Source organism: Eurosta solidaginis, chromosome 1 (genome assembly GCF_040869045.1).
Source record: "Eurosta solidaginis isolate ZX-2024a chromosome 1, ASM4086904v1, whole genome shotgun sequence".
NCBI classification, from domain to species: domain Eukaryota; kingdom Metazoa; phylum Arthropoda; class Insecta; order Diptera; family Tephritidae; genus Eurosta; species Eurosta solidaginis.
The window spans coordinates 294,521,088-294,809,445 of NC_090319.1; the positions used below are offsets into that span (position 1 = coordinate 294,521,088).

Genomic DNA, 288,358 nt, shown 5'->3' on the forward strand with positions numbered 1-288,358 from the left:
AGAAGCTACAGGCCTCCCAAAATACTGCTCTCAAAACCGCCCCGGGCTGTCTTCTTATGTCCCCAGAACACTATCTACATTATGTGGCGAGAATACTCCTCAGTTCCTGTTGAATACCCAGAAACCTGGGCATCACAATAGATATCTGATTGATGAGCCAGCACCGCCTAGGGACTTAAGGAGTCATCTCCGTAAACATTTTGAGGAAATACGGCACCTGAGAACTCAGCCGTATGAAGCAAAACCACACAAGCAGGTCCTTGGTGAACTCCACAAACAGGCGTCGGACCTTTATGCCGGGAATTGCCCGGTGATTCCAGTACTCGGGGAACAGTACCCAAAACTTGCGGAAGAGGAAAGCATACTCCCCAGGGAAACGCGAGTCATTCTGGCTCAACTTCGTTCTGGATACTGTAACAGGTTAAACTCTTACATATCCAGAATCAACCCCGACATACAAAATTTATGCCCCGCTTGCAATGTGTCCCCACATGACACCAACAATCTCTTTAATTGTAATGTGGAACCAACCCCTCTAACACCTCTTTCATTATGATTCCTCCCTGTCGAAACAGCAAGTTTCTTTGGACTCCCGTTAGAGGATATTGATGACAATTTGTGATCGGTCGCAGCTATTAGGTGGGGCGAAAAATTGCTACAACAACAACAACAAAAAGCGGATGAACTAGCTAAAAGGCCGCATCCCTCGAAGCTTTTGCCGTAGACGTCCCAGCAAGATTTGGTGAGATTAAGTGATGGCAAGTGGTGCACATGATCGACCAAGCGAGAAAGGCGTGGACCCAAGCGGGGGTTGCAAAATGTCGAAAATCCTGTGTAGGTCTTACAATTATCGACTAAGAAAGTAACTCCTGTCACTCCCATCACATGCCTTTCAATTAGGTGTGATCAGTGAGAGCAGAAGTAGGAAGTGCGTGTTGTAGGAGAAAATGATCTAACACGTTTTGTGATCGTGCCCTGCGCTTGCCAGGCTAAGGCTCCAGCTATTAGGAATGATGCATCTGTCAGATCTAGAAGCAGCAAGTAGCATAGTTAGTAGCTTTCCATACGTTTCTAGTGCTTGCTAAGAAGATGGAGTTCTTTAACAGCATAGGTACTGGTTTTTAATAGGGAATTTCATTTTGGTCGTTAAGCAAACTTCTAGTAAAACTACGGACTCATTTAATCTATGTGGAGTCCTCCTGGACCGGCCAGTTCAACCTAACCTTACCTTACTATAAACCAATAATTTCGGTAACAATCGATTACTACTACTACTTTAACTATTCTTTTACTATGGGCCTACTATTTCCGAGTCATTGGCTTCCTATTGGTTTTTTATCGGGTTTGCAGAAGTTCAATCGATTTTATATGGAAGTTCCATCATAATCAAGTAAGTCGTTGTTAGCAAATCGATTACAGGTAGATAAAAAGCCGAAAACTTTCAATAAAAAATCGATAGCATTTTGATAAAAGATCTAAAGCTTGTTGAAAAAAATTTGGAAACACACATATAACAAATCAACAGCTTTTCAATGACAGATTGAAAACTTTTTAAATACGAATCGATAATTTTTCAATCGATTTTATATGGAAATTTCATAGTGATCAGATTAAAATTTCATCATAATGAGTCATTGTTAACAAATCCATTACAAATCCAAATTTGATCGATTTTATATTGAAGTTTCATCATGATCCCATATGTCGTTGTTAACAAATCGATTACACGTTGCTAAGTAACCGAAAACTTTCCGTAAAAAACCATAGCATTTTGATGAAAGATCGATAACGTATTGGTAAAAATTTGGAAACACACATATAGTGAATCAACATCTTTTCGATGACGGATGGAGAACTTTTTGGAAGCAAATCGAAAATTTTTCGCTAACAAATCAATAAAAGAAAATAAATCCGAATAGAATTGGTAAAACATCAATTTAAAGTCGATACATTTCCGTTAACAAATCTTTAACTTTCGATAAAAAATGGTACGTTTTTTATAACTTTCGATTGTAACTCGATAACATTTTGACAACCAATCGAACATTTTCGACAACCATTTGATAAATAACCAAAAACTCTTTGATAACAAATCTATGATAAATGTAATAAATCCTTTGTTATCGATAACAAAATATAATAATTCGATAATAAATCGATAGCCTATTTATACCTTTCCTTGCCTTGCATTACTCCCACATTATGCTTAGTATAATGGCTACACTTGCTTTTACATTTTCTACTCCCACATACCGTTAGCAATAATGTTTCCACATAAAAATCGTGTATAGGACAACATGGAGTAATCATATAAATATCCATTACAAGTCACAAGGCAGGCTCCATAAAGGATCTTTGTTTTGACAGGCATTGATTTTCTATGAGCGTTTCCATCGCTGCACTGAGATTACGCTTTACTTTTGAAAAATTCTTTGTCTTTTTCTTGCTTTTACTTCTTGTCTACACTTCAATGCAAGTAGATGAGGTTGAAAAAAATTTTATTACATTCTTTCATTCTGCAATGCGGTGTATGAATTCCATAGCACACCTGCGTCATCTATTCTTAACTTCATTTGTTTTGTGTGTACGTCTTTGCTGTCGCTCCATCAATTCAGCTTTTTTGCAAAGCTTTTGTATAGAAAACTCCTTTTTTTTATTATTCTTGCTCCTTCATAGCTATAAACAGCCAACAGTAATCTGTAAACTTCTGCGAAAACATTAGGGAAATTGAAACGCGATGGCAGCACGCATATCAACGAACTAAAGGAGCTTAGTAATGCAGCGCGTCTGCGTGTCACATGCTATGTGTGGTACCAAACAATAGCAATCATTTATTTGTCTGTTTTATCGAAAAAAATATATATATATTTTAAGGTGATCCTTAGTTCGTGTCTGGTACAAATTTTATCTATATATGTATATAAAATTCAAGTTATGTATGTATGCAGGTGTAGATCGAGTTGCGTTCTAATCACAACCAACCTTCCAATGATGTTCGTAGCTTAAAAATAATTTCGATATATAAAAGGGGCGTAGCACCTCCCATACAAATGAAATCTTTGGTACTGCATAACTCTGAAGTTATACATGCGAGAACAATAAAATTCAGTAAGGAGTTAGGACAGGTCAATCCCTAACCCACCAAGAAAATGAGGGATGAGGGAGAAGAGGGCGTGTCACCTCCCATAAAAATTTAATATATCATACTACATATCTCTGGATGTAGTAATGGTAGGATAATATAATTTAGTAAGGAGCTACATGACGTTAAGTCCTAACATCTCCGGTAAAGTGTGGAATTGGGGAAAAAGGGGCGTGGCACTTTTCCTACAAATGTGATTTTTCAGAACTATGGCTGCCGTACAAACTTAGGTTGTTTTAACAACTAAAGTTTGACTGCAATGTTGAGTCTGGCTGTTATTCCTTTTGGAAGTTTAGTAATCTGCCGCCTTTAAAACTTTTTGTTAACTTCAATCTATCTACATCTTCTATTCTATATCAAATTCAAACAAACGAGACAACTTATCAATTGACACAGTCGTGGAAGAATCGCAAGATGTGCATTATCCGGTTGATTTTCTTAACTTCTTGGAGCCATCAGAAATTCCTCATCATCGGTTGATCCTTAAAAAAGGGTACATAATAATTATGGTTCGTAATTGGATCCTCCGCGCTTATGTAGTGGGACAAGGCTTATCATCACAAAACTTTTACAGAATGTCATGGAAGCAATGATTTTATCGGGAAATTTCGAAAACAACAAAGTTGTTATACCAACGATTCCATTAATATGGTTACTAGGACATGTTTCTGAATTTCTCTTCTTTATCAGCTAGCTTTTCGGGAGCTGAGCGTTGAACTCGAATCTCCAACATTCATATCAGTGCAAAGGCAGATGCCTTTAGCTGCTGAGCCATATTAATGTTCCGTTGTTCGCTGTACAATTGTTATACAATACTCCACGTTAATAGCATATCTGGCAGTAATAGCAAAAATTTATTTTATGCATTTCAGTAATTAAGTTAAGACCAGCTTCTCATTAATAATTTGGTTCTTCGAAGCCGGAACACCTTTGTTAAAGCGTCAGCTACCATCTCGTATGTTGGAATGTATTTCAATTTTTTTGACCCATCTTCAAGCTTTTCGCGCGTATACTTTAACTTGATGTCAACATGCTTTGTACGTGATGAAAAATTATTGTTACGTACAAGGCTTATGTATGTCGATTTTATTGTAAAGCACAACGTAGTTATTTCATTACAGTCAGGAGTCAGTTCCGCCTTCAACCGCTTTAACCAAATCATTTCTTGCAAGCCACTTACAATGGACATCAGTTCCGCTTCTGTCGAAGATAAAGCAACTATGCGTTGACGATGACTGCCTCAAGTTATAGCTCCGCCCTGCATTGTGAAGACGTAACCAGATGTCGATCGCCTTTTGTCATCATCTGCAGCCCAGTCGGCGTCACAGAAACCGGTAAGGGCCTCACCAGTTTTGGCATAAACTATACCCTATTCTATTGCTCGTTTCAAATATCTCAGAACACTTTTAATGGCTTGTCAATGAGCTTTTCCAGGATTAAGTCCATTAAGAACTCTACACTGCACTATTTAAGAACTATAGAAATATACTCAGACTGATCTATTTTAAACTTTTCATTTACCTCATTAAGCTGAATACGCATGCCCAAAACTGAGTGCGCCACACCCATATCTACCATTTTGAATTTCGAAATTGAAAATACCAAAACGTCATCAACGTAAATAATAGCTGCATACACCATACGTTCATTATTTGCATGGTAATAAATGCATTGACCGGCATCGCTGCGTACAAGACCAAGATCGACCAAAGCTGTATTGAGTTTTTTGTTCCATATTTGACTCGCCTGCTTAAGGCCGTACAAGGATTCCACCAACCGGCATACTCTACCCGTGATATCGTCAAACCCCTCAGGCTGCTTCATGTATACCTCCTCCTGCGAATCCCCATTCAAGAAAGCAGTCATTGCATCGAGTTGGTATACATCCATATCATGCTTTACAGTCAAAGCAAATACGAATCGTATCGAATTATACTTGACAACAGGTGCGAACGTTTCAGTATAGTCGATTCCCTGCTTTTGCGAACATCCCTTGACTACCAGCCTAGCCTTATGGCGTATCAGTGAGAAACCATGTTTTGTTTAATTTATGTGAATCCATCTCAGCCGTCATTGCGTCTGGTCAAGCATCAGCTTCTGCACGTTTAGCTGCATCCTCAAAGCTAACAGGGTCATCAGTCTCAGATATATTAGTACAAAATACGGATTGCTTGTTTACTTTTTCAGCAAAACGCTTAGGTCGACGAACATCAACCTCAGTCAGCGCATTCTATCGATGCTACCGTACTCGTTTTCGGAGACACTACCAGATTCACTTACAGTTGGCAATTCTAGCTCAACTACTTCCTCTGAATTTCTAAAGTCACTTTCCGCAATTATTATTTTTAAGCTGATAACTTGTTCGTCAATAAAAACTGCCTTTAAAACGCAAGAATTTTCGTTGTTAATTATGACACTACATATGGCATAATACGTTTAAAGGGACGACTTTTCCAAAAAACGTGAAATTATATGTATATCATAATGGTCGTTCTTCTATGCTATCTGAACCTCTACGTATTTGCACAGATTAATCGGCACACTCTTTAAGAGTATTGTTCTCCCGTGGTAGAACAGAAACACTTAACTCTTACTAACGCGCTTTTGACTTGCTATGAATATTTGGGGTCCGAGGGAAAAATCTATAAATCTATACCCGTTTTTTCTATCGCATTTCTAAGTACCTAAAACAACGTAACTTAAAATATATGAAAACCTTAAAAATGGTTACATGACAAACGTAAGCAACTTTCAATGTTTCCCCGTTATTGCTCAAAATATTGCACTTTTGGCCAAAAAATAGCGACTGACCAATTCTCCAATATCCTTAGAAGCTCACCAAAAGTTGCATTATCCAACCAGTGATGGATTCTGATCTATGAAAAAAAATTTTGTATTACAATTTCATAGAACTTAAGTCAAAACCACGTTATTTGTTGTGACATAAAAAATTATTTTATATGAAATGCTAAAAACATATAATTTTCTAGGCGCGTAACTTAACATTTTTGTAGTATAAACGTCTTTCAAATAGCTTGATATTTGAATGAGATATGGACTTCTTTGCAAATTCTCCCACAATGTTCAAAAAAATAGTAATATGTTTCTGTTCTATCACAGGAGTGCTGTTTAGTTCTTCTTACAAAAATCATAGAAAAGTACCAAATTTTAACAATTTTACACCGTAGCGGTAATTCCATTGTCATTATGAAGTTTTCATTTTCCTAAAGCCCGAAGACATTCGAATTTTACGTCATTTTGGCGCTGGTGTCACTTTGAAGTAATGCCTGTCACAACAACGCAAGAAAACTCAAATATTAAAAATAAGAAATTTTTCCCATGAATATGGTAATAATAATGAGGAAATTTCAAAACCGGCAAAAACTTATGATTTTCCACGGAATGCTCTTAAATGTCTCTGGTTACAACATTGAAAACCGGCCAATATGCGGCAAACAAAGAATTTTTTGGATTAAAAGTACTAAGCCAAAATTTTTCAAAATTCAGCCAAATGCACTCTGCCTTTCATGTTTTATAATACTCGTAACTAGTATTTTTAAAGTTTTGTCGGCGTTTTTAGGGCCCTCTTATTTCGAACAAGCTCACATCGATGCAAGCTTCAATGCGCTATTGAAATCACATTGAACGGTGTTGGCATGTTCACATAAAAAAGATTATAATAACAGCTATAATATGTTTTGCTCTTTTATTATTGTTATACCTACAAACATACATACATATATATAATGTATTGTGCTTTCTCTCAACGAATTTGCAACGGCATACATGCAAGGCGCCAAAATCTATTGGATGTTTTACAGTAGCTTTTTGTCCATACTATCGTCGTCAGCCAAATAAAGCTTATACAAAAATACATGTGCAAATGTATACATACATATTTTATATCAGAGGCAATAGCGTGAATGTGATGAAGTTTATTGTGACGCATTTTAATGGCTTCCGGTTATCAATATGAGGAACAAAAACCCCATTTCAATTATAAAAAAAAGAGTTAAGTAGAAAAAATCTTTGCATAACTTCGATTTCTTGGCTTCATCGTGTAGCTTCCATCAGTATTTTGCAATACATTTATAAGGTGTTTGTGGGCTTATGAATGCTTTTAGACTTTTTTTACTGCATAGAGTAAGTAATGTGCACTAGGGTGTACGTATTTACAAATAAAGCTTTTTTGCAAGCGACTCACATTGTGAACAAATTGAAAACTTCTGTTACTTCTCTCTGCAGAACAGTCACACATATATGCATACAGCAATAAAGAGAGCATATTACCAAAGATTATCGAAAATAAAGATGTTACAGGGACGAAAAATCGTGTGAAGCAAGCTTCACAAAACTTCTAGTAGGTCACATTCACCACTTACCACAGCAGAATTTGCCTGTATTTGTTATTTAATAATTATTTGTACACTTTTTATTTAGCTAATGTGTTCATAATTTTAACTTTTACTCTCTAAGCTTAAATTATGTTAAAAATTGTGTTAAAGTTTTTGGTGTGGTGAAAGTGACCTACTAGAATTTTGTTACGCTCCGCTGCTTTCCGCCGAAGTTTGCGCCTGCAACATCTTTATTTTCGATAATCTTTGATATTACTCAGGCACATACACACTTATACATAGAAGGCAAGAGTGAAAATGAGATGCAGAAAGATTAAAGAAGTAATTAAGCAACTAATCGAGCAGGATGTTCGCGTCTAGACCCTGGGAAAAAAGGCGAAGAAAGCAAATGAGAGTATAAAAGCGGCACATATTAAGGAATAATGAATCATTTGAGCACGCTAAAAATTAAGTACCCACACGAATATATATTAAATTGTTAAGGTCTACTATTACAGTAGTAATGTTAATACAAGCACAAAGTATTTAAGCGTTCTTACTCTACAGTTAGTGATTCCAACGCGCAACAGAAAGCGCGGAATTATCGAAAATCCTTAAAATTCGCAACAACATAATAAAGTGCATGTTTCATGTGTCTAAAATTTTTCGTTGATATGCTTTATTTTATGTAAATTTTCATAGCAACGGCGCATTTATGACAATAACTGAAGACAAAGAATTATAAATGGGAGTTTGTTGTTGTTGTTGTTTGTTTGGCTGTGCCGAAGGTCTCATACCTTTCATGAATGGAGCTGAACAATAATTTGATGAAATTTAAAAAAAAACCTACCTTAAAGATTTTTTTTTTTTTTTTTTCACTAAAGTAAGTACACACAAGACATTGTGGGAATCATTTCGAAATATTTTATTATATTACATGAAAAGCATTAACATAAAGGTGACTTCAGCCAACTAAAAGTATATACTAAAACTTACATAAACTAAATTATGAGTAGAAATAATAAAACATGAGTTACAGTTAGATAAATGAAAATATGGTGGATTTCACATTACAAAAGTAAGTACGCAGGCAGTAAAAACTTAAAAAAAAATGTGTTTAATATTTTGTTGGGTATCCTTTTGACTTCATAACTGCATGAAGTCGGGCTGGCATTGATTTCACTAGGTTTTTAGTCGTCTCTGAGGTAATTTTGTTCCACTCTTCTTTAAGCACTCGCTGTAAATCGGTTTTGTTCCTAATTTCATGTTTGCGTATTTGCCGGTCTAAATGCTCCCACAAGTGCTCGATGGGGTTGAGGTCAGGCGATTGGGGTGGAGTTTTGAGCTGTTTTGGCACATTATATAGAAGCCATTCACGAACAGTAAGGGCAGTGTGTTTGGGGTCGTTATCCTGCTGAAATATAAACGACCCTTCAATGTCCAACTTTACAGCACTTTGCTTTAAATTTTCTTTCAAAATACGCAAATATGCATATTTGTCCATTATCCCTTCAATTATGACCAAGTTCCCCACTCCATTTGCAGCCATACATCCCCAAACCATCACACAACCACCACCATGTTTAACCGTACCAGCCATGTTGTTTGGATTCAGCTCTTCATTCTTTTTTCTCCAAACTTTTGCGCGCCCATCAGACCCACAGATGTTAAATTTGCTTTCGTCGGAAAAAATAACATTATTCCAGAATCTTTCGTCATATTTTTGATGGTTTGTTGCAAACTCTATACGTTTCCGTCGATTGATTTCATTCACATATGGCTTTTTTCGTATTTTTCGGCAATGATAACCAGCATCATATAGAATGCGGCGGATGGTTTGGGGGTTACAATCTTTTCCAAACTGATTTTGAACTTCGGTCTTAATTTTAGGAATACTTTTCTTCGGATCTTGCTGTATTTTTCGAACAATTAAGCAACTTTCAGTGTTGGTAAATATTTTTGGGCGACCAGAACGCTCCTTATTAGTAACTGAACCCGACGTTTTATATTTTTTTATTATTTTTTGCACTGAATTGTGACTTTTTTCAACAATTTTGCCAATTTCTCTAATAGATTTATTGTTTTTATAATATTTTATAATAAGTTCTTTCATTTCTCTTGAAATTTCTTTTCCTCTCGGAGCCATTATCAAAATATCTATTTGCCTAATTGTTTTTTAACCGTTTTAGTTTTTTTTTTTAAGTTCACATAAAAATTTTAAAGAGATTTTTCAAAATTAAATAACGTTGCTTTTTCTTTTTGTCATATCTCTTGATATTTTCGTTGTAAACGCACGCTGTGTACTAACTTTTGTTATGTGAAAAACGATAACATCTCAACCAAATGTACACAGCGCATAACGGTATCAAAACATACCGTTGGTTTGCAGTGGAATGCATAGTGTAAGCAGTACCTCAACTTCATACTGGAAAATTATTGTCTTCTGCTTATATTTTTAGAGATGTGAAGGAATTTTGGAAGAAGGAAAGGCTGTGTACTTACTTAAGTAAACAACTGTATGTATGCCTTTTACAAAAACAGCAAACAATCGATTGTATGGAATATATATTATATATGTTACCGATCCTAAAAATTTTATCCATTATGTTTATCCATCTTGTGAAGTTTCAAGCTTTTAGCCAATAAATGAGGAAAAACTGACGAAAACTTTATTCGAAAAATTGGTTGTATAGCAGGTTTATTAAATGGTAGTCCGATCTAGTCGGTTTCGACAAATGATTAATAGGTCACAAAACTTACCCAGTCACCAAATTTCTTCTTGGGTTTCATTTCCTTTAAAGACTTTTAATTGTGAGATTCGCTTAACTCAATCTACGATCTCCTATTCATCAAAAACCAACGAGTTATCGCTATAGAGAATTAAATCAAGTTTTCGTGTCACATAAAAACGGATGGAAGATCGTGACTAAATGACTTCTCTTCTCTCACACCAATCGTAACAATGAACTGGTAAGTGTTACCGTGCATTGAGCACCGCTGGGTATAAAAACATTCAACTGCATACTAACGCCTCATTTGAACTCCGCTTAAATAAACACCAACCTTCTGGTTACAAACACTTTCTTCTGTTTGAAATTTAGAAAAAATTTTATAATAGCAAGACGTAGTGAGGATCGGATGCGTTTGTAAACAGTTCGATAATCGCAGGAATGTGGGTTAAAATCCCACTTACAGGAGAAAGGGCTTTTGAGAAATTTACAAGGTATGATCGAAACGGCTGTCGCCTTTTCCATCCCAAACAACTATCAAATCATCAACAACTTGTTTGTTTTAAAATGTTTTGAAATTAGTTGAAATAACGCAATATCAGGATAGGCAAAGTAACAGCTGTAAGGCCTTTTCGCTCGGGAATGGACTTCGAACCTTTGCTACTGCGACAATCGATCTTTGGCATACGCACTTAACAAAACCGACATTTTGTTGTTGTGGAATTGTTTTCCACTTGCCAGCAGAGTAGTGAAGTTTTCTTGCGCCCGGGAGAAATATTTTTTTGGCAAATATGAAAAAAATCCCCATACGAGATTATAACAGTAAGTAATTCTAGCAGAGTTTTAAGTTCAATTTCTTTTCTACTGCGAAGTAATATTTTCCAGAAATCAGTTGTAATAAAAATACAAATTATCCGCTTTGTGGAGCAATTGGCGCCCACCAGTGAGTAGCGGGCGGGACAAGATGCCCCTTGCCCTTTTAGAAGTTATCAACGAAACAGCTTTTACATTGTCCATTCTTATTTCGAGTTGTTTAATATTTTCACATAATATTGAATTTATAAAAATTAAAGAAATACTTTAAAAAAGTTTTCATACATTAAGCAGTAAAAGCGCACTTTTCACTACGAACAACAACAAGCATTCGTGGTTGGTTATTGTGCTTGTAAAAATAGTAATAACTATTTTTATTGGTTATTGGTTATGTTTCGAGACATAATTGAAAAAACAGGAAAGCTAAACAACGGACACCCTAATATGTCCGCATATGTATAGATGAGCACGTTTACGTAAACTTCCTTCATTCTACGAAAACAATGCATTTTGTTAGGAAATACTTTTTCGCATTCATTGAAACCAAATTATCGATGGCATGACAGATTAATGTGCGCGATGGTAAAGTAATATGAATTAAAATGTTTCTTTAATATTAAGATTAATCTTACTTTTAATTTTGTGCGTTAAGAAGGTTTGAGTAATAATTTATATTCAGCCCTATTCTTGAATCCATCGTAGAAAATCTACGAATACAACCCTCCGCTACGAATACGAAGAATTTGCTATCACTGAACTCATGTGAAACCGAAAAAAGGGCTGCCAACATATAATGTCAAATTTTGGTTATTCGAAGTCAACTGAGCGATTGTAAATAAAAAATTTCAATTTTAATTTTAATTTAAACATGCATTATATCATTTAAAAAAACATTTTAGTGCTTAAAATGGATTCCATATCATTTGCAGCTTTGTTAGAATAAAATGAGCAAGAAAGGCGTGATTTAAAAATTGCGAGGAGTCTTGAAATTAGAAGAGGCTATGTATGTGAAAGGATCCGTGTTTTAATGAACTTATAAAGGTTTTAAAATATTGTGTTTAAAAAAACTTTCCGCCTAAACAAGGCTGCGTTTACCTACGTGCTCGGTGTTATAAATGAAGGAAGTACACCTTTCGGTGGGTCATGTCCAATGAGTCCTACAATTCGCTTAGCATCGGTAAAACTTTTTTTTTTTTTTGCGGAAGGTAGCTATCAGCACGGAGTTGGAAAAGATTTTGACTTTCCGATGTGTCAGACCCCATTTTCCAAAGTTTTGAAAGATACCTTACTAATTTTCCACACGCGGCTATGTCCACAATTGATATACTTAGATATGACCAACGAAGAGAAACGTAGCGTAAAAAGGGTTCTACGTAAAATATAGGTTTCAGGGTGTAATCATGTTTTATAGTTTTTGCAATAATTATCATTATTATAAGACCATTAAAAATTAAAATAAATATTTTAGTAATTTAATTTTAATTTAATTCTTTTAAGCCTTCTTCCAAATCTATGAAGCTAAGTTGCCGATATGCATACGTATTACAAAAGCATTACTTTTTTCCAAATAGTTGCATCTTTTGTTGGTGGCGCAATACTGTTTGCAATGTTTTCCCAAAATTTGTTAACCTCCTCCGTTGGGCACTTTGTAAAGCCTAGCGCCATTTCAGGGTGCTGCTGCAATAGGTCAAATAAGCAGGAACATTGTTGGCGAGTTGCAACAATTTTTGACCTATTTTTTTTTTTATTTATAACAATAGATTGTAATTAAATTAGCATACATATCACTTTTAATAATATACTTATATTTTATTTGTTTAATATCCTTTTTTATTCTGAATTTTTAATGATTTTACTTTTTCCCGCAAACTGATACGCGTCGTAGAAAATTTGTACGAAACTCTACGATTTCACAGTTCGAGTGTGTTCAGTGAAGGCTTTCTACGAATTTCGAACTTACGATGGATTCAGTAAACGTACTTTCGTAGAATTTACGAAAATCGAGTATACGATGGATTCAAGAATAGGGCTGATTAATACTTTTCATGAATGTGAAATGGTTGATATTATAACTTTGGTCCGCTATCAAAAGTTTGTACATACAATTAAATTAATGTAGTGACTCAAAAAAAAACAGAAATAATCAAAACGACCAGTCAATAACACCAAGTCCCATCGGTTTGTTTGAATCTATGATTGAATGTGATATATTACTTTTTAGTATGTTTTCTGCTATTGTTTGGGCTCTGCGTATGAACTGAGCAAAGAGCTGAGCAGTATCATAAAAAGTAACGGCATTTCTTAGGCTCTGCTGTGAGCTATGTCGTGTTTCAGAGCGGCGCAAATGGCAAAATCGAAACTACGAACAAAATGCTAAATGTAGTGGAGCGATAGCAAAAAAGAATTGATATGCTAAGTATTTCCTCTTTTGTTGCAGACTTTTATGTTTCCAAATGAAAAAGTAATAACAACAACAACAAAAACAACTTATTTGAGCTCGAAACATAAAAAAACAACATCACACTGCTACATCAGTTCCAAGAAGAAAATTAAGAGAAAATACAAAGTTCAACAAAGTGACAACAATGCCCTACAGAAAAAGTAGCAATACATTGTTTTTTCTATCGTTTCACTACAAATACCATTTCGTTTGTAGTTCTTATTCGGCTATTTGCTCAGATCCAAAACACAACGTAGCTCATAGCAGAGTCTAAGAATTGCTTTCACTTTTTTTATGTTACAGCTCTGCTCTGTTCATATTCAGGACTGGAGAAGTAGTTAGAATAAATACTAGTTTGAACACAAACCGATCTCTTTATATTCAACACAAAATTGTATGTCAATAACAAATCCGCTTTTAAGGTAAATTTTTGATGCTGCAGATATATCTTCTATGGCTTACGTCCAAATACGAGCAACAGGACAAAGTTGGCAGATATATCCGGAGCGTGTCAAACTTTCAAAAGGAAAATCGCAACATTTTGAAAAGCTTGGTCACATATTAATTTTATATAGTGATAGATACATCTGACTCTCTATCGCGTATACCAATAACGACAAATTTAGTAAGTCGAAAATCGAACTTTCTTTGTTTAATTTTATTAATTATATAAGAACATTATGCGCTTTAAGTAAAATCTATTATTGTCGACCTTTCGGCGGAGCTTGGGCTACCCTCTTCTGCTGCTTCTAAAGGTGGGTACCGATAAAAATACATTCTTCGCCGGTGCGTTTTCTTTCACTCTCTAAACGTAGCCAGCGTGGCGTGATGGTTACATAAAGCTCGTACAGCTCATCATTAAACCTTCTTCGGTATTCCCCATCGGCAACCAGCGGAGGTCGGTAAATCTTTCGAACAACTTTTCTCTCGAATACTGCCATAGTCGCTTTATCTGATGTTGTCATGTTCCATGCAGGATGGGTTCGATAAGTAATTTATAAAGCATGATTTTCGTTTGCCGAGGGACGGCTTTATTTCTCAATCTCCTAGCTAATCCAAAGTAACATTTATTGGCAAGAGTGTTATTGTTGTGTGTAATCATCCTGATTCTCAAATAAACGAAATTTTTTTCTATTTCGAAATTATGGCTGCCGACAATAGCGTGTGCACTGACTCTTTGCTGGATGACAACGATTTGGCCATTTCGTAATAAGTCAGGCCAGCTATCCCTGTTTCGCGATAACTTTCTCTCCTTTTACTCAGTGGAGGTCTCCCCATAATATGACCTAGCCAACGAAGCCTTTGCGTCTTTATTCGTTGCACTGTCGTCATATCTGCATAAAGCCATTACAGCTAATAATTATACCTTTTTCAGGACCATAAATCTGCCAGAAAAATTTTCTCTCGAAAACTGTAAGAGCCGTTACATATTCAAGTACTTCGTCTTGTCTTCATTTACCGCAACAGAATTATGGAGAATTTCCTTAACTATTCTACAATATGTTGAATATAAAAAATTTACTTATCGAACTAGTTTTTAGTTGCTTTAGACTCAGTTTTGAACCAGACATTTTCAAGGTACTCTAGCTATGGTAGTTATTGATTTATCGATAGTTTAACATCTGCATCCGACCGATTTATGTTTATTTAAGTAACTCGTATATATCACGTATGGATCTTAGCAAGAGGTTAGCCTTCTACATCACAATTTATCATCCCATTGCGTGTGCGTTAGTGTAATCATTCCTAATTTTTGATGACCCATGATTATGAATTAAGAAGTCTCTGTCATATTAGAGTAATATATTCACTGAGAATATGCACCGATGTTTAAAAGCACAGTTCACAAAATCGATAGGATAAAAATATATGGTAGGTAAGATATATGTACATATGTCATATAAAGTGACGGTCAGTGTTAACCAGAGATGGTGAATTATAATCTCAACCAACTAAGGTGAGGAAGTAGATTATGGTGTGAAATTAATTGTCAAGCTAATTGATATTTATTGGAAATAAAACTACTTGGTAAGCCTATATGGAGGATAATTAATTTGGTGTTGACAAAACTCTTTAAACGCCCAACTAACCAGGACCTTTATTTCTGTTCCTCACAGAAAGGCCCTACTTCATATAGTGCTCATATAGTACTATATACTAGGACTATCCGCATATTCGAATATGGATATCCGTTCACACGGATAAAATCCGGACGGCATGGATATCCGGTTAATATTCGTTTGTGAAACTATACGGATATCCGGATTAAGGAAGATCCGGTTAATAACCGTATTTTTGGATATCCAGTGAAAGCACCAAATTGGTGTACCATATATGTTTATTTAACATTAATAACAATAAATTCGTAGGGCATTTAAATTAATTAACAGCGTCTTTTCACAATATAAACAAATGGCACTGTTCTTATTTTCACTTGTTTGTAAAATTGTAGCTTTTTAATTTTTGACGTTAATTTAATAATCTGCAAACATATTTTGTGAATAATTTTTCGATGTTTGCTTCATTCAATTCTGATATGCAGATATTCAACTTTTATATTCTAGTGCCCGTACACACGGATATCCGGATTTTCCGTTTACGTATCCGGATAGCCGAACAGCCCACTTATGAATCCGGATATCCGGATAGCCTGATTTTTTGCTTAGCTCTCCAGTTATTCGAATATCCGGTTTATCCGGATAGTTGAAAAATCCAGATGCAGTTCACAGCCCTACTATATACTCCAAGGTTATCTGTTTGTTGATTTCTTTAAAGTATCTACTTTATTTCTAAAAAATTAAACAAGCTTCTACGTAGCTGTGTAAATAATGTAATGTAAATCTATCAATAGAATAAACGTCCTCCAAAGATTCCTTTACCACTGAAAGATAGTATAGTAGCTTCAATTTAACTAATTTAAAACTATGCAAACTACTTTTTCCCTTAGATTCAAAAGGGTTTTAGATGTAGAGTGTATTTCGAAAATATATGCAAAATTAACATAAGATTTCATGTGAATTTTTCATCAATAAAATGCCAATATTGCATTTAAATAATACAAAATTCGCAAAATATTTTAGAATTATTTTATGTTAATCGCATATACAACAAGTAAGAACGGGACTGTCTTCGGCTGTGCCGAAGACTTCATACCTTTCATGAATGGGGCTGAACAATAATCTTATCCCGTTCGTAATCTCCGAATAATCGGATGTATAAGATAAGAAATATATAATGAACAGATCTACATACCTAAACGATTTTTAAGATAAATATAAAATAAACAAGTAAGGAAGGTTAAGTTCGGGTGTAACCGAACATTACATACTCAGTTGAGAGCTATGGTGACAACATAAGGGAAAATAACCATGTAGGAAAATGAACCGAGGGAAACCCTGGAATGTGTATCAAATGAAAGGCGTTAAAGACTATTTTATGAGGGAGTGGGCCATAGTTCTATAGGTGGATGCCATTTAGGGATATAGCCATAAAGGTGGATCAGGGTTGACTCTAGAATGCGTTTGTACGATATGGGTTTCAAATGAAAGGTGTTAATGAGTATTTTAAAAGGGAGTACTCCTTAGTTCCATAGGTGGACGCCATTTCGAGATATCGCCACAAAGGTGGACCAGGGGTGACCCTAGAATTTGTTTGTACAATATGGGTATCAAAAAAAAGGTGTTAATGAGTATTTTAAAAGGGAGTAATCCTTAGTTCCATAGGTGGACGCTGTTTCGAGATATCGCCATAAGGTGGACCAGGGGTGACCCTAGAATTTGTTTGTACAATATGGGCATCAAACGAAAGGTGTTAATGAGTATTTTAAAAGGGAGTACTCCTTAGTTCCATAGGTGGACGCCATTTCGAGATATCGCCATAAAGGTGGACCAGGGGTAACCCTAGAATTTGTTTGTACAATATGGGTATCAAAAGAAAGGTGTTAATGAGTATTTTAAAAGGGAGTGGGCCTTCGTTCTATAGGTGTTCGCCTTTTCGAGATATCGCCATAAAGGTGGACCAGGGGTGACTTTAGAATATGTTTTTACGATATGGGTATCAAATGAAAGGTGTTAATGAGAGTTTTAAAAGGGAGTGGTGTGAAGGCGTTTTCCAGATATCGACCAAAATGTGGACTAGGGTGACCCAGAACATCATCTGTTGGATACAGCTAATTTATTTATATATGTAATACCTGCCAAGATTTTAAGGGTTTTTTATTTCGCCCTGTAGAACTTTTTCATTTTCTTCTACTTAATATGGTAGGTGTCACAACCATTTTATAAAGTTTTTTCTAAAGTTATATTTCGCGTCAATAAAACAATCCAATTACCTTACCATGTTTCATGCTTTTTTTCGTATTTGGTACAGAATTATGGCATTTTTTAATTTTTCGTAATTTTCGATATCGAAAAAGTGGGCGTGGTCATAGTCGGATTTCGTTCATGTTTCATACCAAGATAAAGTGAGTTCAAGTAAGCACGTGAACTAAGTTCATTAAAGATATGTCGATTTTTGCCCAAGTTATCGTGTTAACGGCCATGCGGAAGGACAGACGGACGCCTGTGTATAAAAACTGGGCGTGGCATCAACCGATTTCGCCCATTTTCACAGAAAACAGTTAATGTCATAAAATCTATGCCTCTACCAAATTTCAAAAGGATTGGTTAATTTTTGTTCGACTTATGGCGTTAAAAGTATCCTAGACAAATTAAATGAAAAAGGGCGGAGCCACGCCCATTTTGAAATTTTCTTTTATTTTTGTATTTTGTTGCACCATATCATTACTGGAGTTGAATGTTGACGTAATTTACTTATATACTGTAAAGATATTAAATTTTTTGTTAAAATTTTACTTTAAAAAAATTTTTTTTTTTAAAGTGGGCGTGGTCCTTCTCCGATTTTGCTAATTTTTATTAGGCGTACATATAGTAATAGAAGTAACGTTCCTGCCAAATTTCTTCAAGATATCTTCAACGACTGCCAAATTACAGCTTGCAAAACTTTTAAATTACCTTCTTCTAAAAGTGGGCGGTGCCACGCCCATTGTCCAAAATTTTACTAATTTTCTATTCTGCGTCATAAGTTCAACTCATCTACCAAGTTTCGTCACTTTAGCTGTCTTTTGTAATGAATTATCGCACTTTTTCGGTTTTTCGAAATTTTCGATATCGAAAAAGTGGGCGTGGTTATAGTCCGATATCGTTCATTTTAAATAGCGATCTGAGATGTGTACTCAGGAACCTGCATACCAAATTTCATCAAGATACCTCAAAATTTACTCAAGTTATCGTGTTAACGGACGGACGGACGGACGGACGGACGGACGGACGGACGGACGGACATGGCTCAATCAAATTTTTTTTCGATCCTGATTATTTTGATATATAGAAGTCTATATCTATCTCGATTCCTTTATATATGTACAACCAACCGTTATCCAATCAAACTTAATATACTCTGTGAGCTCTGCTCAACTGAGTATAAAAATAGGTAGGTAATCTGTGTGAAGATGCAAAGCTTCACGTTTTTTGTGGTCTGCATGTAAAAACTATGACTATGAATCACGTATTTCAAAAATATATGACGTAAACGTAACTATTTGATGAAATTTGATGAATTTTGAAGCTTCTAGCCGTAAAAAAGGGGCAAAAATGACAGTTTATATGAAGTATATAATATATATACCACCGATCTCTATGATTTTTTCAGACAACAATATATGCTATATACGTAAGCATTTTGTGAAATTTGAAGCTTCTAGCTGTTAAAACGGGGCAGAAATTGCGCAAAGTTTCTTATCTGAACAATCGGTTGTATGAGATATATACTATGTATACCACCGATCTCAATGATTTTTTCAGACATCAATATATGCTATATACGTAAGCATTTGGTGAAATTTGAAGCTTCTAGCTGTTAAAATGGGGTAGAAATTGCGAAAAGTTTCTTATCTGAACAATCGGTTGTATGAGATATATACTATATATACAACCGATCTCTATGATTTTTTCAGACAACAATATATGCTATATGCGTAAGCAATCAGTGAAATTTGAAGATTATAGCTGTTAAAATGGGGTAGAAATTGCGAAAAGTTTCTTATCTGAACAATCGGTTGTATGAGATATATACTATATATACAACCGATCTCTATGATTTTTTCACACAACAATATATGGTATATACGTAAGCAATCGGTGAAATTTGAAGCTTATAGCTGTTAAAATGGGGTAGAAATTGCGAAAAGTTTCTTATCTGAACAATCGGTTGTATGAGATATATACTATATATACAACCGATCTCTATGAATTTTTCAGACAACAATATATGCTATATACGTAAGTATTCGGTGAAATTTGAAGCTTCTAGATGTTAAAATAGGGCTAAATTTTGCGAAAATATATATATATATATATATATACTATATATATATACTATATATACCACCATATATATGCTATATATACCACCGATCTTTATGATTTTTTCAGACAACAATATATGCTATATACCTAAGCATTCGTTGAAATTTGAAGCCTCTAGCTCTTAAAATGGGGCAGTAAGTACGAAAAGGGTTCGGGTTCAAACCCCCCGTGGAGATGTTGATAGAAAGTACCAAAGTTAAAATGACGGTGTTACCGGTAAAACTTAAACAAATTAACATATGCAATTTTATTAAGAATATCAGCACTGACCGATTTTGGCTACGAAAAATACTTTAAAGTTGCTTCAGCTTGTAAAATAGGCATCTCAAGCTTGATAATTACAAAATTGAAGAACATGGTTTAGATGTGAGGTATTTTTCGTACCTTTTTTATAACATGAAAATGGTTCGTAGTCAAAATCGGTCAGTAAAATATGATTGTATATTCAAGCTTTAAACACATACAGCATAAAGAAATTAATTTTTCCCATAACTATTTCCCAAAAATCGCCTAGGTCTTTTGAAAAACTCTTCTCATGCTTTGTTTACAGAAAGTGTTATATCAATATGGATATTCAATGAAGAGAGTCCATTCAAATGTTCTTGAGTGATTGTACTCCGCAAGTATGATTTTAACATTTTGAGGGCAGAAATGTGCGTTCTGGTGTTCTGGCCATCAACTCGCCTTCTCCACATTTTGACTTCCATTGCAAACTCAGTTTTGAAACAATTCACAACACTTTCATAAAATTCATGCATTTTATTGCATTTTTCAGCGTTGTATTCATTTTTGGAGAACAAACCACCGAACTTTTCGAAAATTAGTTGGTGTTTTATGTAACGGCTATTGATATGAGTTATGAATGCATCAAGGAATGGAATATAGTATGCGATTCTATAATAATTTCGACGCTCTCAGTATCAATGTTGCGTCTATTTAATTGAGGTCTACTGATGCGTGGTTTCTTGTGTAGCGCAACTCTATCAAGGATTTGGCAGCGCATTATATAGCTCATCCAACCCAATTGTCAACCTCAACTACCCGTGGCGAATCCTCTTTCATTAACAGCCGAGGCTCTAGTGACCCCGAACTCCTGATGGATCAAGGGATTGGGAGGGCGATATGGCCTAGAAGGTTTTATATGGTCATAACAAATCGTTTCCCGAGATGGTCGGGCTGATACCTTTATTGTGCTTGTTACAGGAACGTACCGGATCTGCATCCGGCAAAGGACCATCAACATCGACAATACTACCCAAGGCCTTCGGGGGTGTCCTTATCGCTACAACAACAACAGCAACGTTTGGAATTGCACGCTCGAAATAACAGCTTGAAATTGAGAAGCTTGTGCTGAAGTTTTTCCGTTTTTCCCTTCTGTTATCTTTTCAAAGGCTTCGAATATTGCTGATTGAAGTTCAATGTATGTGGATACCGCTTCATGACATTGGCCCATCTTGTTGGGCAGACGCTTTGCAATTTTTTTCTTCCACTTTCTTTTTATAACCAGCTGTACTTGTACACAGGGTATTATATCTTTGATTGGATAACGGTTGGTTGTACAGGTATCAGGAATCGAGATAGATATAGACTTCGTTATATCAAAATCATCAGTATCGTAAAAAAATTTGATTGAGCCATGTCCGTCCGTCCGTACGTCCGTCCGTTAACCGATAACTTGAGTAATCATTGAGATATCTTCACCATATTTGGTATACGAGCTTATCTGGACCCAGAATATATTTTTTGGTATTGAAAATGAGCGAAAACCGATGAGAACCACGCCCACTTTTTATATATAACATTTTGTAAAACACAAAAACCTGATTATTTAGTAAATAATACACCTAGAATGTTGAAATTTGACATGTGGACTGATATTGAGACTCTTGATAAAAATTTGAAAATTTTAAATTTAAATGGGCATGGCTCCGCCCACTCGTGAGAAAATCTATTTTACAAATATTATTAATCATAAATCAAAAATCGTTAAACCTATCGTAGCAAAATTCCGAGATTTTTAAAAGGGTCGTGGGAGAATAAAATAAGCAATATCTTTTCAAAAAAAGAGCTTTATACCAATGGTATTTCATTTCCCAAGTGGATTTATAACAATAAATAGGAAAAACATCAAATTTAAAAAATGGACCTGGCACCACCCCTTTTATGACTAAGCAGTTTTCTATGTTTCGGGAGCCATAATTCGAAGAAAAATTAGTTCAGAATAGAACCATATGTATATGTATTATTGCGCAGCCTTGTAACACTATTAAGGCCACAAACAAACAACAACAGCATTTCAAGTGTACAGCTGGGTATGTAATGTTCGATTTCACCTGAAATTAGACTTCCTTACTTGTTGCATAATCGAAATTTTTTTCTGGAGAACGTTTTGCCTTTTTGGCCATTGGTAAAATCAAAATAAATACACCCTGCTTACATCATGTTACATTCAAATATACGACATCAAATAATGGAGTAAACCCTCCCCCCTCGGAAGTACAATACTATATCCGCCACTGCACTTATTTTCAGATCTAAACCAATACCGTGCCATAGTTTTGTTGTTTTGAAAATATTTACTTTTATTCTCAAGAATATGAAGCTATATTGGGCATATTTTATTTATGTACATTACAAAAAAATTAAATTAAGAAAACAACCATTCATCGATAATACGCCTACTTCATTATATCGATCCACAATAATAGAATGATAATCAATTCAAACAAGTAAAAATGAAATATCCCGTTACTCATCATAGGTGATATTCATCAATCAAAACGCCTCTGGTTAACTTCTTACTATGTGTCATCATCAGTGCCTGTCTATAAACAAACCATCTTTTTTTTTTTTTACTTCTACTTCAGTCATGCGCAGGCTTAATGCATTGAGGGACTGGTCAACGGTAATAATAGCGATGATGATTTGACACTTCACGTCAATAATAAATTCTTTTTTATATATTTACATGAAAATAATAGTTGGTAATGCCTACATATATGTAGATACATGATGATTAGCACGTGAACATAGGTTTATACGCGGTTGTAGTTATATGTCTTTATCATTTGTTTAACACTTACAAAGCCATTTACTTACAGCTCTCAAATTAATGATGGCACTGAGTATATGGCATTCATTCGTGTATTAATTGGTGCTTACCTGCTTTAACGATTTTGACCGTTACACCAGTCATACAAGCTTCGGGGCTGGGAAACCTAGGAAGTTCACATTTCTTTAGGTAAAATTGGCCAATGTGCATAACCTATTTTGTCAGTTCTCAACAACGCATTCCCAAGGACAACAGCACTCTCTGCGAGAAATGGGTGAGTCCAGAACGTAAGCGTAAGGTAAGTTTTATATGGAAATGTTTTGCCATATGGAGTATTACATAATGTATTTTGGAGTAAGCGCGATCGTAATATGCGTGAAATGGGATGAAAAGGAAAGAAAGAAAAGGTTTATCGATGAAGGTTTCGGGGAGTGTTATCGATGTTGATGGTCCTGGTCCGCAAGAACCTCGCTTGCGGAATATGTGTAAGATATATTCATATATGTAACAGGATACTCCTCTCATAGGTCTGGTTGACAATTGGGTTGCAGAAGCTATATATTGCGCTATAAACCACTTGAATCCCTGACCGTGCTAGATCAGGCTGTTTATTGTTGGGGTATCCAGGTATGTGACAGTTTAGCAAAACTGTCTCTTCCGTTATGCTCTTCCTTATGCTTAACTATGAACACAATGTTCAGGAATCATAAGAAGGCATACAATGGTAGTTCTGAGTGCACTATTTTCGCAAGCTTGTAGCCTTTTCCGGCAATGGGTAGCATATAAGCGGCCGGCGAATTTATTTATACATTTTTATCCGCACTTTTCTATCTTTTACCAAAGTGACGCCAGCAAGCGACTTGGGGATTTTGTTGCAGCTTTGTGCTTACGATACAATTTTGGAGCATGTGCCTTGAAGTTAAGAGTGTTGTCACACGTTACACCTAAGATCTTTGGGTGAAATGATGGTAGCTCCTTCTGGTAAGGGAACACAGCTTTAAAATGAAGAAATTGATCAGAAGTGGGGATGGAACACCACCCTGTGGCACCCTTGTTCAATTCTTTTCTTTTTTTTAGGTTTCGTTCTTAAATTGAACCGACGCTTGCCAACTACTCAAATAATTTTCGGTCCACCTGTTTAGACAAGGGAGTAGGGGGGAACCTTTTTACATCGAGCAATGTACCATGGAAGACTGTGACAAAAGCTTTTGATTAATTTATCTGAAAGTTTATGGCGTGTAGCGACGTGATAGTGCTGTGCATTTACGAAAGCTCTGCTGACGGCTGGTTAGTCGAAGATTCGCAGTAAAACGAATGTAAGCACCATCATGGCTATTCCATCTGGGCTGTTCATTTAGAGGGCTTGCCGTTTTTCATAGCTTTTTTAAACTCTGTGGGGTGATGGTCATGGGTAGCACGTCTTGCTTGTGCTTATACGCCCCATTATTTGCACGATATCTAGCTCTGACTACTGAAGGATGCATTAAAAATTGCAGACAGAAAGCGCTCGCGCATTTCTTTGAGTCGGCCAAAATTATATCGCCAAATGCGATGGATATTTTTCCGCTTTAGCCATGCCTTTGACGGTTGACGGCAAATTACCAACACCCTCAAAGAGATTACAGTTCTTTAGATGCTCCTCTCATTTGGCATGTTTGTGGTCATTTACTAGCCGCATGTTATCCTTGTTGAGATTTCTGATATGAAGCTTCAGCAGGTGAAAGGTGATATGTAGAGCTGGAAAACTATCGATAGTCGACACCACCGATAGTTTCCGATAGTCAAGTGGATCGCCATCGATAGTAGCAATAGTCTTCAAAATAACTATCGATAGTTTAAAGTCTCATATTTTTAAAATAAACATAAATCTGTATTTCATTTCAAAATCCAAAGATTTTTATTTATAACAAGTAAGGAAGGCTAAGTTCGGGTGTAACCGAACATTGCATACTCAGCTGAGAGCTTTGGAGACAAAATAAAGGAAAATTACCATGTCGGAAAATGAACCTAGGGTAACCCTGGAATGTGTTTGTATGACATGGGTATCAAATGGAAGGTATTAAAGAGTATTTTAAAAGGGAGTGGGCCATAGTTCTATAGGTGGACGCCATTTCGGGATATCGTCATAAAGTTGCACCAGGGGTGACTCGAGAATGCGCTTGTACGATATGGGTATCAAATTTTAGTATTAATGAGGGTTTTAAAAAGGAGTGGCCCTTAGTTGTATATATGAAGGCGTTTTCGAGATATCGACCAAAATGTGGACCAGGGTGACCCAGAACATCATCTGTCGCGTACCGTTAATTTATTTATATATATATAATGCGACGAATAGTATTCCTGCCATTATTCCAACGACTTCTGATTTCGCCCTGCAGAGCTTTTGCAATTTCTTCTACTTAATATGGTAGATGTCACACCCATTTTAGAAACTTTTTTCTAAGGTTACATTTTGCGTCAAAAAACCAATCCAATCACCATGTTTCATCCCTTTTTTCGTATTTGGTATAGAATTACGGCAATTTTATCATTTTTCGAAATTTTCGATATTAAAAAAGTTATAGTCGGATTTCGCTCAATTTTAAAACCAAGATAAAGTGAGTTCAGATAAGTCCGTTAACTAAGTTTAATAAAGATATATCGATTTTTTGCTCAAGTTATTTTGTTCAAGGCCGAAGGGAAGGCCAGACGGTCGTCGTGTATAAAAACTGGGCGTGGTTTCAACCAATTTCGCCCATTTTCAGAAAGCAGTTATCGTCATAGATCTATGTCCCTACCAAATTTCACAAGGATTGGTAAATTTTTGTTCGACCTATAGCATTAAAAGTATTCGAGACAAATTAAATGAAAAAGGGCGGAGCCACGCACATTTTGTAAAATTTCTTTTATTTTTGTATTTTGTTGCACCATATTATTCCTAGAGTTGGATGTTGGCATAATTTACTCATATACTGTAAAAATATACAATTTTTTGTTAAAATCTGATTTACAATTTTTTTTTTTAAAAGTGGGCGTGTTCGTCATCCGATTTTGCTAGTTTTATTTAGGACACATATAGTAATAGGAGTAGCGTTGCTGCCAAATTTCATCATGATATCTTCAACGACTGCCAAATTACAATTTGCAAAACTTTTAAATTACCTTCTTTTAAAAGTGGGCGGTGCCAAGCCCATTATCCAAAATTTTACTAACTTTATATTCTTCGTCACAAGGTCAACCCACCTACCAAGTTTCATCGCTCTATCCGTCTTTCGTAATGAATTATCGCACTTTTTCGGTTTTTCGAAATTTTCGATATCGAAAAAGTGGGCGCGGTTATAGTCCGATTTCGTTCATTTTAAATAGCAATCTGATATCAGTGCCCACGAACCTACATACCAAATTTCATCAAGATACCTCAAAATTTACTCAAGTTATCGTGTTAACGGACAGACGGACGGACGGATATGGCTAAATGAGCTCTGCTCAGCTGAGTATAATGAAAAGGGTTTGGGACAAAAAAATGTGATTTTTACGAATTTTTTCGTGGTGAAACTATCGACGATAGTCAAATGTTGACTATCGATAGTATATTTGGACCATTAATAGTCTCGATAGTGTTAAACCATCGACAGTATCGATAGTTTTCCAGCTCTAGTGATATTGTTTCCGGTTTTCTACCTGTTGGGATGAATCAAGCCGCAGTGATGATTTTGCTGATGTCGTAAAAGTCAGAATGGGGCAAATAACGAAGTTTGTTTAGTAAAGGTCTTGTAATCTTACCAATTAGAAGTGATGAAATTTATTTATCGTTGCTTTGAGAGGAGTACGGGTCAGATGCTAAAGTAAGTATCGGCTGCCATTCGGCGCAGTTTGTGAGACCTGCGCTGAGCTATGACAGTTACCTGCAATGTCGTTTGTCATGAAGAAAGTCGTATTATCTATTTTCTGCCTGCCTCTAGCGTCGGCTAGCAGGCAGGTGTGTCTTAGGTCATGGTGTCCGTTAAACCACCGAGAGTAAAACGTTTTTTATCACTGAGTAGCGCGCTGATATTACGATGATTGCCTCTTGGGCAGTAGATTGCAGACAGACTATATATTCTTTATTTCAAAATTATCATTTTCTGACCAGTTCGCTGTCAGTTGCTGTTAACAAAAATCGCCCATTCTGTCATGCCTTCTTAGCTATAATCGTCACCATTTGGGAGCATCTAGAAAAACTAGGCCTGCTCTTAACCGTTTTTTAAAATTCGATGGAAGTTTCGCCTTTACTGATGATTCAGGTATCGAAAGAGAGATGCGGCTGTTGTGGTGACATAGACTGTGTTGAACGGTATGATGCGTGACATTTTTTTAATTTTATACGTCAAATATGGCCATCGTCTTCGATATACGAAAAGTGTGCCTGTTTATGTAAAATATATTTTTGTTCTTTTTATAGTAGCAATATAGTGTGCCCTGACGGCAATTCGACCCTTTTTCTTGTAATGTTATTCTTATTATATTTCGAATATAGTCTTCATTTTATCTTTCGTGCTATGATCCTTCAATTCCCTTACGTTATTCTCCTAAAAGAGCATTAATTTTTTTTACCATACATTCCATTTTGTTACTACCTTGCTTGATATAAGTGGTAAAGATTTTTATTGCTTTCAGTTTCGTAAGAAATTTTGTTAATTGCTTACGATCAGCTAGAAACACACAAACACACATACATACATGCGTCATATGCATGCAAACGCCTATACTTTAGCCTACTTTTAGGCAATATCAAAGAGCACACAACACAAACAAAATATACCGAAGTATCGAATGTCATATCCACTTGCATTTGCTCTTTGACACACCCACTTATGTACATACATACATACATACATACATCCACCTTTATTGCATTTGCATGCGCATTCGATTTTTTATTTGCTTTTACATTGGAATATTCATTCATTTGTGGCTCTACCTTTAGTCGCAAACTTTATAATTGGTTTTAGGAATTTTCAACGGCAATATCTCGTATGTACCCACATATACAGTGCTCCTAGAACTAAAGAGATTTAACTTAAAACTCTCAAATTTTCAGATTATACTTGCTACTATATTCCCAAAATCGATATTGATCGATCTTTGTAATCGAAACAATAATAGCTGAACTATTTACGTCAAAATTGTTTGATAAAAATTAAAAACGCATTCAGCGCATATTAAATATGCTGTCAGTTATTCACGTTTTCTCTGTAATATTTTATTGGGTTTTTTTTAACACAAACAACAACAATGAAAACATGAAAATAAAATTTAAAGTTAGGTACAAAGATGAAAATTGGTTGGATACAATTATTAATACTTACACATTTAAATATGTGTAGCACTAGCTACATCAAGGCGTCAAAATAATACGATTTTTTGTTGCAATTTGTATACATTGTGCAATGTCTCTTAGAAAAGTTAAATAAAATAAATAAACAAGTATGGTACTTGATATTTACAGTACACTTGTCAAAAAACAACTTGGATTCGTCTACATACGTTTGTTAGTACGTATCATATATGTACAAAGAAGAGAGATGGTAAAATATGGATTAAGCTTATAATATAATATAGTTATGCAGTGGAGATGTCAGCTGTGTCTTCTTTTCTGCTGACGGTCCTGTTTCTCATTTGAATGATTCGTAGTCTTTCTGTTGGGAATCGCACGTTATCCCTCGTTTCTTTATTCAATACTTTCGCATTGGACAGATCAGCTGAATGCCCGCTTTCGGGAGTGTGCTGAGAGAGAGCTGTACTCTTTTCCTTTTTGATAATGTCCGACTCCATGCTCTTTGAGCCGAACACCTAGGGTACGTTTAGTTTTATACCCATATATATATTTGATAACATTCTTCTTTATCTTTCCCTTTGCATGCTATTTGGCATACGATATTGTTTTGTTGGAAATGTGGGATAGGGCTTTTTGTTTTTGTGAACACGCTGTGTAAAGTGCGTTTCGATTTATAAGCTAAGCATGTGTTGTAGTTGTGTGTTATTTCAGAGCCGAAGTCTCTGTTAGTTTCGGTATATAAGTTACGCTGAAATACTTTTTGACTGATTTGTAGTGTTTGTTGTTGGGATTGTGGTAGTTCTATTTTATATTTGTGCTACCTTTTGTTTGATTATATTTAGTACTAGGGTGTACGGGTAATTATTGTTTTTTAAAATATTTCGGATTTTATTTAGATTAGTGTTCCAAAACTGCTTGTGGCTGATACTAAGTACTTTATATACGATACTCGACGCAGTATTCACCTTGTATTTGAAGGGTTGCGCTGATAAAAAGATGATAAGGCTTCCCGAAGATGTAGGTTTAGCATACCAATCTAGTACTAATTTTCCGTCCTTTCTGTGTATACGTGTATCTAGGAAAGGAATGTTACCGTCCCGCTCGATTTCAAAAGTGAATTATAGTTTGTTGTGATATTTGTTTAGCGTTTTTAATATGGTATCTAAATCCTTTCTTTTTATGACGGCGAAGATGTCTTCCACGTATTTAACCAGCAGTTGTATGCCAATGTTGAACTTTTGTTTCAGCTCCGTTGTAGTGTAATTTAATACATCGACCATGACTATGTCGGCTATCGTAGGAGAGAGCGGGTTACCCATGTGTATTCGAAACGTTTGAGTATAAAGTTTATCGTTGTACATGAAATAATTATTGTCTTTTAGACAAAAATCTAGTATTTCTTAGAATTTTTGCTTTGGTATGTTTGTTACTTTCTCAATTTTATCCCACTTTTTGGTGATTATTTTCGAGGCTAGCAGTGCTGGAATATTGGTAAAAAGCGAGACAACATCAAAGGAAACCAGCAGGTCATCGTCCCCTACTTCTATGTCTTTCAGCCTCTCTTTTAGATCATACGCATTTTTGATGTTGTACTCCTCAGATACTCATGTCGTGATGATGTCTCCAACGTATTTCGACAATTTGTAGCAAGGGACATTTGTAGAGGATACTATAGGACGAAACTGTAGAACTGACTTGTGAATTTTTGGAAAGCCGTAAAGTCTGAGGGCAATCGTTGATGAGCACGCTAGACGTTGTTTTTCGCGAATGTTAATTATTTTGTTCTTGTACAAGTCGTCGACCAGTTTGTTGCTTTTACGTTGGTGCTCATTTGTAGGGTACCTTCTTAGTATTTTGTAAGTATTTTTACCTTCCAGTATCCTTTCCAACTTATCTGTATATTCTTCCTTGTACAGTACCACTGTTTTACTTCCCTTGTCCGCGTCAGTGACTATGATATTTTTGTGCATATTTAAGTATTGTGTTTCTTTGCACTAGCGCATTGGCCACCACTTCACTATTTAAGGATTAAAATTTCAGACAGTGAAGGACTTCTTTCCATGCGCAAAACACCATTAACAGGGAAAAGAACGAAAATCTCGCTCTGCAAGTCGCTCAATATTCCTGTCGTGGTGTATGGTTCGGAATTCTGGACGATGTCTCGATGAGATGAGATTGCTCTTGGTGTGATCGAGAACAAAGTTCCTCGGAAGATTTATAGTCCTGTTCGTGATGATGACAGGGAATGTAGGAGGGTGCTTTACGCAGATATGAATGTAACGGAGTGCCCAGATATGAATGAATGAGGCCCAAAGGCTTCGCTGACTAGAAATTACTTCCGTTGTCCCGCAGTTGAGATGCCGAGGAAAAGAAATATCTCTACGGTATTGGGAAAGGCAGGTGAAGGAAAACTTGACATCTCATTTCTTTAAAGAAGACTCCGTGCGATGCAGTGCGGGTCAATAAATAGAAACAATTGTACCACTACAGCTGAAGTTTTGTATTTGAATTAATTAGTCGAAGACAGCTATTATTTCAGACCTATCTACTACTAAAAGTTAAGAAATCGGCATTTGCCATTCGTAGGACAACACAATACTTAAAGTGTTAGCTGGAAGCAGTGCGAGAGTACAGCGCTAAAATTAAAACTTTAAAAACATAGCTGTCATCCTCAAAATCGGAATATATAATGAAAATGTCAGTGACAGTCAAAATCCAACACTTACATCGACGGATCCGCTCAAAGCCATCCCAACCAAAATTTTATTAATAATTTTTTGAAAACTTATCGAAAAATACTTTCTTCACAAACTGTGTTTGTATGTATGTACCTACCTAACTTACAAACTATTTTTATGCACAACTGTATTTCACCTAAATTATTGCACGCAGAATTTATCTTTGTTGTTGGAGGTTTTGTACACATTCAAGTAGTTATGCATCTACGTGCACCCAAACACTTTGGTAAACCTTAATTGATGACAACTTCTTTGAATCATTAGATTTTACATACCATTGGCATACAATCAATTCAAACAAGTAAGGAAGGCTAAGTTCGGGTGTAACCGAACATTACATACTCAGCTGCCATATTACAGCTTGCAAAATTTTTAAATTACCTTTTTTTCATAGTGGATGGTGCTGCGCCCATTGTCCAAAATCTTACTAATTTTCTATCCTGCGTCATAAGGTCAACCCACCTACCAAGTTTCATCGCTTTAACCGTCTTTGGTAAAGAATTATCGCAATTTTTCGGTTTTTCGAAATCTTCGATATCGAAAAAGTGGGCGTGGTTATGGTCCGATTTCGTTCATTTTAAATAGCGATCTGATATAAGTACCCAGGAACTTACATATCAAACTTCATTAAGATACCCCAAAATTTACTATAATTATAGTGCTTCACCCAGATCTTTTTGATATATACAAGTCTATATCTGTACCGATTAGTTTATTCCGTTACGGGGTACCGTTATGCGAACAAAATTATTATACTCTGTGAGCTCTGCTCAGCTGGGTATAATAAAAAATGGGATGCAATGAAGCATATATCAAAATATGTATGTTCCACTTGAATAACTTTTCATGATTCTTCGTTCTATTAAATGTACATATGTGTGTGAATTTCTTTAACAGCACAGGCCTTCTAAACTCATGATTCAATCACAAGAGGTTTGCTCAGCTGAAATTTTTTTTGAAAATTGCAGCCATTTTTCTCCCAAATCGAATTGGCATCCATTAACTGTGTTGTTTCTTTGCGATTTTTCGAAAAATATTAGTAGTATAAATAGGAGGCAACCCGTTTTTTTTTTTAATTTTATGATGAACATATTAACTAATGCATGATCTGTTAGTGTGACTGAGCGCCTCCCCCCCCCCCGCGTTAGGGCGCTTAGATTATGCCCGCCGCGGGTATGCCCGTCTATAGAAGCTACTAAAATACCAAATTGGTTCAACGGTTTCCAGAGAAAGATATACCTTTTCCAACCCAATTGTTAACCTCACCTACCCGTGCCGAATCCTGTTTATTTAACAGCCGAGGCTCTGGCGACCGCAAATTCCTCATGGATCTAGGGGGTGGGAGGGCGGTATGGCCTTGAACATTTCATGTGGTCATGCTAAATCGCTCCTCAGATGGTCGGGCTAGTGCCTTGATGGTGATTGTAACCGGAACGTAGCGGATCTGCATCCGGCAAACGACCATCAATATCAATAACACTCCCAAAGGCCTTCGGGGAGTGTTCTTATCGCTACAACAACAACAAAAGTGTGGCTGGACATAAGTTATTTTATGAAAAGTACGGAGAACAAGGAGTCGTGCATTTTCTTAAACCTATAAATACAAGAAACCTACATAAATCAATTCAAAATTCATCGTTCAACGCCAAAAATTCGAAAAATAATTGAGATACCAAAACGGAATATACTCATTGGGCATGTTAACTTATTTATTCCGTGTGTTTGGAACATTCGTCTCCATTTAAGAATTTCTGAAATCGTTTTATATTTGGAATATTATGAATATACTTATTTGGAATAATCGGTCCTCGTGAGGTAGTATCAAACGAACTTGTTTCGAATATTCTAAATTAACGGTTTATCCGGAATACTTCCTTAAGTACTTAAACGGAAAAGAGGTTTCCGAAATTTGAGAATAAAAAGTTAGCAGGACCGTACAAAAGCTTAACTCCTCTGTTTCAGTCAAGGCCGGAATATAAAGTTTTAAGACAATAAGCCATTTTTTATTTTATTTCAGAATGCTTTTCATTTACTTCCTTCAATCTCAAAATGCATAGAACTTGCACTCGGATAGGGAGTTTTTGAAACAAATTTTGAGATAGTGTATTTTTGAATAAAAATTCGGCGTACAACATTCTTTGAAAAATTTTTGAAAGAATGACCAAACTAACAAAACTATTTATCAATTCACGAAATATTTAGTTAAAAATTAACTATTTTCCACAAAACTTGTTAGCATTTACACTTTTAATGTCACTACTAATACAGTACTAAAAGTACCTTTCTACTACAATTTTCGCTGAAATATTTCCCGTTTTCCTAACTTAATTTGGGAGTCTCAAAGCTCTGTCATCATTGGAGAACAAACCTCTAGTAATTTAATCATGTTCTAACTTCAACCTAAATTTATTTGGTTTATATAGCTCTGAAGTCTTCATAAAATAATCATACGTCATTGCGTCAAAGCATGTTCAATACATATGTATACACGTGAGAAGGATTAATGCCGGAATAATTATTATTCTAGGTGAGGTAGGTAGGTTGAACTGGCCGGTCCATGAGGACCTCACATAGACTGATTGAGTTCGTAGTGTTACCAGAAGTTTGTTTTAACGACCAACCTGAAAAACCCTATCAAAAACCAGGACCTATGTTATAAAATAACTCCGTCCTCTTGGCAAATACTAGAAGTTTCCTAGGACTTAAGCCACTTGCTGCTTCTAGATCTGACAGCTGTATCACTCCTAATAGCTGGAGTCTTAGCCTGGCAAGCGCAGGCCATGAGCACAGAACATGCTCGATCGTTTCTTCATCCAGCCCGCACTTCCTAGATCTGCTTTCACTGACCAAGCCTAATTTAAAGACATGTGAGGCCAGAAGGCAGTGTCCAGTCAGAATACCCGTCATGAGTTTACAGTCCTCTCTTTTTAATGATAGAAGCAACTGTGTTGATCTAAGGCTGTAAGACCTACACATAATTTTCCACACTTTACAGCCCCGCACTTGAACCCACGCCTTTTCCGCTTGGTCGATCATGTGCACCTCTCGCCTTCGTTTAATCTCGCCCAATCTAATTGGGATATCTACGGAGCAAGCTTCAAGGGATGCGCCCTTTTTAGCTAGTTCGTCCGCTTTTTCATTCCCATCTATTCCCATATGCACTGAATCCCAGTATAGATGTATGCTTCTCCCTGTCCCGATTCTCTGCAGAGACTGCTTACACTCTAATACGCATTTAGATGATGTGCTATGTGAGATTATTGCCTTAATTGCTGCTTGACTGTCAATATAAAAGTTAACACGGTTGCAGCTTAAGCTATTCTCCTCCAGGGTTTCTACTGCTTTGGATACGGCTAATATTTCCGCTTGGAAAACGCTACAGTAATCCGGCAGCCTGTAGGATCTGCTTATTTCCGGATCAGCGCAGTATACCACAGACCCTACTCCTTCCACTAATTTGGAACCATCGGTGTACACATGTATCGCCTCGTCCGCCATTTGCGCACCCTTGCGCCAACCGTCCACCTCTATTGTGGCCTTAAGATCTCCCTCGAAGCGCAGATAGGTAATCATGTAGGTAGAGAGATCTAGTTAAAAAAATTATGCATTCTTTCGTCAAATGTTTTTGGTATGATAATCTTTAATTTTCATTATTTTTCTTTTTTATTGATTTCGGATTTAGTGAAAAAAAAGATGGCAATAAATTTTTGAGTGATATTTGCGGGTAAGCTTCATAACGTTAAATTTAACGAGGAATGGTTTGTGGCAAATTTTAAACTTTTTCGCTCCCATAAAAGTGGCTATTTGTCGCTTTTATGAATAATGCAAACAAAGTGGCATTTTTATTCCAGGGAAATATTGGTAGAATAATTTTAATAAGGCTCCTGCCAGACATAAAATGGCGGCAAAATTAATAAATAAATTTTCTGCTCTAAATATGCAAGAACATTTTTTAAATATTCTTATATTGGTCTCTTATTTTAGTAGATAAACATTTAACTTGTATACTTGCAATGTTTTTTTTTTGTACAAAAGACTATTTTTAAGAGCACTCTTACTAAAATGTTTGGTCAGATAAATTTTTAGAACAGTGTAACCCGCAAAGTACTGGTACAGAAAGTTCTGCAAACATTGAATACCCCATAAGTTTTTTTGTTATTGCAAAGTACGCTTCGAAAAAAGGGTTTCTGAATTGATTTTTTATGGAATTTCGAAAAATATATTAGCTTCTGAAGTCAATGCTTCAACAACGACAAAAATAAATATCAACGAAGAGCTATGTAAAAAACTTCTGGAATAAGGAAGAAATAACCAAATGTTCTAAGAAAAAAGCAAAAAAGCTAGTAGGAACATCTATGTATGTCAACAAGAAATGTTGGCAAAATAGCCAAAATCACACATACTGAATTCATACGAATCAAACATAGAGATGGTACTAAAACGCACCAAAAGAAAAAAGTTCTAAGACGAGGTTAAAAACCGACGTCAAAAAGCATTTCCCTTGCAGGTAGGCTCTATAAGACCAAATTGTCAAACAATTTTTTTTATACTCAGTTGAGCAGAGAGTATATTAACTTTGATGATAACGGTTGGTTGTACAGGTATAAAGGAATCGAGAGAGATATAGACTTCCATATATCAAAATCATCAGGATCGAAAAAAAATTTGATTGAGCCATGTCCGTCCGTCCGTCCGTCCGTCTGTCCGTTAACACGATAACTTGAGTAAATTTTGAAGTATCTTGATGAAATTTGGTACGTATGTTCCTGAGCACTCATCTCAGATAGCTATTTAAAATGAACAATATCGGACTATAACCACGCCCACTTTTTCGATATCGAAAATTTCGAAAAACAGAAAAAGTGCGATAATTCATTACCAAAGACGGATAAAGCGATGAAACTTGGTAGGTGAGTTGAACTGATAACGCAGAATAGAAAATTAGTAAAATTTTGGACAATGGGCGTGGCACCGCCCACTTTTAAAAGAAGGTAATTTAAAAGTTTTGCAAGCTGTAATTTGGCAGTCGTTGAAGCTATCATGATGAAATTTGGCAGGAACGTTACTCCTATTACTATATGTATCCTTAATAAAAATTAGCGAAATCGGAGAACGACCACGCCCACTTTAAATAAAAAAAAATTTTTAAAGTCAAATTTTAACAAAAAATTTAATATATTTACAGTATATAAGTAAATTATGTCAACATTCAACTCCAGTAATGATATGGTGCAACAAAATACAAAAATAAAAGAAATTTTCAAAATGGGCGTGGCTCCGCCCTTTTTCATTTAATTTGTCTAGGATACTTTTAATGCCATAAGTCGAACAAAACATTACCAATCCTTGTGAAATTTGGTAGAGGCTTACATTCTAGGACGATAACTGTTTTCTGTGAAAAAGGGGAAATCGGTTGAAGCCACGCCCAGTTTTTATACACAGTCGACCATCTGTCCTTCCGCTCGGCCCTTAACACGATAATTTCATCAAAAATCGATATATCTTTACTGAATTCAGTTCACGTACTTACCTGAACTCATTTTATATTTTTGTAAAAAATGGCCGAAATCCGACTATGACCACGCCCACTTTTACGATATCGAAAACTACTAAAAATTAAAAAAATACCATAATAATATACCAAATACGAAAAAAGGTATGAAACATGGTAATTGAATTGGTCTATTGACGCAAAATATAACTTTAGAAAAACACTTTGTAAAATGGGTGTGACACCTACCATATTAAGTAGAAGAAAATGAAAAAAGTTTTGCATGGCGAAATCAAAAGCCCTTGGAATCTTGGAAGGATAACTGTTCGTGGTATTACATATATAAATAAATTAGCGGTACCCGACAAATGATGTTCTGGGTCACCCTAGCTCACATTTTGTTCGATATCGCGAAAACGCCTTCACATATACAACTACCACCACTCATTTTTAAAACCCTCATTAATACCTTTAATTTGATACCCATATCGTACAAACACATTACAGAGTCACTCCCTTTTAAAATACTCATTATCACCTTTAGTTTGGTACCCATATCCTACAAACAAATTCTAGATTCAGCCTTGGTCCACCTTTATGGCGATATCTCGAAAAGGCGTCCACCGATAGAACTAAGGCCCACTCCGTTTTAAAATACTCATCAACACCTTTCTTTTGATACCCATATTGTACAAACGCATTCTAGAGTCACCCCTGGTCCACTTTTATGGAGATATCTCGAAAAGGCGTCCACCTATAGAACTAAGGCCCACTACCTCTTAAAATGTTCATTAGCCCCTTTCATTTGATACCCATATCATACAAACAAATTCTAGGTTCACCCCTGATCCACCTTTATGGCGATATCTCAAAACGACTTCCACCTATGGAACTAAGGATCACGCCCTTTTAAAATATTCACTAACACCTTTCATTTGATACCCATATCGTACAAACGCATTCTAGAGTCACTCCTGGCCCACCTTTATGCCGATATCTCGAAAAAGCGACCACTTATGCAACTACCACCACTCTCTTTTAAAACCCTCTTTAATACCTCTAATTTGATACCCATATCGTACAAACACATTCTAGAGTCACCCCTGGTCCACCCTTATGGAGATATCTCGAAAAGGCGTCCACCTATAGAACTAAGACCCACGTCCTTTTAAAATACTCATTAACACCTTTCGTTTGATACCCATATTGTAAAAACGCATTCTAGAGTCACACCTGGTCCACCTTCATGCCGATATCTCGAAAAGGCGACCACTTATACAACTACCACCACTCCTTTTAAAACCCTCATTAATACCTCTTATTTGATACGCATATCGTACAAACACATTCTAGAGTCACCTCTGGTCCACCTTTATGGCGATATCTCGAAAAGGCGTCCACCTTTAGATCTAAGGCCCACCCCTTTTAAAATGTTCATTAACCCCTTTCATTTGATACCCCTATCGTACAAACAAATTCTAGGGTCACCCCTGGTCCACCTTTATGGCGATATCTCGAAACGGCCTCCACCTATGGAACTAAGGATCACTCTCTTTTAAAATACTCATTAACACCTTTCATTTGATACCCATATCATACAAACAAATTCTAGAGTCAATCCTGATCCACCTTTATGGCGACATCCCTAAATGGCGTCCACCTATAGAACTATGGCCCACTCCCTCATAAAATACTCTTTAATACCCTTCATTTGATACACATGTCATACAACCACATTCCAGGATTTCTCTCGGTTCATTTTCCTACATGGTTATTTTCCCTTTTGTTGTCACCATAGCTCTCAACTGAGTATGTAATGTTCGGTTACACCCGAACTTAACCTTCCTTGCTTGTTTTAATTACGGACGACGAAAACTACTTAAAACGCTTGTGTCACCCAAAACTGATTCATAGATAAAAGTGTACGTTACGTTTGCAAAATCTTGAATCCACCCAAAGAACCCAAACTCTGATGAAAGCAAAAAATTTTGAAAATCAACATAAACCAGAAGTTAAAAGATAGTGGTGAACAAGATCGCCAAGATATATACAAAACTTGATGTCGGGGCTGTACAGAAAAGTGTTATCATAAAAACAGTAACTAATAAATTAATGAAATGTCTTTACCTGTCCGTAATTTATAAAGCCACTTTGCTGAAATTTTATATAACCAACTTTATAAGGTTGACTCGAAAGCTGCTTTTAACTATTTTGAAATAAAAAAAGGGAGTGACTAAGGCCGCTCGAATATTTTAAATATCTTTGCATCAACTTCAAGAACGATTGAAGATATTGAGATGAGATTTATAATCTATCTTTCCTTTTCAAAATAGAATTTTGCCCTTACAAAAATCACAAAATGAGTTGGTAACTATGCCCACTTTCTAAACAAAAATTATAAATACCCATATAGTACACGCCTATGAAATCGAGATCAGTAGACGCTACCGCTTCTTCCCAAGTTAATTTTTGGCAATGAAAAAAAGTATTTTGTTCATTAAAACACATTTGCTAAGAATTTTCAGATATAAATTAATGAAATGTGTGCGATCGTCTATGCTGTTTCCCGAAACATTGTCATATCCAGCTCAAAGTATAGACATTAAGCTTCATAAAGCTACATGGTTGTCACCCGATCGAAAAATGCGAAACAGAGTATAAAAAAAATAATACCAATGCTACGAAGCACCCAGCGAAGATGATAATGTTCCACCCACTCTTGAAAATAATTGCTACTGGAGCATTCCGCGGTTAGTATGGCACAAATAGAACGAATTTTTTTTTCATTTTAAGACCTAAACTAAATAAAATCTATAACTTTTTGGGACACACTATTTAGTGCAGTAATTTTATTTGGTACATGGCTTAATAAAAACAGAAACCTTCTCTTGAAATACTTGCGTATGTGTGTGAGGTGTGATATATTTAAAGTGGAAGTGAGGAGATTAATTCGAAAAAGGGCAAACGTTTATAATATTTAGTTTAGTATGACAAGAGTACCACGAGTGATGGTATCAACATTGTATGTTTATGTTTTTGTAAAATTTAATGCAACAATATCATTGTTTAGTTTTTTTTTAACGTAAATATTTAATGTAACAAAAATCTACCATTTTCAATTTACGCTCCTGAAGATGCTAAGGAAATCTTAGCGAAACGTTGAGCTGTAAGGTGGAAAAAGCTTTGTCTTATTCGCACCCCACATAAATAGATCAGACCAGATTATTATATATAAAATTAGATAAATTAACTGATCGTATAAATACGAAAATGTTTATAATATCATTTGGAATGCTCATACAATTTTTTTTTCATTGTACATACTTCTAAGCCGCAAGTAAGTAAAATACGTTTGAGCACTTGCAGTCGTTGCTGTCAATGCGCAAATTATGGGACAAACATTAAAAAAAATTCTACAGAAGATAGATATTGGAGGGATTTTTCGCAATAGGCAAAGAAAATTTTCTTCAATTTATTATATGAATTTTTTATAATAATCAGAAATAATGTGCCCTAAGCTCAGAATCTCACGGAACTTTGAAGTGTCCATTATGGACAGGACCCACTGGAAAACACGGAATCCCTATAATGACACTGACTCAGAGGGCTGGTTCACGGATGGATCGAAATTCGATTACGGGAGCTGGCATCTATGTGCCGAACTTCAAGGAATCGAGACCCACCATTTTTCAGCCAGAAATCCATGCAATAGAAGTCTGTGGTAGAGAACGTCTGCGGAGAGGCTCAACATCGAGGAGCATCTACATTATGTCGGACAGCCAGACGGCCTTGCGTACCTTGCAATCCTACACAGTTACATCTAAGCTAGTGGATGACTGCATTGAAATCCCTTATGCCCTGGGAGCCAAAAACAAGGTTTTGTTAGGATGCGTTCCCGGATATCAGGGACATGAAGGTAATGGACATGCAGATAACCTAGCAAAGCAGGGTGCTATAGCAGAATTCTATGGTCCAGAGATCTTTTGTGGACTTACAAAAGCACCCACCATGGAAACTATAAATAACTGGGAAACTAAACAATTCAGACGTCACTGGGTTGACAGCACAGTGCAGAGACAGGCCAAACTGCTTATATTTCCGGCAATGAAAGTATCAGTGAAACTCATTAATCTAAGTAGGGATGACCTAAGAACTCTCATTGGGTACTATACGGGACACTGTGGTCTACGATATCACCTAAGTTAATTAAATATCCCAAAGTGCTTCCCGGCCTAGTAATGATAATAGTAACAATGAGAAAATAAAACACATATTTTCAAAAAAAAAAAAGTTTGAAGTTTATCTTACAAGAGCAAAATAATTAAGTTTATTGAGCGTATTCTTTGATCTATATACCGCGCTTTATCTTATAGATATACATACGTGAAGGAGCACGCAGAAATTACCAGGTGTCTGAGTGGTTGGTGTCAAAATATGATTAAGACCGAAATTATGCAGGTGTGAATGACATGTTAGCTTAAATTCCAATATTTAATTATTTTACCTCAAATAGCTGGAACCAATAAACCGAAATATAAAAATTAAAATAAGTATGTATAACTATAAAAAAAAAATAAACTTTCCAATTTTATTCTTGCGCAAAAGTGGATTCCAAAGGGCTTTCGATAATTTGTATGCGAGTAGACATATTCATGTATACTCGTACAAACTGATTTCAGTAACATTTTCCTGTTTCCTACCAAACGTAACCTGCCGGCATTGCATGCAGAATTTGTATTATAATTTTATACAAATTCATTTGCTTTTATAGTTGGTTTCCTCAAAAGTATAGGGAAATTTTCTCTCGAACGAGGATAATAACTAAAACGTTTACGCTCTTGCATCTCAAATGACTCATCTAGCACATTCGATACAAATACACATACTAAATGGTACTCACGTCAAAAGAATACATTTAGGTCAGTAATCTGTTTACTCGTTCGTTCGATGACGCGTTCGTTGTAGCACTAAATTTCCCACTATACACAAATTCTCTTTTCTCAAAAGGACAGTGCTGCTGAATGGAAAGCGCTTAGCATTTTAGTACTGAGCGCACAGCTTGCAAAACGTATAAGAGCTTTACATGTTAATAATATGGGGTTGTTTTCTCTTTGTTTAAGTTTTCCATGCGGAAGTGTAGGCAGTATTTACCTCGTAAGCGAGATTTTGAATTTTTATTTATTTTCTCTTACATCAATGCATGTAGTCTGAGTAATTTTATTTTATCTTTTTCTGGCTTTGAAATGTCAAAATCGTCTATCAATCAAATCGGAAGCTGCACGCCTTTTTATATAATTACATAGATGAGTTTCCTTTGATAAAATGCTTGTCACAATTTTATAAATGCAACACGGCGGCCCCCGGGGTGTGATGGTAGCGTGCTCCGCCTGCCACACCGTATGCCCTGGGTTCGCACCCCGGGAAAAGCAACATCAAATTTTTAGAAATAAGGTTTTTCAATTAGAAGAACATTTTTCTAAGCGGGGTCGCCCCTCGGCAGTGTTTGGCAAGCGCTCCGAGTGTATTTTTTGCCTTGAAAAGCTCTCAGTGAAAACTCATCTGTCTTGCAGATGTCGTTCGGAGTCGGTATAAAATATGTAGGTCCCGTCCGGCCAATTTGTAGGGAAAATCAAGAGGAGCACGATGCAAATTGGAAGAGAAGCTCGGCCTTAGATCTCTTCGCAGGTTATCGTGCCTTACATTTATTTTTTTTTACACGCAGCTGATTGGCACAATGGTTATTGCGTGATTTTGTTTATTTATAACTACAAAAGATACACACTTTCGATATTTTATAAAAAAATAAATTGGCCATGAAGCTTGCATACTGAAATGAAGTGAAAGTATATAATTATAAAAGTTATAACTAAATTTGAGATTTTGTGAATTTTCCTAAGGCTTTTCGAATGTTGTCGATATTTTTCTCTCATGAATAGTAGTTATACGATTTTTTGTCATTTTCAGCTACGATAACTGTTTCGCTATCTAGTATCGCCAGTGGCGTAGTGAGATTTTCTTTCGGCAGGGTCAAAATATTTTTTAATTCAAAAATTAATAAACCAATAAAGCCAATAATATTATATATTATTTCTAATTGCTGTTTTTATGTACAGGTCCCTTTTTCGCTCTTATTTGTAATCCAAATCTAAAAATTAAGTTTTGGTTGTAAAGATGGGGATTCGTGCTATTACCGAGCTTTAGGCATTATTAGTTTTAGTTAGTTTATTTAGCTACATTTTATTAAAATAATTTCTTAAAAATTAACGATTGTGAGCACACAAAGACATATATTTTTCTATAGCACTATTGTGAATATTTGATTAGAACTAACACTGCAGTACCGGCAGTTGCTAAAATTCGCCAGACGGCATGCGCATGTAAGTTTATCGATGTTTGATTGATAGCACAGCTTATTTCTGTTGATATTTGATATGATACTTTTATATTTGTTGCGCAAGATGCGCACGGGTCCGACTCGTATAATTATAATACATTAGTAAAACTAATATCTATGTACAAATTTTCCTTGCCTTTGAGGAAACAAATATATCAATGACATCATAAAAATGTATAATTTAAAATTTTTCTTTTTCCTCGCTTAAAAATGTTAGGTCACTTAGGCGACCTTGCCCGATAATTGGTCGTAGATATGTCAAAATCAATTTTAATTTGCTGAATGAACGTTCGCAGCTACCAATTGATACTGAAATAGTTAAGAGTATTTGGAGTGCCACTCGCAAATTTTGAAAAACAACAAAGTAAAAAATGTCCATGAAGTTCTGCTTTGGTCAAAAAAATTTTAAAATAACAGGCGAAGTAGCCCAGGGTTCGGTACTAAGTCCCGATTTCAGGAATAATACAAACGACAATCTTCTTCGATTGGACATGCCAAGCTGAGAACTAGCACAGCTGAAACAAAAGCAGGTCATGCATAGTGTAAACAGGTGTAAGGGTGATCACGGTCTCCAGCAACAGCGAAAACGGATATCGCTATCCTTACAAAGAAATGGATTCCCACCATCATGAATATGATGTTTGCGCACCAGCCAATAAAAATACGCAATTCAATGAAATATCGGGGGGTGAAGCCAGACAGTAAGCTCACCTGCTCAGAGCTAATATAAGGAACGTGCAAAAGGGATATACATACAATAACTAATTTGAGTAGATTAGAGGGAAACAAAGGCGGTGCAAAGCCATGTATAAAGAAGCTGCTTACATCAGCCTCAAGCCCTGTACTCTTATAAGGTGCAGGAGTTTGGGCGAACGTCATGATATACCAAAAGACTTGAGCCTCTCTCATCTCGGTCCAAGGCAGTGAGGGGCTGCGAGGCTTATCACATAGTCTCGGCTGAAATTGTCTGGGGATCATATCGATATATCTTCTCGCTGAAGAAAGAAACGTAATTTACGATAGCGAATCAGAAGCGAATAGAGAATCCACCGAACTGACTGTACTGTAGAAAGTAAGACGATTTACGCCACATCTCCTTCCAATGCAATCACTTCACCGAACATGGGAGGAGGGTAAAAGAGATAATAGGCGACATATCCCCGAGTAGTGCCATCAATAACATGACCTGCCGAAGCGACAGATGGGATGCGGTCGGCACATATGTGAGGTATATAGTTCTCATCAAACTAAACGCGGTCGAAGGTATAGAGAATTGTGCGGTCCGTGGCAGGTAAGGTTTAATTGCATAGGCTTTCATGGAATAAGGGAGTCCCATAATGGGAAAATCTCGCAGTAAGGCTTAAATAATCCGCTCAGTACATAAAGCTCTTCCTCTTTCCACGAAACTAAAGAAAAAATCTCAATTATATCCTGTTTTTATTTCCTTTATATTAGTTTCGTTTCATGTTTTTCAGCAAATTTCAATACAAAATTTTTTCTAGGTTTTTCTTTTTTTGTAACAATGCAGCATAAGAAGAAAAAAAATTCGCTACGTGACCCAGGGATGGAGGAAATTAGAAAATTGGCGACTTTTAAGTAAATTCACCATAACCTAACGTAGCTCAGGTCCCTATTAATTAGTAATGTTAAATACACCAAAAATTTCAAGATGAGGTGGGAATAAAGATACATATTTAGAAAATAAGTAATTTTCCTCGAAGTTAGATTAAAAAAACTTCAAAAATACTTCAGATTCCGATGACAATAAAACATTGGGGAAAAGTATTTTACTGCGTGGAGCACGGGTCCTGAAAATTGGAAAAAAAAAATCATCCAAATTCGTAAATTTTGCTTTCGAATTTTAAGGGACTTCTTGATTGCCTAGAGACCTGAAGCATAGAGCATATTTTAGGGTGCTATAAAACTTTTATATTTAGGATAAAAAAAAATGTCTTAATAGAGCAGGGTTCGAGATATTAAAAGATATTTAGAAAATTCATTTAGAACATTTGGAAGCTTGCAATGGAAATACACTCGGAGTGCTTGCCAAACACTGCCGAGGGGCGGCCCTGCTTAGAAAACTTTTCTTCTAATTGAAAAAAACTTGTTTCTAAAATTTTGATGTTGCTTTGCCCGGAGCATGAACCCAGGATCATCGGTGTGGTAGGTGGAGCACGCTAACATTTTATGAGGTGTGGGTTGCAGAACGTGGACAAAGGAAAAATGACAAAGCAGTTTTAGACCACGTTTTTACTATTTTAGGGAGGGAGTAAATAGAGACGAGGGATTGTATGATGAATGCTACAGTAAAGTTCGAACTTTTTTATCAAACCTTGTATGAGATGGATTCAAGTGAATTACACCAAAGTAAATTTTCTTGGAAAGTTTGCTTCATGGTTATGCTAAAATGGCGGCAGAAAGGCTCTGAACAGAACATTCAGTTGCATGGGTTATATATTATAAATACCACCGATTTCTACGATTTTTTTTTTTTTTTTCAAATAACAATACGTGGCATTTGCCATATGCGAAAGTATCTGGCAAACTTTAAGCTTATGTCTCATAAATTGAAGAATATATGACAAATTAAACTTAGGATCTGAAAAATCGGTTGTTTGGGGGACCTATGATGTAATGGTCCAATCCGGCCGGTTCCAACAAGTGTCTAATATTGTTGTTGTAGCAGTGCTTCGCTCCATCCAATAGGTGCGACTAATCACAAATTGTCATCAATGTCCTGTAACGGGAGTCCAAGAAAACTTGCGGTTTCAACAGGGGTGGGCCGTAATGAGAGAATTGTTAGAGGCGTTGATTCCACAATACAATTGAAGAGATGGTTGGCGACACATTGCAAGCAGGACATACATTATGTATATCGGGGTTGATTCTGGATAGATAAGAGTTTCACCGGTTATAGTACCCAGATCGGAGTTGAGCTAGGGTGACGCGCGTTTCCCTAGGGAGAGTGCGTTCTTCCACTGCTAGTTCTGGGTAGTTTTCTTTAAGGACTAAATTCGTCGGGCAACTCCCGACATATAGGTCCGAAGCCTGCCTGTGTATATAAATGAGGACCTGCATGTCTGTTTGGTTGCCCAGGTTTCTGGATATTAAACAGAACCTGCTTGATTAGCATTTTATTTCTATACCTAGTGGTTCTGAGGGCAGTATTTGGCAGGCCTGTATTTTCTTCCAGTGAGTAGTATTTAGGCTTGGCGACCATAAGCGTTTCTTTATATTTACCACAAGTACTGCCAGCAAGTGATTTCAGGATTTTATTAAGGCTCTGGATTTTCGGTACAATTGCGGCTGCATGTTCTCTAAAATGTAGATCCTGAACGAACGACACACACAACATTTTAGGGCGTAAGACAGTCGGTAGCGTGGTGCAATCGACGTGGATGTTCAAAATGGTCGACATTTGGGGCGTCCATGTTGTAAGTAAGGCCAGCGATGACTTGGTCGGTGACAATGTCAGTTTTCGCGAGGCGAAGACACTGGAGACATCAGGGAGATAGCTGTTTGTTTTGTCACAAAGCTCATCGATATTTGGGCCTGTGTCTAATCGGACACCTTAGTATATTCGCTCACAAAATCTTATCAAGGTATCTCAAAAATTTGGAGGACTAGCTAGCGTCAAACAGACAGGGGGACGTGGCTTAACCAAACTAAATTTTCACCCTGATCAATTCAGTATACTTATTTGTTGGTCTATCTCTTCATTTTAGGACATACAATTTTGAGATTCATTACAAATCTACCATACAATTTCATTTTCAGGAAGAGAATAAAAAAAATTTCATTTGAAATAATTTTCATTGCATTTTACGAAAAATGATTGGAGAGATTTCTAAGGTATATTCGAACGCATTATTCGTCCCGATGTCACGTTGTTCAAATTTTTCCCAAATTGTTAAATAAATTATAAATTAAAAATTGTTTTCATACATTTAAAAAGAAATGAGGGCAATCCCCGCTTAATTCATACAAATTTCAATCCTCGCTTCTTCAACCGTATTGAGAGGGAGAAGAATCGAATGGAAAGAAGAGGCAGCGATAGGCTGAAGACGGCAAACCCTCTTTTAATAGGCCGGAGGAGAAGAAACCGAACCTGTTTCAGTACCACGAGAAAACACGGATAACGGGACCAACACCTCTGCAAAAGTAGCGAAAAGGAAAATCTTAGTAACGGAAAACATTGTTCTTTAAAAGTTGCATTGCAAAAAGAGGACGGCAGTAATGGCAAAAGAAGAAAAGGCAAAGCTATTGATAAAAGGGAGGTAATGAAAAAAGTCCGGCTTACACGGTGATACTAAAGGAAAATAGCTCAACCTTTCAACACGAGAAATACTAAACAATTTGCAAAGCATCTCTGACTGTGGCACTAATAGGTTGCGGATGTCTACCAAAGGAGGTCCATAGAAGGGAAGCTGATAAGTTGAATGATAAAAATAAACGCTACCAGTCTTTTAACAGCTGTATGGTACAACCAAACTAAGTCGGTGTTTGCAATGTGTGACCATTTACTATGTATGCGATTTCCATATTTATTCTCCAGCAAGCCCCACATATCTTTTTACATTCACACAATTATACATACTTCCGTCACCTTAAGACTGTTTTTTTATAAATTAACTAACAATTTTCCTTCAAGCCTTTTGGCACTGAGAAAATAAATCCGAATACGATTTTCTTTAATTTTCTTAAAATTACGAAAGTAACTGTAATCTGCTTGCAATGAAAATATACTACGTATCTTGGTTGCTGTGAAAACTTATAAAGTAGACACAAAGTAAAATGAGGAAAGTGAAACGGTAAAATGATGATTGGTGCAGATATTAAAATTTAATATGCAATCATCTGTACATTATTCATTGTAATCAAATAAGAATTCAACAACAACTACAAAAGGTGTAACACAATGAATACCTACGTACCTTCATGCCACATATTCAACCACGTACGAGCCTTCTTACGAATACCGCAATCAAAATGCAATCGGAAAATGTCTGTTGAACTCGTCGTCATATGACATGTAGCAAACCCACGTTTATATTACGTACAAATGCGCAACTTAAATTTTGGGGCCCATTTTAGGGAAATGACACTTGCGGTAAGTTAACCCAAATTTAAGATATTTCTCATTCGTAAATATATTTATGTATATTGACAACTTTGACAAAAGAAAATTTGCTTTCGGGGGACGTAAAAAGCCTGGGTAACGTTGAATTGAGGATTTCACATAGACTGAATACGTCCTTTGTGTCATCAGAAGTTTGCTCATTGACCAAAGTTATTATGAGACCCACGCACAGTGTTTTGTGTAGAACAAGCTAGCTGGACAAAATTATTTTATGAGATTTTCCGTTTCATATGCAGTCATTTATTACAACTACGTCATTTTTTTCAGGCATATGTTCTTTTTTTTTATTTTTTTCCCAAAATTTTACTTCATATGCATACATTTGCTTATTTCATATACAGTAACTAATGTGAATAAGTGACATAGATCCAAAAAAATTTAAAGGACTTAAGAGTATTACTTTATTGTATTTAAATTGAATGGACTACAAATCTCAATACTCTAAAAAATTCGGAAAAAAAAAATTTAAATTTTGTATGAAAATTCGTCGAGTTTTTCAAACATTTTTTAAATATAATTTAGTTTTTGTTATAGATCGTGACAAATTTTCTTATGGGAAATTAGTTAAAATAAATTTTCGAAAGCGAAAATTGTAAGAATTGTCCAAAAAGGGGTGTCTACTTATTTATGTGAGTGACTGTACATATGTACATACATATTTTGTATTTATTTGAGTATTTATCCTGGCACTACATTTTTTACAAAATTATTTTATAGTACCAGTCAGGAATGTAGAAGTGAATTACAATAATAATTACAACAATGTAAATAATTAAATTAATTATGTGAAAATAACTTATTACAAAAACTTAAAAGTAAAGTATCATACAAAGTAGAAAAGACAATAGATTTAAATTAAATAAAACCTGATCCAACAAAAAGTTATAGGGTAGGTTATCTTTTATAATTATGTTATTATTCGCTATCATCACTTTCATTCGATGAGTCACTTGTGGAATAGTCATGAGCATCAGCAACACTACTGTGAAAGCTTGAAACAACTGGGGTATTTATTGACTCCTCAACATTATTTGGGGACAGTAAATTTAAGACTTCTGGAGTCAGACTTTTAAATTTGTTCTTAAGTATCTCCCTAAAACTGTTAAGTAAGGGATCCGAAGTTATAAGCAACATATTCATAAGATCTCTATTCGTGGCTTCACGCGACTGCTTTTGTGTGTTATCATCCCTGAATCGTCTCAAATCTTTGATAAGGGCTTCCTGTGCTTCCTCAGAAAGTTGACCAATAGGTAAAATTGCTGATTTTATAATATCAGTACTATGCACTAAGATTTTATGAACTGTAACAGGCATATTAAACCATGGATAGAGATTTATATATAGTTTTTTAGTCTCGACCGCACATTTTTCAAATATTTGGATATTTATATTGTACCCAGATGCTAATGCGCGAAGGAGAGTGTCGAATCAATTGATGAGCGTTACATCCAATCCCGTAATCTCAGCACTAGCCTCAGAATTTTCGAAAAACCTACGAGCAGTGTTGCCGTCATTGGTATTGCCGAAACCTGGTTTTGGTTTATCTACTATCAATCCAAGTACACTTTTAAATTTATTCTGGATTTCGTTGGAACGTAAGCTGCCACTTTTTTACTTCGAGGCGATAACTTATATGAAGCAGAATGGAGAGTAGACAAACCAAAATCAAGATTATCTCGGTTAGGCGTAAAGTCCCGTAATTCATTATTCATATCTTTTGGAGTGGCACCACAAATATAACACTTTTGTGCGGAAGAAGTTTCAGTCAAAGCATTGCAAACTTTTCCGTCAATCATTGTTATAAGCATATTGTGATTTACGGAAACTTCGTATTCTTCGAGCATGTACTTTGTTGGAAACAACGCATTTATCTCCTCTAAAACTTTGTTCGTTTAAAAAACAATAAAATCTTGTGTTTCTTTAGAAAAAATAAATTTAATTGGATGACAATACATGGTAGAAGAAGGTCGAAGATTGTGCCAAACAATGTTACCTCTTTCATCGTGTAATTGAAGAGGAACGAAGGAAAATATAAACAAAAATTCATCAGTGTCAGAACTGCATGTAAACTTTTGCTTATATGTGCTATGGCCAGAGCTTCTATCGCAACCCCACTTGCTGATTAAAGTATACGTCAAGCTTGTAAGTAATAAACTATCAAAAACTTCTTGATTTGCTAAAACTAAACGCTCAACAGTTTTATCTAATACGGACTGGACTTTAATTTCCGCACGTTTTTCACCCACATCAATTTCATTTGGATAGCATTCTTCCTTAGCTTTTCTTAGACTATAAAATGATGGATAAACCTTATGGCCTGCCTTGATGCTCCACTTCCGAGTCGTTTTGTACCCATGAGTCGTCGACTTGCTATCTACGTAGTATGCTAAAGCTTCTACATTGCTCAAGCATCTTGCATCTGGCTCACATGTCATCTTTTTGCCGAATATTTGAGTGGTTTCCTGTGATCTTTTTATAATGTTAGAAATATTTTTGTTGTCGGACATACGCGTTGATACTTCTGCCGCATAAAGTAACTCACCAGTACTTCTAGATTGCAAGAGGTCATCCACTCGACGCCGTTTGGTTTTTTCACTGCAGCTAACAAAGTCCTTCATTCGTCTTCCGGTTTCCTTCGAATGTTGAACCCAAATGTCAAAAAACTGCGTTCTTGGTACGGTTATAACTAAACTGATTTGTGTTTTTGATTTTACGATAGGGTGAATAGTTGATGATTGTTGTGCTGCCATCTTAAGTGTCTTTGATCGTTCTGATTTGTTATCAGTTGCGCAGTATTTATATTACATTCAGGTATTGGCGTAGATGCCCAAATGGGCTTGTTTTGTGTAGCGTTCCTGTGTGGTTATACCTGAATTAGGATTGCTTTGTATGTACCTGTTTTTATGGCTTGGTGACTGGTGCGGTAGGTTGTGGCAAGTTGAAGTCAGTGATCTTCGCCTTTTTGCTTTTGGTGTGCTCTTGTTTACCTTTCGCGTTTATTTTTGTGTGTTTTATGGCTACGTGTTTGTTCCCTGTACCTGGGGATTGGTTTTGCCGTTTGTAGATCAGCTTTAAAGGTTCAAATATCTCGTCGGAGCTGGTACGTACATACATCCTATTTTATATGTAGAGATAACTAAATCTACAAAAAAAAAAATTTTAAATAGATGTGCAAAGAATTCGCAATGGTTTTTTTGGAGTATTAGAGAATACTTGCGACTATAACATATGTAAAATTTAGCCCGGATGTCGGCGGATGTATGTAACTTTTTGTCCCTAAAGTTAAAAATATAGAGAAAAAATACCTTTTCTTCTTAATAACGGAATGTTAAATATATTGAAAATACTCTTATTGCGAAAGAATTACTATCAAAAAATTTTACTTACCTTCGAGCTTAGAATCCATCAAAAAAATTATATAAAAGTGTTCACTTAAAAGAAATATGAAGCTTAATATTCAACAAGAATTTTGCAAATTAATCAATGCATTTTACGGCCACTCCTGCCTTCTTACTTCAATTACTCAATATATATGAGAAAAAATATCAAAAAAAAGCAAAAATCTCGTTATTTTGTTTCTTTTCTTTCATTTCTGATTACACTTTTCTTGGAATAAAAACTTTGTTTTTGTCCAGCTAGCTTGTTCTTCACGAAACACTGTGCCACGATATAAAATTACTCCATCCACTTGGCAAATATAAGGGGCTTTCTAGGACTTTTCCTACGGGCGGATTTTGAATCAAATAGCTGTGGCACTGGAGTGCGAGTACCCATTATGCCTATATTTCTCTTTTTTCTCTGTGTACATGTGTTACTCTAAGGTCGTGAGATCTGCCCGTGATCTTTCATTTTGCAGCCCTGTATTCGGTTTTACTCCTCTCTGTCTTGATTGATCATGTGCATGTCTTGCATTCTTCTTATCTCGTCCAATCTGATTGCGATGTCTACCACAAAGAAGAAAGTTATGTAATTTTCAAAATTTTCAGAAATTCAAGAGAGTCAGGTCAGTTCGATTCAAGTTAAGTCAAGCCAAACCAAGTTAATGTAAGTCAATTTAAATTAATTCAATTAAAGTCAAGTCAGGTTAAATCAGGCCAAGCCAAGTGAGGAAAGTCAATTCAAGTCAAATCAAGCTAAGCCAAGAAAATTTAAGTCAAAATAAGCCATGTGAAGTCAAGCCAATGGAAGTCAAGTCAAATTGAGTGAAGGCAGGTCAATTTAAGTCAAATCAAGTCAAGCCAGTTGAAGTCAAGACAAGTCAATTCAAGCCAAGTGAAGTTAATTCAATTCAAGTCAAGACAGGTCAAGTCAAATCAATTCAAGCCAAGTGAATTCGAGTCAAGTCAAGTCAAATGTAGCTAATCCAACGCAATTTAAGTCAAACCAAACGCAGCGAAGTCTAACCAATTCAAGTCGAGTCAAGTCAAGTCATGTCAAATGAAGTCATGTCCAATGAAGAAAAGTCAATTCAATTTAATCCAAGTCAAGTGAATTCAATTAAATTCAAGTCAAGCCAAGAAAATTGAAGCCTAGTAAATTCAAATCAAGCCAAGTCAAGTCAAGTCAAATGAAGTCAAGTCAAGAAATGTCCAGTAATGTCAATTCAAGTAAAGTCAAGCCAAGCCAACTGAAGTCAAGTCAATTCAAGTAAACTCAAGTCAACTCAAGTCAAGTTAAGAAAAGTGCAGCCTTTTTAAATCACGTCAAGCCAACTGAAGTCAAGTGAATTCAAGTCAAGGCAAGTCAAATCAGTTAAATTCAAGAAAAGTCTAGTCAATGGCACTTGCGTTGGCAACATTTTCTCTGTAATTTTATTGAAATACGCCCCTGGCAACGCTTCAGGCAAAACGAACTGGAAATTCATTATCGACTTACCCGTATATGTATGTATATCCATGTATACATACATATAAGTGAAAAGTTTTGCTGAAGCAACAAAAATCATTTACGTATTAACAATTGCAGTCGCCCAAGCAATACCAATGAAACCATTGAGTTGATCAGATTGACTGGTCGACCTATCCGCCAAGAACCGGAAAATGTATTGGGATTCGCTTTGGCGATTGTACTGCACTCATACTATCAAAACAAAAATTGGTAGAACAGACTGTGGTGATTACTTGGTAACCCTGTGATGAGCTACTAGTATAAGAGTTTCATGATGAGCTGTCGGACTGTTGGATTGAAGCCGCTACCGGTCGTAAACGTGACAGAGCAAAGTTATGTCATATACATTGCTTGATTTTCGGCCTACTTGATCGATTGATAGATTGACTGTCTGTAGTGCGGTCAACCATGCGTTTGCAAATGCATGAGACAAATTTGTCATGCACAACCAATTGCTGCTGATGCAGTTGCAGCTGCAATACCAGCAGCAGCATTTCAACAAAAGGATTAAAGTAATGCAACAACTAAAAAGGAATATCTGCTCAGTTAATATGGTATCAATGTTGATATGAAATATAAACACAACTCTGGAGATTATATACCAGTCTTTATTATTTGTGAAAAATCATGCAAATGCGACAAGTTTAAACGGGCCGTATCACGAGCATTTAAAAGAATTCCATATTCTGTCAATTTTTAAAGAAATATTTGTCTTTGAGAGCTTTACAATACGAAATTTTGAATTCCTCTAAAAAGTAAAATGACCGCAGAACTGGACTAGATTGAATTAATATTTGATGAGTATATTTAAAAGCTCGTGCAAGGAGAGGTCCTTTTTAAACAAAGAAGGATATATTACAGCTAGTTTTATACAGTAAAGCCATAGTATTTTTCTAGGCCTCTCTAAGCATTCATTTTGATTGATTGAGAATCTGTAATATTTACACTTTTTGTTCTTTTGAAATTACTAACCAATTTAGTTTCCCCAAAAAAACTATTTGGAATTAACCATACTGCAATCCATTTTAAAGAATATTTGACTATTTAAGAACAACAGACCCTATTATTTGACTTTGCCGTATTAAGAAATAATAAAGTCGAAGGTTATAAACATATCCGTAAAAGTGCGGTAAAATAACAAAAAAAAAAAAATACTTGGCGCGATTTACCTCGCAAGATATTAAAGCCTTGTTTCTCTTCCAACTTGCGTCGTGCTCCTTTTTAACTTTCTCTACAAATTGGCGGGACGGGACCTATATGTTTAATGCTGACTCTGAACAACACCTGCAAGACAGACGAATTTTCACTGAGAAGCTTTTAATGGCAGAAACTTTCTTGTAGTGTTTGCCAAATAACTTCCGAGGGGCGACCGCGATTAGAAAAATGTGTTTCTAAAAAAACTGTTTTTTTTTCATTTTAATGCTAATTTGCCTGGGAATTGAGCTAAAGACTCTCGGTACCGCAGTTTAGGAGCAGAGAAAGTAGGATACCTCTACTGAGTTGAAAGGGGCAGGTGCAGGAAGAACTGACCTCGCTTGGCACTCGTAATTGGAGTCAGTTATCGCTAAAATGGGATAGCTGGCGTGACTTATTACGAAAGGTCTAAAATCGCCAAGGCAGTTAAGCGTCAATTAATAAATGAAGATCCTTTTATAGTCCTAAAATAGTTTCGAAATAGTCTCGAAATATTCCTTAAATAATACTGAAGGTGTTCCAAATTGGTTCTAGAATAGCCTCGAAATAAAGTAATCCTATACCTAATAATGTTAAAACTGTAGGGAAATAGTCTCAAATTTATCCCAAAATAATGCCGAAGTGATGCTGAAACTGCCCCAAAATTGAATCGAAATGAACCTTAAAATAATAATTCGTGATTGGTATCCCCCCGGTTTACTAAATATAATGACTAACTAATGACAGTTTACCGCAAAGCCCAAATAAAATCAGCAAACAAACTGATACGGTACAGTAGAGAACAAAAAACAATAAAGAAAAGATAAACGTAAAATTTAAAATACAACAAAATGCACTCTGCCAATATTGCAGTTGAAAGCAACATTTATATGCACTATGACATATATGTCCTTCATTTGGACTACTTATCAAATTTTCTACCGGATAGTGGGCAAGTAGTATCCGTCCGTCGTTTACAACAGCTTCTGAGTGAGGTGGAGTCAATGGGGATTTAGTCACTTTATTGCAAAATGCAAAATATCTATGCAACTCTCTCTTCTTTGATTGTGTGAGCTTTTGGTTACAAAAATGTGTCACAAATGTGAACAATTGAGTGATTCATACACGTTCTTTACGGTAGATCAATATATAAGGGCGACTTCATTCCGAGAATGGTCGAATTCTGTGTATTTAAGCTCTGAATAAAAGATCATTAAAATTCAAAAAGATACCTATTTTGACTGATGTTTGGGAACCATTTAAAAGTTTTGAAACAAGTAAAATTTTCTGAACTCTGAGTATGCTTATTAAATGTCGTCCTGGTTCTAAGGCGCTTTTTTGATAAATATGTGCATTATTAAAAGCTCAAAGGATTAATATAATCGATGTATTTTCATAGGTTTTTAAAGCATTAATTTCATCAAAATTTATTTGAAATTTAAAGAATGTATGCCAGGCAAATTTGACTTAAGATCTTAAGTTAAATGAAATTATATTGCCAAAAAATTTGCTCATCCTAACGTAGGACAGATAAATTTTGTTTTAAACGTCATATATTCAAGTACACTTACCTACGATTCCGTCTCCTTTGTTTCAGAAACAATGATTATGTACACTTCAAAGTACATTTACATATCCATAGGTAAATTTTTGTCAATCAAATGTTTCTAATCAATTACTTTGATACGCTTTTCTCGTCCATGCGTAATATACATACAAATGGATACCAATACACACGTATAAAGGGTGAATATCAAAAAAAGTTGGTCGGCCAATTGCACAGGCCTAAAATAAAAAAAAGTTCAGATCAGTAAACGAAATTTTCGAAAGGTCTTCAGTTCGCGTAACCTGAATATTCAATCAGACTTTCCTTTTTGCTCTTGCTTGTGAGATACTCTTACACAAAGATACGAAAATCACGTTTTTCGGATGCATTCAATATGTCACTTTTGCCAAAAAAACTAATTTTCATTCAAAATCCATATATACCGTTTGAAAGAACAATCATATAACACAAAAATGCCCGTAAATTTGTCAGGTATTGTGGGTGTAGGGTGGGTTTCATTGTTGATGTTGTTGTTATAGTAACAAGGATACTCCCCGAAGGTTTTGAGGAGTATTAGCGATGCTGATGGTCCTTTGCCGGATATACGTTACATTTCGGTAGGTTAGGTTGAACAGGACATGAGCACAGAACGTGCTCAACCGTTTCTTCCTGCAGCTCACACTTCCTACACTTGCTGGTTCTGACGAGGCCTAATTCATAAGCATTTGACGCCTGAAAGCAGTATCCTATCAGTATGCCCATCGTGAGCCTTAAGTCTTTTCTCTTCAGAGATATGAGCCACTTTGTGAGTCTACGTTCCGATAACAAGTACCATAACGGTACAACCCCGACCATCTCCGGAACGATTTAATATGACTACATGGAACCTTCAAGGCCATACCGCCCTCCCAACCTTTAGTTCCATGAGGGGTCGTCAGAGCCTTGGCTGCTAAAGAAACAGGATTCGCCACGGGTGGGTGAGGTTGACAATTGAGTTGGAGAAGCTATAAATTGCGCTGGAACCCCTTGAATCATTTGGGTATTTTAGTCGCCTCTTACGACAGGGTTTCGTCGAAGGCTGGGGGAGAACTAAGACAACCAATAATGGAGAAGGCACATATTTCCCTTCGAAATGAATATACGTCACTTCGTTGGTGGTATTTGGTTTAGAAGCACACACTAACGTACTTCGGCGAGGAATTCTTCCAGTTGAGATGACATTTGCGACGACATTTCTGAAATGCGTGCCTCCTGTGTATATTTTTAAGAGGAGCAGTAAACAAGCACAGATTAATGGAAGGAAGGACAGGTGTAGAATCGATGGACAGGATCTGGCTCCACCCGCATTGGTGGACAGGCGGTGGAACGGTTGAACGGTGTATCGGTGTATCTTCCGGTTGCTGGTGTAATCAGTGAACGATGATCGGGTTTCGGTGAACGGTGTGTCGGTTGGGAAGCATTTTACGGTTGCTGCCGTAATAAGTGAACGGTGATCTGGTTTCGATAAACGGTGTATCGGTTGAAGAACATTTTAGGGTTGCTGCTGTAATAGGCGAACGGTGATCTGGTTTCGGTGAACGGTGTATCGGTTGACTGACATTTTACGATTGTTGTTGTAATCGGCGAATGGTTATCTGGTTTCGGTGAACGGTGTATCGGTTGGGGGACATTTTATGGTTGCTGTCGGAATTGGTGAACTGTGATCTGGTTTCGGTGAACGGTGTATCGGTTGACGGGCATTTTATGGTTGTTGCTGTAATCGGTGAACGGTGTATCGGTTGTCCGACATTTTACGGTTGTTGCTGTATTCGGTGAATGGTGATCGGATTCCTTTTATCAGCTTTGGTGAAATCGATAACCGCCGAGTCGCAGATGACGGGTCGGTAGATTAGTGAATGTCAGTTTATACGATTGGTAAATGGGCGGTGCCATGACGACGAGTCGATTGATCAATTTTCGAGCAACCGGTGGTTTGCAAAATCGATATGTGTTGGATAGAATTGATGATTCGGCAATGCGTTGATGAAGAATTTGTTGATCGATTTCCAAGCAACCATTGGTTGGCTGCATTAGCAGCAAAAGGGTGTTCGTGTGCCGGACCAGAGACCGGCCATTTAAAAAAAAATTCATATAAAGGATTCGTTTGCAAACACTTATAGCTTTTTTTCCTTGACCATGAGTTACTTGGGACACAATTTTTCTAATTAGTGGACTAGGGTACGATCAATGCCAAATAGATCGACCAAATTTAGTGCAGAACATCGTCAGAATCAAGCGATTTCTTTAGTTTGAAGAAAATTATACTAGTTGCAGAACTTAACCGCTCTGGAACAGTATTCTATAAAAGCGTCCAATGACTGGCATATGCTGATTACATTGATATTATCGGCCTGAGCACATGCGCCGTAAGTTCTGCTTCCTCTAAGCTGGACAAGGATTGGTTTGATGGTGGTGACAAAACAAAGTACCTGATGTCATCGAAAAAGAGTAAGCAAATTTGTGCATTGACCACTACGTCACTGTTGGCAGCCAAAATTTCGAAATAATAAAAGAGTTATTTGGGAACTTGCATTAACACGGTCAACAACAATAGCTCTGAAATCCAGCGAAAAACCACTGTTGCCAATAAATGCTACTTCGAACTAGGTAGGCAACTGAAATATGAAGTCCTTTCTTGGTAAATAAAAATTATGCTCCCAAACACTTATCGTGTCTGTTCTGCTATATGGTTCATAAGCATGGACCACAACAACATCAGATGAAGTGGCTCTGAGAAGGGACGAGAAAAATGTTCTTCGAAATATTTACGGAACCCTACGCGACCGCGAGTACCAAAGAAGATTTAATGATGAAAGTAGTTTTGTCGGAACCCGCATATGGAACCAGAGGAAGAAGAAGGTCCCAGGGCCGCCAGGTGGAAAATGATTAAAATTCCCTAGGTGTTACCGATTGGCGCCAGTTACCCAGAAAAGAAGCGACTGGCGAACCATTTTGGAAGGCCAAAACCGTTTAAATGGTTAAGCGTCAATTATGATAGTTAGTATAACACTTTAAATTAAACACTAAGTACACAGTGTTGATATAAATGGAAACACAACTTTGTGGGCTAAACCATTGAATTATAAAAGGTTGTTCACTGAGCGCAGGCAGCATCGCTGCTGATGCCTCTAGAGATTTATTTTCAATAAAGCTATTACAAATACATAAAAGAAGTGAGTGGTGAGTAGAATGGCATTGAAAGTGCAGGTGAGAAAATTGGAGCTTACAACGTAATTCGAATCAGCTTTTAATATCACATCCAAAGTATATACATACCCAACAAACACTGAAAACAAAAATCTCAAATGTTTGAGAAAAACATTGACTCTCAATTTGATATTCAACATTATTTATCATTTGAAACAAAATATTTTCTCGAATTTTTCTTAAACGTCGATCTTCAACTTGAGAATAATTTGAGACATACTTGAAATTTTTTTTTCTCAAATGTTTGAGAAAACATTAATTCTCAGTTTGATATTCAGCAATATTAATCATTTGAAGCTAAATATTCTCTCAACTTTTTCTCAAACGTTGGTGTTGAACTTGAGAATGGTTTGAGATATACTTGCATTTCGTTCCATTCTGGTTGAAAACCGTCGATATCATGGAACATTTTCGTTAATAATAATGTGAGTACTTTTTGCGCCAATGTGTCTAAATTTGAAAGTATATAATAAGTGTTCACGAAACCCAAAAATAAAACATAGTACAACAGGCTTATTTTACATCAATGCTATCGATAATGTCGTCAATAGTGCCGTTGATGATTTGTCGAACTCTAATTTGCATACTTTAGCTGGAAATATAAACAAGCGATTTTATTGAGTGAAGTTGGACATAAAGTGAAAAAATAAGGAAGTATTTATAGATTTTAATAATATTAAGTGATATTGTACTACATTATGCATAAATCTAAACGAGTTAAAAGTGAAGTGAGGCAAATAATAAATTTGCTTAGCAAAAGTGGCACAACAGTGGATTTTATTTCGTTCCGCTTTATTCTCCTTTGAGAAAAAGTTGAGAATCCAAAAATTCTCAATTTGAAAATAAAGAAAAATTCCATAATAAAAATGTGCCTTTTAGCTTGAGAATGCTATCAACGGTTATTTGAAATGCATTTGAAAACTAAAGTTTGAAATCTGAGAAATGGACTGATTCTCAAATGTATCTCAAACTGAGAATTGACAAAAATGTTTATTAGGATAATAATAAACCCAACGGATTAATACCTTCCAAAGCCAGCGCAACCGACAATTTGGGCGCATCCGCATGACGCGCGGATTTTGCTTTTGCCGAGTTGTTGATAGGCGGAGGTTTGTTAAGCGTCGAGATTTGAAACTGCTCAGCTATAGAATAAAAATCATCAGCCGAGTATTATACATAACAGTTGGAAATTATACATATAAAGGGATTTCAGAATTTTGTGTATTTGGTATTGGAAACGTTGCTATATCCAATGAAATCTACAGATCGTGAGCAACTTTTTTCATTTTAAATTTTTTCTTTGCATATTTTAATTTACTATTCAAAATTTAAAAAATAAACTACGGTTTTGACGTTCCTTATTTGCCATGATGTAGCAAATGCATAGCCGTGTAATTTTTTGGCGTTTTGTGTAAAAATACTACACCAGCTTGCAAATGCAATGATGTTAGGCCATTGGCACAAAATCCTGAGCTCCCTTATAATAAATTGTTAAATAAGTAAACACTTTTAGCATATACATATTTTTTTATTTTATTACGAATTAATATAAAATAGGACAGTTTTCTTTATAGTAAAAACTTAATCCGTTATATCAAATGCATTCGAATTAGAGTTAAAATCATGACACAAACACCGAAAAGGTTCATTTAATTCGAAGTTAGTTCTGCACTGCCTAAAAAGAAGAGGTTTGTAGTGTCTTGACGCTTGTGATGGTATATTAACGTTTACTTTGTTCAAAAGAAAGGGGCTAGAAATTAGGCCATTCCGTAGTTTAGCCATAAATAATACGCATAGCATTTCTTTACGGCTTGCGAGAGTTGGAAGATTGATATGCTTTAACCGACTAGTATAAGGTGGAAGATTATACGCAGAGTCCCAATGAAAATTCCTTAAAGAGAAAAGTAAAAATTGCTTCTGTATTGACTCAAGCCTATCTGCATGAACTTTATATCGCGGATTCCAGACTATTGATACGTATTCTAGTATCGGTCTAATTAATCTAGTAAAAAGGCTTTGGTTACATACGGGTCACTAAATTCTTTAGACCATTGCTTCACGAATGATAGAACACCTCTAGTCTTATTGACAGTAGTCATAGTATGAAGGTTGAAATTAAGTTAAGCATCCATCGTGACTCCCAAGTCAACAAAATAATTTTCTGATACAAGAAAAAAATTATTAATTATGTAAGAGGCTGCTGACAAAGATGTCCGAGAGAGGCACATGAATTCACATTTATTGAGGTTCAGCGGCATTGAATTCGCGTTATACCAAGCAACTAAGCAGTTTAAATCCGCTTGAAGCAAGGAACGCTTTTCATTAGATGCATAGGACCTAAAAAGTTTAACATCATCAGCATACGTTAAAATGTTTGAATATTTTATTGTGGTCGAGATATCATTAATAAATAGCAATAACAGAACTGGACCGAGATGACTGCCCTGTGGTACGCCAGAGGCAACATTAATGACATTTGAAAGAGTATTTTTAAAAATTATTTGTTGCGTTCTACCGCAGAAATTCGCAGATATCCACTGGGTGAGACCATGTGGGAAAACAAGTTGATCCAGCTTGTGGATAAGCAAGGAATAGGGAACTTTATCAAATGCAGGTAATTAAAAATTTTCAGTAGTCGTCTTTCCTTTCTAATTAATTTTAATACTAATATTCTAATTTTGTGGTTAACTGATTAATTAAAAGTAATTATTAAAAGAAAATCCAGTTCAAAAGGAAAAGTTTGTAGCATATGCTAAGGCGCTTATCTATGCATACATACATGGTTCACTTACACATGTGCATATGTATATGTACATGTAATTCCCGACCCTTTAACTTTTTGTTTATTCTTCTTATTTTAATTCGTTTTTGCTTATGTTTTTCGCTTTACACAATTTGCTATTTGCAAACAAGCAAACGAATTTGTGAATTTGCGAATTTGTGCGTTTAAATAAAGTTTTCTAGTAAGTACATATATATATTTACATGAATGTAACTACGCATATGCTTGTCTTGACAAACTGATTGCAAATGTTTGTTCTTTGTAGCTAACTTAAGTAAGTCTTAGGCAAATCCTAAGGTTAAGTACGTACATAGAAGTAATTTGGTAAACAACCATTTATACACATGCTCACATTCAGATTGCGGCGTATTTACGCTAGATACAGTCTGATTTTCATTCGCATTTTTTCATGGCTACACACATACGTTCAAACGTGAATAAAACTTGTTGACTCTTACGCCAATTGAAGTGGGGTTATAAGCTGCTTCTAGAAATCAACTTGATTATCGCTGCTTGAGTGCACAATAATTTACTTTCGTTATGGAACATAAACCCTATTTCATTGGTGAAATGCGCATTCGTTTGGGAAGTAATCCAATTGTATGCCGCTAAATTTACCATCGCATCTATGAATATGAGTGTATAAATATGTAAACATGCTTGCATTATTGTTTATTTATATATTTGTTGTTGGAAAAACTTTATTTTTTTTGGTGTACAAATGGCTTGCAATTGGGGCGCAGGTGAAAATAATAAATGGGCGCTTTCGGCTGACACAAGTGTTGATCAACCGTTGGGTGATAATTTTCTGAGCGCATCATTGAGTATTTTTAATTAACTAAACGGTTTGGATTTAACGTCAAGTAACTGAGCATGCACATTTTTCGCTACATTCACTCAATGTGTTTAAGCCTGGCAATTCTTTGACATTTCAAAGTTTTGTTTAATGGAAAACATTTTTCTAATAAAATAAATTTCAAATTAGCGCAACTTGCCATTCATAATTAATCCTATCACTCAACTGACGGGAACATGCTTGCATTGTATCAGTAAAGTAGTGTTCGCTGAAAGCACCCAATATCAAGGAAAACTATTTACATATGCACAGGAAGTAGAAACATTAACAAAATAATCAAAAAATGGAAAATGAAAAATTCATGGAAAATGATAACTTTTGGCCGGTTTACAAATACGAATCCTGGTTAATTAGCTCAAAGAATATTTCCACCATTTCCAACAGTATTTTGGAAAAAAATGTGTTTAAAAAAAATCAACTGTATTTCAGAAAAGCCCAAATGAATATCAGAAAAATGTAAAGATATTCCGAAAAACAAGAAAAGCCTGACGTTCTTTCCGATTTTCTAAACGTATTTCAGAGAGTTTAAGATATTTCATTAAAAGCCATTTAAAATTATATTTTATTCGAAATAAACAGCTAGTTATGTTAAAAGGTTGAGATAAGCAGCAAATTGAATAAAACTAGAAAAAATGATATTTTTTACATTTCAACTCAAATGTCACTTTATCAAGAAGCATCTACAAAAAGTACTTGAGTGTAGTGCCGCGCGAGCAAAATCAACGGTTGCAACCGTATTTTTCCTCTGTCGAATAACAACTTGTGTATATGTTCTGGTTCACTCATTTTGAGAAGAGCTCTGCCTCGCTTTTTGTCAGTGTCAAACCATACCGACAGGCTATTCTTCCTTTTTTGGCTTATTATCGATAGTGAAATATTATCGTACAATTATTGGTTTGTTATAACCGAGTCATCGGCCTCTTATCGACTGATTAGAGATGTGTCATCGTTTCTATATGGAATTTTTATCGGTATTTGTATTTGCCGGTATACTGTTTATTTGCCGTTAACAAATCGATAACAAGTTGCTATAATTTCCATAAGAAATAGATAGCTTTTTGATAAAAAGTCGATTTTTTCGGATAAAAAATCGATAACTTTTTCAAAATAAGTCAATAAATTTGTGATAACATATTGCTAAATTAGTGATAAAAAACGAATTTTTCGGATTAAAAATCGATAACTTTTTAAAACTAACTCGAAAAGTTTTCGCTAACAAATCGTTTTGATAACATCGTTGAAAAATTGGTACTTTTCGTTAAGATATCGATTACTTTTCGAAAACAAGTGGAAATATCAGCTTGTGTATAAGTGTTAGAGTGGGAACAACTGAAAATAAGTCAGTATGCAAACAAACATACGCAGCATAGTCGTCTTTGATAAATCGTAAGATTCCAAAGCGTTCCTCCCATTAATGCCGCATGAACTACAATGACATTTAACCAGTGAGTACTACAATTATAGATACTGTATATTTCGTTTTTCTCTTACACATAAGCTGAATTTTTTTTTTAATTTATACACATATGCACTTAAATTTTATATGGACGAATAAGTGCACAACTTTATCTACACTTATGAAATTGTAGCGCACAAAAATAGTATTGCTACCTGAATGTGTCTCGCTATTTTATCTCTACGATAATCACTACTTCTATGACCGAAAAGTGTGTATGTCCACGATTCATCGCAACCGATTCAGCTATAAGTTATACACTGTGACCAACAGTGGTGCGTGTCTCCGCTATTAAGCACAACCCGTTTTGTACCGAGTTATTTAACTACTGCCACGATTTTTTATTAATTGCTGCTAGATGGGTCTCCTAAACATCATGTAAATAATGATAAGCGTTTTTTGCTGACAAATGTAGATGTGTATACATAACTGAAGATGATATCTCCTTATATGAAGGTAGTGTGGATACTCCGTAGAAATTAAGTTGTGTTAACTTGATTGACCTTCTAAGACAGTTCTAATAAGCGATTTGTAGAGCGTGATTTTTGTTCGTCGAGAGACGACTTTCCTTTTCAATTACCTACTCAGTCCATAGTAGCATTAATTGGCAAGAGTTATTCTCCGTTTGATTTCTAAGATGACATTGTGTTTGCTGTTAATTCTGCTTCCAAAACAGACGAAGTCCTTTAGAGTTTCGAAATTATATCCGTCAACATTGCGCGGATGTCAAGGGGCGAATGTGCCGATTATTTCTTGAATGACAGCAGCACGAACTTCGTCTTGCCCTTATTAGCCACAACATTATATTCCTTATCTCTAAAGGCCTATAACATAAGACATGTTATGAAGAGATCAGTTATCATAACGTTAACGCAATAGAAATTTAAAAAATTCGTATAACCGTACACGCCAATTCTTGCATTGTTTTCGCTGACCACAACCATCGTAGCTCCACCGCAATTGTTCATTTCGTGGTTAGTTGTATTGTATGACGGAAAAAAAATATTCATACACATAAATACGCATACAAAATAACAAAAGTGAAAGCACCAACAACGTCAAACGACAATATCCAGCTATCAGTAAAAAAAAAACAAAATATCATCTGTTACTCGCAATATTTTGCCAGGAATAAATACTTGGCCGCATGGGGAGCTATAAATATCGGCGATAGCGGGATGCAATTACGTAACAAGAATGAACGCAATAATGTTGAGGTATATGTTTATGTATACATCCTTACATAAACTCATGTAGTACACAGGAATAAGTAAATACATTCCTTTGCCAAAGGCAACCTGAAGAGTGGCCAAAAGTCTGTCGTACCGTTTTTGTGCACTTGAGAGTTGAAAGGTAATATTGGTCAAAATGAATTCCGTTAAGGTGCAGCTGCTCAGCTACTAAATAGTTTTCGCTTATTCAATGCTTTTGAGCATAATCATACGCGTATGTAAGTATGTTCGCATGTGTGCATGTATATGTTGAAGAATGCAATGTGTGCCAAGTATGCAAGTGATATACTTCCAAAATATTTGATGCGTTTACGTATATGTGTGTGTTTGTGTATCTTAATTCGAAAATATGCTCTAGCAACTTTGTGTACAAAGAACATTTTATTTTATTTTTTCACATATCATTCTTTTTTCTTTTATTTTCAATCTACTGATGAAGATAGAAGAAGAAATTGCGAGTGCCAAGTCACAGTGAATGGAACCTTTTGTATTTCATAGTTTATGCGTATAACATACAAAGGTCAATGGCAAATATCATAAAGTATTTTAAATGACACAATGAAGTAAGCGAACAATAGACTAAAGAAATACGCTTAGTAAAGGGCGGTAAGAAAGAAGTGTAAAGAGTGCATATTTGTATAACCAGTAAAGCTAAATAAAAGATCTTTAATAGCATTGTTCAAAATACAGTCTAGTACCATTAAGAATTCGTGACAATTTACAGAGTTACATTTGCACGTTGTCGACAGAAAAATTCAATTCACTCCGTGAATGAAACCTTCCATTTTTGAATATTCCTGTTACCTTATAGTTCAAGTTTTTCGAATTCACGCAAATGCATTCCGCTTGCTTTTTCAACTCACGCTACATTGGCATACTATTCTCATTGGTTCGATTTTTACGAGGCCTTTACACAGCATTTTTTCTTTCAATTGCATCGTCGCATCCTTTATGGTTCCCGAGTTAATTCGTGATTACCGGTTACCAGATTTTTAGAATCGTGTGCTCAACTGAAATGCTAGAGGAATCCCTTCTATTATTAGCAACATGAACGACCAAGTAATTTGGTTGTTGTTGTAATCGCCAGAACACTCAACGAACATGTCCTGTTTACAAAAAAAAAAAAAAAAAAAAAAATATCCTCCTTTAAACTACCGAGGTTATTTTCTGACGCAAAATGGCATAATACTCTACTCCCAATCAAGCTGGAAAAACGAAAGTTGAGTTTAGATCAAATAAAGCTCTAGCCGCATACCACACCTGCAGAAGAGCTTTCCGAGGGAACTGGGGACTGTCACGTCATATCATCCGTGGCATGCACAATACAGTCCTTCGAGTGATACTTACGTACGGAGCACTTGTCTGGTGCAATGGCTGCGAATTTCAGTCGTAGAAAGAAGAGATGCTCCGAAAAGGTTAAGTATAATTTTCACTTGATGCCTTTACAAGTGTTCGTGCAGGAATCGGCCGCAGGAAAGGCTCTACGAATAAGAGAATCCAACAATTGGAAACCATTCGAAAACGCGAAAGCGCCGGTATTAGATAAGTTGGGGTGAAGAGTAAACGGAGCCATAATTAACCTTATAAGTTATTCTGCTAGGAAGGAATGGGAGGAAGGCTTAGACGGTGGTAGCGACATTACAATCTACAAGGCCTTAAAGACATTAGAAACTAATGTGATAACGACACATATCATGGGGAGGTGTCAAGCCTCGCTGACGTTTATTAAGCATCTCATTATCTCCATTTGCTTTTTCATAGGAAAAGAACTAGTTCCTTCTAAATCTAAACAAATCTGCTGTGAGAGTACTTACTAGTGTCATCACAGGTCATTGCGCTATTGCACCATTGCTCCGACGATAGCGCATACCAAAAATCTACGACCGAGATTTCTGGACGCAAGGTTTTTCGCCAATCTGGATCATTCATTTCTACCAAGTTAATCTGATTGAGCGAAAGTCCGGGTGGTAACACTCACTGAGGACAAATGACAATGGACAAAATTATTTCCGATTCGAAGTGTGGGAGTTTTCATGCACGCCCACTTAAGCATACCTTACCAAATCTGGTACACTTCGATATAAGCGGACTGCATCGAGAATGCTTTTTTTACTCCTCGAATCTTTGGGTTTTTGTTTTAGTCAACAGGCAAGATTACTGCGAAAGTATTCAAAGCCTCTGAACCTGCTGAGGGAGGTCACTGCAAACTAGCAACTAGTGTTAGATATAACCTTGTGTCAGGCACAAGCGACGTCGACTTTAAGTCTATAAGGTCAAACACGTATTATTTTCCCAGCCTGTTTCAGCTTATTATGCACGTTCCAGAAGCTCTCTGAGATATTTATGAACTTTGCCTTTATTCAAGGATTACGACGACGAGTTATACATATGTAATCGACGATATATAGACGAGTTATCTGTTTATATCGAGCTGTATTAAATAAGCTATAAATAACAAAGGTGAACAATGATTAACCGATTATTTGCTGATTTTTTCTCGAAAAGTTATGGCTATTTATCGAAAAAGTATTGATAAGTTACCAAAAATTATTGATTTCTTATCGTCGAGTTATCAATATGTTATCGAAAATCTATCGATTTATTATAAGAAAAGTTATAGATTTGTTACCAGAAAGCTTTCGATTTAAATACCGAAAAGGAACAAATTCATTATCGTAGCAATGTGTTATCGGCGTGCTATCGCTTTGTTACCACCGACTCAACGGTTTGTTATGAAACATATACAGATAAAACTTCAATGCAAAAACGATGGCACAAATATAACTCTTCGATAACAAGCCGATTGAAAACCGATTAAAAGCCATGGACTTGGCGATAGTAGTCCAATAGTGAAATCATAACTCATCGATAATAATAAGCTATCGATTATAAGCCGATAATGAAGTGATAACTTGTAGGTATTTTTATTACCGATAGGAAGCCGACGACGCTCTTCTCAAAAAGCCTGGAACTGTTTGTTTTCAACAAAGTTACCTCTAATGTAGTTTGTTGGGTGCAGTCTTGGTTTTCTATATGTATACCTACCTGTAGGTTAATCTATCGAACCTTACGAATACTTGGTACACACAACTTTTTTTTAACTCAGTCGTCTGTCAGTAGTGCCAAATTTTGCAAGAATTAAAAGTATAACACCTTGAAGTGAAATAATTGCTTGATCTGACTCCTCCGTGAGGAAATCTAAATAATATTGCTTAAACAAACTATTGGGTGTAAAATGTTAAATTTTATAAATTTTCGCCCAATTCCTCTGTCTGCCTCTCGCCGATAAATATAGATTAGCAATTTAATACTAAAAGCGCAAAGTAAATAATTGAGTTCCGAAATACTATTGGTAGCGAGTGAAGTTATTTCTCTTATTTGCGCCTTCAAAATATACGCTTCTTTATTCAGTTTATGGCTATTGCCACTTTCTATTAACTAACTGAACTGACAAACAATGCTGGTGTAAGGAATTTTTGCTATAGTCATTTGAATGAAAAGAATTCAAAGCCAAATGAACATAACTTTTGTGGCAAATAAATACTCGTGCTGGCGTATACTTAGTTACACATACATACATATACTTAAACTATATACTCGTATATGCATAAAATTGTATACCACCAACCAACGCCTCTTGCTTAAATTCCAATACTTTGTTATTCCCGAAACTCTCAGCTCGAGTCACTCAAATGGCGTTTAGCAAAGCAAAAGCAAATAAGTGCGTCGTTATTGAATTTTTGGCATACTTGGATAAGCATTTGCACGCGCGCACATTCGGTTGACACTCGTACACCGATGTATTTATCTAGATATTTGTGTCTTTGTGTCCACATGTATGCACGTGTGTAAATTTGTATTTTCATACTTGGCTACAATTTGAAAAATGTTACTCATACGCCCTGTTGACAATCCTCCCATGCTTGCAGATGCTATTATCATGAGGTTTGAGCCTCACATATTTCCATTCATACACAAATTTATATGCGAATGTTGTTACATTTTTGCATGTATGTATGTATGTATGAAGTGTATTGTTTTGTAAGTTTGCATATTCCATATGATTGCATATATGTATATGTGTAAAGTTACTATATGGTTTACGCCTGCTCTGGTTTACTCGAAAAATCGTAATCATAAAATAAATTACATAGTGTAAGTATGTTGCTAGTAAAGTTTGTAGGTAGTTGGCCATTTTTGGTCTACCGTCACCACAACAACGCACATTTATCACCCGTTTAGCTTTATCAAGTTGTCACCACGGCTGGTGCATGTTTATGCGATATTTGCGTCTGTATTTAGAAGGCGTCGCACTATGGGGTGTTTTGAACATTTTTTTCTTAATTCAAATATGAACACATGTATCTCAAAAAAAAATTTTAAATTAGTAACAATTGGATTCAAAGACTTTTGTGAACTTCAGTTATGGAGTTTTCCACATCCTAAAACTAAAAATAGAACTAAACCTAAAATTAAAATTAAAACTAAAACTAAAGTTAAAACTAAAACGAACACTAAAGTTAAAACTAAAACTATAACTAAAGCTTAAGCTAAAACTAAAACTTAAATCAAAATTAAACGTTAAATTAAACTGAAATTTTTACTTTCTCTGAAACTTTAACTTAAACTAAATCTTAAACTTAAACTAAAACAAAACTAGAACTAAACCTAAAACTAAAAACTAAACTAAAACTATTACTAGAAATAAAACTTTAACTTAAGAAAACTACAATTAAAACTAGAACTAAAACTTAAACTGAAACCAGAACTAAAACTAAACCTGAAACTCAAAAAAAATATAAAGCTAAACTAAAAAAAAAAAAATAAATGTAAGGCGCGATAACCTCCGAAGAGATCTAAGGCCGAGCTTCTCTTCCAATTTGCGTCGTGCTCCTCTTGATTTTTCCCTACAAATTGGCCGGACGGGACCTACATGTTTTATGCCGACTCCGAACGGCATCTGCAAGACAGATGAGTTTTCACTGAGAGCTTTTCATGGCAGAAATACAATCGGAGCGCTTGCCAGACACTGCCGAGGGGCGACCCCGCTTAGAAAAATTTTCTTCTAATTGAAAAATCTTATTTATAAAATTTTGATGTTGCTTTGCCCGGGAGTTGAACCCAGGGCATACGGTGTGATAGGCGGAGCACGCTACCATCACACCACGGTGGCCGCCCTAAACTAACTAAAACAAAAATTTAACTAAAACTATAACCAGAACTAAAAATTTAACTTAAAAACAAAATTTATTAAAACAAGAACTAAATCTTAAACTAAAACCAAAAATAAAACTTAAACGAAAACTATAGCTAAAACTAAACTTAAACTTAAAATAAAACCAAAACTAAAACTATAACTATATTTAAACTAAAACTAAAACAAAAACTTAAACTAAAACATAAATTGAAACTAAAATAAAAACTAAAACAAAAATCATAACTTAAACTAAAACTTAAACCAAAACCAGGACTAAAGCCGACACTAAAATAATTAAATAAAAGCTAAAATTGAAACTTAAAGTTAAACTAAAACTAAAATACAAACTAAATCTAAAATAAAACTTTGTCTAAACTAAAACTTAACCTGAAACTAAAACTAAACTAAAGCTTAAGCTAAAAGTAAAAGTAAAACTAAGACTTAAACTTAAAATAAGTTAAGATTAAATTTAATACCAAAAAAACGTAAACTAAATTTCACAGTAAATCGCCCTTGAAAGCATTCCAAGTGTATTACTTACAGCAGCTTGATGAAGAAAAAACTGCACATACTGGTACAAACAGTGCTTTCTCAGTATAAATCCGTGGTTTGTCACACAGATATGACATACTCCCAGTCATCTCTTAAGAAAGTTAATGTGAATTGCAATAACATCGAAGTGCAAGTACTTACTCAATGCGAATATTTTTTCATTAAAATGCGGATAGTACTCCTGCATTTAGTTTTTGTGAGATCCTCAAAAACTGGCCGAATCAACCTGATCTGTGTTCAATTTCAATTTCAAACCAACATCCTCCCTAAATATTTTATTTTATTTTATTACTTCTTTATTAATGAATAAATTCCTAGCAAATGAAACACAGTTGGATTTTATGCTTGCACTCGTCTACAAACTGCAACAACAAAATATACCACTCTGGAAAAAATTATCCATATACACCAACCATATGAGCGCTGTAATATCGACTTCTCATTTCTCACTTTTGCACTCGATACATGGCATTGGCAACACGATGTTGTTGCGGTTTCTATGTAACATCAGTGCTACCAATCAGTTAGCCATACATTTTCACAGAAAATGTGGCATATAACATTCAGCTGTGGTTATAACTATACAAAAATACAAAAAAACCAAGCAGTAAAAACTGTGTGAATATGTTGTCTGGTATTCATTAGCAACATGGAAAAATATTATTAGTCCAGGACGCTGTGGAGATGGTTTAAAGGTGATCAAGAGTAGATTATTGATAAAAATAAATTTTAGTTTTATGTCAGAAAATCTCGAAGGTCGTAACCAATTAAAAAACCTGACATCAACTTACAAATAGAAAATATTGGTCAATTATTTTTATTTCTATAAATAGAACAAAGCAAATACCAGCTTCTTTGAAACCGCCACCAACCAAAAAGCATAACTTTGATCCATGATAATATACGAAGTATGTACTGTGCGTAAGAATAAAATATGCATAGAAGACAATTGGTATAATTTTACAAACACCATGGTAGGGGTGCGGGTTCGAATCTCACTCCCGGGAGAAAAGACTTTGAGGAGATTTACAAGGTATAATCAAAACAGCTGTCCCCTTGTCCTTCCTGATGTCACGTTGTTTCAATTTTTCCCAAATTATTAAAGAAATCACGTTAAAATTTATGAAACTGAAAACCATGGTATAAGTGTACGAAGTAAAATCACATTTTGACGTAAGCAGCCATCTAAACCGTTTGACTTTAGCAGGAATGATGATATTTCATGCTACCAGAGTGAATATCGATAATTTTTTTTTTTTTTAGTGTAAACTGATATTCGTGGCAGGAAAATAATTAACGTAATTACCAGACCTGTAAAGAAAAAGTACCAGTACAAGTACAAGTATCATTACCTCAGTACTTCGAAAAATGAGTACAAGTATAAGTATCGAGGTACTTGTACTTGAATTGTTGAAGTATAAGTAAAGTAATTGTAAGTACTTTCGGAGTACTTTGATAAGTATTGAACGATTATGAAGCGGATCAACCAGCACCCTACGATCATCTAACTTTGAAAAAATGGTTGAAGAAGAGTTTTACAGATACTTTAATGATACATCAACAGATTTCACTATGCTTCAGAGTTATCTTCTTATGAAGGACCTATCACTCAAAATGAATACACCCTCAGCTTCCTCCGACCCATTAGAGCGTTTATTTTCCTTAGCAGGCATAGTTTATAGTCCTAGAAAGCAATCAATGACGGACTTTTCGTTTGAAAAGCTAGTACTAATGAAGGCAAACGCAAAATTTCTTTAATATTGTTAGCTGTTGTACAATTTGTACTTATTTGATATGTTGTTTTACTTCTTGTTGCTTTCTAATATAAATTTTACTCATATTTTGATTTTCCATTTATGAATCAAAGTGACATATTTTATCAGAAAAAGTACTTTGATGTACTTGCAAGTATTTCGTAAGTGTATCTACTTGTACTTTCGGATTCGAAGTACAAGTGCCGTAGTAATGATATTTTGTACTTAGATTTGAAGTACTTGAGTACTTGTACTTATTTGGTACTAGTACAAGTATGTACTCAGTACTTTACAGGTCTGGTAATTACTGTTTCACAAAACTCGTTTTAACTATGAAAAAAACGATGGATAAAAAAAAGCTTGCACGAAATGAGAGGGCAGGACAGCTTCAAGTGTCTTGGCTGCCGGCAATAAGAGGAACACCGGAAGATATCAGTATCCTTGGTTATAGATGGACAAAGATTAGTTGAAGACAAGCGGCAGGTAACTGAATCTCTCATTGCCAAATTTGTTTAGCATCGGCAAGGTATTTTCATCCAGGCCTACTGGTTTTAATGGTTCAGCACGTTTGATGGTTTCTTCAACCTCTTTGGTGATGATGGTACTTGAACACGTGTTGTGTTTATATTTGCGTGCGCGTCTATTGGCCTGCCGTCAAGATCTTTCCACCCAGGAATGAACTAGGAATAGCGAGGAAAAAGCGCCCTCATATTTCTGAGCATGTAACAGCACTTTATAAACATAGACGATTGATATTTTCTCATTGTACTCGTTCCGATTTGAGAGGGAATTTATGATTTACCATAGCCTACCAACACCGTAAGAGAGTTTAAAGTTCTTTGAATTTTGCTCCCATTTCTCCAGCTGTGTTATTCACAAGCTGCAAAAGCAAAAGTGCATGCCCTGATTTGAGGGTCTTATTGTATCACAAGGTCACGTTCTCTCGCCAAGGTTGCCAAGGCTGCGGCATTTAGATATGATGAAATCCGCTTACCGTTCCAGCTAGAAGAGTATGGGTTATATTAGAGTATGATAAGGCTAGAATAGGCTCTAGTTGCTCGCAGTTGCTGAATTCTGCGCTGTTGTTTGAAATGTCTGACGAGCTTAAATAGTTTCCTTGCAGACGCGTGGAGACGTCTCCATTCACTGTGTGTAACGTCCTGTAGTCTGTTTGTTACGCCAACATCTCTCTCCTGCTATCTGCTTGCATTTAAAACACCTACAATTATGCGATATTTGGCAGTGAGTAGGGCATTAGTACACGACTTAATCAAATAAGAAGAGATAAAAAGAAGATATTACTTTCACATGATCTAACAAGCAGAAAAGGCGAGGCCGTTACATATGTACATACATATATATTCCACATACTGCATATCCGTTTCGTATAATATAATGAACAAAAGAACTTAAAGTTTGCAAATTGATACAAAAGAAACTTTGTATTTTCAAAAAACCTAAACCAACTAAATGCCCAATTCTATAATACAAAGTAGTATTTGGGTGACTCTCTTTGGAGATTAGTTGCAAAATGTTTGCAAGGTTTATTGTGAGTTTATGTGCATGTATTGCAGATACAAGAATCAGTGAATGTTGTCGTACATTAGCACGACCGTTGCTTACTAATGGCGAATGCCACAATACAGATTTGAAAAAACAGCAACAACAATGAACTAAATGTTTTCAATGTAGGCGCAACTTGGTTTGAGTAAAAAAGTGCAAATGAAAACTTTTGCATACTTATAGGCGTCTGATAGCCATTACAAGATAAAGACTACAAACAAGAATAAATATGCTACGCAGCATATTGAAAAAGTGATCGAAGCATACAATTACTACTCCGATGCTATCTGAGTACATACGACATATGTAGCATTGGCGAGAAAGAAATTGGTAAATAAATTTCAAATCACACATGTAAATGTGTGTAAATATTGTTGGAAGTATAATTTTCTCTTTAGCCTGTACAAATGTTGGTGTATATATTTGTTGTTTAATTGCGTTTGTTATCTGTTTGTTTTGTTGGCGTATGCTATTGGAATTATTGGTGACATTGTAAGAGTGTTGTAGAGTTCTAAGTTGTTGGTATTGACTTTACCACATATGCATGTATGTAGATACGCACTTGTGTCAGGCCGTTTGCTTGACCATCGTTTTCTTTTGTTCTGAGTCTACAAACATTTTTTGTTTTACTTTTGTTACTATTTTTACTGTTGCCATTATTCTCATGTCATCAAAAGGGTAAATGTGGTTTTAGTGCATGAATGTACAAAAAAAAAAAAAAAAAACAAATATAGGCAAATTACGTGTAGATCAAATGCGGGTAGAATAGTTACACAAATACTTAGTTGAGTAGAATGACAATAGTTGTCAAAGCATCAGTAGTGTGGCAGCAATAACAACAAAGCCACCCGATATATTTGCGTAAAATTGTGGCAATTTTATTAGCATGGCCAACAACAATGACACAACAATGAGTGCAACTAAAATTGCAGAGATAATAAAAATTGCCATCATAATAAGCCACAATGAGAATGTGGACGTGGATTAGTGTGAGAACACTTAAAAAAATTGCACCTCAAAAGAACAAAACAGTATCAGTCTTACACGGGTCTCTTTTTTCAAGTAACTTCGATAGGTTGGCCCCTGGGTTGCCCTCGGCTGTGATTTAGCAAATACTCGGAGTGTACTTCTGGCATGATAAACTTTTCAGTGAAAGTTCATCTTCCTTGCAAATAACGTCCAGAGTCGGCATAAAACATGCAGATTCCGTCCCTCCAATTTGTAGGATAAATTAAAAGGAACAGAGAGACGATTGGAAGAAAATCGCTACCTCAAACTCATCGGACGTAAATGGTGCTAAGTATTCTTATTATTATTTTTTTTTTTGAAGCAGGTTCGGTTACAGTAATTGCATGGAAAATGATAAGACCAAATACAAGAATACCGCATGTCAATAACACAACGACTTCCTCTATAGCGTCATTTAATACAGGGTTAATGGACTTCATGGTCCCGTTCCTGAGCTTGGAAAGTGACTAAGGGATGGAGAAGAGTCTTCTGTGTACTGTGGTAATCCCTTAAGCAGATCACATGGGCTACCCGATCATCGTTTTGTCTTTTAGGCGAAAATCGTTGCCGTAACGAAGGCAAGAGAAATTCATGAAAAAGTAAGCCAGGCTGCCCTTAAGTCATTAATTTCTCTTATAAGCGGAAATATATAAGGTGACAAAGGGGCCGATGAGATGGCAAATGGAATGCAGAGAGAGACTTCATGTACTTGTTAATTAACAGTCGTAAGTAACAGAAGATGCACAAAGAAATGTCAAGAGATAACTTTGAGCACGTTATAAGATCCTGTCCTGTTTTAAAGGCGATCGAGTTATCAGAGCTCGACGCAGCAATCAAACTGGATGCTGGAAAACTTTTAGTATTTGAACGAAGTTATTTTATAACATAATTCCAACATTTTTTTTTTTGGTCTCCAAAGCCGACCTGTTCAACCTAACAGTGTTATGATAGAATTTTCTAGATACCTCAGTCGGTATTTCATCATCCCGCTTGACTTTACCCTGTACTGTCCTGCGTTCCAAGTTTGAAATTTCTAGCTCGAACAGCAGCTATTTAACGATAGATCGCAATCTCGATTTTTCCCAAATATGCTATGATGTATACTCCACAATACATTGTAACCGTAATCTGTGCTTTCCCCAAAAAATCAAATTTTAAAGGAAAAAACTTCCCCTATAATGCAAACAATTTTCAATAACCTCATTGCGTCAGCCAACTATTGTGAACTACACTTAAAGTTTAAAACTTCTAGCTTGTAATTCATTTAGTTCTCCAAATTACCAAAGATGTCAATCTAAGTGCTACCAGAGCAAATTCTAGCCTCTTATTAACTTTATTGTCCACGTTCAGAAAATTTATCAGGCTATAAAAATGGATACAATATCATATGAAATATTGCCTTTAGACACTAGCTTCAACAGCAATGGGACAGCGGGGGACTCCATGGGTCAAAACTCACCGCGGGAGTCAATATCCTATTTTCCATCTGACAAGCTAAAGTAATCTGAACTTACCATAGAACCTTCGAGGAAATTGCTCTTGTACTGATTTAATATCGTATGTTGCCATATCATATGATATCACATTATATTGTACCATATCACATCATATTATACCATATCACCTCATATCATATCATACCACATCATATCATATTATATCATATCATCGCATATCATATCATGGCATATCATAACACATATATAGTAATCAGAAGACATTAACTTGTCCGCTGTTTATATGAAACGTAAACCCCTTATTAAAAAGTGAAAGAATTTGCTTATGAAACAACAATGGCGTTAAGATTTTGTATTTATCTATGTTGAAACACTTTTTCAAAAAAAATTGGTTGTACTTTTACTCATTTTGAATATATTCAGATTATCTATAAAGAGGCCTTCTATCTACCGGAAATGGTAATTAATTTGTAGGATACAAAGAAGAAATATAAAATCTGTAATACGATCAAAAAATTTCACCTAAAAAAACCTACTAAATTTTTAACAGTGTCAAATGTTTCATGAAATTGCTACTACGTTGTCAAACACGGAACTCATTTTCATCTCTCACACAAAAGCAAACATAAATAAATTGATTTACTTGTTAACACCGAGCCAAGTACCGAACAAAGGATGCATCATTTGACCAGAGCTTGAATATGAGTAGATGTTAAAATAGTACAAAAGCAAGCATATGATGATATGAATGTAGCAAATATTTATTGAATTCATTTAGTTTATAGCTATGTACAAATGACTTTAGTTGTCTTTTGTAACATTGCTGTAAAAGTGAGCCTTAACAACTTTTATCAATATATTCACTTGACTTGCCTCTATGCATAGTTTAATACCAATTGAATAAACATAAATGGGACCAATGTCCAGTGAACGATTAACAATGATTGCTTTTTCATTTATGTATCTATGTTCATATGCTCATACATATACATGCAAACATATTTGTATTGTATATGCTTTTTAGATAAATGCAGTGTGTATTTTGTGTTCTTTGCAATCTTGACAAAGTACTATTCTTACAATGTGGCCAATGTGTTTATTGTATGCTCTCGCATTTTGTTAAGTATCTCGAATAATAATTGTATGGTAACAATTGCATGCCTTTTCACTTACAATGCTCTTGTCAATATTTTACTTCAATATGCATTATAGCATGACCATTTGACTGGGTCGATTTATTAACCGATATCGCGCCATCGATTTTTCGATAGGAATTCGAGCCTGCGAAATTTTTTTTTGCTTTTTTTTTTAGTTTTTGATTTTTAAGGTTTTTTCATGACCTACAAAAAAAAATTTTCATGTATACCCTGTCGGACCCAAAAATGTTCGCTAAAAACTTTGTCGATAACAGTTTTTTGAAAAAAAAATATATATTTTTCCTATCGAAAAATCGATGGCGCGATATCGGTTAACTTTCGTCCATACAAATCGGCCCAGGTTAATGACCAGAAACCTTTATCTTCGACACAGTAGTGAATCTATTTATTTTATTTTAATTTGCTGCTTATTTTCAACAAAACGTTTCTTTATAAACTCATAAAGTTGACTAATGTTTTTCGGTTTACTGCTCAAATTAAAGTGAAGGTTTGAGGGAGGTCATTCCACTTTATATAGTTCAAGGACTTACTGAAATTAACATAGTATGCGATTGAACATGATTGTCGACCGAGGAGCTTTCTGATTAGATGCCGAAATCTTTTTCCATCACGAAGTCCGATTTGTGCCCAAGGTTTGGCACCCTCCATGCTTAATTTTATTTCAAAGAAAATCCAACGAAACTTGGGGCAAGTTTTAATTATTCGATGGGGACTACGGTTAACTACCAGGTATTCCGACCATGTACCTTGAATTAATATACATATGTATCCACCCTCAAAAGGAAGCTGTCACGGTCAAGAAGTTATAAAATTAATGTAAACATCAGCGTCTTAAACGGAATACGATAAATGGCATGAGGACAGATAATACTTACAGCGAAGAGCTGATCGAATAACAATTGTGAGTGGGAGCCTTAGACCCGCTGAGAGGTTATTCACCAAACCTCTGAAAGATTATTCACAAACTATTAATGTAAATCCGCACTTCACCGGCAGGTCTAAAAGTAGTTAAAGTTTGCATTGGCATGCACGAAACTAGTTTTGTACATAATCTAAAGTGAACTGATAAGAAATACCAAAGATTTGAGTTTTGAAAGTAATGCAATATACAAAAGTGGAGGCTATTTTACCATGTTAAGGATTAAAGCCCTAACGGGTGAGAGGATCTTGACCAAACTTACACACGTGTTATGTACATGGACCTTTACCGTTTTGGTTCTTTAATTTTTGAAACTAGACACACTAGGGTCTTGAAACCCAAAACATGGACCCAGATATTTTTCAAATAAGGATTTACAATATAGTTATTAAATGAAAGCTGCTGATGAGAGCTTTAATTTAAATGTAAACTCTTAACCCGTTTACGAGATATAGACCAAAATGTGGTTCAGGAGCATTATCTATCTTATATATAAAATTCCCGTGTCACAGTATTTGTTATTGAATTTCTTCGAACCGACTCCACCGATTCTCATCAAATTTTGTGAGTATATTGGGAGGTTTGAAAATCAGATCTTATCTTTTTTATGCCACTTAATTATTTTTTTTAACAAAATTTTTTTATTTTGTTTTTGAAACAGCACTCAAAAATACTCACAACGCTCTGTGAATAGGACCGCGACTGAGACCAGTAATAAGGGATTGAGAAGAATACAAAAACTAGAGAGAAGAAACACGAGGGAAGGAGAAATTGACTGAGAAAGAGATAGTGTTAGAGTTATGCAGCAGTTACCCACCGACGTGTGCCGTACGTAAGGACGTTTGTCGTACGAAGCACGTTTGACCGAACTCTCAAGCCCGTAGGAATCAATGTGTGCGTCTGTGTACATGTACATAACATATTTGTGTGTGTATTGTTTGCAGATAAGCACTGTTGCCATTAAACATTTTGCATGTATGCTTAAGGAAACATCAACTTTTTCCAATTTAATTTTTGATATTGTAAAAGGCCGGAATACATATTAAATAAGTATAAATAGATTACATATTTATAATCGGCACTTTTACATAATTATTTCGAATTATTTTCACAATTTTTCAAACTTTAATTAGGTGTTTTTGCATAAAATTGCAAACGATCAAAAATTAGCGCACAAAAGTTTACTAGGCAACTCAGTCTAGTGAGAGAGCGATCAGCTGACACGTTCTTACGGAAAAAATCAAAATTGTTTTGATTTCTACGTTCCGGGCTACGTACGTACGGGCGTTGCACGTCGGTGAGTTTTCGTTTACATTGCACACTCATAAGATAGGTCGTGTCAGCTGACACGTTTTTGGTATGTACGTTCGTGAGTAACTGCCGCATTAGACGAATATAAAGATATAGAATGGATGGAGCGGGAGAGGAAAAATAAGAGGGAGCTAGAAAGAAAAGAAGGAATGGAAAATGAGTAAAGCGAGAAAGGGACTCACAGAGAAGAGTGAATAAAATTATAGAGAAAAGGGGAAGGGAGAGTAAGAGGTAAACACCTCTTTAAAGTTATGCAGAAGCAGGTTAGAAAGAAGTATGACAATTAGCATATAATATTTTAATCACCTAAAAGTATGTCACACTAAATCGACTGCACAAAAACATACAAAGTGAACGAAATTTATACTATAGAATATATATGTTGTTAAATAAGCTGTCGGGATGAACTGTGATCCCAAGCGACGGAAATTAATTATTAGTGCTGTCGGAATGAACATGATCTCGAGCAGCCAATTTATATTTATCACTAAATAATAAGGGTCGCTTTATCTGGAAGTTTTAAGAGAACATAATTCCAATGCATACACAAAATTACTGAAGCTGACGATATGCCTGGGAGGTTGGAACGGACGTGATTCCAAGCAGGGCCGTAGAGAGAAAACCCGGGCTAGGGACTAAACAATTTACGGGCCCCCTATAAAAAATCCACTAATACATTTGACTAACTGGAATTAATGACATCTCATTCATGAATCGTTATTGACAGATTACATCAAAAAAAACTGTTTGCCACATCAACTAAATGATTTTTGGATTAAGAGCTGACCATATATGTAATACTCCTATATTGCTAATAGAAAATGCTCGCAATGTGTTTTGAATTCGAAATCAAAACAAGATAGCCTATAAAATTTTTGTGATTGTAGGAGCATAAGTGTCACAAGAAAAAAGTTAAATTTAGGTACATTCGATTATTGAATACAAAAACAAAAACGTTTACGCAGCAATATATCGGCACTCTGACCAGCCACATATTGTTTCAACTAATCTTTTCTAGTTATTTGGTAATATTTTAATACATTTCTGATAAATTTAATGGTGGTCATACATTTTAATTATTCAATATAGAAAGTTCGGATATCAAAGAGTGGCTTTACTTGCTTTTTTCGCTGCAAACTTTTTATAATAATATCAATATTTAACTGTCTTGCCAAAACGGATTCAACACAAAGCGTGGCAAGTCCTGAAAGTCGTTCTTGAGATGAACACGATTTATGATTCTTGAAAGGACGCTGAAGGAATATTCTGCACTAGCTACAGTGACAGGTATAGTGCAAAAGATACGTAAAGCAACACAAATGTTGGGGAAAATTGTAGATTGTAGTACAGATTTTGATCATATGTAGATGGGATTTAGCAATTCCAATGGTGACAGACCTTTATCAAAATTTGCTTCGTTAATGTGTCTCAAGTGAATTATTTCGCATTCTACGCTTTGCGAAACGTCCGATTTGTATTTTCGACCAATTTTGCTGCGCTCGCCCGAACCGTAGTTTCATCCGTGTCTTCAAATTGCCACAAAACGGAAAACGTCTCGCTCAAATTTCTCATAGCTGCAAATCTTTCAATAATGCCAGTGATTACCGAATCAAGGATCACCAAGAATGTATTGGTTTTAAAATCAGACTCTGGATCATACGTATCTAATTTCCATTATATTCAAAACTTCTTTTGGGTTTTCTCTTTCGAATGTCCGGAAACTTTGGCGTGATGTTCAATTGAATACTAACTGTTTTGCATTCGTTCAAATTTGTTTACCATTGGTTCCTGATCAGCTTCAAATCAGCTAATAAGACATCTGACCTCAACATCTATGGTGGCGTCTCTAGCTTGGAGGACCACGTTTCTTTCATTAATGGTAGTCAGTATTTTGAACGAAATTGAGGACAGCAAGATACATTCGAACTTGTTGATGTACTTGAGAATGCCGGCAACATCGCCGTATACTTGCGCCGTCAAATTTGGCTTTTGGCTGAAAGATTATGAAGAGAGCTCAGTACATTTTTTTTGAAGATGTCCCATCGTTTTGAAGTGCTGCTAAAAATAGTAAAACATTTTTGTACAACTCCGAAGAAAGTAATTGCAGCCTACAACATTCTGCAGAATCAACACCACATAAATTGATACTGTGGGTTGCACAAGGCGAGTAAACAGCATTCAAGTTTTTGTCAAGAATATGACGTAGTGCTCCGTTGTAAGCGCCTTTCATATTGGCGCCGTTATCGTACCCTTGTCACGACAATCTTTTAATGGGATTTCATGTTTACCTAGAGTATGGCAAATTAGATCAGCGATTTTCTGACCAGTTTTTTGGTTACAATTCACCAAATCCAAAAACCGTTCTTGAATTGTAAAATTTGTTGCTTTCGAATTGAAATGGAGGTAGCGCAAAATGAACGGAGTCTGTTCAACGTGACTAGCATCCAGGCATGCTTAACGAACGAAACGATATCATTTCGTTACGATAATCAACGCTAATAAACGAAACGAAGTCACTTCGTTTCGTTTATTAACGTTAAGATCGTCAAATTAACGTTAATTTGTCGTTCTTAACGTTAATAAACGAAACGAAATGACTTCTTTTCGTTTATTAACGTTGATTATCGTAACGAAATGATATCGTTTCGTTCGTTAAGCATGCCTGCTAGCATCAGACGTAACTAACATCAACGATAATAGCAAAATACTTGGCTTTCTTGCCTTGATCTAATATAGTTTCCCTCACGTCCTTTGCACAAATTTCTATAAACTCGTTCTGAATGTCTGGGGAAAGATAGTGAACTTGTAAACGTTTGTGCTGCTGTTGTGATATCCTAACTTTCTCCAAATGATCTCCAAGTATCGGATCATATTGGCTTATGAGATCTTAGATGCCCAAAATGTCCATCGTTTCGTTCACCAAGATATATACTTTCGCCTTTGAAAGCTAGGCCTCTTTCACCTAAAACTAAAATAGTGTCTAAAATTCTATATAAAGTTTCTTTCCACTTTGAAAAGTGTATCAATTCTAGCCACCGTTTGGATTAGATTTTGCAAAGACCGGCATTGAATATAACATTTAATGTGATCTTGAGTATTTTCGTGTGATGGCAGTTTATCGTATAGCTTCTTCCATACCTGGAATTTCGAATATCCGCAGAACAAATTTTAGGTCGATTTAAAGTATTGGTGCTTAATAGACGACATGGTAGGCAATAAAAATCATTGGTACTGGCACTCCACACTAATCAGTCACGCTCCAATTTCTCTCCATTTGGCAAGATTCTGTTTAACAACGACGTAGGAAATGCCTCGTCATGACAATCACGTGGAAAAATAAGAGGACACTTTTGATGACCTCGACGAATTTTCCCGTTGACTTCTTCAGCTCGCAAAAACTCATTATTCATGGTACCGTTATCGACGTCATTTAAATAATCTGGACTTTGATACAGAGTTGGTGGTATTGTTGGAAGACTTTTTGAAGATGAACCTTCATCAATATCACAACGAAAACTTTACGATTTCGGATTCATCTAACAAACAATTTTTGTTTGATGTTTTTATTGTCTCCTCAAGCCCAGGCAAAAAATCCCTATCAATATTCGTTGCTTTTGAAATTCGGTTTAAAATTTGCACATGGAATATTCTCCTGAGTAAAAAATATTTTGGTACCTCTAAATCGCGGGCCCCCTGATAAACACATTTTTGTTAGATGTTTGTTTCATTATCAATATTCGTTGCTTTTGAAATTCGGCTTAAAATTTGCATATGGAACATATAAAGACTCTCCTCAAGTAAAAAAAAAAATTCTTAGTACCTCTAAATCGCGGGCCCCCTGAGAAACCCCGGGCCCGGGGAGAAACCCCCATTCCCGCCCCGCCCCCTTCACGACGGGCCTGATTCCAAGCCATCCAGCCAAATCATTGCGTATATCAGGTTGCCGCCTGGGAGTTAGTAGCATGTGTCAATATTTCTTCAGTACGTATTAAAATCAGTTCAAAAATAACAAAGATATTTGTGCACTTTGAAACACTAAACTAAAATTTCGTCAAGCAGAAACGAGCAGTATTAAGAAAGAAAAATCCTTGAGGGATCACACGGTAAGTGCCACAGCGCTAAAAGCAAAAATTGCTTTTGAGCCGCTTATAATTTGTCGCAGTGGGTCTGATAACGTGAGTTCCAGATTATCGAAGCATATTCCAATATTGGCCTCAACAACGATATAAAGATATTTTTAGTATTGTATGGATCATTGAATGTTTTAGCCCATTGTTTGACGAAGCAAAGCTCCTCTGTCTCTCTTCACATAACACTTTATGTAGAATATAAAGTCGAGTCTGAGGTCCATCGTAACGCTACGGTTTACGAAGCTAATGGCTTGTTTAATGGTATAATCATGAATCATATACTCGTGGGATTCCCTTGTAAAGCTTTTGAACAGTATAGGCATAAAAATTTTAATATCATCAGCTTACATTAGCGGCTTGCTCTACTTCAAAACCTTTAGAAGGTCATTAGTGAACAGCAAAAACATCACTAGACCAAAGTGGCCGCCCTAAGAAACACCAAAAGTAAATTCATAAACATTATTTTATAACATAAACTTACCTCAAATAACATTTTTATTAAGAACCAACTCATTTGGGTTTAAATAAATTTGTATCGTATTTTATTCACACTTTAAAAATAAAACTTAAATACTGTATACTAAATAATATTGACTTTGTTACAATAAGCCTGCCATATATCAACGCTTATGTATTTAAAATATATTTATTTGAATTTTATTAACGCCCATTTAAAAATAAATTTTGCACAAAAATTAGAATGTTTGAAAATTTATTAGCGCGTGACTGGTTATATTTTATTATATAAATATTTAGAAATAACATATTTATAAATGTGTTTATGTATGTGGATAAGTTTATGTTTTATGTAGGCAAGCGTTGCTCTTCTGTAAAAAACGCGATTAATCTAAATAGGATGAACCCGGGGGGAATCGGAAAGGAACATGGGCCTTTAGCCAGTTTTGATCTTCTTATATTGTTGGAGCGAACCTTTTGTTTCAGCATGCCCTCTGGAAGACCACCTGTACCTGTTTATGTCTCAATGGGTAATGTCGCAATGGTCCCGAAATAAATCATATAATTGAATCTATAAATAGTCTAGAAAAATGTTCAAAATGATTATGAGCATAGTTCCGTAGAGTCCCCAAATAGTTCCGAAATTATACTAAATATCATATATAACTGATGAAAGTCATGAAATGATTCGCTGATAGTCTCGAAATAATACGTAAATTGTCTAGAAATGATCACAAAACTTAGCTTTACCGATAATTCACCATATTCCTAAATAATTTAGACCAAAACTATGTGAACAATGAACCGTATATATAGTTTGAAAGTTGCAATGTTTTATAACTTGATGTTTCGATGCCGGCATGTTGCCTCTGTGATTCAATCACACTAAAGTGGCTCAACTTATTTTTATGAAACTTGGCTCGTTGACAGCTAATGTAGAAGAAGGACATTGTGTGTATATTTTTTAAAGGGAGAGTGTACCGAAACTATCACCTAAATCATTTCGAAAACCATCACAAAGTTATGTGGTTATAGTCTCGTAATGTTTCTGAATCAATCAAGGAAGCAATCTGAAATTATAGAGAACACAATCTCGAAATAGCTATAAATTGATCTTTAATGCATTCACGAATTCCAAAATTATACCAAAAGCAAATCCTAAATGATCCGAGTATGTTCTTGAAATAATATTAATACAGCGAAATTTTGATGTATGGATCACATCGCGACGATATCACAAAGAAGTCTGAAAACGATCATAAAAGCAAGCCAGATGTTCGCAACTGATTAGGTGTCAATCTTAGTTACATAGTGTACAAAAAGTGTCGGAGCTAAGTAAATTTAAAGTAATGCGATTTATAAAAAGTCTCTATGGAGAGGGGATCTATTATATCTAAATTAAGACGAAACAGATCAAACGCAGATCACTCTATTTAGGGATGAATCCCGCTATTTTTTGCAGGGATGTAAGCCTTTTGCATGTTGGTTTCTATTCCTGTGTACATGTGTATGTGTAACTGCAATTGCATAGCTGATTTAATTAATAAATTATCATACTGTTATCAAAGTATTTGCAATTATTATCAACCCGTTGCATGTGGGTTAACGATATACTTAATATTATTGGTTTCGTGGAAATTATTAAAACTAAGTACATTTATATGTATATATGTATAAGTGAATTTGTACATATGCCTAATATATACATATCATTTAGGAGCGCTAGTATCTAATAACAAATCGATTAAAATATGATATTGGCAATCGTCAATTACCACAAAAATTTATAAAATGGACTCAGTTGTTGTTCTATAAAATAAAATGGGGTACATTTGATTTTGGGACATATTTTATATTTAACCTCTTGGCATTATTTCACAAAATTGTATAAAATATGTAGCAGCGGTCACAAAAATAAGTGGATGGAGACGTGTATAGAAGTCTGAAGCTTACTTCATTTGCAGCATCTGACCACCATAAGGTGCAGCAGCAAGCGGATGTACATATGTCTTTAATCAAGCGGCTCACTATATAAACGTGTATCATTAATGCTACATCCCCGCTGAGCGAATTGTGCGCTGGACTCGTCACGTAAAAACAGACTCCAATGAAAATAATAATCAACCTTCGGATTAATAGAAACCCATTTTTATGACGACTTCGTTAAACATTCAGGCTTACAAGTTAAGGACATTCACGTGGAATGTGCGTTCTCTTAAAGGGATTGGTGCCATACCCGGCTATTTGATGTCCTTGTGAAAGAAACAGCTGACAACACTGCCATCTAAGAATTGCGATGGACGAATAAAGGAAAAAATCATTTAAAAATTGTGACATTTCCTGGAGTGGCCATGAAAAAAAGCGCAGTTTCGGTGCTGGATTTGTAGTGGAAGAGAGATTTTGTCGTCCGCTCGGCTAAAATCAAAAACACGCTGCAATCGCAACAGATTGCCAATGATTTCCAAACTCGACTCTCACACCTGCTCTCTGAAATCACAAGGCAAGCCGACGCAATGCAGGAGCATTAGAAGCATATCCCTAAAGCACTTCGTACCACCACCGAGAAACAAGCTGGTTACCGGCGATCACGGAAAAACACATGGTACGATGAAGAAAGCCGCGCTGCAAATGAAAGACAGGACGTTGCCCACAGGGCTATGTTAAATTTGAGTGCAACATAAAGCGTGTGTAAACGCTCCAACGAGTTGAAAAGGGAAGCGCGACACCTTTGGAGGAAGGAAAATACATTGGCAAAAACGCATGAGTGCGAAAAGATTTAGCTGCTAGCACCAGCAATAACGAGCACCAACTTTATCAATAAATTAAGCAACAGACAGAAGGTTTGAAGCCCTGGGCAAACTCCTGTTAAACAAAAATGGCGGCCTGGTAATCGATGTCAAGAGAATGCCAAGATAATGGATCAAACACTAATCTAAGCCCTTAAATAGGTAGAACAATAACACGCCAGGGAAGATGAGCGATCCGAGCCCGTAATCGATGATGGTGGAATAAATATGCCACCATCCGACTATGATGAAATAAAAATAGCGATAACTAGATTAAAAAATACCAAGGCCGCGATCGCTGATGGAATACCTGCGGATCTATTCAATTAATAAGGCAGTGAGGAGTTGGTAAGGCGCATGCATAAACTTCTATGCAAAATAGAGTCGGACGCGTCTGTTCCCGTACGATTACATTCTAAGTTTTCTTTGCCCATTCCACACGAAGGACGATCTTGCAAACTGCGTTAACTATCGCAACATCAGTCTTCTTAGTATCGCATATAAGGTCCTGTCAAACATACTATTCGAAAGATTGACGCCCACCGTGAATCGTTTGATTGGACCATATCAGTATGCTTCAGACCTGATAAATCAATCTGCGATCAGATTTTAACTAAACAACAAATCTCGGAAAAAACCCCGTAAAAATCAATTGACACATATCACCTCTTCGTCGATTTTGAAGCCGCCTTCGTGACAGCGTGAAAAATAGCAGCTAAGTATATCTGAATTTGGTTTTCCTACAAAACTTGTATGGCTATGCAAAATGACATTAAGCAACAACATCAGCTGAGTCAGAATAGGGAAGGACCTCCTCGAGCCGTTCAAGACTAATCGAGGTTTATTCCAAACTGGTAAAAGAGCCGGAAAAGTTAACTTCGGTGGTGAATTAGGACAAAACAAATTGCCTGTTGTCATCAACACAAGCAACAACATCAGCTTTGAGAACCAGCGCAAAATCACACTTGCCAATGAATGCTACTTCCGGCTGAGTACGGAATTAAAAAGTAAAGCGCTTTTCGGGCAAACGAAAACCAGGCCATGTAGACCACTTATCGTACCCGTCCGGCTATATAGTGCAAAAGCATGGACTATGACAACATCAGGTGAGGTGGCAATGGAAGTGTTCGAGAGAAAAGTTCTTCGAAAGATTTACGGACCTCTATGCTTTGGCAATGGCGAGTAGGCAAGAAGATTTAATGATGTGCTGTAAAAGCTGCTAATGAAAGATAATGCAGCGGCTTAGAAAGTATTTTTTTTTTATAAAAACACGCCTATGGAAACAAAGAAAAAAGGCGGCCTCCACTCCGATGAAAGGTCCAGCTGGAAAACTATTTAAATTCCTTTGCTGTTACCAACTGGCGCCAGCTGGCACAGCGAGGAAGCGACTGGCTCGCCTTGTTGGACAGCCATAACATTTTAAACGGTTGAGCGCCAAGCCCCAAATAAGTTAGTTTAAAGACTCGACACAAATTACCTTAAATATATCAATCTAAATAATTTTCAAACGCCTTGGGATTTGCAGAAAAGTGAAGTTTAACAAAAATTTAATTTATTGAATTAATACGAATTGAGTTATGAATGTTTGAAATTTGCGAATGAGAACCACTTGTTTAAAGAAAACTTTCATTTGGGATGAGGCTGCTCCGAATTAGAATCCTCTGAAATAAAAATATGCCTCAAAAAACAAATGTCAAATGTGCCCCATTTTTCTTTAACGTTTTGGTTTAACGCGCCATAAAAACAGCTGACCTTCATAAATATAAACTCACTGCATTTATTTTTGTGTTGTATTCCATATTTGTTTTTTTGTACAACTTATTCTTGTTTCAAATTTGTGTTGATGTTTTATATATTCGGCCTTAGAAAAGTCGCACAATTTTGTGTTGATTTATGCATTAGCTTGTGTGTGTGCGTATCTGTTTGCTTAGAAGCAACATTTGTATTTTTACATTTTTGTTAATCAACGTTTCCTTTTCTCTAAAATGATGTTATCTACTTTCTGCGGTCGCGCTTTCCGTTCTCCAACGAGCATTAATTGCGTACTTTTGTCCCAAGTTTACTTCTTTGAAATTTATGTTTTTTTTTGGTTTAATCCATCGCTTTTGTTTTCGCCATTTCGCCTTCACTTCTAAACATTGCTCTTCCCTTTTTGGCATTTTTTATTTATGCGTTTTAATAGCCCACTTTTTTCAAAGCTTTAAGATCTACATCACCATAGTAATCCTGGCTGTAAAAATTTGTAAAGAAAAGAAAAGAAATAAACAAAAAAGAAAAAGCGGGAGAAGTGTCTTAAGTATTCGTATATACTATGTATTTTATTTTAAGCATAGTTGTTGTTGTGTTTTCCATTTTTGACCATTTCTTTCTTGTTGGTCACTAATTAGTTTAATTTAATTTTTTTATTCACTGATATACAATTTCAACTAATTTCATTTAGCTGAGATTTAATTGCAATTTTCCTGCGTTCGTTGAATTAGTCGCGTTACTTTAATTTTGTTTTTGGCGTTGCTTACAATTTCTGTGGAAATCTTTTACCCACACATTTATTGTTCATATGAAAGTTGTATATACAATCTCAATAACCGAATATTTTGTTAGTAATACAATACATATAAATGTTTCTTAGTTACATTAAAGTTAATAAGGAAAAGTAAATTGTTAGATAAAGTGAAAAAGTTGTTACTTGTAGTTAGTGCTTGATAGAAAAATTAAATCAAATCAGAACATCGGCGCACAAAACGTTTTGTACATTCCAACTTATAAATATATGTACTAAAGTACCTTGTAAACTATGTTCTGTCCAAAACTTGGATTGCTTACATTTCGTCAATTTTATCTTCTAATTTTCTTCTTATTATTGTCTATCCCTTAAACCATTTATCTTCCATCCATTCTCGAACCAATACCCACTCCAACTACCGCTCCTATTCCCATTCCCACTCCTACACCGGCTCACACACCCACTCACTAGTACTTCCACTCTCACTATCATTTTTCTCCCACGCCAACTATACTCTATTACCACTTGCACTTCTAGTCCCACTCACGCACTCAGCTCTACTCCCACTCCAGCTACCGATCCTTCTCCCATTCCCACTACCACTACCACACATACTCCCACTCTCACTACTATAACAACTCTGATTCCCATTCTTCTCCCACGCCTACTTTACTCCTATCAATACTTAAATTCCTAGTCCCTTTCACACTCTCAGTTCTACTCCCACTCCCTCTACCTCTCTTCTTTATATATGGAATCTGTACGCTAAATTTTAAGTACTTGCTTTACCTAACTGGCCGATTTCAATATCTTTATTTCTATAAATAACTAACAAAGAAGTAACTAAGGCGGCCGCAGTGGTGTGGTGGTAGCGTGCTCCGCCTACCACACCGAAGATCCTGCGTTCACGCCCCAAGCAAAGCAACATCAGAATTTAAGAAACACGTTTTTTTAATTAGAAGAACGTTTTTCTAACCGGGGTCTCCCCTCGGAAGTGGTTTGGCAAACACTCCGAGTGTATTTCTGCCATGAAAATCTTTTCAGTGAAAACTCCTCTGCACTGCAGATTCGGTTCGGAGTCGGCATAAAACATGTTGGCCCAATCCTGCCAATTTATAGGAAAATTTAAAAGGATGACGGCATAAATTAGAAGAGAAGCTCGGCCTAAAATCTCTTCGGAGGTTATCGCGCTTTACATTTTTTTAAATTATTTAACTAAGAAACTATACGAAACTAATACAGTAACAATTTTCAAAATCACTTTTTTCTTTACACATCGTCGATGCCTTCGCAAAACTGGGTATCGACCAATTGAAAAAATGTCTATCTGACTGCATTTGAACTTTACAGGAGTGCAGAAAAACTTATTTTAAACTCTTTTTCTTTAGAAATTTGGTCCATGTAATAAAATTAATTTCTTTTTCCAAATATTAAATTTGTTTATACCTAAAAATGCTCCAAATTTTTTTCCACGTTAGGTGTTTCATATACATATACGCCGGGTAGTTTCGGAGGCTTTATAAAGGTCTTCAGTGCACCACTGGATTTAATGCAAGTTTAGAGTACAAATTCAATTTAAGCGTGTGTTTACAAAGTTGATATTCAATTTTAAAAGTAATGATCAGGGATAGGTAATCTTAGGTGTACCACATGGTAATTGAGTGGTTTTGCAAAGGTATCGACAATATAAGATACAGATAGAAAGCTGAGACGTTCCTCTGCCCGATAATATTCCTATCTATTATGTATCTACTTTCTCAATAAGCAGAGGTATTTGGCATACTGTAGGTTCTGCAAACAAATTGTTTATAAATTTCTGGCTCTCCCTCCTCCTCTCTCTATTTGATCCCAGTCTCTGCGCCGTGCCTTCCCCCTTCCTCTTTCTCGATTTTCTGAGAATATTGTAGAGTATGCGATCAGTAAAATCTCGATTAGAACACCCTCCGTAAGTGATTTTCTATTGGGAAAGTAGGTGGTTTCTGCTTTCTTATACATAAACGCCGCTTTCGGTAATGGGGTTTACAATTTCGCTGGCCAATGACTTCAAGGAAAAAGCGGAGCCGGCTATCAGAATGTGCGTAAAAGTTGTACTTTGCACAAATTTGGAAATCGCTTGGGATAACTTAGGACTAAAAAAAGTTCCCAGTGGGAAACCACCCCTCCAGTGGAGCCTTGAATTGAAGAACTTTGCAAAAAATTTTAGGCAATGGAATTCACTATAAGGGGTACGCGGACGAATTTGTCCGTTTTAGTAATTTGTAAGGAACAGTGTGATACAACTAAGACGGTCACTATTTTTCTCTAGTAGAAAAACCATCTTACATAAGAAGAAATTTACTAAAGATAAAAAAATCTGATTCCACCTTACAATAGAGGAAACACGATGGTGTGCACGACTCAACTTGGCTGAATCCTTGCAGCTCCATGATACTAGGAGAAATATACACTATGATAGTTCACTATTGGACATACATAGAGGCCCGCCTTCCATAGCATTGCTTATGCGAAGAACCTGAGAAAATCCGATGACGCATAAAACTACTACGCTTAACTTTTGTTTGGAGCGTGAGGAAATCTTTGGTCCAAAAAAAAAAATGTTTATGTAATGGAAAAATTTCAGAACGCCTTGCAAGTGGAGGTATCTACTATATATTTGTGAAAGTATGTCTGTATGTATGCTTGGACTTGCAGCCTAAACAGCAGAATGGAATCGAACGAAATTTTGCTATGACATAACCTGAGTGCGTCAATCTATGGTAGGCTTTATAAAAAAAGTTTTCGACAAGGGAGCGTGGCACCTCCCATACAACTGGAAGTTTTCTTAGTCAATATATCGGAAAGTATTAAGGCTAGACGACTGAAATTAGGTGAGGAGGTATATAAGACTATTCCCTACCCCCTCGAGAAAAATTGGGGATAGCGAAAAAGGGGCGTGGCATCTCCCATACAAATGGGGGTTGGGATTAGTCTAATATATTAGTCTATATAGTACTGCTTTTATTTATAACCGAACGACTTCGGGTACTCTGCTAGTTCGAGATAAATGTGTCGAAATTATTGATTTGTTTTACGATTAGTATAAAAAAACTATTAAAAATAAATAACTGTACACAATTAACAGTTTTTTTTTTTTCAAAACTTAAAACCTGCAGTACTTTCGAAATGTTGATCGATATTCTAAAAGTAGTTTGAAAAGAAAAAGCAATTTTAATTTTTAGGAGCGACTTGGGAGTTTGGAAGGTGAAAAGTACAGGATGGCCTTGTGCTACATGGGTAACCTTTTATAACTAAACCATGCTCAAGAATAAAATTTGAGTTCTGTAAATAAGATGATTTGAAAATGTTTTATTTCTATGAATATATGCCAAAGATTGTTGGGATTTGATATGAATTTTATTAAAAAAAAAAAATTTGGAGAAAAAAAGGTATTTATTTATTAATTAAAGTGGACCTACGCTTTAAGGCTCCAAAGACGGCTAATTTTAATTCGTTTAGTTGAAACCATCTCCTCAATCTTATTCATAAATAAAGAAAATTTGGAAGGTTTGTTGTCAATGTGTACACAATAATTGACCTTTATACTTGACAACCGAAAGAAATGAAAAAAATCTACCATAGAAATGAAATAATTATGACATAATACCATGACTTACTAACCAAGTCATGTTTCACTTTTTAATTCACCGCAAAGCCGAATTGTCTAAAATGACAGACAAAATTTTTTGTACATCTAAAATCTTTTATACTTTTACTTATTTATTGTATTGCAGTTGTAATAAGTTAAGAAGATAAATCCCGAGCTAAAATTTAAGCACATTTTGCGCCGAATAAGACAGAAAAAGCGCTCAAGTTGAGATGTTTAAAATTGAAAGATTTGTACTTATTAGAGAAGAAAGACGGCAAAAGCAAAAGAGCGAGCGGGAAGGATGACTTGCAATATGTAAGCAACAACTGATTTCTAAGGTAAGCAATTGAATTGACAGCCTGTCAGATGAAAAGACAGACCCACAATCAGACATGACAAGACAAACGGACGAAAGATGAGCTAAAACAAAAGTTTAAGAAAAGAAAAAAAAAAATAAAGTTACAATAAAAATATCAAACATTTGCGGTTATATTGGTGGTGGAACGAAAATTTTTGAGGTTAAGTGGGGTAAATGAAGAAAGCACCACAGCATTGAGAGTCAGTAAAACAAATGAAGAAAAAAAAAATTATTCAAAACACAAAAAATTCGAATGAAGTCTGAAGTCTGAAAGCACTGAAAGACTTAAGTCAAATATGATGATAGGCGTTGCTGTAGGACATTATTTACGTTGAAAGTCAGTATTCATAAATTGATATATCTGAAATGAAATGAGTTTTGACTTTATATTGGTAAGTTGGCGCAACGCTGACTTCGCTTCACATTGAATGCGTCCTAATTCCAAGAAACAAAATTTTACTAGAGGCAATGTGAAGCCTTAATTTGGATTTTCGATCTCACCTTCTAGCAAAATGCAAATAGCGCTAAAAATAATAAGGCCTGTTCTGAATTCCGACTCGGAATGAAAAGTAAAGCGACATTGATTTCGACTCGGTTTCTATTTGGTGTTCTCAATTCCGATTGTAAAAAACCGATTCGAAGTCGATTTCGAATCGTTTTCATTCCGATTCGGTAACCAGTTTAATCAGCTGTTTTTGTTTATGTGTTTTGGTTTAAGTATCATAAAATTTTATTTTAATTCAAAAATGCCTGCAGATATGGGTTTTGATGCGCAGTCGCAAGAATACGTGCTATTGTGCGTGCGAATCGTAAAAATGCGCTGGATCGGAATTCAGAACAGGTCGACTTCATTTCGATCAGCATCGATTTGTTTGCCTAATAGATTTCTTGATAGAAGTTTTTAAAGAAAGATTTATTATGCCACTTTAACTCAAATTTAAACAAAAAATACACACAACTCTTCCAAATAAAATGAAGAATTTAAAAAAAATTATTTGAAAGACAAATATCGCAACATTTGTGTATAATCTGCCAATTAATTTTCATTCCGACTGCTCAGAGGCAATACTTTTCAAACCGATAATTTTTGGTCGGAATCGAAATTGAGAAAACCAATCCATTTCGATTCCGAAAAAATTGATCGGAATCGGAATCCAGAACAGGCCTGAATATCTATATAAAATAGGGTTGCTAGATTTTTATTTCCTGTTCCCGGGACAAACTTCAAATTTGAGCCAAATTCCCGGGATTTTTAAAAATTTCCCGGGGCATTTGAAAAATAAGAAACGCCTATATATTTGTAGGGGTTGCTCATTCGGCGAATTAATTTTTAGATAGAATTAAACTTTTTAAGCTCATTTATTTATAAAAAATATTTTTATGAAACAGGCTAGCAATTAATACGTTTACTGTGTTTAATGCGAATTCAATATTCTCTGGATTAATTTTTCAAACGTTATTTTAAAACACAATACTTCCCCATGCAAACTGAATATTTAGGTGTTCGAAATCTCAAACATTGACAATATTCAGAACCACAGTAAGGATGAATTTTTCTTCTTTACAGAGATACATACAATATGCTAATAATCTGAATACAATCGAAGCCGCAAATATGACCATGTTTCGTAGCAAATTACAATTTATTAATTTTGATATTGTGAATTTGCCGGGACATAGCATTTCCCGGCGGGAGACCTTAAAATTTGTGAAAAATACGGGATTTGGTAACGCTAATATAAAATGTCCTATGCCAATCTATAAAGACTGAGGGGTTGTGCAAAGAACTTGAAGTCCAACAAAATTTAAATACTTTAGGCTCATATTCTTTTATACTAGAAAGTTTTACACGCTTTTCTTGCTTTTTTTTTTTTAAATAACTACAATGCTAGAAATTGGACCATTAATAACAGAGCTACAGATTTAAGTATAATATAAATGAAGACAGCTTTTCTGTATTCATTATATAGAAGAAAATGATCAAGACCCGTCACGAAAAACATTCTCAAAATTGAACAGAAGTCGATAGCGTTTTGAAACTTGCACGTCGTTTAAGTCAAATTAAGCTAAAAACATGCGTACTTGAAAACTTTCCAAAAATTTACAATTAAAAGGTGAAAATCTTGTGTGTAATTGAAATCTTGGGACATCTTCTATTTTATAATTGTTTTGTCATTTGAACAATTTTTGTAATTTTAAATGCGTTTGAAATCAAAATCTGTAGCAGTGGACCAAAGAAATTTAAAAAATTGCCAATTTTACGATTTCAAAACATCCTTTTGCAACTCCTAAATCTTCTTTGATTAATCTAAAATTCTGCACATTCAAATTTTAAGGCTATTTCCAAATTTCAGGAGTGTTTGATCGAGAATCGGAACACTTTGGAAAATAAGGGCCACCCCAATGTACACATATTCTCATGATGCTGAAGGTCAAGTTATATGTAGGAAAGTAAAAACTTTAACAACGATAGAGATGTAACAAAGTGTATGAAGAAGTAAACCAAAGAAGAAGGCGGGCCAAGAATGTGAAGTTCGTCCCTCATAGCTACATATATATGTACTTTTCGGTTTTAAAAACAAATCCAATGCTTAAATTAGAACATACTCAGCAGACATACTTGTCCGTGCCATATTTTCGTCTATAGTACAAGCACAAGTTGTAGGTTTATAAAAGGCGAGAGAAATGTACGCCATTTTAAACGTTATTGGTTTATCTTCAATCGGACAAATGGGGGGTCGAACTTGAAATAATGTGTTGTCAGTTTTGTGAAAATAATGATTCGATAATGGTTTATTATCATGCTGTTATTGACGGAGTACAGATGTGTCATCGTTTTATATTAAAACTGAATCGATAAGAAATCGGAAACTTACCGATATAAAACGATAACAGGGCGTTAACAAATTGGTTACACTTTGATAAAAATTCAGTAAATTTTCTGTAGCAAATCGACAATTTTTTGATAACATATCGATATCTTTTCGATAAATGACCTATAACTTTTCGATAAAAAATGTACAGCTTTAACCGATAGCAACAGCTTTGCATTGGCTTGCCTTGTAGGGACTATAATTCATGGAAAGATATAATTTAATTTTTAAAATTTAAGCTTTTATTTAACACCAAACATTTATAATTCTCAACTTGACTTACAATTTCAAAAATATTCATAGACCAAAAGTTTGTTCATTTATTTTAAAATAACAAAAACTAATCAAAGAAATATGCCAATATGGAAATTTTTTTGTAAAGCTTATATGTATAGAAGACTCTCGTGTCACAGTGTTTGTGGTTGAACTCATTCGAAACAGCTCGACCGATTCTCGTAAAATTTTGTGAGCATATTGTGTAGGTCCGAGAATCATATCAGACATTTTTTTATTTTTTATGAAACAGCATTTAAAAGTGCATACAACCATCTAGGACTGGGACTAGGATTGAGACTCAGACAGGGACTGTGACTGGGAATTGGACTAAGACTGGGATGGACAAGAATATAAAGAACTAGAGAGGTAGAGTTAGATGAAGATAGAGAGATGAGAATAGATAAAGCAGGGTAGGCAGAATGGGAAGGAGCTAGAGAGAAAAGAAAAGATGGAAAAGACGGAGAATGAGAATGAGATGCAAAAGAGATGAAAGAAAAGAAAAAAGGGGGAAAGAGGAGGGAGAGCAAAAAATAAAAACTCAGTAAGACTTATGCAGCTAGACCAAATTTATGGCAGAACAACATCTGCCGGGTCTGCTAGTTTAGTTATATATTTACACCGCTTGTAAGCCATGCTCGTTCGCCCTAGCTGTAAATATTTAACTCTTTTAAAGAACTGCCATTTGTCTACGAAATCTCATTTTTAGAATTATTTCCTATTAGGTATTAAATATATCGCTAACATATACAATGACAAGTAAAAAAGATATTAAATAAAATTCAATTAAATTAAATTGACCAAAGCAGAAGCATATTGTTGGCGTAGCAAAGGAAAGGAAGCTCACAACAAATAGTTTAGAAAAAAAACCAAAACGTTGATGAAAAACAAAAAAGTAAGGAAAGTCAAAAGTAAACGAATCAAAGCAGTTTTAAGCTGCAAACAAACTGCAAGTTTATACCCACACTAGCATGCATCATCATACATCCATAAAGAATGTGGATATACATAAAAATACATACATATGTATCCCAACAAACACTGAAATGGAATATCGATTAGAGAAATATAAGACAAATATTCAAGTTCTCTAAACTCTAACGTTAAATGATGACTCGAGCACCATGGAATAATATATTGGTCTTCAGGCATAAAAAGTGAGCATTTTCTTATAACTGTGTTTTTACAAAGTTGATATTCAATTTTAAAAGTAATGATCAGGGATAAGTAATCTTAATTTTACCACGTAGTATTTGAGACGTTTTGCAATTTGCAAATAGTTATAGGTATAGATAGATTGTCGAGACGTTCCTCTCCCCGATAATATTCCTCTCAGTGATGTATTTACCGTAGCTTCTGCAAATAAATTGTTTTAAATGCCTGGCTCTCCCTCCTTCTCTCACTATTTTATCCCAGTCTCTCCACCGTGCCGCCCCCTCCACTTTAACCCTAGGACTTGTACCCAAGTACAGGTGTGGCCAGTAGCTACTTTGGAGTGATGTAGCTCCTAAATCACTAAAGATATTGACTTGAAATTTTTGATCTAGGAAAACGAAGTAAATCAACGTCGATTGGTGTCTTATTTGTCATGCTCATGCATTGATGAGATATAAGCATTCAAAGTTGACACCTACGTCTTCTTATACCCGGGTACAGGTGTGGCCAGTAGCTTTTTTTCTCGTTTTTTCTCATTTTTTGAAAGAAAAAAATTTTTATTTATTATTTTCTTTATAAAATATTATTTTATTGATTATTTCTTATAACTAAATATGCAAACGAATTTAAATTATTCAATTGTCTTCATTATTTTCACAAATATTACATGTAAATGTATTTGAAGAATGCTGTATGCATATTCGGCGCTGACATATTCTGCACATGTTACGCGTTCGTCTTCTGTGTTGGTCATGGATGTAGCAGAGAAAACAGCTTCCAACCTGCTGTTTCTTTGATTTTGCACCAGCAGCTGCAGACGTTGATGGCCTATTGTCAGCACTTCCTTGCAGGACCGTACTTATGAAACTCGCGACTGCAATTTTTGTGTTGTAGTTCCGCATCACTTGCTGATTCACCGACCGCTCTTCAATTATGGGCATAGATAGTTCCTTGGCGAGCTGGCGAAGAAATCTCTTACGCTTCGCATTGGTGCATCTGATGTTGGGATTATTCTCATAATATATGATGTACGCTGCCAATGCCGTCAAATCAATCATATTGAAGAATAGGGACAACGGCCAACGCTTTGTCATCCTTTGGCAAGTATATTCTCCAAGCAATTGGTCCATCACGTTCACACCTTCTTTTGTCTTGTTATAAAACTCCATCATTTCTGGTTTGCCGCTTTCGCCAATGTGATCATCGTCATGCATTGATGATAGTAATATAACTGCCTTGTTTTTTTTTCGGCACATAGGAGCAATGGATATGTTGGGTCTAAAACCGAATGAACTTGACCTCTCTGCACGATCATTGTGTGTCAACATCTCCTTTGGTATGTAGGGCTTATTTTTTCCACAGAGTTCCAACTGCCGTCAAATTCATGGATGACAAGCTTTCCGTTATATTTCGGCCGGTTCCATGAAAGCGGCTTACTAAATCCTTGACCACGCGTTCACCTTGGTTAGTTTCCCGTCCTGTAGGTGCTTGGCCAGTATATATTTGTCCATGCAGTGGATATGCGTTTTTGGCACACATACCCACCACACTTTGCCATATTTTGCCCGTTTCGATGGGATGTATTGCGTGAAACGGATGCGGCCACGATATGGAAAGAGCTGCTCGTCTACCGTTAGATATTCACTTGGCTTATATGACTGCTCAAAGTTGTAGTTCATCATGGTCCACAGCTCGGATATTGGTGCAGCTTTGTCAGTTACCAAACTTTGTGCCCGTGTGTTGCCATCGTCAAACCTTATAAACGCAGTATGGCCTGAAAGCGGTTAATGCCCATTGACGCACGATATAATGGACAATTTTCCACCGACCACAAGTCCGGCGCACATTCGGCATTGCTGCGGTTAGCGCCAGTCATAACAAGCACTCCAATGAACGCATACATTTCGCTCAAAGTAATCTTCTTCCATGTTTTTGGTTCTGCCTCTGGATGTTTTGCGTTTAATTCCGCATATATAGCCTCTGCTTTTTTGTTGGTGTAGCGTACTATAATAGTCACCATTTCCGGAGTCATAAAACATTTATATGTATTGACTATAGAAATCATAGTAGTTGATCATGCGAGCCCACTTCGCTGTCGCAAAATATTTTGTTGCCTAGTTTGGCGTGCAAGTCGTGGGTGTGAGCTCTATATGGTACTATCACGTGCTACGAATTCAGCTGCACGAAAATTAATCTCCTCAGAATCATCTGCAGCATCGGATTCATTGTCAGATTCTTCGTAATCAGCCTCATCTACCTGGGCATTGTCAACTGTGTAATCAGGGTCTTATACATCCGATTCAACCACGCCATCTGCTACTGCTACTTGTTCGCTTTCATCCCCTTCAGGGTCGGAAAATAATTCATCATCTGAGATTTCGTCAAACAGGTTTTGTATGTACTGCTCTTTTTCAGCGTCAGATAATCTATATAAAAATAATTAATTTTTATTCCATTTATGAAATTATATTTGAGTTATTTGTATTTACCTTATATATTGATTCGAAGACAAATATTCCATGTTCCTTCTGCTATCCATGTTGTAATATTTTAAATTTTTTCTGACTTGTTATTTTCACAAATATAAATCAACTTCACACTTCAAAAGAACGCTTTACAATGAATATAAACTCGCAAAACTTCCGTTTATATAGCTGCAACCCTTAAGTTTCTGGAATCATTTCTTACCTGCCAGGTAGTTGGATTATATCAAATGTTGTTTGTCATCAAATTCTAGCAAGGGTACAATATAATGTCTTCTTCTAAATAATTAAGAGTGCGCGAAAAGGTCGTATTCTAAAAATTCTAACAACAATAGAAGTTATTGACTTCCTAACTTAGAATGCGCGCAATTCTTAGAAGCAGGATACAAATATATGTTTATAACTACTTAAAATGTTCTTAAGACAGTCGGCTACAACATTGCATTAAAAAAATAACTTGTTTCTCAGAAAAAATGAGAAACAAGTAAGGAAGGTTAAGTTCGGGAGTAACCGAACATTACATACTTAGTTGAGAGCTATGGTGACAACATAAGGGAAAATAACCATGTAGGAAAATGAACCAAGGGAAACCCTGGAATGTGTTTGTATGACATGTGTATCAAATGAAAGGCATTAAAGAGCATTTTATGAGGGAGTGGGCCATAGTTCTATAGGTGGACGCCATTTAGGGATATAGCCATAAAGGTGGATCATGGTTGACTCTAGAATGCCTTTGTACGATATGGGTATCAAATGAAAGGTATTAATGAGTATTTTAAAAGGGCGTGGACCTAAGTTCTATAGATGGAAGCATTTTCGAGATATCGCCGTAAATATGGACCAGGGGTGACTCTAGAATGCGTTTGTACGATACGGGTATCAAATGAAAGGTGTTAATGAGCATTTTAAAAGGGAGTAATCCTTAGTTCCATAGGTGGACGCCGTTTCGAGATATCGTCATAAAGGTGGACCAGGGGTGACCCTAGAATTTGTTTGCACAATATGGGTATCAAACGAAAGGTGTTAATGAGTATTTTAAAAGGGAGTGGGCCTTAGTTCTATAGGTGGACGCGGTTTCGAGATATCGCCATAAAGGTGGGCCAGGGGTGACTCTAGAATTCGTTTGTGCAATATGGGTATCAAACGAAAGGAGTTAATGAGTATTTTAAGAGGGAGTGGGCCTTAGTTCTATAGGTGGACGCATTTTCGAGGTATCGCAATAAAGGTGGACCAGGGTGACTCTAGACTTTGTTTGTACGATATGGGTATCAAATGAAAGGTGTTAAGATTATTTTAAAAGGGTGTGGGGCTTAGTTCTATAGGTGGACCCTTTTTCGAGATATCGCCATAAAGGTGGACCAGGGTTGACTCTAGAATTCGTTTGTGCAATATGGGTATCAAACGAAAGGAGTTAATGAGTATTTTAAGAGGGAGTGGGCCTTTCTGGAGCAGGGGTGACTCTAGACTTTGTTTGTACGATATGGGTATCAAATGAAAGGTGCTAATGAGTATTTTAAAAGGGCGTGGGGCTTAGTTCTATAGGTGGACGCCTTTTCGAGATATCGCCATAAAGGTGGACCAGGAGTGACTTTAGAATTTGTTTGTATGATATGGGTATCAAATGAAAGGTGTTAAGATTATTTTAAAAGGGTGTGGGGCTTAGTTCTATAGGTGGACCCTTTTTCGAGATATCGCCATAAAGGTGGACCAGGGTTGACTCTAGAATTCGTTTGTGCAATATGGGTATCAAACGAAAGGAGTTAATGAGTATTTTAAGAGGGAGTGGGCCTTTCTGGAGCAGGGGTGACTCTAGACTTTGTTTGTACGATATGGGTATCAAATGAAAGGTGCTAATGAGTATTTTAAAAGGGCGTGGGGCTTAGTTCTATAGGTGGACGCCTTTTCGAGATATCGCCATAAAGGTGGACCAGGGGTGACTCTAGAATGAGTTTGTACGATATGGGTATCAAATTAAAGGCATTAATGAGAGTTTTAAAAGGGAGTGGTGGTAGTTGTATATGTGAAGGCGTTTTCCAGATATCGACGAAAATGTGGACCAGGGTGACCCAGAACATCATCTGTTGGATAACGCTAATTTATTTATATATGTAATACCTGCCAAGATTTTGAGGGTTTTTTATTTCGCCCTGCAGAACTTTTTCATTTTCTTCTATTTAATATGGTAGGTGTCACCACCATTTTATAAAGTTTTTTCTAAAGTTATATTTCGCGTCAATAAAACAATCCAATTGCCTTACCATATTTCATCCCTTTTTCGTATTTGGTACAGAATTATGGCATTTTTTTCATTTTTCGTAATTTTCGATATCGAAAAATTGGGCGTGGTCATAGTCGGATTTCATTCATTTTTCATACCAAGATAAAGTGAGTTTAGATAAGTACGTGAACTGAGTTTAGTAAAGATATATCAATTTTTGCTCAAGTTATCGTGTTAACGGCCATGCGGAAGGACAGACGGACGACTGTGTATAAAAACTGGGCGTGACGTCAACCGATTTCGCCCATTTTCACAGAAAACAGTTAACGCCATAAAATCTATGCCCCTACCAAATTTCAAAAGGATTGGTTAATTTTTGTTCGACTTATGGCGTTAAAAGTATCCTAGACAAATTAAATTAAAAAGGGCGGAGCCACGCCCATTTTTAAATTTTCTTTTATTTTTGTATTTTTTTGCACCATATCATTACTGGAGTTGAATCTTGACATAATTTACTTATATACTGTAAAGATATTAAATTTTTTGTTAAAATTTTACTTTAAAAAAAATTTTTTTTAAAAGTGGGCGTGGTCCTTCTCCGATTTTGCTAATTTTTATTAAGCGTACATATAGCAATAAGAGTAACGTTCCTGCCAAATTTCATCATGATATCTTCAACGACTGCCAAATTACAGCTTGCAAAAGTTTTAAATTACCTTCTTTTAAAAGTGGGCGGTGCCACGCCCATTGTCCAAAATTTTACTAATTTTCTATTTTGCGTCATAAGCTCAACTTATCTACCAAGTTTCGTCGCTTTATCGGTCTTTTGTAATGAATTATCGCACTTTTTCGGTTTTTCGAAATTTTCGATATCGAAAAAGTGGGCGTCCGATATCGTTCATTTTAAATAGCGATCTGAGATGAGTACTCAGGAACCTACATACCAAATTTCATCAAGATACCTCAAAATTTACTCAAGTTATCGTGTTAACGGACGGACGGACGGACGGACATGGCTCAATCAAATTTTTTTTCGATCCTGATTATTTTGATATATGGAAGTCTATATCTATCTCGATTCCTTTATATATGTACAACCAACCGTTATCCAATCAAACTTAATATACTCTCTGCTCAACTGAGTATAAAAACGGGTAAAACAGGCTACTGGCCACACCTGTACCAGGGTATAAGAAGTCGTAGTAAAAGTTGGCTATAAGTCCTAGGGTTAATATTGTAGAGCATGCGATCAGTAAAATCTCGATTAGGAACCCTTCCATTAGTTAAACACCACGATTCAGAGTGGCTCTGTATTGGGAGAGTAGGTGGATTCCGCTTTATTATACATAAAGGCCGCCTTCGGTAATGAGGCTTTCAATTGCGCTGGTCAATGATTTCACGGAAAATGTGTCAGCCGGCTATCAGAATGTGCGTAAAGGGTTTACTTTCCTTGGCATAACTTAGGACTAAATAAAGTTCCTAGTGTGCAACCGCCCCTCCAGTGGAGCCTTGAATTGAAGAACTCTGGCAATCAATTTTAGGCAATGGAATTCACTATAAGGGTACGTGGACGAAATTGTCCGTGTTAAGAATTTATAAGGGAACAGTGAGATACGACTAAGACGGTCACTATTTTTCTCTAGTAGAAACATTATCTTACGTGTGAAGAAATTTCCGAAAGGGCATTACTGAAGATTTTTGCCGAAGTATAGAATCTGACTCCAATTCATAATAGGGGCAACATGGTGTGCATGGCACATCTTGGCTGAACCCTTGCAGTCCCATAATCCTAGGGGAGATATACATTATGGTAGTGACATTCACTATTGGACATTGATCAGAGGTCCGCCTTCCACAGCACGCTTGTGCTCGCATTGCGTATGCGAAGAACCTGAGAAAATCCGTTGACTCATAAAACTACTACGCTTAACTTGTGTCTGGAGCGTGAGGAAATCTTTGGTCCCAAAAAAAAATTTATTTATGTAACTGGGAAAATTTTAGAACGCCTTGCAAGTGGGGGTATACTAGATCAATATGTCGAAATAATTTATTCCTTTTACAATTAGTATAAAAAAAAAACTATCAAAAATAAATAACTGTACCCAATTAACATTTTTTTTTTTTTCGAAATGTTGTTGATTTTATGAGTAAAAGTTGTGTATTTTTTTGCAACCCCGACAAAAAACATATTTTTGCTTAAAAACTAAAGTCTGAGCAAATGCTTAATTTCTTCTTGAAAAAAGGGAAACTTTCCACTTTCACTAAAAAATTAAAAATAAAGTCGGAAACAAACAACTTAAGTATATCGTTATCTGCGTAAATCAGTTGCTGCTTTTTGGTATTTACTACATTGAAAATGTTAAATAAGATACAGAATCTCTATGTTTTCAAATTTTTAAAATATTTAAACACTCTATTGATCGTGATACGTTTTACAGTGCTTACTGGGCTTGGCGATACTAAAGACTAAAGCTCTATGACAGCTGTACAAATTTAGCGTTTGAAGATTTGATCTGTCAGAACGGATGTAACGGAGCCTAGGATAGGAACAAGGAAATTACGTTTAGTACATATATATGAATATGTATAAATATGGGGGAAATGCTTATTGTTGTTGGGAACTTTTTCGTACTGAGATTTTGCGGAATTAACCCGATACTTTGTTTTTCATTGAGCTTTGACAATTATGTAGTTTTTACCTTTTTGTTTTTTTTTCTTAAATTTCAGTTACTTGGTAGCTTTGTTTGTTCGTAGTAAACTTATAAAAATTAGTTTTACTTCTGAGATATTCGAAAATAGTTTCTGATGAGCAAGACATAAATTATATATTTTTATGAGCATCAATTTATTTATATTTATATTTAGTTTAATTTACACTAAAAAGTTCGGTGAAATACAACAATTGTTTTAATATTTTCTCCAAGCATTTCTGTAAACAGAGGAATGCCGCAAGGTGTGATCTTATCACCAATGCTGTGGACGCTGGTTTTCAAACAATTATTTAGATGGTTCGGCGGAGGACCAGTCTTGCTTATGGCATGACGTTTCAGTTACCATAAGCGGCAGATGCTTAACAACAACCAGCTTTATGATGGATCAGGTACTTCGAGGTGTACATGCCTGAGCATCTGGAGTCGAGTTAGCCCCCAACGCGAAAAAAAACGATCTAGTATTATTTACTGGGAAATATAAGGTCCCTAATTGGACTAAGTATAAGCTTGAAGGAGGGCTACAAGTGAGCCAGAGGGTTGATGCCAGGGTGCAGAAATGGCAGAACATGCTATACCAATAGTTCTTAATAAACGGAAGTGGTCGTGTCTGCTGTTTACTCTTTCGATCCAGAAATAAATAGATCCTTCAGGCTGCCACATCACTGCCACGTCACGTATTTATAGCTGCGAGGAAAGCAGCAGAAATTCTGGAGAAAATGTGTTCAAACTTCAACTTTGTCAATAAATATATATTGATACTTAGGTGGCGAATAATCTCACACGGTACTTCATCAATAAGTCTCCCGTAATATAAAGAAGCATTGAGAAAATTCCCCCTTAGGCCGGACCATACATCTTCACTGGGATTTCGGTCGTAAAGTGATAGAAGATAGCTAAAAGTACGATGAGTTGGCAAAAGAGGGTGTAGCAAGCGCTGAATCCATTTGGAAGAAATTAAAAGGATACAGGAGTTGTATACGATCTATAAGCAGGGAAGGTTGCGACACAAACGCAAGGCTGTAAAATGTCTAAGAACATGTGCAAATCCTAAATAACTCTAAGAAGAGAAGTCTTAAGGCTTATACTTACTGAACACTGCCTTCTCGCGTCACATGCTTATAAGTTAGTCCTCGTTAGGTTAGGTTGAACTTGCCGGTCCATGAGGACCTCACATAGACTGATTGAGTCCGTAGTGTTACCAGAAGTTTGTTTTAATGACGAAACTGAAAAACCCTATCAAAAACCAGGACCTATGTTATAAAATAACTCCGTCCTCTTGGCAAATACTAGTAGCTTCCTAGGACTTAAGCCACTTGCTGCTTCTAGATCTGACAGCCTCCTAATAGCTGGAGTCTTAGCCTGGCAAGTGCAGGGCATGAGCACAGAACGTGCTCGATCGTTTCCTCCTCCATCCCGCACGTCCTACATATGCTATCACTGAACAAGCCTAATTTAAAGGTATGTGACGCCAGAAGGCAGTGTCCAATCAGAATACCCATCATGATTCTACAATCCTCTCTTTTTAATGATAGAAGCAACTTTGTTAGTCTAAGGTTGCAAGACCTACACATAATCTTCGTCATTTTACAGTCCCGCGCTTGAACCCACGCCTTTCCCGCTTGGTCAACCATGTGCCTCGTTTGTAACAGCAGACGTAAAAAGAGCGAGCTTTAGCAAGAAACGATTGAGCACGTTATGTGTTAGTGACTATCGTGAGCTATCGTCACCTCAAGGCTCCATCTAAAAAAAGCGGCAGGGTTTCCAAAACTCGGGGCTGCAATTGAGCTAGGTTCCAAGAAATTTCTATTATTTGCCAAGAGGTCGCAGTTTTTCAATAACGAAAGTCCTTTTACCTGTTTGGGGTTCTTTCGTCTGATCATCAAACAAATTCTAGTAATACTAAGGACATATTCAGTCTATATGAGTTATTTATTGACCAGCCAGTTCAACTTAAGCACTTTCTTCTAATTTTCTCCGGAACTCTTCCTTTTGAACTTTTACTATTTAAATTACTAATATAATTAACGCAGCATATTTGCCTTCATTAAAAATAATTAAAGAGAAAGTGGTTAAATGATTTAGCATTTTGTGGCATTTTGAATTTCTATGTAAAAAATTTCTTTAATATTATTTTCTTTTCTGATTACTTATTTTAACATTCGCATCATTTGCACATCTATTGTTAGTTCCATCAACTTTTACAAAGCAAAGTTGCCTGCTGTTTAAGTGTATTTCAGATCTCAGTTGTAGTTCCCTCTACGCACGATTCAAAGCACAAAGAAGGTTTGAAAAAGTTAATGGTTTAGTTAGAATCGGACCTGATATACCCTGTTGTAATTGCACAAATTTTTTATTTTTTTTGTAACTTTTAAAAATTAGCTGGGAAGATTCTTGATCCTCGAAATATGGTAAATACATTTTAAATATAGCTTAAGATTTCTGCCCGAAAGCCAGCGACAATTTTCACCAAATTACAGCTAAATAATTAGAGAATACATATAATAATCTCAATGCAGCGACGAAATCTGTTGTGGAGAAGCTTGCGAGCTTTACGAGCGTTTGAGGTTGAAGAATCTCGCGAGAAACTAAGTTGTCAATTTCTCGAGTTCCAAGTTTCTCGCATATGCACAAGAAGGCCTTGTAAGGTCCTTTTTGGTCGATCATGTGCAGCGCTCGCCTTCTTTTAATATCGCCCAATCTGATTGGGATGTCTTGTATAAAGGTTTCGAGGAAAGCGGCTTTTTTAGCTAAGTTATCCAGTTTTTCATTTCCATCTATTCTCATTTGCCGAACGGATGTATTATTTACGAGTACTCGTCGAACTGCTTGAGGATTTGTTTGACAACTAGCTTCCGCAGCAGTGGTAATAATACCCAGCCCTGCAGCGAACTCTGTCTATCGTTTTCGTCAAATTTGTATTGACAGTCATAAGTAAGACCAACTGAATCTTAATCAGGTTATGCTATGCCTCATATTTTAAGAAATTTGAAGCGTCTAACGCCTTTATTTAATTGTCTGATCAACGCCCTAGATTGATGAGGAGTGTGGTGACTAGTACCTAGGTCCTAACTAATTATTTTCTAGCTTTTATTGTTATTATTACTTAATGTGAGTATTTATTTTCAATAAAACCGTTTAAATTAAACATTTTTTTTAGTATTTTTGTTTTTCAAGTTTTTAGTCTTTATTTAACTGCCTATTATTATACTAAGCGTGCTTTGCAAACGGAGTATATTAACTTTGATTGGATAACGATTGGGTGTACAGGCATAAAGGAATCGAGATAGATATAGACTTGCATATATCAAAATCATCAGTATCGAAAAAATTTGATTGAGACATCTCCGTCCGTCCATCTGTCCCTTAACACGATAACTTGAGTAAATTTTGAGGTATCTTGCTGAAATTTGGTATGTAAGTTCCTAGGCACTCATCTCAGATCGCTGTTTAAAATGAATGATATCAGACTTTAACCACGGCCACTTTTTCGATATCGAAGATTTCGAAAAACCGAAAAAGTGCGATAATTCATTACAAAAGACCGATGAAGCGACGAAACTTGGTAGATGAGTTCAGCTTATGACGCAAAATAGAAAATTGGTAAAATTTTGGACCATGGGCGTGGCACCGCCCACTTTAAAAAGAAGATAATTTAAAAGTTTTGCGAGCTGTAGTTTGTCAGTCGTTGAAGATATCACGATGAAATTTGGCAGGCACATTACTCCTATTAATATATGTGTGCTGAATAAAAATTAGCAAAATCGGAAGTATAACACACCCACTTTTAAAAAAAATAATTTTAAAAGTCTAATTTTAACAAAAAATTTAATATCTTTACAGCATATAAGTAAATTATGTCATCATTCAATTCCAGTAATGATATGGTGCAACAAAATACAAAATAAAAGAAATTTCAAAATGGGCGTTGCTTCGCCCTGTTGCATTTAATTTGTCTACAATACTTTTAATGCCATAAGTCGAACAAAAGTTTACCAATCCTTTTGAAATTTGGTAGGGGCATAGATTCTATGACGGCAACTGTTTTGTATGAAAATTGGCGAAACTGGTTGAAGCAATGCCCAGTTTTTATACACAGCCGACCGTCTGTCCTTCCACTCGGCCGTTAACACGATAACTTGAGCAAAAATCGATATATCTTTACTAAACTTAGTTCACGTACTTATCTGAACTCACTTTATCTTGGTATACAAATTGAACGAAATCCGACTATGACCACTCCCACTTTTTCGATATCGAAAATTACGAAAAAAGAAAAAAATCCCATAATTCTATACCAAATACGAAAAAAGGGATGAAACATGGTATTTGGATTAGTTTATTGACGCAAAATAAAACTTTAGAAAAAACTTTGTAATATGGGTGTGACACCTACCATATTAAGTAGAAGAAAATAAAAAAGTTCTGCAGGGCGAAATCAAAAGCCCTTGGAATCTTGGCAGGAATACTGTTCGTGGTATTACATATATAAATAAATGAGCGGTACCCGACAGATGATGTTTTGGGTCACCCTGGTCCACATTTTGGTCGATATCTCGAAAACGCCTTCACATGTACAACTAAGGGCCACTCCCTTTTAAAACCCTCATTAGTAACATTAATTTGATATCCATTTCGTACAAACGCATTATAGAGTCACCCGTGGTCCACCTTTATGGCGATATCTGTAAAAGGTGTCCACCTATAGAACTAAAGGCCTCTCCCTTTTAAAATACTCATTAGCGCCCTTCATTTGATACCCAAATCGTACAAACACATTCTAGAGTCAGCCCTGGTCCACCTTTATGGCGATATCTCGTAAGGGCGTCCACTTATAGAACTATGGCCCACTCCCTTTTAAAATGCTCTTTAGTACCTTCCATTTGATACCCATGTCATAAAAACACATTCCAGGGTTACCCTAGGTTCATTTTCTCACATGGCAATTTTCCCTTATTTTGTCTCCAAAGCTCTCAGCTGAGTTTGTAATGTTCGGTTACACCCGAACTTAGCCTTCCTTACTTATTTCCAATTCTATTTAGATCATTTAGTGACTCATTATTACAAGGCCTCTTTCCTGACAATTTGTCACAATCTAAGTCCTCAATACATAATCCTTCCAAAGTCTATACTCGACTCGGCGCCACGTATGCTTGTCCCTCCTCGAACTCCAAAGTATTTTATGTCACTTCTACCGGACTGTATGTAATATTTGTTCCAAATATGACCCAAATCGGCCCAAAAATACGATTTTTTTGAATATCTCGATCGTTTCGCCACCTAGCGGTGATTTTTTTCATAGGTCGCTTTCTGTTCATGTATGTATTAGGTGTTCCAAATATGAGCCAAATCGGACCACAAATACGATTTTTTGAAATATTTCGATCCAGGCGCCAGCTATCGGATTTTTTTCTTATTATTGCTTTGGCAGTGGTCCAAGTTTGAAGCTTGTAGCTTATCGCGAAGTTACATATATTTTAATTACTAAATTCGTGTCGGCCGACAGGCCGGCCGCTACACAGAGTCAAGCTAAACAAAACCGTTAAAAAATCGGATATTTTGTGCTTCCAATCCACTAGTCGTTAAGCTAAACTCAGATTCTGTTTTTTCTTTGTGAAGTATAAAAGTTACGTTAAGGTTAAAATGGAATTTTATTTGAGTGTTGGAAAGAATTTTATAGTTTGCCTGAAACTCGAAAGTTAAGTCATCCACTAACATAGACGGATAATTTCTCAGTCCCAACCGTCCATCTTAGTAGATGGTAATCTTCTTTTTCTTGTAAATTACACATCTACGTTATATATTCATTAGCTTTGCATCGAATAAGTATCCACTCTTAAACGATAAATTTCAAAACTTATATAATTACTAGTAAAAAAATTACCTAAAGTTTGTATCAAAGTCGTGTCAAAAATGTTCCATCCGTCACTATTTGATACTTAGGCTGTGTGCGAGTTTGCCTAAATTGCTACCTAAATACAAAAAAAACCTAAATCACTGGAAACTGTCGGCAGGTAGTGCAAAAGAAAAAATTTAGAATTTTTTGAGCTGTCGGCAGGTAGTGCAAAAGAAAAAATTTAGAATTTTTTGAGCCTACTTTTCAACCTAATTTGAAATGTCAAACTTGAACGAAAAAATAGAAATTGATTTTTATTTTTATTTATTTTTGTCGATATGCGCTTATGCATGTAACATGGCATGTACCGTATTGTTCAGCGCATGGTATAAATATTACCAGGGAAAACCATTTACTCTTCTTGGCGGCCATGATGGTTTTTTGATTTTTAAAAAAATTTTAAAATCACTCTCTTAAACTTTGTGGAAATGCCAAACCAAAGAAAACACACAAAATTTGTTGGTATGACATTTTTCACTTTTTAAATGCCAAAAAAATAAAATGCTTATGAGATATGTAAGTGAAAAAATATTTCGAAAAGTTTTAAATCCGTTTTTATGTACATATATGGCAAACAAATTAGTTGCCAATATAGTGAATGCCTCAACACGTCCCATTTTTGCAAAGGGACAAAAGAAAAGACCTTACTTCTTAACCTCTTCTAATTAAAAAGCGAATGTTGGAACCACTCCTATTGATTTTTCATTCATGCTTCTTCGCGTGGTTGATACGTCTTTAACCCTTAAATATGCTGAAACTTCACTTAATAAGAGATCAGCAGTGTCAAATGTTCCTCACGGTTGGAAGATAAATTCCTTAATTGGCGCTTAACCGTTTAGGAGACGCTGGTCGTTGCGTAACAAGTCACTCCAGCTAACCCTGTTTCGCGATAACTGACGCCAACAGAGGGCACCAAGAGAGATCAAAGTCTTCCCGCACCTGCTTCACCTAAATCAGTGGCGATCTTCCCGTCTGCGTCTGCTGCCGTGGTCTAGAGCTAGTGTGTTGGCCTATCCATCAAAAATATTTAAGAAAATTTGTATAAATGGTATCGATTGTCCCTCGGCATTACCTTGGCACCAAAAGTTCGTTCGCCTTAGCAGATAAAGTTTTGGCTCGGAATAAAACATGTATTTAGGTGAGCCAGTTCGTAGAAAAATAAATACACGATACGTAGCTTTCAAATTGGATGGAAAGCTAGACCTTAATCTCCTCGGATATATGTCACACTAAATTGTTATTATTAGTAGCTATGTATCTCTTACGTACACCTTGGCACAACAATTTGTTGAAGAAAATTCCACAGAAGAGGATCGTGGCCTGAAGCTTCTTTTCGCGGGAAACCACAATACAATTATGAATTATAAATTCTGGAATGCGGTTGACCGTTGAAATTTCTTTGCCACCAAAAAAAGTTATTTCCACCAATAAAAAATTCGGTTTTGGATAAAATATCATAATATTAATGTTAGAACGCAACAATATATGGTAATTCTATACGACAGCATGACCCTGGTAATACGCGTTCAAAAGTACCGAAAGAGGTGTAAAAAGACTCGTATTAACCTCGACAACAATAATCCGAAGGCGGAAAATAAATATTTTAGATCGCTCAAAAGATATTAACGAAAAACCGAAAAATCACCCCGGAGTGCTCCGAAATCGAGGGTGGAATCCATAGTATTTTTGCGCAGAACACCTTTCTGCATTGGCGGCCTTTGACCGCGCTTATAAAAAATTACCTTGGGTGGGTCCAACACCGGTTTGTAGGCCAAAAATATATCCGCGCAAAACACTTATGTTCACAATTTTTTTTGTGGGTACGACAAAATCATCAAAATTACAACAACCACAAGAAAATTTTCAAAATTTCTTTTGCAAATATCTCTTGACAGACCCAAAATTTTTTACCTCCGCTTTCGGATTCCGATCCTGGGTCCAAAATGCGTCTTTTGATACCCCTCTTGATATTTTCGGACGTGTATTAAGAGGGTCATGCTGTCCTATAGAATTACCAAATATATTATAGTTTGTTATATTTCTGTTATGAAAACAAAACCAAAATAAAACAAGTAAGGAAGGTTAATTTCGGGTGTAACCGAACATTACATAATCAGTTGAGAGCTATGGTGACAACATAAGGGAAAATAACCGTGTAGGAAAATGAAACGAGAGAAACCCTGGAATGTGTTTGTATGACATGTGTATCAAATGAAAGGCACTAATGAGTATTTTATGAGGGAGTGGGCCATAGTTCTATAGGTGGACGCCATTTAGGGATATAGCCATAAAGGTGGATCAGGGTTGACTCTAGAATGCGTTTGTACGATATGGGTATCAAATGAAAGGTGTTAATGAGTATTTTTAAAAGGGAGTGGGCCTTCGTTCTATAGGTGTTCGCCTTTTCGAGATATCGCCATAAAGGTGGACCAGGGGTGACTTTAGAATATGTTTGTACGAAATGGGTATCAAATGAAAGGTGTTAATGAGAGTTTTAAAAGGGAGTGGTGGTAGTTGTATATGTGAAGGCGTTTTCCAGATATCGACCAAAATGTGGACCAGGGTGACCCAGAACTTCATCTGTTGGATACCGCTATTTATTTATATATGTAATACCTGTCAAGATTTTAAGGGTTTTTATTTCGCCCTGCAGAACTTTTTCATTTTCTTCTACTTAATATGGTAGGTGTCACAACCATTTTATAAAGTTTTTTCTAAAGTTATATTTCGCGTCAATAAACCAATCCAATTACCTCACCATGTTTCATCCCTTTTTTCGTATTTGCTATAGAATTATGGCATTTTTTTCATTTTTCGTAATTTTCGATATCGAAAAAGTGGGCCTGGTCATTGTCGGATTTCGTTCATTTTTCATACCAAGATAAAGTGAGTTCAAGTAAGTACGTGAACTAAGTTGATTAAAGATATGTCGATTTTTGCTCAAGTTATCGTGTTAACGGCCATGCGGAAGGACAGACGAACGACTGTGTATAAAAACTGGGCGTGGCATCAACCGATTTCGCCCGTTTTCACAGAAAACAGTTAACATCATAAAATCTATGCCCCTACCAAATTTCAAAAGGATTGGTTAATTTTTTTCGACTTATGGCGTTAAAAGTATCCTAGACTAATTAAATGAAAAAGGGCGGAGCCACGCCCATTTTGAAATTTTCTTTTATTTTTGTATTTTGTTGCACCATGTCATTACTGGAGTTGAACTTTGACATAATATACTTATATACTGTAAAGATATAAAATTTTTTGTTAAAATTTTACTTAAAAAACAATTTTTTTTTAAAAGTGGGCGTGGTCCTTCTCCGATTTTGCTAATTTTGATTAGGAGTACATATAGTAATAGGAGTAACGTTCCTGCCAAGTTTTATCATGATATCTTCAACGACTGACAAATTACAGCTTGCAAAAGTTTTAAATTACCTTCTTTTAAAAGTGAGCGGTGCCACACCCATTGTCCAAAATTTTACTAATTTCGTATTCTGCGTCATAAATTCAACTCATTTACCAAGTTTCGTCGCTTTATCTGTATTTGGTAATGAATTATCGCACTTTTTCGGTTTTTCAAAATTTTCGATATCGAAAAAGTGGGCGTGGTTATAGTCCGATATCGTTCGTTTTAAATAGCGATCTGAGATGAGTGCTCAGGAACCTACATACCAAATTTCATCAAGATACCTCAAAATTTACTCAAGTTATCGTGTTAACGGACGGACGGACGGACATGGCTCAATCAAATTTTTTTTCGATCCTGATTATTTTGATATATGGAAGTCTATATCTATCTCGATTCCTTTATATATGTACAACCAACCGTCATCCAATCAAACTTAATATACTCTGTGAGCTCTGCTCAACTGAGTATAAAAATTAAAATGTGAGGGCATTGAGAATTTTAAAATTTTTTTAAACGTCATTTCGGCTCTCACCGGTTTTACCTTGTAATATTTATACCATGTATTACAGTTTGTTATATTTCTGTTATGAAAACAAAACCAAAAAAAAAATTTTTATGTGAGAGCAGTAATATTTATACCATGGTTCAGTGGACGATGACTAGTTCTTTAGTTGGTGTGGCGACTGGGCTTCCAATATATTGTAGTGCTGTTGGCGGAGTCTCCAATGGTTTCTGGTGGATGCTGGACTTAGAAGATTGCAAAAGGAGGATCAAGCGCGCATAACAATCTTCTCACAATGACCAGCCATGTGGACCTAGAGTGTTAGTGGGATATAGTTCACATGCCGAGTGTAAGCAATATCATGGAGGACGTTCCTCTCCACCAGCTGAAAAAATGTGGCCAACTTCCCCGGAACCGCCGAACCTTCTTGTTTTCTATCTAGAGATTATTTAGCTGTCATGGATCGCAGTGCTCCCTACTCTGTGCATGCATAAATATTGCAAACGGGGAAAATGTAAAATTTTCTTATCATTTTCCTAGCATAATTAATCACTTAACTCGCAAAGTTCTGACAGCTTTTTACCTTAATTATTGCAGTGCTGGAAAGTTCCAGTGGAATATTAGTTTAGGTACCTAAAATTTAGGCGAACTCGCACCCAGCCTTAAACTATTTTGGTATACAACAAAGCAAGTGGGTATAAAACTTGTTTGAAAATGTAATTGGCAGTGTAAACGAAAAGAAAAAAGATTGCGTGTAATTACACTTTGTCTGCGTTTATTCACGCAACATTCTGCTTTGTTTATTTCATTTAAAAAATTTTCGTTTGTTTTTTATAAAAACATATGTACATATGTATATACACAGCGCCATACTTACATGCAAATCTTTCTATGTACTAAAAATCCTACCAGCGTAATGCGATCTTCAGTGTTGCCAAGTAACCAACAAAAACAACCAGTTAACCAACCAACCAACTGCCAAACCACCAACCAAACCATTGAAGGAAACCGACAACAGACCAACAACAAAGTCATTGCAAATAGCAAAATGCGGTTACACTTGCTACTTTCCTGTCACCAACTAACTTTACATAGTCTACATCCCACTTCACACATACATATACAAATAGAAGCACATACAAAAAGGTATATACTTACGTCTGTAGTTAGTTAAGTACGAACATACAAAGCAAATTTAACTTTTAATTGTGACTAAACATAAACACTTTTTAACCTCATTCGCAAACCTTTACTATTGCTTTTTATCCTGTTATAGGTTTATGTGTTTGTGTTTGTGTCTGCTTTGATTTCTGTGCTTGTGATGGCATTTTTGTTTGACTTTGTGCTTTATGCTTAGCGCAATGCGTTTTTCGTACTTTCTCTTTACAATTTCATATACGTATTAAGCTGGGTCGACTTATTAACCGATATCGCGCCATCGATTTTTCGATAGGATTTGGGCTCAAGAAAAAAGAGTTGCACTACGCATACCCAAAAAATTGTAAAAACGTTGCCGATAACAGTTTTTTGAAAAAAAAAAAAAATTTTTTATGTTTTGGGGAGTGTTTTGGTCGAAAAATTTACCCTTTTGCCATTTTTTTTTCGCAACTTCGAAAATTATTTTTTTTTTGGTATGCGTAGTTGAAATTTTTTTCCTGAGCCCAAATCCTATCGAAAAATCGATGGCGCGATATCGGTTAATAAATCGACCCAGCCTAATACGTATGTATGTATGTATTCGTATGTGTTTACGCATTCAGCATTTTCTAGTCTTTGATGTTTTTGTTTGTATGGTTTGTATAAATATTTTGTATTTGTGTTGTTTATTATAATAGTTTAGAATATTACGCTCTATGCACGTTGTTGTCGCCTGTGGTTTTCATGCCTCATGACTTTTTATTGCGTCGACATTAACTTTCTATTAACTTAAGCAGCAAAGTAAAAGCACAATCAGATTTTTAGTGTTTTGTATTATTTCCTGTTGTGTCAAATAAATATTTATTTTGCTAATGTAATTTAATTGAAATTATCTAGCTTTGGTGCAAATTGCATTGTTGTGTTCAGATAATTCTTTTTTTAGTTAATCAGCGAACTTTGCCATATATTAATCACTGGAACTATAATCAGCAAACAATTTGGTAAGAACAAGCAGAAGTAAGAATCTGAAAGGCTGTTTTATATGAACTTAACTCAAAATTCAACGAAATAAGAAACCGGAAAAATTTTTCCTATTAGTTATTGTTTGAAATGGAAGAAATTGATAAAAAAAAGTCGTTACAAAGGTTTGACTCTGAAAATAATAACCCGACGTTTGGGGTAATTTTTGTGTAGTGGATTTATATTCCCGTTTTTGTTCCAATTGCCGCGATGCTCAAACGCTATCACTTTATAACAAGCTTCACTAATTTCTTTTGAGGGTTAATATATCTTTTGCTACTACTTAAGTATGTGTGATTTGTTAAAAACTAACTTGGAATAACCTGGTTGGGCAAAGGTGCTTCCATTCGCCACTCACCTTAATCCCAGAGGGATTCAACGTATTTTTAGGTGGAAACTGAGGTTTTGTAGCGTCCCCAACCCAATTGCCTAGCAAACTCAATGTAGTCATATTAAATCGTTACCAAGTCGAATATAAATCGTCCCAAAACCTTCGAGTGTTTTTGTTGTTACAAAAAGAAGAAAAAAAGGATCAAAAATCGCTGAAAATTTATCCATATGGAAGTGTCGGCAGTGCGTCCTATATAAGGGCATTGTGTACCTGCTACCTTAGCCTTACCTCACCTTACTCAAATATGGACAGTGGCTTTTGAATTATTCAATCATACAGGAGATCATCAAGTTAACTTACTGTCTAATTCTGAAAAAAATTTGCAATTAAAGATCAGCTGAATTTCAAAGTTCGCATGAAAAATAGTTTTCAGTTTTGTTCCATTTATTTAAATCTTTTATAATTTTTGCGCAAATCTACGTGAAATGAGTAATCTCCAAAGAATCGACAAATCACGGACATAAAAAAAAAACTATTTGTTACAAGGGTTTCAATGGGTTGATAAGCGCAATGCAAAGCTTGATAGTTTCAAAGCTTCCGCAACCCGATTTTCAAGCTCGTCTACGCGAGGGGAATCCTGTTACAAATATAAATGTATCATACACATATTTAGCAGGCGACGCTCTGGCGAGGGGGGCGGGGGCGTTATGACGTTATGACACTATGATCCGGCTAATACCTTAATTGTGCTTTGTTACCGGATAGTACAGGTTCCATAGCCGGCAAAGCACCATAAACAACGATTACACTCCCCAAAACCTTCGACACACAAAAACAATAACAACTACATTAGTTATAAGATTATTTTTTCACAATAATCCGTTTAACAAATTAAATTTAACAATTTCTGTATTTTTACAAACATACGATTACTATGCTTAAAACTTAAAACGCTTTTCAGCTTCTCAGCACCAGCCTTGGAGCTAGTAAATACGTATCTTCTTGGGAGATATCAAGCAGTAAGCGTCGGTAGCTCCATGTCAAACTTTCTAAGTGTAGCCAAGGGTTCCCCAAGTATCTATACTTGGACCCTTATTAGTCGTTCTATATATAAATGAACTGCCTGAAATTCTTAAATATAATAGCCTCCATTAATAACTGCGTACGGGCTAGTCTTAAACCCAAGTAAGTTTCGATGCATCTTTATTTATAAAAAAAAAAACCATTAACATAGATCAGTGCCCCAAAATAGCATTGAACTATGCTCCGATAAACTTTGTCGACACGACAAAAAATCTTGGTGTCATTTTAACACAACATTAACTTGGAACAATCATATCTTTTCTACAATAGGCAAAGTATATGGCATGTTACGATGACTACGCACCACACACCACTTCACACCATAAAAATTATTAAATCGGTTTTAGAAATTGAAGTTAAATCCTCTCCATATTTAAAAAAAATTAATACGTTTTGGTATGGAACTCATTATGTAAAACTTCGATTACTATTTACGATAAGTTAAATCAATATTTAGGTTGTATATATACAAAATGAGTAATACAACTAACATAATTAAATGTTGACATTTTAAACTTGCAATTTATTTACCGTTTTGTTTTTAACTATACACATAAAACATGTAAGAAACACCTTGAATATGTATAAAACACTTTAACAAGAAATTGTTAGTTTACTAAATATGTTCCTCATTTCATTTAGATTGTTTGTTATGTACAAATGTAAACATGCATTAATGAAATGGGCTATAACACATTTATCCTTTTATGACTTAAAGCTTTAAAGCTTAGTATACAGGTGTAAATAAATTTGAACTTTTCACCACCAAAATCAGGGTTGCGGAAGCAGTTTTTTTTTCTTTATATTCAAAAATTCTACTGTATTAACGTCATTAAAGTTCTTCGGGTTAAATTTGATCCCAATAGCAAATTTATGGCATACTTTGGAATCGCGTTTTCATTCGAATCGAGTCACAGAATAAGTCCCCAGAAGTTTCAATTTAAGTTCAGATAATTACAACTGAAGTTCAGAAAATTTAAACTTAAATTCAGAATCTCTATATATAGTTCAAAAAAATACAACTTGGGTTCAGAATTTAAAATTGAAGTTCAGAAAATGTCAACTGTGGTTCAGAATTTAAATTTGTAGCTCAGAAAATTTCATTTGTAATTTTCTGAATTATTTAAAATTCAGAAAATTTCAACCGAAAATTTTTCTGAACTTCAAATGCAACTATCTGAACTACAATTGTAATTTTCTAAATTTCATCTGTCATTTTCTGAAATACAAATACTTCAAACTTCAATTGAAAATTATGAATTTCAATTTTCTGAACTTAACCTGTAAAAGGTGTAAACATTCAAAGTCAAAGAAAGCAGACATTGTTGTAAATAAGATTTTTGAATTCTGGACAGAAAGAAAAATAAAAAAAAAAATTGTTTACAGTGGGAGGAATTATACCCAAAGATCAGAATTTTAAAAAACACCGTTTTACATGAGGCCAAAATCGCAAGTATCTTTTAGGTTTATAAAATATATGAAATTTACTAAATTTTAAAAATGATTACCAAAATTTTTTCGGGTGAAACACCTTTTGTTTTCCTAAAATGGGTTAAATTTAAGCCGAAGACCTTAAGAGAGTTAAAAAGATTAAAACAAAATTTGAAATCAAATAACATTCAGGAAAGACGTGCAATGCGAAAATAAGGCCAGTTAACAAAGTTATTATTGATACTTTCATTTAAATTTGCTTAATGTTGTTTTTTGCTTTTCTTAAACCTGAATTCTAAGCTTTAACATAAAAGAAAATGCATAAATTGATTTGCCTAGTTGAAGGAAATAAGGATATTCAAACGTATTGCAGATAGCGTTTACTGGAAAAACTGAACCTATAATGTTAATAATATAGTTCCACTAAAAATTTATTTTAAAATATGTTAGTATCTTTAGAGTCGGTGGTATGTATGAGGTCCTTTTTGGGTATCGGAAACATATTATAGACATTTTTACATAAGTTCTTTACATAAGTTAGTTGAAAAGAGAAACGATAAAATGTGATAGAATGGTAATGGACATATGTAGGTATGGTACGGATAGAACTGAGAGTGGCCTTAGAGATCAAACACACAAACAAGAGCTTTTCGAAACGCAAATACATATATATCACATATTTTTACAGGCATGCTTTATTTTTTTTTAATTAATGTACAAACTGAAATAAAGTTTTAATAAAATTTCGAGTAAAAAATCTAATAATGATAAATAAAGCCAATAAAAATTATTTTTCAAAAACTCAAGTTATACATATCGAACTATCCTGCTAGAGAAGCAGTAACAGTTTTGTTACAAGGTACGTATCTCGGAAAATAAGGACAAAAAGTTTCGCAAATGAAAAAATGCGCATAAAATGCTAACAGTTACTTTGTATATTTTTGTTTTTTTATTTTTATTGGTATAGAGTTATATATTTATACCAGTGACGTGCAAAGAAATAGTATACATTTTTTCATTGCTGTCCATGGGACCGAACTCTTCTGCAGAGCTCCGACATCAAGGTTTGTACAAAGCCATACTGTTCGCCACATTCTTTTTACTTTTATAATGGTTTTTGTTGTTTTCAAATGTTTTGCTTTTATCAGAGCACTATATCTCTAAGTTGGCCGCGACAGACGCCCTTTGGATGGTTTCAAGCTTTTGCTATAATATAGCACATTGTTATCTTCGAACCAATTTTGGGTGACACACGCGTAATTTACTGGAGCTTAGTCCAGAAATAACATAGTTGGACCATTATGATAGCGTAGGAATAATATAACACGTTATGAAGGCAATCGTTCACGTATATTTCTGTGTTTATGGTTCTCATCGTAAAGAATGGTATGGGTTTATTATGCCCACATTTACAAATAACTTTTCTGTTTGGACAGTTTTTTTTTCGATAAGAAAATATACTATTCACACATAATTTTCCAATTCAGAACCTTTCTGCGAAAACTTTTCTATTGGTATGGGTTTTTACGAAATAGGAATGTCCTCTCCGGACTGCAAGCAGTAGAACTGGACAACGTTTCTAGGTCCATTTTCAAATACTTTTGGTGGTCCATAATTTTTTTCCCCAATTTCATCTTATAGAGCTTACGTGCAAGGGAAATACATTTTGAATTTTTTTTTGGAACTTTTTCCTTTTTGTACGTTTTAATACCGTGTTTTGCTTGGTACGTGTGACTCTAACAAATGGGTTGGCATGGTTAAGTTTTTCCTAATTAGGGATGATGAAAGATTATTATCCAACTGTGCGTCTGCTGATAGTTTTGGTTGGCCAATATTTGGCTTGTTTTCACTAAGCAAGATTTATTGAAGCACAAAAACGTTCTTCGGCAGTGTGATAAGATGATCCTGGGACTTTCGTCAATTTTTTTGTAACTCAAACTAGCTTTTCCCCAGTATTCATATTTCCCGTTGTTGAAGGCTTGACCTCAGAAGCTTATACATTTTTTCGAAAATGTTTAGAAACAGCAATTCAAAAATAATTAGTTCAAAGCGTATTTTGTGCCAATTGCTAAAAAATTTGTCGGGAGTTTTAAATTTGCAGAACTTTCTGTTACATTCCTTGCTTGTTCAAGCTGCAAACTTTTTAAGCGGGCTCTTGGGATATGTCTTTAATATTGATCTCGCTGAGATAAATGCTTGTTAACAAAGCTTTTAAGTTACGATCTTTCTATTAGGATAAAACGCTACACAATAATTCAGAAAGTTTTCGATAGTATTACATTTTTATTTTCTTACCCTTAATTTCGTTGCCTCTTATGGCTGCCTCTAAGAAAAGAAACCAAAAAGCTTTGTTTTTAATGTTTTTTTTTAGTTTTTATATTTTTCATTTTCTTTCTTGTTCTCTTTATAAAATAAAATTATAAACTTACAATCAATAATCACTTAAACGTAAAAATGTCTAAGATTTACGCGACAATTACAGATTTTAGTCAATCTCTTTCTTGCTTTATACCAAATATCTTTCATTCATTCTGGCTCTTTCATCTAATTTCAACGGCTCCGAAATTCATTCGTTTCGTCGCTTACTCTCCAAACTCTTGTACTCTTAATGAAGGCGTAAAGTGTTTATGCTCTCAAATAGAGTGTAATTATGCTGATATTTAACTTACTCTTTTTGCTTTATTGTTTTTTTTTTATTGTAAATTTATTATATGAGTATTACTTCTAGAGAATTTCGAAAGCCAATTTTTTATCCAAAATATAGTTTATTTTTTTCTTGTATAAATAAGTTAAATTTTTTTTAACGCATATTTAAGTTCTTCGGGTAAGATAACCCTTGAAAATTTTTGCTTGTGAGAGTAGAAAATAGAGACAATGAGTTGGAAGAATTTAAAAATTTCGGAGAACTCGGCATATTCAATAGACAGAAAGTTGATTTTTTATGAAATGTGATCATTTGGTACTCGTCTAATGCGAGTATGGAAAGTTAAACAAAGGAAAAGTATAAGGTTCACATAGATTGTGTAAAATTATATGTGTGTGTTTGTACGGAGGGAAGGGGATTTATGAGAGATATTTGTTTACGACGAGGAAGCAGCAGCTGCTTTGGCTTTTGCTGTATTCTTAGTGCGACCTTCGCTATTTAATCCAGCTAAGAGTTCACTTTTGCGGATGCTCTTCAAGTCCAAATCACCATAGTAGTCTTCACTGTAATTGTATAATGTGGATATGATAGAGAATGTAAAAAATGGGTTAGAGGATGTCTCAAAGAGAGCAAACTTAAAACTACGAAGACATGATTTTGTTGAAGGGAAGGAAGCTCACTTGTATAAAGTTTTAAGCGTGCCAATATGCAAAAGTGAGTGTGAAAGGATTTTTTGTGAGGTTACAAAGCGTGCAGAGATAAAAGTGAAAGAATTAGAGCGTACGTTATAATTAATGATTTAATAAAATAGGGTACAAAAAACAACTATGAAAATGAAAAATGTGAACGTGGGTGTAGTGAATAGCTGTCCTAATAGCGTGCTTTTGATTTAAAACCGAGGTTTAAGAAAATTGCAATATAAACATAAATAGTAAAATTCAAATTAGTCACATAAAACAAACACCATTTTAAATCATAAATAAGTGAAACTAATTAAGTGAAATATTAGCCCATTAAAAAAATAAAAAATTTTATAAAACCGTGGGCAATTTTTCTGTAACTTACCATCCGGGAACATCCTCGGGATCTTCACAGTTACCAGAACCATCAGAATCACCAATTTTGAAAACAGTACCAATTGGGCAACCATATTCACGGGCAACACCCTCCATGCAAACATAGTATTTTCGGCAATCTTCTGGATGAGCATGTCTTGAGAAGGTACCAGCATTGGCAATTTCACCGGCAGCAGGGCAACTGAAACCATTAGCAACTTCTGCACAACACAAAAGCAGTAACAATTGGTGAGTATTGTGGAAAATATAATGAATTTATGATAAAATGTTTACCTTCGTTTCTGCATTCTGGCACTTGATCAGCCCACATGCACACACGTGCATCGCGATCGTAAGCGAGGCCGGGCGAGCATTGATATCTGGACGGTTCACCGTTCCAACAATTCCAGAAGACATCACATTTCGCCTCATCGGGGAAGATACCATAGAGGCGGGAGCAGTGAGGTGTTGAAATTGGGGGTTCTAGAAAGAAAATAATTTGTTAAAAAAAATCAAAATAAATAAAAAGATGATAAAAAAATTTTAAGGACTACCTTTATATAAATAGACCAAAAAATAGAAGAAAATTTTTCCTTTAATATAGACATAGTCTTGTTGAATTTTGACTAAAAAACTTTAACAATAGCTCTTGCAAAAAATGTTGGGATTTAAAACTATAAAAGTGGAGCGCAATCTTTCAATTTAAGGCAAACAAAATGTACTTGGGGTTAACTAATTGATTATTTAAAATTTAAACATTCGCTCTACCTTTATAATTTTAAATCCCAAAATTTTTTACAAGAGCCATTGTTAAAGTTTTTTATTCAAAATTCAACAAGACTATGTCTGTATTAAAGGAAAAATTATATTTTTTGGTCCATTTATATATAGGTAGTCCTTAAAATTTTTTTATCATCTTTTTATTTTCAATTTTTTAGTACTGCCTACAAAAAGGCATTTGCAACTTCGATTAGTAATTTAAGTAATTCTTAAGTGAAAATTCTTATCTTTATTTATTAGTTCAAAATAGCAAGATTTAAGAGAATTATTGGAAGTTTCCCTGACAACACTGACGAAAACAACAGAATTCCACCTCGCCTCATAACAAGAGAATTCCACCTTTTGTGTCAGCTACTTAATTGGCTCAGCTGAAAATCGTGGTGAAATTTGCATACGCCTTAAAGTCTAGAAGAATCGTGGTGAAAGTGGCGTACGCCTAAAAGTTGAGTTGGACCTTCAACGAGGTGGAATTCTACAACGCCTGCAACACTCAGGAGGCTAGGCATGAAGGTATGGCCGAATCTTCTAAATTGTTGGACTTGTGCGTTACATAGCTCAAATTTTTTGATCAAACATTGCACTATCACCGAGTTTTAAACTATGTTTCAGGTTTCAATTCTCTAGATATCCAGAAAGTTAGTTAAAAATCGATTGCAAGATTTCCAATTTAAAACTATTTTTCTCAATATCTCGATCCATGCGCCACCTAGCGGAATTTTTTTGATAAAATATTGCATTGTCACCGGATTCTGACTTACGGCCCAAGTTTCTTGTCTCTAGCTCATCGGGAAGTTACTCGAAAAACGATCACAACATTCCCCCTCCCTTTTTAAAGGATTTGCAGTTATCTTGACTAGCGCGCCACCTAGCGGAACTTTGTTTTCTATAAGTTGTACTGTCGCCAGGCCTCTAACCAAGTGCCAAGCTTCAAGTCTTTAGGTAAACGGGACGTTAGTTAAAAGTGGATTGAAAGACTCCCAAATTAAAATTTGTTTTCTTACTTACTTTTTTTTTACCAAATGTTGCATTGTCATCGGGTTCTGACCCACGGCCCAAGTTTCAAGTCTCTAGCTCCCCGGCAAGTTATTCAAAAGTCGATCGGAAGATTCCGCTCCTTTTTCAGGGATTTCTAGTTATCTCAATTAGCACGCCACCTAGCGAAACTTTTTTTTCTATAAATTGTATTGTCACCGGGTCTCGAACTATGTGCTAAGTTACAAGTCTCTAGGTAACCGGGAAGTTAGTTAAAATGGACTAAATGATTCCCAAATTAAAATTAATTTTCCTAATATCTCGATCAATGCGCCACCTAGCGGATTTTTTTTGATCAAGTGTTGCATTGTCACCGGGTTCTGACCCACGGCCCAAGTTTAAAGTCTCTAGCTCACCGGAAAGTTACTCAAAAATCGGTCGCAAGATTCCCCTCGTTTTTCAGAGATTTGTAGTTATCTCAATTAGCACGCCACGTAGCGGAACCTTGTTTTCTATAAATTGTATTGTCACCAACTTAAAAATCGATCGCAAGATTTCCTGTATTTTTTCAGGGATTTTTAGGGATTTTCGTTTATCTCGATTCGTCTGCCACCTGGCGGCATTGCCATCAACTCGCAAGCTATGTGCCAAGTTTGAAGTCTCTGAATCACAGAGAAGTTAGTTAAAAGTCGATCGCAAAATTTCCATTTTAAAATTAATTTTCTCTATATATATCGATCCGTGCGCCACCTAGCGGATTTTTTTCACTTGCATTGTATTGTCTCCCAGATCTGAACTATGTTCTAAGTATCAAGTGTCTAGCTCAACGGGAAGTTACCGAAAAAGACTTTTCCGTGGGTCAACAATTCGTAATGGAATGAGGGGACAAACATGAAAGGGACTTAATATAAAGGTAATAAAACGGTGCTTATTTCTGAATTATTGTAAATATTTCTACAACTTCCGGAAAATTTTTTAAGTCTTCTCAAGTCTGAAAATAAGTTACAACCTAGAAAGGAATGGCATTCGGTACGAAGTTAGTAAAAAGTGACTCAGACAACGTACCCTAGGAAGAGCAGAGCAAATATGAAGTCGAAGGCTAGTCTCAAATGGGACCACATAGCTGTTTTTTTCGAATAATTTTTGCAAAAAGTTCTTAGGATTGTGGAATCTGTTAATATTTAGATAACTCGAGAGAAGTCCAATGAATGAAATAAAAATGTAACCCCTTGTTAAGACATTAAAACATTTGAGGAAATTGCAAAGGGGGAGAGAGATGAAAGGTAGTTACGGTAATCTCAAGGAAGAAAGAAAGTAAGAGTAGAGGGAGATATGAAGTTAGATAGTGAGATAGGCAAAGGGAGGAAACGAAAAACGATAGGCAGATAAATTGCAGAGAAAAGGTGAGAATAAAACGTGTAGAGAAAAAACAGTGATTGATAGAGGAAGAAAGAAAAGCATCGCTAGTTAAAAAAGGGAATGGGTTAAAAAAGGGAAATTTGAAGGGAGAAGAATAATCAGCCTACTTTTTGGGAAATTTTCAAAGAAGTATATCTTGTGTACTTGGTATTTTTCGGCTATAAAAATTTTTGGATAAGTAAGCGGGCCCATGCCCTCGGGCAATTTAAATTTCATTTTGTCAAAGATCTGAGAATGTTTGGTTCAAAGTATCCTCAAATGCCAATACTTTACTGTATGTATGTCCATATAGAATTTTGGGAGAGTGGGCAGTGCTACGCTCACTCTTTAAATTCGATATATCTCTGCAATTATTTGAAGTAGGTATTCAATGTTCAGTATAGAGCTTCCATTTATAAAGAAATTGAAGTGTGCGAGGTTATGGGATTAGGAGTGTGAATATTAATGAAAGTGTGAGTGATAGTTGCAGTGGAAGGGAGAAAAAGGAGAACAAGTTAATTTGGGTAATGGGGAGAACATGAATAATAAGGAGGACATTTACAGACAGGGCAAAATTTTCCGATCACGCTAGTAAAGAAATAGAAGAAAAAAGTGTCCAAGTGACGTATTTGAGAATTATGAAATGAGGCATCTTTATAATACTCTGAAATCTCATTTTTACATATGTGGGACGATCTCAAGTAAAAATGTTTTCATTTAATTGAAATTGGCATTTTTTGTCGCACACGATCGTTATATTTCCTGGAATCTAGCATACAGCTTCAACTCGTTAGTCATTATTACACTGCGCATTAACATGCAAAATTCAGCGCCGAAAAGTATGCGCTTTTTCGTAAATTTGTTCAGTGGCGGTTTTAATATTTTACGAAAGCATTTAGATGCTGCTCGGTCGAACATTTTTTCAGATTTGGACACTCAGTGGAAAAAGTCAAAAACAATATCCCATATTCAAGTAAATATGGTTGAGTTAAATAAGAATTTTCAAGTATTCAAATTTTTCATTCTGGAGACCTTTTACTTTTCACTTTTGTTTCAGAGTTTACTCTTCTTATAGCTGGCAAAGACCTAGCAGGCCCAAAATGTTGGAAACAATTTTTACGGTTTCCAAGTATTACTAACAACATAAACGGTATATGAAAGTAAAGGGCTGTCGGGTCGACATAAAATATGTTCCTGGCAATAACTTAAAGAGCTGATTAATTCAATTTTGTTAATAAATACACTTACCTAATTGTGAGCGGTCACCACAATCCACATTATGCAAATAATCACAGTTCTCCGTAAGGAATTTCGGATCTGAAGCATCGAATGCGAGTCCATTACCGCATGTCTTCAATTCCGCAACATTATTGTCACATTTCCAGTATTTGTCGCACGAGAGATCATGTGGATAGAAGCCGAAATCATCAGGACATTTGAAACTATCTTGTGCAACGGCTGTAAGAAAAAGAAACAAAAATAACAAATTAGCATCATTTGTATTAAATATATGTGTAAATTTTAAATAAAATTGTAATAATATATGTACATTAGGGTGGTACTTATAAATAAAAAAAATATGTTTTGCAGTATCACCCCTTGGTAATACCTAGATAAAATATCATATAAGTCCCGATTGAAGACGTTTTAAATGCGTCGCACAGGAGTCGAAATTAAGTTTTCTCTATGAAGATTTAAAAAAATAAAATTGAGTTTTTTGAATTTCAGTAACATGAATCGATAGTACTTTAGTTAGCGATATCACATATAAATTTTGCTATCGATTTAAAACGATTAAGGCATGCTGTACAGGGATCAGAAGACTCATATATATAAAAAACTGAAATTAAATGAGTGTTCGCCACCCTAATCTCAAATCGGGACCAATATTTATAAGTGATACTTTTGACTTAGATTTTACCATGAAAAAATCGTTTATTAGATTTATGAGGAGCACCCTAATTCATGCCAACTAATTTGAAATATCAGCAGGAAAAGCGAAACATAACGGTAGTATTGTGTTCTTGTGCAGCATTTATTGTAAGATGGCGTCAAAAACTAGTATCTTGCTCAGTTACTTAGAATAATTTTCTAAACTTGACTCACGATATAAAATATTAAAATGCCATATAAAAACGAAAGCCATTAACATAATTATGCAAAACAAAATCTCATATACTATAAAAACATATACTTGCATTAGTATTCATGTCTGTATAATTTTTCATATGAATATTTTACAATTCAGCATTTCGTTGCATGGCATCTCTCAAAATGCCTAGAAAATTTGGTAATTCCATTGGCTATTCGCATATTTTTATCTGCACTCGTCCGCTGAGTATTGCTGACAACAAATTTGCTTAGTGCCACATGCAACATTTTAAATTACATATCGTTTGTGTGTGCATATAAATACAAACATACAGGTAATAAACGTGTAATAGTTTTTAATCTCGTTGTGCGGGGCCGAATTACAAAAACAACGCCAAAATTGCGAGCCATCATTGAACATCCGCAACCAAGGCCTATCGAATTGGTAAATGTGGAGATATCCGTTAGTTGATGGAATGTAGTTATTCACATACATATATGTATGTACAAATTACACTGGATCACAAATTCCAACTTTTTTCCTACACCAGAGACCCCATTATGAAATTCCTATGTAAAATCACCGCCTGATTCCGGAAATCAATGTTATTTTTCATTCTATGCTAACGTTTTTGAGATATTTACGAATTGCCGTTTTAAAAAAAAAAAAAAACTTGGGTCCACTTAATCATATATATCCCAAGAATGAATTGAGCAATTCAAAAACGGTTTGAATCTTTTAAAAGGTAATAAAGTTTTCTATAAACTGTGCGTACAACACTTTTTCCTGGACACTGCAGATTCTAAGATAACGTACAATCATTACGGATTTTTTCAATTTTTTTTGCAAAAATATAAAAAAAAATTGTACTTTGCGAGGAAGGATTTCGAAAACTTTTTATTTTTTGCTGATTTTTTTTCTCTCTAAGCTCTGTTTTTAAATAAGCTTTCACTCCACAAAATCGATGGACTAATACAAAAGTTATAAGCATTAAAGTAAATATATCCACTTAATACTTAATTACTCTACTGGTACATATGTGTTAGTATTCGCTAACTAACTGATATACTGATACCTACCTGATAACAAACTGATATACGAATACTAACACATATGTACCAGTAGGGTTCTTAAGTATTAAATGGATATATTTAGTTGAATGCTTATAACTTTTGTATTAGTCTATCGATTTTGTTGAGGGAAATCTTATTTTTTTGTAATAAAACAGAGATTATAGAGAAAAAAAAATCTGCAAAAAAAATAAAAAGTTTTCGAGATCCTTCCTCGCAAATTACAAATTTTTTTATAATTTTTCAAAAAAAATTGAAAAAATCTGTAATGATTGTACGTTATCTTTGAATCTGCAGGGTCTCGGAAAAAGTGTTGTATGCACAGTTTATAGCAAATTTTATTACCTTCTGAAAACGTTAAATCTTTTTTGAATTTAATTCGTTCGTGGAATATATGATTAAGTGGACCCATTTTTTTTTTTTAACGGTAATTCGTAAATATCTCAAAAACGTTACCATAGAATTAAAAAAAAACTTGAATTTCGGAATCAGGGGGTATTTTACATAGGAATTTCATAATGTCGTCTCTTGGGTATTTTGGTTGTAAACCAGTGTTATTATTCATGCCATTTTATTTAATCAATATAACTCGTGTTAATAAAAAGGCGAGAAATTTACTTAGTTTCTCAAATCGATTCAAGATTTTGCAAGTTATTTCTTGTTTGATTTTGTACAGGCTCGACTTCCAGATTTTTATAAGTGACGATGACGAGTTTTAAAATTTTTTCTAGCGATAAGCCCATTTATACATTTTTTCTTGTTTCTAGTTAAGGTATTTTGATAAAACAGAACATAATCTATGATTATTTGCCGGCTCAAGGTCCAAATTAAAACACAAACGTTTCGTCTTTTTTGTTAATATATTTCGGTTACACTTCGGAAACCATCCTCAGGACACTATTAACAACATAACAATATAAAACAATGTACAACATAAAAGATTAGTAAACAAAAAATCAAAAAATCACATACATGATGATCCGTCTAATGTGTCTATTGTTGTCGCTTGCTCTCCAACAAATGCCTATACAAATGCGCGCTGTGGTCTATGTCCGTTTTGAAGTTCATTCGTTCAACGTACCTAGTTGATTATGTGAAGCATTTCCAATGTAAATCGTTTCCCGTAGTGTTGTTTTTGTTGAAGTATAGTTCCTCTGTCAAAGTTAGGAGAATGCCCGGTACTTTTAAAGAATAAAATAAAACATATGTAGTCACTTGATATAATAAAATATTTGTTTCACATGACTCCTTTTAGTCACAAAATTCGCCCTGTCGTGCAGTGTAGGATCTCCCCTTTATTTATGCAAATTCAATCTTAGTGCAAAATTCTTCATTACATATAAGCCAATGTGTTAAACTTACTTTGGGATTGGGCAGTGCTCCAAAACTAATTACAATTCATATATGAAATAAGTTTTCTTACTCTCTCGTAGTACTTAACAACATAACAAGAAGTGGCCTAAATGCCTCATTAATTGGACCAATTATTTTGATGTGTATTTAAAAGTTATCGATTTGTTAGCAAAACTTTATTTATTCCTATAGAAATATTACCGGCCATTTATCGAAACACAATCGATATGCTATCAAAAATTTATCGACTTTTTAACAAAAATATTGATTTGTAATTGATATATTACGAATTTTTTATTGGCGAACTTCACGAGTACTTGTGTTAGGACAGGTTAAACTAACTGGTTATTTTACGACCAAACTGAAAATCCCTATCAAAAACCGGACTTATGTTAGAAAATAACTCCTCTAGCAAACACTAGAAGCTTTCTTGCCACTAGCTGCTTCTAGATATGAAAGCTGCATCATTCCTTATAGCTGGAGTCTTTGTCTGGCAAGAGCGCAAAACGTTCTCCTCCAAGCCGCACTTCCTACATTTACTTTTACTGACCAAACCTAATTTAGAGGCAAAAGGTTGCACCAAAAGGCAGTGCTCAGTCGGAATTCCCATCATGTGTCTACAGTCCTCTCTCTTTAACGAGTACTTGGTACTCACGCTTTTTTTGTATGAGTCCTGGAGTACCCTGTAGCACTTATGCGTGTATTCATCACGAGGTTTTGTGGCTTCATAATAATGTACATTATTATAATATTTTATTTTGCATTTACGAAGATGTAAATAGCTGTGGAAATTTTATGCAAATTTCTTCATAAAAAAATTTTCCATGTTTTTATTTAAAAAGTGTGTTTTAAATTTTTTCTATACGAAAGGCGCATAGTCTCTCTTTTTTATACGAAATAAAAAAATTAATAATGCTTCGGAAAAATATTTTTATAATTTGAAGCTTTTTTTTTAAATATTTACAAATTGACATTTAAGACATAAATTGATTGAGTTTCAAAATTTTATGCTCAAAACAACTTTGAAAATTCTTAATAATGAACTCTAAATTTTCATGGGTTCTCCAAATTTAGAACAAAAAATTTCAAGTTTTAATTTTTTGGCGTTTTTTTTTTTTGGTTTCTCTTTGTTGTTGTTGGAGATTTTAAGGAGTGATCTCTATGTTGATCGTTCTTTGCCGGATATGGAACCGGTATGTTCCGGTAAAAAGCACCATTAAGTTGCAAGCCCGTCCAAAACGGAAGCGATATATTATGGCCGAATTCAACTTTCTAGGCCACCTATTTCAATTCAAGCGCTCTACCTATTGGCAAAATGTATTGAATTTACGCTAAGATAGGGCGCTTTTGAAATAATGATAATTATCTTATTGATATTAGAGAATAATTACGCAACACTGCTCTATTCCCATTTTATACACACTTTGGTACATTTGTATAAATACGTTTTTGGTCCCAAATTATGTGGAATATATTTCGGCACGTTCAACAAAACCTGCTCAGTATCTATATTTTGTTTCTGTAAGCTGAGTTAAAAGCATAATCAAATATAAAATCAGGTAAAGTTATAACTTAGCCAACGCGATTTTTAAGATTTTAAAAAATATTGCGATGATAAATATATTTTTAATATAAAATTTTCACGTAGGTGTATTTAAATTTTTGTTTTCGAGTTTTTATTTCTTTTTTTTTATTAAAATTCGTATTTTATTTTATTTTATTTTATTTTTGACATTTAAAAATATATAGTTACGAAGTCAATTTATTTACTCTTAACTTATTTACTTATTTTTAAATGCTTTTTTTATAAAACAATTTACACAACTCTGTAACGATGCTTAATCGTGCCGTCGCTATTACCACAATGCATGATGTTGTAAATGAATACAAGTATTGTGTGTCTAGATGTGTACACATTTATTGTTTGCTAAAATTTTTTCAATTTAAGATCCAGTTAACTGAGTTTTATATGCACATATGTATATAAAAAATAGTGTAAATTTATTTATATATTCACTCAGAATCACCTTCACGCTGATTTTCGTTACAATTAAATTTCTTTCACTGAAAATATTTAATTAAAATTCCGCCAAAAACAACATCAAACATGACAAAGACAACCAAAATAAAATAAATACATACATATTTGCAATAAATAAATAAAATTATAATAACAGCATCAAAGGGTGTTCAATACGAAAAGCCACAAAGTGTTGGTAAATTTGTTAGTAGCAACAAGGGGAGGAACGAGAGACAGCAAGGCAGCAGCGCGAAACAAAAATTGGTAACGCAGTCACTTAACAGTTTAGTGGCATTGCCTGTCCAATGCATGCAATACAGCGCTCGTGCCAATGCAAGGCTCACATCGCGACGCGTCGGTTGTGTGTATGTATGGAGGTGTAAACGAATGTGGCATTTGTTTTAGTTGCCAACTCTCTTGTGTGGCCGCTTCTTAGCTAGCCAATATAAACAAAAACCACCAACCAAAATTTACACTGTTACAATAACAACAAATGTTTTATACAATTTAGTGCGGGAGTGTAAATAAATAGTAGCTGTAAATCAAAATATACCACTACAACCGATTGTGGTCTTTGAAAGAATCAGAAAATAATAATAATAATAATGTGCAACATTTTTAAAAGCAACCTTTAGTGTTGTCTGGCTTATTTGGCATCTTTGGATTTTTATTATAACAGTTTGTGGCCAAGCTTTTTAAACGGTTTTATTTAGCTTGACTTGACAGGCAGGCCGCACGGCCGTATGCATGGCTGTTGTGAACGAATTTTGTAATTGAAATTTAAGTAACTTCCCGAAAAGCTGCAAGTTTGAAACTTGGAACATAGTTCAGAACCCGATTACAATGCAATAATAAGAAAAAAATTGCCGCTAGGTGGCGCAAGGATCGAGATATTCACAAAAATCGTATTTGTGGTCCCATCTAACTCATATTTGGAACACATAATACATACAAGAATAGAAAGTCACCTATGAAAAAAATCGCCGCTAGGTGGCGCAAAGATTGATATATTCAATTGATAGTCATATATAAGACCAACTGAACCTTAGTCATATTTTAAGAAATTTCACGCGCCCAACGCTTTTATTTAATTGTCTGATCAACGCCCTAGATTTATGAGCAGTGTGATGACTAGTACCTAGGACCTACCTAATTATTTTCTAGCTTTTAGTATTATTAATACTTCATGTAAGTATTGTTTTCAAAAGAACCGTTTAATTTAAAAATTTGTTTAATTATTTTATTTTATAAGCCATTGCGATATGGACACGTGTATCACTTTCCCGACCCTATAACGGTCAATAAGGAACTGTACCGCGGGGAGCAGAAAAACCGAGGTGTGACCAGTATATAATGCTTGATGCTTGTATAAAGATTTTATCTCTTGTCCTTGGGACCGGCCGGCTATTGAGAGATTCGTAATGGCATGCTTAATGGAGCTAAGCAGTGTCTTCTCCGCTGCAGTTGACCATAAAGGGGTTTTTTCGGAACAATGCGGTCACTTCAGCGTTCGAAGAAGATAATGAAGCATTATCCTAGGAATAATGCGGCCTCCTTTATTGGAATGTTGCCAATGAAGGTTCCCTTTGGTTCGCTCACAAGCAACCTCTTTACTAATTCTAACGTTAGCATAAATATTTCAAAGATTCTTCTGCGGAAGGTCAAAAAAAGGTTGAAAATTAAATTGTTCGGTGTGTCCTGGATGTAAATGGTGACGAGCCAGTGCCTATCGTTTGTGGATAACAGTTTTGGTAATGGTAAGACTGGGTTTGAGCTCACTATTATTTTTTAAATGTTTTGAACTAGCTTTGGGATGTGCTTAACAGTTGACACCGGACCAAGGGTAAATGTGATTAGTAGCTGTACCAGTAGTATATTCTGCAACGAACGGACATTTCAATTCGATGTTACGAAAATGTTGTTACCACATGCTTTAGTTGTGATGTAGGATATTCTGGTGCTCAAAAAAGGTTGTTCATATCCCTTAATACTTGTATCAAAATTGTAGAATTTAATCATGTATGTGGCAGTGTTCCAAGCATCAGAATTGATGCGGCAAATTATTTGTGCTTGGAACAGCATGGTAATGGAACTCAAGGTGGAGTTGCCTTGCAACCGCATGCCATTATTTTTACGTTACCAAAGCCAGACCTTGTGATTGAACACCCGATTAGAAGCTAATTTGGTACAAACGATTAGGCTACGAAATATTTGGGCATGGAACTTTGGCCCGATAATTGGGGCACCGATCATTCAATTAGATCCGTTGTGTTTAGACACCATGAAGCTAGGCCTTAAGACAGGTACTCACGTTAAAATCATACTATAAGTTCTAATTTTTTATAAAGATCCTTGGATTGTGCTTGTTAAGATATTTTCGCTTAAAATTTTTTGTTGGAATCATTGTTTTATCATTGTGCTGATAATGTTACACAATCACAACGTAGGCAGATGGGACAAAAAATAGCTACGCACACAGGTACACAGGAGCTAAGAACGTAGATGACATTACACACATATGTACACGGCAATAAAGAGCGCAGACGACATTTCGCACACAAATATATATAGAAGACAACAGTGCATGTGAGACGCATATTTATGATAGAAGTAAATAAGCAACTAAGTACCCGGAAAACTGTTCGCGAGGAGTCTAGACTCGTGGAGAAATAGGCGTACAATGCAACTAAGAGTATATAAGCAGCACAGTCTGGGAAAGATTCAATCAGTTTGATTTGGACACGTTGTAAGTGAAGTACGCGAATAATTTCGATTGTAAATTTTCCGAAAATAGTAGTGCTGTAAATAAAAAACATTCTTATAAACGCCGGATTTGAATTATTCGATAGTTCAGTGATTCAAATGATAAAGGAAGGCAGATAATATTCGACAACACTTGCGATTTGCCGCAATTTACTTAATTTATCTGCTTATTTTTTACCAAAAGCACAGCTAATTAAGAATAAAAAATACAATTTTTAGACCACATTAACTAGGCCTTCCAAGCTATTGAAAATAAAATCAATTAAGTGCATTTACAAATATAGCGTGGTTACCCACATTTTCACGCCACCAAAAAAAATTTGAAATAATACACATACAAATTGTTTATTTGCTGAACAAAATTAATTTAGCTTCGCTGTTATCTCACTTAAGCTGTCAGTGTTAAAATGTTAATTAAATAACACAGTTTTTTTTTTATAAAATTTGTAAATAAACAAGTAAGGAAGTCTAAGTCCGGGTGTAACTGAACATGACATACTCAGCTGAGAGCTTTGGAGACAAAATAAGGGAAAATAACCATTTAGCAAAATGAGCCTAGGGTAACCCTGGAATGTGTTTGTATGACATTGGTTTCAAATGGAAGGTATTAAAGAGTATTTTAAAAGGGAGTGCGCCATAATTCTATAGGTGGACGCAATTTCAGGATATCGCCATAAAGGTGGACCAGGGGTCACTCTAGAATGCGTTTGTACGATATGGGTACCAAATTAAAGGTATTAATGAGGGTTTTAAAAGGCAGTCCTTAGTTGTATATGTGAAGGCGTTTTCGAGATATCGGCCGAAATGTGGATTAGGGTTATCCCGAACATCATCTGTCGGTTATCGCTTATTTATTTATGTATGTACCCTGCAGTCAAACCAACTAGTTGTATACTAGAAGAATACTAGTTTGCCAAAAATTCCAACTAGTATGAGTTCTATCTTTTTTCCATATTAGCAACTGGTATTTTTAACACGGCGATGTTCTGCGAAATATCAATTGCCAGCCTCTGCATCAGCATCATACCAATTGACAAACTAGTCATTATATACACCAACATCATACCAGATGACATACTAGTCAGTGTATTCAACATCAACATACCAGTTGGCATACTATTCAGTCTATGCATCATTGTAATAACAGTTGACATACTAGTCGATATTTGCATCAGCATCCTACTATTTAATATACTAGTCCCAGTTGGGTTGAAAAATTACTTGAAAATTGATAAATTAGCTCAAATTTATGTTATTCATTATATTTCATATATATAAAAGATATGTATATATATATACATATGTATATAACTTTAAAATTTATATATGTATATAACTGAAAAATTACTTGAAAATTGATAAATTAGCTCAAATTTATGTTATTCATTATATTTCATATATATAAAAGATATGTATATATATATACATATGTATATAACTTTAAAATTTATCTCTTCAATACATTATACTTTGGAATAAATTTTAATAAAAATACGTACATATATATGGAAACTAAAAAGTAACGGAATAACATATGAATGTGACGCAATCTCAAGACGCAGGGCTAAGTTTATGGGTTCACCATAGCCAGAACATTCCCACATTAAATTCCTCAAGCCAAGAGAACTGCTAGGGTTCATCATGGAAGTCGGATGGGATGAGGTGCTGACCAATGGTCGCAGTGCAATCCTCAATAAATTATCTATCTATCTAACGGAGAAGGAACGAACCAGTAGTGGCTGACTGTGTCAAAACAGGCCAAGCTGCACTAGCGCCGTCCTGTTATGAGTGTTAATGGAGTTCAGAATGGTAGTAGTGATATGCACTTTACGGAAGTCATGCTGATGGCAGGATAACCGAACAATTTCATTTACTTGAGGGAATAATAAAGGCTTTAAACGTTTTCGATACCGACTAAAGGGATAATATCGGTAGATACCGACTGGGTTTCCGGTCTTTCTCTGTTATTCTGGAAAGGAATAGGCTTTTAATGACAAGTAGAAAAAATGTCCTAGGCTACTGATGCCCTCATGGCCAAGGTGTTTTGGCATCGGTATAGGCCTTCCTTCTGGGACTGTTGATATGGAAGGCTTGGACTTTTCAATAATTTCTTTAACCTCTGTTGAGGTAACGGGGAGGGTTGACTCGTCATGCTTGTCTTTATGTGCCCGTTGCTTTGGACGATATCTAGCATTGTCAACTGATGTATGCATTGCAAATTGGCTACAGAAAGCACTCGCGCATTTCCTCGAGCCGACAGACGAAATCCTCATCAAATGAGTTATTTAAATACTAACTAGTATTAAGAACACCACAAAGTTATAGTCAATGAACCATTCTAAAACCGAACAGTATGATGAACGCCACAAAATTCTAGTCAATTAACTACTGATACACTAACTAGTATGAATAACACTACAAAATTATAGTCAATGAACTATTCAAAAGCTGACTAGTATGAATAAACCCACAAAATTCTAGTCAATGAACTAGAATGTTTGCTGACTACTTTGGCTTTTGACTGCAGGGTAATACCACGAACAGTATTCCTGCCAAGATTACAAGGGCTCTTGATTTCGCACTGCAGAACTTTTTCATTTTCTTCTACTTAATATGGTAGATGTCACACCCATTTTACAAAGTTTTTTCTAAACACATTTTGCGTCAATAAACCAATCCAATTACCATGTTTCATCTCTTTTTTCATATTTGGTATAGAATTATGGTTTTTTTTCATTTTTCGTAATTTTCGATATCGAAAAAGTGGGCGTGGTCATAGTCGGATTTCGGCCATATTTTATACCAAGATAAAGTGAGTTCAGATAAGTACGTGAACTAAGTTTAGTTAAGATATATCGATTTTTGCTCAAGTTATCGTGTTAACGGCCGAGCGGAAGGACAGACGGTCGACTGTTTATAAAAACGGGGAGTGGCTTTAACCGATTTCGCCCATTCTCACAGGAAACGGTTATCGGTATAGAGTCTATGCACACACCAAATTTCACAAATATTAGTAAATTTTAGTTCGACTTATGGCCTTAAAAGTATTCTAGGCGAATTAAATGAAAAAGAGCGGAGCCACGCCCATTTTGAAATTTTGTTTTATTTGTGTATTTGGTTGCACCATATCATTACTGGAATTAAATGTTGGCATAATTTACATATTTACTGTAAAGATTTTAAATTTTTTGTTAATATTTGACTTAAAAAAAAATTGTTTTAAAAGTGGGCGTGTTCGTCATCCGATTTTGCTAATTTTTATTTAGCGCACATATAGTAATAGGAGCTACGTGCCTGCCAAATTTCATCAGGATATCTTCAACGACTGAGAAATTACAGCTTGCAAAACTTTTAAATTACCTTGTTTTAAAACTGGGCGGTGCCACGCCCATTGTCCAATTTTGTGTTTTGCGTCATAAGGTCAACGCACCTAATGAATTGTCGCACTTTTTCTGTTTTTCGAAATTTTCGATATCGAAAAAGTGGGCATGGTTTTAGTCCGATTTCGTACATTTTAAATAGCGATCTGAGATGAGCGCCCAGGAACCTACATACCAAATTTCATCAAGATACCTCGAAATTTACTCAAGTTATCGTGTTTACAGACGGACGTACAGTCGGACGGACGGACGGACATGGCTAAATGAATTTCTTTTTCCACCCAGATCATTTTGATATATAGAAGTCTATATCTATCTCGATTAGTTTATGCCGTTACGGATAACCGTTATGCGAACAAAGTTAATATACTCTGTGAGCTCTGCTCAGCTATGTATAAAATGGTGGTCTCTACTAAAACACAAAATTGTTTTTATTAACACGATTTTTCCACTTTCTGTGAAAAAAAAAAAATTATTTATAGATTTATAAATTGAAAAAATAAAAAAGAACAAATGTGTATTCTTAAATTAGGCGCAACTTTTTAGCTGCACATCGGTGGTTTGCTTCTCATAAAAAGATTGTTCTGGCCTTGAACTTGAATTTGAACCTGGAATTCTTTATCAATAGGCCAGCAAAACAAAAAAATTTTTTTTAATAAATTCCCTGCACGTAACACGAGTTGCCTTCTGATCGATTTTTTTACGTTAACCCATTATTTGCCTAGAAAATTTGGTTGAAGGCTAATAAATCGACTTGGAAGTCCACCCAGTTAAGAGTTTTATTCTGAAAAGTCAGATTATAATTATGTCGATTTTTGTTTTTTCGAAAAGTAATTTCAAATATACAATTAGTAGATGTCAATAAAAAATATTCCCCCTTTTGTTAAAAATCAGTCCTTTTAATTTTAGGACAAATTGGCTGTATCCTATATTAAGCATTCCAAACAATCTGAAAACGCATACAAACTAGATATGTCGACCCCGGAATTCCGGTCGTTTTAAGTCCCTAAAATTCTGGGATTATTGCACTTGAATCTCGGCATTGTTGAAAATAGCATTTTATTATACATTTAAATAATTACAACATGTTCCAAAAATATTCTCTCTTTTAAAGGCAAATAAATATTATAACAAAAATATGTGGAAAGATTTTTGTTATTGGTTTCTAAGCGCTATCTTTGCACAGAACCTTAATCTGAAATCAGGTTTTCTAAACTCGTTCAGGTTTTCGAGAAATGCGTGTTTAAAATTGTAAAACACGCTTTTTCTGCTATCTCACGGGCTGATAAAAATCCAAATGAATTTTTTAACCAGAAAAAGTAATGCACATTCTCGAAGATTTCGATGTACTGAAAACGAATCTCAGTCAAAAGAGACATGGCACATCAATTTTTGAAAAATTCGAACACCAAAAGTAACAATTTATCGTTAGATACATTTCAGGTCGTGCTTTTTCTAGCATTTTTTTTCAGGTAACGGCTGCCAACGTGGTGTGATAGTAGCATGCTCCACCTACCACACCAAAGAACTGGGGTTCCCGCCCAGGCGCAAAGCAAAATCAACATTTTAGAAGGCAGTTTTTTCAATTAGAAGAACATTTTTCTAAGCGGGTTCGAACCTCAGGTGTGTTTGGCAAGCACTCCGAGTGTATTTCTGCTATGAAAAGCTTCTCAGTGAAAATTCATCTGCCTTGCAGATTCCGTTCGGAATCGGCATAAAACAAGTAGGTCCCATACCACCAAATTGTAGAGAAATTTAAAAAAGGAGCACGACGCAAATTGGAAAAGAAGCTCGACCTAAAAGCTCTTAGGAGTTTATCGCGCCTTACATTTATTTTTATTTTTTATCATTATTTCTAGCTTCACTCTTACTATTTAAAATCGATCTTTTAAAGAATCTTTTGTTGCGTTTGAGAAATCGTCTATTGAATTTAGTGAGTTTGGAAAATTCGTAAATTATTTTAAATTTTTGTCAAAGACCATAAAGAAACCATTGATTTCGAGACATTCCCGAGATCCCGGGATTGAATTTTCAGATCCCAAAGATCTCGGAATGCGAAAGATCCAGAAAATCGTCATTCCTAATACACACGCATTCAGAAATATACATACATACTTCTAATTAGCTTTTTTCACTACTATTTCAAAAGCCTTTTTTCCGAAAAATGTGAACGATAAACTAATTGCAAAACCGCAAAAGTATGGCAGCGCTCATCAAAACCATTTGAAGCTGGCGTTCATTGAAACATATGCATCCATGTAGGTACACTTCAGTGGAACAACGAGGCGCTTAGTGAGAAAAATTCTAGTTTAGTACTGGAGTCTTTTTTACTGCGATAGAACTAATTCAAAAAAGATAAAATTTTTACTCATGGCAAATCTAAGTTTTGGAGAATGGGCTCAGTGGCAAAACTTTCAACATAGTCTTTTATTTTTAATTTATTTTTCTGGAAAATGTTTACAGTTCATAACCCCTCCGAAGCACTTATTTACATTACAACTTTACATTGTTACAATAATCGTTATTGTAATGCAACCATAATCCTATATTCTCCAGATCTGCTTTATATCTACATACATTGAAAATTCCAAAAGTTGCAGCAACTAAAAAGGTCTATCCACGTTAACCAACATTTGACTGATTGCCAACAAAATAAATGGCTAACGTATAAAACATAAATATGAAAATAACGCAACCATCAACAAAAAAATCAGCGATTGTAAAAAATTACAATTAACAATACTTTGACTGCACAATGTTAGAGTGATAGATGAGAAGGACGAAACGAGTAACGCGTACATTGCAACCACATAATGCAACATAAACAAATGCTACATCAACGGCAATAGCAACAGCAACAAAACACTGATTAAGTAAATAAAAGTCACATAAAAAAAAAAAAAAAACAAAAAAAAAAAAAAAAGATTTGTGTAAATTAAAATCTCGTGTAGACACATTTGGTGCATTTACGTTTGCATGTGTGCGTCAGAGGTGGTTGTGTGTGGGAGTATTCGTTTGAGCAACTACTTAAAAAGCTTAGTCAGTAACCGCAAAATTGAGCGCTGAAGTCAAAAAAGCAAAGTGCAAAATCAAATAAAGAGTCTGCTGTGCAAAAAAAAGTTGTAATTAACATGGCGATTTTTATTAAATAAAATGAAACAAAGTTGAAAAAAGGTGCTTTAGTGAAAAATGAAAAAAAAAAAATGTTAACATAATCAGTCTTATATGAACTGTGTTTTTTTTAATGGACGTTGGGGCAGCGCGCTTCCAGGCTAATCCTTTTCACGCGATCGATTTACATATATATCTATATCATAACTTTTTTTTTTTTGCCGAGTCTGTGATGGGCAGCGGTTTGTCAAGCGTCGAGATCTGAGACTGCTCAGCTACAGAAGAGATATCATTCGCCAAACGTAATGCTTAAAAAGAACAGAAGCAATCGTTTTATAAATTAATTATTAAGAGTGGCGAGAACAGTCTTTTTTATAGAAAAAAGTGAGTCCGAGCTATCAAATGTGTTTGAGTGAGAGTTATAATCTCGGCATAAACACCGAAAAGGTTCATTTAGGTCGAAATTCGTTCTACATTGTTTCAGCAGGAGAGGTTTGAAGTGTCTCGAAGTTCGAGAGGGAACACAAAAGCTCACTTCATTCAGAAGCAATGGACTTGGAATTGATCCATTTAAAAGTTTTGTCATAAATATTGGAGCAAGCATTTCCCTTCGACTAGCGAGAGTTGGAAGATTGATAAGCTTTAATCGATTAGTATAAGGTGGAAGATTATATAGAGTCCCATTGAAAATTTCTTAAGGCAAATAGTAAAAATTGTTTTTGTATTGATTCGAGATTGTCTGCGTGAACTTCCAGATTACTAAGCCATATTCTAATATTGGCCTAACTAATATTGTAAAAAGTGCTTTAGTTACCTAAGTATCGTTAAATTTTTTTGACAATAACACCTTTGCTTTATTCACTGTAGCATTAATATGAAGGTTTAAACTAAGTTTGGATTCCATCATGACTCCCAAGTCAACAAAACTATTTACAATTTCTAGACTATAGTTGTTAATTGTATATGAAGCTGGCGGCGAAATTCTCCGAGAAAAACACATAACTTTACATGTTTTAAGATTGAGCGGCATATAAATTGCTTTGCCCCAGGTAACCAAGTGATTTAAATCCGCTTTAAGCAAGGAAATTTCTTCAACAGACGCGTATGATTTGCAAAGTTTTACATCGTCAGCGTACAACAAGATTTTTGAGTATTTTATTGTATTGGATAAATCGTTTATGAACAACAAGAACAGAATCGGACCAAGGTGGTTGCCCTGAGGAACACCAGAAGAAACATTGAGTACCCCAGAAAGAGTATCTTTAAAGATTACTTTTTGCATAGGATTACCAAGATACGAAGAAATCCGACATATAAGACTGGGTTGAAAACCAAGTTGACCGAGCTTATAAATAAGTAATGGATGTGATACTTTATCGAAGGCTTTACTGAAATCGGTGTAAATTACGTCGGTGTGAATTATTTTTTCTAAATCCATTAGCAACGTGAGTGGTAAATTCCATTAAATTGGTGATAGTTGATTTGCCCTTACAGAATCCATGTTGCGAGCTTGCAATTATGGGGGAAATAGAGAACGTTAGATGGTGGTCAACATTAGCTTCAAATAACTTTGGGATTGCGGATAACTTTGCTATGCCCCGGTAGTTTTCTATTGCAGACCTGCTTCATTTTTTATGGGGCGGGATAAGAAAAGATTCCTTCCACATTGTTGGGAAAACACCATATATTAAAGATAAATTAAATACCCTGGTAGCGGCTGATTGATGTATGCAGCCCATTTTTTAAAAAAGTGTGTCAGGATCCTGTCAGGGCCGTATGTATATGATACTTTTAAAGTTTTTAAATAAAATAATACATCTTGTGAAGATATAAATGGCGCTCTGATTGAATTACATGTACCAATATTGTATGGGTATTCATTAGGCGAAACGCTGGTCTCGATAGAGTAATTTGATTTGAAAAATTCCGCAAATAAGCCGGCAATCTCTTGATTATCGTTGGTTTAAAGCAAATATTTTTGCTTCAAGTACTAGTGAACTCTTTGTTATTACCAAGTGAAAATTAATAGGAAGGTGTCTTTCTTTATTATACTTAGCTTAGCAGAGCTCAAAGAGTATATTAATTTTGTTCGCATAACGGTACCCTATAATGGCATAAGCTAATCGAGATAGATATAGACTTCTATATATCAAAATGATCTGGGCGAAAAAAGAAATTAATTGAGCCATGTACGTCCGTCCGCCCGTCCGTAAACACGATAACTTGAGTAAATTTTAAGGTATGTTGATGAAATTTTGTACGTACGTTCCTGGGCATTCATCTCAGATCGCTATTTAAAATGAACGTAATCGGACTATAACCACGCCCACTTTTTCGATATCGAAAATTTCGAAAAAATGCTATAACTCATTACCAAGGACGGATAAAATGATGAAACTTGGTAGGTGGGTTGCCGATATGACACAGAATAGAAAATTAGTAAAATTTTGGGCAATGGGCGTGGAACTGCCCACTTTTAAAAGAAGGTAATTTAAAAGTTTTGCTGTCTTTAATTTGTTAGTCGGTGAAGATATCGAGATGAAATTTGGCAGGAACGTTACTCCTATTACTATATGTGGGCTAAATAAAAATTAGCAAAATCGGATAACGGACACGCATTTAAAAAAAAATAATAACTTTAAGTCAAAATTTAACAAAAAAAAGTTAAAATCCTTACAGTATGTAAGTAAATTATGTAAACATTCAACTCCAGTAATGATATGGTGCAACAAAATACAAAAATAAAAGAAAATTTCAAAATGGGCGTGGCTCCGCTCTTTTCATTTAATTTGTCCTTGTGAAAGTTGGTAACGGCATAGCTTCTATAACGATAACTGTTTTCTGTGAAAATGGGCGAAATCGGTAAAAGCGACGCCCAGTTTTTATACACAGTCGACCGTCTGTCCTTCCGCTCGACCGTTAACACGATAACTTGACCAAAAATCGATACATGCATTCACGTACTTATCTGAACTCGCTTTATCTTGGTATTAAAAATGGGCGAAATCCGACTATGACCACGCCCACTTTTTCGATATAGAAAATTTGGAAAAATGAAAAAAATGCAATAATTCTATACCAAATACGGAAAAAGGGACGCAAAATGGTGACTGGATTGGTTTTTTGACGCAAAATATAACTTTGGAAAAAACTTTGTAAAATAGGTGTGACACCTTCCATATTAAGTACAATAAAATGAAAAAGTTCTGCTGGGCGAAATCCAAAGCTCTTGGAATCTTGCCGGGAATAATGTTCGCGGTATTACATATATAAATAAATTAGCGTTACCCGACAGATGATGTTCTGGGTCACCCTGGTACGATATCACGAAAACGATTTCACATATAGAACTAAGGTTCACTCCCTTTTAAAACCCCTACTAATACCTTTAATTTGATACCCATATCGTGCAAACACATTATAGAGCAAAGCACAACATATTTCCGATGCTTTCATCCCATAAAAACATATACATCAAAGTTAAAAAAGTAAGTTTCTTTTTCAGCTTATAAAAAATAATAATTTTCTCAAGAGAGATACAAATTTACGTTGCAATTTTTTTTTTCGACCATCACTAATGTTCGTAGCAAAGTATGGAAAAGATGCTTCAGAATGCATTTAAAAGGTTTAGATTACAAAATATAAAATAAATAAATGTAAGGCGAGATAGCCTCCGAAGAGATTTTGGGCCGAGTTTCTCTTCCAATTTGCGTCGTGCTTCTTTTAATTTTTCCCACCAATTGGCGGGAGAGGACCTACTTGTTTTTTGCCGACAGCGAACGGCATCTGCAAGGCAGAAGAGTTTTCACTGAGAGGATTTCATGGCAGAAATAAACTCGGAGTACTGGCCAAACACTAATTGAAGAATTTATTTCAAAAATTTTAATGTTTGCTTTGCCCGGTACGTGAGCACATGATCTTTGGTGTAGCAGGCGGAGCACGCTACCATCACATCACGGCGGCCGCCGATTAAAAATATGCAAAGCAGTAAAAAACAATTGAGGACGGGACTATCTTTGGCTGTGCCGAGAACCGCATAACTTTTATGAATGGAGCAGAGAAATAATCTATCCCATTCGTAATATAATAATAGTCGCCTATATGAGTTGTGTAATATGTGAAGAACAAAAGAGACATTTTCGATATATATAAATTTAAAATAGATCGGTAATCCTCACTCTAAGTCTCAAGTTCTTGTCGTCTGCATAAGATAGCCACCACTTGTGAATATATGACGTAAACGTGAGTATTCGATTAAATTTGAAACATTCAGATTCTAAATTACGAAAAATTTCTTATCTGAACAATCGGTTGTATGGGATATATACTATATATACGACCGATATATACAAATTTTTCAGGCAACAATAAATGCCGTTTACGTCAGCATTTGAAGAAATTTATAAGTTCTAGCTGTTGAAAAGTGGCAGAATTAATGAAGAGTTTCTTATCTGAACAATTCGTTATGGGGGATATATGTCATATACACGATCGATCTGTTCGATTTTTTTCAGACAACAATATGTGCTATACACGAAAGCATATGATGAAATTTGAATCTTCAATCTGATAAATTGGGAAGATAAAAGAAAAGTCCACTTTTCTGAAAAAGAAAGAGTGGTTCAATTCGACCAGTTTTGACAAATGTCTAATCGGACACCTAAATATACTTGCTCACCAAATTTTATCAAGATATCTTAAAAACTAAGGGACTAGTTTGCTTTTAAACAGACAGACAGAAGGACAGATGGCTGAATCAGCTCAGACTGTCATCCTGATCATTTCAGTATACTTATTAATGGGTATATCTCTTCTCCTTTAAGCACTTACAATTTTGAGATTTGTGGCAAACTTAATACATCATTTACAAGATAGGTATAAAAAATTAAATCATGCTTCCGTGCTTAACCTAATTAAGCTTCACAGTCTTATAAGGGTTTAAAATTTTATATACATAATTATATGGACGTTCAAATGACAAACCTTTTCTATGTCCAATCTTGGTCATATAGCTCTACCTGAGAGTTGCCAGACACATGGTCATACAGTGGCTCATAATTATGGTTTTTTATAAGAGCTCGATGATACTGCAGGAGACTGCAGGTACTTTTCTACTGCGCTTGGACCCTATGCCGCGATAATTAACGCCAATTCGAGGGAGGTCGAGTCCTTCTCAACCTGTCACTGCCAGCTCAGGGAATGCCTTTAACTTCTTATTCTTCAAAATGGCAGTATTATTTAGAACTATCCGTAAATAATATGAGCAGACCATGCTCCAGATGTGTTCCGCACTTCGCTCCTCCCTTTTGACTACAACGGTTGTGGTATTAACAGTCGAAGCATAAATTTGCGCACAATAATCTATGTTACTTATAAATGTAAGGCGCGATAACCTCCGAAGAGATCTAAGGTTACTTGGTATGAAGTCAATTCTATTAAGAATTTTGGAATGATCATTGCTCTTAAGTCTACATCTGTGTCTCGAAGCCGAGTCTGCCAATATCCTATCAACAATGTTCTCCGCTTACCAGTTTAAAATTGTATTCAATATCAGATTTGATGTTTTAGGAGGAGGTCCGCTGATTGCAATAAGGACCATTTGTTTCACATTTTGGAGCTTTTTGACATAATTACCAGTGCCTAGGGTGTTCCAGGAGGTCAAAACTCTACAGAGGATAACAGGCGGTGTACTAAATTTGTTGAGGTGCCTTAACGCTTTTCAATGACCTTGGGTCAGAAGTACAAGTTGAACCAGCCTATTTTAATCTATGCTTTATATAAAAAATCCTGATAGTTTAATACCAAATATAATGCGGATGTACCTGGTCCTATCCTATAGTTCCAGTGGTAGTCTTACAATAGAGGGTCCTTGTTTTGTTGCGGTTTACAGCTAGTCCACGTGATTCATACTATCCAACCGATGTGCCTAGCTATACCTGCAAAAGATTTTGTGGCATGTCCGGAAATCTCCCTCAGATGGGAACACCAGTTCATCAGATAGGCAGCCCCTTTATTTAACGTCTTGAATTTGTTCGTTTGCGATGGCGCCACTGAATACGAGTAAAAACCTTCACCGGTGTAACCGCCTCAACTTTTTCTGGGCCACTGCACTCCCTGCTCCGCTGTGATAATCCTGACGCTCAGCCGAAAATGGGAACATGGGTGATTTCCCTCCCAGTCACATAATCCAAATTTTTTTTAAGATGGTGTATCTCAATTTCAGTATTTCCTCTCTTGTATATCCCGCACGCAAAAAGAGGAATCCACAAAAAATTACGCAGGGTGCAGTTTTAATATGTGTATGCAGCTCTTTTAGTAATGCTTGTTGCACTGTGTTAATTATAAAATAATATCTTAGATAAAATATTGCAAAAACTACACGCTATTTCCACTCACTAACCCATTTATTTAATTACTTAGATTTATATTTTTAGATTTTACTCTCAAAGTATTTTTTCTTACAACATCAGTTCATGTCACACATAATGTTGTTGCCAGTCTATTGGCAAACAAGAAGCTTAAAGAAGTAAACATAAACAACAAAAAAACAACTTTTATATTTTCTACACAGCACATAACAGTTTTTTGGTAGGTACATCTTTAAAATGCAACAGCTGTAATTACAAGAGGCAAGCGGCAATCTGCCACAAGGTTGTGACATCAACAAGGCATAAACGAATGTAGATAAATACAAATTTTATATACATATATATATATCTGCATGCATAGGTATCTGTGTACATTTATACCCGCTAGCAGATGGTGCTGATACTGACCTATTGAATTCGTAATTTTTTTAAGTTACCTAAATCTACGAAATTGTAACTAAGCGCGCTGCAGGGTATAAAATACACGAGTACTTGCAACAAGGCAGCAAGCATGTTTGTGGCAGCAACAAGTCGGTCAAAAGCACTAACTGTTATAGCAAAGGCAAACAGGAAAAAAACAACGAAAGGTAAAAATAAAAAATAAAGTAAAACACGATTTTAAGATACCTTAAAAGGAAGGGGAAACTACTTGCCTGACAATTTTGTCGGTTGCGCTGCTTCTTCTTTGTACAACAAACAACCGACTGCATGCCTGCATGCTTCTTCTTTAGTTGTTTACTTGCTGCGCTGTCATTTTACTGTAAATTGCAATTCTGCAGCCTGGTTGCTTTGGCTCTTTTTTGCGTACTTTTCGTTGTTATTCGTTCGGCTGCTCATTACAGCATCGACACCATCATCACAGTCAAGCTATATAAATAAATATCTTATACTACTTTATATGTATGTAGCTTTATTTTAACTGACATCCAAATTGCAGACGTTGCACAAAAGTACCATCGCCTTTTCCTTTTTAAATTAATGCACTTTTGTGCACACGCATACATACATAGGTAGATAACGAGTAAGTTTGCAAGTTAAGTGCAGACGCCAATCTCTATGAAGGACGTGCATTTTTTTTTACTATTTTGGAATTTCTGTTGTATTACATAACAACTGGAGCACCTTGAATGGGTTTAAAGAGTCATTACGTAATAAACTGGCAAACAATCAAAATGCGTTGGGTAAACACACGCAAACATACACACAATTAAACGTGAATGCTTTTTTTTCCAAAAAATATGCATTAAATCAAACTCGTTCCTATAATTGAATGTTTCACTTTGTTCACCTTATTCTTGTATTTGTTATTTTTTTGTGCTTTGGATAAATGTGTTTCATTTCACTTTATATGCATTATGACATATAAATTATTAATGCGACTAATTAATGATAATTATAGATTAACACTTGACAGGTTGTATATTTTTATACTCAGAGTGCTTTGAACACAGAGTATATTAACTTTGACTGGGTAACGGTTGGTTATACAGGTATAAAGGAATCGAGATAGATATAGACTTCCATATATCAAAATCAGCAGTATCGAAAAAAATTTCATTGAGCCATGTCCGTCCGTCCGTCCGTCCGTCTGTCCGTTGACACGATAACTTGAGTAAATATTGATACATCTTCACCAAATTTGGTTCACGAGCTTATCTGGATACAGAATAGATTGGTATAGAAAATGAGCCAAATCGGATGATAACCACGCCCACTTTTTATATATATAATATTTTGGAAAACACAAAAAACCTGATTATTTAGTAAATAATACACCTAGAATGTTGAAATTTGCCGTGTGGACTGATATTGAGACTCTTGACAAAAATTTTAAAAACTTTTTTAAAATGGGCGTGGCACCGCTCACTTGTGATAAAATCAATTTTTCAAATATAATTAACCCTCTAGCCGGCAAGCCCGCCTTTAGACGGGGTTAGATTAAACTGGTAAAACATGTGTACCTCCAATTTTTTCGTACAATTTTTAATGCATCATGTTCGCTAATTATTAGATCAATGCGGCTGCCTTGACTTTACAGTTGTAAGTGTTAGCAGGGTGCCGTTATAATCATTCTAGTTGGAAAAATAGAGTGCACTGACTACAAATATTATTTTTGCAAGAAGTGGTTTTGGTAACTATAATATAAGTGATAAAACATGTTTCGATCGTCAAAAAAAAATTATTGGTAAGTAGACTAATTGTTAAAGATTGAAATATGTGAATATGATGTGGAATTATAAAAAAAGATTATAGTATTATTGGCCAAAACGTATAGTCTGCCTAAAGGCGGAGTTGCCTGTTCCGCTGGCTTTTTTTTTACAGCGAAAATCATACTAACCATACGTTTGTTCTTCAGTAGACGAACTTATATTACTGAAATGGATTACTCCAAAAGGCTCAAGTTGTCACAGTTGTCTGATGAAGAAATTGCAGAATTCATGGAAGCTTTAGGTGACGACGATGACCGTTCTGAAGATGAGATAAGCGAAGACGGGAGTGAAACTGAAGAGTTAGTTATATCAGATAGGGATTTTGAGCAAATTGATAATTCCATTCAGGAACTAGGAAATGCTTCTACTAGCGACTTTCTCGCAAAAACTACTAACCGAATGCAGCTCATATGAAGATGATGTGTGCTTTGCGATAATACATGCCAGCTAAACCACACAAATATGGAAAAAAGTTGCCCAGGCGACTCATACGGGTTCGCGTACAGATTTGAATTTTGTAAAGGTGCAGGCGACAACGATGTATTTGAAGGCGTCCCTGATTTGGGGGCAACCTCAAATGTCGTTGTTCGTTTGTCACAAACGATCCCTGATTTTAAGAACTACAAATTGTAGTTTGATAACTTTTACACATCGCTTCCACTTTTGGTTTACTTGCGAAGTCGAGGAATTCTATCCCTAGGTAGGAAGGTGCCAATCGAATTCCAACCTGCAAGCTGTCTAAGGATAAAGATGTTTGCAAAAAAGATCGAGGTTATTCAGAAGAGTTTCTGGGTACTGCTTATGGTATTGAAATAACTACTGTTGTATAGAAGGACACAAAAGCCGTTGTCTTGGCTTCAACATACGCAGGTGTAAAGCAGTTTAGAGTTGCATCTGATGAAATGCCACCAAGAAAGACAATTAGATACGACAGGAATTATAAGCAATATATTGAAATGGCCTGCCCTAATATTATTACACAACTATCATATGGGGGGGGAGTTGATCTCATGGACGCCTTACTAGGACGCTATTATATTCGGATGAAAACGAGGAAGTGGACGCTTAATATATTTTATCATCTTATAGATATGGCAATGGTAAGTGCATACCTGCTCTATCGTCGAATTACCGCAAATCACCAGCTTACAAATGTGAAACTCCCGGATTTTCGAGTTAAAGTACTTGAGATACTTTGTAGCTCTCAAAAACTTTTAAGGAGACCAGTGGGGCGACCAGCTAGTGCTTCTCCAAGTGCCCAATGGAAGCCGAATAAAAAAACCAACGCACCACCGATTGATATTCTTTACGATGGCATTGATCATATACCTGATTCTTTGGATCGGAGCAATAAAGGGTATGCAAAATGCCTGGTTGTAAATCAGAAACTCAAATATTTTGCACAAAATATAATCTTACGTATGCTTATCAGCTATAAATAAATGTTTCCAATTATTCCATAAACAATAACTCAATACTCTTTTAACGTTTTTTGTTAATAAAAATACATAAGAAAATTCTTTCTCGTTCATTTCAAGTACCCGTAAACAGGCAGGTCCGCCTAAAGGCGGAGTGGGGTTTTTCAGCCCTGGGGGAAAATTATTAACTGTTTTGGTAATCTGACTTCAAATTCGAGTTTATCGCACTAGAATTAATAGGTATGAGTTTTTTCATTGAAAACAAAAATTGGCCGGTTAGAGGGTTAATCATAAATCAAAAATCGGTAAACCTATCATAACAAAATTCGGCAGAGAGGTTGTCTTTACTATAAGGAATGCTTTGAAGAAAACTTAACGAACTCGGCTAAGGACCACGCCCACTTTTATATAAAAGATTTTTAAAAGGGTCGTGGCGAATAAAATAAGCTATATCTTTGCAAAAAAAGAGCTTTATATCAATGGTATTTCATTTCCCATGTGTATTTATAACAGTACATATGAAAAACTTAAAATTTTAAAAAGTGGGCGTGGCACCGGCCCTTTTATGACTAATCAATTTTCTATGTTTCGGGAGCCATAACTCGAAGAAAAATTATATATACATATAATTTTCCTATAGCAGGAACTATTTCTAAAAAAATGGACGAGATCGGTTGAAGACCACGCCCACTTTTATACAAAAGATTCTTAAAAGGGTCGTAGACGAAAACAATAAGCTATATCTTAGCGAAAAACAGCTTTGTATCAATAGAATTTTACTTTCTAAATTGAATTATAACATTAAATTTGAAAACAATAAATTTTTTTAAAATGACTAAGCAATTTTCCATGTTTCGGGAGCCATAACTCGAAGAAAAATGAACATATCGTAGTGAAATTGTGTACAGATATTTTCCTTATAGCGGAAAATATTTCCAGCAAAAATGTACGGGATAGATTAAAGACCACGGCAACTTAGATATAAAACAAGTTTAAAAGGGTCGTGGACTAGAGTAATAAGCTAAAACTTAGCAAAAAATAGTTTTGAATCAACGATATTTCACTTATCAAGTTTTATTGTAAGAGGAAATTGGGAGACATTTTTTTTAAACGGGCGGTGCCACGTGTTATGTGGAAAAGTAATTTATCTGAAATGAATTGTACAATTGAAGCACACGCTGAGTATATAATGTTAGGTTACACCCGAACTTAGACACCTATATTTGTTATATATATTTTTTTTGATTGCGTGTGTGTGTTTGTGCCTCGCCTGTTTAGCTGTTTGGTGTGCTCGCAAAGGGGAGTGGGTAATGCGTTTGAATGGGATAAAATGCTTAAAGTTATTAGTAAATAATGCATAAATTATTTATTCAAAATTGACGCCTTAATCGGATAAAAATTGAAATATATGAACATTTTGCAATAGTTTATTACCACACATTGAAATTAATCAAATTTAAAGCTGTGTACAGCGACGGTGGCTGTGAATATTTCTGTTGCGGGTCAAGATTTAGGATAGGACCCAAATTGTAGTCAGTTGGAAAACAAAAATTATGATATTTTAGCTCTGCTATCGCTAGTTTCGTTTAAGCTTCCATATTTTTATCTCAATAACTTAAAGTCAAATTCGCATAAATCTTATTTCTTAACTTCACTCATTTGTTGTAAGCATTAAAAAAATTATGATCATTTTTTATCAAAAATTAAATAAAAAACATTTAAGAATAGCAAAGTGCTTCTTTTAAATATTCTAAAACTTTAAGCTTAAATTTTGCAAATTTTTTCACCAGTCTCCTTTCACATAGGTTGAACTGGCTGGTCCGTGAGGACCTCACATAGACTGAATGAGTCCATAGTTTTAACAGAAGTTTGTTTAGCGATCAAATCGATTAAAAACCAGGACCTATGTTATAAAATAACTCCGCCCTCTTGAAAAATACTCAAATTTTTCTAGGACATATATTAGGCTGCTTCTAGATCTGATAGCGGTATTACTTCTTATAGCTAGTGCAGCGATCTCCAGAAACATCTTAAGGAAGCGTGACCACACCTACTTTAAAACAAAATTGATATCCAAAAGTACGGACCTAGTAAAAATACACTGTAAGAAAATTTATATACATATTTTATTTTTTTGAAATATTCAAAGTTTATTTTATTACATTAAGATTCCAAAAAACGATCTGCGTATGTACGTCACAGGATGCCTACAGGTGAGCCAAAAAAATACCCTAGAATATTACTTCGAAAGTCCTTTTACACTAAATTATAGCAGTTTAGTTTGTAATGGGCACAACAGATAACGTAGGCGAGAGGATAGAATGCGTGCACTTGATGCTTGCCTAAGGGTTTTACAAAAACTATTGGGTGAAAGCGCTTATGGTGTGACGTCCGCTGAGCTTGCGTCTTAGTCTAGCAAGCGCAGGGCACGAGCACAAAACGTGGTCAATAATTTTCCCCTCTAACCAACACTTCCTACATCTGCTTTCACAGTCTAAGCCTAATTTAAAAGCATGTGATTCCAGAAGGCAGTGTCCAGTAATAATACTAGGCTTAAGATATATTTTTAATAAAAGGTGTAGCTTTATTAGTCTAAGGTTGAAGTACCACTTTGCAGCACAGTGGCTTTCCCACTTGGTCGATCATAAGCAACTCTCGCTTTCTCTTCTCTCCTGCCCATTTTGATTGGAACGTTTACACATGCTTGCACCATTTTAAACTAGCTCATAGAGATAGTAAAACTTCGTACTCCTCCGCAAGGGGAAGGACACCTTCGGTGCAATTACCGAAGGAGCAAAGACGACCTAAGGGCACGAATGCAACAAGGGTTAAGAGGGCCTCAAAAAGAGGAAATAGCAACTTGGTGGGGTTTGGCACCAGTACGGCTGCGGGTGGAGTTGCGCTGGCAATGGCGCACGCCACCGCACCTGCCGATGCCGAACGCCGACCAAGCGCGGGCACGGCGGCCTTTCTTCCCGCGGCTGTAACAGGGGTCTCACGACCTGGCCACTCCGAGCCAAGGGAAGAGGCAGCCGCAATTTTAGGTACATCTGGGGACTGACCGCGATGGCAACTACGGGTCGGTTCTCCCCAAACCGTAGGAGGGCTCAACAGCTTCTAGCGACTCGGTGGGGGCGAGTACCAGTAAGGCTGCTACTGTGCGCTCACCAGACGCCAGTTCCGCAACCGCTCTCCCTATGGCCGGAGCAGGAGTTGCGAGACCCGCTTGCTCAGGGGAGACGGAAGCGGCAAAAAAGCCTCAAACCGGTAGAGCGACCGCGGAGTAAAGTTCGGGTCTGAACTCTGCCAGGGACACTTCTCCTGGTGGCTCAGGTCACCGGGAAAAAAATCGGGCCGCTAAGGTCCTCAAAAAGTACGAAGGGTACAGCTGGACTCACTGCCACAGACTGCCGAGAACGCGGTGGAAAGGGCGCAAGCCCTGCTGTCAAATTTCCGAAGAACTCTCGCGCCGGCTGCAAACAGCGCTACCCCCCTGCAAACGCCAAAGGTCGGACGAGGATATCAAACCTCCTCCGAAAATGCAGCAACTACACTCTGGGGCAGGTAAGCCCAGCTTTGATGACCAAGGTCACCGGTACAGCAGAAGAGGAAGCGGAGCTCTCCGGCGCAGAGAGTATGGTTTCCGCCTCGTAAAATTGTGCAGGTGCTCTGGGCAATCTGACGATAGAGGATTACATGCTGCATAGCGAAGCGGAAGAGGCCGACGTTACGGTAGTGGAGGGAGGGGAGTCTGGATCAACTCAAACTGAGGGTGCTACAGATAAACCTCCACAAATTTAAGCAGCCTCGGCTGCTCTCATTAGTCGCCTTTCTAAAGGCGACTTCGACGTGGTCCTCATCCAAGAACCCTGGGTAAATAATTCCAGGATCTGTGGTTTGGCGGCCAGTGGGTGGTGGCCGACTTCAGCAAAGGCCACTTAATTATCAGAGCAGACGCAATTGCGTAATACGTGCAATGGGGTAGTTCCGATATCAACACTCGTGGTGAGTCACATTTTGATTACCTTTTAACAACTACCCTGATAGTTTGCAACATTGGTAACGAACCAACTTTTATTACTAAAAATCTCAGACTACTGCTACATTGTGTTTGTGATAGACTTTTTGGTGGAATAACCCATCGTAAAACGCAACCCGCGCAATGCGAACTGGGAAACCCACAATTATCTCCTATCTAGGGACCTACAGGAATTGCCCTCGCAAAGCCCCTCTTCAACGGAGGAGCTGGAGGATCTGGTATCGACCTTTACAACGGCACTCTCTAATGCCCTCGAACAGGCTTGCCCAGAGCCAAAACCCCGCGGAGAGCGCAAACCCCACTGGTAGTCCCATGACTTAGACTTACTTCGCAAATCCTGCAGGACACAGTATAACAGGGCAAAAAGCCTAGACAATAGGCCACAATGGCTATTATACAAAGACAATTTAAGGGCATACAAAAAGCCCTAAGATAGGCGAAGAGAACTTCGTGGAGAAACTTCTGCACAGGAGTAGAAAGCGTTAACGATACAGCAAAGCTGCGATGATCTCCAGCTTTCTTTCAGACTACCTGATCATTGCAGCGTCTTCCAAGCAGAAGTAGCAGCTATCATGGAAGCCGCGACTCAAATAGGCACACATAATACCGGCAAGGAAATCTTTATTTTCAGCGATAGCCAAGCGGCACTAAAATCCCTTGGTCCCTAATCATTCAACTCCGAATTGACACTAAACTGTCGCCGATCTCTTCAGGAGATAGCCCAACAGAACCGTGTACACCTCACATGGGTGCTGGGACACAGGGACATAGAGGGAATCTGCGCCGCAGACGAACTTGCTAGGCAGGGTACGACCAGATAGATTCTTCCTGACAAAGAACGCCTAGGTATGCCTTTTGCCACTTGCAAGCTAATGCTAAAAGAGTATACCTACAGTCAAACCAACAAAAGATGGCTACTAACCCCGGGATGTAGAATATCAAAGCTTTCCTGGCCTAAATGGGATACTAAGAGATCGCGTCACGTCTATACCCTAAGCAGGGACAAAATCGTCTCACTTGTAGGAGTTCTGACTGGGCACGTCTTCATCGGAAGGCATGCGGAAAGATTGGGAGCGCGCTTCCTACGATGCTGCAGAAGTTGTAAAAAAGACGAGGTAGAGGATACGGTGATGCATCTCATCTTCAACTGCCCGGCGTTAAGTGACCTCAGACAACGCTGTCAGGGAGCTCTTTCCCTGAGCGATCTCCACCAGGTCTGGGAGCATTATATAAGGGACTTGGTAGCTTTTATCAAGTCCTCGAAATGGTTCTAAGAGGAGGGCTAATGGTGTCTTTCTGTGGTACCACAACGGGCGAACTGATACTGGCCTATGTGTGCCCATGGAGCAGCCACTACTACCTAACCTAACCTAAACTAGCTCATTCGCTTTTCCTTTTTCATGAAGTTCCAAAAGCCCTGGGACCCGATGTATATAGATGTATGCATCTCCCTATCCAAATTCTTTTCATTGCTAAGATTCTTACACACTTCTAGATGTTGTCTTATATGCGATACATTGGGGAAACGAAAAAAAGGTACCAAGTACCCATGAAATTCGATGTTCATATATACAGATATACGTCTAGAAAGCCACAATTCTAAAAATAACAAAGGTCGCAAAGGGCTTGAAGTTATGCCAAAACAGAAGCAATTTTACCAGAAACAAATAATTTCGGGCTTTCTGAAGAGATGGATATGTTTTGATTTGTTATCGTCGAGTCATTAGCTTCTAAGTGGTTGCTTATCGGCTTGCGAGCGAGGGGTTATAGATGTTTCATGGATTTTGTGTTGAACTTTTATCGGCATCTGATTCATATCGATGAGTCGTCGTTGACAAATCGATAACAGGCCGATAAAAAATTGGTCACAGTGTTTTAAGTAAAAGATAACTTCTCAATTATGTATCAATATTTTTTGGTAGTAAATCTTTAAATTTTCGAAAACCTATCGAGGACTTTTGAAAACACGTCAACAAATTTTCGATAAATTATCAATATTGTTTTGTTAATGAACCGATTTTTTATGTTAGCGAACCAATAGCTTTCGATAAGAAATCGTTAACTTTTTGATAACGAATCGGCAAATTTTTCGCAAGCAAATTGATCACTTTTTTTATAATATTTGGATACATTTCTGAAAATTATTCAATAAATGGCTGATAATAAATTGGTAGTATTCCGATTACAAATCGATATTTATATAATTATATAATTACGGATATTAATCGTTAGCCGTTCGATTAGTTGGGTTAGGTTAAAGTCGTTGCCGCGAGACTACATATATAGACCAGTGACAGTAAATTAAGCCTGTTATGATACCATACGATTCCGTAACAAATCGATTACTTTCTCACAACAAAACGAAATATTTCCATAGCAAACCGATTACATTTTCATAACATGCTGATAACTTCTCGATAAATAAGCGATTCTTTCGATACAAAAAATCTAGAAACCATCGGTAAAAAGTCGACAACTCAGCGATCACCGTTTTTATTTATAATTCAGAAATTAAAGAAATGTATTGTTAAAAAATTAAAGCTAATATAAATTTTCAATTAATTTTATTTCTGCACCACTTTTTTTTGCATAAATTTTTTATACCTTTCATGAACATGAAAGTGTATATTAACTTTGATCCGATGTTTGTAACGTTGAGAAATATAGAAGATAGACTCACCATTAAATATACCGAATTGATCAAGGCGACGAACTGAGTTGATATAGCCATGTCCGTTTGTCCGTCCGCCCGTCGGTCTGTCCGTCCGTCTGTTTGTTTGAACGCAAACTAGTTCCTCAAATTTTGAGATATCTCAAAAAAATTTGGCACAAGGATGAATTTTTGTATTATATTAGACATTTGTCGGATCCGGTAGGATCGGACCACTATGACATATATCTCCCATACAACCGATCGTTCAGATAAAACGATTTTGGTCATTCCTGCCGAAATTTAGAAAGTATAAACGTGAAACTCGGTGATATATATTATAATATATCATAGAAGATATCCTGAAAATATCACTTTGATCGGAGCTATATATAGATATATCCCATACAACCGATCGTTCATATAGAAAGATTTTTGGCTATTTCTCCCTTAATTTAGAAAGTATAAACTTGAAACTCGGTGATATATATTTTAATATATCATAAAAGCTTTTCTGTAAAAATCATTTCGATCGGAGCAATATATAATATATATCCCATACAACCGATCAATCAGATAAGGGGGTTTTTTGCAATTTTTTATTTTATATTTATCTTAAAAATCGTTTAGGTATTTACACCTGTTCACTATATATTTCTTATCTTGTACATCCGATAGGAAATTACGAACGGGATAAGATTGATGTTCAGCCCATTCATGAAATATATGAAGTCTTCGGCACAGCTGAAGACAGTCCCGTCCTTACTTGCTTTTAACTGATACAAATTTTAGATTCTTCTTTTTCAATTAATTGTGGTGTGATATATTAAAAATGTATTGGCGTTGCAAATTATCAAGTAGGGCAGTTGAAAATCGGCGAAAATATACGATTTTTCATCAACAGCTCGTTACACAAATAATGTTTATAAGGCATATTCATATGTAAGTGTGTAGCTGCAACATGTTGTTTAAACAAAATCCACTCGGCAAAATATAAAAACGCACATATATAAAAAAACCCTGTTTGTCCTAAAAAAAAAAAAAACATAAAAAAGAGGTTTGTAAATGAAAATGTGCAAAATTAAAATAGCACAACTTATCGTTAGCAACGCATCTTTAGAGGCGTTAGCAAGTAACAAAAGTGCAAGCAACTACATTAACTTTAATGACTTGCTAATAGTGTGACAAGGCTACAACATGCATACATATTTAGCTTAAAGAAGTAGCATTATTTATAACAAGCAACAACATTGACTTGCTACTAAATAAGTACGATACGCCCATATGAGTGTATGTGGTTTTTTGGGCGCATACTTTGCATGCAACATATTTGCAAATATATGTATACATCATTTGGATATGGATGTGTATATATGTATGTCAGTAAATATGTGTGTAAAAATTATGCTTAAAGGCGATTTGGTAGAAAGCAGTAGATTGTGAAAATACAAAAGAAAAAAACCAAGAAAATTTAAACAAAATATGTTGGCAGGAAATTTGTGTAAATATGTATGTAAAAAAATGCAAAAGGAAACAAATAATAAAAGTCAAATCAAAAAAAAAAATACTATCAAACTACAAAAAGCTATCAAACTACAAAATGGCATTATTTCACTTGCTATGTGCTTACATATATATGTGTATGACATTACATATTTTAGCTATTTGCATATGCTTTTGTGTGTGTGTAAGGAATGGCAGCTATGATATTTAGTGAAAGAAATGTGATAGAAAAATTTAATTTTATAGCCCGAAAAATAATGAAAGCAAAAGGAAAAAAAAAGTTTTCGTTTCATACTTAGTAAAAGTTTTCGCCACACATAAACAACGTAATTAGGTTACCTTAGCCATTCACCTTCACAACGCGCAAAATTTCTGTTGCATTCACTTCTACACACACACAAACACCAAGCTCTATGTGTAATACAAGTAATTAAGGTATATGCTAAAAATCATACTCATGCTTGTGAATTTACTTTTGAATTACATACATATGCCCATAAACGAACACACACACACAAACACATGTGATATTACAACTTTCATTCAACGTCGTCACCTTTGGTTGATTGCCCAGCAGCTGTGCTTTAGCTTTTAAAAAACATTCATTTACACGTATATCCTATATATGTATGTATGTTACATGCATGCGTACATGTTGCTCTAATTATGAATTTGCATGTTTCTTCAGTATATAGTTATTATCGCACTTGTTGTCGTTATACTTTATTTTATGAAAACAAACATTTAACAACTATTTGGATTATTATTTTTATATTTTTCATTGTATTACAAATAATTGAATATTTTGCTAAAATAAATGCGTAGCCATGTTACAATTACTTGATGTTGCTAAAATTTGTTACAAGTTCAACAACAAACACGCGAACAATTGACACGCCTTATGGTCTACGCATGCAAGTTTACATAAGCATTTACGTATTTATTAATATGCTTATGTTGCTAAGAAATATTTCTAAATATTTATGTATGTAACAATGTAACAAAATCAATTTAGAACGTGAATTATTTCTTACATGATGAACAAAAACTAACATACATACATATGTACGTAATTACATATCGTCGTAACCATATCCGTGCAACATGTTTGTTGCCGCTGTTTACAGTCAAGGTGAATGCTACAAGTTTTAATTAATTTGCATGTAACTATTTTTATACTCAGTTGAGCAGAGCTCACAGAGTATATTAACTTTGATTGGATAACGGTTGGTTGTACAGGTATAAAGGAATCGAGATAGATATAGACTTCCATATATCAAAATCATCAGTATCGAAAAAAAATTTGATTGAGCCATGTCCGTCCGTCTGTCCGTTAACACGATAACTTGAGTAAATTTTGAGGTATCTTAATGAAATTTAGCATGTAGATTGCTGGGCACTCATCTCAGATCGCTCTTTAAAATGAACGATATCGGACTATAACCACGCCCACTTTTTCGATATCGAAAATTTCGAAAAACCGAAAAAATGCGATAATTCATTGCCAAAGGCGGTTAAAGCGATGAAACTTGGTAGATGGGTTGAAGCTATGACGCGGAATAGAAAATTAGTAAGATTTTGGACAATGGTCGTGGCACCACCCACTTTTACAAGAAGGTAATTTAAAAGTTTTGCAAGCTGTAATTTGGCAGTCGTTGAAGATATCATGATGAAATTTGGCAGGAACGTTACTACTATTACTATGTATGTGCTAAATAAAAAATTGGATGAAGAACACGCCCACTTTTTAAAAAAAAATTTTTTTAAATTCAAATTTTAACAAAAAATTTAATATCTTTACTGTATATAAGTAAATTAAGTCAAAATTCAACTCCAGTAATGATATGATGCAACAAAATACAAAAATAAAAGAAAATTTCAAAATGGGCGTGGCTCCGCCCATTTTCATTTAGTTTGTCTAGATACTTTTAATGCCATAAGTCGAACAAACAGTTACCAATCCTTCTCAAATTAGGTAGGGGCATAGATTCTATGACGGTAACTGTTCTCTGTGAAAATGGGCGAAATCGGTGGAAGCCACGCCCAGTTTTTATACACAGTCCACCGTCTGTCCTTCCGCTCGGCCGTTAAAACAATAACTTGAGCAAAAACCGATATATCTTTACTAAACTTAGCCCACGTACTTACCTAAACTCACTTTATCTTGGTATAAAAAATGGCCGAAATCCGACCATAACCACGCCCACTTTATCGATATCGAAAATTACGAAAAATGAAAAAATGCCATAATTATATACCAAATACGAAAAAAGGGATGAAACATGGTAATCGGATTGGTTTATTGACGCAAAATATAACTTTGGAAAAAACTTTGTAAAATGGGTGTGACACCGACCATATTAAGAAGAAGAAAATGAAAAAGTTCTACAAGGCGAAATCAACAGCCCTTGGAATCTTGGCAGGAATACTGTTAGTGGTATTGCATATATAAATAAATTAGCAATACCCGACAGATGATTTTCTGGATCACCCTGGTCCACATTTTGGTCGATATCTGGAAAACGCCTTCACATATACAACTAAGGGCCACTCCCTTTTAAAACCCTCATTAGTACCTTTAATTTGATACCCATATCGTACAAACACATTATAGAGTCACCCCTGGTCCACTTTTATGGCGATATCCCGAAAAGGCGTCCACCCATAGAACAAAGGCCCACTCCCTTTTAAAACACTTATTACACCTTTCGTTTGACACCCATATTGTACAAACGCATTCTAGAGTCAACCCAGGTCCACTTTTATAACGATATTCCGAAATGCGTCCACCCATAAAACTGTGGCCTACTCCCTCTTAAAATAATCTTTAATACCTTCCATTTGATACACATGTCATACAAACACATTCCTGGGTTACCCTAGGTTCTTTTTACAACATAGTGATTTTCCCTTACTTTGTCTCCACAGCTCTCAACTGAGTATGTAATGTTCGGTTCCACCCGAACTTAGCCTTCTTTACTTGTTTTCTCTTAACTACAAATATTTATGTATGTATGTATGTATGCAGCTGGAAGTTTGTAATAAATGTGATGTAAGTACATGAGGCTCTTTGCATTCTGATCGTTCTTTATAGGTCAATAGTAAACAGTATATCTGTGGTCACAAATCATTATCGCCTAAGTAGAAAGAGGATGAGTCGCAAAATCAATTTTTGAAAGCCTGAAACCGAAACTAAACATTTTTTATTTTAAAAAGGAATAACGGTTTATATTTGTACTACCCATTTTGTGTGATATTTGTGTTTATTTGGCTTTAATATTCAGGCTTTGGAGCGTTTTGTATAGCCTTTCCGATGGCGTGATTTTAGACCTAGGCTGTTATGACTTATGACCACAGATTAAATTATACAAACTAATTTAAAAAAAATTATTAAAAGTTGGATTAAAAAGTTAACACTTTGGTCATGTATAAAAAAAAAAAATTTAACTTGTATTTTTCCTCAAAAATACAAATTCTTACAATTTAATGTTGGAACAACAAAGACTCTCCTCTAACTTCACCAAACATATTTCAAATATAATTAAAAATAAGTAAGGAAGGCTAAGTTAGGGTGTGACCGAACATTACATACTCAGTTGAGAGTTTCGGAGACAAAATAAATGAAAATCACCATGTAGGAAAATGAACCTAGGGTGACCCTGGAATGTGTTTGTATGACATGTGTATCAAATGGAAGGTATTAAAGATTATTTTAAGAGGGAGTAGGCCACAGTTTTATGGGTGGACGCATTTCGGAATATCGTTATAAAAGTGGACCTGGGTTGACTCTAGAATGCGTTTGTACAATATGGGCGTCAAATTAAAGGTATTAGTGAGGGTTTTAAAATGGAGTGGCCCTTAGTTGTATATGGGAAGGCGTTTCGAGATATCGACAAGAACAATATCTGTCAGGTACCGCTAATTTATTTATATACGTAATACAACGAACACTATTCCTGCCAAAATTCCAAGAGCTTTTGATTTCGCCCAGCAGAACTTTTTCATTTTATTGTACTTAATATGGAAGGTGTCACACCCATTTTACAAAGTTTTTTCTAAAGTTAAAATTTGCGTCAATAAACCAATCCAATTACAATGTTTCATCCCTTTTCTCATATATGGAATAGAATTATGGCATTTTTTTCATTTTTCGTAATTTTCGATATCGAAAAAGTGGGCGTGGTCATAGTCAGATTTCGGCCATTTTTTACACCAATACAAAGTGAGTTCAGGTAAGTACGTGAACTGAGTTTAGTAAAGATATATCGATTTTTACTCAAGTTATCGTGTTAACGGCCGAGCGTAAGGACAGACGGTCGACTGTGTATAAAAACTGGGCGTGGTTTCAACCGATTTCGCCCATTTTCACAGAAAACAGTTACCGTTACAGAATTTATACCCCTAAATGGTTAATTTCTGTTCGACTTATGGCATTAAAAGTATTCTAGACAAATTAAATGAAAAAGGGCGGGGTCACGGCCATTTTGAAATTTCCTTTTATTTTTGTATTTTATTGCACCATAGCATTAATTGGGTCGAATATTGGGATAATTTACTTATATAATGTAAAGATATTAAATTATTTGTTAAAATTTGACTTTAAAAAAAATGCTTTTTTTTTAAGAGGGCGTGGTCGTTCTCCGATTTTGCTAATTTTTATTAAGCAGGTATAGGAATAGGAATAACGCTCTTGCCAAATTTCATCATGATATCTTCAACGAATGCCAAATTACGGCTTGCAAAACTTTCAAATTATCTTCTTTCAAAAGTGGGCGGTGCTACACCCATTGTCCCAAATTTTACTAATTTTCTATTCTACGTCATATGGTCCACTCACCTACCAAGTACCATCGCTTTATCCGTCTTTGGTAATGAATTATCGCACTTTTTCGGTTTTGCGAAATTTTCGATATCGAAAAAGTGGGCGTGGTTATAGTCCGATATCGTTCATTTTAAACAGCGATCTGAGACGAGTGCCCAGGAACCTACATACCAAATTTCATTAAGATACCTCAAAATTTACTAAAGTTATCGTCTTTACGGACGGACGGACGGACATGTCTAAATTTCTTTTTTCGCCCAGACCATTTTGATATATAGAAGTCTATATCAATCTCGATTAGTTTATGCCGTCACGGATTACTGTTATGCGAACAAAGTTAATATACTCTGTGAGCTCTGCTCAGCTGAGTATAAAAAATAGGTATGATTTTACGATTTTTTTTTATTTAACACAAAATATCCCACTTTGGCACGAAATATATAAATATATCTCCACGTGCACCACCTATCGAAAATGTTCCCGTTATTTTATGAATTATCTTTGGTTCTGAACTCTGTTTGAGTTACTACGTTTGCAGCTATATGGGACATATCTCGAAAAAAGACCGCCCGGGCTGCAGAAGCTTACTCTACCCTCTAAGATACCACATCTGTGTAAGAAAACATATCATAACATTGTACGTGTTTAATCAACATTTTCGAAAAAGAATCTATGACTTACAGCACTTTTCACAAACGAAAGCTTTTGCTTTGTTTGTTTCTATTTTTAGAATTTTAAAATTTTTGGACTTAGCTGCAAAGCAATTTCGATATTTTAGGCGTATTGTTCAATTATGTTTAAAATGTAAACCCTATGAATGGTTTAAAGCTTAGGCTCAAATCTTAATCTTGTATGGAAAATTCCAATATCTCTAAATATTTCGGTCCCTCACTAGTCTAGAAGAACTTGTATCTAAATACTGCATTTTGTAAGGGCTTTGAGTTTTTTCAAAGCCTTAAGTCCCTAGATTGCAGGGAAGTTACATAAAACCCGACCGAAAGATGTCAAAATTTCGGCGACTTTTTAAAATATCGCGATATTGCGTTACTTGGAGACAGACCATGAAGTTGCATTGCTTTCCAGTTTTGAAGTACATATGTTAAAAATTTCAATTCAAATTTTGGACTAAAATTTGCAGAAAAAGTAAAAAATATTATCATAAAAATTCTGGGTTTAATGCACCCTGATGTTCGAGCATTGGTTAGATTCGAAACTCGGCAAGCATTTTCTCATAGACCTATTACCATAGCTATTATCCGTCCTCACCGGTGGATACATCTCTAGGCATTTAGTCCATAATCTGAGTAATGTTGGGAAAGATTACACTGCAAAAGGGTATGATATATCTGAAGGTCTTTAATTTGCTGTGTGCGGCAGGACGCCACGTCCACTGACATCCATTGTCTAAGGAAAATATTTCTTATTACAACAAGTGATGAATCAAATTTCACTACAAAGCCTTTATTTAAGAGAAATCTATAGAAAAAATAAGCATGTTATTTTATAAAAACCAATCAATATATCCGCATCACCTAAAAATATGAATACCAGTGCGTATACGCAACATTTTTTTTATTATTTGGTTTAAAATATAATCTCATATACGCGCGTTAAAAAATTTACCTTTGGACTGATCGACGGCTCCTTCTCGCATTTTTCTATAAATTTGAATCGGTGGACTCTACGCAAAACAATCTGTGTTGTTATCGAATAAAACATAAAGCCAAAATAGCACAGGATAAAGTTAAGTATATAAAATCGCTGTCAGCTTTTAAATTCTAATTCACCGCATTTGCTTCGCCATTTGGTTTGCTTAAATTTCGGTATCATATTATAAATAGCAATTATTTTGTTTGGTAGTTATTAACTTTGATTATAAAAACAGATCTTGTAAAGTGCAATGAAAATTTAAAGTAAAAACACTGTTATCACCACAAATCTTCAGTGCTTTCTTGACTTAGCTATTTATGTTTCAGCTTGGAAGTTTTTAAATCAGACCCTACATAATAAGTGATAATTGCAATTTTAGTACCCAAACGATGCAATATTTTCGAAAAGACTTTTCGTGAGTCGTACGATAAATTTAGTCATTCATTGAAGATAGAAAAACTCTATACAAAATGTTTAAGTATGCCTAAATTTTCGGGAAAACTTTTTTCTCGAACACTCCAAGAGTCATCTCATTTTCTCTCAACACTGTCTAAAATTACAATGATGTATAGCTCAGCATATGTATGACAAACGACTTGTAAAACATGATTTTTGTTCGTCAAGAGTCAGCCCAAAGTAGCATTTGGTGGCAAGAGTTACTCTCGGTTTGATTTCTAAGCTAGCATTGTTTTTGCTGTTAATGCTGGTTCCCAAATAGACGAAATCCGTCACAGCCTCAAATTCATGTTCATCAACAGTGACGTTGCTATTGAGGCTAGAATGCGCTGATTATTTCTTGCATGACGGCAAGTACTGCATCTTGCCCTGATTTACCCACTTTTTTGTTTCTCTATTTGACTCCGAGAAGGCCAAACACCCAGTTTGTTTGTTCAGGCCAATAATATCAATATCATCAGCATGCGCCAGTAATTGTACGCTCTTATAGTAAATGCAGGGGAAAACGATACGCCTTCCTGTATCTCAAAATATTCTAATTTTACACAAGGAAATTAAAAAGTTCAATACGATTACTGAAATACCAAATGTTTAACATAACAATATGAATTCATTTTGAAAACATTTCTGATAAATTTAACCAACCTGTATATCTTGAACCGAACTTTGAAGGCTTTTTTTCTCCACATAAGCAAATGCAGCTGTAATCGAAAAGTTTTTTCATTCACAAAGATATAAATTAATTTTGTTCGCCTTCAGGGTATACGAACACTGCACTGCATTCAATAACTTTCACTTTCATTGGAAATTAACCGCAAATGCCATAAAAATTTGCATACAATCCAAGAAAACTTAATTATTGAATATTCCAATCGAATAACGACGCTGATCAATATAACTCAATTTGATTATTTACTACTTAGTCCCCGTTTTTCAGTAGTTAGTTAAGCTAAGCTTAAACTAAGTTTGCTTAAACTTTAGTCCAGTTAAACTACTGAGCAGTTTTTCAGTCACAATTTAACGCCGCCTTTGGGGTATTCTTTTTTGTATGGCAGCATTGATTGTTTATTATCTAGATAATTCATAGATACGGCAACAGCTGGATTTTGTTTACCCAACATACAAGGAAACAATATCTCTCGAGCGAAATATATGTCTAGCTCCAACATCACTATTTAATTATTCTTAAACCAGATAGTTCTCGACTTGATATCGAATTTAAATCTCCAATCGTTACCCAACCTTTGAGAAATTTTGTAAAATTCAGAGTTCTCGAGTTGATTATCATTATCAAATTATTATCCAACCATTGAGAGATTTTGGGAAATGTACAGTTCTCAAATGAATATCCAACATATTTCTCCAGTTGATATCCTACATGGAGTTGATATCGAGTTGAAGAGGAGTTGAAAAAAATCTCAAAGGTGGTACCACCAAAACGAGCAGCAGTTTATTGTGAGAAATAAACACCTGTTTGGTAGCAGTAATGAATCGTAGTTAATCAAAAACACGTAAGGAAGGCTAAGGTGTAACCGAACATCACATACTCGGCTGAGTGCTATGGAGACAAAATAAGGGAAAATCACCATGTAGGAAAATGAACCTAGGGTAACTCTGGAATGTGTTTGTACAATATGGGTATAAAACGAAAGGTGTTAATGAGTGTTTTAAACGGGAGTGGGCCTTAGTTCTATAGGCGGACGCCTTTTCGAGATATCGCCATAAAGGTGGACCAGCGTGACTCCAGAATTTGTTTGTACTATATGGGCGTCAAATTAAAGATTAATGAGGGTTTTAAAAGGGAGTGGTGGTAGTTGTATATGTGAAGGCGTTTCCGAGATATTGACCAAAATGTGGACCAGGGTGACCCAGAACGTCATCTGTCGGGTACCGCTAATTTATCTATATATGTAATACTACGAACAGTATTCCTGCCAAAAATTCCAAGGGCTTTTGATTTCGCCCTGTAGAACTTTTTCATTTTCTTCTACTTAATATGGTAGGCGGCACACCCATTTTGCAAAGTTTTTTTCCAAAGTTATATTTTGCGTCAATAAACCAATCCGATTACCATGTTTCATCCCTTTTTTCGTATTTGGTATAGAATTATGGCATGTTTTTCATTTTTCGTAACATAGTCGGATTTCGCCATTTTTTTACGACAATACAAAGTGAGTTCAGATAAATACGTGAACTGAGCTTAGTAAAGATATATCGATTTTTGCTCAAGTTATCGTGTTAACGGCCGAGTGGAAGGACAGATGGTAGGCAGTGTATATAAACTGGGCGTGGGATCAACCGATTTCGCCTTTTTTACAGAAAACAGTTATCGTCCTTGAATCTAAGCCCCTACCAAATTTCACAAAGATGGGTAAAATGACTGCCAAACTACAGCTTGCAAAACTTTCAAATTATCTTCTTTTAAAAGTGGGCGCTGCCACGCCCGTTGTCCAAAATGTTACTAATTTTCTATTCTGCGTCATAAGTTCAACTCACCTACCAAGCTTCATCGCTTTATCCGTCTTTGGTAATGAATTATCGCACTTTTTCGGTTTTTCGAAATTTTCGATATCGAAAAAGTGGGCGTTGTTATAGTCCGATATCGTTCATTTTAAATAGCTATCTGAGATGAGTGTCCAGGAACTTACGTACCAGATTTCATCAAGCTACCTCAAAATTTACTCAAGTTATCATGTTAACGGACAGACGGACGGACATGTCTCAATCAAATTTTTTTTCGATACTGATGATTTTGATATATGGAAGTCTATATCTAACTCGATTCCTTTATACCTGTACAACCAACCGTTATCCAATCAAAGTTAATATACTTTGTGAGCTGTGGGAATTAAAATTGTTCAACTTAAGTAATAGCATTTTTTGTTTTAAAAAAATTCCCTCTTTTGCTGTGTACGCTATAATTCCCAAGTAAAGCAACCCTTGAGATTTTTGAAGTATGTCTAGTTATGAACATGAGCTCTAAGCCCAAATGCTTGTTTGGTATATACGACGCCACTTGGAAAGAATGCAAAAAACTGATGTGTTACCTAGAGCTCAGCCGATTAAGCACAACTTAAACTTCGATTAAGGTTAAGTGTAGTTTAACTGACAAACTGAGTTGAACTTTTACTGAGAAAGCGGGCCTTAAACACACAATTTACGCCAGGGGTGTGATTGAACTCTTCACTCTATCTGGTATACTGGTATGTAAAAATGGTAGCTACTACCAGTTTTATAACACTTTATTACAAATTACAAATATTATCTTAGTGAAACATTGTACGAGATTGCTTTGTATTGAAGTGCTAAAAGCAATAGAGAGAAAAAGTAATTACAAAGACACTTTTCATCTATAACTGCATAACAAATGCAATCAAAAATAAACAGCTTAAGTAATTAAAAAATTTAATTAATTTAATAAACGTACATAAGAGGACACTAAATACATAATAAACAATCAACCAAAGCAAAATCCTTATCGAACTTGTCTGTACGTAACAGCAATGCAATGCAATTCAATATAAGTGTGTGTGTGTGCTTATGTGTATATTCTTGCAGCAAATAAATAATAATTGCCTGACCATGAAAATGCATAATTAAAATGAAGCAAAGAAAAGTACATAAAAAAAGCATATAACTATAAATAACAATAATATTAAACGAGTAATAACCGCGTGGCAACAACTGCGACAATTATTGCCATTGAGCTATTCAACCAGTCATTATAACTTAAATGTGATTGCAAATTGTGTGTGCAACGGTCATTGTCATCATCGTCATCAGCGTGGCCATCATCGCTGACATCGTCGACACACTTGACGTGGTGGAAATTATGCGGTTAATAGCTTCAGCCAATGGCAAACATTCTTTGTTTGTTTGCTTGCTTGCTTGCATAGTTGTTAAGATTGCTGTTATTGTTGTTTGTACGGCGGTCACTGGCTGGCGGTCACAGCTGCTCGCCTTTTTTAATTGCATGCGTGCTGCAGTAATTGCACTTATACATGGTTAAAATAAAAATTACGCTGTTATAAATACATAATTATAATTGTTGCAAGTATGTATTTAGTTTGGCGTAGTGTGTGTACTCTTTATGGATTTTGCTGATTTGTATGTTCATAATTGTGACTAAGCATCGAAATTTTATGAGAAAAATATTACAAATGATTGTGTAAAAAATTACTTAAAAGCTCTCAGCAACAGCTTTCATTTGATATCCATAATACACACACATTCTAGGGGTGCCCAGGTCCACGCTTTGGCCTATATCCCGAGACCCTAGTCACCAATAGGTATGAAAACTACGCTGTACTAAAGCACTCATCAACAGCTTTCATTTGATATCCATATTGTATAAACACATTCTAGGGTTTGCCCGGGTCCACTTTCTGGCCTATATCTCGAGACCCTAGTCACCGATAGGTATGAAAAATACCCTGTACTAAAGCACTCATCAACAGCTTTCATTTGATATCCATATTGTATAAACACATTCTAGGGGTGCCCGGGCCCATGTTTTGGCCTATATCTCGGGACCCTATTCACCAATAGGTATAAAAACTACCCTGTACTAAAGCACTCATCAATAGCTTTCATTTGATATCCATATTGTATAAACACATTCTAGGGGTGCCCGGGTCCACGTTTTGGCCTATATCTCGGGACCCTAGTCACCAATAGGTATGAAAACTACCCTGTACTAAAGCACTCATCAGCAGCTTTAATTTGATATCCATATTGTATAAACACATTCTAGGGGCGCCTGGGTCCACTTTTTGTCCTATTTCTCGAGACCCTAGTCACCAATATGTATCCTGGTCCAATTCCCGGAAGAAAAATTATCCGACATTTTATTCTAGATATAACGCTACCTACATACCAAATTTCAGGCAAATCGGGCCATATATACGACAGTTTAGAATAAATCGGTCCCTGGTCCACTTCCCGAAAAAAAAACTTTTCAAAAACACTCCCCGGGTTCCTATTAAGTTATCCTAAAAATTTCATGGCAATCTTTCTATCCGTTCTCGAGTTATGGAGTGACAATCAAAATGTATAAGTTTGTTTTTTATATATATAGATAAATAAAAATGTCGTATGTGAGAGGGATTCTCCGAAAATTTCTAACTGGTTCTGGGAAAGCTTTGCCTGCGCCTCTAAATTGAACTAACTGTGGCAACTACATATGCAGGTACTTCCCATATCAATTATTGACAGAAATGGGCGCTGCCACGTCCTCAGACAAGCAGTTGCTTTGATTTTTCAGAAATCCGAGCTATTACGTTTAGATCTTTTGATACGTAAGTATGTATATTAGACTGGGTCGATTTATTAACCGATATCCCGCCATCAATTGTTCGATAGTTTTTGGACTCAGGAAAAAAGTTCCACTGCGCATGCCCAAAAAAATAATTTTTGAACCTGCGAAAATTCATTTTTTTTTTTTTACTTTTTTTCGACTTTTAAGGTGTTTTCATGACCTACTAAAAAAATTTTCATTTGCTTGTAAAATTTTCATGTATAAAAACTGTTATCGCCAACATCTTTAGCAAACATTTTTGGGTCGTACAGGCTATACGTATGAAATTTTTTTTAGTAGGTCATGAAAAAACCTTAAAAATCAAAGTCGAAAACAAAACCAAAAAAATTAAATTTGGCAGGATCGAAAATTATTCTTTTGGGTATGCGTAGTGGAACTTTTTTTCCTGAGCCCAAATCCTATCGAAAAATCGATGGCGCGATATCGGTTAACTCTCGTCCATACAAATCGACCCACCCTAATGTATATAGCTCTTAAAGGAGTACTATGTGCTATGTTTAGCCCCATTCTGGAAAAATTAGATATCCAGACGTTTGTTAAACGTTGTATAATGAGATGGGTAAAAGAAAGGAAGGGAAGGGAAAGGAAGGGATCGGAAGAGGAAGGAATAGCTAGGAAAGAAAAAAGCGAAAGGAACGTAAGGGAAGGGAGGGGACGGGAAGCGAATGGAAAGGAAGGGAAGGGTAGGGAATAGAAGGGAAAGGAGGAAAGAGAAGGAAAGGAATAGAAGGGAAGGGACGCACTGGGAATGGAAGAAAGGAGAAGAAGAAGAAGAGAACAGTGGAGAAAGAGGAGTCAGTTTCAAGTATACAAATTTTGGCCAATATTTTAAGCGGACTAGATATTTGCATTTGAAAGATGAATAAGTATGCAATATCGACAAAGTCGGTGGTGGCACACCCCTTTTCAGAATTAAACAAAACTCATTACATCCTTCAACCGTGTACGTTCCTGCCGGAGGACTCAGTAGAGGGCGCGGGGTAAGCATTTACTCAGATAGCCAAGCAGCGCTCATGGCGCTATACGCCCGCATCACTTCGTCTAAGACCGTCAGCAGCTGCAAGAGGTTGCTGCAAGCCGTAGCTAACTTCGCAAACCCTTATATGGATACCTGGTCACAGAAGGATAGAGGGGAACGAGGAAGCGGACGAACTTGCAAGAGCAGAGGCACTGCTGAAGGCCACGGAGGAAGTTGAGATGCATCGTCCTCTAACAACAATCAAAAGAATTAGTACTCCTCGGACACCTGCAAGATAACCAAGCAAACGTGGCTGAACTACGACAGTTTGAGAACAGAGGACCTACTAAATAGGTCAAGGAAAGAAATCTTTATGATCACTACCTCAATCACGGGCAACTAGCTGCTTGTCCTGCATGCTGAGAGAACGGGGATCCCTTTTAACAGCTTTTAGGAGCTACGGCGAGGAGGGCAGCAAAGAGGCAGTAGCGCACTACCTGTGTGAACTACTAGTTCAGGTTTAGACAATGTTTCTGGCTATGGGCACTTATATACTGCCGGAACTGAAGAAATTAGCTAAATGCTCTATAAAAGATATAAGCAATTTCATTGTCTGCAGAAAATGGTTCGAACGGAGTGCCGACCAGCAACACGAAATCAGCATAAATCGGTTCCAGGGAAAATGTGCATCAAAGCGGCGCCACGTGTGACACAGCAACCAACCAACGAACATCCATCAACTATTTAGGGAGAAATCGAATATAAAGTGTAATAAACATAAATTTAAGGGTGATGAATGAGAAAGAAAAGGAGGGAGTAAAAGGTAACGATAAAAGTGGGAAATGGAAAATAAGGATAAGAATAAGAGAGAGTGGATTGAAAAGAAAAAGTAACATATGACGGAGTGGAAGAGGAATCGGAATAGTAGATACTAGAAATATCGTTGGAGCAGGGCAAGAAATCAAAAATAAGAAGAGAATTAGAGTAAGAAAAGGCCAAAATCAAGATAAAGAGAAACAGATTGGGAAGGGGAAAAAATATACAATTAAAAGGGGAAGGCTTAGAAAATAAGGGGATAATCAAAGGACGGATAAAGAGATAGGGAAAAGAAGAAAGGGGTTGGCAAGAAGAAAACAGAAAAGGGGAACGAAAATCTAAGTTCGAAAGAGATCAACATAAAGCATACAGTGGAACAGTGACAAAAAGGTCAGAAAAAAGCCAAAAGTCATTAGACGAGTCAATGCTTTTGGATTCTGGGACGCTGAGCAAGAATTCGTAGTCAGAATTCAGAAGTTAAGTCTTTTTTCATTTCTAATCAAAACTATTTTTTTCTAAATTATAGCTTATTATTCTAGTCTACGACATTTTTAAACTTGTTTTATAATTAAGCTTCCGTGGTGCTTAACCGATCCCGTCCATTTTTATTAGAAATATTTTCTGCCATAAGGAAAATATATGTATACAATTTCATTACGATGTGTTAATTTTTCTTCGAGTTATGGCTCCCGAAACATAGAAAATTACTTAGTCATAAAAGGGACGGTGCAAAGCACTCTGAGTATAAAAAAGTAAGTTTTCGCCACTAAAAACGTTGCCACTCCAAATCTGAATGGGAAGAGACCTATAACTTGTACTTTGTGAGATTAAAACTGATTGGAATACAAGATTGAATACTGAAAAAACAATCAGACAACTCCAAGTAAAAAGTTCGAAAAATTTGGAAGGCTTTTTCGAAAAGAAGTTTGAGATCTTTTCGCATAGGATTAGTTATAAATATACAGGAAGTGTCCTTTTTCCAAACATTGAAAATAAAAAAGAAGAACTTAATTGACGAAATTAAAAAAAAAACAAGTAAGGACGAGACTGTCTTCGGCTGTGCCGAAGACTTCATACCTTTCATGAATGTGGCTGAACAATAATCTTATCCCGTTCGTAATCTCCAAATTATCGGATGTATAAGATAAGAAATATATAGTGAAAAGATGTATATACCTAAACGATTTTTATGATAAATATAAAATAAAAATTGCAAAAAACCCCCTTATCTGAACGATCGGTATGGGATATATATTATATATAGCTCCGATCGAAATGATTTTTACAGGAAATCTTCTATGATATATTAGAATATATCACCAAGTTTCACGTTTTTATTTTCGAAACTAAGGGAGAAATGGCCAAAAATCTTTCTATCTGAACGATCGGTTGTATGGGATATATACTATATATAGCTCCGATCAAAGTGATTTTTTCAGGATATCTTCTAAGATATATTAGAATATATATCACCGAGTTTCACGTTTATACTTTCTAAATTGCAGCAGGAATGACCAAAATCGTATTATCTGAACGATCGGTTGTATGGGAGATATATGTTATAGTGGTCCGATCCTACCGGATCCGACAAATGTCTAATATAATACAAAAGTACATCCTTGTGCCAAATTTCATTGAGATATCTCAAAATTTGAGGGACTAGTTTGCGTTCAAACAGACAGACGGACGGACAGACGGACGGACAGACGGACATGGCTATATCAACTCAGTTCGTCGCCCTGATCAATCGGGCATACTTAATGGTGAGTCTGTCTTCTATAATTCTCAACGTTGAAAACATCGGACCAAAGTTAATATACCATTTCATGTTCATGAAAGGTATAAAAAACTGCCACTGTTATATTTCTGTTCGCTGCTATGAGTGCTTATGAGCATATAATTCACCTCACACATCAATTTATAAGCACACAAGCTTCTATACGAGAAAACATATGCTTTACGTACGATGATCGCTATTGTTGCAAAGTTTTATGTTTTGTTTTCCACATAAGTACTACAACAATGAAACGTGTTTGTAGGTGTTATAACAAATTTTTGTATTTTATGCTACATTACTGTATACATAACTATTCCTTACAACAACTTTAAATGAGCTGGTGTAGACCACTTAAACTACAACAGCATATTGTTGTAGTACTCTTTTCCCGATGTCTGGCAGCCAACAATATTTATGCTGTTGTTTTTAAACGCATTAAGAACGTGTTACAAGCGTCAGTCGACCGGGAGGTAAATCGACGTGCTACAAGCTTACAATGCATAGAACGGGTACAGCCAAATGCTACGACTGCCTTGCAGCAAACAAGTAATTGTGTAAAGTATTTGAAGTACTGCAGCAACATTTGTTGTATAAACATGTGTACAAATTGAATGCAGAGCATATACTACGCATGCACATACTTACTTACACATCGATATACATACGTGAGGATAAGTAAATGTTCATAAGTATGGAGTAGGTGGAGTATTATGTTAAATTTATGGGTACATGTGCACTAGTAAACAGTTTGATAGTAGTAGTTATGCACCACACTATATCGCAACCACTTGAACGTACGTACACACGTGCATACATGCATACTTAAATTTTGTTTAGGTGTTTATATTTTTATGACTTTTGCTAGCAAGCTTTTGTGTACGTGTTGTTTTCATTTACTGTTGTTGTTATTTCAATATGCTTTAGTTGTAAATTTTGTTGCATACAAAGACGACATACACATTTATACGTAATTTTTATATTTACTTCTTTTACAATACTGTTACTTCTGTGCATTCAACTGTTTGGTGCATTACACCCTGTCAAGAAGTCAACTAGGACGAGCATACTTGATGATGTGGACAATGCTAAGATCGAAGCGACGTCGAAACGACAACGCTATGCATACAAATATTTGTCTACGCGACTAACATTTCCTAGAAATTTAAGAGTATAAATTAAACTACTTTCAGATGAATTGAATTTTTTAAACAAAATAAAGACTTTGTGCTTTCTGGAAAATTTCTTTCGTTAGAGAGATATTATTGTCCGATGGGCTCTTTCGTAGCTTTGAGTGATAGAAATTGTATAACAATCACTTATAGACTGACGTCCGTTAGAAGCTTCTGCTCCTTTATAACGTTTAATAGTGAATGCCATGCAGATCTTGACGAGCCGAATTTCGAAGTGCACTGAATAGAGCTCATTACTCTGAAACATACGAGTGAATGCACTTTTAGGGTGAAAGGCTCTGTGCATGTTTTTTATCGCAGCTCTTAGACTGGAGACCTGGTTCTGTTGCTGCCAAGCCACATGCACGGCCCAACGACTTCACAAACTAAGTGTTAAGCACAAAACACCTATGAAAAACTTGCCTGAGTAAATATTAGAATCGTATATATTTTGTTTTAGAATAAGATGCACATTGTGTGCACGTTTTTGCGTGCCGGAGTCAGAAAAAAAATGTGAGCAGACGGGGCAAGTGCTTGTTTCGGCTCTACTCCGATCCTAAGCACGGAGATTATACTACTTGGAAGTAATATTTTAATATCTTACAGTGGCGGCTGTTCCTTCATTAACTGAGCAATACTTCAAAATTAAAAGTTAGTTCTAGTGTATCTCTAGTTTTTCCGCCTTGCGTAATTTGATGTAATCACCAGTCAAAGCTTCTCCGACACTTGTGAAAATAGTAGTAACATATTTATTAGTTTCACGTTTTTTTGTTATTGTTGTTTTAACGACAGAGCCACTCCCCGAAAATGTTGGAGAGTGCTATCGGGGATAATGATCATTTGTCATATATTTGTAGATCCCGTACGTTTTATCAACTAGAACCGTTAAAGTAGAATCCCAACCATTCCCAAAAACGTTTACATACGACCACGTTGAGCATTATATGTTATCCCACCATCATCTCCTATGTTCATGAGAATTTTGGGGTCGCCATTGCCCCTTCAGCGTAATATGTCGCGTCATAAACATTGTGACCTGACTTAAAAGACATGCACTTTAGGAGGTTAAAGGTCAGCGAGAACACTGCTGCAGGCGAAAACTGTTTGTGAGACCGACATCTCATCCACTCTAAAGTTTCACATAAATATCACTGGGTTATTTTTTAAGGCCGATATATTGAATAAACCAAAATTTTGTGTGTGTTAAAAATAAATTATCTCTTCACTTTGTTGTCCAGTTTAAATTTATTTCAACTATAAACATATATACTTGTTAGTTTATCTCTCTGCTTCCCTTCACTTTACCTCTAAAAACCTGTACAAATTACTCAATAATTTATTTACCCTTTCGCGTAATCGATTACGTCTCGCATAAGCAAACAGCTAGGTAATGCTATTTACCTTTACTCTCGCTTTTACTATCAACTTTTGAATGCGCATACAGTTACAACAACTACCGTATATAAAATTGAGCTCAATGATTGACTTTGCTATTTGTTAATTCCCTGCAATAAAAACACCAATATAATCATCAAAAAGACTGGTTCTTCTTTTAAATTTCACGAACAAAATCTAACTAGTCTGAAAACTACAAAGAGACATAATGCCTCGGGGCAGCTTGAGCGCAGACCATACGGCCATGATATTATAGCGTCATCAAATATTGGACGGAAATAGGTAGTCCCTACCTGCGCTTCCATGGGTCTATTAGAGTCACAGTAGATGTGAATGGTAGGGTGTGGTACACGTGTACACCGGCGGTTCCAAAGTAATAGATGGTGGGAGTGGTCTGCGGTATACTGTACTGATATGTAGACGTCCCAATCAGATTGGGCGAGATTAAGAAAAGGCAAAGTCGAAAATCATGTGCAGTACTTACAACCTTAGACTAACAAAGTTATTCTTATCATTAAAAAGAGAGCACTGTGGGCGTATGGCGGATATTCCAGCGGAACACTGACTTCCCACGTCACAGGCCCCTGAACTAGGCCTTGTTAGTGAAGCAGACGTAGGAAGTGCGAGTTGGAGGAGAAAAAAATCGAGCATGCTTCGTGTCCGTGCTTTGCGCTTGCCTCGGTCTCGGTTGTAAGAAAGTAACCCATTGAATCTATTACGGCAAGGGTTTGTATGAAGTTTTACCTTCCTTATAAGAAATAAAACTATGTCATTAGTTGAGATTTGATTTATATCTCTTTAGAAACTAGTTTTCTATTAACTAGTTACACTGCTGGGCATTTGCAGGTCTTTCTTTGCGTTAGCCCTTAGCTGAGCGAAGTTTGTTTGTTATGCTGCTGCCATTATGTCACGAGCTGCATAGAGCGACAATAAGAGCAGACATCTAAACTTCAACAAAAACAACAATAGCAAAAACCAACAAAAGCAGCAGCAACAACAAATGCTTAAAAGCAAACGAAATGTAAACAAAATTTCGGCGCTACAATCGATTACATAAATAATAAGGTAATTGGGCGTGTCACATATCAAGTGTAGTCCAAACTTCACTTAAATAACGATACCATTTCACAAGAGCTTCAAACGCTCTCGAACACATAATCACGCACACATTCAGCGGCATGCGTGGAATATAGAAACAAAAGAAAAGTCACTCACTTATAAAAGCGCATTGCATTTTTCGACGTTATGGTGCGTGTGTTTGCCCAGTGATTGTAGTTAGCCACTTTTCTAGGTTAGTAAATCGTTGTGTTAACAAAGAACTGGTTTGACTGATATTTTTTTTTTGTTTTTTTTTTTGTTTTTTTTCGTAAATTATCATCGCTTGACTTTACAAATTAACGTCAATAGCGCATTTTTATCTCTACAATAGGCCGGGTCGATTTGTGGGGAGGCAAAAAAATCGCCCATTGCTCTGTGGAAATCATATTCTAGGGATCGAAATAAGAAACTTTGCCGAAGGAACCATACCTCTAAAACGAATTTTGATGTCCCCCCCCCCTTTGGGTCGTAGGGGAAAATTTTGAAAAATCCCACTTTGAAATGCCTATGTTTTTTCTTTTTGGAGTTTATTTTTCTCTTTAGAAATTTATTTAGTCAGAACATATGTAAATGAAAAAACTAATTTAACTTAGTAATAGAAAAGAAATTAAAAAAAATTATTAGAAATTAGCGTTTTTACAACCCATTTTAAAACCAAGACATCACTGTGATGCATTTGCATGTCGTAAACATAGTTGTGTGGGTTTTTTATTCAACCTTTTTAAAAAAATGAAGGTATCACTGTGACACAATTGCAGATCGTAAAATTGCTTGTGTTGTTTTTTTTAAGCCACCACAAGACACAGCAGGTAGAATTGAAATTGCCCCTACCCAAAAGTTCGACCCAAGGGGGGACATCGGAATTCGTTTTAGAGGTATGGTTCCTTCGGCAAAGTTTCTTATTTTGATCCCTAGAATACGATTTTCACAGAGCAATGAGCGATTTTTATATCGACCCACCCTACTTTACAATCTTCCTTTTGTTTATATGTTTTATGAATTCGTAATAAATTTTAGTGTGAGTTGAAATACTTAAGCCGCTGAAATTTAAAAACAAAAAATTTAAGAAAAAAAATTACAGCTTTGAAACCGAAAAAAGTAGAGAAATTAATTTGAATTGGATTCGACACCAAATATAATGAAAAAAAACCCTATGATGTCGCGGCATGGCCGTATCTTTAGCACCATCAAAATGAGCCACACATACAGCAGCGAATGGAAAAATAGCAGCGGCAACTTTTTTTTCAATTTAGCCAATTATATGCTTCGGTTTTTTTTTCGAAATTTTAAGAAAAAAGGTGTATGAATTTTATAAAACTCGCAAAATTCGAGAAAATGTTGCCAACATTTTGAAGCTTTATTGCAGTTCTCTAATTTAAATTTTTTTTTTTAGAATACAGTTTTGTTGCACAATCAATTTTTGTCTTACAAAGTGAAGACCTAAAATTCGCATTAATTTTTAAAAAATTTTTCCGAGGGGTGTTTAAAATTTTCTCCCATATAAAAAAAAAACAAAACAAACTTTGTATGGAGAAAGACCTACACAACCTTCGAACAATTTTAAGAGACCTATAACTTGTTTTTTATTGAATTAAAATAGATTAGGCTACAAAACTACATACCCAAAAAAAGTCAGAGAAATTCTAATAAAATGTTGGATTTTTATACCTTTCATGAATATGAAATGGTATATTAACTTTGGTCCGATGTTTGTAACGTTGAGAAATATAGAAGATAGGCTCACCATTAAGTATACCGAATTGATCCGGGCGATAAACTGAGTTGATATAGCCATGTCCGTCTGTCCGTCCGTCTATCTGTCCCTCTGTCTGTTTGAACGCAAACTTACTTACTTACTTAATTGGCGCTTAACCGTCTAAACGGTTATGGCCGAGGCTTGTTTTTATATTTCATTGGAGTATGGTTTTACGTGGCGGGTCCCAAGCCCAGCGCAAAACCCGCTCAGCGTGGGTGAAAATATTACTTGCACGTTTATATAGCGAGCCGCTTGTTCCAAGACAGACGCCCGCTTACAGCCGCGCCTAGAGGTGTACAGACGCTGCCGATGAGATTTCCCCCGGCTAGCCCTTAAACCGATTATGTCAGAGTGGCCTAGCCAGGTTATCGCCTTCTCACATTAGCTCACCGCTAAACGGATGTTTAGCGGCTACCCAGAGGATACTTGGCCGCAAGCGACCGGCAGTAGTGAGCAGCTTGAACCGCATGCAAAAGAATCGCTCTGGCCATTCCCAGGTGAATGGCGGTCAGAAGCTTTCCCCACTTCCGTGGACATCTACACACGGCTCCACACTCCAAACGCAACTAGTCCCTCAAATTTTGAGATATCTCAATGATCCGGATCCGGTAGGATGGGACCACTATAACATATATCTCCCATACAACCGATCGTTCAGATAAGACGAGTTTGGTCATTCCTGCTGCAATTTAGAAAGTATAAACGTGAAACTCGGTGATATATATTCTAATATATCATGGAAGATATCCTGAAAAAATCACTTTGATCGGAGCTATAGCTATATAGTATATATCCCATACAACCGATCGTTCAGATATAAAGATTTTTGGCCATTTCTCTCTTAGTTTCCAATATAAAATCGTGAAACTTGGTGATATTTATTCTAATATATCATAGATGATTTCCTGAAAAATTATTTCAATCTGAGCTATATATAATATATATCATATACAACTGATCGTTCAGATAGAAAGATTTTTAGCCACTTCTCCCTTAATTTCCAATATAAAAACGTTAAATTTTGTGATATTTATTCTAAATATTATAGAAGATTTCCTGAAAAAATCACTTTGATCGGAGCTATATGTTTATAGTATATATCTCTCCCATACAACCGATCGTTCAGATAGAAAGATTTTTGGCCATTTCTCCCTTAGTTTCCAATATAAAACTTGAAACTTGGTGATATATACTCTTATATATCATAGAAGATTTCCTGTAAAAATCATTTCGATCGGAGCTATATATAATATATATCCCATACAACAGATCGCTCAGATAAGGAGGTCTTTCGCCATTTTTTATTTTATATTTATCTTAAAAATCATTTAGGTATGTACATCTATATATTTCTTATCTTATACATCCGATTATTTGGAGAATACAAACGGGATAAGATTATTGTTCAGCCCCATTCGGCTGTGCCGAAGACAGTCCCGTCCTTACTTATTTTTGTTTAATTTTTCACGAGCTCCATGGTCGATTCGAGCTCATATGGCGATATTTTTATTTAATTTTATTTTTTTTTTTCTGAATCGAACCTAAAATCCTTTGTCAATTGTACGATAAAACAAAAACATTAGTCATGAGCTTTAAAGTTTTTTCGAAACATTTTCAAGATGTATTTGCAGTTAGAAAATACATACATTTTTTTAATAAAAATATCAAAAAAAAAATAACGAAAATTCACAAAAATGTTCACTGTTTTCTTCTGCTCGCTGCTGTATGTAAATGCTTTTCATCTCAACCTATAGCGGTCAGCATAGCTACTACCAATTATGTAATATTTTTTGGCACTTGCGTGTTAGTTTTTTTTTCTTAATTTTGTTTTTTCTCGGGTTATCTTTTTTGATGCATACTTCATTTGCATTTTATAATTTTTATTTTGCTCACCATATTTGGTTGAGCTTAGCTTTTGTTTATTTGCTTTTTATTATCTGTTTTGAAGTTTTTCATAAAGTTAATTTAATTTATTTGTTGCAGTTTTTTTTTTGTATTTTTTTGTAACGTAGAACCGGTAAATTGCGCAATAATAGTTCGTATGCAGGTAATAAAAATATTTTAGTATGTAGTCTTTTTAAATATTGCGCTGACGCATTGATGTGCTAATATTTTTCGATGACATCGGAATATTAGCAACATTTAGGGTCGTCTTCTCATGTTAACTATAAGTTTTATCGCTTAGATAAAAAAGTTTGTTTGTGAACAAAATTTTTGTTTACAGGGAAGATGAATTTTAAAGCTGACATTAGAAAATGGCCATTAGTTGAACTTTAAATTTCATTATAGTAAAAAAAATTTTTTTTTAGTTGTGAATGCGCAAACTTGGGAAGTATACCCGATATATGAGGCATTGAAGAGTTGATAAGCACCCCGACAAAATAGTAGGATCCCTGAGTAAATTCGCATATAGATCTTCTTCGATTTGCTGTGGAACCTCTGTACCTAAAAAGTCTGTAATCTATAGGCTATAGTTTCTAACCTGATCGGCAACAACCACACCATCCCATTATGTCTAATCGGTGTTTTTTTTTAGTAGTTTTGAAGCATTTTCACGTTTGATAAAATTAATATTTTATCACATAATTGACATGCCAATAAACCAATTTTTTTTCTTTGCACTAACAATTTTTTTTTCCTACAACAATCACCCATTCATATATCGCCTAAAATCAACATTGCGTATACGAGCATTTTGTTGTCAATTGCATAACAACACGCAAAAATATGCAATAATCGTTAATAATTAAACTTTGACATTTGATATTTTAAGCGTTCACGAAAAAACACATAATTCTATGACAAGCGCAGCCATTCACTTTTGAACTCATTCTTTGACTTGATCACTTGATGTTGTGTTGCTGTTGATTTGTGATGTGATGTGACATCTGCATGATTTGTTGATTTATTTAGATTTTTTTTCAGTAGCATACGATAGTAGAAGGAAGACAGTTGTGTGTTTTGGTGCGTAGGGAATTAAAAGAAAATCGATTTGAGGTGGGGTAATAGCGCACAAATATTTTGCTTTTTTTTGTTCTTTAAGGAATTGCGTTTGAGAATAGCATGTTATGGGGAAAAACTCGAATGACAAGCTTTGTTAAATTTAATGTTATTTATTACTTTTTTTGTGAATCACGTTATAGTTTAAAATTTTCAAACATTTATTTATATATAGGTGTATATTAACACACCTCTTAAATAAAAAAAACACAATCGTTCTTAACTCATCACTGCGCAAAGTAACACGTGGCGTATGAGCAACAATACCCTGCGGCGATTTCCAACAGTTCCGAGCTAGCGCAGAACTTTATAATCTAGAGGCAGTACACTTTTAACATTGTGTTGTGCTACGAACTGGCAATTACCCCTTCTGCAGTCCTCTTTAAAGCAGTCTTAGCTAATTCAGTAGTAGGTGGTTTCGAAATAGTCGCAACCTAATAAAATTTATTTAAAATAAATATAGCTGAAATTTAGGCGCTGTTGGCACATTTGTGGCTACCAATTGTGCCGCTCTGCATCCGATTAGCACCAATTCGTATATAGTCTATGTTTTACTCCTTTTCTTGAATTGAACCGTCCAAAAAATTATGAACTATTTCTTGCAACAAAGTAACCATCGCATTCTTCAGAAAACACACTTTGTGCAGATCATTTTGTTGAACATACTTATAGTCAAGGACGTCTGAGTTATTTTTTATTTACCCTTAAGGATTGAGGGGTCAAAAGTAACTCTTGGCGAACTTGCAACAAATCTAGAAAAGTTACAATTTTGTTGTTTCAGTAAAGATTGCTCCACGTACATTGCTCAAAACTTCATAGTTCTACCCCAACTCTTCTAGATTAGTCCTTCCATGGTTTTTAACTCAAAAGGAAAAACGCCGAGTAAGTCCTTGCATCAACCTGCAGCAGCTTCGGAAAAAATGTGAAAAAGTGGTGGAAGATGAAATGATAGAGTTGCTAAGTGTTGGTAAGAAATGTTAGTAATTTATAAAGTTCAATATTGGTGAGAAACACACAGAATTTTGCATAAGTGGGCTGGGGATATGTTTTGACAAGTTCAAGCTTCAAATGTAAATTAAAAGCAAACCAGCTGGACTTTAAGTTTGTCCAGAAAAATTTGTCTGTGCAATGTTCCTTTAGAGGAAAATACCATGGCTAGTTCGTTGTCAGATTTCCGCTGTGTAGTGTTACTTACGGAAAAGGTGGGCTTGGAGAAATTTTTTTTATTTTCTAGTTGAATCTGGTAAATGAAATAAATTTTAATGTTCCTTCACAGCCTACTAAACATTTTAAACCTCTTTCCCTAATACAATGAAGAGAGCCCTTTGAGTTAAGTAAGCACTTCATAGTTTGTATATGAATCATAATTTTCCTCTAAGCATAATCAATAGTTCGTGATTGCTTTTTATCATTAAGGAATCTATCCTTTCCTCTTTTAACAATAAGCAAATCATTTAACCCGCTTACCTAGTAATTTTTTTTTACAACAATAAATAATATGTTATGTTTTAACAAAGTTGTTTATACCTTTATATTAAGTCGCCTTCATGTTTTTCCCCTCATTTCCATATGAATTTTTGACCCACGGAAAAGTTTTTTTCGGTAACTTCCCATTGAGCTAGATACTTGATACTTAGAGCATAGTTCAGATCTGGGAGACATTACAACGCAAGTGAAAAAAACCGCTAGGTGGCGCACGGATCGAGATATACAGAAAATTTATTTTAAAATGGAAATTTTGCGATCGACTTTTAACTAACTTCACGATGATCCAGAGACTTGAAGCTTAGCACATAGTTTGCGAGTCGATGGCACTACAATTCGTGGAAAACAAAATACCGCCAGGTGGCAGAAGAATCGAGATAAACGGAAATCCCTGAAAAAACGCAGGGAATCTTGCGATCGATTTTTAAGTAACTTCCCGGTGAGCTAGAGACCTGGAACTTGGGCCGTGAGTCAGAACCCGGTGACAATGCAATATTTAATCAAAAAAATTTCGCTAGGTGGCGCACGGATCGAGATATTAAGAAAATTAATTTTGATTTGGGAATCTTTCAATCCATTTTTAACTAACTTCCCGGAGACCTAGAGACTTGACACTTGGCACACATTTCGAGGCTTGGTGATGATACCATTTATAGGAAATAAAGTCCCGCTAGGTGGCGTGCTAATTGAGATAACTACAAATCCCTGAAAAACGAGGGGAATCTTGCGATCGATTTTTGAGTAACTTGCCGGTGAGCTAGAGACTTGGAACTTGGGCCGTGGATCAGAACCCGGTGACAATGTAACATTTGATAAAAAAAAAAATTCTCTAGGATCGAGATGGTAAGAAAACAAATTTTAATTTTGGAATCTTTCAATCAATTTTTAACTAACTTCCCGATTACCGACTTGAAACTTGGCACTTATTTAGTGGCCTAGTGACAATATAACTTATAGAAAACAAATTTCCGCTAGGTAGCGCTCTAGTCAAGATAACTGAAAATCCTCGAAAAACGAGGGGAATCTTGCAATCGATTTTTAAGTAACTTTGCGGTGAGCTAGAGACTTGAAACTTGGGCCGTGAGTTAGAACCCAAAATTTCAAATGCCTTTTTGTAAGCAGCACTAAAAAATTGAAAATAAAAAGACAAAAAAAATTTTAAGGACTACCTTTATATAAATGGACCAAAAAATAGAAGGCAATTTTTCCTTTAATACAGACATAATGTTGTTGAATGTTGACTAAAAAACTTCAACAATAGCTCTTGTAAAAGAATTTTGGGATTTAAAATTATAAAGGTAGAGCGCGTGCTTAAACTTTAAATAATCAATTAGTTAATCCCAAGTACATGGTTTGCCTTAAATTGAAAGATTACCCTCCACCTTTATAGTTTTAAATCCCAAAATTCTTTTACAATAGCTAATGTTAAAGTTTTTAGTCAAAATTCAATTTATATAAAGGTAGTCCTCAACATTTTTTTATCATTATTTTTATTATATATCGGTTGTAAAACCTTATCAGTGTTTAACTTAGCTGATGAGTTTACAAATTATGTGTCGCTAAGCGGCTTGAAATCTCGACTCTTAACGGATCCCTACCTTTCAGTGACTCGACAAATAAAAATAACAAATCCATGCGTCATGTGGATGCGCCGCTCGAGTAGTTGGGGCGGGCTTTGGTGGGTAAACCGTTGCAGATTATTATTATTATTAAATTAAGGAGAGGTGATTTTACGCTAAGTGTTAATAATTTTGATTTAAAATTTCCAGTGCAAATAAATGTTGCATGTTAGTCTATTTTGGGTCTATCTAATTGTACGCTGTTGTTCTAGCAGTGGCAGGATACCCCGTCCGGCAAGCACCATGCCCATTTCAAAGTAAAACACTTTATCTGTGTGCTACAAAGAACAAATTTTGTTGTGACTATATGTGACACAAAGGCAGCCGACGTGTTAATTAGATGGCTTAACCCCTTAAATACGAGTTAATTTTTGTTTTATTCTAATTTGGCACAAAGTCATCATTAGCAGTCTTTGATTAGTACAGAAAAAAATTTAACAAAGTAAGCCTTTTATTGGTTGATTACATAACAATTATGCTATCTGCTCAAAGCGCTAATTGCTCATTTAACAGCTGACATGAAGTTACACACGCTCACTCACAGCTGCTCATATTATTGACGTAGCCGTGTGCAGCAATCGGCGTAATGCAATCATATCGATTTGTTATTGTTTTTGTTTTACATTTACACTTTCATTAATACGAATATAAATGAAAAGTAGCAACAGCAGCTAAATTGAATTAGTGCAACTGCCCATGTGTTTATACCGACTGAATTAAAATGTAAATGATTTGTTTATTTATTTATCTTTTTTCCTAACTGTAGAAATACAATAACTACGTAAGCGTGCTGTCGGAAAGCGAAGGTGATTCCATGCTAATGAAAATGAATCAAATACTAAAATTCATTTATGGATCATATTTTGTTGCATTTGCATGGTAAGCTTGTATCGGAATCTGGATCGCTGTTCATTGGAACACCACGATAAGCTTATGAAAAGGAAAATAAGAGGTGCTGAACTCAAAATACGTATTACAGAGGAGGATTTATCTACGCTGGTTAGTTTTCTTGAATAAATGATCAAAATTTGATTTCCAAACCAAACCAGTTATCTGACATATCATAACATATATATATACATATATTTCGTGCGTTTGGAAATGAAATCCTATTAAGTCACGATGAAATTGTGTGTGTTCAAAGGGATTTAAGAGTGCTTCATATAAACAATTTTGTCCGTTTGTTTCTAATCTTTTCAGGAGATGCACCGGGCGCCGACTTATTCCTAATAGACGAGCTTATTATATGATGAACTATATATGAATAAAGTGGGGTGAAAAAGATAGTTGGAGTGTGAGTGGGACAAGGAATGAAATTGGGAATGGGAGTAGGAGCGGAAGTTGGAGTGTGAATGAGTTCAGAAATGGAAGGAAGATAAATAGAGATGGACACGTATATTTAAGAACAAAGAAGAAGATAAAGGGAAGAGACTGAAGAAGAAAGCGAGGCTCGCTTTTGAAATGTAGGCAAACCAATTGTCAGGCAGAGCAAAGCTATAATATAAATATAGAATATAGTTTTCAGTCGTTTAGTAAATATTTGAACATGTCATTTGTCGAAGCGCCACATATCGGTTGCGCGATCGTGAAGCTCTTCGACATTTTGTCAACGAAATTACCGATGCGACGTGCATGCTTTAATTGTATTTCAATTTCAAAAAAATAGCAACAACAAGAAATCAACTTAAATGCAATTTACAATAACTCTGCATATATTTTGCATTAGCGTGTTGAGTATTTTGTTTCAACTTTAATATATGAGCAGTTAATTAGCATAATGAATGCACTCAATTGCATTTGAAAAACCATGCCTGTATGTGTGTGTGTATATTTGCATTGGAATTAAAAAGCATAAATAATTTATTAATCGTATTTGCACTAAACGCTCACAAAAAGTAAATAAAACTTTCGTTTAACCAATTTTAATTATTAAAAAATTATTAATTTACATAACCATAATTTGACAGTATGGCCTGTCAAACTGTGGTTTAAAACTCATTGCTTTGGGTTAAATGTTATTCAATTATTGCGAAATGTTATTATCGATTTTTGATTTATTTGCTGTGGTACCGCGGAAAGTATTTTTTGTTTGTTTTCAATTTGTCAATATTTGTTTGTCAATACTTTTTATTTATTGGTATTTATTTAAACTATATATGAATGGATTTTGGCCGACATGGTATGCTGTTTATGACTCTCCTACAGATGATCCTGGGTCAGATGTGTACATAAGAGCTTCGTGGAGCAACGGAACGGTACCCACCTGCATGTAACGAGAGCGCAGCGACTGGTATTCAGAAGTTTATCAGTTTTCGGCATGTACGCACTTTCTCCTACAAAAAATGTTGCGTTTGTGTTTGAAGCTCTGCTGGTGTCTTGTGTCTTTCACCTAGGTTTAAGTCTCGCAACGGGTAATACTTTTACAATTGAAATTACAAGAGTTAATCGATTGGCGGCCGCCGTGGTATGATGGTAGCGTGCTCCGCCATCTACACCGAAGATCCTGGGTCCACGCGCCGGGAAAAGCAAAATCAAAATTTTAGAAACAAGTTTTTTCAATTAGAAGAAAATTTTTCTAAGCGGGGTCGCCCCTCGGCAGTGTTTGGCAAGCACTCTGAGTGCATTTCTGCCATCAAAAGCTCTCAGTGAAAACCCATCTGCCTTGCGGAACCGGAGTCGGCATAAAACAAGTAGGTCACGTCCTGCCAATTTGTAGGAAAAAATCAAGAGGGGCACGGCGCAAACTGGAAGAGAAGCTCGGCCTAAAATCTCTTCGGTGGTTATCGCCAGTGTTGCCAGGTGATGCAAAAAAAAGAAGCTAGATTGGCAAAGGTTAGAAAAGGCTACTTATTTCATTGGAGTGGCCTTTTTACAGTTAAATATCTGGGCGCAGGAAAATGTTCAGGAACTCTCCCGGCATGCTTGCGATAAAAACTTTAGGAAAATATGCGCGAATGTCTCAATTGTATGGATATATCTATTGGTTGCGGGACCGAAAAGTCTCATGCCGATGTCATTCTGGGAAATTCGAAGTGAGATGTGTCCTCTCAATATTACTCTCTGATCCAAAGCCATTTTTAGTTATGTTAATCAGAGTACGCATGACAGCTTGCTTAACTGCAAAGTAGCCGCGACTTTATTGTACATTTGGTGTGTTTGAAACAAATGTGACCTCCAAGTACTTTATTTCAGTCACATTCTTACTTAATAAAATGCCTTCTTTTTTTATTTCCCTCTGTGCGTGAATATCTCATCACCCTTAATGCCTTTTGTATTATATCACAAAAAATATATACTCTTTGAATAGCAACATTGCTGCGCACGTACATTTGAAATAGGAGTCCTTTTTCTGCGAGCTTCTGTAGAATTTCGTTCCCTATTTGGTTCCACAGTAGGGGTGGCACTACCCCCCTGAGTGCAGGCTTTTTTGGTCATTAGCTTTATTGCTCTATCTCCAATCGATGTTTAGACAATCCTCGTGCGAAATATCCACATTCCAAACGGACACTCAACTGCAGAATACAGAAGGCATCGAGTTACGTCACCTCATTAAATAATTAACAGTAATGCATATTTTATGTTTTCTACCGGCCGGTAGTAGCTGGACGCTTGACTAATTACCAACTGCAATATTATATGAATACAGTATAACATAGCGCGAGCTTTTAACAAATTAACACGAGCGTTACCGCCTTCTTCTTGGTGTGGTTCGATTTTATGACTTAACATGTTATTCGTTATACATATATTCACATATATCTTTTGCTCTTCACTCACTCGTCCGTAACTTGCATACCTACAAATTTATTTTCAAATACAATATTACAATTATTCACTTCCGCCTATTGTAATTATGATATATGTCTGTAATGTTGTTTTCTTCTCCCACACATTATGCATGCTTCTCTTCAGATGTATAAATGTATATATATGTGTGCATTTCTCAATGCCTAAAATGTAACGTAACTTGTCTATACATATTTACATACTCCCTCCTATTATGTGGATATTGAGCTCGAACTGTTTGATGATCGAATTGTTTGATGTCTGACGCTTAAGATTGTTAAAAGGAGAACGTCTGTTTTGGGCATACTACCAGAACCTTTCTTTGTAGTAGCAGTGTTGTGGTAGATGCCAACTACAACTATAAAGTGATATGTAATATGGACCAGATATGGCAAGGTTTTTTTGCAGTTTAGAGCAACAAAATTATACAAATTTCCAATGGCGTCTCCTACGCTGACTTCAAAATATATAATGGGATCAAAACAGTTTTGAATTATCTTGGGTATAAATCTTGCCATTTTTTAGCTTTCGCACTTTTGTAAATTTAATATTGATAAAGAAGGTTATAAAATAAATCAAAAACTAAAAATTTCTTCGAATAAATGTTTTTATACATTAAAAAGCAATTACGGCAATCCCCGTTTGTATTTATTCTTTGTATTTTTCAAAAAAGATCAAAGCAAAATATCAGTTTGTTTGAAACGGCCAACAACAAAGAGCATAACTTTGACACCTGATATTATACGAAGTATGTATTGTCCAAAGAATAAAATATGCAAGGAATACAAGGAAAACAGAATAAGGAATATGCAAGGAAACAGGGATACGTCTACAACAACTATGGCATGACGTGACTGAATGGGTTTGTAACAGTTCAACTACCGCAGGATTATGGGTTCGATTCCCAATCCCGGGATAAAAGCCTTTGAAGAGATCAAGGTAAAATCAAAACAGCTGTCGCCTTGTCTGTCATGATATCTTTTTGTTTAAATTTATTATTAAATAAATTAAACATTAAAAACAAATAAATGTTTCTATACATTTAAAAGTAATGAGCAAAATCCCCGCTTAATTTATACAAAAAAGTTTAGAAATGAATTATCCATCTTTTATAGTTGGATTATCAGTTTGCATTCGAAAATTTATCAATTCATTATGGAAAAATTACAGATTATTTTTTTTTTTTTTTTTTTTTTTTTAATGGACGTTGTGGCAGCGCGCTGCCCTCAAGTGGCCCAATGAAACCAGGCTAATCCTGTTCACGCGATCGATTTATATATATATATAATAACTTTTTTTTTTTTTTTTTATTTTGCCGAGTCTTTGATGGGCAGCGGTTTGTCAAGCGTCACGATCTGAGACTGCTCAGCTACAGAAGAAATTTCATCAGCCAAGCGTAATACTTAAAGAGAACAGAAGCAAACGTATTATACATTAATTTAGAGAGGTGAGAACAATCTTTTTTATAGAAAAAAGGGAGTCCGAGCTATCAAATGTGTTTGAGTGAGAGTTATAATCTTGGCATAAACGCCGAAAAGGTTCATTTTGTTCGAAATTCGTTCTACATTGTTTCAGCAGAAGAGGTTTGAAGTGTCTCGATGTCCGAGAGGGAACGCAAAAGTTCACTTCATTCAGAAGGAATGGGCTCGAAATTGATCCATTTAAAAGTTTTGTCATAAATATCACACCAAGCATTTCCCTTCGACTAGCAAGAGTTGGAAGATTGATAAGCTTTAATCGATTAGTATAAGGTGGAAGATTAGTTAAAGAGTCCCATTGGAAATTTCTTAAGGCAAATAGTAAAAATTGTTTTTGTATTGATTCGAGACTGTCTGCATGGACTTGAAAACGCGGATTCCAAATTATCGAGCCGTATTCTAATATTGGCCTAACTAATGTTGTAAAAAGTGCTTTAGTTATGTAAGGGTCGTTAAATTCTTTTGACCACCGTTTAACAAATGCAAAAACACCTTTACCTTTATTCACTGTAGCATTAATATGAAGATTGAAACTAAGTTTGGAATCCATCATGACTCCCAAGTCAATAAAATTATTTACAGTTTCTAGACTATAGTTGTTAATTGTATATGAAGCTGGTGGCGAAACTCTCCGAGAAAAACACATGAATTTACATTTTTTGAGATTGAGCGGCATATAATTTACATTGCACCAGGTAACCAAGTGATTTAAATCCATTTGAAGCAAGGAATGTTCCTCAACCGAGGCACATGATTTGAAAAGTTTTACATCGTCTGCGTACATCAAGATTTTTGAGTATTTAATTGTACCAGATATATCGTTTATGAACAACAAGAACAGAATCGGACCAAGATGGCTGCCCTGAGGAACACCAGAAGAAACATTGATGACCCCAGAAAGTGTATTTTTAAAGATTACTTTTTGCGTACGATAACCAAGATACGAAGAAATCCAACATATAAGACGGGGTTGAAAACCGAGTTGACTGAGCTTATGAATAAGTAATGGGTGTGATACTTTGTCGAAAGCTTTACTGAAATCGGTGTAAATTACATCAGTGTGAAGGCCTTTTCTAAATCCATTAGAAACGTGGGTGGTAAATTCTAGTAAATTGGTGATAGGTGATTTGCCCTTACAGAATCCATGCTGCGAGCTTGCAATTATGGGGGAAATAGGGAATGTTAGGTGGTGGGTAACAATAGCCTCAAATAACTTTGGGATAGCGGATAACTTTGCTATGCCCCGGTAGTTTTCTATTGAAGACCTGCTTCCATTTTTATGAAGCGGAATAAGAAAGGATTCCTTCCATATTGTTGGGAAAACGCCATAAATTAAAGATAAATTAAATAAATCTGTTAGCGGCTGATAGATGTTTGCGGCACATTTTTTAAGAAAGTGTGTCGGGATCCTGTCGGGGCCGTATGAATATGATACTTTTAAAGTTTTTAAATAAGATAATACATCTTCTGAAGATATAAATGGAGCTCTGATTGAATAACATGAATCAATATGGTATGGGTATTCATTAGGAGGAACGTTGGTCTCAATAGAGTAATTTGATTTGAAAAATTCCGCAAAGAAGTCGGCAATCTCTTGATCATCGCTGGAAATATTATCTTGGAATTTCATGGATGATGGAAACCCTTTCACCCTGCGTTTAGAGTTTACGAATCCGTAAAATGCCTTCGGGTTGCAAGTTATATTTCTTTTCATTTTACAAAGATAAGCTTTGTAACACTTTTTGTTCAATTGAAAATACTTGCAGCGTAGAATCGAGTACTGTAAGTAATGGTTATGTAAACCCGTCTTTTTGAACAACTTGAAAGATCGAGACTTTTTATTCTTTAAAATTTTCAGCTCTTTAGTGAACCATACTTGGCTTGTATCGGAATGTACACAAATCCGCTTAGGTACGTATTTTTCAAAAAGACAGTAAATGGTATTGTAAAAGTGAGAAACTCCACATCAGCATTAAATGTTGGCCACACTATTCGAGATAGATCACGATTTAATTTTTTAAAATTGGCCTTCGCAAAGTCGAAGCGATAACTGGAGTCGTATCGTTTATTTCCGCTGTTACAAGCATAATTTACAACTTCGTAAACTATTTTGAGGGAAGGGTGGTAAGCATCTTCAGGTTCAATAATGGGTTCGCATCGACTAATGGAATATTTAGATTCATCATCCACAAAGGCTAAATCCAACACTCTTCCGAATTTATTCGATTGGATGTTGATTTGTTGAAGGCACAGCTCAGACATTCCGTCTAGAAATTCATTGTTGGAAGACTTTGACGAAACTGGTATGATATTAAAGTCAGAGATGCACCATGATATGTGTGGCATATTGAAGTCACCCAAGACAATAATGGAATCGGAAGGCTTTAGCATCGAATTAACAGTTCTTAGCAAGGAAATGTGATTCATATAAACGGACAGTTCAGAAGATGGCGGGATATAACAGATGGCCAAATAAATGTGGATATTTGCTAGTTGTGTGCGTATGCACAAGAACTCAGTTGTATCGGTGGCGGTTACGCAAATCTCTTCAGATGGTATTGAAGAGTGTACAGCAAGCAGAACCCCACCTCCAACCCTGTTCAGGCGGTCATTTCGATATATCTGGTAGTCATTACAGAGGATCTCTGAGTTAAAAACATGAGGTTTCAGCCAGGTTTCGGTTAAAGCAATTATATCGTAGCTTGAGTTAAATGATTTTAAAAACAGTTCTGTTAACTTGGTGTTTAAGCCTCTAACATTTTGGTAAAGTATATCTAAAGCAGATTTTTCGTTCAGTTTTTTGACTCAGTGTTATTAACAGGGATCTTTGCCAAGTTTGGAACACTCTTATTCCGCCTATATTCAAATTCCCGCACAAGTGCCCCAGAGGGCCAAAAATCGTTACTCAAGATAGTGTCAAAATGGTCAATAGGTACATCTAATCTAAAGGAAGATACGTTTCTTTCATAACTAAAATTAAATTTCCGAATTGTTACGTCATGGGTTTTCCTTTTTGAGAAGATATACGATTTCAGATCCTCCTCAGTAGTATCCCTGTCGAATCTTGACACGAATATCGATTTTTTAGGAGGGACTACAACCAACTTCCTAGTTCCAGGCTCAGTCGCCTGAGAACGGTTTGCAGGTTCAATATTTTTTCTAGCTGCTAGTTTTGTTGGAGGTGCCTTTGATGTTGAAGGCTCTACTGTAAGAGGACTTGGAGATGCTAAGTTTATTAATTCTATCGTGCTAGATGTAGGAACGATTGGGTTCTGGATGTTTTGAACGGGGTCTAGGGTCAATACGCCAGCCGAGACATCAGTTCGTTTTCGTTTGCTGTCACGACTGTCGCTGTTAGCATTAGCAGCTGAATCGGTAATACATTTGAAAGTTTTAAACAAGTTTTCATAATACTTGAATTTATCCCCTAATGTAGAAAGTTCCTTACCGATTTCGGAGAATGCGTTTCGGGTATGTTTGAAAAGCTTAAAAAGATCCACTTCGGTGGATCTGCATTTCAAGCACGACCAACGCACATCCTTGTTATCGTTTATTTAAAAAAAATATCGATTTGTTATCTAAATGTATCGATTATCTGTTAAAAATTATCGATATATAATCAAAAGTATAACGATTTATTATCGCTAAGTTATTAATTTGTGATCAAAAATTATGGATTTACAATCAAAAAGTTACCTATAAGTTGTCGAAAAGTTATCGATTTATTATTAGGTTAGGTAGAACTGGCCGATGCATGAGGATCTCACATAGACCGAATGAGTCCGTAGTGTTACCAGGAGTTTATTTAACGACCAAACTGAAACCCCTATCAAAAACCAGGACCTCGATCGTTTCCTCCTCCAACTGGCACTTCCTTCATTTGCTATCACTGATCAAGGCTAATTTAAAGGCTTGTGACACCAAAAGGCAGTGTGCAGTTAGAATACTCGTCATGTGTTTACAGTCGTCTCTTTTTAATGATAGAAACAACTTTGTTAGTTTAAGGTTGTAAGACCTACACATAATCTTTGGCACTTTACAGCCCCGCGCTTGGATCCACGCCCTTCCCGCTTGATCGATCATGTGCACCTCTCGCCTTCCCTTGATCGCTCCCAATCTAATTAGGACGTCTACGGAGAAGTTTCAGGCGATGCGGCCCCTTTAGCTAGTTTTAGATTTAATATTAAGAAAATAACAATTGTTTATAGAATAGTTATGCACATCAGCACAAAGTTATAGATATTTTTGGGGGAAAGGTATCAATTTCATATCGAAAAGTTATCGAAAATTTATCGACTCATTTTAGAAAAGTAATGAATTTCTTATCATAAAGTTATCAATTTATTATCGACATTTTATCGAAACAGATACCAATAAAACTTCAAACCCGATACAAAACCAATAAGAAGCCAATGACTTGGCGATAGAAGCCGATAACAAACCGATAATAATTCGAAAATGAGGCGAAAAAACAAAGACTTTTCGGTATCTGATAAGAAAATAAATAAAATTACTTTTTAAAGAGCTTCCTATTTTTGTTTGAATATAATTGAGCAAAAAGGCCCAAGTATTTCACACTCAGGACGTTTGTGTTTCTTTTGCCCATACAAAGGGAGTAGAAATTAAATTTTATGAAAGGACATCCTTTGAGCAAACTTCAAGGTAGTTTTTTAAAAATCTCTAAAAATGAGAGTCCGTCGAAAAAAGACAATTCTATTTTAAAATTTTTTTTATTTTTGTTTTTTTTTATTATTTTTTATTTTTTTTTATTTTTTATTTTTATTTTTTTTTAAACAAGACAATTTGTTCTGTAATAATTTTCCGATACAGCAGATGAATTTGGCTGCTACTCAGAAGCTGATGAATAATTGTGCAAAGAATTTGGATGAGGAGCAATCCCCGATAAAAATCACGTGTCACAATGTTTGTCCGCGATGAACTCCTAAACTACTGAACCGATTTTGAACTTGTTTTACACCCCGTGTGTAGTTTGGTCCAGCTTGAAATATAGGATAGGTTATATCTCAATTTATGGTCCCAGTATTATTTTATTGCAATTTTTAAAATTTTTTTATGTATTAATAAAATGCTACGTATACGCTCCGGCAGTCATATTTTCAGGTAGTACTTCCATGTAATTGGTTGGTGTTTAATTAAAGAACGTGCTTATCAATAAAAAATATTATAGCGAATGATATCAAGAATAGCACATCATCAGTCCCGTCGAGAGCGGGGCGGGGGTGGGATTACCCCGGACCTGGGGTTTCTGAAGGGGCCCGCAGTTTAGAGGTAATAAGGCATTTTTTTTTTTTAATTCAGGAGAGTCTTCAGTTACTCCAAAGCCAACGTTGAAAAGCAACGAATATCTGCTTTTCGTTTTAATATTATAGTGAGGTGTGAAAAATAAAAATCTATATATATAAAAGGAAAGGCTAAAATGTGTGTTAGTTGGTCGCCGGTGTTTGCAGAGATACGTCGCTCGATTTTGTTCAAGCTTTCACACAAGTTGCCTATACCTCACGCGGTGGTTATTACAAAGCTGTGATGGCGATCGACGTACAAGGTCTAGAGATATAGGCCGAAAAATGGACCCGGGTATCCCTAGAATGTGTGGGTAATATGGATATCAAATGAAAGCCGTTGCTGAGAGCTCTAAAGTAATTTTCATTGTGATATTCGATTTAGTCGCATCAACCTGACAAAACTGATAAATATGCATGCGAATCTGAAATAAGGACATGAATTAATAATACCCACATACCTACTTACATACTTCCTATGCGATTTGCCTGAAATTTTGTATATAAATTTGCCTGTATTAATATTTACGACCCTTTTTTCCGGGAAGTAGACCGGAAACGGACTGGGACTGAGAATCGGAGTGGGACTGGCACTGAGAATCGGAGTGGGACTGGGACTGGGACTAGAACAAAATACATACCACCCTCTGGGACAGGCAATAGGGGATAAGGAAGAATGAGAAGCACTTGGGAGAAGAGAAATGTGAGAAGGAGGAGACTGAGAAAGAGATAAAAAGAGACGAAGATGGAGACAGATGAAGCGAAAAAGACGGAGGGAGGAGTAAGTAAAAGGATTAGGAAAAAGTGAAGAGGGGGGAGGGTAGAGTTGGATGGAAACAGATTATTAAAGTGTATGCATATAGGCCAAATTTAGGGCAGAAAAACGTCTGCGGGTCTGTAGTATATATATATATTTTCGCCCACCTCTATCCGTCAAAAATGTATGCAGTAGGTGCAGTACCAATAATATAAAACTATTTGCTATTTGCAAGTATTACATTAATGATTTGTATAATTTTCTGCTTTTTCTTATTATTTTAAATTTTATTTTTTTTTTTTTTTGATTTGGTTTGGTGCTAGTAACATTTCCAATTTCCTTATAAAGACTGCAACACCACACAGCAATAAAAGCAGAAGTATTAGCAACACATCAACAGCGCCACTACAGCGCTCATGTTGCACAAGTTGGCGTAAAATGAAGTCAATTTCCGCGTACTTTGTAATATTTTTTTTTTTTTACAGTGTTTTATTTGTCGTTTTGTGCTGTCGTTTGATGTTTTGTTGTCAAACACTTTGTTTATTATTTACTATACCACAAAACTGTTATGCAAAATAAGCTAAGCAATGCAATTGAAAATAAAACAAACAAACAAATTTCAAGATATTCAAATAAATATTGTGCTAAGAGTAAACACTTTTTTTTAATTGTGTTATTCAATAAAAAAAATAACAAAAAGTGTACAGTAATTAGACGAGTAAAGAAACAAACTCACATGACCACAAATTAACTGTCGACATTTTGACAAATCAGTCAAAGTGAAGTCGCAAAGTTTTTATAAGTTATAACAAAACTTTATGATTTGAATTACTCAAGGATAATCGAATTTTTTTGTAATCTTGAAAAAGACTTAATTATATGTGCTGCCAATCTGCTTACAGTGCCGTAGTGAAAAGATTATTTAAAATTCAATCAGTAAAGTTACTTTACGATACTAAGATTTGTTTCGAACTCAGTGTCGTTTCATACTCGGCGTCGTTGTATCACAAAAGCTTCAAAATAATCCGCAAATATTTTTTTTAACCTCAATTTGAGATGCATTTGCGAAGAAAGCTTATTTCTAAATATTCAGGGTTAGTTGTCACTTATAAAAAAAAAACTGAAACAAAATAGAATCGTGTAAGAGAGTTCTAAAAGTGAGACTACACTTCTTTCTCACACAAAAACTGAGTACTTGTTAGTGACGGTGCGCTAAGCAAGTTATAAAGTAAGCAACACCGTAATTGAAATTGAGGCTGTGTTGATAAGAGGTATTATCATCACCAGTGGTATAGTCGTTGATTAACGAACAACGAGATAAAACGTTTCAGCGCATGCTTGTTAACATTAAAAATTAATTCGTAAGTGCGCCTTAAAAATATTATTTTGTTGGTTGAGTTTCAGAAACAATTAAAACAAAATATATTGCTACTATTAGAAAATTTAAAAATTCTGTAAATGAGCGTTTGTTTGCGAAATATGTTTTTTCAAATGCATAAATAAAAAACACCCTTTTCGATGTGGATTGTTCAGCAACTACTTAGCGGAAGAAATAATTTTATGTGTGAAGTGGGCCGCGAATAAATATTTCACTAGCATTTTATATTATGCATATGTCATTCCACAATGCGGCATCAATTGGCTTTGTTCAATGCTGACAAGCAACTGAACACAATTCGCTCTTGTTCTTTACTTGCAGTTCGACAATCGGGTTGTAAACTTGCAAAGAGCCGATTGTCTGTGTGAAAAGCCGAAATGGTACGACTAGAATGCAGAAGCATTTTCGAGCAATGATTGGAGTGGCCGTTTCATTTGTTTTTCAAATTGTAAATTAGTCGAGTATTAATTGAAATAATTTTGAGAAAACGTTTGATCTCGAAAGATAAACAACACCGATTATTAAAATGATAATTAGCATTTTCCACAATTTTTAATAATTTTAGTTCCGCTAATGTTCCAAAATATGGAGGGAAGTTTGATTAAATACTTTATACCAATCTTCCTGACCCCGTCATTTAGCTTCTAGGTTATATGCCCCATTAACTTCATATACAGTGTACAAATAAGAAAAAGTCATGTGGAAGCTCTCAGCGTGGCGTTTTGACAAAACTGCTGATTCCTCTAATGTGTTTCTTTTATTCTCGGCGACCAAAGCCAAGTAGCTATAAGCAAGCCTCTGTCTTTGCCCCAAGTTTTGCAGTGATTCTGGTCAGTCACGGAAAACTAATGGTTTGTTTCACTGTTTTATAATTGGTATCAAGAACGCCCTAGTCAAAAAACTTGTTCAAGAAATCACTATCTCATAAGTTTATTGAAAACCACTCTGTTAAAGGATTCGGATAAAACCTCGCTATCTTAGATTTTGCTTCCAAAACGCCTTGTTTCAGCATAATTTCAGCATACTTCGGGTAAGGATGGGTCGTGCTATAACCGAATTTTTTGGTAGGAAGTTGTTAAATCTAATCCTGAAGATAGAGCGTTCTTCACAAAAAATTCTAAGGCAGGCAGTTTTCGAATTGTGTTCCTCGTATGTTCCCGATATGCTCCTCATATACGTATGTATACTATCCTCTAACATGGCAACAAGTTGCCCATAAATCAGGTGCAGAGGATGTTAATTAAACTGTTTTCTAAAATTGGGTCTAATCACCTTCTGTGCAAGACAAATCGCCAACGCTACAAGAAATGAATAAGAGCTAAGATTTTTACGAAAGCATATTTTCCTTAGTCGCTTAAAAAAAATCAATAAAACAAAGGCAATCTAGAGATATACATATACATATATGAGACAACTCAAAAGAGTAAGTCATATATGTATATACACAGAGTGAAATAAAGTTGGAAGCAATATCTACAAAATGTCACATAGAGCAATCAATTTGTCATATATGCGCTTGAGCCTTGCATTTTCACATAAATATTCGCAAGAAAGCTGTAAGATTTTTGCTATTTTTATATTTTGGCAAAGACTTCTGTGGAATACAGTGTTATAATATCAAAGAATGTGAACAAAAAATGTTTACATGATGACGAAAAAAATATGAGGAATAAAGAAAAAGCGCAGATATCAAAGAACACATATGAATAGCTTTTCAACCATGTAGGAAATTTCAAATTTTGATAAATACTAATACTTTAATAAGCAAGTTGTTTTATTAAAAACCAACCGATAACACACAAACATGTCCATATCACCTTAAAATACCTGTACTTGAGTATATTAGCAACATTTTTTTTATATCCCTGTAAAAAAGCGTGCGCTTAATCCCTAAGGAGAGTAGTCTCCGATTGATCTCTTTTGTCTGCATTGAGGCATAACTGATCACCTCTGGTACCATTTGGGTACATTTGGAATTAGTCAATTTGAAGTCTATGTAGCCTATTTTAAGAATAATAAAAAAACGACAGAGAAATAAGTTAAATAAAAAGGTTACACGTGATTGATTCGAATTATTTAAGAAAATGCGGACCCTTACATATACCGAATCTAAATAACTTGGATCATATATTTCATGATCTTCCAACCATATATCCTGAAATGAGTTGGCGACTTAATAATTTTTTTTACTAAGATGTATTTAACGATGCAAGTTTTACAATGGGTTCAAAATGTTCATAGCCTCGTACCATACGAAAACACTTTTTGATGAGAAAAAGGAATTAGTCTTCATTCGTTCCCTTATGGGTACAAATGATATTGGTCCTATCGTTCCCGTTCGGGTATATATGGGTGCAACTAGTCTTTTCAAAGGACATGCTCAAACAAAAGGGAACAGTTTTACGCATACAAAGAGATCAAAACTAACATTAGTCGCATACTCCTTTGCGACTCAACCTGGACTTATCCTAGACTAATCGCATTTTTTGCAGAGATGTAATACCCACATAGATACATATACACACATATATTGTACATATGTATATCACTTTAAAAGTGCAGCTAACAAAATCGTGTTAGAATAACTTAAAAAAAAATATATTTTACCGTTTATTCTTGCTAACGGTACGGTTAAGGTTGTGCCAAATAACCTGCAATCATAATGAGATGTTTTATGGATACTATTATGTTACAGCATGAAATCATATTCACCTCATGTCTGTCAAAAATTTCCAATGCAAGATATTTTGCTACAATTTAGCATATTTGCTTAGAGCAAAACTGCAACTTTCCTACACGAACAGTGATTTAGCAATCCCTAAGCACAAAAAATACATCTTCTTTAACGCCTTTCATTTTCTGCATGGTTCAAACTTGCCATACTTATACAATAAATAAGAGCTTTGTTATTGTTGTTGTAGCGCTTTGTTCATATGTAATTATTTACAACGGCAGCACAACTATTGAGTTTATGACTTTTTGTGGAATTTTTATACTCAGTTGAGCAGAGCTCACAGAGTATATTAACTTTGATTGGATAACGGTTGGTTGTACAGGTATAAAGGAATCGAGATAGATATAGACTTCCATATATCAAAATCATCAGTATCGAAAAAAAATTCGATTGAGCCATGTCCGTCCGTCCGTCTGCCCGTTAACACGATAACTTGAGTAAATTTTGAGGTATCTTGATGAAATCTGGCATGTAGGTTCCTGGGCACTCGTCTCAGATCGCTATTTAAAATGAACGATATCGGACAATAACTTGGTAGATGAGTTGAACTTATGACGCCGAATAGAAAACTAGTAAAATTTTGGACAATGGGCGTGGCACCGCCCACTTTTAAAAGAAGGTAGTTTAGAAGTTTTTCAAGCTGTAATTTGGCAGTCGTTGAAGATATCATGATGAAATTTGGCAAGAACGTTACTCTTATTACTATGTGTCTGCTTAATAAAAATTAGCAAAATCGGAGAACGACCACGCCCACTTTTTAATAAAATTTTTTTTTAAATTCAAATTTTAAAAGAAAAGTTAATATCTTTACAGTATATAAGTAAATTATGTCAACATTCAACTCCAGTAATGATATGATGCAACAAAATACAAAAATAAAAGAAAATTTCAAAATGGGCGCGGCTCCGCCCTTTTTCATTTAATTTGTCTAGGATACTTTTAATGCAATAAGTCGAACAAAAATTTACCAATCCTTGTGAAATTTGGTAGAGGCTTAGATTCTAGGACGATAACTGTTTTCTGTGAAAAAGGGCGAAATCGGTTGAAGTCACGCCCAGTTTTTATACACAGTCGACCGTCTGTCCTTCCGCTCGGCCGTTAACACGATAACTTGAGCAAAAATCGATATATCTCACTTTGTATTGGTGTAAAAAATGGCCGAAATCCGACTATGACCACGCCCGCTTTTTCGATATCGAAAATTACGAAAAATGAAAAAAATGCCATAATTATATACCAACTACGAAAAAAGGGATGAAACATGGTAATTGTATTGGTCTATTGACAGTGGCGGCCACCGTGGTGTGATGGTAGCGTGCTCCGCCTACCACACCGGATGCCCTGGGTTCAAACCCCGGGCAAATTAACATAAAAAATTTTAGAAATAAGGTTTTTGAATTAGAAGAAAATTTTTCTAAGCGGGGTCGCCCCTCGGCAGTGTTTGGCAAGCGCTCCGGGTGTATTTCTGCCATGAAAAGCTCTCAGTGAAAACTCATCTGCCTTGCAGATGCCGTTTGGAGTCGGCATAAAACATGTAGGTCCCAATTTGTAGGGAAAATCAAGAGGAGCATGACGCAAATTGGAAGAGAAGCTCGGCCTTAGATCTCTTCGTGTGTTATCGCGCCTTACATTTATTTTTTTTTTTTTATTGACGCAAAATATAACTTTAGAAAAAAAAATTGGTAAAATGGGTGTGACACTTACCATATTAAGTAGAAGAAAATGAAAAAGTTTCGCAGGGCGAAATCAAAAGCCCTTGGAATCTTGGAAGGAATACTGTTCGTGGTATTACATATATAAATAAATTAGCGGTACCCGACCGATGACGGTCTGGATCACCCTGATCCAGATTTTGGTCGATATCCCGAAAACGCCTTCACATATACAAATAAGGGCCACTCCCTTTTAAAACCCTCATTAATACCTTTAATTTGATACCCATATCGTACAAAAAAATTATAGAGTCACCCCTGGCCCACATCTATGGCAATATCTCGAAAAGGCATCCACCTATAGAACTAAGGCCCACTCCCTTTTAAAATACTCATTAACACCTTTCATTTGATACCCATATTGTACAAACGCATTCTATAGTCACCCCTGGTCCACGTTTATGGCGATATCCTGAAAAGGCGTCCACTCATAGAACTCTGTCCCACTCCCTTTTAAAACACTTATTAACACCTTTTGTTTGATACCCATATTGTACAAGCGCATTCTAGAGTCAACCCTGGTCCACTTTTATAACGATATTCCGAAAAGGCGTCCACCTATAGAACTAAGGCCCACGCCCTTTTAAAATACTCATTAATACCTTTCATTTGATACTCCTATCGTACAAACAAATTCTAGAGTCAGGCCTGGTCCACCTTTATGGCGATGTCCCTAAATGGCGTCCATCTATAGAACTATGGTCCACTTCCTTTTAAAATACTCTTTAATACCTTCCATTTGATACACATGTCATACAAACACATTCCAGGGTTACCCTAGGTTCTTTTTACAACATGGTGATTTTCCCTTACTTTGTCTCCACAGCTCTCAACTGAGTATGTAATGTTCGGTTACACCCTAACTTAGCCTTCCTTACTTGTTTTCATCCTACTTTTTTCTTTTTTTTGGTACTATGTGTAGTTGTAATTGTTTTTGTACAATTTGTACCTTTACTGTTGTTGGCATCTGTAGTGATGCGTTAAATTTGAAAAATATTGCATTGAATGCCGTTTATTGAAGTGTGACTTTTCCGCTTTAGCTATGAGATTTATAAAATTGAAAAGCTTATAAGCTTATAAACGAAGATCGACTAGCGTATAACTGATTTGTGATTGTGGTGGTGTGGTGTTGTATCAAGCAAACTACATATACGTATTAGAAACAACAATCAGGTATAAAAGTAATACTCGCAGACATATTGACTATGTTCAATATTCTTTACATGGTGCAAGAATTAAATTTTTTATGACAGATGTTTTTTAGGAATTTTTTCCATTATTATTACAACCCTACTATTCGTATAATCCACCTAATACAATGCTGTCTGAACTGTGGACAAATAAAGTTTAAGATACAAACTTTACTAACCGACACCTTAATATAATGAAAAATATAAGTGTATCACTAGTGGGATTTTAAAATACTTGGTTCCTAAATTTTTTCGATATTGTCTTGCAAAATTCATGCACATTGAACTAAAACGTCACGCTAGCTATAAGCGAAGCTTCTGGGATTCAGTTCGCTTGGATTCTAAGCTGATATTGTTTCTGCTGTTAAAGCTGGTTTCCAAATACACCGTCTCGAATTTAAATCCGCCAAAAGTGGCATGGGTGCCAAGGCGTGAATGCATCAGCGAGTACTTCGCCTTGTCCTCATTTACCTCAAACCCTTTCTTTTGCTCTTTTCTTCTCTAATCCAGAGAAAGCAGAACTCACATGTTCATTCGAATATCATAAATATCACCAGCAAACGACAGTTATTGAACGCTTTTATGCATGATTGTACCATCACCAATAAGTAATGCTGTTGGAAATATCTTCTTCAGCATTATGTTAAAGAAATCGCGCGAAAGGGAGTAGACTTTTCTGAAGCCTTATTTGGTTTCTAACGGCTGGGAAATTTCCTACCCAATCTTTAAGGAGCTGGTGGTGTGCTCAGCGTCATTTGGCAGAACCTTATTAAATTTGCAGGGAACTCAAATTCAGACATAGCAGCATACAAGCAACTTCTTTTCACGCTGTCAAGTCTGCTTTGAAGTCGACAAAAAGATGGTGAGTATAAATTTTCTTATAGTTTGTCTTCTCCAGAATCTGGCGCATCGTCAAGATGTGGTCGATAGCATATTAAACTAGTCTGAAGCCACACTGATAAGATCCAATATGTTCGTTGACAAAGGCCTTCACATGGCACGCCAGATAGAACATTATATGCGATATTAAGTAGGCTGATTTCGCGGTAATTTCAGCGCCTTTCTTGTGGATTGGACAGAGCGCACGATACCATTCTGGAGGCATACGCTGATTCGACCATAGTTTCCATAGGAATTGTTGCATGCCCCGTACTATCTCTTTGCCCCAGTATTTGAACAGCTCGATGGGTAGTCCGTCATTGTAAGGCGCTTTGTACCGGAACGTTTTTTCCATCATCGGCGATTAGGGTATCGGTCTCATTTCCCCTCTCCTTCATAAGCATACTCTGTATGTCAATTACAAGGTGGTCATTATAATCCCTGCAGGCATCTGCCCCGGTCTTGAAATGTTGCGTCTGCCCGCCGGTTTTTTTGTTTTAGAATTTTCAGCATTTTTCCTTTCAGCCAGTATCTGAAGCTCCTCACCCTAACGCAGTTCTGACTAAAGTTGTATGCCTTTAAATAGGCGTCTCTCTTCTTTATCCACCTCAGCATGACATATTGGCTTACATCCATCAAAATATCTGAAATTTTTACAGACTATTTACTCGGAAGTCGTGAACAAAGTTTTCAGTGTACCAAAGAAGAATTGATTTTTTTTTGCTATGCACCCTATTTTACATACATCTGTATACAAATTCTTTTAAACTGTGGCAAACCCAAGCTCAGAAAACACGTATGTATATCCACAGATACTTCTCTTTATACACAAATATTTAAATACCATTAAGCGTCGCATGCAACAATAATAAGAAAAAAAACAAGTAAGGAAGGCTAAGTTCGGGTGTAACCGAACATTACATACTCAGTTGAGAGCTATAGACACAAAATAAAGGAAACTCACCTCGTAGTAAAATGAACCTAGGGTAACCCTGGAATGTGTTTGTATGACATGTGTATCAAATGGAAGGTATTAAAGAGTATTTTAAGAGGGAGTGGGCCATAGTTCTATAGATGGACGCCATTTAGGGATATCGCCATAACGGTGGACCAAGGCTGACTCTAGAATTTGTTTGTATTATATGGGTATCAAACGAAAGGTGTTAATAAGTATTTTAAAAGGGAATGGGCCTTAGTTCTATGGGTGGACGCCTTTTCGGTATATCGCCATAAACGTGGACCAGGGGTGACTCTAGAATACTTTTGTACAATACGGGTATCAAACGAAAGGTGTTAATAAGTATTTTAAAGGGGAATGGGCCTTAGTTCTATGGGTGGACGCCTTTTCGGGATATCAACATAAAGGTGGACCAGGGGTGACTCTATAATGTGTTTGTACGATATGGGTATCAAATTAAAGGTATTAATGAGGGTTTTAAAAGGGGGTGGTGGTAGTTGTATATGTGAAGGCGTTTTCGAGATATCGACCAAAATGTGGACCAGGGTGACCCAGAACATCATCTGTCGGGTACCGCTAATTTATTTATATATGTAATACCACGAACAGTTATCCTTCCAAGATTCCAAGAGCTTTTGATTTCGCCCTGCAAAACTTTTTCATTTTCTTCTACTTAATATAGTGGGTGTCACACCCATTTTACAAAGTTTTTTTCTAAAGTTGAATCAATAGACCAATCCAATTTCCATTTTTCATCCCTTTTTTCGTTTTTGGTATATTATTATGGCATTTTTTTCTATTGGATTACTATTGGATTTTTTGCGACCTGTGTTCTTGCAACTATTTCGCGATTCTGCTGGCTCAAGTTCTCTTTAAATAAAACACATAGGTATTTTTTTCTTTTTCTTTCCGATATATTTCGGTTACACTACGGTAACCGTCCTCAGGGAACTACAAACGTACAAAAATTTTTTTTATTAATAAACAAAACCAAAAACTTTACAATAAAATTGATTAAAAATATCACATACATTATTTTACACGTCCTTCCGCCGTGACGTGGAGTTTGGTACTGGTCGTTTGTTTGTTAGTAAATATTTATAGTTGTGAGCGGAATGGTCAATGTCAGTTTTATAGTTCAGTCTAATGTGTTCTGGAGTGTTTACGATATGTAGCATTTCCAATGTAAATCGCTTATTGTAGTCTTGCTCTTGTTGTAGAATGCTCGCGCTCTCGAAGCTCGGTATATGGCCGCTAGCTGCACAGTGAGACATTAGTGCAGTTTTTTGATTATTAGACTGTTGGCAATATTTTAAATCTGATTTGTGTTGCGACAATCTGGTTTTTAATTTTGATTTTTTTGTTCCTACGTAAACGCTGTTACATGGTTCGTTGTTTTTGCCGCCGCATGGGATTTTATATATGACATTACTTTTTTCGGTTTCGGGTATCTTTGCCTTTGTTTTGTTAAAGAAACACCTTAATGTGTTGTTAGGTTTATGGGCAATTTTAACTTTTTCTCCGTCATAGCATTCAGACTTTGCGAGTCGTTCTGATAACCGCGGTATATATGTTACGGATCTAAAAATGGTAGGTTTTTCTGATTTTTGTATTCCTTTGTTAGATTTTGCATTTTTAATTAATGTTTTAATAATGTTGTTCGGGAAATCATTGCTCTTCAATATATTTTCCGCTTCTCTTATTACCTCGTTGTGGTACGTGTCGTCCGATATACGCAGTATCCGTTGTATACAGCACATTGCTGTATTCATTATCATTGACTTCGGGTGTTTTGAGTGGAAGTTAATGATTCGTCATGAAGATATTTGCTTCTTATACCACGATAACTTTAGCTGATTTCCTCTTTTTATCACAATGGAGGCTAGATACGGTAGTTTTCCATTTTCGGGAGACCATATATCCTTGGAGGCAATGCAGTAGTTGTGGACAGTTTAAATTTTTCTTTCTTTGAAATAATTCCCATTTTAAAAAGTTTTTCCACCAGACTATTATTTTTGCTTTGAAGTTTCGATGTGGGATCTTGTCTTTGAAGTCTGTAGGTCGTCATTTTTAGTAATTTTCGATATCGAAAAAGTGGGCGTGGTCATAGTCGGATTTCGGCCATTTTTTACACCAATATAAAGTGAGTTCAGATAAGTACGTGAACTGAGTTTAGTAAAGATATATCGGTTTTTGCTCAAGGTATCGTGTTAACGGCCGAGCGGAAGAACAGACGGTCGACTGTGTATAAAAACTGGGCGTGGCTTCAACCGATTTCGCCCTTTTTCACAGAAAATAGTTATCGTCCTAGAGTCTAAGCCTCTACCAAATTTCACAATGTAATGTTTTGTTCGATATATGGCATTAAAAGTATCCTAGACAAATTAAATGAAAAAGAGCGGAGCCACGCCCATTTTGAAAATTTCTTTTATTTTTATATTTTGTTGCACCATATCATTACTGGAGTTGAATGTTGACATAATTAACTTATATACTGTAAAGATATTAAATTTTTTGTTAAAATTTGTCTTAAAAAATTTTTTTTTTAAAAAGTGGGTGTGTTCGTTCTCCGATTTTGCTAATTTTTATTAAGCATACATAAAGTAATAAGAGTAACGTTCCTGCCAAACTTCATCATGATATCTTCAACGACTGCCAAGTTACAGCTTTCAAAACTTCTAAATTACCTTCTTTCAAAAGTGGGCAGCGCCACGCCCATTGTCCAAAATTTTTCTATTTTCTATTCTGCGTGATAATTTCAACTCACGTACCAAGTTTCATCGCTTTATTCGTCTTTGGTAATGAATTATCGCACTTTTTCGATTTTTCAAAATTTTCGATATCGAAAAAGTGGGCCTGGTTATAGTGCGATATCGTTCATTTTAAATAGCGATCTGAGATGAGTTCCCAGGAACCTACATATCAAATTTCATCAAGACACCTCAAAATTTACTCAAGTTATAGTGTTATCGGACGGACGGACGGACATGGCTCAATCGATTTTTTTTTCAATACTGATGATTTGATATATGGAAGTCTATATCTATTTCGATTCCTTTATACCTGTACAACCAATCAAAGTTAATATACTCTGTGAGCTCTGCTCAACTGAGTATAATAAACGAAAGGGTAAAATTTAACAAAGGCATTTTCTCGAACAACTATTTGCTGTTAAACCAAGCCAGACCAAAGTGGCAAGTCGTTTAAGGCTAGATATGTTTAATACTTATGCAAACATATATATTTATTTATTTAACGTCAGTGCACACCATTGCAAAAATACTGAAAATATGTAATTGTTATTTCTATTTTTATTTAGGTGTTAATGTTGAGTGACTGGCGAAATAGAAAAAGTCATAAAGAAGAAGAAGCAATGATAAAATGAACCAACTGAACTTAACTTAGGACACTTTTGCGACGAATAATAACGGGGAAATGAGTTTTTCGTGATTTTCTTAAATAAAATATATATACAAAGACACAAAAGTATCTATGCATGTATGAAAAAAAAATTCAAATAAAATGGATAACTTTCATTTTCACGTCATTACCTTATTGATTGAGTCTACAAATTATTCCTAAGTTAGATTAGGCTCAACTGACGGGTCAGTAAAGAACTCACATGGACTGAATGTGTCCATAGTGCTACCAGAATTTGTTTGATGACCAAATGTAAAAACCCAAATCAGGTGCCAGGACTTATGTTATAGAATAACTATGTTCTCCTGGCAGACACTAGAAGTTTTCTTGGACCTAGCTTAATTAGAGCCTCGAGACCTCGCAATTCTGTCGCCCCTAGTAGCTGGAATCTTGACTTGACGAGCGCAGTACACAAACGCAGAACGTATTAAACGATGCAGCTCGCACTTCCTACATCTGTTGTTACTGACGAGGCCTGACTTATAAGCATGTGATGGCATAAGGCAGCATCCAGTAGATATGCCCATCGTGTGCCTTAAGTATTCTCTCTTTAGAGATATGAGCCACTTTGTGAGTGTAGTATTGTGGAATTTGCGCATAATCTTAGAAATTTTACAGCGCCGCGCTTCTGTCCACGCCTTTCCTGCTTGATGGATCATATGCAACTCCTGTCTCCTTTTGATTTCTCCCAAATGGATTGGGACGTTTACTGTCGATTCAGCGAATGCTGCACCCTCCTTTGCTCATTCATTCGCCTTTTCGTTACATTCTATCCCTCTATGATCTGGAAACCAATACAGAGGTGTGTTCCGGCCTGAGCGAAGTTTTTTCCATGCTGCTTTACATTCCAAGACACTTCTTGATGAAGTAATGTGTGAGATTATTGCCTTAATCGCTGCCGTACTATCAATATATATATTTCCGCGACTAAAGCTTAAGCACACTTCCTCCAGAATTTTTGCTGCTTTCTTTCAGCCTGAAAAACGCTGCAGTAACCTGGCGTCCTGTACAATCTACTTAATTTTTTGGATCGACACAGTAAACAGCAGAGCAGGCCCCTTCTGTCAATTCGGAGCCATCGGTATATACGTTGGGTTGGGTCGATTTGCACGAACGAAAGTTAACCTATATCGCCCCATCGATTTTTCGTTGGATTTGGGCTCAGGAAAAAAAGTTCAACTACGCATACCCAAAAAAAAATAATTTTCGAGCATGCGAAAAAAAGTCGATTTTTCGACCAAAGTTCTTCTAAATCTCCACAAAAGAATTTTTTTTAAATAAACTGCATTTACCAATGTTGCATTTGCCAATTGACACGAAAAAATACAAAAAAAATAATTTGGATCCTTGAAAATGAAAAAACAAAAAATTAATAAAAAATCGAAAAAATCGATGAAATTTCGCTGGCTCGAAAATAATTTTCTTGGGTATGCGTAGTGAAACTTTTTTTCCTGAGCAAAAATCCTATCGAAAAATCGATGGCGCGATATCGGTTAATAAATCGACCCAGTCTAATATACGTGTATAGTATGTTCTCCCATGTCTGCACCCTAGCGCCAATCATCCAGCTCCGTTTGCCTGATATTAGATTGCGCTGTACTGTTATAGTCATATGGCCTGTGCTCAAGCTGTGCCGAGGCCTTAGGCCTTGTTACTGTTGCTAACGTGATATATTTGGCCATTAGGCCTGCAGGCCCGATGTGTAGAATGACATGCAATCCTGGTGTTGGGGTCGTCTTAAAGGCTCCTGTTATGCTATAAATAATTATTCCTAGATATGGTATAATTTATTTTTTACAGCCAATAGCCCTGCCAGCTAGTGCTGAAGCTCAATAATTAAATTTTATAATTTATTATAAATTTAAGTACATATAAATAAATAAATAAAAATATTTTTTACATTATAAATTGTTTGTTCAATAAGTTTTAAAGATATGATAAGCTTCATCTTAATATATAATAGACACGTGTCACACAATTGAGGCCAATGGACTCCTAAACTACTGAACCGATTTTGAATTTTTTCTGCACCCCGTGTGTAGTTTGATCTAACTTGAAATATAGGATAGGTGACTGGGTGACTAGGGTCTGTTGATGAGTGCTTTAGTAGAGGGTAATTTTCATACCCCTGGGTGACTAACGTCTCGAGATATAGGCCAAAACGTGGACCCGGGTACCCCTAGAGTGTGTTTATAGAATATGGATATCAAATGAAAGCTGTTGATGAGTTATTTAGTAGAGGGTAATTTTCATACCCCTGGGTGACTAGGGTGTCGAGATATAGGCCAAAACGTGGACCCGGGTACCCCTAGAATGTGTTTATAGAATATGGATCTCAAATGAAATCTGTTGATGAGTGCTTTATTAGAGGATAATTTTCATACACCTGGGTGACTAGGGTCTCGAGGTGTAGGCCAAAACGTGGACCCGGGTACCCCTAGAATGCGTTTATATAATATGGATATCAAATGAAGAGAAAAGAGAAAAGAAAGAAGGAGAAGGAGATTGAGAAAGAGATAGAATGAGACGAAGATGGAGATAGATGAAGCGAAAAAGACGGAGGGAGGAGTGAATAAAAGGATTAGGAAAAAGTGAAGACAGGGAGGGGGGAGGGCAGAGTCAGGCGGAAAAAGCTTATTAAAATGTATGCATATTGGCCAAATTTAGGGCAGGACAACGTCTGCCGGGTCTTCTAGTATACATATGTAAATAAGTATACTTCAAAAAATTGTTCATTGCTAGTGAATTACGTCTTTGACTTTTGCATTTTTAACAATATTTGCATTCATAACTGAAAGCAAATATTTTATAACATACTTGTTTGTATGTATGTAATTGTTTTTGTATTTGGCAAATTTTTCTGTGACATTTTCCGCGCACAAAATGCCAAAAATTGCCACATATTGCCTGTGATTGTAGTTTATTGTTGTAATTTATTATAGGTAACAATGCTTGTCAACAGATCACTATTGCCTTTTGTTTATGTGGCTGTGTTTGTTTCACTTAGTTTAGTCTGTGTGTGTAATATACGAAGTATGAGTGTATGTAAAATCAATGCAACAACAGCCTGTCGCACCTAAAGTCATAGCATGACTGACATTTTTCAGCAAAACAGCTGTTGGCATAGTTTAGCTTGAATGTGTTGCAAGTAGGCGTTAAGGCGTGGCAAACTTAGATATTTTAATTGTTTTGCTGCTACGAAAGATATACGATATATTTATTTTGAATATTTTGCATTTCCGCTATTTTTTTTTTTTTTTCAATTAAATGCTATGCAGACATAAGCAAGAAAAAATATGTTGTTGTTGCTACAGCAAAAAGCTTATTGAAGATTTTGTGGAATTTTGATGAAGAGAACAGTATTTTTGTTTATACTGATGCGGTGCTTTGTGTTCGCTTTGTTACTACTTCCAGACTATTACACTACCTTTTGGATCACATCGAAATCATTTTTAAATTGGTTTTGTGCTTTTTTCTTAACTTTTTCGGGGCCATTTTGTACAATCTCAATATTACTACGATATTGTTTTCGGGATCATTTTGAGATAGTTTCAAATAGTTTCCGAGATCTTTTCGATTGCTTTCAAGATAATTTTCGAGATCGGCATAATATCGGTTTTATCTTCGGATAATATCGGAACTCTCTCCGATCATTTTTGGATGTGTTTAGGGAAACATTTCAAAACTATTTCGTAATAATACTGAGACTATAATATTTTTGCAAACTATCTCGGGATTGTTTTCGTAATCTATTCAGAATTATTTAGGCGTTAACGGTGGAATCATTCGGAAATTTGGGACACATTTAGAAAATTAACTCGTTACAGTTTTAGGTTTATCTCCGGAAGTATTTAATCACTACAAGGTTCTTGGCCATTTCAAGATAGACTTGAGGATTGCTCCTTGATAATTTCTGGACTTTTCGTAATTTTTTCGAAAATATTTTAAAATTGTTTTCAAATAATTTTTATATTGATTCGGCACTATTTCTAAACCATTCAAGGATAGTTTCGGGATTTTCTTCAGGTTATATCAGAACTCTCTCTGGTAATTTTCGAGGTTGGTTTGGGAATTATTTCGTTACTATTTCCGGATAATTTCAGAGCTTTTACGAGACAATTTCAGCACTGTTTTCGCGACTACCTCAGGATTGTCTTCAGTATCACTTCACTACTATTAAGGGAGCATTTATGGAATTTTTCGGAAAGCTTTAAGGATAATTTAGAAATTAATTCAGCATGTTTTCGAATTATTTCGGAACCTGGGAGCATTTAAACTGACTTATGGATAGTTTTCTTGATAGTTTCGAGACTCTTTGGAATAATTTCTATGAAAAATCGAAACTCTTTTTAAGATTTTTCGATTGATGCCAATATAATCTAGGGACTATTTTATGATGATTTCGAGATTTTCTTAGAATAATAGTGAAGCAATTGTTTTGGAAATCATTTTGAAACTAATTTGGAAACTTTTCGGGAATATTACGCTAGCAATCGTTTTGAGAAAATTTAAGTCTGTGATTAACTTACAACAACTTATTGAAATAAGATTTCATTGCTTTTAATTTGTTTTTAATGAAACACAATTTAAAATTACTTAGGCAGTTTTGTTTACTTACAATCAAATTAATTGACTTTTCGAGACTATTTCGAGATTAAAAAAAAAAATTTAATTGTTGATCGATTTCATTTATATCCAACTATGTTGATTGCATTCAATTCAGTAACATAGTAAAAACTTATTTAATTTAAGTACGTAATTTTCCTTGATGAATTGAAATATATTTTATGATTATGGAAAATCATTGGTCAAGAAATCTTTTTTGAATTAGAAATCAACTAATCAGCCATTAAAAGTTGGAAAATTATTCTTTTTTTTGACTGATTGCAATCAAAATAATTTTATAATAAGTAAGCGTTTCAAATTTCCGTTCCCCTAATTCATTCTAAACGACTAAATATTGTTATTCTTAAACCTTCAATGATTGTATGGACAATAAATGGATGTAGGGAAAAACTATCAGTGTCATCAAATAAATAAAGATTTCACTTTTACAATGTAAGTAAAAGTAATAAATTTTGATTGCAATGAATGGAGAAATAAATTTGATTGCAATTTCCTACAGCATTGCCAAGGTGCTGATGATGACAAGTTTGTGAAAAATATTCCTTTATATTGCATATTTACTCATAATCAGATACATATGGAACAAGCTTATAGTAAACGAGTTAATTTGCATATACTTCTTAAAGTGTTTAATTTTTATATCTATTTTATTTTCTATTTTTTTTTTTTTTTCATTTTGCAAGAACGAGAAGATCCCAAACTTGTTTACACACAAATCTGTCGTGAATTAATTTTGTTGTTATTTGTAAAAAAGATTACAAGTGACACTTAAATTTATAGAAAAAACACGCACCACCTAACACAGAGTAGCTGAAATGAAATGATAGCTATATTTAGAAACGGGCTGAGTTACTCAGCAACGCTGTCAAAGAACCGGACATATGAATTTATAACTCGCAGGTTTTTTCATTTCTTTTTGTTAGATTACTCGAATTTGCAAGCATTCTTCTTATTTACAAATTGGCTTTTACGTTGATGGCTAAAACGGTTGCCTCTTTAATTTTATGTCTTTACTAAAGCATTAAACGGGTTTTAGTATATATGTATATATGTGCATAGATATTTGTGTGCTACTTTGCGGATTTTATAGGTCTACAGGTCAGCAAGTTAAGCGAATTCGAAAGAAAAAGAGTGTCGACTCTAAAGCCTTTCATTTTCTGGACAGAACCGGTCTAACTTGATGACTAAAAGTAAGTCAAAAATTGCTAGTTTAAATAAGTAAACATAAAATATATCAAACCAGTCACACAGCTTATCTACCGATCTACCACATTTTTGAATTTGAAAAGAAGTACACACACCTTTGCATCTAAAAATATCAATAATTCTCTCATTAAAGGCCCGAACACATAAGAATAACCTATTTGACGATCCCCATATAAACACATGCACGCAACTCATCTGTCAGCGCAAGATGCTGCAGTTGAATGCATGTGTTTGTATGGGGATCGTCAAATAGGTTATTCTTATGTGTTGGGACCTTAATGAAGTACTTATATAGCATAAAATTCTTAAGTGCATTTTTTAACCAGCTGTCTTAAGTCTGCACTAAGTGTTTTACTTTATCATTTACATGGTTCAGTTACCACTAACAGCCAATCAACCGCAGATCTGTATATGTTCGTATATACATACTGTACTTAGCCTCAATGTCAACTGGTTTTACTAATTCAAGCTCTTGTTATACCTTTCATGAACATGAAATGGTATATTAACTTTGGTCCGATGTTTGTAACGTTGAGAAATATAGAAGGTAGACTCACCATTAAGTATACCGAATTGATCAGGGCGACAAACTGAGTTGATATAGCCATGTCCGTCTGTCCGTCCGTCCATCTGTCCGCCCGTCCGTCCGTCTGTCCGTCCGTTCGTCTATCCGTCCGTCTGTCTGTTTGAACGCAAACTAGTCCCTCAAATTTTGAGATATCTCAATGATTTTTGGCACAAAGATGTATTTTTGTATTATATTATATATTTGTCGGATCCGGTAGGATCGGACCACTATAACATATATCTCCCATACAACCGATTGTTCAGATAAAACGATTTTGGTCATTCATGCCGCAATTCAGAAAGTATAAACGTGAAAATCGGTGATACATATTCTAATATATCATAGAAGATATCCTGAAAAAATCACTTTGATCGGCTCTATATATAGTTATATCCCATACAACCGATCGTTCAGATAGAAAGATGTTTAGCCATTTCTACCTTAATTTAGAAAGTATCAACGTGAAACTCGGTGGTATATATTCTAATATATCATAGAAGATTTCATGAAAAATCATTTTAATCGGAGCTTTATATAATATATATCCCATAAAACCGATCGTACAGATAAGGGGTTTTTTGCCATTTTTTTATTTTATATTTATCTTAAAAATCGTTTAGGTATGTACATCTGTTCACTATATATTTCTTATCTTATACATCTGATTATTTGGAGATTACGAACGGGATAAGATTATTGTTCAGCCTCATTCATGAAAGGTAAGAAGTCTTTGGCACAGCCGAAGACAGTCCCATCCTCACTTGTTTTTTGCTTTAAAAACATTCTTTCTCACCTACATAAATTATATAAGAATTTATTCTTTTTGAAAAATCGTTGTAACTGTGAGCACACCTTGACAATTAAGCGCACCCATATACAGCAGCGAAAACGGAATTAGCAGTGGCAATATTTTACAAATTTCGTTAAATAAATTTTTATTTTTAGTTTTGATAATATAGCAAAAACTTTTATGAAACATGTAACTGGAACTATGCAACCAATCCCAAAAAAAGAATAACTTCAAAAATGAACGAACGAATTTCACAAAAGTTTGAAACTTTTTATTTATAGTTTCCAGCACTTTTACGTATTTATTTGACAAATTTTTATAGAAACTGCGACTGCTATTTTCGTAATCGCTGCTGTATGTGATATATATATATATTTATACTTAATTGAACGTACTTGGTGAATTGGCCAAGTATATTCTTAACAATTTTTTTTTTTTTGTACTTATTGTTTTTGTCGGCTTTGGTTTTTTTTATTTAACCAGTTTTAATCGCCGGTACTTAAGTGTATAATGTTAGAACAAAACAAAACTATAAATTTATCTCATATTAATGAAAACAAAGCAAACGCTTAAGAGTGACAAATGAATTAATGGCAGACTGAATTTCGAAACCGACAAGTACTTTTATTGTTGTGTCGGCTATTGGTAAGATATATTTAGATAAAGCGTTTGCGAATTGCCCAAATTTACATACAAAGAGAAGTAATTAATGCGATAATTAGCAGCTGATTCATTAAATGAGGTATTTGTTACGATTTTGTTAAGTGAACAAAAAGTGCTCTAGAAAGGTATCTTTTATAAGGCGTTTTCTCGCCTGAGGTTTTAAATAGAATTGTATCTGTGTTAAATAAGCATAGAATTTTAAGAACTTGAAATTGACAGCTAAGCGAAACCGCTTAAGACTGTATGTCAGGAAATAAGGCTATAAAGTTGGTATAAATAAAATGCATAAATGACTGAGCCGGTAAAGAATTTCGTCTATATAAACATCAGTAATTTGCTGATCTTATATATTCGAGAATTGCTGTTGAGTAAAGCCAAGTCATAAATATTCTAGAAATTTAATGCAATGTGGTACGGTATTATTTATTTAATTCATAACTCGAACTTTTTTTTTGAGAATTCATGAAATTTTCGCCCTTACATAAAAAATATTTACAGAAAAAATCGCAAAATAATTATCTTTTTAATAAGAATGGTTTGAACAGTTGTAAGCTTTTTATCTTTTTGATCTGCGGTTACAGAGAAATTTTTTTCTTAATATTCTCTGAGCTATTGTTTCTAAGTATCATAGAGAAACAAATTATACCCTATTTCTACACTTAGCAAAAAATCCCAGAAAAAGAAAAAAAATTTTATAAAATGGCGATCGAAAATTTATCGTTCAGTTGCAATTTTTTATAGTAGGGTTATCGGTATGTTATCGAAAAGTTAGCCAGTTATTTACTTACAAACTTATTTGGCGCTTAACCGTTGAAACGGTTTTGGGCACTCCAGTATATCGATTATTTATCAAAAAGTTATCGGTTTGTTCAAAAAAAATATCGATTTACTATGGAAGATGTTATCAAAGAGTTATAAATTCATTATCGAAGTGTTTTTATTTTTAAACAAATTGTTACCAATTATTTAACAGCGTGCTGTCGATTTGTTATCGCAAAGTAATCGATTTGTTTTCGATATTTGTTAAGGGAACGTAACTAATTTGTAGTAGGCGTATCACGTATTAGCTATCGAAAATCTATCGATTTCTTATCAAAAAATCGGCGAAAAATCTCGAAATTACAATTTTCAGTTAAAGTTACCTCAGTTGTAGCTGACCAGTACGGTCCCGCCTCACCATGGCTATTTGTATATTTATATACGTTTATTGTCTATCTAAATACATCACACCTAGGTCAAAAAGTAGCTAACTCAGAAAATTTAAAAAATTAAAGTTATGAGTACCAACGGGCTTCCCAATTCAATACCTACCGAATTGTGTACTAGATTTATTAACCCTCTGATAAATTGTGGCGTCTGGCCAGACGAGAAGGCTTTATTTTCAAGAATAACTTTACTACTTACTACACACCCGATCATGAAAAGCTTTAGTGACTTTATAAGTTTAGAGGCGGGCTTTATAATAATTGTGAAAACAATATTTTTTTTTTCTTTTTAATTTATCCTTTTTTTTGTACCAAAGTGGATTAAGTATATCACATTTCAGCGGTGTCGTCTGGCTTAGACGCACATATTTTTAAGCCTATAAGACATCATAGTTCGCATTCATTTCGAAATTTATCAATAAAAATTCAAACATATTTCTGGGTAATCACAGTGTGCGACTAGTTTTCTTCAAAATTCAAATATTTGTGGATAAAGTTCAAAGTGTCAAATTTCGTCTGGCCAGACGACAACGCTAAGATGTGTTGAGTTTATTCAATTCCACAAATCGGCTAGAAAAAGTTTAGTAATATATAAAAATTGTATTGGCGTAAATGGCGAGATATTGAGTTTTTTGCGTTTTCTTAACATCGCGATATTTTGAGATGATCGCTATTTTATTCTAGGTATGCTATATATACAAAGAACTTTTATAACAAAACGTGCATGAAAAATCAATTGCATAGATATTCGAGGAAGCGGTTCTTTAGCATTGATCTTGATCATTTTCACTGACCAAATTTAATATCTAGAAAATGAGGTAAATTTGCATGTTCACAACAAGTGTTTTTTTAGTAGGCAGTTTTTGTCACAGCACACGCTTATTATATCAAACAGTTACATACGAGCTAAAATAACTTGCTTCGCTCTTGACAGTTTTGTCAAAAGATAATATAACGAAGATTATGAACGTCTATGATGATTTCTACTCATTTGGAGGTGGATGTATATCGTTTTTATATCATATATATGTACATATATGGAGACGGCATAAATATGCTATTTCAAAAAATCGGTAACTCGATATATAAGGACCAACCTGTATATGTAATGTGTATACATATGCACGTAAAAAAAATTTTCATACGCTTATGAACCAATAATTGATCTAAAAAATACATCCAAATTCAGTAAAATAACGAAAGTGAAAGTCAAGTGTATTACAAATACGAAAACTCGTTAAAGTTATATAAAGTTGCAGTGCAGCTAATACCCAAAAAATATAGCGCTTGTCTTATGTTAGCGTAAAAAAAAAAAACAACAAAAACAACCTAAAAACCAAAGGAAAGATTACTATGGATGTATGTATGTACATATGTACTTATGTATCCACATTCTTTTCAAAGCGTATATGAAAGTGAAAAAATGTAAATAATGAAACATTAGTCAAATGTGTCTGCCAGTCACTCATACGTATATACGAGTCTAATATGCTTTGCTTTACATCATATTTATTTTCTAGCTTCAAGCTAGCCTTTCACATTTTACTGAATATGTAATATTTTTCGTTTTTTTTTCAAATATCTTGTTTTTTTAATTTTTCTCTGTATGCTTTATTAGCCTGTTCAGCTTTAAAAAACAAAAAACAAAACTTACACTTGACCTTTGTTTCCATCGTAGAAAAACCGTTAGCATACGCAATGCCTGGGCTAACATTGGCTTATGGCTATAAATTGGCTTTATCAGCTTTGCATTTGGTTTTTCATATTTATTTGTATGCCCGTCAAAATGATAAGCATTTTCATTTACCATACACACATTTCTCAATTACCTGATGCGCTGTTGACTTTTATGATATGTGAAAGAAAGATGACGATTTGTCACGATTTAGGCGGCCAAAAATATTTTATTGCCAATATCTTCTTAAAACTGTTTAATAAATGAAAAATTATATTAAAATATAGATATTACACTGTGTAACACTAAAAAATGTCTGCGCAGTGAGGCTATTTTTTTTGTTGTACAGCAACAAGGGTGTATCAAACCCTCTATCTAACCCCCTATCTGCAGCTAAATTTAATGCAGTTGGCAAGCTAATTGCGCCAAGTACCATGTTCAAAACTAATTTTCACTTGGACGGATTTGGAAACATAACAAAACTGGTTTTGAACAGCAAATATATAAAAAAAAAATTTTTTTTTACATCCTAAATAAAATAGGTTCTTTATCAATTTATAACTTTTAAAAATCACAAACACCATTAATAATGTTAGTATTTACCTGAGATATCAGAATCCATCACAACTACTCAATTTAGTTGTCTTAAAACTTAAAATATTCACGTTAAAACATGCGATTTCACATAGGTTAAAAAATAGGTGTCACCCGGTCTCTCAACTTTAAGAACAATGTACAAACAAAAAAATCGCTAGCACAAAAATTTCTTTTTCTAGGTTTCCCCCACTAGCTCAGCTGTATGTATAATTCGGGGATTTCCGCAAAAGAGTCTGACGCTGTCTTGGGGGATTTCCCGTCCCAAACTCGCGATCTTTGACATCGGAGTTGCAAAATTATTCATTTGTTTCATGAAGTGTGTTGTGTTTGGTTGGCGTGAATTGTTAAATTGTCTCTTCAAGATGTAGCTTCATTGTTCGAGATCGTACAAACTAATGCTTTGCTTTTGGCGAATACTGAAGAACTGAAATTAGCTACATCTAAATTTACTGATTTTTATGATGAGGTCTCAGAAACCGAATTAGTTTTGGAGATACCAAGACTGCGAAGACATTTAAAACCCGCTAATGTTACGGTTACTGAATGGGTGTCTCTAGATTTTTTAAAGTTTATTGTAGAATGTGATTTTAAAGAATCTCTTCCTAATCTTATGATAGCGCTGAAATTGTTCATGACGGTTTGCGTGTCCGTAGCTTCATGTGAGAGAAGTTTCAGTAAATTAAAATTAATAAAAAAAACTATTTGCGGGCAACAATGACCGAATCGCGGCTTAGCAATCTTGGTATACTGAGTTTGCAGCTGTCAAAGCTCGAAAGAAGAAGTTTTAATTGTATAACAATTCCTTTTCTGTCTTAGTTATTATTGTGTTTTGTTATTTCTTCAATATTATAAATAACAAATGATCCACGACCTTTATCATATAAAATTTATTGCTTTTTACTTTCGATGGGGTGACACCACCAACTTCTGCACCGGGTGCCACTCAAGGTAGTTACACCATTGGGTATTGCGTTTGATGTTTCCTATAAATTCCTCTTTTTACAGTTTCTAGGTTACCGGGAAACCAATTTTCTGGTTATAACGATCTTCTTGTCATCTAGCGGAATGTTTTCTTCTTTTTTTGCATTTTCTCTGAAATTTAGAGTTTGTAGCTCAATGAGCAACATCCTCATGTCTTTTTTATGTATTTTCAAAAATCTCTAAATTTCTCAATCCCTTTCCTTTCCAGAAGAATTTTTTATCCTGAACATTGAATTGTCATTGGGCTCTATGCAATGTTCAATGATTATATCTTCATGTAAAGATAGTTGAGGAACGCTTTAAAACTATGGCTGTGCGAATTATATTTTTTCCTACACAGAGCTATCTATTTTCAAAAAGGGATCGTAATGAATTAAGCCACTTTATAACGAAATAACAGCCCAGCAAAAATACTCATGTGATTCAGGCGCACAGAATCGGCTCATATGCTTTTGGGGATAAAATCATGTACGAGACTACGAAGAAAACATAAGGATCTATGATACATATAATATATCCGTTAACAATCAATAACAGCCGAAGTTGACTGAGAACGACATGCATTATCACAAATATTGTGCTCTTCATACCTCCGAGGAAATTTTACCCCGAGCTGCTCTTCCAATTTGCGTCGTGCTCCTTCTTAATTTTTCCTACAAACTGGCAGGACGGGAAATACTTGTTTTATCTCGACTCCGAACGGCATCTACAAGGCAGAAAAATTGTTCTTCTAATTGAAAAAACGTATTTCTAAAATGTTAATGTTGCTTTGCCGGGGCGTGAACCCAGGATCTTCGGTGTTGTAGGCGGAGCACGCTACCATCACACCACGGTGGTCGCCGAGATCTATAATCATACAAATTTGCATGGGCTCGTTATCGAAAAGTTTACGACTGGAGAGTTATACATTATTTATCGCAACTTTATAGGTTAGGTTGAACTTGACGGTCAATAAAGTCCTCACATATACTGATTGTTGCCCATGTTGCTACCACAATTTATTTAACGACCAAATGAAAGAACCCCAATCAGGTGCCAGGACTTATGTTATAGAATAACTCAGTCCTCTTGGCAAATACCAGAAGTTTTCTAGGACCTAGCTTAATCGTTTCTTCCTGAAGACAGTATACAGTTAAGTCTTCTCTCTTCAAAGATATATGTAAGCCGCTTTGTGAGTCTAAGCTTGTAGCCTTTGCACATGATCTTAGAAATTTTGCATGCTAGAGCTTTTGTCCACGCCTGCTTGATTTCTCTCAAATAGATTGGGACATTTGCTGTCGATTCAGCGAGTGCTGCGCCCTTAAGCACTCTTCCTCCAAAATTGTTGCTGTTTTCTGCAGGAAAGGCACTGCAGTAATCTGGCAGTCTTTAAAATTTACTTATTTCTAGATCGACATAGTAAACAGCAGACCCGGCCCTTCCATTATTTTGGAATCTTCCGTATACTCGTTTATAGCATGTCCTGCCATTTCTGCACCCTGGCACCAACCAATTTTGGTACGCAGAACTCTCTCGAAGTTCAGGCATGAGACCATATATTCCGTTTGCCCGATATAAGATTGCGCTATACTGATATGGCCGTAAGACCTGCACTCAAGCTGCCCCGAGGCCTTCAGCCTTGTTTACGTCTACAGGCAGGATGTGTAGAATGGCATGCAATGTTGCTGTTGGGTTATTTTTTAAGGCTCCACATATGATATTCATTAATATTCTGCATACCCTGTCAAGTTTTTTTGTTTACGTACTTATTTGTCTGGCTGTACATCAAACAAGGACACCATAGTAAAGTATGAGTTTGACAATTGCCATAAATACTCAATGCGAGAGTTTGGGTTATAGGCTCCACGTGCGTCCTAGCAAACTTTTTAGATATATTCTTAAAACATATCGAGTTTTTATCGAAAAGTTATCAACTTGTAATTGGAGTGTTACCAATTTTTCATCGCCGCGTTGTTGAAAAGTTATCCATTTAATATATATATGTTATCTAAGAGATATTGAATTCGTATCGAATGGTTGTCGATTTAGTATCGAAAAGTTATCGATATTTTTATGTTTCAATGTTTCAAATTGTTTATTAAGAGATCACAAACTAAACATTGTTTGCTAATCTAAAAATATTTGTTAGACATCTTTTTGTCGACTGGTTAATGAACTAAAATAATTTTCGACCAGATTGACTTTTCACGGTATCGAATCAGCAACAAAAAAATTTATGCATTCAACATAAGTTATTTTACTCCCATTTGCGTCATGTTTGGTAGAGCAATGAACAAAAATGCCAGCAGCATAAAAGTAGTGCATAAATGCAGAGCTGTAAGGCATAATATATAAGTATGTTTATTTATATGTATGAAGTTACATATACGTCACATTTGATTCGTTGTTTTGATTACTTGAGTAGCTTTTATAACTCAACTATGACTATCTGCACAACTTCGATTGCATAGCTGCACGTGTGCTTATAATGAAAATTTAAAAAAGTCAGCATTCACAAAATTTTCAAATCTATTTTATCTTATTTTATTAAAAGCGTTTAAATTTTGAGTCACTCATATGAAGTTATGCAAATGCAAAATAAATTTAGTTACGCGATTTTCAGCGCTATAACTTGAGCTCTTTCTGCAAGAGCAGTTTTTGTTGTTGTATACGTGCTGGGTTAAAAAAGTGACTCGTTGCTAAACAGCATTAAAAAACTGTTTAAAAATACTTGCTATTTTCTCTTATTAGTCTTTTGGCTGCTTTCTCCTTAAAGCTGGATTATAAGTTGATTTACTCTTGTTTAAAACTGTTGCAATTTCATATTACGAAAGTGAATATATCTCACAGATATTATGACGTTAATAAACTCAAATTCACACTTTTATGCAAAATTTATTGCATATTTTACTTACAATCTAAATTAACTTAATACTATTGACAGATGACTTAAGCCGCTGCAATGTAAAAGAGTTTACTTATAATACGAAAGTTTTCAAAATCATAATTGTCTAAGCTTTGGTGATTCGACGGGCGAATAGTTTTTTTTTGTGTATTATTTTATTTATAGAGAGGTCGCTATGCGCCTGTTACACCTTGTATGTATCCATTGGGGGCTAGCACTGGGGGCTCCAAGGTATTGGCTGCGGGTTGAGCAACCTTGTTTTGCTTTGAAAAATCCCGCTTTGGGATAAAAAATTTAAACAATGTCTTTGGAATATTTCACTAACCAGTTGAGCACACTCAGTGGCTAATGAAACAAACGAACGAAAAATGTTCATAGCTTAACTCACTTAAAGAATAATAAAAAATGTTTATAATTATTTGAGCGAATTAATTATTATATTAGAAAAAGATCACAGGTAAAGATCGTAGTTAAAAATATTTTTCCGGTTTATAATACGGTATGCTCCCGAACTTGCACCTCATAAGTCTAAACCGACTGGAATAGGGTGAGTGGCAGCTAAGCTACCCGAGAAGGAGAGCTTCAAGCTGGACTACATGCAGGCCGCTTGCGATACCAAATAAGAGAATGCAGCACAGCGATTACGTACTTTCAAACGTGACTGATTTTAACCCTGGATAAATCAACCAGTATTAAAGTTCCGACAAAAGCAGTCAATCATAAAGGCTCTCCATGATCTTACCAGAAAGTTGAGAGCTTGCACAAGGACTCTCATTGTGCAGTGACCGAACAGAACCCCAATCATTAAAGATAAGTATGAAGATTTTGACAGACTTCCTGTCTCTCGCCCCTGCGAGATAATACCACAGTTCCCGTTTAATTCTTAATCATTTTTCCAGAATATAACTACGTGCAGGTACTCATGTTACTACAAACTTAATATATTTAAAAGCAATCGCAACATATGAACGTAGATGGCACCAAAGAGTGGGCCAGGGTTTTAATTGCGCGTTTTCTCTCCCTAAAAAATGTTAAGTTCTCAACCTGTAGTAACACGCATTCATCGTATACCTTAAACCATGGCAAAATACATTGAAGACGCTACAGTAATCGAGCGGCTTAAGGTTATGGCTCACATTCAACTGATGCCAGGAAACCCCGATGGAGGTTTACGTAATCGCTGGATTAGGCTACTGTCACAATTGAGTATATCACCTCATTCGATAATGGAAAGAATGAATGTTTTAGCATGGACTGGAGGCAATTAGCGACACAAAATAAACTGTTCTCTCTGAGATAATATCTAAGCTGTTAAGAATATTGGATTTTTGGGGAGCCAGAAAGTCAAAGAACCCCTCTCCCATGTCACGAAACTTTTCTCATTATCCACCGAATGTTTGTACATCAGCGTAGGCATTGTTCCATTATGGACACAAAAAAAAATACTTGGCGCGATAGACCACGAGTAAATTAAGGGCGAGCTTAGTGGTACGGGACCGACATATTTTATGGTGACACTGAATTGCATCTTCTAAGCAATTAAATTTTCACAGAGTACCTATGTACATATAAATTTCAAAAATACACTCTAAGTATCATGTTCCAGCTATAAAAGGCAACAGAAGTTTTCGTAGCCCGACCGAATATTTTGAGTTTGCAAGATAATCATTTGTCCAGTATAATTTCTAGAAATTCAACCCTGTTCAAAAACATGACTCGACCCACCACGACATAGTGTCCATACAGGTAGTCTTTAGCTGCAAGGCTCACTAGAAGCTCTTTTATATTAACTATCCCAAAGTAGTAGATTGTGCTGCCACTTAGTTCCGCTAAGCCAAACAGGGTTCTGTTGATATCCCCAGGTAGGATATTCTACATCTTGAAAAGCACAAAAGGCAAAGTCTTGGAAGTTACGTGTCAGCTGGCCAGGCTTTTGCCTTTGGCCTATTGCAAAGCGAATATCAATCTCCGAGTGATCGTGTACAGAACGACTATATCTATTAGGTGTTCCAACTAATCTTGCTATCTTGATAACGACTTGATATGACCACGTCGAATTTTCTAGAATTTTTCGACCACTGTCGCAGGAACCCTATCTGTTAAAGAGATTATTTTATAAAATATGTTTACACTAAACCAAGACTTAAATTTTATGTGTTAAAAATATTTAAAATCTCATGTTACTCAATTAAGGCGGATATACTAGTATTGATACATAGATGTCCAAAAATTGTCAAAGGTACAAACACCACTATAAAATTTTATATCAGAACTTTTAAGCCCAGATAATTAATTGATCAGACTGGGATTCCACCCAAAACACAGCCTAAAAAGCACTATATCAAAATTAATTTTTTGTATCTCCTTAATTGATTTTTTTTTTTTTTTTTTTTTTGTGAAGGTAGGCATATGTGACCCGGCCTATTAAGAGGTGGCTTATGACTCAAAAAAGAAATTGCGAGAAACAGCTGTTAAAGATAAACAATGCATTTCTTCAGGACGTATATACTCTTCAGTCATAAGCCACCTTTTCATAGGCCGGGTCACATATAATTCTTTTATACAAAAACTTCTAGTAACTTAATTTGCCCAAAACCATTAACAATACGCAGAGTGCTCGGTTTCCATGTTCGACTTCTTCTTCCAAAACGCGAGCCTGAATTTTCGTCTTGGTACATACAATCTTCAAGCAAACCTTTTCAAAACCAGCTCCCTTACTCCATTGCTGTATGTTCTGCATTCGAAGTATCTCAGGACTTAGAACTGCAAGTTTTAAATTTTAGTTGTACATTGGATCCATTTTATTTACAATACACTCTGTATATAAAAACTTATGTACATATATAAAAATTTGAGAAATTCATATCAAAACTGGAGTTACCACCATATTTATCATGCGTTTATTTCTTTTAAAATGTGTTTTAACGGTATCTTAAAGTTCTGCACTTCATTTTGAAGTAGAAAATGTGTCCCATTATTTAGTTTTTGCTCTTATATTTAAAAAAAAACTCACAAAAGTTCGTTATTCCCTCTGGTCACACACAGTACACAAAACACAATTCCTTAATAAAAGAACTTATTAAAATTTTATTGTTTATCAAATTGTTTCGCTTTTCCATTTTAAAAATATTTGGAAATTTTTTCAATTTCAGTTCATCACTTATTTAAATTTAAAAAAATATATATTTTTTTTTGTACATACCGGCTCCAAAAAGTGCAACAAACACGATCATATATTTATTCATTTTATTTATTTAGTTTATATTTCACTTGTTTAACCAAAAAATGCAGCGCGTATGCGTTATTTATTTTTTATAATCCGTTAAATAAATAAAATTGTATTTCCTTTTTCGCTTTATTTTCTTTCAAACGCAAAATTGCTGGAATGCGCTTCGTTTACTATAACAAAAATCGCCTTTTGTATTGTGCACAACGTCTGACAGCTAACCACTTGAAACGACTATGTGTGGTACGTTGACGTATATTCGCTTTTTATACCAGGCCATTTGTAGCATGCGCACGCGTACGGCTGCGCACCAGCGAACTCTTCGTCTGCGCCCGCTTTAAGCTCGTGATTTTAGTTGTACAACCGGCCGTAGCGAACGCCTCTTCGGCCTCCTTAACCAAAGCCATAACTAAAGCTTAGCACAAGAGCCAGCCACTGCCAGCTAATGTATGTACATATATATGTAAGAGTTACGAAGTTGTTGACGAAAATGTCAGCTGCCAATGCCGCTTCAACGATTTTCGTGTGCTGGTATGATGACGACGTTGTCGCCAACAGCGTTTATCGTGAGCAACAGCGTCGACTTTAACGTTGAAGCCTCTGTCGCCAATACTGAAGCAGTCTATATTTGCGCAGAATACTTAAAGACTTGAAGTAATCATATAAAATTTGTGATTACTGTCAAATTATTGTGTGTTGACTTTCGCGTTTGCGCTCTTTGCCAACATGAGAGTGCAGCGCTGTAACGTAAAGGCGCGCATGGAAAATTAAAGAAAAACAGTCAAAATGAAAAGCATGAAATCATACGTAGTTATTAAGTAGTGAGCGCGAATTTTCTGGTAAAACTGAGTTTAGCTTAGTTTGCCGCCAACATAAAATGCTAGCTAGTATTTGGTAGTTTTGTAGCAAATCGTTTTAGCTGTTGCAGTTGTAGTTTTGCTGTTTCACACTTCCAATATAATATTTTCTTATTCCATCCTGTCTTCCAGTATGTAGTTCAACAAGCTATTGTACGCAAGTGCTTATTGTTGGCTACAATTGCAAGTATTTGCTATTCGCTTTTAATGTCTACATTCGCATAAAGTACTCAAGTTGAAACCAAGAAACTATATGTAATTACGTTGTTTGCGCGCTAGGTTTTTGATTTTTTTTTAGCATACATGCCATATTGCATATTGTAGAAGTGACGCATGCGCACAACTGTGTTGCTGACTAGCCGGCTATTTGCACATTCATAATTACTTACACACGTCCAAATGTGAGTAATTGAATATTGTGCACACTCGCCACGTTTGCTGACGAAGGTGGTGTTTACATAAATGGCTTTGACTGGACTGCATTCTTTGTTGTTCTTTAATTTACATTTTTTGTTTTTTTATCATTGCAATTCTTTTATGGCTAGCCCTCCGTCTTCATAAGGCAGAGTAATTAATAATTAAGCACATTGCTTGTGCTACATGCCATAAAATACTTACCAGTTAATTAGTATTCCATACATATGGATAAGCACAACTTCCATGCTGACATAAAATTCTCTTAAGCTTTCAGCTTAGAACAACTTCTACCAAAACAGTCGTTTTAAGTCACAAATTACTTTCTAATTTGCGATTAAGTTGGTTTGACTGACTGCTATCAGTCGGACCAAGTTATGAGCTCCAATCTTTTATACAATAAGATTGATAGAGCCTTATAACCGATTGTTAGAAGTCTGATTTTGCTGTAGGTTAGCCAGAGAACAATATTCATACATACGCTGGTCTGGCCTTACTCCACATAGCTGTCATCACAAGCGCTTGTCTTGTATGAATCGTTCACCTAGCCATGTAAGTGGTATGTTCGCTTGACAAACTGAAGGTTTTGGGTGCAATCCCCGCAAAGGTAACATAAAAACGCGATGGAAACGTTTTTAAGGCCTCCTGCTCTTTAAAGTTTTTCGGCAAAATTATAGAATTTTTAGCTCAGAGTCGGCTAAAACTTTCTGCCATTTTTCTAGAAATCACGTAGTGTGAAAGAGAAGCTAAACCTCTCCTCAGAGGTATTTTGCGCCACTTTTTACTGAAAATGTATCTTTAAAAAGACACAAAAGTATTCCCTTCATAATATAAGTACTTCTTATTCTTCTTGTTCCAGTAAAAATACTCCCTGAAGGTTGGTGGTCCTTTGCCGTTGTTGGTGGAGTTTTGCCTACATCGGGCATCTGATATATTCCGGTAATAAGCTCCATCAAGCTACTAGCACGACCAACTCAGGTACGTTCTTGTAACATGCTCCATCAAGTTATTAGCACGACCATCTTCGAAACGATTTAATATGACCCTGATGTACCTTCTAGGGCATCCCGCTCCTATACCCCGAGTTTTCGTCAGAGCCCCGCCCGCTAAATATGCGTATGACACATTCATATTTGTTACAAGATTCGTGTAGGTTATGTGGACAATAAAACTGGGAAAGCTGCGAACCTATAAAGCTTTGTATTCCATTTTACAACTCGTTGAATTTCAATCCTCTTGGCCTTCTCTTATGATTTTGCCATTAGCCAGTAGCATAAACAATTTATTTTCTTGGTTGAGCTGCGAATCATCGTGTCTTAGATGCTACTTATTCCCAAACCATAAAATCCTGTTGTTTTTTATTGGTAGTTGGCATGGGCAAAAGAGGGGGGGGGGGGGGGGGGGGGGTTGGCGGAGCTATGGGGGCTAAAGCCCCCTCTGTTCGAACTACATTTCTAATAATAAAAATACGTTAAGTAAGCAATAATTACTTTGTTCCGCCAAATATAAGAAAAAACTTAACGCCGGCACACAAAAAAATTCTTTAGTGGCGTTTTATGCAAAAGATTTCCTTACCTTTCTACCTAATCGATTAATGTTTTATTATCAGCTGATTACCAAGCTTCCACATCATCATAACGAAAAAAATAAAATAAAATTTCGATGTCATTTGATACGCACATTACAAATTTCACAATCCGAGTTGCCCAAATATATTTGGAGCCAAAAAAGAGCAAACATTTAAAAGAGGACCAAAAAAAGGGCTAGGGGCTAAACCCGAGATATAGAGCTACAATTTACTACCCTTTCCTGGACTACATGATTTCTTCATTGACGTCAAGGTTTAAAGGTTAATTTTTTAAAATACTCCCTCTGGAGGGGCTGATTCCAGCATATTCTGCAGGAGTAACGATGGAAGAAATTGTACTTGCTGCTAAAGTTTATAAAGAAAGTCTCACCAGTCACAATGAGACAGTGCTGAAAAATGAGATTTTACTACTGATGCCCTGAAAATCATTAAATCAGCACACTTGTCATCATTTTTTCCAAACTTGACGACACTGTTGCAAATATTTGCGACTATCCCCGTAACACCAGCGACCGCAGAGCGTTCTTTTTCTGTTCTAAAGCGCTTGAAGACTTATTTGAGAGTCAACATGTCTGAAAATCGACTGACTGGTCTGGCACTACGGAACGTCCACAAAGAAATAGAAACGGACATTGAAGAAATAACCGATCTTTTCTGTAAATCAAAGCCCCGACGACTCGAATCTTTGGATTGGTCGATAGAAGATTGAACCTGCAATAAGTGGGTTTGAAAGAAAGGTTTTTATGACTATTTTTATATGGTTGTTATATCATTATCTCTAGTGTGCTGAATAAAAGAAGAACTTTATTTCAGAAAATATTGCTTGTACTCTATTAGTAAGTTATTTAATTTTTTTAATTTTGAAAATCCTCGTTTTGTCTTGTCATTTTATATTCTGTATACAGTTATTTAACACATCATGGAAAACAAAAACAAAATTTGAAAGTGAAAAAATTTCCCTACGTTTTGTCCTTAGCTCACCGTCAAACTGGTTCTTAATAGCTACCAAGGTGCTATTAGGGTAAAAGTCGGCGAAAGTTGGGAGCTGATTAAGCTGCATTCGAAGTAATTGCAATATATTTCACTTTTGCTCGGACTTCTGCTCGCGATTTTTCCTTTACACCAATGATTGCGGAAATATGTGAGTTATAAAATATTATCTACCCTCATTGCATTCGGCCACTCATCATCAACTTAATTTTAATTAACATTAGTTTTCTGGGATTGCTGCAGCGGATTTTCTGCAATGGCGGTACATAGTGCGGAAGAAATGTAGTAACATCAGTTGATTTTTAAGCGTATTATCAACGGAAATTTTGCTTGTGTACCTGCTCCTGCTTTCTTCGCTGCACAGAGGAGCGTGTGTCGATTAAGGACAAAATTACCCACACCTACAACTATTTGTTCATAAAATATACATCGATATGAGGTAGAATAAAAATTGGCTATATAAACAAAGGCAAATTAACATCAAAAATTAATAAAAAAAAAAAAAGTATTTTCATTTAAAAAAAAGTTTTTCTTAACGGGACCGCCCCTCGTAAATGATTTGGAAAACACTCCGAGTGAATTTCTGCCATTAAAATCTGCTCCGTGAAAACTTGTCTGCCCTGCTGTTCGGAGTCGGCATAAAACATGTAGGTCTCCGACTTGTAGGGCAAATTAAAAGAAGCACGATGCGAATTGGAAGAAAAGCTATGCCTAAAATCTCTTCGGATATCATCGCGCCTTGTATTTATTTATTTTAGAAGTATGCCGTAAGGCAATGGCGGCCGCCGTCGACTTTGTGGTAGCGTGCTCCGTCTACCACGCCGAGAGTTCTGGGTTCAACTTCTGGGCAAAGATAAAAAATTTAGAATAAGTTTTTTCAAATAGAAAAAAGTTTTTCTTAACAGGACTGCCCCTCGGAAGTGGTTTGGCAAACACTCCGAGTGTATTTCTGCCATGAAAAGCTTCTCAGTGAAAATTCATCTGCTTTGAAGATGCCGTTTGGAATTGGCATGAAAAATGTAGGTACCATCCCGCCAATTTGTAGGGAAAGTTAAAAGAAGCACGGCGCAAATTCGATGAAAAGCTCGGCCTAAATCTTCTCGGAGGTACATCGCGCCAAGTATTTTTTTTTTTTTTTAATAACTTGAAAACAAGTTTAATGAACAAAGTATTCCCCATTTCTGACAGTGTAACATATTGATGGTCAGCAACTATTCAACCAGAAGCTAACCTGTCAATACTCATACACTTTATATACAAAGTATCGCAATTGCGCTGTGAACGAATTTATTCTTAAATTAATTTAACCAATTAATCAACTTTTTATTTCAAAGAAGCAAGCTTTTAGCTATAATTATGTACTCTTATTAATGTAGTGAATGTCTGTCTTTATGCATTTATTTATTTTTTCTTTTTTCTTTCGCACATTTTTACCCGCAAAAACTCAATACAAGTAACGCCAACTTAAAAATCTCTGGGACAACAAGTAACCTTTACTTATTAGCTAGACGTTGACTGGCTGGCTTGACCGACTGCCCTGGCTAGTAGACTATATACACCAGTTAGTGGTTACGTATACTTCTATGTGCGCATATTGGTCTGGACCACTCACTGCCTTGTTATACATACGTACCTGTGTACATACATACATATAAAGCTATGCTGCGCCATTTAATGCATGCGAAATGTAAAGAAATCAAAAGTAACCTACACCACGTATTTACTGCGATAGTAAAATAATTTTTTTTTTATACCTAGCTGTACTTGTACATAGGGTATTATAACTTTGATTGGATAACGGTTGGTTGTATAGGTACAAAGGAATCGAGATAGTATAGTGTTAACTACTTTGTACTCTTTACTTTAATTTTTAAAATAATTTTAATTGAGTTTTCGTGTTAACTTAAAATTTTGAATAACTTCAAAAAAAAGAAAATTCTAATTAGTTGGAAAATATCTAAACTCAAAAATAAACAAAAATAATATTTTATATATAGTGTTAACTACTTTGTACTCTTTACTTTAATTTTTAAAATAATTTTAATTGAGTTTTCGTGTTAACTTAAAATTTTGAATAACTTCAAAAAAAAGAAAATTCTAATTAGTTTGAAAATATCTAAACTCAAAAACAAACAAAAATAAATTTTTATACTTAAAATCAAAATAAAAGATTTTTTTAAAATATCAACTTGAATGTTGATATATTGAACTTAAAATTTTGAATAACTTCAAAAAAAAGAAAATTCTAATTAGTTGGAAAATATCTAAACTCAAAAATAAACAAAAATAATATTTTATACTTCAAATAAATAACATAATATTTTTAAAAAATAAATATTTAAATATTTGGTTAACCACCAAAGATAGATATAGACTTTCATATATTAAAATCATCCGTATTCGTTTAGCAAAATTTTACTATGCCATGTACGTCCATTTGTTCATCCGTTAAGACGATAACTTGAGCAAATATTGAGATATCTTCACTTAGTTCGGTGAACGGACTAATCTCGGCCCAGAATAGATTCGTATTGAGATGAGCGAAATCGCACGATAACACGCCTACTTTTCGATATGTATAATTTATAAAAATGTAAAAATGAGATAATTCAGAAACGAATAGCGCTAAGCTAATTAAATTTGGTAGATGGTGACGCAAAACACAAATTTAAAAAAATTCTGGAATATGGGCATGGCGCCACCCACATTTAGAAGAAGAAAATTTTAAAGTTTAACAAGCCGTAAATCAAAAGCCGTTAAGGATATTACATTGAAATTTTGGCATAGACACTATCCTAGCCAAATTATATAGACTGAGTGAAGATAATTAAAATCGGTTTAAGACCACGTCCACTTTTCCTAAAGGTACCTATAAACTTATGATATTTAACTAAATTTGACTCATATTCTACCGCAGTACTGGTATGGTTGAGCTAAGAACCAAACTTAAACAAATTTTTGAAAATAGGCGTGACGTGCCCCTTTTTTTGTTACTCTTTCCAAATTACTTTTAATTTAATGCGTCAAACAAAAATATCCCATTCCCGAACGAAATTTGGCATAAATCTTTTTTTTACAGCAACAACTGTTTAACTGCAAAGCAAACAACGTTGCTAGTGCACAGCTGGGTATATAATGTTCGGTTTCACTCCCACTTAGTTACTTAGTTCTTACTTGTTTGTTAGTATTTTTTTATGTTTATGTTGTTGTTGCTACATTTTTTACCTATGCATGTGAACAGCAATTATATACATGCATACGTACATATGTAATGTAACGGATGAAACTGCCTGCCTACTCTGCGCCATACCCATGCTCATCTAGCCAGATATAAATAGGTAGGTATAAAGTCGATTTATAAGTCAACCAACGGATAATATAGTATTATAGTGAACTGTAATGAACCGTAATATGATTCAAGGCTTTGGAATTCAGGAAGAGTATTATATTACAATAATAACGTAAAGCAATATCCATGACAATAGCAAAGGCAAAGCAAAAGTTTCTTATAAAAATAGATTGGCGAAAATGCTCTCGTCTGTTGATCGCAGTCAAGGCAGCTAAATTACATGAGTATATGTGTATGTTTAATATTATAGGTGAAAACTGATAAAAAATATATGTATATACACAATAACATAAGTGCATTAGTCATTTACCTATTTTAATGCACATATCTGCAGCGCAATTGCCATAAAGCAAATTCAAATAGAGAGTGTCATGAGGGCCGGGAGACAAATAAGCACAGATAGATAATCGGCTGAGCAATTTTTATAGATTTTTGGAATCAAGTTTGAAGTGGCTTTGGGTTAAAGGAGTGAATGAATAAGTGGTATTTTTATACTCAGTTGAGCAGAGCTCACAGTTTATATTAAGTTTGATTGGATAACGAACGGTTGGTTGTACATATATAAAGGAACCGATATAGATATAGACTTCCATATATCAAAATAATCAGGATCGAAAAAAAATTTGATTGAGCCATGTCCGTCCGTCCGTCCGTCCGTCCGTTAACACGATAACTTGAGTAAATTTTGAGGTATCTTGATGAAATTTGGTATGTAGGTTCCCGAGCACTCATCTCAGATCGCTATTTAAAATGAACGATATCAGACTATAACCACGCCCACTTTTTCGATATCGAAAATTTCGAAAAACCGAAAAAGTGCGATAATTCGTTACAAAAGACAGATAAAGCGACGAAACTTGGTAGATAAGTTGAACTTATGACGCAGAATAGAAAATTAGTAAAATTTTGGACAATGGGCGTGGTACCGCGCACTTTTAAAAGAAGGTAATTTAAAATTTTGCAAGCTGTAATTTGGCAGTCGTTGAAGATATCATGATGAAATTTGGCAGGAACGTTACTCCTATTACTATATATACGCTCAAATAAAAACTAGCAAAATCGGAGAAGGACCCCGCCCACTTAAAAAAAAAAAATTTTTTTTAAGTAAAATTTTAACAAAAAATTTAATAACTTTACACTATATAAGTAAATTATGTCAACATTCAACTCCAGTAATGATATGGTGCAACAAAATACAAAAATAAAAGAAAATTTCAAAATGGGCGTGGCTCCGCCCTTTTCATTTAACTTGTCTAGGATACTTTTAACGCCATAAGTCGAACAAAAATTAACCAATCCTTTTGAAATTTGGTAGGGGCATAGATTTTATTACGCTAACTGTTTTCTGCAAAAATCGGCGAAATCGGTTGATGCCACGCCCAGTTTTTATACACAGTCGTCCGCCTGTCCTTCCGCATGGCCGTTAACACGATAACTTGAGCAAAAATCGACATATCTTTAATGAACTTAGTTCACGTACTTATCTGAACTCAATTTATCTTGGTATGAAATGAAAAATATGCCATAATTATATACCAAATACGAAAAAAGGGATGAAACATGGTAAGGTAATTGGATTGTTTTATTGACGCGAAATATAACTTTAGAAAAAACTTTATAAAATGGTTGTGACACCTACCATATTAAGTAGAAGAAAATGAAAAAGTTCTGCAGGGCGAAATAAAAAACACTTAAAATCTTGGCAGGTATTACATATATAAATAAATTAGCGGTATCCAACAGATGATGTTCTGGGTCACCATGGTCTACATTTTGGTCGATATCTGGAAAACGCCTTCACATATACAACTACCACCACTCCCTTTTAAAACTCTCATTAATACCTTTAATTTGATACCCATATCGTACAAACTCATTCCAAAGTCACCCCTGTTCCACCTTTATGGCGATATCTCGAAAAGCCGTCCACCTATAGAACAAGCCCCACGCCCTTTTAAAATACTCATTAACACCTTTCATTTGATACCCATATCGTACATATTCTAAAGTCACCCCTGGTCCACCTTTATGGCGATATCTCGAAAAGGCGAACACCTGTAGAACGAAGGCCCACTCCCTTTTAAAAATATTCATTGACACCTTTCATTTGATACCTATATTGCACAAACGAATTCTAGAGTCACCACTGGCCCACCTTTATGGCGATATCTCGAAACGGCGTCCACCTATGGAAATAAGGATTACTCCCTTTTAAAATACTCATTAACACCTTTCCTTTGACACCCATATTGTACAAACAAATTCTAGGGTCACCCCTGGTTCACCTTTATGGCGATATCTCGAAACGGCGTCCACCTATGGAACTGAGGATTACTCCCTTTTAAAATACTAATTAACACCTTTCATTTGATACCCATATCATACAAACGCATTCTAGAGTCAACCCTGATTCACCTTTATGGCTATATCCCTAAATGGCGTCCACCTATAGAACTATGGCCCACTCCCTCATAAAATACTCTTTAATGCCATTCATTTGATACACATGTCATACAAACACATTCCAGGGTTTCCCTCGGTTCATTTTCCTACATGGTTATTTTCCCTTATATTGTCTCCAAAGCTCTCAACTGAGTATGTAATGTTCGGTTACACCCAAACTTAACCTTCCTTACTTGTTTGGTTTATTCTCTTTTTTTTAAATAAAGAAAAGAAAGAAAAAAGTGTTTGCCATTAGATTGATTTTCGCCCTTTTCCCTTGGATGAACATATGTAGGTTTGTACGTATATGTTTCCCTGGTCGTTCTACTTGCAATAAAACTTGATTTTACCGGTTTACTGACTTCTGTTGTAACCGTTAGGTACATATGTTAGGTGTTTATGATTTGTGTAGCATGTTTGCCCACAAAGATTATGTGATAGATATTTTATATATGTACAGTGAAATTCCTTATAACCGGACACTCACCGTCGCAGTGTTTTTGTCCGGCTATGGAAAATGTCCGCTTATAAAGGATGAAGTCACAAAATATATACCACACATATAAATTGTATTGTACATAGTTTATTTAAGAAATTTTTGGAATTAAAGAATATTTGCATAGTTTAGTATTACATATAAATACATATCCATATATCGATTAAGTACATTGTACAAGTCTTTACATTTCAATAAGTTTGATTGAAAAATTGGGTAATGCTTGATTGCTTGAACTGTGATTGCTTTGCACTTTTTTTTAAAGTGACTCGATATTTTTAATGTGCTGAAAAGATACATAGCAATTTTTTCTTGCTTCAAGCGCGCAAAAAGTTTTAAATCCTCATCATTTATCTTCTGAATCACTTATTTCCATAGTATCAGCTTGTTGGTCAAATTTAATTTCTATATTGTTGACCTCAGTGAAAACATTTTGATCCATTTGGAGAAAACCTTCCAAATCATTTGCCAAATCTAGTCCTTCCTGAAGACTAGCATAGATTGCCAGTGGAATGTCATTTTCGGGATCAAAATCTGGAAGATCCTTATAAGTTTCCAAAAATCCTGCGTTACGGAAGCAATTTCGGATACAGTTGTGGCTTCCACTTTATCCCAAGATGCTTTGATGAAATATACAGCTTCTATACATTATTCGATTTTGAAAGGTCTGAGGCTGATCTTGTATTGTTAATTTTAGATAGCAAGTGTTTTAAAACTAAGCTTCTATACACAGTTTTAAAATTTTGGATTATACCCTGATCAAGGGGTTGGCTTACTGCCGTTGTATTTGGCGGCAAGAAAATAATTTTTATGTTGGTTAAGTTTAATTCCTTTGGATGAGAAGCCGCATTATCTAAATAAAAAATAATTTTTCGATTCTGGGCTTTCATCCTTCGATTGAACTGCTGCAGCGGTTCACTCATTATTTCTCGAGTCGTCCATGCTTTTTATTAGACTTCCAATCCACTGGCAGTTTTGCGATTGGAACATGCTTAAAAGATCGAGGATGGGCTGCTTTATCTATAACCAAAAGCAGCTCCTTATCTCCAGCCATGTTAGAACAGAACAAAATTTTGAGTCTTTCCTTTGATAGTTTACCGCCCACGCATTTTTCGGATTAAAAGCGAGGGTTTTTTCAGGTAGGGCGCGAAAGAAAAGCGCACTTTCGTCTGCGTTGTAAATGTCTATAGGCTTGTAACCGGTCAACAGAGATGGCAATTTTGTCCTAAACTGTTCAACACCATTCTGGCTTACATCTGCAGCTTCACCAGATACGCATTTGAAAGCAGCATTACTCCTTATTCGCCATTTGTTTAACCATCCATCTGAAGCATTAAAATTAGGTACACCCAGTTTGCCTGCAATTTCCATTGCCTTTGCTTTCAAAATGGGACCAGAAATTGGAATGTTTTGACTTCTAGCCTTAGCGAACCAACTAAAATACATCTTGTCTCTTTCAGAGCCGCCTTCGTTAAGAAAACTTTGCTTTTGTTGTACATTAAGACTCCCAGACTTCCATTTAGAAAGACTTTTTTCTTTATTTTTATTGACTTCAGTAGCTTGTTTTTGCAAATATTGAACCTTTCAAAGCAAAATAAACGTATACCTACTACCATTAAATTTTTGGGACACTATACTTTACCTTTTACAAAGCTTTTATTGTGATATTTTTGAATTTTGTCCGTTTATGAGGAAATTTTTTTATGAAACTTGTTTGAAATGCTTTGTCCGCGTCCGTTTATTAGGATGATATTTGTATAAAAAAATGAATGAAAAACCTGTGTGACCAAAATTTGTCCCTCTATTGGAGCTGTCCGGTTATAAGGACTGTCCGTAATGGGGAATCTTACTGTATATGTGTGTTAGCAAATCACTGATAAAAATCAAAAATTAAGTAAAGTTAAATTTGGGTGATTTTTGTGGATGCACAAATCATAAAAGACATATATCACGCAATTTTTCAAATGCAAATGTGAATGTTGTAATGCATTTGAAAATAATCAACTAATATTTATAGTGGGTATCACATAAAAGAAATTAATTTACTATGTTAAATATCAATCCGATTAATTAATCACTTTTACTTAAAACCCAAATTATAGTAACAAAATATTGCTTTTACCTAACAACCGCATATATATATGAGAGGTCGGCGATTAAAAGTGTATTTATTTTAAAAGTGAATAAAAGCAAAACTTATAACAATATCTGTAAAAGGGCGGTTAAAAAAATAAAACGGCAGTAACAGCAGAACTTTGACTGATTTTTTCCTTAAACATGGATCTATCATCTTTTTCCATAAGGAGCAGATATACAAGATCAATAAATTCGGAACAATTTCAGGATCACATCGGTCCTCTTTTAAGTACTATTGCGGAAAAACTTCAAATATTTAGAGTCCGATTGGGAACAGGACCATTTAAAAGGTCATAAAGCAATCCCAAATCTGTCTTGAAATGGTTCTTAATTGATTCCAAAACAGTCTCGAAATGATTTGAAGTGATCCTGTACTGTCTCGAAACGGTTTCGAAGTCATTTTGAAATTATCCTGAAATTCTACCTGTAGACCTGGTAGCAAAAAAGCAACTGTAAGCAGGCTCAATACATCGGGGCAGCTTGAGTGCTGACCATACAGTCATAGTAGTATAGCGTCATAACTCACAGGACGAACAGACTACCTGATACCCTATCTGCGCTTCGAGGGGAATCTTATGGCTACAATAGAGGTGGATGGTTGGCGCAGGAGTGCTCAAATGGCGGACGATGCATTTGTACGCAGATTGTTCCAAAGTAGTGGAAAGAGTACGGTCTGTGGTATACTGTTCTGATCCGGAAATAAACAGATCCTACAAGCTGCCAGATTACTGTAGCGTTTTCCAAGTGGAAATACTAGTCGTAACCAAAGCAGTAGAAACACTGGAAGAGAATAGCTTAAACTGCAACCGTGTTCACTTTTATGTTGACAGTCAAACAGTCAAACATCTAAATGGGTTTGAGTGTAAGCAGTCTTTGGATAGAATCGGGACAGCGAGAAACGTCAATCTATATTGGGTCCCAGGTCATATGGGAGTAGATGGGAATGAAAAAGCAGATGAACTAGTTAAAAAGGGTGCATCCCTTGAAGCATGCTCCGTAGACGTCCCAATTAGATTGAGCGAGTTTAAGAGAAGGCCAAAGGTGCACATGACCGAACAAGCGGGAAAGGCGTGGGTTCAAGCGTGGGGCTGTAAAGTGTCGAAATTTTATTAAAGTGTCGAAGATTAGGTCTTTCAACCTCAGACTGACAAAGTTGCTTCTATCATTAAAAAGAGAGGAATGTAGACTCATGATGGGTATTCTGACTGGACACTGGCTTCTGGCGTCACGTGCCTTTAAATTAGGCTTGGTCAGTGATAGCAGATGTAGGAAGTGCGCGTTGGAGCAGGAAACGATCGAGCACGTTTTGTGCTCGTGCTCTGCAATTGCCAGGCTAAGACTCCAGCTATTAGGAGTGATACAGCTTTCAGATCTAGAAGCAGCAGTGGCTTAAATCCCAGAAAGCTTCTAGTATTTGCCAAGATGACGGAGTTATTTTATAACATAGGTCCTGGTTTTTGATAGGGTTTTTCAGTATGGTCGTTAAACAAACTTCTGTTAACACTAGGTATTCATTCGGCCTATGTGCGGTCCTCATGGAGCGGCTAGTTCAACCTAACATCTCCTGAAGTTGTTCCGAAATGACAGCAGAAAGGATGCTATAAAAAAATAAATGTAAGACGCGATAACCTCCGAAGAGATCTAAGGCCGAGCTTCTTTTCTATATTGTGAAACATATGAAAGTAAAAAATGGGTCTCAGCTAGCATAGCAACCACTCTTCCGTCAGCCTAAAAAAATCTTAAGTCTTCAAAAATAGATTCTCTATCCAATTCCAAACTTTTTTTGATCTATTTGAGCATGATAAAGAGCTTACTATCACCGTGCTTCTCTTTGTAACTCAGACCTTGGCAACGAATAGTTATAAATAATGTTTTAAATCAATTTCTTACAGAAATTTAATCGAGTCAACATTTTTTTAATAAAGTGACTAGTCTTTACTTTTCCTTTTTAAAAGTAAGTCATTTTTGTTTGTAATTTGTTACATTGGGTGGGAGGTCCATAACCACAAGCAAAACTGATTAAATGTTTGACTCCATATGACGTTCAATAAGCGCCTTAATGTGGGAGCTTGATTAATTATTTCACTAACTGTGTGCATGATTTCGGTATAAGTTTCTTGAAACGAAATTGTGACAATTATGTTCCCTTAAGCCAACAATATATTTGACCAGCGGTAACGGTTCCACATGTGAACCTAAGCGCAGAATCCGTTTTTTTTTATACTCAGCTGAGCAGAGCTCACAGAGTATATTAACTTTGTTCGCATAACGGTAATCCGTAACGGCATAAACTAATCGAGATAGATATAGACTTATATATATCAAAATGATCTGGGCGAAAAAAGAACTTCATTTCCGTCCGTCCGTCCGTAAACACGAAAACTTGAGTAAATTTTGAGGTATCTTGATGAAATTTGGTACGTACGTTCCTAGCCGCTCATCGCAGATCGCTGTTTAAAATGAACGAAATCGGACTACAACCACGCCCACTTTTTCGATATCGAAAATTTCGAAAAACAGAACAAGTGCGATAATTCATTACCAAAAACGGATATAGCGATGGAAGTCGGTAGGTGCGTTGACCATAGGACGCAAAATAGAAAATTCGTAAAATTTTGGACAATGGGCGTGGCACTTCCCACTTTTAAAAGAAGGTAATTTAAAAGTTTTGCAAGCTGTAATTTCGCAGTCGTTAAAGATATTATGATGGAATTTGGCAGGAACGTCCTATTACTATATGTACGCTTAATAAAAATTTGCAAAATCGGACGGCAAACACTTCCACTTTTAAAAAACAAATTTTTTTTAAGTCAAATTTTAACAAAAAATTTAATATCTTTACAGTATATAAGTAAATTATGTCAGCATTCAACTCCAGTAATGATATGATGCAAAAAAATTCAAAAATAAAAGAAAATTTCAAAATGGGCGTGGCTCCGCCCTTTTTCATTAAATTCGTCTAAAATACTTTTAAGGCCATAATTCGAACAAAAAAAATTTTACCAATCCTTGTGAAATTTTGTAGGTGCATAGATTCTATGACGACAAGTGTTTTCTGTGAACGGGCGAAATCGGTTGAAGCCACGCCCAGTTTTTATACACAGTCGAGCAACTGTCCGTCCGCTCGGCCGTTAACACGATAACTTGAGCAAAAATCCATATATCTTTACTAAACTTAGTTTACGCACTTATCTGAACTCACTTTATCTTGGTATAAAAAATGGCCGAAATCCGACTATGACCACGCCCACTTTTTCGATATCGAAAATTACGAAAAATGAAAAAAAATGCCATAATTCTATACGAAATAATCAAAAAAGAGATGAAACATTGTAATTGGATTGGTTTATTGACGCAAAATATAACTTTAGAAAAAACTTTGTAAAATGGGTGTGACACCTACCATATTAAGTAGAAGAAAATGAAAAAGTTCTGGAGGGCGAAATCAAAAGCCCTTGGAATCTTGGCAGGAATACTGTTCGTAGTATGAGATATATAAATAAATTAGCGGTACCCGACAGATGATGTTCTGGGCCACCCTGGTTCACATTTTCGTCAATATCTCGAAAACGCCTTCACATATACAACTTAGGCCCACTCACTTTTAAAACCCTCATTAATACCTTTAATTTGATACCCATATCGTAAAAACACATTCTAGAGTCACCTCTGGTTCACCCTTATTGCGATATCTCGAAAATGCGTCCACCTATATAACTAAGGCCCGCTAAGTTTTAAAATACTAATTAACACCTTTCATTTGGTACCCATATCTCGATATCTCGAAAAGGCATTCACCTATAGAACTAAGGCCCACTTCCTTTTAAATAATCATTAACACCTTTCATTTGATAGCAATATCGTACAAACGCATTCTTGAGTCACCCCTGGTCAACTTTTATGGCGATATCTCGAAAAGGCGTCCCGAAATGGAGTCCACCTATAGAACTATGGCCCACTCCCTTTTAAAATACTCTTTAATACCTTCCATTTGATACCCGTGTCACACAAACACATTCCAGGTTTACCCTAGGTTCATTTTCCTACATTGTGATTTTCCCTTATTTTGTCTCCAAAGCTCTCAGCTGAGTATGTATTGTTCGGTTACACCCGAACTTAGCCTTCCTTACTTGTTTTTACTAATTTCATTAAATCACCAACTAAGGAATATGAAACATAAAATTTTATATACATATACTTATATAAGAGAGCAAATTAAGAATTTTTGCAGAAAAAATGAATTTTAATAAAAAACTTGCGCCGCTCAATTTAACACCTTCCAACTTTTACTAGCAACTTTATTATTTCATTAACGCTATATGTGAATTAAGTGTAAGAAAAGAATTTACAAAAACTTGCCCTATATTATTTACACATATTTTGTAAACAAACTTTAAAATAACATCGCTTTTATTTATCCATTGAGGAAGATACAAAAAACTCGCCCCTAATAAAACTAATATGTGAGCTGTTTAAAACGAGTTCGTTTCCTAAGTCTTTTGTTAAATGCTTTATTGTTACATTTTACTGAACGGCCTTTACTGCTGTCGCGACATGTCGGCCAAATGGCTAACTGGATTTTTCTCAATACATAATTTACTGCAAAACAAATAATATATAAAAATGCAATATGTAAAGTAAAACCAAAAAAAAAAAAAATACTTGCAAAAAACTTGTTTGTAAATTTGCAACGGCATGCGTCAAATACTGTAAAAATAACCCAACAGAGAAGTCAATAAAATTGAGACTATATTAAAAGACATGAACGCGCTTGCTTGTCACATTTGAACATGCACATATGTATGTATATATTTGTAGGTGTAAGTTACAATGCATAATTTCCTTCATACATACAAACGTACATGTTTTCATTCCAATTGTAGGAAAAGCGTTATTATTATTTTTTTTTATTTTTTTTATTTCTTGAAAATGATGGTAAGAAATGGTAAAATGAAGAATTTTATAATAGTTTTAATAACATAAATCAATATTTCACTCATACCGAAATATATTTATTTAGTGAGCTAGCCTTTTATTTAAAGTACAATGATCACAAAAAACTGATATTTTCAATTAAAGCTGTTATTTGGTGACCATTCTTTAAATAACTGTTCGCTACATGTACTGCGGGTTTCTAAGAGAGAGGGACCGTTTTTCAAGCTGAACAAAGAAAATTGTGAGTGAACGAGAAAAATCGATTATCTATAAAATATAAATCGCGTTCTGTTAAGACGTACATATATACATATGTCGGCTTAGGGAGTTGCTGTAAATGAATTACATGCCTGGAAAGAAAATGAAATACAAGGATATGAAAGAAAATTGAGGGGATAACAACTCTAATCGGCGAGCTGTCGGATTATTATATACGATTTACCGTCGTGTTATGCGTTTCTTGTCATCAGCGTGTTTTGGATGAGTAAGCGAATTGTTATCAACGGAGTATAATTCTGTTATCGACAGCTACAATTATCGAAGAGTTACCGATTTGCTATCAAAATTTTGTCGATTTCTTATCGAAAAATATCTATTTTTGATATAACTTTATGTATATATTTATACATATGTATATTATATGTTTATATATATATATATATATATATATATATATATATATATTTTCGACGTGTTAACGAAAAAAAATCGATTACTTATCGAAAAATATCGATTTGTTACCGCAAAAAACATTGATTTTTTTAAGTTGGTAGTTTTTGAAAGATGATCGATATTTTTTCTATAGAAAATCGATAATTTTTCTATAGAAAATCGATAATTTTTCGATAAAAAACCAATGCTTTTTGGATGCTAAAGCTCAATTTGTTATCGAGCTTTTATCAAAAAATCGATATTTTTTCAAAAGCAGATCGATAATTTTCCACAAAAAATCTATCTGTTTAAACAACAAATCAATATTTTTTCGACATGGAATCTATAATTTTTCAATACAAATTCGTTGTCTTTTCAACAACTTTTCGATATATTTACGATGGAAATTCGATAATTAGTTTTGGGAAAAAGTCGACAGTTTTTCGATAACAAATCGATAAGAAACCAATAGTACGTCGACAACGTATCGAGAAGCCTTCGCAAATAGTTTATATTGATTACAAGCCGATAACTCGTTGATAAAAAACCAAATTACCAATTAAAATCCGATAATAATAACAATCCGATGATTTTTCATATTTATGGTTATTATATTTACTAACCTCTCCAAACCCTACTTAATCAGTCCAAAGCAGTACCAAAATTATTCCGAAGTAGTCGGTTATATCATCCGAAGGGATCCCAAGTTAATGCCATAACGATCTCAAAATAGTACCGAAATAATCGTGCAAATAATCACGAATGTTTCATAACACATTCCAAAACTGATCTTGAAATAGATCTAGAACCTACGTGAAATTTAATCAACACAGCACCGGAATGATTCCTAAGTTACTATTAAAACGGCTCGAAATAATGCCAAAAATATCCCCGAACAGTTCAGATATTATCTAAAATTGGTCCTGGAAGTAGTCCCTGCATTGCCTCAAAAGTATACAATCGGGACGTAGTATGATTTTTCTGATATAAATTTTGATAATTTTTTATAATTTTCCGACCCTTGAGTTAAGTTTATACTATAATAAGTATAACAAATCAGACGAGATACATGCCAATAGATCACACTAAATTCGGGTCTTTCAATGCACGTTCAACCCAGTGGGTCAGCTGAACTACGCTTAAACTTGTTCTGTAGTTTTTCATTATAATCTAACTGAAGCATAAGCTTAGCTTAAGCGGCTCATAAGACAGGGATAAACTCTTTTTAACCTATGAGCTATTTGTGTGCGTTTGCAATGTCGTCGAATGTACCCAACAAACATATGGGCTTGAGAACCATTAGAGCTAATTTTGATAACGAGGCATACTTTGTTTCTAAACTTTCGCTCAAATAGACAAACAAGGCAAACAAGAGATTTTTTATAAAGCAAAATGTGCTGTTACTTAAGTTTAAAAAAGATAGTTCCCACCTTGTACTACAAAATAGTTCCCTAATTGGACTCAAATGTAAGATTGCAATGCTGCATCTTTTTACGGAAAGAACATATAACTTGTATAATTTAGTTTTAATTCATAAAGCCTCATCATTGCTACCAACCAGGTGTTTATTTCTCACAATAAACAGCTGTTGGCCTTGGTGATACCTACCACCTTGGAGAATATGTTTTTTCAACTCCACCTAAACTCGATATCCAATGTATTATATCAACTACAGAAATATGCTAGATATTAATTTGAGAACTATTCATTTCTCAACTTCTCTCAAAGCTTGGAAAAAATTTGAGAATGACGCTGGAGATCAACTGGAGAACTATAAATTTTACAAAATTTCTCAAAGGTTGGATAACGGTTGGAGAACGATGTTAGATATCAATTTGAAAACTAAAAATATAAGTGTAAGGCGCGATAAACTCCGAAGAGATTTCTCTTCCAATTTGCGTCCCGCTCCCTTTAATTTTTCCTACAAATTGGCGAGATGGGACCTACTTGTTTTTTGCCGACTCAGAACGTCATATGCAAGGCAAATCAGTTTTCACTGAGAACTTTTCATGGCAGAAATACACCGGGAGTGCTTGCCAAACACTACCAAGGGGTGACCCCGCTTATAGAAACTTTTTTCTAATTGAAAAAACTTGTTTCTAAAATTTTGATGTTGCTTTGCCCTCGGCGTGAACCCAGGATCTTCGATGTGGTAGGCGGAGCACCCTACCAATACACTTTGGCGGCCGGTTTTAGAATAATTAGAAAATAATGTCAGGTAGCAGCTCCAGAAAAAGATATATATTTCTCTTAGGCTGGCGAAATATTTTTTCCAGGTTTATTGGGGAAACAAAATCCAGCTGCTGCCGTATCTACAATTTAATTGTATAATAAAAAACCAATGTTGCCGTACAAAATATCTTACCACGAAAGCGGCCTTAAACTGTCACTGAAAAACTGCTCTGTGATTTAACTGAAGTTTTCGTTTAACTAGGGTTTAAGCAAACTTAGTTCAAGTTTAGCTTAGCTATCCACTGAAAATCAGGCCTAATACTGTTTTCACACAGACGGCTTATTGAATAATAAAGGCAGTTTTCTACATTAAGACGCTTATTGAGCTCAATCTTCCCTACAAAATTCGAATCTATTATTATTTCATTAGTAGCTAATCGAATGCCAAATGAAGTCAAAAGCACAATGCAACTCTGTTGGCAGCGTTCCGCTTCCGTTTCCGTTTCTTAGTTTTCAAAGCAAATGTCATTGTCTGCATGGCGGAACGATACAAGGTGGCCGCATCGAACAGCTGATTATAACCTTTTTTATTTGATTTGATACATCAACTACCGGCGCAGTACGATTTTGACATTTGTCCATCGAATTTACAAGTACATGGAATTTTTTTTTTTTTTGTAGGTATGTCACCATGCTCCCACCTTGTATCGTTCCGCCATGATTGTCTGTCTCATCCTTCATACTAATCGAGCAGTTACTTCTGTGTGAAAGCAAAAAATTTACGATTTCATTAGCAGGTGAAATGAGATCATTAAGTTTCTGTGTGAAAACAGTATAAGCGATCTAAGTGATAGTGAGAAAACATTTGAAAATAAAATTTTACCGCTGAGAAAGAGCAAAAGAAATAAAAAAATAATATTTCACTGAGAAAATCCTTTTTTGTTTTGTTTATCGGTTGTTATTCTTGATTAACCGTACAACTTTTTCTGTTTAGCCGTTAAATGCGATCTCTGAAATAACATTATTTCGACATTCTGTCCCAAACTAAGCCTTTTTCCCTTCTTTGGTATACGAACTCTTAAAATATTTAACAATTTACACTGCCGATAATAACAAAACAAAGTTATGTTTCACTGAAAATCTGAAAAACCTACTTCCCATAATTTAGGTGTGGCCAAAGATATACTTATTTTGGTTTTCCCTACTATATAATTAGCATTTTTGTTGTGTCATAATTCTTTTACTTCTTTCACTTGCTACTGTAAGATTGAACTGGGCGATCTGCTACTGCTACTTAGTTAGCAAAAAGAAAAGTTAGTGTAACAAACGGTATATCACTCATCAATATTACCTTCACAGCTTGTAAGTGCACACACACACATATATATAAATAACGTAAGACAAATATATTTACATATCTGTCTGCAGTCATGGAAATCCAAATAATTTGGCCAGCGCTGATTCGTGGCTATTATAACATGTGTTTTAAGTTCCATGAACTTACTAAATATTTTTACTGAATTTAAGATAAACACAAGCGTTATTTACATGGTATTTACACAACAATAAACAGAAATGAGTATTCGGGGTAGTGATTATATAAATTATTATTAAAAGCAGTTTCAGCTTTTTTTTTAGCAAATACTTATAACTTCATATGCAAATTTGTAGGTGAGATATATCAGCTTTTGTGGCTGAATTAAAAAGAAATGTAAGTCATACTAAGTTGAACTAAAATTTTAAAACGTTATATCAAAATAACACAACTTTGTTTTAGAGGTTTCGTGGAAGAAGAAAATACTTCATGCGCTGAGTGTGATTTTTCAGTCCCACTACGAGCCTGTCTGAGCATAATGCCCTCCCATTTAAGCCTAATTTCAGACGAACCACGAAGTACATTTGGCCCCATTCAAAATTTGTTGAGCTCCAAATGCGCACAGGAGCTCTGTGGAAATTTTGGCAAATCCTCTTGGTCTGTTTCCATCCTCTATTTTTGAGGTGAGGTGTAGTTGCTTCAGAGGGCTCTCTATAATTTTTCCTGCAGTGCTCAGCATGGGACAGCTAGCCCCTCTGTACTTAATCTTGTTGTGGAAATTTTGACTTGGATACATTTGTTCTATATGTGCAACAAATATTGTGGGTAGTTATTAGTATAAAATCTAGTTAATTACCTTCCGTGAGACCCTGTGGTTTCTCTAAGTTTTATGCTAGGCATTTTTGCTCTAATATCTTCTTCGTGAAATATTTCTACGTATTGATCTTGTGATATATAAAGCGCTTATCTTCTCTAACAGAATGAGTGGAGGGTGATTGATCGGAGGAAAGGAAAAAAGTCATATTGTCCTCTTCCATCACCCGCTTAAGTGAACGGAATCCGTTCCAATCCACTCCAGTCCACTCTTCGCAAATCGCTTTTCAGCACGAAAGTTTGCTTCGCTTAATGACAACGCTGAAAGATTTCATCGCTCTTTTATATACATATGATATTCCAGATCCTCAGTCTTTCCAAGCGCGTAATATATATAATATGTCTTTCTACAACATAGCATAGCATAACACAACATGGCATAAAATAACACAATATGATATAAATAACATTACATAATAGAACATAATATAACAAAACTTTACACAACATAATAATATATAAAGTCTCACATCATCAAATAAAATACGTAACATTATGCAACATAATATATAATTTAATAACTCAGAAAAACAATTTTTATAAAGCTACTAACATTGAAAACGAGGCTCAAATGAATACCCCAAATGTATTCAAAATAAAATTTCGATATGAAGGAATTCCATCTCCCGGTTTCACTGTCAATAATAACTTGTGCTTTCATCAATTGTTTATGCTCAAAATCAACTATGTAAATATTCATTAAAAATTAATACAAATTCAAAAATTCACCTTTTTAACAGGCTGGCATAGTTTTGTACATACATTTATAATCTATTATATATTTATGCATGTACTTTAGTGGACATTGTGGTGGCCCCGCGTTATTGCTTCAAAGTAAACAACATTCTCAATTTATTAGCGAGCAAATATTAATAAATAAAAAGACCAAAAACCAAGCACAGTGATCGATATTTTATTTGTTACAATACTTCTACACACAACACCTATTGTACATATATAAAAGTTTGTATGCGAGTATGTTTATAAAGTTATTTGAAAAATGCAAAAATTGCATCAGCGAGGGTGTGGTACAACAAGTACATACAAAGCCAAAGGCGAACTCAAGAAACCGGGGCTAAACAGGTTATTGGAATAGTTTTGAGTAAAAGAAAGTTGAACCGAGCCAAAGTTGCGCACAGAAATCGGTTTAAAATCAAAGTGATAGGTGGTAAATTAAATTAATTAAGAGAATTCCATTGCTGTAATGAGCTGAATGGTTTGATTTTTGCTATAATTTATAGCTAAAGTCTGTAGAAAAATTGTAGAGATCATAAATGAAAATTTATATGCTTTGAATAGTAGGAATTTAAAGGATTGCTGAGGAATTTTCTCGGCAGTATCCATTTACTTTGAGGGGTGGATACAATCCTTTGTCTGACTTATTTACATATGTAGGTGCTCGCTAAGCAAACATGTTAGTTAGGGTGCATTACTTAACATTCCTCGTTGTACACTCCGCTTTGAATTTGCTACAAAATCAACACTGTAATGAAAATTCCATAAAAATTTCGGATAATAAAACAGTTATATATGTCAGTTAAGGGCCTTAAGGGGGAAGTAATGCCAGACACCTTTTTCATATCAACTGCATTGATCATGCAAAAGAACACAGATTTCATGTCAGATTTGTGGTGGAAGAAAGCTTTCGTTACCAAGTAATGTCGTTTTCGCCAGTGCATAAACGTCTCCCCTTGAATATGAAACCACATCGACCATGTTGCCATTGATATATTGTTTGCCCACGGTTTTGGCTTTCGTACGGTTCGAGGTGGCAATATCGTCTTGCCACCAAAACCACACGGAAAGTTAGATGTCAAAAAGCTTCAATAGCAGCCGACTTCTAATGACTTCGTAAGTCGCTTCTTATGCCCATCAACTCAAAAAATCCCTAGAACTGTGAAGATTTTAGCTCGAAACCGAAAAATTTGCGTTGCGTCGAAGAGAAGGCTAGGCGAATGCTGCAAAGATATGAAAACAGAATAAAAAAATTGATGTGGATAGGCTCACGTATGCGGGGTTTCAGCTACGAGCCATTAGAAATAGCGCCAAAAACATTTATCGAAAATACGGAAAAATCGGAAGAGAGAAAAAGTACAGCGCACTCCGGTATATTGGTGGAATGACGAAATTGCGGAAGAGCGTAGAAAATGTCACAAAGCACGAAGAATAGCGCAGAGGGCACGCTCATCACCACGATATGCGGAGCTACACAGCACTATGTCGCACAAAGAAAGGCACTTAAAAATGCCATAAAAAAGAGCAAGAAGTTATGCTTTAGGGAACTGCTGTATAATGTCGACCTAGATCCATGGGGATCAGCCTACAGAACTGTGATGGCCAAAGTTAAAGGACCGATATCACAGCAACCTACGTGCCCGATACTTTCAAGAGTCAAGCTGTAGGCTCTTACTAATTATACGCTCGAAAATCTTTCCTAGGGAATCCAGCATACAAAGTGGCCTATATGAGGATGGTTGGTCCGGCTGTTTACCACGTTTCAGTAATAGGACAAGTCTTTGTCGTTTCCACGGGCGTGGGACACGCCTTCTTGCATATAGGCATTAAAAGGATCAGTAAATAATATAGCCCTAGTTGTGATCGCGGCTTTAAGGGCTATGTTTGGTACTTCGTCGGGTCCTGGGGATTTGTTATCAGCAACTCTTTTTGCAGCGTTCAGCACCTCTTGCTCTGTAATTTGCGGAATTTGCGTACTTTCTAGATTCTCGCTTGGATAAGTCCAGCGATCTTGCGCCGGGAAAAGTGTTTCAACAATAATATCTATAGCGCTCCGAAAAATAGCCTACAGTGAATCGATAACAAACCCATTACTCGTTTAAAAGAAATCAATAACACTGCTATAGCAAATGTATGAGACTTCGATATCAAATCAATAACAAACCGAGAAGTTATCACCTAAAAATCGGTAACACGTAAATAATCCGTCAATAACAAGGGCACAATTCGTCGATAATAAAGCGATTGCTTATCGACAAAACATCGATTATACTTCGATAACATAGGACATTCGCTGAAAAAAATGAGAAGCACTCCGAGAACGAACTAATAATAAGCCCATACAAAACCGATAAGGATTTTATTGAAGCAAATCGATAACATTTATATTAAAAGTCGATAACATACAAATAACTCGTCAATAATAGATTAGTCCGACATCGCTATACAATAAAATTTTTTTTCACACACCCTGTTTTTCTCGGCTATGTTGTAGGAACATATAAAGAAACTTCAGTCAAGAAGATTAAGTATACACTCATTATACTATGTTCAAACAGAAAAATAAGTTGAGGCAATTTTGATTTGAACTGAGTGGTGTTCATAAAACTCAATTTAGCTTACACAATAGTAATTTGATAGCTGGTTGGCTCATCTCTACAGCAGCAACATAACTTTGTACAGACTGTCAAGTTGTGCGTGTTGGTATTAGTCGAATGGAATGGAATGAAAACATAAAACTTAGAAATTTTTGTGTGTTGTAAGAAAATGTGTTCAATGTTTTGGTTTCATTTTGAGTTTGCCATCTTCTTTTGACAATCCCTACTCCAGTGAAATGAAGAAAATAAAATTAGCTGATGAGGTGAGCCAACCATATAGTTGAGCCAAGCGTAACTGACGTTTAAATCTACTCAATAAACACACTTTACACGGTTGCATTTCCAGTTTGAAAAAATTTATTAAGCAATTTTTTTTTTTAATTGGCAATTTATTATTACAATTTATTATATGATACATTGCGTAATAAATTGCCCAAATGGTATAAATCGTATTGCCACTTAGATAATGCTTAGGAGACCCATCTAGCGGCAATTAGCTACAGAAAATGTTGTACCAAGAAGCGGAGACACAAACCTGTGTTGTATGGCTGTGTATAACCTTTAGCTGAATCGGTTGCGGTGAATAGTGGACACACACCATTTGTTGAGGTAGTACATAGAATTAGTGTGGAGGTAAACATAGACACATATTTCAGTTGCATCTGAGTATAATGCGTATTGAAATTTAGGGGTACTAATTTTCTGCGCAGCAATTTCAGAAGAGTAGATAAGGTTTAACGCTTAGCAGTCCATAATAAGTTTAAGCGTAAACGTATATAGATGTAAAAAAAAAAAAAACATAGCGATTAGGAAATTTGGTCACTGATTATTGGTGTAACCAATTGGTATTAGGTAACGAAACATACGAATCAGTAATCTGTCCATTTGTACATTTTACAGAAAGCTCTACTTCAACTACTAAACACAAAAAAATCTCAGTTGTAACAGAGTTATAAAATGATCCCTTCTAGGGTAAAATGGTATTGATTGGAAATATGTTTAGTTTTGACACCAATAAGCCGCTTAAGCCGTTAAGCAGGAATTAGTGGTTATGATTACGATGTCATTGAAATACTGGGCTTAGAAACAGTGATAATCGCGTTAAAAATCACAAGATACAAAAATATTCCAAGGTATCTATTTTAAAAGTGCCCTCCAAACATTCCAATTTATATTCAATACTGGTACAGGTCTTTCAAATTCATCGTGACTATTTGCAATAAACTGCACATGTTAGAGTCATATGCAAAATAATGTTTGAGCTGTCTGCTGTAGTTATATCGAAATGACAGACGTCAACCTTTTTCTAATTAGTCCTGCTTCGCATGTATGCAAAAATGTATTTGCAAAGCCAAACCATGCCATTTAACGCATATGACCTTTTCAAATTATTGCTTTATTTTTAGCAAATTGATTTTTAAAACCACTACACATATGCATGAGCGTTTTTATAATGAAAAAAACTAACCGTTGAAATAAGCAAAGAATTTTAACCAAATAGAATATTAATATTAAAAAAATTGCAATCAAAAAAATATTTGCTGAACAATTGCCAATTTTAAATATATTGCGTATAAATTGATTACCGTAATATAACCCAACAACAAAAAAGACATAACAGGGCAACAAAACAACTGGGAATTGTGAAAAAAAATTCCGAGACGACACCAACTAGAATTGATTAATGCGCTAAGAAATGATGCATAAAATTCCGTTGTGGGTTAACCATGCGTCAGAGCGCACTTGCCAAAGGCAACAACAACAACGACTACATCAATAATAGGAGCAATAAAATAGCAAATAAAGTATGTAGGTAGCAGCAAATCATGTATATGTACATATGTATGTACATTGGACTGGGTCGATTTATTACCCGATATCGCCCCATCGATTTTTCGATAGGATTTGGGCTCAGCATATCCAAAAAAATAAATTTCGAGCCTGCGAAATTAAATTTTTTTTACTTTTTTTCGACTTTGATTTTTAAGGTTTTTGAATTTTAAGATTTTTCATGATCTCCTAAAAAAATTTTCATTTGATTTTAAGATTTTCATGTATACCCTGTCCGATCCAAAAATGTCCGCTAAAAAAGTTGTCGATAACAGTTTTTTGAAACAAAAAAAAAAAAAATATTTTACAATGAAATGAAAATGAAAAAAACCTGAAAAATCAAAGTCGAAAAAAAGTAAAAAAAATAAAATTTCGCAGGCTTGAAAATTATTTTTTTGGGTATGCGTAGTGGAACTTTTTTTCCTGAGCCCAAATCCTATCGAAAAATCGATGGCGCGATATCGATTAATTTTCGTCCATACAAATCGGCCCGGCCCAATGTACATGCAAGTTATTAGTTGCGGGTGTGGATGGCGGCACCTATCGTTGTTCCAACACGGACGACGTTATTAAATTTTTTCCGTTTTTCGTTTTATTTATTAATTTTTTGATATTTGTATACTTTTTTTCTACTTAGGTCTTTTCATGTATGTTTTTATGTGCTCATCGATTGTCATTTGATAGATTTATACTCAGTTGTGTATACACAAAGAATTAAAAATTTCTTAATCTAACGCTAGTTTGCAGCGTCATGAACACCACTTAAAGTTTTTTGCAAAAACATCTCTGTGCAAAATTTTGAAAGTAGTTATGGCATTACGATATATCAAAATTATGATCCTGTCAGTAACTCTCAGCTTACCTTTTGCTTAATAAAGATACTTTTGAGCTTCATTGGCGTCAATTCTCGCTAGGAAGGTATGACTAGTGCACCATGCGTAGCAACGGCCAAGTCTGAAAGACCAGTTAAGTTCGAAGTAATTTATATTCACTAATATGAGAAAAGAAGTTGACAGATAATTTGGCTTGACAACACTGGGAGCAAAACAGGTATTTTAACGGGGTTTTTCACACAGGTATTCAAAAATGTTTTTTTGATGCGCACACAGAAATAACTAGAACAGATATTAAAAAACAGATAATCCAATGTTAACGATAATCACCCACAACGTCCCCAACTAATAGAGTTGTTTTTATAAACCACTATAAATTTAAATCTATTTGACCTCGAGCAATGATATTTCGCATAAGATATTTCATATATATAAAGAGTAAGATCAAGAGAATTTCGGAAAAGTGTACAGAGTTCCAGCTGGAGCTACTCTGAATCATTCGATATTCTTTAAGGTTTTTAACACCATGTAGGTTTGTGGTCGTGCTTGAACTGATTCGGGATCATTATTGGAGATTATTACAATAGTCTTTGGGGGAAAAGAAATTCCGATATCATTTGCAGGATCATTTCGATGTTGTTTTGGCACTATCTCCTATCTATCTTGTATTATTTCGCAATTTTTTACAGGGTTATTTAGGAGTCGTTTTCGGGATCATTTCCAGACAATCTCAATATATTTTCGGGATTAAAAGAAAGCTTTCGGTACCATTTGCTAGTTTTTTTGGGACCTATTCTTGAAAACTTCTGAATTTTTTAAGGTTAATTTCCACGGCTATCTTCAAATCGAGAGTACGGCAGGATTGTCGCTACATATCAGGTTGTTTTTATTTACAAATATTAGCTAGGACAGTCTGAATACCCCCACAGTTGGACCAAATACTGGCTAACTTGTACACGTTGGACTAGGTGCTTCTAGCCGAATTCTTATGTGAACCGAAAATGCTCATACAAGAGATCATGAACATCGGTAATACTCCCCAAAACCTTAGAAGCCGCTTATCAATCAAATAACCCAAAATCATTTTTAATGTTTTAAAAGTTAAAACACGCTAACAAACAAGCTAAAATGCAAGCAATTGTATAATGAGCTTATACGCTCATTTTATCCATATTATCCGCCGCTTTTTTGATTGAAAGGTTATCTTGGCGACATTGCAATTTGTCTTCCAAAATATTGTGTGGGTTATCCGCTAGTCTGCCCCCTGTCACACACTGTAGAATGCTTCAAACTTACCAGAGATATAACTGAATGTCTCCTTATGTTACCAAAGCACACTGCAATGCCAATTTAATAGCGTTTTCTTTTCTGGCTATAGTGTTACGCTTTTTGTACGCCACGCAGTGGTTGTTGTTCTATTCTATAAAACAGGCAACGCCTTTACGGGGTATTTCGTTCTTTTGTGAAAATTGTTGCCTGCTCGCAATGCAAAAGCGTTACACTTTTACCCTGTATAAAATGGCGGTGTGGCAGTGCAACTCTGTGAAACTCAATTCGCTCTTGAGTTCCACATATACTCTGTTAATATGAGTGCAGATCACCTACCAGATTGCGCATTCACGGGTTCAAAATTGCTTCGTTCTGCGCTGCAAAAAAACAAGAGCAAAAGGAAGATGACGTAAGAATTGCCCGTAAAAAAGAGATGATCTAATGTTTACATGCGCAATCTTCTTATGCGATTTGTGATATGAGTGAATATGGTGAGATCAAATGTTCTTTGTATGCACTATAAATGTTGACAATTTTCTGGGGTAGGAGTAACACTATTAAGGCTTTACCATTTACTTAGGCAACAATTTTTTTCAGAAAAGAAAACGCTATAAGGAAAAGCCATGTCAGCTCACCGACATTAACTATACAGACTTGCTGTTATTTTCGCTGATCCGAGAACCAGAAGAGCCGCCTGGCTATGGGGCAAGTCAGGCATTTGTCCAAGAGATTAACAACTAGACGATTCACGTACTGTCGATCTTGCTAGAAACTAGCGCTGAATTGGATACTTTGACGAACTTGTAAATAGTTTGTTTTAAAATTCGACTTTGACAGTAAATTGTATCATATTTAAAAAAAAAAAATACATTGAAATAATATCACAAAAGTGAGGCCTTTTGAAAAAGTTCTATGTAAATCGAGATATTTCTCCTCTATGTTAAATAATAGATTTATCATATTTTGGTATGAGCCCTTCAGATTGCACTTTTACCCTAATTCATATATGGCGACTAAGTATAAAAATTGGTTCAGACGTAGCCAAACCCTGTTGTTTCTATTGCTGTCATTCAATTAAACTACAGCCAAATGTACAACGCTCACTTGCGTGTAAGTGTTGTAAAGCGTTTTGCTGAATGTTATCGTAGGTGATGCGCTGCATTTTAATTGCCGCATTTACTGCTATTTGCCGCCAACAATTGTGAATACATTCACACAAATAAACGCAAATGCAGTTGCTTACGACTGTGTACACCTGTATGTGCTCACTGGTATATCGCGATTGCCAAGTACAAAAGTTAAAACTGTATTTTTTTAGAACCGTTCGAATTGTATAATGAATTGGCAATTTGCTATTTGCTGATGCAACAAATTTTTGCCATTGGGTGTTTTTTTTTGTATTCATGGTTGTACATTTTCTTTCGCTTGATTTAAAACTTCTTTTTTGGTGAATACTTCTGCTAATGAAATGAGTACCATTTCAGCAATCAGTAAATACTTATACACATCCGCAGTTATTTACCATACGTTTTTTCACCAAAGACTTGTAAATAAATATAAAAAATTTTCGTTCTGTAATTTTGTGGCATTTCATATTTTCCCAATAAATTTTTTCTTACTTATAACTCGGTAATATTTTTTCTATACTTTTTACGGTTTTTGAAAAAAAAATGTATTATTCTATCTTTATATGTACCTATATTCAGTTCTTACTAGCAGCTATTTGTTTACAATTTTCCGGTTTCATGATCATCGTAAATTGTACACAACAGTAATTTTAGGAATAAACACAAATACAAATGTAATTAAAGTAAAATATTCGCAAAAAGCACAAAAATGCTTTCAAAAAAAAAAACACTGTAGCGGGAATAATATCATGTCGGAATACCAAAATTAGGTTTTCTCGAAGAAAATTAGTACTCCTCTGAAAATTTAAATCCACTCACCAATAGGTTAGGTTAGGTTGAACTGGCCGGTCCATGATGACCTCACAAAGACTGATTGAGTTCGTAGTGTTACCAGAAGTTTGTTTAAACGACGAAACTAAAAACCCTATCAAAAACCAGGACCTATGTTATAAAATACCTCCGTCCTCTTTGCAAATACTAGAAGCTTCCTAGGATTTAAGCCACTTGCTGCTTCTAGATCTGACAGCTGTATCACTCCTAATAGCTGGAGTCTTATCCTGGCAAGTGCAGGGCACGAGCACAGAACGTGCTCGATCGTTTCCTCCTCCAACCCGCACTTTCTACATCTGCCATCACTGACCAAGCCTAAGGCAGTGTCCAGTCAGAATACCCGTCGTGAGTCTACAGTCCTCTCTTTTTAATGATAGAAGCAACTGTGTTAGTCTAAGGTTGTAAGATCTACACATAATCTTCGACACTTTACAGCTCCGCGCTTGAATCCACTCACCAATAGGTTAGGTTAGGTTGAACTGGCCGGTCCATGATGACCTCACAAAGACTGATTGAGTTCGTGGTGTTACCAGAAGTTTGTTTAAACGACGAAACTAAAAACCCTATCAAAAACCAGGACCTATGTTATAAAATACCTCCGTCCTCTTTGCAAATACTAGAAGCTTCCTAGGATTTAAGCCACTTGCTGCTTCTAGATCTGACAGCTGTATCACTCCTAATAGCTGGAGTCTTATCCTGGCAAGTGCAGGGCACGAGCACAGAACGTGCTCGATCGTTTCCTCCTCCAACCCGCACTTTCTACATCTGCCATCACTGACCAAGCCTAAGGCAGTGTCCAGTCAGAATACCCGTCGTGAGTCTACAGTCCTCTCTTTTTAATGATAGAAGCAACTGTGTTAGTCTAAGGTTGTAAGATCTACACATAATCTTCGACACTTTACAGCTCCGCGCTTGAACCCACGCCTTTCCCGCTTGGTCGATCATGTGAACCTCTCGCTTTCGCTTAATCTTGCCCAATCTAATTGGGACGTCTACGGATCAAGCTTCAAGGGATGAGCCCTTTTTAGCTAGTTCGTCAGCTTTTTCATTCCCATCTATTCACATATGCCCAGGGACCCAATATAGATGTACACTCACCAATAGTCTAATACAAAGTTTTCTGAGGAGTTGAGTTAAGTGTAACCATGATCGTAGTTTTTGCAAGTGGTATCGGTTTGTTCTCGAAAAGTTATTGATTTACTATAGAAAACTTATAGAATAGATATCGGATCTCAGAGAATTGAAATATATTTTCCAATAGCCTAATACCAAAATTTCATAAGAGCGCCATCGGCAGTCACGAAATAAATAACAAATCAACTGATATATTCCTTTTCTTTATAATGAGTAAACATATTTGCTCACAAAATGATTGAATCCAGAATGTAATCGTATGGTAAGTGAAAGCAGTAGTGGTATACAAAAAGTTACTGATTTACTACCGAAAATGTATCGATTGTTTATAAAAATTTTTTATCGAAGTGTTAGTAATTTATTTTCGAGAACTTACTGATTTGTTATTGAAAAGTTAACGACTTTTGATCGACAAGTTATAAATAATCTATAGACACTTATCGGTGTGTTATAAAAAAATAATCGATTTCTTAATGAAAAGTTATCTCTTTGTTATCGGAGTGTCATTGATTTCTTTTAGACGTGCTACCAATTTGTTCTTAAAAACTTACTGATTTGTTCTCAAAAAGTTGTCGATTTGCTATCGAAGAGTTATCGGTTTTTTATCGATTAGGATTTAAGAAGTTGATCGATTAGTATCAAAAAGCTACCGCTTTGTGTTATAGGAAAATTTATTGATTTACTATCGAAAATTTATCTATTATTTATAGAAATGTTAGCAATTTATTTTCGAAAATTTATTGATTTGTTATCGAAAAGTTAACGATTTTTGATCGAAAAGTTATAAATAAGTTACGGAAACTTATCGTTGTGTTATAAAAAAATAATCGATTTATTCGAGAAAATTGAACGCTTTGTTATCGGAGTGTCATTAATTTGTTTTAGGCGCGCTAGCAATTTGTTTTTAAAAACTTACCACTTTGTTTTAAAAAGTTGGCTATTTGCTATCGAAATGTTATCGATTTGTTATCGATTAGGATTTAAGAAGTTCATCGTTTTGTATAAAAAAGCTATCTCTTTCTGGTATAGAAAAATTTATTGATTTACTATTGAAAATTTATCGATTATTAAAAGAAATGATCGGCGTGTTAGCAATTTATTTTCGAAAAGTTATTGATTTGTTAATGAAAACTTATCGATTTGTGATCAAAAATTTATAAACAAGTTTTGGAAAATTATCGATGTGTTATAAAAAAAGAATGGATTTCTTATTGAAAAGTTATAGCTTTGTTATAGGAGTGTCATTAATTTGTTTTAAGCGTGCTAGCAATTTGTTATTAAAAACTCGATTATATATCAAAAGTTGTCGATTTGCTGACGATTTTTTATCGATTTGGATTCCAGAAATTGATCGATTGGTATCAAAAAGCAACCCGCTATCTTGTCGAAGGTGTACAAAAATGTTGTCAGCATGTTATCGATTTGTTATCGGAGACTCATCAGTTTATTATGAAACAGATTCCGATAACACATTAAAAAAATCGATGACACAATTGTAACCCGACGATTACAAGCCATAGGGAATCAATAAGAAGCCGATAACTTGGTGAAAACTCGATTTTGCGTTGTCGGTATATTTTCCTGTCTGCATTAGTTCATGTCGGAATTGTGTCTTAACGTAATTTCTAAAACATATCTCTATAATATTTTGACGGTATTCTGCACTTTTACGCGTTGAACCTGAACACGCCCACGCCCAAGATATTCAAGGGGTTGATAAGTGCAACACAAAGCTTTATGGCTTCAAAGCTTCCGCAACCCAACTGTCAACCTCACCTACACGAGTGGAATCCTGTTACAAATATGAATGTAGCATAAACATATTTAGTAATCGAGGCTTTGGTGACCCCAAGCTCCTCATTGGACTAGGCGGACTCGTTCCCGAGTTGGTCGGGCTAGTAACTTAATGGTGCTTTGTTACCGGAATGTACCTGACCTATATCCGGCAAAGGACGATGAACATCGACAACACTCGCCAAAACCTACGTGGAGTGTCTTTGTCGTTAATACAACAACAACGCCCACGCAGCTGGGCTAAAGGGCGTGATTCGATCCTAACCTAAAATAAAAATTGAGGAGAGGCACGCCCATATATATAATACTTCTATATCAATACCTTCCTATCTTCCTAATGTGCAAATTTTCTGTGAATCATTATTTGATGAAACTGTGCAAATGTATGTTCTGCGCATGCGCGGGCTTTGTTAGTGTTAGTGAATTGTAGTAGCGTGTGTAAAAAAAGTAGTAAAAGGGGTACCAATGGGTCACTATCCCCTTTACCCAACTTTTGCATACTAATTGTTATAAAATCTCAGTTTAGTCGATTAAACAATGAAAACGCCAACAAATACAATACAAGGCTTGATGTTTTTATTATTTAAGCATGGGCTGCAGCCATACAAAGTACATTATTTACATAAATAGTACAAAAAAAAAAAAACAAAACAAGGCGAAGAATTCTTATTTTTGAAATGAAAAAAATTCAAATATACATGTATGAAAATATACATATACATACACCCCAACAAGCATTTCTTTAAACGTTTTAAAAAATAATTTAAAATGAATTTGCTTGAACATACGATATATAAATGTTTTAAAAATTTTACTTATTTTGAGTTTTTTAATGAAATAAATTTTTGATGAAGTAAACAAAATATGAGTACTGGGCTGGCTGCTATTGGTGTTGAAATAATATCAATTTTGTAAATTTTACTTATACCAGCTGAAAATCTTATGACCGCTGACTAGATTTTTTTCAATTTATGCCATTTGTTGCGCCTACGCATATTTTGTAACTGTTAATTCTGTGCATGAGAAATTCGTAGTTGTCAGTTGGCATTATTTGCTTTTTTTGTCGCTTTTTGGTCACTAAGGGCTCATTTACATACGTATATCTGTGCAGTCAGCACAAATCGGTAATGCTAATCTGCGGAGTTCTTAAAACAATCAAAAATTGTATAATACTAATGGAAAACAAAAGCTTACTTTTTCATTTGGAGAGCGAAATAGCCTAATGTACAATATTGATAGAAGCAAGACGGCTTGTTGAAATATACATATATTTAAGCCCCCTTTTTAAAAAAATTTAACGAGAGCCTTGAGATTTTGTCTCCTTCTATCGTTGTATATCTGTACTGTAATGTTTGACAGGCTGCACAGTTCAGTAGTAGTGATATAGAAGTATTACATATATGGGTACGCCCTACTCTTAGCTACGTTAGCCAATTCTGTTAACGGTTCCAGATTCAGCGTTTAAGCATTCAGCACGTAAGAATGCGTAGGTAATAGCTCCGTCACTTAAGGAGTTTTTCATATAGATGATTTTAACACAAGTTTATGTATTATGAGTAGATTGCACGTATTTTTATGGAGAACGGTAGATTGGGCGACACTGGCGCCATCTGATATGGAAAAATATCCAACTCCCAAATTTTGTTGCAAGCAAATCATAAGAAGAAGAATTTGACATTTGCTTTGGCTAAGGGTGTTGGCACACGTTGCAAGTGCAATTATTTTTTCCACTGGTTGGTAACTTTTCTAACTTGTTTCGCAATTAAAAACTGCAATATAATAATGGAACACGACACAAAATATGTTAGCAAGTATTTTTGTGGTATAGGGAGAATGTTTATAACAGTGCTTCGCGAAATTTTGTATGTGAATGGCCAAGACGAAATAAACTTCAATTTCCTAGTCTGAAGTTCCTTCATATTTACAAACGCAACGTATTGGTTGATTGTGGCGATGTTATTGGAATGCATAAGCTTGTGTTAAACACATCTATTTGAAAAATGTCATTGTGCCGCGACCTTAAACATACATATGTGTGTCACATTTACAGATTTGCCTTATTTGTTATTGAGTGGTTGTGTAAATAATGAAAATCTTTATTTGAAAAAAATATAAATAAATTTTTCGTGAACAAAACTTTTAAAAAATTTTGCATAGAAATCAGGTATAGTTTATATAAAAAATGAAAACAAACGTGAATATTACGATATATTTCTTCATTCATTTACGAGTTTTTAACAAATTATGTCAAATATCATAATCCAATTTTAACATTTTTATGCTTTGGACTAAATTACTATTTTTTTTTTAACTGACTGGAACAATATTTTTGGCATAAACAAATATTAATATATTCATACTCTTGAAGAAAAGATATAGTACAACTCTTTCGTTAAGATGACCTTGAACCACTAAATAAACAAAACAAAGAGATGTAACAGAATTAGCATATTCATAGAAAAGTTACACATCAAAAGGCCGAAACTTGCTTTGTGAACAACAAATAAGGAATAAGTTGTCATATTGAATTGTAATTTATTGTCGATAATAAAATTAAAAGTGGTGCTTAAAAAATCAAATAGCATATGTGGCGTGAAAAAAAAATTGTATAATTTCTGTTATTTGTTCGAAAATTTTAAATTGAACTCACATTTATCGTACTGCAACTTAAGTTTCCAGCACAAGCATTATATATACAAAATTCATAAACATAATTTGCATAAATCACATAACAAGAAATATTGGCTTAGATATGCGAAATAAATAAAACACGCACGTTTGTTGAGTAAAAGGTAGATGAAAGAGAAAAAGATGATAACTGACAAGATTTTGTAGACTGACCTGGGCTGCCACATGCGTAAAGTGAAAATTTGGCGAATTTTCAAAATATAACAAAATAAAATCGCTAAAAAATACACAAATTTACTATCATTAAAAACTGAATGTCAATTATTTTTATAACAAAAAATAAGAAAGGATCACAAATTGCTGAATGCAACATAACCCAGCTATAGCTTCAAAAACGAATATCAGTATTTGTTTGAAGAAAATCCAGTTATTAGAATTTCTTTCAAAAACGTAATATTTCAGCAAAAATTGCTTCGTATTTGCTAAGCCGATAGATAACTGCAGTGGTATCTATATATATAAAATTCAAATTATGTATGTAGGTGTAGATCTAGTTGCGTCCTAAAGGGATCACAACCAAATTTGCACAACCCACTAGAAACTTTCCAAGGATGGTCATAGGCTAAAAATAATGTCGATATATAAAAGGGGCGTGGCACCTCCCATGCAAAATGAATATTTCGTACTACATAACTCTGAAGGTATTTATGCTAGAACATTGAAATTCAGTAGGGAGTTATATAAGGTCAATCCCTAACACCTACAAGAAAATGTGGGGTGGGGGATAAGGGCGTGGGACCTCTCATATAAATGAAATGTGTTATACTGCACATCTCTGGATGTAGTAATGGTAAGATAATGAAAATTGGTAAGGAGCTATATGAGGTTAAGTCCTAACACTTCCAGTAAAATGTGGAATTGGTGAAAAGGGGGCGTCGCAACTTCCCCACAAATGGGATTTTTCAGAACTTTGGCTGCCGTACAAACTCAGGTTGTTTCAACACGTAAAGTTTTATTGCAGTGTTGGGTTTGGCTGTTATTCCTTTAGTATTCTTTTGGTGTTTGTTATCTTTAGGATAGGTTTTTAGATACGCCTGGAGGAACCGCAAAAAAACATTTATGTTTAATTTGGTATTAACTAATGCAAGAGCAAAAAGAAAAATCACTGTGGCAGTTGCTTTCTCAGATACCGCGGATACTCTTTGTGTGGTGGATGTACAACTCCGCATTTAAATGACCACTGTGTGCAAACATGTGATACACCGATGTGCAACATAAGCAAACGGTCAGGCCAAAGTGGGGGTTTGCGATGTGTGCACCATGACTCTTAAACCGTCGCTGCAAGTTTTAGACCGAGCCCTTAAGAATTTAAGGTGTAATGATCATCCCAAAGTTGGCGCTTAGACGTTACTTGCTGGAACAGCGGCAGTTGAAGTAACTGCGTGCTTTTTCGTCTATAGACGCCTTTACGTACAAAAATTAACTCTCTTTAGAAATATTAGATGGCATTTTGGCGGAAACACTCCAACAGCAGCTTTTGCTAAACAACTTCTTGAAATTAATTATGGCAAATTCCCTATTTCTTTACCAGAAGATTTGATTTTTTTCCTGCAAGGTTTTGAGATATTATGACATCACCTGAAGCTTTAATAGTTAATGTTTCTTCCAAATATTGAATATATCTTTATAAACTATAAATGGCTTTTAGAAAAGGCATTTTAGGCATCCTAATGTTAATATCACTTGAACAAAGACAGTTTATCACTCTATTAACACAGTCGTGGAAGAGTTCCAAGCTGTGCATATCCGATTGAGTTTATTAGCTCTTTTGAGCCATCAGAAATTTCTCCTCATCGACTGATCTTTATAAGAGGGCCTTAATATCATAATATTTATGCTTCTTTATTTCAATTCTCCACGCTTATGTAGTGGGACAAGGCTTTTCTTCACAAAACTTTTACGAATGTCATTGAAGCTATTCATTTTAGCGGAAAATTTCGAAAACAAAAAAGTTTAAAACCAAGGATTGCTTTAATACCGACAGATTTGTCTTTTCAATTTTAAATGCCTCAAATTTCATATCCCTGTCAATGACGATCATTAGCTGCGAATCAAGGGATTGATGAGCGCAATACAAACCTTTATAACTTGAGAGCTTCTGCAACTTAATTGTCAACCTCAGGGGAATCCTGTTACAAATATGATTATATTATACTACAACAGTCATTAGCTGTAGCAGAAGTCAATCCTACCAACTCATGTTTTCACCCATGGCCAGTTACGCGTAGCTTGCATATTTTTATAGAAACGTGGGGTAAAACCCACGGGCATAAGCTAGTATCAAAAAAAATAAAGGAAAGAAACGTCTGTAGAAACTGCCGCCAAGAACATTTTAAAAGGTCGCGTACAAATGCTTGGCATACGGACGTACATCAGGTAGTTGAAGTTTTATCTTTAGACTGGCAAAGTAGCTTATATCTCTAAAGGGATTAGACTTAAGGCTTACGATGGGCATATTAAGTGAACGTTGCCTGCTGGCGTCACATGCTTCTAAGTTAGACCTCGATAGTAACATCAGATAAAAGATGGGCGCGTTGCAGAAAAAAATGGTTGAACGTTCTTTGTTCATGTCCAGCGCTCCCCAGCTATTTCTTGCGAAAATATAGCTTATTTTATTCATCCACATACCATTAAAAAACCTTTTATATAAAAGTGGGCGTGGTTCTTAACCGATTTCGCATTCTTTATAGTAAAGGCAACCTCTCTGTCGAATTTTGTTATGATAGGTTTAACGGTTTTTGATTTATGATTAATAATACTTGTAAAATTATTTTATCAAAAGTGGGCGGTGTTACGCCCATTTTAGAAAGTTTTTAAAATTTTTAGCAAGAGTTTCAATATCAGTCCAACTACGCCCATTTACAAAATTTATTTCGGTTTTTTTCTGAGCCACACCACTACCGAAGTACAATATCAGTTAAATACCATAAAGTTATTGCAAACTTTGTTAAGGTTAGACATTTCGAAAAAGTGGGCGTGGTCCTTAACCGATTTTGATTATCTTCACTCAGTCTATATAATTTGGCAAGGATAGTATCTCTGCCAAATTTCAATGTAATATCTTTAACGCCCTTTGATTTACGGCTTGTTAAACTTCCAAATTTTCTTATTCTAAATGTGGGTGGTGCCACGCCCATATTGCAAAATTTTTGTATTTTATGTTTTGCGTCATTAAAGTAATCCACCTACCAAATTTCATTAGCTTAGGGGTATTCGTTAATATAATCTGTGTGCAAAGCACACTTTTTAAAATGGGCGGGGCATCGCCCATTTGTGATAAAGTCTATTTTACAAATATTATTAATTATAAATCAAGGACCGTTACACCTATCATAACAAAATTCGACAGAGGTTACCTTTACTATAAAGAATTCTTCCAAGAAAAATTAACGAAATCAGTTAAGAACCACGCCTACTTTTATATAAAAGGTCATTTAAAGGGTCTTTGATGAATAAAATAAGCTATATCTTTGCAAAAAAGAGCTTTATGTCAATGGTATTTCTTTTTCAAAGTGGAATTATAACACGAAAAAGGAAGAAATTAAATTTTTTTAAAATAGGCGTGACACCGCCCCTTTTTTACGGGGCAAATTTTCTATATTCGAAGAAAAATTAACGAATCGTTATAAGACTGGGTGCACATATTTTTTTATATCAGCATATATTTTTAGTAAAATTGGACGGGATCGGTTAGAGACCACGCCCACTTATATATAAAGGATGTTTAAAAGGATTATAGACGAGATTAATATAGCTTATTATAGTTGTATCAAAGATATTTCACTTACCAAGTTTTATTTTAAGAGGGAATTGGAAGACATTTTTTCTTCAATATGCGTTGCCACGCCCCTATTACGATCAAGCATTACACAAAATTTATAGAGACTCAAAAAAATAAATAAATCCCTTGTAACAAAATTCGAAAAAGTAATTTATCTGAAATGAACTGTAGAATTTAAACTCACGATGAGTATATAATATTCGGTTACACCAGAACTTAGACACCCTTACTTGTTATCAATGATCTTATGACAAAAACATATACGTATATCCAGCCCATTAATAAAAGCTGGGTTTGTTGAATCCATTGTCGTTATTATACGGCTTACCGCAATTCTTTTTACTTGTCACTTATGAAGGTACATCCACGCCGGTAACGAAATAGCAAAGTTGTATAACAATTATTTTAAAACAAGTTGCAACTTGTTATACAATCAAGTTATCTAATTCCTTTGATCTTTACCGACAACCTCTGGGTAACATGTAACCTGCTATAAAGACAGAAAACAAGTTACACAAGATCGTGTTATACAACATTTTTCAGTTGAATTTCTTACAAGTTACATAACATTGGTTATGTAACTGTTTGTAACATGTTTTGTTACTGGTGTAGACGCACCTTAAGATTCCTTAAAGAAAGCCCATTAAAGTTAAGTTAACAGGGTTTTTAATCTCATGCCATGTGGATCTAAAGGAATAGAAAGAAATAATATAAGAGTTACAAGTGGATTTTTTTATATTTTCGAAAGTATTCCGAGTCACATGGTTAATAGAATAATTTCTTATTAAGGATAACATTATCGCTTATTTTCAGTAAAGGTGCATGAGTTTACACTGTGGAATGAAATTAAATGATGTAGTGTATAGAGTGAGTTTCACGCACCTCAAAACTATTTGGAGAAGCTTGATTTTGGGTTTTGCCCAATTGCAATCTCCTGCTACAGCCGCACGTTTATTTACACATATTTTTTGAGTTCAATTTTTAATTGAACAGCAGTTCGAATTGTTGCAAATCATTTCGATTTTCCATAAGATTTGCGAAGATGTGGCATAAGTTAATGGTAAAATATTTAGAAATTGAAGAGTAGCATTAGAGAAGCCAAAAGTTAAAAATGTGCAAAAAGAAAAGTAGCTGGTAGGCATGTTCGCAAACCAAATTTCAAGTGAAGACAAGTAACGGTTGCTACAATGTTTTATTTTTCGCATTTTCGTGTGTCAAAAACTGAACAAAGTTGTACACAATTTACAAGTTTTTACTGGAAATAAGGTACTTAGATTTTGACTTGTAACAATTTGCAAGTTAGATATGTAGTAGAGATATACGCCGCCGATAAACGCCGCCGCCGCCGATAAAGTGATCGGCGTAAACTTCTAATATGTATGTATGTGTCAGAAAAAAATTGCAACCTTTTTATTGATTTTCCTTTATTATTGACACTGTGAGCAGAAGCTTATATGCTAGTATTATAGAGATTTACTGAATATTTTCATTCTTTTACACGAACGCAACAAATGTATTTTCAGAAAAGGCAGTCAATGAGGAAAATTGCAATGATGCGAGGAAAAATGTTCAATAAGCAGATAAGTTTATTTCAACATGCAAAAACGCTCTACTCCAGTGCTTGTGAAAATCATGAAATTGCTAAAGAAAAATATTGGTAAAGAAAAAAAATCAAAATAACATTTACATGTGCATTTTTTAGCAAGCGTTGTGGCAGCGTGCGGCCGAAAAGTCAAAAAACTTGTTGCAAGAACACACACACGTACTGAATATTTGTTTTGCAAGCCAATTTGGTAGCGAGAGGTTTTGTAGGAAACCAAACATTCATAGGTTTGTTCTAATACATATACAATGTATATACATTAGGATGGTCCTTATAATTTAAATAAAATATTTCTTACAGTCTCTCAGATGGTGATGCCTTCGTGGAAAATAATATATACTATAGTTGGCCAGATAAGAAATAGCTAAGAGGTGTAGCACAGTGAAAATAATTCACATTTTAATATATTGAGTCGCCTTAACAGTTTTCATTCTGAACCAAAATTTATAGGTGATACCGCCAACTTCTTATCGAGTTTTGCCATTGAAAATCAAAAAATTCAATGAACTTGGGTTAGGAAAGATGTCGAGGCTGATATGAATGATAATTTCTTTTAATTTTTTAAATAAATAAAATATAAAAGTCATATGTATTTAATTAGCGAGCTTTGCTCATATTGCTTTATACAATGGTTTTTGTAATTGATATTAGAGAAAAATTGTAAGTTTACAAACGGCGATGGTTACTAGGACATGTTTCTGAATTTCACTTCTTCATCAGCTAGCTTTTCGGGAGCTGAGCGTTGAACTCGAGTCTCCAACATTCACATCAGTGCAAGCCTTTTTTAGCTGCTACGCCATATGAATGTCCCGTTGTTCGCTGTACAATTGGTCTCTAAGAGTTGCCTTTTTTGTTTATATTCCTTTTGATCACCATGTAGACACATTCACTCTGTATGTAGTTTATTCCTAATGGTGTGGATATGATTTTTAGGCGTGCTTTTGAATGTTACTAAGCTTCCTCCAACATTCACATCAGTGCAAGCCTTTTTTAGCTGCTACGCCATATGAATGTCCCGTTGTTCGCTGTACAATTGGTCTCTAAGAGTTGCCTTTTTTGTTTATATTCCTTTTGATCACCATGTAGGCACATTCACTCTGTATGTAGTTTATTCCTAATGGTGTGGATATGATTTTTAGGCGTGCTTTTGAATGTTACTAAGCTTTCAAAAGCACGCCTAAAAATCATATCCACACCATTAGGAATAAACTACATACAGAGTGTATGTGCCTACATGGTGATCAAAAGGAATATAAACAAAAAAGGCAACTCTTAGAGACCAATTGTACAGCGAACAACGGGACATTCATATGGCGTAGCAGCTAAAAAAGGCTTGCACTGATGTGAATGTTGGAGACTCGAGTTCAACGCTCAGCTCCCGAAAAGCTAGCTGATGAAGAAGTGAAATTCAGAAACATGTCCTAGTAACCATCGCCGTTTGCAAACTTACAATTTTTCTCTAATATCAATTAAAATATAAAAGTATTTGAAAAAAATAAATAAATTAGAATAAAAGAAAAGAAAGTTTATAACCGACTGCCTTAGCTGGTTACATAGATCCATTTCGAAGGTTCTTAAACACCAAACTCATCGGCAACCTTTAAGCACTGCTGCACTATACATACGGCCATCTCATCTCTACTTCTATTCTATTTTTGCCAACCGATTTTTACAGTGCAGCAACATCTATCTTATGTTATATATTATTTCTAATTGCTGTTTTTATGTACAGGTCCCTTTTTTGCTCCTAATTGAAATCCAAATTTATAAATAAAGTTTTGGTTGTGAAGATGGGGATTCATGCTATTAGCGAGAGTTGGGCATTATTAGTCGTAGTGCTTTTGTTTAGATATATTTTATTAAAATAATTTGTTAAAAAGAAACTATTGTGAGCACACAAAAAATCTATTTATACTATGGCACTATCTTAATAAATAAAAATCACATGTCGCAATCTTTGGCCGCGATGGACTCGTAAACTACTGAACCGATTTTTAATTTGTTTTGCACCGCGTATGTAGTTTGATCTAACTTGAAATATAGGATAGGCTATATCTCGTAATATTATTTTATTGCAATTTTTTTTATTTGTATATACGTAATAATAAAATGTTACGTATACGCGCCGGCACTCACATTTTCAGGGGTGGGGATATACTTCCGTGTAACTGGGTGGTATTTAATTAAACAACGTGCTTATCAATAAAAAATATTATAGCGAATGATATAAAGTATAGCACATCACCAGGCCCGTCGAGAGAGGAGGGGGGGGGGGGGGGGGGGGGGGGGGGGGTTATCCCCGGACCCGGAGTTTCTGAGGAGGACCGCGATTTAGAAGTTCTAAGACAGTTTTTTTTAATTCAGAATAGTCTTTAGTAGTTCCATGTGCAAGTTTTAAGCCGAATTTCGAAAGCAAAGAAAATCTGCAATTCGTTTTAATATTATAGTGAAGTGTGAAAAATAAAAAGTTATATATATAAAAAGAAAGGCTAAAATGTGTGTTAGTTGGTCGCGGGTGTTTGAAGAGATGCGTTGGTCGATTTTGTTCAAACTTTCATACAAGTTGCGTAAACCTCACGCGGTGGTTACTATATAGGTTTGGTTGCGATCGACGTACAGGGTCTATAGGCCGAAACGTGGACCCGAGTACCCCTAGAGTGTGATTATAGGTTATGGATAACAAATGAAAGCTGTTGATGAGTGCTTTAGTAGAGGGTAACCTTTAATACCCCTGGGTGACTAGGGTCTCGAGATATAGGCCAAAACGAGGGCCAGTGAATACCTAGACAGTGTTTATACAATATGGATATCAAACGAAGGCTGTTGATGAGTGCTTTAGTACAGAGTAATATATTATCCAGAGACGGACTGGGACTGAGATTAGGACTAGGACTGGGACTGAGACTCGGAGTGGGACTGGGACTGGGATAAAATACATACCACCCTCTGGGACAGGCAATAAGGGATGCAGAAGAATGAGAAGGGAGAATTGAGAGAAGAGAAAAGAGAGAAGGAGAAGGAGATTGAGAAAGAGATAGAATGATATGAAGATGGAGATTGATGAAGCTAAAAAGACGGAGGGTGGAGTGAATGAAAGGATTAGGAAAAAGTGAAGAGGGGGGGGAGGGCAGGGTCAGACGGAAAAAGCTTATTAAAATGTATGCAGATAGGCCAAATTTAGGGCAGGACAACGTCTGCCGGGTCTTCTACTTATGAATATATGATTAGAACTAACACTGCATTACCGGCAGTTGCTAACATTCGCCAGATGGCAGCGCAAGCGCATGTAAATGTATAGATGTTTGATTGATAGAACAGCTGGTTTCCGTTTATATTTCATATGATACTTTTATATTTGTTGCGCAAAATGCGCACGGGTCCGGCTCGTAACAAAATATTTGTAAACGTTGAAAAGAGCTTAACAATTATTTTTTGTTGTTAGTATTGTTGTGATAAGCTGCAGTCGCGTCAATGTATATAGTGATAGTAGGGCGAACATTAAGGCAATAATCCCTCAAAGTACTTCATAAAAAAGTGTCCTGGAATGCAGAGAAGCATTAAAGAGTCTTCGCTCATGCCGGACCATACATCTGTTCCATGTTCCCGGTCATAAGGGGATAAAAGGTAACGAAAAGTCTGATGAGTTTGCTGTAGCACTCAATGAATCGACGGTAATATGCCACTCCGTTTGAAAGTAATCAAAAGGCTACAGGATTTGCATATCATCCATCAAGCAGGAAAGTATACACAGTGGCTAGTATTTGGCAAGAGGGCGGAGTTATTTTATAACATAAGTCCTGTTTGGGGTTCTTGCGTTTGGTTATCAAATAAATTCCGGTAACACTATAGACACATTTAATCTATGTGAGGTCTTTACTGATCGACCAATTCAACCTAACTTATTGTTATATGTTATATGTTTTCTTTACTGAAAAAAAAAATAGAATTACAAGGTAGACATAAAATTACATTTCTACTTTTTAAGTGAAATCATAACTTTGACCCCTGTGGGACACCCCTTAATCGTCATCAAATTGGAAAAAATCAAATAGCGTTTTATCTTCTGGCAAAATTGTTACGCTTTTTGTTCGCTGTGCAAGGGTTGTAAACATATTTTGTTCTATTCTAAATAAATAAAATAATTAAAAAAAAATTGTTTAAGTTAAACGGTTTTATTGAAAACAATACTTACATGAAGTAATAATAATATCAAAAGCTAGAAAATAATTACGTAGTTCCTAGGTACTAGTCATCACACTCCTTATCAATCTGGGGCGTTGATCAGGCAATTAAATGTTGTTGTTGTTGTTGTAGCGATAAGGTTGCTCCCCGAAGGCTTTGGGGAGTGTTATCGATGTGATGGTCCTTTGCCGGATACAGATCCGGTACGCTCCGGTACCACAGCACCATTAAGGTGCTGGCCCGACTATCTCGGGAACGATTTATGTGGCCACATTAAACCTTCAGTCCATCCCCTCCCTCCCCAACCCCAAGTTCCATAAGGAGCTTAGGGTCGCCAGAGCCTCGTCTGTTAGTGAAACAGGATTCGCCGCGGATAGGTGAGGTTGACAATTAGGTTTGGAGAAGCTATATGTTGCGCTGGCAACCTGCAGGGTTGCGCTACACAGCCCCTTGAATCTGGTATTTTAGTCGCCTCTTACGACAGGCATACCTACCGCGGGTATATTCTGACCCCCCCTAACCCGCTGGGGGACAGGCAATTAAATAAAAGCGTTGGGCGCGTGAAATTTCTAAAAACGTGAGGCGTAGCATAACCTGATTAAGGTTCAGTTGGTTTTACTTATGACTATCAATAGAAATATGACGCCACCAACGCTTTTATTTAATTGTCTGATCAACGCCCCAGATTGATAAGGAGGTGATGACTAGTACCTAAGACTTCCCTAATTATTTTCTAGCTTTTCGTATTATTATTACTTCATGTAAGTATTGTCTTCAATAAAACCGTTTAACTTAAAAAAAATTTTTAAATTATTTTATTTTCAAGTTTTTAGTCTTTATTTAATTGCCTATTATTTCTCATTCTATTTAGTTCATTTAGTGACTCATTATTACAAGGACTCTTTCCTGACAACCTGTTACAACCCAAGTCCTCAATACGTAATCCTTCCAAAGACTTTACTCGACTCTGCGCCACGTATGCTTGTCCCTCCTCCAACTCCAAAACATTTTGATGTCACTTCTACCGGACTGTATGCAATATTTGTTCCAAATATGAGCCAAATCGGGCATCATAGGTCGCTTTCTATTCATGTATGTATTATGTGTTCCAAATATGGACCAAATCAAATCGGACCACAAATACGATTTTTGTGAATATCTCGATCCTTGCGCCACCTAGCGGCGGTTTTTTTTGATAGGTCGCTTTCTATTCTTGTATGTATTTTGTGTTCCAAGCATGAGCCAAGTCGGACCACAAATACGATTTTTGTGAATATCTCGATCCGTGCGCCACCTAGCGGCGATTTTTTTTTCATAAGTCGCTTTTTATTCTTGCATGTATTATGTGTTCCAGATATGAGCCAAATCGGACCACAAATGCGAATTTTGCGAATATCTCGATCCGTGCGCCACCTAGCGGCGATTTTTTTTTCAAAAGTCGCTTTTTAATCTTGCATGTATTATGTGTTCCAAATATGAGCCAAATCGGACCACAAATGCGAATTTTGCGAATACCTCGATCCTTGCGCCACCTAGCGGAGATTTTTTCTTATTATTGCATTGTCATCGGGTTCTGAACTATATTCCAAGTTTCAAGCTTGTAGGTTATCGGGAAGTTACTTAAATTTCAATTACAAGATTCGTTCACAACGGCCGTGCGGCCTGCCTGTCAACTCAAGCTAAAAAAAACCATTTAAAAATAGACAACTCCTTAATGGGATATTTCGTTCTTTTGTGAAAATTGTTACCTGCTCGCAACGCAAAAGCGTTGCACTTTTACCCTGCACAAAATGACGGTGTAGTAGTGTAACCCTGCCAAACCTGCTGATCGTGACAATTTATTTTCGTAAGTTCACAAATTTTTAGCGAAGAAAATTGAAATGCAGGCAATAATTTCTAATAAGTTTTTATTATTATCGATTGTGAAAATCAGCTGATACACGGGGTAGCCATTTATATTCCTCTCATGCATTATAAAAGTTGACACTTTTCAAGGGTAGGAGGATATCTATTAAGGTTTTACCATTTCTTTAGGCAACCATTTTTTTCAGAAAAGAAAACGCTATAAACGTGCTATTTTTGTCTTTAATATTACCCTTTCATGGGGTGACACTAGCAAAAAATTTTTATTAAATTTATAATGACCACCCTAATATACATCTATACATAAGTTTGCAAAATATAGCAAAACAATTAATATTCCACCGCTAATAATGCTATTTAAAAAGTGAATTTAAAATATTAATACCAGTTGCGTGTTTCGCCCACGGCATTATTTTTGTTGTTAAACACAGCTGTTGAAGCATCTTTAGCTCTTGTTGACTACTCGTCCGGCAGCTGTTGGCTAGCGGATTGAGTGTGCGCAACTGATTTATAACTCAAACGTCGACGCAATCAACTGAACTGCCGCCTGCTTTCGCATCATCTGCAAGACATGCAGAAATGAAGAAAGAAAGCCAAGGTCAATGTAAAGAAACTACGAACAAAATATGCATTGCGTGTGATTGTTGATTTTGTCTTGTTATGCGATTTTTATTTCATATCTACATAACTATGATGTTTGGTTTGTTTTATTTAGCTGTATAAATTAGATTGTGGCAAATTTAATTGTGTAAACAAACATTTTTATACTCAGTTGAGCAGAGCTCACAGAGTATATTAAGTTTGATTGGATAACGGTTGGTTGTACATATATAAAGGAATCGAGATAGATATAGACTTCCATATATCAAAATAATCAGGATCGAAAAAAAATTTGATTGAGCCATGTCCGTCCGTCCGTCCGTTAACACGATAACTTGAGTAAATTTCGAGGTATCTTGATGAAATTTGGTATGTAGGTTCCTGAGCACTCATCTCAGATCGCTATTTAAAATGAACGATATCGGATTATAACCACGCCCACTTTTGCGATATCGAAAATTTCGAAAAACCGAAAAAGTGCGATAATTCATTACAAAAGACAGCTAAAGCGACGAAACTTGGTAGATGAGTTGAACTTATGACGCAGAATAGAAAATTAGTAAAATTTTGGACTATGGGCGTGGCACCGCCAACTTTTAAAAGAAGGTAATTTAAAAGTTTTGCAAGCTGTAATTTGGCAGTCGTTGAAGATATCATGATGAAAGTTGGCAGGAACGTTACTCCTATTACTATATGTATGCTTCATAAAAATTAGCAAAATCGGAGAAGGACCACGCCCACTTTTTAAAAAAATATTTTTTTTAAAGTAAAATTTTAACAAAAAATTTAATATCTTTACAGTATATAAGTAAATTATGTCAACATTGAACTCCAGTAATGATATGGTGCAACAAAATACAAAAATAAAAGAAAATTTCAAAATGGGCGTGGCTCCGCCCTTTTTCATTTAATTTGTCTAGGATACTTTTAACGCCATAAGTCGAACAAAAATTAACTAATCCTTTTGAAATTTGGTAGGGGCATAGATTTTATGACGCTAACTGTTTTCTGTGAAAATGGGCGAAATCGGTTGATGCCACGCCCAGTTTTTATACACAGTCGTCCGTCTGTCCTTCCGCATGGCCGTTAACACGATAACTTGAGCAAAAATCGATATATCTTTACTAAACTCAGTTCACGTACTTATCTGAACTCACTTTGTATTGGTGTAAAAAATGACCGAAATCCGACTATGACCACGCCCACTTTTTCGATATCGAATATTACGAAAAATAAAAAAAATGCCATAATTATATACCAAATACGAAAAAAGGGATGAAACATGGTAAGGTAATTGGATTGTTTTATTGACGCGAAATATAACTTTAGAAAAAAACTTGGTAAAATGGGTGTAACACCTACCATATTAAGTAGAAGAAAATGAAAAAGTTTTGCAGGGCGAAATCAAAAGCCCTTGGCATCTTGGAAAGAATACTGTTCGTGGTATTACATATATAAATAAATTAGCGGTACCCGACAGATGAAGTTCTGGATCACCCTGGTCCACATTTTGGTCGATATCTTGAAAACGCCTTCACATATAGAACTAAGGCCCACTCCTTTTTAAAATACTCATTAACACCTTCCATTTGATACCCATATCGTACAAACAAATTCTAGAGTCACCCCTGGTCCACCTTTATGGCGATATCTCGAAAAGGCGTCCACCTATAGAACTAAGGCCCACGCCCTTTTAAAATACTCATTAACACCTTTCATTTGATACCCATATCGTACAAACAAATTCTAGAGTCACCCCTGGTCCACCTTTATGGCGATATCTCGAAAAGGCGTCCACCTATAGAACTAAGACCCAACGCCCTTTTAAAATACTCATTAACACCTTTCATTTAATACCCATATCGTACAAACATATTCTAAAGTCACCCCTGGTCCACCTTTATGGCGATATCTCGAAAAGGCGAACACCTATAGAACGAAGGCCCAGTCCCTTTTAAAAATACTCATTAACACCTTTCATTTGATACCCATATCGTACAAACAAAGTCTAGAGTCACCCCTGGTCCACCTTTATTGCGATATCTCGAAAAGGCGTCCACCTATAGAACTAAGGCCCACTCCCTTTTAAAATACTCATTAACTCCTTTCGTTTGATACCCATATTGCACAAACGAATTCTAGAGTCACCCCTGGTCCACCTTTATGGCGATATCTCGAAACGGCGTCCACCTATGGAACTAAGGATTAATCCCTTTTAAAATACTTATTAACACCTTTCTTTTGATACCCGTATTGTACAAACAAATTCTAGGGTCACCCCTGGTCCACCTTTATGGCGATATCTCGAAACGGCGTCCACCTATGGAACTTAGGATTAAAAAAAAAAAATGATGGAACTAAGGCTTACTCCCTTTTAAAATACTCATTAACACCTTTCTTTTGATACCCTTTTTGTAGAAACAAATTCTAGGGTCACCCCTGCTCCACCTTTATGGCGATATCTCGAAACGGCGTCCACCTATGGAACTAAGGATTACTCCCTTTTAAAATACTCATTAACACCTTTCTTTTGATACCCATATTGTACAAACAAATGCTAGGGTCACCCATGGTCAACCTTTATGGCGTTATCTCGAAACGGCGTGCACCTATGGAACTAAGGATTACTCTCTTTTAAAATACTCATTAACACCTTTCGTTTGATACCCATATCGTACAAACACATTCTAGAGTCACCCCTGGTCCACCTCTATGGCGATATCTCGAAACGGCGTCCACCTATGGAACTAAGGATTACTCCCTTTTAAAATACTCATTAACACCTTTCGTTTGATACCTATATCGTACAAACACATTCTAGAGTCACCCCTCGTCCACCTTTATGGCGATATTTCGAAAAGGCATCCACCTATAGAACTAAGGCCCACTCCCTTTTAAAATACTCACTAACACCTTTCGTTTGATGCCCATATTGTACAAACAAATTCTAGGGTCACTCCTGGTCCACCTTTATGGCGATATCTCGAAACGGCGTCCACCTATGGAACTAAGGATTACTCCCTTTTAAAATACTCATTAACACCTTTCTTTTGATACCCATATTGTACAAACAAATTCTAGGGTCACCCCTGGTCCACCTTTGTGGCGATATCTCGAAACGGCGTCCACCTATGGAGCTAAGGATTACTCCCTTTTAAAATACTCATTAACACCTTTCATTTGATACCCATATCGTACAAACGCATTCTAGAGTCAAGCCTGATCCATCTTTATGGCTATATCCGTAAATGGCGTCCACCTATAGAACTATGGCCCACTCCCTCATAAAATACTCTTTAATGCCTTTCATTTGATACACATTCCAGGGTTTCCCTCGGTTCATTTTCCTACATGGTTATTTTCCCTTACTTTGTCTCCACAGCTCTCAACTGAGTATGTAATGTTCGGTTACACCCGAACTTAACCTTCCTTACTTGTTTTTTAATGACTTATTTCTTGTGAAATTTTTTTAATCATAAATTTACATTTTCTTTGTTTAGCATTTACACTTGAAATCGCGCTGTACCACAATCGTGCAGACATTTGGGCTTTAATTTTGAGGGTAACGCACTTGCTGGACACCGACACTGCTTGTGGAAGCATGAAATATCTTAATTTAGATAATAAGTGATCGTTTACGGGAAGTTTTTGATTTTTTATACTCAGCTGAGCAGAGCTCACAGTTTATCAGGGGCGTAGCCAGAAAATTGCCTTGGGGGGTTCACAAAAAAATTTTTTTTTTTTCAGTTAAATAAATTAAAAAAATGTTGTCTTAACTTTAACATTAAAGTACGTGTATTTAGCATATGATATGAAAAAGGTTATATTAAAAACTCAAGGGCATGCCTCGTCTTTTCTTTGCCATTTCATCTAAAACTTCATCAACGGTAACAATTTGATCACGGTGGATGCTTTGTGATGCACAGCCATTCAATCGATTTTCACTCATCGTGTTTCTCAAATAGTTTTTAATCAGCCTAAGAGGTGAAAAAGATCTCTCGTTCATTGCCGTTGTTACTGGAAGCGTACACAAGATTTTCAACAACATGTGAACATTAGGAAAAGCCACAGAATCGCATTCCTGGCATATTAATCATAGATAAATAGATTAAAAAAAAACCGAAGTACCTTCTTCAGGAATAAGTAGAATTCATGCTTTTTGAGCCTATGCATGAGATCTAACGTATACGTATATAAAATTAAAAAAAAAGAAATTGATCGAATAGAAAAAAATTTTATTTAAAAAAGTCATATCTACACGGAAAAAACACTAATGTGTTTTTTACATTTGTGAAAAACATTATTTTTTCATTTATCAAATAATTTGAATTTTCCATTTTACAGTGTTTATTTCGTACATACATATGCTTGCATATTAAAAATATAATATCACCAACAAAGTAAATGCGTAGCAGAATTATAAAGAGATTATTAACATAGACATGAAAACATCAAATATTTGAACTGTAGCGACCTAAAAACTACGACCTAAACCTCCAAACCCACCCAGATGACGAACATGCCCAATTTAAAAAAAAAAATTTAAAAGTCAAATATCTTTACAGTATATAAGTAAATTATATCAAGATTAAACTTCCGTAATGATATGGTGCAACAAAATACAAAAATAAAAGAAAAATTTTAAATGGGCGTGGCTCCGCCCTTTTTCACTTAATTTGTCTAGAATACTTTTAATGCCATAAGTCGAACCAACCAGTTTTTATACACAGTCGACCGTCTATTCTTCCGCTCGGCGGTTAACACAACAACTTGAGCAATCGAAAATTTCAAAAAATGAAAAAAATGCCATAATTCTATACCAAACACGAAAAAAGGGATGAAACATTGCGATTGGATTGGTTTTTTGACGCAAAATATAACTTTAGAAAAAACTTTGTAAAATGGATATCATATTAAATAGAAGAAAATGAAAAAGTTCTGCAGGGTGAAATCAAAAGCCTTTGGAATCATGGTAGGAATACTATTCGTGGTATTACATATATAAATAAATTAGTGGTAGCCGACAGATGGTGTTCTGGGTCACCCTGGTCCATATTTTGGTAGATACCTCGAAAACGCCTTCACATATACAACTAAGGGTCACTCCCTTTTAAAACCTTCATTAATGCCTTTAATTTGATACCCATATTGAACAAACACATTCTAGAGTCACCCCTGGTCCACCTTTATGGCGATATCCCGAAATGGCGTCCACCTACAGAACTATGGCCCACTCCCTTTTAAAATACTCTTTAATACCTTCCATTTGAAACCCATGTCATACAAACACATTCCAGGGTTACTCTAGGTTAATTTTTCTAAACGGTGATTTTCCCTTATTTTGTCTCCAAAGCCCTCAGCTGAGCACGTAATGTTCAGTTACACCCGAACTTAGCCTTCCTTACTTGTTTTTTAATCAAAGCATGCATTCGTGGTTCTATTGGGAGGGCTTTGTGCATTCCGCTGAAATTTTTACAATATTTAATACATTAACATTGACGCTGCGCTCATATAACACAAAAGTTTACTGAAATTTCAGCATTAAGCAAAATTTGATATAAATGGCGCTGATGATGCAGTGATCCTGATTTCGGGACCATTTATTTCAGTTATTAATTAAATCATGGAAAGAACATTGGAAAAACTAAGTACGGGGCACCGGGATGTAGCCTTAGGCCAAATCCGGAGAATACGGGTCTACCACTCTTTAAGAAGAAGTACAAGCCACACTCGTTTGCATAACCAATTCTAAAGGGTCAGCACTAACCCTATAAAGTAGTACCAAATACCGATTTCAAACTCACCTAGAAAGCGTTAATCAAGGAACGGCTACGAAAGGCCTGCATCGCTTTCTACGCCTGCAAAGCGATGTTTCGTACGAAATGGAATCTCAGGCTAAAGGTTGCGCTATGACTGTATGAGGAAGTGGGGCTATCATATCTGACCTATGGCTCAATATTATGGTGGTAAGATTTTAGTAAGCACTATAATCTCATAATCCTATAGAAAGTTCAGCGCCATGCCTGCGTTGGTGCCATCGAAGCTTGCCGCACCTGCCTACGGCGGCTTAAGACCCCATCTGAAACTTCTTCCGAACGATATGCACATATTTTGTACGTCGGAACAAACCACACTGAGACTGAGGGAATCTGGGTGCTTTAAACATACTCAGAAAAGTCATAGCAGTATCCTTAAGATACTTCCGCCTATAACTTATCATTCCGAAATAAGTTGTTATCACCGTAAGCATCATTTGGAAGTCGGTGGTTACAATATCAATACAATACCAAGCAGGAATGATTGAAAGAACCGTTCTCCGTTCTAGCTAACTAATAATGTCATACTAATATATATCGGTGGCTCCAAAATGGACTCAAGTGGGCGGTTTGTATCAGATTGAGATTTCTACGTCATTTAGACTACCGTCATATTGTTGTGTGTTTCAAGCAGCAGCAGTTCTCGAGATTTGGCAGACCTGCAAATCACTTGAGGTCCGGAACATAACTAGCTAATCATCGTATAGGCTCAGCGGAAGTTAAGAATTAACCAGCGTCGAAGTAGGTACACCCCTGGGGGTATCCAAGAAGAAATATTGAATTTTTACGCGAAAAAAGTTCAGCAAAAGCCGAATAGCCCCACGTGCTGTGCGATTTCAAGCGCTACATGGCCAAACTACAATGAAAGAAGGAAAAAAATCTACTGGGTAAGTACTAGGTCTAACATTCATAAACTTGTAGCGTTCTGCAGCAGTCAAGGGGGTTAAGGTTAAAGTTCTGCATTCATGCGGACGATTTATGGTCCTCTCCGTGATGCCTACGTTGAGTACCTAAGAAGGTAAAATTATGAGTTGTAATCGCTTAGGCGGCTGATCGCCAATTAATGATGATGATGACCACTGCAGGAGTTGCTGGGACGTAACTTCAAAAGAGGCAGTTGAGCACTTTCTTTACAGTGGTAATTTTCTTATAGTTGATCGCAAAATTCCCCTGATTGGTACAAAATTTCTAAATATCTTGCCGTGGGCGCCACCTATCGGAATCGTTCCTCTTGTTTAATGCATTGTCATCGGTTTCTCAATTACGTACGAGGTATTCAGTCTTGATCTTAATGGAGTATCTGTCAATAATTGACCGCAACATTTCATTCGATTCATATCCAAATATCCACGCGACACCTAGCGAAACTGTTTGTTAAACTGTCATTGACCTTGGGAACACTATTTTAACATCAAGAGTCTAGCTCACTCGCAAGTTACTAAAAACTTTTATTATTAAATAAAGTAGCGAAAGTAAAATTTTAATAAAATTTTTAATTAAAAACAAAAGTGTATTCAACGGAGTAAATAATTTATCGTTTTTTTTATACCCCACACCAATTACCTTGTTCACAGTTAGTAAAAATCACAAAAATAAAATCGAAGTACTTAACAAGAAACATTGCCAAATTTCAGCCATGATTTCCGTGTCATTTGTTTTGTTGTCACAAAAAGTTGTAGGTGTTAATACTTGCCACTTATTGTTATTTGATTTATTGATTTTTGTACTACATGGTATAGGGTGCGCACAGTGGAGGTCTCTGTGAACAAGTGATTTTGATTATTGTGCTTAGGAATACTAAGGATGGGCAATGTTTTGATGACAGCAAGTCAGTAAGCTACATTGAAATCATTCATTTAAATGTTTTGCTAAGTTTTGCTTTTACATATTTTTTATACTCAGTTGAGCAGAGCTCACAGAGTATATTAACTTTGATTGGATAACGGTTGGTTGTACAGGTATAAAGGAATCGAGATAGATATAGACTTCCATATATCAAAACCATCAGGATCGAAAAAAAATTGATTGAGCCATGCCCGTCCGTCCGTCTGTCCCTTAACACGATAACTTGAGTAAATTTTGAGGTATCTTGATGAAATTTGATATGTAGGTTCCTGAGCACTCATCTCAGATCGCTATTTAAAATGAACAATATGGGACTATAACCACGCACACTTTTTCGATATCGAAAATTTCGAAAAACAGAAAAAGTGCGATAATTCATTACCCAAGACGGATAAAGCGATGAAACTTGGTAGGTGAGTTGAACTGATGACGCTGAATAGAAAATTAGTAAAATTTTGGACAATGGGCATGGCACCGCCCACTTTTAAAAGAAGGTAATTTAAAAGTTTTGCAAGCTGTAATTTGGCAGTCGTTGAAGATATCATGATGAAATTTGGCAGAAACGTTACTCCTATTACTATATGCATGCTTAATAAAAATTTGCAAAATCGGAGAACGACCACGCCCACTTTTAAAAAAAAATTTTTTAAGTCAAATTTTAACAAAAAATTTAATATCTTTACAGTATATAAGTAAATTTTTTCAACATTCAACTCCATTAATGATATGGTGCAACAAAATGCAAAAATAAAAGAAAATTTTAAAATGGGCGTCGCTCCGCCCTTTTTCATTTAATTTGTCTAGGATACTTTTAATGCCATAAGTCGAACAAAAATTTACCAATCCTTGTGAAATTTGGTAGGGGCTTAGCTTCTGGGACAATAACTTATTTCTGTGAAAAAGGGCGAAATCGACTGAAGCCGCACCCAGTTTTTATACACAGTCTACCGTCTGTCCTTCCGCTCGGCCGTTAACATGATAACTTGAG

The 288,358-nt window shown here is 35.4% G+C and overlaps 1 protein-coding gene across 2 annotated transcripts; it reads right to left on the reverse strand.

Annotated features, from left to right (window-relative positions):
• Positions 1-84,733: 84,733 nt before the first annotated feature.
• Gasp (Chitin binding Peritrophin-A domain-containing protein Gasp) lies at positions 84,734-230,869 on the reverse strand. 2 transcript variants are annotated; one of them, XM_067761101.1, is made up of 5 exons: positions 230,601-230,869; positions 128,565-128,774; positions 124,461-124,649; positions 124,177-124,387; positions 84,734-89,692 (listed from the first exon to the last, which is right to left on the reverse strand). In XM_067761101.1, the coding sequence occupies exons 1-5, from the start codon at positions 230,641-230,643 to the stop codon at positions 89,638-89,640; spliced, it is 708 nt and encodes a 235-aa protein (XP_067617202.1). In that variant the 5' UTR covers positions 230,644-230,869; the 3' UTR covers positions 84,734-89,637. The 2 variants fall into 2 exon arrangements, with proteins under 2 accessions (XP_067617202.1, XP_067617201.1); XM_067761100.1 differs by lacking the exon at positions 84,734-89,692 and adding an exon at positions 122,815-123,674 and having other exon boundaries at positions 230,601-230,867.
• Positions 230,870-288,358: the final 57,489 nt, after the last annotated feature.

What these genes read in the sequence shown, in the direction of transcription:
- Gasp (XM_067761100.1), bottom strand. Translation starts at nt 230,643, where the DNA reads ATGAATAAATATATGATCGTGTTTGTTGCACTTTTTGGAGCCG. An exon ending in TGTTGCACTTTTTGGAGCCG is followed by an intron (nt 128,775 to 230,600) that starts GTATGTACAAAA and finishes TTTTTCTTACAG; the next exon opens with CCGTTGCACAAGATAGTTTC. An exon ending in TGGTGACCGCTCACAATTAG is followed by an intron (nt 124,650 to 128,564) that starts GTAAGTGTATTT and finishes TTTTCTTTCTAG; the next exon opens with AACCCCCAATTTCAACACCT.